Source organism: Carassius gibelio, chromosome B3 (genome assembly GCF_023724105.1).
Source record: "Carassius gibelio isolate Cgi1373 ecotype wild population from Czech Republic chromosome B3, carGib1.2-hapl.c, whole genome shotgun sequence".
Classification (NCBI taxonomy): Eukaryota; Metazoa; Chordata; class Actinopteri; order Cypriniformes; family Cyprinidae; genus Carassius; species Carassius gibelio.
In genome coordinates, this window is record NC_068398.1 from 28441599 (window position 1) to 28695065 (window position 253467).

At 37.4% G+C, this 253467-nt stretch overlaps 10 protein-coding genes, 1 non-coding gene and 1 pseudogene across 16 annotated transcripts in view; 3 read left to right on the forward strand and 9 right to left on the reverse strand.

Annotated features, from left to right (window-relative positions):
• The window catches only part of foxd7 (forkhead box D7), a 2009-nt gene extending 1036 nt beyond the window's left edge, over window positions 1-973 (reverse strand). The window contains exon 1 of the mRNA XM_052550140.1: window positions 1-973. This exon is cut by the window's left edge and continues 1036 nt beyond it. Within this exon, the coding sequence (XP_052406100.1) occupies window positions 1-641 (641 nt within the window). The 5' untranslated portion in view covers window positions 642-973.
• A 37474-nt stretch (window positions 974-38447) lies between these two features.
• On the forward strand, window positions 38448-42258 carry LOC127951981 (sphingosine 1-phosphate receptor 1). The gene is made up of 2 exons (XM_052550158.1): window positions 38448-38594; window positions 39838-42258. Exon 2 carries the CDS (start codon window positions 40064-40066, stop codon window positions 41261-41263), a length of 1200 nt encoding a protein of 399 aa, XP_052406118.1. The 5' UTR covers window positions 38448-38594; window positions 39838-40063; the 3' UTR covers window positions 41264-42258.
• Window positions 42259-43849: 1591 nt separating this feature from the next.
• Window positions 43850-50471, reverse strand: LOC127952349 (kinetochore protein Spc24). Its single transcript, XM_052550730.1, has 5 exons — window positions 50315-50471; window positions 50086-50215; window positions 49784-49888; window positions 44039-44115; window positions 43850-43956 (listed from the first exon to the last, which is right to left on the reverse strand). Exons 1-5 carry the CDS (start codon window positions 50469-50471, stop codon window positions 43850-43852), a joined length of 576 nt encoding a protein of 191 aa, XP_052406690.1.
• Window positions 50472-50480: 9 nt separating this feature from the next.
• Window positions 50481-59132, reverse strand: LOC127952351 (protein KRI1 homolog; annotated as a pseudogene).
• Window positions 53671-53766, reverse strand: LOC127953966 (Z30 small nucleolar RNA). The gene has a single exon (XR_008153392.1). It is a non-coding gene; the product is annotated as a Z30 small nucleolar RNA (small nucleolar RNA).
• A 441-nt stretch (window positions 59133-59573) lies between the features above and the next one.
• On the reverse strand, window positions 59574-70921 carry LOC127951980 (low-density lipoprotein receptor-like). Its single transcript, XM_052550157.1, has 18 exons — window positions 70691-70921; window positions 66857-66979; window positions 66069-66191; window positions 65608-65985; window positions 64652-64774; window positions 64434-64556; window positions 64224-64343; window positions 63827-63952; window positions 63568-63739; window positions 63248-63475; window positions 63040-63158; window positions 62819-62958; window positions 62575-62716; window positions 62301-62444; window positions 62047-62220; window positions 61159-61239; window positions 60835-60998; window positions 59574-60660 (listed from the first exon to the last, which is right to left on the reverse strand). The coding sequence occupies exons 1-18, from the start codon at window positions 70746-70748 to the stop codon at window positions 60628-60630; spliced, it is 2571 nt and encodes an 856-aa protein (XP_052406117.1). The 5' UTR covers window positions 70749-70921; the 3' UTR covers window positions 59574-60627.
• Window positions 70922-74028: 3107 nt separating this feature from the next.
• LOC127951982 (low-density lipoprotein receptor) lies at window positions 74029-79546 on the reverse strand. Of its 2 annotated transcripts, none has more exons than XM_052550161.1 (5): window positions 79381-79546; window positions 78636-78755; window positions 75774-75893; window positions 75464-75513; window positions 74029-74406 (listed from the first exon to the last, which is right to left on the reverse strand). In XM_052550161.1, exons 1-5 carry the CDS (start codon window positions 79466-79468, stop codon window positions 74398-74400), a joined length of 387 nt encoding a protein of 128 aa, XP_052406121.1. In that variant the 5' UTR covers window positions 79469-79546; the 3' UTR covers window positions 74029-74397. The 2 variants fall into 2 exon arrangements, with proteins under 2 accessions (XP_052406121.1, XP_052406119.1); XM_052550159.1 differs by lacking the exon at window positions 74029-74406 and adding an exon at window positions 74438-75307.
• Window positions 79547-83666: 4120 nt separating this feature from the next.
• LOC127952416 (transcription activator BRG1) lies at window positions 83667-104704 on the reverse strand. 2 transcript variants are annotated; one of them, XM_052550835.1, is made up of 34 exons: window positions 104517-104704; window positions 101364-101650; window positions 101116-101248; window positions 99267-99719; window positions 98853-98951; window positions 98468-98720; window positions 98219-98345; window positions 97748-97921; window positions 97488-97661; window positions 97220-97387; window positions 97072-97122; window positions 95989-96119; window positions 95734-95788; window positions 95226-95341; window positions 94958-95105; window positions 94696-94859; window positions 93795-93861; window positions 93579-93689; window positions 92773-93015; window positions 92535-92648; window positions 91148-91255; window positions 90981-91067; window positions 90833-90879; window positions 90591-90757; window positions 90281-90444; window positions 89160-89387; window positions 88981-89058; window positions 88681-88899; window positions 88335-88597; window positions 87770-87875; window positions 87395-87496; window positions 87091-87223; window positions 85848-85984; window positions 83667-84331 (listed from the first exon to the last, which is right to left on the reverse strand). In XM_052550835.1, the coding sequence occupies exons 2-34, from the start codon at window positions 101583-101585 to the stop codon at window positions 84299-84301; spliced, it is 4875 nt and encodes a 1624-aa protein (XP_052406795.1). In that variant the 5' UTR covers window positions 101586-101650; window positions 104517-104704; the 3' UTR covers window positions 83667-84298. The 2 variants fall into 2 exon arrangements, with proteins under 2 accessions (XP_052406795.1, XP_052406796.1); XM_052550836.1 differs by lacking the exons at window positions 93579-93689; window positions 93795-93861; window positions 94696-94859; ... (13 more) ...; window positions 101364-101650; window positions 104517-104704 and adding an exon at window positions 93092-93220.
• A 1211-nt stretch (window positions 104705-105915) lies between these two features.
• On the reverse strand, window positions 105916-118162 carry LOC127953226 (interleukin-12 receptor subunit beta-2). The gene is made up of 15 exons (XM_052552213.1): window positions 117722-118162; window positions 116990-117289; window positions 115317-115452; window positions 115073-115224; window positions 114223-114368; window positions 113700-113844; window positions 113161-113237; window positions 112182-112428; window positions 111884-112075; window positions 111687-111788; window positions 108361-108492; window positions 108038-108181; window positions 107832-107901; window positions 107005-107080; window positions 105916-106908 (listed from the first exon to the last, which is right to left on the reverse strand). The coding sequence occupies exons 1-15, from the start codon at window positions 117795-117797 to the stop codon at window positions 106528-106530; spliced, it is 2376 nt and encodes a 791-aa protein (XP_052408173.1). The 5' UTR covers window positions 117798-118162; the 3' UTR covers window positions 105916-106527.
• A 2638-nt stretch (window positions 118163-120800) lies between these two features.
• Window positions 120801-122959, reverse strand: LOC127953771 (relaxin-3-like). The gene is made up of 2 exons (XM_052553056.1): window positions 122450-122959; window positions 120801-121332 (listed from the first exon to the last, which is right to left on the reverse strand). Exons 1-2 carry the CDS (start codon window positions 122610-122612, stop codon window positions 121070-121072), a joined length of 426 nt encoding a protein of 141 aa, XP_052409016.1. The 5' UTR covers window positions 122613-122959; the 3' UTR covers window positions 120801-121069.
• Window positions 122960-124836: 1877 nt separating this feature from the next.
• Window positions 124837-152349, forward strand: LOC127953559 (MHC class II regulatory factor RFX1). Of its 4 annotated transcripts, none has more exons than XM_052552744.1 (18): window positions 124837-125005; window positions 129689-130029; window positions 131308-131417; window positions 133425-133520; window positions 135568-135665; window positions 137542-137980; window positions 139556-139755; window positions 139906-140025; window positions 140109-140242; window positions 140468-140586; window positions 140691-140800; window positions 144117-144268; window positions 144499-144596; window positions 146097-146246; window positions 147413-147621; window positions 147957-148110; window positions 148294-148339; window positions 150550-152349. In XM_052552744.1, the coding sequence occupies exons 2-18, from the start codon at window positions 129693-129695 to the stop codon at window positions 150708-150710; spliced, it is 2733 nt and encodes a 910-aa protein (XP_052408704.1). In that variant the 5' UTR covers window positions 124837-125005; window positions 129689-129692; the 3' UTR covers window positions 150711-152349. The 4 variants fall into 4 exon arrangements, with proteins under 4 accessions (XP_052408704.1, XP_052408705.1, XP_052408706.1 ...); XM_052552745.1 differs by having other exon boundaries at window positions 139574-139755; XM_052552746.1 differs by having other exon boundaries at window positions 137542-137929.
• A 5088-nt stretch (window positions 152350-157437) lies between these two features.
• LOC127951765 (glutamate receptor ionotropic, NMDA 2C-like) lies at window positions 157438-215471 on the forward strand. The gene is made up of 13 exons (XM_052549768.1): window positions 157438-158398; window positions 174978-175419; window positions 184544-185142; window positions 193014-193128; window positions 198172-198383; window positions 205800-205968; window positions 206792-206945; window positions 208077-208202; window positions 208688-208917; window positions 211157-211317; window positions 211416-211603; window positions 211680-211912; window positions 213275-215471. Exons 2-13 carry the CDS (start codon window positions 174994-174996, stop codon window positions 214859-214861), a joined length of 4200 nt encoding a protein of 1399 aa, XP_052405728.1. The 5' UTR covers window positions 157438-158398; window positions 174978-174993; the 3' UTR covers window positions 214862-215471.
• The last annotated feature ends 37996 nt before the right edge of the window (window positions 215472-253467 follow it).

Sequence of the window (253467 nt, forward strand, 5' to 3'; positions counted from 1 at the left end):
GGCACGCCGATGGCTTGATGGAAGCCAAACGGGTAGATATCCAGCCCCGGTAAATGAGCGCAGGACGCGCTGAGCCCGTACGCGCCGTAGCCGAGGCTCGGAAAGCCACTGGGCTGCAGCGCCTGCTCTTTGAACACGCCGAATTTGAAGTACTGCCGCTTAAATCGCTTCCTTCTCCTCAGGAAACTTCCGTTCTCAAACATATCCGATGAATTGGGATCCAGAGTCCAGTAATTCCCTTTCCCGGGGTTACCGGGCTCGCGCGGCATCTTCACGAAGCAGTCGTTGAGGGAGAGGTTGTGTCGGATGGAGTTCTGCCAGGCTGGGAACTTCTCTCGGTAGTACACAAAGCGGTGGCTGATGAAGTCGCATATCTCGCTGAGGGTGAGACGCTTCTTCGGGCTCTGGAGGATGGCCATGGTGATCAAAGCGATGTAGGAATAGGGCGGCTTCACCGAAGCGCTCTTGCTCGAGTTTGAGGGACACATGGAAGATGGGACGCGGTCCTTATCCTCCTTCTTATGTAACTGGTCGGATGCAGAAAGAGCGGAGGTCGAAAGATGCTCGTCTCCAGACTCCTTGCCACCCTCTCCAACCACGTCCACAACGAGGTCATCCATTAAATCAGTGTCCAGGGTCATAATCCACAAGTTGGAGACGCGAAACGGGTTTTAAACGAGCAGATGGCAGCGCGCAGGAGTCTTAACCTCTCCTTCGCTTGTAAAGGGCTGTCTCTGGGTCCTCAGAACTCCCTGGAGGATGGAGGATGAAGAGACGAGCGCGCTAACAACACGAGATTCACTCTGGCCACACAGGAGTGCTCACCATTCGAGCGCAGGAGGTCTGGAGAGCTGCGCTTGCAGCAATGTCCATCGTCCACTCCAACGCAACTGGATTCCTGCAGCTGTTCGGGAATCGGATGACGATGATGTCATGACGGAGTTCTCAGGAAGAAGCTCCACTCCAATGAAAACAGGGCAACTGTACCAGGCTCTGTCCGCAGACAGTCCTCTGAAGGAGCCGTGATTGATGTCGCGTCACTCGAGTCACAAGGGTATTGCGTCGCTTAGCTTTGAGTGTGAATTAGACAAATTACATTTGCTCCATTGACTGCTGGACATATGGCGTATTATGTTTGAATTAACATAGAATATTAAAAGCATGTGCTGAGATGAAAAAAAAAGGACAGTGACATGTTGCAGAACCTGATTTTACCAAGTAACCTGCGACCCTGGAACAGCATTGTGATTAACCAATCAGATTTGAAGAACCATTTGACAGTTTTTGGAAAGTTTGGTGCTTGTACATCAGTGTAATTCACCACTTCCTCTGATTTTAGGGATAACTCATGGTTAACGTTAGGTTTAGGTGTCGGGATATGGTCAAGAATAAATTGATCCGTTGATTCAGTCACAATGCCTGATATGATGTGTCGAGCAGTCAAAGCAATTCGATTTTTTATTTTTATTTTTATTTTTGGAAATCGAAAGAAATTACCATAAATGCACTATTGGAAATAATCCACCAGCACCAAAAGATTAGTTTAGCCTCTGCTTATTTCATATTCACGCAATAGCTTTTACAGGCAAATCGACCAAGTTTATTCAAAACTGCTGAATTAGGGCTCAAGGTAAGAAACGTGACACGAATTGTGTATCGCTGAGATAAATTTTTTTTTTGAGAAATTTAGCAAAATCAGACGACAGTATGCATATTGTACAAAGTTGTAAATAATTTTCGCTATTGTCATAATATTTTATTAATTAATATTTAATATTCTTTATTATTTGTCTCTGCAGATTTTTACATCTTAAATAATGAATAGCAAATTATTATATAATATAATATAATAATAATAATAATGACTGATAAATAAATAACGTATTGAACAGTAATACGATCAAAAATAATTTTTTTATAGCAATTTAAATGTTTTTTTTATGATTATTTTAGTTATTGTTAAATCCAGATATTAAATATATAATACAACAGAAACAAAAATTACAATAGGCCTATAGAAAATACTGGAGACCATTAAAACCAATGAAAGATAAGTACAATGACAGCACAAATCGAATCTGCCTGAATGTTGTTCAGCTGTGAAGCAACGAGGCTAAAATAAGAAACAGATTTATAAAAGGCTGTTGATCATAAGGGTGCCGTATGTATTTGATCTTCGCACATATTTTTCTAAATATCTTGCATTTCCCATTGCGCGTCTAGGTTTTTTTTTTTTCTAGTGAAAATTGGCTATCATATAAAATTGTCGGGTCATTCAGATGAAAGTGAACCATTTCCCCTCGCACTTGGCTGCTGAAGGCCGTGGGGTGTTTGTATTAATGATGCAGCTCTTTGTTGAGGATTTCTACATTTCCTGCGCATATAATCGTATTGATACCGGAGCCCACCGAGCGTCGAGAGGACGTGGGTGGGCATGATTTCCCAAATCTATCACGCATGTCCTCAGATTGGAAACAGACCCAGCGAGAGAAATGAATGAAGGATGGGTTTGGAAGCGAGAAGGGGATGATAATACAAACCCGACGCAGCAGTGCCACAGATAATGTGCTTTAATGTGGCGTTCATGGCTGATGTATTCCTGCAGACAACATACTCTACAAATGGAAAAGGTTACAAACGCTACGACGGGCTGTGTAAAAGATGTTATACATTAGAATATTTTTTCTACTATGAAGTTATAGACCGTGGCTTGTTATTGTCCAGGACTTTATTTATCTAAAGCCAAAGCCAAAAGTCCCATTACACAAACCTTTGTTTTCTCTATAGAAGTAGCCTAATATGGTCTCAAAAACGTAACTCACCATCTTAAATGAAAATAATATTATCAAATAATATAAAATACAGTCTATCGTAAGTTATTATTATTATTATTATTATTATTATTATTATTGCAACATCCATTGGGTAAACGCAATAAAGTCAAAAGTTCTATACATTTTTGTCTATTTTTGTATTACAACCAATGTAGCTATAGCTATATAGCCTAGCCTTTCATAAAATGCGATTTCATTACAGTATCTGAAAGAAACTGTTTTACAAACAGGCCTATTATTAGAAATGATCATTATAAGAAAAACTTTGACACCAATTAAAATATACATACCGTATGTCTTTATCGCCGCGGTGCACCATATTTAATTCATCGTGAATGAAAACGAGGCTGTGAGGGATATAAATCAATCTCGACAGGGACGTTAAAGGCTATATCGTTTATTAAATGGGCCGTAATGGGTGTTGAGAAAGACTTTGATGTCAATCAGCTGACGTTAACACTAGTAGCCTACCTCTGTACAAAAAAAAAAAAACAAGCCTAGACCCCAATGACAACGTTTGTTTTATTCGCGAAAAAAAAAAGTTGAATCTTCCTTAAATCTCTAATTTACGTGTGTTTGGCAGATTCATTTAACGTATAAGCTATTTCTGATTACAAAACGAATAGATTTCCGTTTACAAAGTTTTTGTTCTTGTGTTCAGAACGTCTTGCTGCTCATTCTTGCCCTCAAGGAGGTGGTTGTTTGTATGCAGATGGGGTGAATAAATGAGTCGACCAGCAGAGACAAACTGAACAGGCAGCAAGTGCTGTCTTGCAAACTGAAGGAAAACTCCCAAAGATAAAAGAAACAGCGTCACCTCGTGACAAACCTGTGGAAGATGACTTTTAAATTTACTGAACATTTTATATAGGCCTATTCTTCTTCTTAAATCAGTGTAAATAAACAGCTGGTTCCCAATAATATTACAGCCTATCTCAAACAGGGTGTAGCCCGTTTGAAAATGGCTAATAGAAAACCACTGGGTTTGCATTGCATCAAGGCAAACATTTCTTGATAGTTATTTAATAAAGAAGAGGAAGACGAGCAAAAAGAAAAAAAAGGTCACATTACAGATGTAGTCCTGTAGCCACAGCTTGCTCTTTGTCCTTTTGTCCTTCATGTCCTGTCATGTCTCGTTCTGCTCAACTGAAGACGGCAGACAAACCTGTTCAGCTTTTTATACACTCTGCTTGTGTACAGCTTTTTAAAGAAAAAGAAATGGGTGTGACATCATGTTGTTTTATATATATATATATATATACTATGAATGTCAATTAATATGCTGAAATCAAGTCTACATAGCATGCTATTTATTTTCAGATGTCTGATGATCTGAGGTCATCGGATTAGTTTCATGTTCCAGATCATCTTTAATAAATAAGAAATGTTCACTTAGTCTACTTTAATAATTTTCTAATAATTTAATTATTTTTTACTTTAATAATAATTCTAATAAAAATAATAAAGACCTTCTAGATGCAAATGTATCGACTTTCTTGTTTTTCAATTAAATGACCAGTAGGTGTCAGCAAAGGCTCACTGTTAAAACTTCTGACTAGCGACTGATGGCGCTTCCAGCGCATGCGCAGCTCTGAGCCCCCCAGGTCACTGTTATGAGCCTCGAAAAGGAAGGCAACTACGTTACTTGGTTACTTGGTTACTTGGATGCATTCTAAATGTATAAAGAGCAGGCCTGTTTAAGATGCACCCCACCTTATGTTTTTCTATTTACCATAGACCGCACAAAATCCCAACACTTTTAGTAAATGGCCACGCAATTTTTAATTTTGTCATTTCATCTGAATGCCATCATGTGTAAAATTTTGTCAATGGAAAAAGTTTTGAGATTAAAAGTGATCTGCAACATTTAATTATGTTGAATATCAAAGGTTATTTGTGTCTGTTTGTTAATGATAGATTCATGTTTTTAGATCTGTGGGGTAAAAACAATATAGTTGTTACTTTGAAGTAAAAAGATCAAATGAGAGTTTTGGGGTAAGATGCCCCATTAGAATTGGCATAGAGGGCCTCAAAAAGGCATGTTTATTGTAATTAATGAGCTTGTTATTTAGTATTTCCATGAATTCAATGAACATGTCAGTCATCTTCTCTTTTCATTTAAACCTGGAGGTTATTGCACCTCACATTTGCATATTTTGTTCATCTGACCCACCCAATTCATGTCACACAGACTTTATAATGAGATGATGAATTGAATCAGGTGTGTTAGATGAGGAAGAAATCAAAAATGTGCATTGCTGGGGGGCAAGAGTAGCAGTATTGAGAAACACTCTTATAAACATGCGCTCTTTCATATCTGAAGGGATGACACAACTCCCACAGCTGGGCCTTTTATGCTCACACGCGAAGCGTGACAGGTGACAGTTTCCTGTTCTTAAACTGTAAACATTTCCTGATTTACTGCTTCAGGCTTTCCTTATTAACCTGACAACTGTTAACAGCCCACACACGCTCACACTCGTCTTCAGTCCTGTCCTCTGTTCATCCTCTGTCCGCTGCTCTCTGAACTCTCCTATTGTTGCTCGCTAAGTGCTCATGGACAGAGGAGAGGTCACTGTGACGTATGTCCTTATCGTACATTCATTCCCATACACACACACACTGGGAGCTGCAGTGACACTCAGTGAGGCTTGTATTTAATACAAATGCTAAGCACTTAATTGTACTAAATAGGGTACAAAATAAGGCCTATAAAATAACCAAAACACCAACAGTGAAAAGTGGTGCTTAACATTCTACTTAAATGTATTCTTAGAGTTTTTTTCAACTGCTTACAAATATTTTCCAAATCTTTTTTTTAAAACCGTTACACACAAATCCAAGAATTGCACACAGAAAAAAAAATGCCTCACATCTCTTGCAAAATGAAGCAACTCAAAATATCACAAACACATCTCAAAAGCAAACATTCGCCATAAAATTCATTAACGTAAGATTTTTTCATGTTACATAGATAATTGTGTGTTGTTTTTTGCAAAAAGTGTTTTTTGAAACTGAAAACTGAGTCAAAGGTCGAGAATGAGTGTCTGGTTTTGCAGATTTGGTGTGTGGTTCTGGTGTTTGTGTCAGGTTTCAGAAATCATGTTATAAGTAAAGATTTCATGCGTAAGCAGTTAAAAAAAACTATGCTTGAACATAAAAGTATATAATATTTTAGATATGTTTTATAAAAAATATTTGAGCTTCATGAATGCATCTAACACTACAATTTGTGTGAAATTTAAGTAAATGCAATGAGCCTGTGTATTTTTATCATTTGTTATTTTTTTCACAGATTTCTGTAACGGCGTGAAATGCGGTGTGGTGTCCTTGTGAAGAAACTAGAGGACTGTTCAGAGTAGAGAGCAATGAGATGGAGGATTTGGGTGACAAAGTCTAATTGTGGTCTCGGATGAGAAAGAAAAGTCCAGGTCAATGATGATTAGAGGGTAGTGTCACCTCCGCCGATGGACAGATTAACGGATGGGTGGGTGGTTAGAGGAGCCTTCTGTTAAACTAGGATTGACCTTTCAAATAATCAAAGAAATAACTACCTAAATATTTAAATATTGAATAAATTATACTATAAACCCATATCCTCAGAAAATCTACACTCTAAAAATAGTCTGTTAACTGCGTTAATATAATTTTGAATTATGCATCGTATTGCCATAAACTTTTTGGCAGAAAACTACCAATACCTGGAATTATGTGCATATCTTTAATCTAAATCCAGTGGAATAATATTCATCATTCCAGTAAACAAACGCTGGCAGATGGGCTTCAGCCGTTGTTTCTTTCATGTGGAGTCTGGGATCATGGAAATAAAATCGTGATCTGTTCAAACCTTCAGAACATCGTTGGTGGAGCAGAAGTAAAACATCAGGGCTGTGAGGGAAAATGAGATTTTATTGTCATAAAAGCAGTCATCTGCTTTTTTTATAGGGAAAGTTTACTGTACACGCTCTCAGATGTGTCTTAAATGTTGATGAACAACAAAGATACCGCAATGAACCACAGTTTATTGCAAAATAAACCCAGATGGGCTTATCAGGACCCAGATGGATTTATTTTTATGACAACATCTGGCTTTTAACGGGATATTCAGTGCAATGAATATAATATAATATGATATAATGATTAATTTGGCACAATGTTATTTATAATTAATATGATTATTTTTGCACAATATTATTTGAGAGGAAAAAGACCATAAAGGAATACAAGAGACATAAAACTAGCATAAAGTAATCATTGCCAGGTCAATTAGGCAGGTTTATAAAAATATTTGCCTGCTGGATGCAATGAATGACCAATCAGAATCGAGTATTCCAGAGAGCCGCATAATAAAGAATTGATGTCACTTAATATGTAAAAACAACTTAAAGTGCCCAATATGCACATTCACATTCAGCTTGCTCTCATTTTTAAATGTAACAATCATTGTCTTGTCATTGTGGAGCACTCAGATGTGAACAAGTGTCAGCTGCCGTCAGTGTGTGCCAAAGGTCACGACCCCCAGGGCAGGGCGGATGTGCAGAGGTCAGTATCTAATCCTGGAGTCAGGTTCTTTCTCTCCTTAGCTCAGCATAGTTTCCATACGGCCAAAACAACTGCTGCTGACCCCCGTTCACCTGTGCTTCTGTAACGTTCCCACAACTGTTCCCCTGCGAGTAGATCCACTCAACAACTCTGAATCACTGATTTTGCGTCTGTTTGATTGCATCACTGCATCTGTGCAGTCTGGTGAATCACGTATTATTAAACTAATCACTCTGATTTCGGGAAGGCAGAAGGCAGAAAGCAGACAAAGTCTCGAAATGATCTTTGCTTATTTGATAATGGCACCATTAAACCGTCTTGAGGCCTTCGGGCACTTCTGCACTGTGAGAAAGTGAATTTGTTTGACTTCTGTGTGATTAATCGAAGTTTACCTTTCAGCTTTTCTTTATGAGTCAGCACAGTTGTTCACAAGTGCTGCCTGGGAACAAAGAAGAAGAATTGAAAAAAAAAAACTAAATTGACCTTTACATTTACTTTTGGCTAGGGTAAGCATTACTCTTGCTCATTCTTAGGGTTGATGTTTGAACAAACTTCTAACTGTAAGTATTGAACTTTGGCATGTAACTTGCCACAATGTGTCAGCTGTATGGACTCTCATTCTGACGGCACCCATTCACTGCAGAGCATCCACTGGTGAGTTAGTGATATAATGCTACATTTATCAAAATCTGATCTAAATCTCATCTACATCTTTGATGGCCTTAGGGTATATAAATGTCGATGAACTGTTTCTATTAGGTTGAAATCTAATAGATAACCTTTTAGATTGTTTCTATATTATGTTTTCACTTCTGCAGTAAAAAACAAATAAATAAATAATCATTTATAATTAGATAGTTATTAAGAGTGAATGGATTCAATTTTCCAGTCATTTTAAAAAGCTCACTTGCCTCTTAGAAATGGACGAACACCTATTAGGGCCTGCTGTGCACATTGAAAAGACAAGACACTTATTATTTAAACCACAAAATGTAGTGCATGATGAATTTAACTTATCTAATCTTTAGCCAGAACCCTGAGACAAGTCAGAACAAGCAAAGCTCCCTCTCAACCCAAAGGCTTTGTTAATCAACTTGCCAGGTGACTCTCTAGCTATTCACGGGAATTCACACAAACCACAGCGTATATGTGCCGCCTCTTGGCAGCAGCTCATGGTTATGCTGATTAAAAACAGGCTAGAAATGACACAGCTGATATCTGCATGTGGGAAAGCGGCAACACGCGCATCGCCCACGTAAGCTGAATCAATTGTGTAGCACTAACCAAGTGTCACTGTTCCCACTACGATTCATTTTTAGCATGTGGTGCTTCTCAAAAACATCGCATTGGCAAAAACAGCCGCAATAGACCAGCATGTCTCATCGTAGTATTTCTCTTGATCCATGCCTCCCAGCAAGGAAGAAATTGTGCAGAGATGTGGAGTTTTATTGTTGCATGTTCACCAGCCTGTAATTTTATGTCAGCTTTGACGAGATAAGAACATGGTGAATTCCAGATAGCAAACAAATCATGTTATATAATCTCAACTTTATTGCACACCGTGTTTTTTAGACAACCTAAAATATTACTTCATGTCTTTTAAAAAAAATCAAGTTACATCATATCTTCTACACAAAAAAATCTGAAATTCACATGATTTAATACTCTTTTGCTACACCGATTTCAACCGTATTGCAAAATACAAGTGTCGGTTAGCCTATAGGAAAAGAAAGCTAGTGTTTTATGTTTTTGCTTTGTTATATAATAAAAAAGAAGATAAATAGATAAAGTAGAATTGCAATAGAATAGAAAGTGTTAGAGTTAAAGCATCAAATAAAGATGGAATAGATTTATTTAAGAAAGTTTAATGCTGTGAATATCATAAGTTACGTTAATACACATCAGCCTACGCCATGTAGAGTTTCATGACTGAAATATACAGACATACATACATCATAAATGCGATGGAATATATATATATATACTGTACGCACACACACACACACACACACACACACACACACATATGTGTATATATATATATATATATATATATATATATATATATATATATATATATATATATATATATATATATATATATATATATATTCCATCGCATTTATAATCATGCAAAACTGACATAAAAGATTTGTGCAATATAAAATCCACTTGACTAACATGCTGCTAACTAGTTAACTAGTTTTACTTGGGTTGAAGATACAGTATTTCTTAATTGACTGAATAAAGCATCAGAAGATAATTTTTTTAAAGGTAAAATCAGGTAAAATGGGCTTCTTGAGGAGTAAATTCACACAATCACTGGAAGAGCCTGAGGAATGTGGGAGGAGTGGAAAGATATGAATGAGTGGACAGTTTCTCTAGAATGAAGAATGGGCATATACCAACAGTCTCACTCCCAAGTTTTGCCGCTTATGTCTAAAAGATTGCTGCACAGTGGCTTCTGATACTAATCTGTGTGGCTTAATTTAGGATGGAGCTTGAAAAAAACGTTTGTTTTGAAGTTTTTAGTTGGGCTTGAATAGTCCACAGCAGCTTTTCACTGTTCTAAAAGGCAGATTTATGAAGGCAGAACCCTTAAGAAAATTAACCATGGTTTTACTACAAATAAAACCAAAAAACCATGGTTACTCTAGTTAAACCATGGTAACCACAAATTAACTATGGTTTTGCTATATTAACCATAGTTTAACCATGGTATTTGTAGTAAATCTGTGGTTTTACAAATGGCAGTCAATACGCCAAAAAACCATGGGTTACTACAGTTTTACTATTATAAAACCATGGTTATTTTTCGTAAGGGAAGATGCGCACTGTGTCTTCATTGTGTTTTGAACATGTGCTCAGGCATTCTGGGTATAGCTGAGGTTAGAAGGTAATTTCATCATCTTCAACTTTCATACATTTGTTGAAAAATATGCAACTGTAAACACGACTCTTGAAAGTGAAAGTGGCTAAGTATGGTGACCCATACTCAGAATTCGTGCTCTGCATTTAACCCATCCAAAGTGCACACACACACAGCAGTGAACACACACACACTCTGTGAACACACACCCGAGCAGTGGGCAGCCATTTATGCTGCGCCGCCCGGGGGCCTCTTCTCAAGGCTATTGCTCCTATAGGGTTCATGATTGGTACGATCCCCTAACCTTATTAAAATTCAGCAAGTTACTCATCCTGCACTATTTGTAGACTGTTTAAGTCAAACCTACACTATCATCAAAAGATCATCTCATCACCTAAAGGGTGCAAGCATTAAGCTCACACTATTATTATTCCACACTTGTTACAAACAGTGTAGAGACCAGAATATAGGACTTGGTCCTTGGACTCCTAGCAACCATACAGAACACCCTAGTAACCACCAAGTGTGTTTGTTTTTTGTGTTATACACGATTTTGAATCTTTTTTTTTTTTTTTTGCACAAATATTCACAAAAAACATATTTTGATCATCTTCTGCTTTAACAGCTGTAAAAAAATAAATAAAGTATTTTCACAAATTTCACAAATTTAACTTTTCACATTTTACCCACGTGGTGCTCAAATTCCTATTTTTGAACAAAACTGCTCAAACAGTGCACATAAAAAATCACTCCAATTCCTTACACTGCCATTTAAAAAACAACAAAACATTTCAGACTATTGAGATTTTATTTAGCAGTAAAATTGGCAGATGTCAAGTGTGAATCACTTGATTTCTAGTAAATACCCGAAATGAGAATAATCTCTGAATTTTTAATTAATTTTTCACTTGAATGGTTTTACTATTGTTGCTAAGCAACTGTATCTTGCACCATTAGTGCCATGGACATGAAAGATACTTTAAATCATGCATCTTATTGAGCAGAGTTGCACGATTACTTTTTCTAATCTAAGTGATCAAATGTACAAAATTTATGTGGTAGGTAGATGATTAAAAAGGAGAAAAGTTGTCATAAACCTATATTGAAGGAGTAATGTGAGCCATACTCCAGAGACAATTCACTGCAGTTTCCAGCTGAAATCAACATTAGTAGCAGTAAAACACCATCAACTTTTATTCCTTTTCACACAAATTATGATTTTTACAAAGGACACTTAATTGATTAATGGAAAATAACTTGTAAACTAACACATTTTGCAGTCTAGGCCACATAACCTGATCCATATGTATGGCGTTTCTGAAGTAAACTTGCTCAGTAGCGCACCCGGTATTGCACTAGTGATGCAGAACAATCAAGTGCAGACCCACTGAAACACCAGTCCTGATAAAAGAAACTTTCACAAGTTTCATGGTTGCTTCAGGAAATGTCTTTTTATCTAATTTGTTATTAGCATTTGTTAACACTATCTGATAGGGTTTGGTGTACTGTAGGTTGTACATTACTTCCAAACATGATAGGGCATTAACATTTCAATGGCACTCACCAGTACAGCTGCAGCAATCAATGAAAATACAGTTTCAATTCCAATTTTGGCCTCCAACGATTATGAAAATACAATAATCAAGATAAAATGGTTGCGTCCCATTCTGTCCCCTTTTCAGCGGTGCATTTTCACTCCTCCAGAAAAACCCAGTTTTACTGGCAAACCAGTAAAATCATGTAACGTGACTTTTGCAAAATGGGGTCATAGCAAACTGTACAGAATATTGCTGCCTTTAAAGTTTTTTGGTTATGTGGCCTACTCATAATCATCTTAAATAAACGTAATTACAATATTGCCAATTCTTGATTATGATTTTGCCATAACTGAGCAGCCATACTCCCCAGACATTTCATTTCCAAACTGCCACAATACATATAACAACCCAAGTAATAAAACATCACCAGATTCACGTTCATCTGTTTTGAATAAAACATATCACTTCTTAGCTTCCCTCATTAGACATATCACTTTGAAAGTATCGCAAAAATACATCAGTAAGAAAACCCCTTGCAATCACTCAAAACACCATAGCTGAATCTTAGCAAACACAAAATGTGAAATATATATATATATATATATATATATATATTAAGTTATGAAACAGATCAAAGATCTACTTCTGTAACTGATGTGTTTAACTTGTAGACGGCAGCCAGTAGCTCTCTTGCTATTGCTGCTGCTGCTTATCAGTCTGTCTCTGAAACAATCCTTGGGTTTGAAATGACAAATGATTTGAGAATATTTTACTCAGCCAAGCCTGATTCATGTGGATACGGGCGCCCGTCCTAAAGCCTGAAAACAGGGAGGAATTACATCAAAGTCTTGAGAATAATGACTGATGTTGACCAGTGAGTTTGGAAGCTTTCCTTGGCAGCTCCGCTCTCCCCTTTTCTCATTCCCTTTCTCTTTTTCTCTATTAGTCTTTCTTTCATCTCTCTCCAACGGGCTTCCCAAGAAGCAACCGCTGCAAAACTAGCAGCCTGGGCCTGTTTGCCTGCTAGTAGGGCAGGAATCGTGTTTCCAGAAAAATGACAGATGAAAAACTGCCTCGGATACACAAACACTTACTTCTATTGTGTTAAAAGTCTGAGGTTCAGGGCCAATTCGTTCAAGGAGCTGCAAAAATATTTTAAATACGGGTGAGCCTTTGCTCCAGGGTTGGCCGGTGGTAAAGTGTGCTGCAGTGCACAGTGATGGTGGTCTAGTTACTGAAATTATAGTAGATCCACATTATATGATCTCTGCGAATTTGAGTTATGTTTGGCCGTGTTGGTTTCAGAAATCTGAGAAAATTCCTGAGCCTGCAAAACAAGTAATAGTTCAAACAAAATGAAAATGTTGTCATTTACTCACCCACGTTTCATTCCTTTATGACCTTTTCCCATGCATGAAACACAAATCGCTAAACACTCTTTGTCTTTAATGGGGACACAAAAAACCCCAGTAATCAAATACATATTTTGCTCTGTTTTAGCTAAATCACATTCAGGAAGGGATGCCAGATCTTTGAAAAAAAAAAAAAAAGATTTTTTTTTTATAAAAAATAGCCAAATTACCCATTTACAAATATCAATTAAAAATAATAATGTATTATACACAATTTCAACTTGAAAATAACTATATAGCTAGTATTAATCACATATGAACTCCCTAATTGTGCATTTCCCCAGATTTATCATTGATAGAATGAAAAGAGGGTTAGTCTAAATATTTTGATACAAGCATTTTAGCCAAATACATTTTATGCAATAATCAAATATTTAACTTGAAAGAAAAATTAATAAATAAATAGACCCTTAGCAACAGTTTAAAAGTAGCCATGTTCGGTAGACTTAGCCACCCTGCATTCAGGTTTGCCACCCTTCTGGAAAAAAAGATACGTTTTCACTGATCCAATCAATCATGGCGAATACAGTTAAGCCATTTAATTCACATTTAATTTTCTAATATAGAGTGTCACTAACACATTTTACATGGAATTGGTAGTGAAAAGCTTCACATTTTTGCTGCATATTTGTTTGTTCAACAATACAGTAAACAAGAACAGTTTTTCAGTGTCACAAGATCTTTCAGAAATTATTCTAACATCAAAGTTGAAAATGGTTGCTCTGCTTAATATTAATATTTTTAGTAGTTTGTTTTTCAGGATTCTTTGATGAATATAAAGTTTTTCTTTGAAATGGAAATCTTTTGCAACACTATAAATGTCTTCACTGTCCCTTTAAACATTAAAAGGTGTTAGAATCAGACTTTAAACACAGTTCTTTTTCCCACAGTTATTCTATAAGTGTCCTTCTTAGTGGTCAGCATTCCTGAGCGCTGCACTACATTCCTCCTGACCACACTCGGTCAGATCCTGCTGCTTCCCCTCAGCTCTGCTCAGAGCAATCCCAGAAGCCAACGGTGTCTTTATAATGTGGCCGGTTATGACCAAACTGGTGCTTGGTGGGGTCAAAGGGCCAATCCAAGGCATTAAAAATGACACTGCAGAGGTGGGCGAAAACTTTCACATTCCCACTAAAGAGAAAGCAAAAGACAAAAGGTAATGTCACAGTTCTTCACATTAGTTTAGGCTAATGCAAAATTCTTAGTAACGCAGATTGAGATCCTATCTAGAATTCGTCGTCTTTTACATTTTTTGAGCTGAGCATTGGTTAAGCACTTATCGATCACTCAGAATGCCTTATAACCACATAGCAACAAGTTAAAATCACTGAGAACGTACGTCATTGCCACCAACCACAAGTCTGATAATAAGTAACAGAACCAACAGTCTGAGGTCCTTTATCAACCATAATAATCTGCCATCTGAATCCACTATCAGTGTCGTTTTCAGTTTTACTGACCAGGGAATTTTACTCTTACTTAAAGCATTTACTGTAACTTCACATCACGCAAATCTTTTTCAGATCTGGATATATATTAGTCATACTTTTTCTAATAAAAGTGTTTAACTGGTCTGTAAGTTATACTTTTGAACTTTCTATTCATCAAAGAGCGCAAAACAATGTGTCATAATTGCCACAACTATAATAAGATGCAGGACATTCTTCAACATTGATAAGAAATGTTTTGTGCACACGAGTTCACACTGTGCTGACACCTGACGTGAGCTTTACTAGTGTAGTGTCACATCCCACTGCTACAACTAGAGACTGTCAACACTGGACGAGACAAAACAACTGTTGCACAATGTCCTTTGTGTCAGTAGTCACAAACAGGACGATGCATCAGTTTACTTTGGAAGATATGTTGCTTGCATCTTGCTGCATCCAGAGATCACTGTTTATAGTAAGTTTTATTGTCTTTAGTTGTTTCACAGTGTTAAAATGATTTCTGAAGGATCATGTGAGACTGAAGACAGGAGTCATAAAAAGTCAGCTTTACCATCACAGGGATTAATTACAGTACAACATTTTTGTGAAATATGCTAATATTTCACAAAATAAGTGCTTGTACTGTATTTTTTATCCAATAATTAATTGTAGCTTTGGTAAGCATAACAGTGGTGTATTGACACAGAATACATAAAGAAAAAAGACAGAGAGAATAGAAATATTGGTATAAGTGTAAACCATTTAATCAATCTTCACTAACCCTAACATTTTAATATCTGATGATATAGTGCTCTATAAAACAATTTACTATGATAACAAATTAGATGATTTCTGAAATCAGGCTTCGAACAGTGATCTGACGGTGGCAGCACTTTCTTTAATTCTTAAAGACTGTCACAATCTCACGAGAGTTAATTAAAGGACCACTGATAATACTTTTGATGTACTCTGCTTGACTGAAACCTGGCTAAAACCAAATGATTATATTGGTCTAAATGAGTCTTCTCCACCAAACTACTGTTATAAGCATGAGCCCTATCAGACTGGTCGTGGCGGAGGTGTTGCAACAATATATATTCTCAATGTTACCCAGAAAACAGGATATGGGTTTAACTCATTTGAAATACTTCTGCTTAATGTTACACTCTCAGATATGCAAAAGAAATCAATCGTATCTCTTGCTCTGGCTACATTCACATTGATAATACAAATGATGCATTAGGACTTGTGTTTACTGACCTAATAAACTCTTTTGGAGTCAAGCAAAATGTCACAGGGCCCACTCATCGTTTTAATCATACACTAGATTTAATTATATCTCATGGAATCGATCTTACTAATATCCTCCTGAGACCCAGCCCCTTGACTTATGTCCACTGTAGTGGACATTTGAGTTTCATCCCTCTCCTTGGAATCTTTTGTGCAAGTCTCTTAATTCCTGCTGTACTGTACAGAGGACATCCTGGGCTTTTCAGGGATATGTTATTTGATTGGCTGGGAGGCCGGGAACTCCCTCAATCTTTCAATCCAAAATGGCCGGCATAGGAATAAGCACATTTTATGGAAAGATAAAAGGTGAGTAAAATATTGTTTGTCTATGGTTTTGTTTCTATGATAATCATATATTTTCTTGTTCATTAAGGTGTTAGGAATCATATATTTAGTTCTGATAGCAAATACATTATGTATCTTTTGAAAAATTAGCAATTTTATGAATGTCAATTATAGAGGACATCAGGACTATCTTCATGTAAATAATGACTCCACATTGTTATAGGAAATAGAACTGAAGCAGAAAGAATTCTTTACAAAATAGTCGAGGGAGATTCAGATTTAGAGTTGTCAGATGACGAGAGAGATGAGGATGAGTTTCAACCAGTGAGAGAAGACAGTGATGAAGAAGAGGAAGATGATGCAGAAGGCTCAGGTGAAGGGACAGATGCAGACACAGACAGGGATGAGCAGGAAACTCAACGCCCTCTGTGGGCTAGGAGTAATATGTATGTTTTATGCAGTTCCACAATTTTAAATGCAGCTGCATTGAGTATTTAAACTGTTATTATTTATTATTTATCATTTATTATTCTTTTTTTCCTTCATATCAGATTTGCACGTGTAACCTGGGCTTCCAGGGTGTCAAGATGACCCTACAACACATGCAGACTGGAGTCCAATTGAATATTTTTGGATACCAAGCATGCAGAAAGATGCAGAAATAAGGGCTCCAAGAGCAAGACGTACATGAGATGTACCAAATGCAAGATGTTCCTCTGCATTACCAAAAAGAGAAATTGCTTCCTGGATTATCACAACTAACAAAAACATACTAAGAATAAAATGAAAAGTGAAGGAAAAACTAGATTGGATTCAGTTTGACAGAAGGAAAAAAAATCCCCCTCCAAAAGTTTCACATTAGTTCTATGTTCATTGTTCGAATAACACTAAAAGGATTCAAGGGGACCAATAAAAGGATACGGACATAACAAAGTGTTAAGCTCTAATAGTAAAGATATACTTGCAAAATGTAAGGAAAAGGATTCAAGAATGATAAATGTTTATATAATCAAAATGTCTGTATTGGATAATAATCAATTTACAGCCCAAAATGTATTCTTAGTTAAAAAAAAAATTATAATCTGGTAAAATTGTTATCTACCAAATGTGTTTGTTTTCGTACTAAAATGATCCTGTTGTCCACTACAGTGGACATGCTGTAAAACAAAAATAAAAAATAAAAATAAAAATGTCTAAATTGTAGGATGTTTTTTAAACCCTAAACAGGTATGGAATCACAAAAAAATAGGCATAAGGAAAAAAAATATTTTCCTTGGTTCTCAGGAGGTTAAAGATATCGTACCTCAAAGTGATGATGTTACCAACCATTTCCTTGTATTGTGCATGCTGCGTATAACTATATGTCTCAGCGTTACCGTCTGGGCAGAACTATTGTTCCAGCCACCAAAGACCTCAAATAAATATTCTCAAATAACCTGCCTGATTTATCTAAACTTCTGTGTATCCAAAAATTAACATGAATTAGACTAAATGACTGGCAACATGGGCACTATTTTCTCTAATACATTAGAAGCTGTTGTTAGAGAAAAACATACTGTGCCATGGTATAACAGTAATACTCAATCTCTCAAAAGAAAGAAACTTGTAGACTTGAGCGCAAAAGGAGAAAAACTAACTTGGAAGTTTTCAGTATGTCCAGCTATTGACCGGCTCTAAAAACTGCCAGGGCCGAGCAGATCCACAAACTCAGAAATACAATAACAAATGTAGATTGTTAATGTGCCCCCCTTCCTCAAATATTACATAGAAAAAAAAACACCTACTATGTCACAAACCAAGATGGAGGCAGAGGGTTTAGTGCAAGTGAACAGTTTATTTACAAGTGGTAATGTGACAAGGTGTTATCGAGTTGTAGACTGGATCACTTCCAGAGCTCAGCTTAGGAATATCACTGGAGATCGTCTTGGGGATATCTGAGGACATAGAAGATACAGGTTAGTAGAGAGAGGTTGGGCACCAGTTTAATTGGGCACCGGAGTACTGAGGTGAAGGTGTCTTTATCCTGGTGAGTGATTGTTGGGTGCAGGTGATCAGTACTCCGGTGATTGGGATGGTGCTTGATGAGAGTCAGGTGTGGGTGATGATTGGGGTGGCTCTGACGGAGAGTTCCTGACATACTACACAGATCAGATAGAATTTTAATAAAATTAAATATTAATAAAATATTTACAAATTACAATTGTAGCTCTCGACAGTTACCTATTACTATGATTTTATTGATACAGTTGTCTAATTTATTGAAGTCATTCAGAAATCATGCAAAAGAAAAATTAAGCAATTTTACTGTGAAAAAAACATGGTTTATTTTTGTAAGGGTTGTGATGTCCACGTTTTTTGTTGAAGAAATTATAGGGTCATCATATAGCAAAAAAGTGGATGAAAATGAAAAATTAAGTGAATATTGGAATGAAGGGTTTGGCCAATAGCCTAAACAAAGATTTGATCATCCTTTAAGTGCAGCAGCAGCAATTTGGCTCCCTTCGCAGGCTTTCGTTATAACATGTTATGTACATAAATTGTTTATTTTTTTATTAGCCTACATTATGTATTTTAACAGTGTTGAAATGAACTAGTCATTATTGCCTCATTGTTTTTATTTAATGCATTTTAAGTAATTTTAAAGGCTATTGATGGCTTAGGTCTGTTTTTATAACCATAAGAAATTATTATTTTAATATTTCTTTAAATTATTATTTGGAGTGACAAAACCATGGCTAATTTGCAGTTACCATGGCTACAAGAACGTAGATTTTTGGTGTTGTATTCTTGTTACAACCATGGCTAATTTTTTAGATGCATTAGTGTTGGTGAAATTATTTAAAGCACGTTATTAACGTCAACAGCCAAAAACGTTGTTTGGGATGTGTTTGAAGTGATGCACAGGCTTCGTTTTTACCTTTAACTAATTATTTACAATTTATTTTAATAAATATAAAAAATGTATAAGGTGTGCATTCCTCCTCAAATGCTATTGAGCTTTAACATTCCAAAACATTCAAAAAAGTAGCAGAATTTCATATGAATTACAGTTTACTTTAACAGCTGCCACCTAGATGAACAGTTTACAGTTGTTTTTATGACTAAGTCATTCTCCACAAATTAGAGATGATCCCTAAATTTGCGAATATCGAACGTCCAACGTCGAGCCAACTTTATGCCAGTTTATTTTTTTTATTTTTTTTATGTATTTAGTTTTCTTTTCTCTGCGCCGGATTGTTGATGTCTTTCCATGGGCATAGATGACCATCCATCAATTGTGAGCATTCAATGCAAACATGAGGAACAAGCGGTCTGGAATGCGGATTGATGGTGCATTTTTTTTGGTTTTTGAGCAACTGGGATGGTACCCCCCTGGGAGTAAATAAATTACTGAAAGAATTGTTACCTTTAGCCGAACAACCGTTTCTCAATATTATTAACTTGTTGTTATCTTTAGATCACGTCCCAAAACCATTTAATCTGCAAGTTATTAAGCCTCTTATTAAGAAACCACAACTAGATCCTAGTGAACTGCCAAATTATAGGCCCATTTCAAATCTTCCATTTATGTCAAAATTTTAGAAAATGTTGTGTCTGCTCAATTGTGCTCTTTCCTGCAAAAAAAAAAAAAAAAAAGAATAATATGAAGAGTTTCACACCTGACCATAGCACAGTATCTGCACTTGTTAAAATGACAAATTACTTGCTTCTTGCGTCAGATAAAGGCTGCATCTCATTGCTAGCTTTACTTGATCTTAGTGCTGCGTTCGACACCATAGATCTGGATATTTTTATGGACCAATTACAAAACTTTACAAGAATTCAAGGGCAGGCTTTAAGATGGTTTAGATCCTACCTTTCTGATTGCTACAACTTTATTTATTTAAATTGGGAGTCATTTATCAACAGTAAAATATGGAGTGCCACAAGGATCTGTCCTAGGTCCTCTGCTATTTACGGGATTAGTTTCCGCTATTATGCTGATGATACTCAACTATATATCTCAATGAGACCTGTTAAGCTTCTAAATTATCTAAGCTAACAGAGTGTGTTAAAAAATTTCAAAGATTGGATGAGCAATAATTTTCTCATATTAAATTCGGATAAGACAGACATATTAATTATTGGACCAAAAAACAGTACACAGAATCTTGTGGATTACAATTTGCAACTAGACGGATGTATCGTTACTTCCTCTACAGTCAAAAATCTGGGTGTTATATTAGACAGCAACTTGTCTTTTGAAAACCATATTTCTCATGTTACAAAAACTGCATTCTTCCATCTTAGAAATATTGCCAAACTAGGAGACATGTTATCTGTTTCTGATGCAGAAAAGCTAGTACATGCATTCATGACGTCTAGACTGGACTGTTGTAATGCACTGCTGGGTGGTTGTCCTGCTTCTTTAATAAACAAGCTACAGGTAGTCCAAAATGCAGCAGCTTACAAGGTCAAGAAAACATGATCATATTACCCCAATTTTTCAATCTCTGCACTGGTCACCTATAAAGTTCTGTATCTGTTACACAATATTATTACTTACATATAAGGCCCTAAATGGTTTAGCTCCTGCATACCTAACTAGCCTTCTACCACACTACAATCCATCCTGCTCCAAAACGCTTATCTTTGGCCAAGCATTCAAATAATGCGTCTCATAATTTTGGACTGCAGTAATATCTGATCAAATGCACATAATTTTTTTGCTTGGGTTAAACTATTTTACTTGGTAAAGCAGCTACACTAATTATGTCTCTATTTGTTTCTTTGCCACGGGATTTACACAAGCTACAGTCTTGATCCAGAACACCTGAGAAGAGATGATGCTGTCCCTCAGAGGACCTCAGATGATGCTTACCCTGAATCAACAAACAGAACTAACAAATATTGCTACAAGTGTGATTGAATCATAAAATAATTGCAGTTTATATTGTTTATCATCTGTTTGATTATGTCTTTAATTATTTTTTCCATATACTTATGCCATATGCACATAAACTGACAGTCACCACCGATAAGTTACTAATAATTATTGTAGAAATGTAATTTTCTGTATAGTTGCTTTGCAATGATTTATATTGTAAAAAGCACTACACAAATAAACTTGAATTGAATGAGAGTCATTCTTATGTGTGATTCCTTACCAAAACTTCCTTACTGACTTGTGCTTATTTCTATTGTGTTTAATTTTAACGTCTATTGGTTGCATGTGCTGGTTCTTCACTACTAATTAACCAGCACAAACTACAGTGTAGCTTGTGATAATGGCCCAGTTACAGTCAATACGTTGAATGTGAAATGCAGTGCTCAGATTTCCCTGGATTGCCTTTTATATGAGAGTTCTATTCTAAATAGTAAGTCAAACAGTTTTTAAATCATAAACAGTTAAATTTGCACAAAGTTTGTGATGCCAATCATGCAGGCGAAGCACGTGACGGGGAAACTCAGAGTGTGCTGCTCATTTCCAGGAAAGCAGCTGTGTCAGATCTTGACGCTCCACACGCACTTGAGCATCCCCCACTTAAAACTGTATGTGCCCCTGCACTGCGCCCTCCCAAAACACCCCTCAACCCCACAACCTCTGACCTCATGACCTCAGCAACACTCGCCTACAATCACAGCTGCTTCCTACAGATTGGATGGGACTGTATATTTGGGCAAAATGCAGAACAGTACCTTTCTTTTTTTACCCACAGACCTTCACAGTATGAATTACTCTAGCACAGAGATCACAAAACTAGAGCAAACAATGTAAAATAACATCTTTATACCCTGAAGCATCATACAAATTATGTTTCCATACAGATTAAAATTTAATTTATATACATAAATAATCATCCAATTCAATAATCATCCGAGTCAATTCAGGTCATGTTTTATCTTGGTGTGAGGGTGGAGCCAGGACTGATATACAAAAACAATTATACCATCTATACATTTAGCTCATCTGTAATTGTGGCATCATAAATAAGAGCTATGGTTGGTTTGTTTTCCACTTTCCCTCAGACACAATGTGAGGATTTGTGTATTTGATTACAAGACAAGATAAGATCCGGTGGAAGTCTTCTGGGTTTGGCTGAGAGTGTTCAGATATAGAAAACCTAACTGAGGAAATCGCTTTATATGTTGTGACATGCCTGAGATTATTAAGGATAGCCATGTCATGACTGCTGACAGGAGAGCTGTCCAGACAAGATTTAAGAGCATAATGCAACATAATAATGTGGCCTACATTAATATGTCAACAGATAATATTCCTGGATCCCTCAGTACATGATCCTAACTGCAGGATTTTTCGCTACTTATCCAATGTTTGACATTATTAAACTATATATTTTTTAAATACCTAGTAAAGACAAAGAAAGCCAAAATGAATTCAAACACCTGTAATACCTGATCAAAGGTAAGGCAACAGCCTTCCGCTTCAGATCAAGGAAGTAAGAAAAATCCATGTGACCCCTGTTATCCTGCAGCACTACGGTTGCACAGCTCGTATCCAAAACAAGAACTTTATCAGTCTGCAAACTCACCTTTTCTACAGCACAACGCAGTCTAGATTCCTGCTTTGTCAATTGAGGATAAGGCGTAATTTAGATAAGAGTATCTCAGGATCTGTTGAAACAGGCAAAGGCTTTTGAAAGGGCTTTCTAAAGTAGTTCAGGAGTATTCAATATTTACAATGTTGTTTTTGAGTAACAAAAGGACGAGGAAGTTCACAGTGAAATTCTCAGTGCTTTGAAGGGAGTCGTTTAAGGTTTTCCATACAATGAAAGTGGATGGGGATGGATGCTCTAAAGGTAAAAAAAAAAACAATAAAACCATACACCATAAAACATAACACCACAAAATAGTATTCTGTGCTATATATAGTAAGTCTTTTGAAGCCATGTAATAGTTAATAAGCAGACCAAATTTATTATAATTTATGAAGTTTATCATAGACATTCCTCTTTACCACAACATATATTCAAGCCAGATTTTACAATTAAACAAATGAAACAATTAAATGTGAATTAGAATGGATAGTTTGTGTAATTTTCAAAGTGTGTTAAAATATGAAAAAAAAATGTACTGTATGTATCTAACCTTCAGAGACCATTGTGAATAACCCTTATCAGCTGTGATAAAAAAAAAAACAAGTTACAGGCCGGAAACCCAAAGCAACCATTTTCAGACGATGAGAATATTTGGGAAACAGACATTACTTTTGCACTTCCATTAGGTGCTACTGATTCATAAAATACACCAGTAAACTTAAAAATTAATTCTTGTTTCACAAAAAATACTGTCATGTGACTTATAGACGAATACAATAATTTTCATTTATAATAAATTGCTTGCTCTTCAGAGATAACAGACGAAGCACTATAAATGTGGTCATTGCTCTTTTGGAGGTGGATGCCCGCTGTTTGGGAACGCAGTTGTGGAAGACAATTATACAGAAATGCTTTGATGACAGACTTTGCTCAGCCATTCAATAATGACAATAACAACGTCTCCCGTTATTCGATAAACCCTTTTTCGCACATCAAAAACCACCTCAAGTGAGTGTAAAAATGTTTTTTTTTTTTTTTATGCAAATTAATTTAGCGTAAAGTGGCTACAGATGCATGAACAATTTCTATAGCATCATTTCTTTTTCACAAGTAACTGGTAAAGTGCTCCATAATAGAACAAACAGAGCAGTGCTAAAGAGAAGTTTTCTAAAAACATGTTAAAGTTCTAAAACAGAATAAAGCTGTTGTAAAACATAATGAAATACAGCATTTCAAAAGCTAAGGAGAAACCGCACAGTAGAAACAGTCTCTCTTGTAGAGCCTGTCAAGATCTCCTTCAGATTGTGGTTTTGGAAATAAATAAAGCAAGTACAGGAAGGAATGTGATGTGGAGCATCTGTTTTTCAAGTAATGGAATAAGTCTTATTGCTAAGGGAAAGTTTCCTGCGATAAAAAGACGTCAAAGCAACATTTCTTTACATATTTTCAAAAGCGCTTCCTGTCCCCTATGCAGGCCTCCGTATGTTTCAGAGTCGTCTCAAATATAAAGGACGCAGCAGGGACTGGTTTCCTCGAGACCATTAGAGATCATGTAATGACAGGCCTCACTCTCCAACCCCCAAAACCAACAGAACAGACGCAAGGCCAAGAAATAGGAAGAGAGAGCAAGAGGCCGAGAAAAGGGAGGAGAACAAAAGAGGGGTGAGGAGGATGGAAAGGGTGGAGAGGGTTGGGAAATTGCCCCATTAAAGACAGAGATGAATCTCTGGTGGATCCCAGGGTCTAGTAAATTACTGGCTGCGCAGAGGTTAACGCTGAGAGGAAACGAACCGATGTTCTCACTGTAATTTCAACATTTAGCATTTAGTACATGGAGTGAAAGCATCGACACCTCTCTCTAACACATCTGCAGTTTACAATGCGTTCTATATTTATAAATAACAACACATGTAGGCGCATTAATGAGCACACACATTTACAAGCACTTAAAACAGAGAAAAGTTTCTTGCAAAAGTGTGAAACTGAGCCACAGACAGAAGTGTGGAAATATATTCATATGACCTCAATGACCAAAAAGGAAAGAATGTGGTTGTAAAAGATTATACACAGAATGCAAATCTATTCCATTAAATGAGATACTCTGATTCATACGGCATAATCTGTTTCTGTGATACGCAGTCAGTTTTATTTGAGATTTTTACATTAAGACGTTTACATAAGGATTTATTTTATTAAGAAAAACGAAAAGGAAAAAAAGAATTGCACAGAGAACATTTGTGTGGTGTTTATTTGTGCAATAGCCCCCATCATGATGCTAAAGTGTTCAAATTCAGCCTCGCGAAACACCACTGACATTTATACAAAATCCAAGTAAAAATCCCTTCTTCCTGTAGAAATTCTCTGGAAGCAAAGGAGTCTTGAGGAAATAGCCTTGCATACGCAGGAGCCCAAACAAGAGGTCAACACATAATCAGCAACAGATAAAAAAAAGAAATACGACAAATCTGAGAAATACCAGGATGTTCTTGATAACAGATTCGGTAAGGTCAGCGTATGGAGATCCCTCACTGTTAGCACTATCAGCTCAGATATGACCATAAAAACCATAAAACCATGTCTGCATTTGTGAAGACAAAACATAGTAGCTTTGCTTTCACAACGAAACAGCATCTCCACAACACGGTGCTGGGGTCAACAGCGAGAATAAAAGTTACGCCTTCTTTCTTTGCGTGAACATTGGGCTGCATTATGCAAATCTTCCCACATAGTGATGTAGACATGTGGGGGCGTGTGAGAACAAGCCATTTCAGGGGGGCGTGGACAAGTATTAACTTTGATAAAGAATATCTCTTTGGATTTGAGACATTAGTTTTTGCAACTTTACAGATCTTCTTCATGCACCAAGAGCTTGTAACACTCCAAAGAAAAAGAAAAAATGTAAATTGTATCATATTACCCCTTTAATGCTGTCAGGAGTGTTTGCAAGCATATGTGGTGTGGCGTTTGCAAACGCCTTAGAGTAAAGTTTTAATGTAAAAAACTAAACATTAGGCCTATTTATACATCTGTAACTGCAGTTTAAATGCATCCATGTCCCCTCTGAGGTACATGGATCTGTGTAAATAAAAATCTAAATCCTATTTCAGATGCAGATTCCAGAAATTATTTCTTATGTTGGAATCAAAGACACTAAGTACTAGAAGAGGTGCTTCTAATTCTCACTCCAAACATACAAACTGGAAGGAAGAGTTAAAACTAAACACAATCTTGCTACTCACGCTGTGTATGAACATTTTTTATACATATATATTTGTTTGCTGCTTTTCCATTTTGCATTTACTTGTACTTTTACTTTCAATACTTAAGTAGGTTGAAGATAAAAAAATAAAAAAAAACTTTTTTTTACTCACAATCACATTCCAAACCTGAAAGACCTTCGTTCACCTTCAGACAGGCATGTGCACAGGTAGGGCTCAACCTGTGCAGAACACATGCCCTTTTTGCCCTTACACTCCGAAGTGCCCTTTTTTTGGTGGTGTTTTTTTTTTTCTTTTTTTTTTTTTATCAATGCTATTGGTCACCCTTTACATATGTCTGTCTGTTTTACAAATATTTAGCAAATGAAAGTAATTAAAACGAGCTTGTGTAAATCTCATTGGATCCTCAAGCTGTCAGTAAGCTGATAACTCCGCCCCCTCTCATTGAATCAACTGAAGTTCCACAGCAGCCGCACAGTAGACAACAGCTGAGCTGAACAAAGTTTTGCGAAGGGTAAATAAATATCTTGTTGTTTGAATAAGTACTACTAAACACTGTCTATAAAGGCTCATATTTTATTTATTTGATGTCCGACTGACTCACTGACTGAGACATGTGGGACGTCACCTGAGAGAGAGGGCTAGCATTTGCCATCCAATATATAGCCAACACTTAAATAGCCTGTGGATACAGTAGCATTTCATCTTTTATAAAATGCGATTTTGGCCAAATGCATTTTACCACAGGAAAAACTGAGCGCTCCGTCTGTATAGCTACAAAAACTAGTTTGTAACCTGTAAGGTTAGATGAAAATGTAATGCGATGCCGGCAGTGGCAGGCGACGTCGCCGTTTTAATGAAAGACAAAAAAGAAATTCACATTTCCAAACATTCGCTGGGCAAAAACAATATATTGATAACTAATACAACAACATATAATTTGTTTTTACCATCGGAAAATCATAACAAGTATATTGGATGGCTGTTTCGTACTGGAACTTACACAAAGCGACGAGTGATCCTCGTCTCCTAGATAACATATATTTCTAAGAAATTTCTTCTTTGATTTATGATTGCTGATACACTTAATTTATTAACATTTCGGCTAATCATGTTATAGTATACTCTCTGCTTGTCCTCACATGTATAAAATGTAGTAAACATGGTTTTACTACAGTAATGTAGTAGTAACAAAATTTTTTTTTTTTCAGAAGATCACTGTGAAATCTTTATATTTCATCATGCAGAATGTAATTCATGATTCATTCCAAGGCTTCATTTATTTGATCCAAAATACAGTAAAAACACTAATATTGTGTAATATTTTTACAATTTTAAATAACTGTTTTCTATTTGAATATATTTTTTGTGATCACAGCTGAATTTTCAGCATCATTACTCCAGTTCAGTACTCTTCAGTGTCACGTGATCCTTCAGAAATGCTTTTCACTGCAACTGTACTGTTTACACCATTTTTATTTATTTTTTCATTGCTGGCTTATTTTAGGGGAAAGTGTAGTGAATAAGAGACCTTCAAGAGACCAATATCCCTGGTCCACCACAGTATCAAATTTTTGCCAGGTAGGCGGATACATGTTGGATATGTTATAGTAACGGTATGGCTATAGTTTCTTATAATCTGGAATTGAGTAAAATTACTTAAATTATATTTCAAAAAAGTTTGTCAAAAAGTTGACTCATTGCTCACCTTCCCCTCTGCTCAATGTCATTCATAATCATGTTAACCAAACAATACAAATTAGCTTATAAAACCAAACAGAATAGCTAAAAAAGAGAATATATATAATTTTTTTCTTTGCAAAGTTCATAAAAAAAGTGCATCAAGTTCAATAAAAAAAAGATTTTGGTTTCTGTTTGGTTTCATAAGCTAATTTGTATTATTTGGTTAACATGTTTATGTATGAGTCAAGTATTTTTTTTTCTCTATAAATGCAATTTAAAAAAAGAGGGAGTACACAAGAGCTGTTGTAATTAGGTTTAAAGAAGCCCTTAAATCCCCTGTTTATTTATATTATCTAATTATCTAATATTAGTATTATGGTTGTTATTAATCATGAATAAATCTAAAGCTTTTGAGACTATTATTTTGTGTTAATTGAATTTGTCATGAAGATTTGACCATTTCTTCCTTTTATGCAGGCTTACTAAATAATCTTAATATAAAAAAGGGAAGGGGGTGCCCTTTTTCAGTTTCAGCACATGCCCCTCAAAAGGTCTGTGCATGGCCCTGCCTTCAGAACACAAATTAAGATATTTTTTTATGCATTCTGAGAGCTCTCTGACCCTCCCATATGCCAGTGAGGGTATTACCACGATCAACGTCCAGAAACCTAGTAAGTCAGTAAAATAACTCATATGACATCAGGGGTTCAAATGGAAAATTACGAAGCTATGAGAATACATTTTGTGCACAAAAGAAAAAAAAAACAGAAAAAAACATTATTCATCAATTTGTCTCCTCTGTTTCACCCTAGTACCATTAGTAAACAACGTATATTGTTCTGTCACAGCCACACCACATGGATATACCGCAGGAGACACAGAATAGCATACTCTGTTTGCGTACAGTGGACACTTTCCAAAATGGTGCTAGGGTGACGCAGAAGAGACAAATAGTTGAATAAAGTAGTTTTTTTGCTTCGTTTTTTTTGCACTCCAAAAAGTATTCTTGTAGCTTCGTAATATTACGGTTGAACCCCTGATGTCACATGGATTATTTTACTGATCTCCTTGCTACGTTTCTGGACGTTGATCGTGATAGTACCCTCGCTGTCTAAAGGAGGGTCAGAGAGTCCATCAAAAATATCTTCATTTGTGTTCTGAAGGTGAACGGAGGTCTTATGGGTTTGGAACAACATGAAGGTGAGTCATTAATGACAGAATTTTTGGATGAACTATCCCTTAAGTACAATAAATATCACATACTTTGCAATGTAATATTAAGTAATATTCTAAACGGTGACTTCTACTTCTACCAACGTTATTTTTTGGTAAGATATCTGTACTTTTACTTGAGTATGGCTTTCAGGTACTTTACTGGGTTTTTTTTTTTGTGCTATAGATAACATTGTCAAAGTTCATGAGAATCGTAACTTTTCTAGCATCTAGAATAGTTTGCCACAGAATGGGTGCTGAAAGTCACAGCTACTCCACCCTGAAAAACCACAGTTTCAAGATGCAAAGGTCTGCGCCTGCTCGTAACAGTGTCACAAACACAAATGTGAGAACTGTGCTCAGTAGCAGGTTGCATTTAGTGGAACAAGAGCGCATTTAGCATCTAACTATGGGTCTGTGACACCTTTCAACACTGTTCGTTGGGCTTTTGCAGAAGTTGTTAACAGTGAATTTGATTTTGTCATTATTTCTCAGACTATGTAGGGTAAAAATGATTTAGTCACAGAATAAACTGATTATTTTGCTGTGGCACTCTCAGTTATTTTGAATACTTTAATCTGGCTAGTCACTGGTTGATATTTGTAGGTTTTATATTTTCAAAAATAGCTGTGCTAGTTTCATTTCTCAAGTAAATGTCAAATGTCCATTTAGAATAATTAGAACAATTAGTTGGTCAATCTATAGATATTTAAGTTCTTGATTTAGCACCATATAAGCATAAAGTTTTCCAATATGAGCACAAGCAATGTGTAAATCAAATCAACTGTTATGGGCAAAAATCTGTTGCGTTTGCAAAATGTAGGTTTGTATTTGTAACTGAAATGAAGATAATCTGGATGTTTAGATCACACCATATGTATCATATAGATCATGAACAGTATTACTTATCAGTTTTGCAGTGTGAACTGGAAGTGAGAAGGAAATACATGCTCACTGAAGCATGCAACTTTCACATATGTGAAAGATTTCACATCTTCTCTTCTAGGTTCCCCTGTGCATTGTGTTTCAACCTGGAGCTCACTGATAACTGCCAACAAAGACTTTGGTCTTTGGCGACTAACCGCTGGTAGATGCCCGCACATCTCGCTTCATAACACCCGAGATGTGAGAACAAATATCTCATTGTTTCTGATTCATTTATAATGAGGCACCATCGGAAAAACTATTTTTCCATGGGTGAGTGGATATTTGGATGGAGAGTCTCTCAGTTGGCAAACAATCAGATTGTATGGTTTGTCAGCGCAGCCAAATTTCCATCTGAGAAAAATGAAAGGTTAGTGTGTAAGCCCTACACTGTAGGGTAAGAGTTCAGTTTCAGGTAAAGTGTTTTTTTTTTTTTTTTCGGTAACTGACAGATTTGGTCAACAGATGCAAATGGAAAACAACAAACTCAGTGACCCTGTTTCATTTGGTTTCCTCAGGAAATCCTACAGAGCCTTTTTTTTTTTTTTTTTTTTACTTAACTAAACATGTCTGACAGCCATTTAAATCTCCAAGGAAAAAGCAGACATGCTTGGAAATGACTTATGGGTAATATAGAAAAGCAAACTGAGGTTGAGTGACTCTCCAATGGTTTTGCTTCAGTACTGTCCGTGTTACAATGTGGCGACCCAATACAGTACAACATTTTGTTCAAACATTGAAATGTATTATATGTATTACAATTTTTTTTTGTCTGCGTTCGACAGACACAATTGCATCAACATAGTGTTGAGTTTGACTGGATGCATGACCTTTGACATCAACAACAAAAACTAAAAAGATATGGAATATTATTACACATTCTTCTCTGATTTAAAAGCCTATTTATTTTAATGTACTAGCTGTGTGTGATTAAATAGCTAAATGCATTTCTTGTTTTACATTTAGCTTTGTTTTCTGCAATCACATGAGAGCCGACCTATGACCCACCAGTTGAGAACCACTGATATAGAGAGCTTGAGTTATGTGGTTCATATGAAAAATAGGTCATCTATTTAGAGCCTCTGAAGAAGTCTGGAGGAAGATGAGAAGGAAAGACCAAAGTCTTAAGCTTATATTTGGTATAAGGACCCCTGTCATCACCATCCACATGTGCATCTAAGCAGAGGCCAGTTGGTCAATTAACTTAACACAGTCCAGATCAGCTTGAAAACCACTAGAAAGTACACACAAAAATGTTGAAATGATAAACATGGCATGTGGCCAGAGGAAGTTTAATGCCAAGACAGCATTTGGAGACTTTCCGATGAATTAAACTGTATGTTTCAACAAAATTTACGTAAAGCACAAAATGATTAATGAAATTGCAAATATTGTAAATGCTAACACACATAAACCATCAACATTGTAATTTAAGAACTTGTGCCCCTTGACATTTACAAGCAAATACATCAAACTACTACCAACACACCCACACTTTTGACTCAAAACTGTAAAGTTACTGAGATACAGTTCAACTTTCCCATGTGACAACTAGCCCCGGTGTGTTCTGGCTACAGTGTGCTCAACTGGTTCTATTGCTTTCTTTTGTCACAGTGTCAGTGATAAACAGTCTATTGTGGTATGGGTTTTATTGAAAGGAAATGGAACTCTCAGCGAATGGAATTTGTTTCTATTCCATCTTAAAGCATCTTTGACACACAGTAAAGACATTGTGTGAATGACATCAGCATTCCAGCCCTGTCTTCCAGCTGAGTGTATTTCCTAATTTGCCACTGCACGAATGTAAACACTTTGACAGCAGTCACAGAAAATGAACCATGAAATAATATCTTTATACATATTCCTTGTCTTTTTCAGTGACAATATCATTTCAAGTAAAGTATATGTTATACATAAGGCATGTTCAATTTGTGTTTTTGTGGTTCAGACAGCCAAGCTGGATCTCAGAACATGTTTCACTATGGTGGGGTTATATTCCAGTTTTATAGCCAAATAAGTCCTGAAAGGGAGTTTAGAATGAGTGCAACTTTTGTGTGTTTTACTAAAATTCCCCACATTATCCCCGCCTCAGAATTTTGCCAAATAGTAAACTAACCAAGTTCTTTTTTTTCTTTGTTAATGAACAGTTCACTCAGACTACATGAGCTTTAATGATTTCCAGAGGCACACTCGAGTCAGCCAATAACAACAAAGCCACCAAAGGAAGAGTAATTCACTTCCTGTTGCTGTAGTGCCATTGTAACCATATTGAGCCCTAGTCCACAGTCCGTATGGGCGAACACGTGGATTCTTACAGAGTTCATGTGCTCATCTAAAGGGTAAAGACTTGTTGTGTATAACAGCGAGACACATAAATCCACTACCTCACCTAATATTAAAGGTGGAGCTGGGTAATGGAGGGATTCTGGAAAAATGTGAAGTAAGGAGCTTTTCAAGGTGGGAATACATGAACACGGACCTCCCGAACTTTCGTTTGGAACGACAGATATTATTCAAGAAAAGTCTGTACTTACTTCTGCATTATTGAGAGATTGACTGCCTAGTTTGGGAAATATTTTGAAGGCTTAACTCGTCTCATAAAATCCCTCTTTCTAGACACCTCAAAACTAAAGTGAGGATCTGATTTTGTCCTTTCTTAATCAACTATTTAGCATTCCCAGCCTGTGGACATTGTTCATGTACATCATAAGCTAATAGATGTGGTGTTAATAGTTGTTTTTTCCGACTAATTAACGCAGTCATCCCATAATTACCAGCACTGAGCGTTCTACACCAACCACAACTTACCAACCACCCTATTTCTGCTCCACTCAAGAATCTTTATGACCACTTTGAAGACGTGTTCATCTTCGAGCTGCCATCTGTTTAAAACAAAACAGGATATTTGGAGGAGAACAGTCCAAACATTGAATTTCTCCTCCATTTACCACCCCTTATGTAATGTGAATTTATAATCACAAGGGCTTAAAGCTGTTAACGCTTTCTACATCACTTTGGATCTTTATTTTGATTCATTTCTTGTTTCTCTGAGCAAATAAACTCTAGATCACAATGTGTATATATACCGTTCCTCTCAAGAATGTGTTTATATTTGATCTCTCTACTTATGCCAGACCCCCGTAGTTGTCTTCCCGAATTAAGCACAACTATTTTTCAGAGATATTTTTGGTCATTGGAGCTCAAACAGCCTCAAGTGCCAAATCATTGGCGTCTGGATCTGATTACGGGGAAATAACTCAAAAAATGTGTGTGTGAACAGGTGAACTTTCAGGCACTTTCTGTGGGGGTGGATGTCTTTAGCATCTTAGAAAAACATTGTACGCTGCAGTTTTTCCCATTGTTCGTGACTTTTCTGAGTCCAAAAAGCAACATCACAGTCCATTAAGAGAAATTAAAAGTGCTCTACCAAGGTTAAAATGGTTGAAACGTGAAAAAGGTCAAATAACCGTTAAAAGTCTAGTTAATAAACCACATGCATTTTCGCCAGATGTCATCTTGCTAACGCATGTCGAACACAGAGCGAGGCGTTATATACGATTCATGAAAAAATTACTCTTGGAAGAGGATTTTTTTAACGAGTAAGGTAAAAACAAAAATACAAACTCGCACATGAGTTTAAACTCAGGCTCATTCAGGAGTGCGTTTCCCAAAAGCAATGGTTGCAAGTTCCGTCGTAATCCCAGAGCAGCAAACTGACTGCTTGACTGAACCGTGAGTCGTTTTGCATGTAAGCTTGATTTGAAATGAGCCCAGAACTGAACTGTGACGTAGGTTTGTGACTGATTTTTCTTATGACAACATAAAATTAAAGATACATATGTATACACAGCAGTTTTGTATTAATATTTTACCATTTGATGTCCAAACGTGAAGAATAAACAACTGTGAAACTATAAGAAGTTTGTTTGGGTAAAACTGGAAACATAACCATGACAAAATGTAACTTTTTTCTTCAAACAGACCAAAATATTCTAAGAAACATTATGTTATTCGTGACAGCATCGAATTGAAGCAAATGTACACTAAATACAAGTTAAGAAAAACACCATTTCATAAACCTCAAGAGGCGTGATTTTTAAGAAGGGTTTATAAACTTCTTAAAGAGGGCTTTCTCACGAGTCACAGCCATCCCACTCCTTTAATCCCCCATTTTGAATGTGGGAAAGCGAAATTTCCCTCCATATTTCGTTCACAAGACTAATGACTAAATACAAAAACCAGCCCCCAGACGTTTGGAGCTGCGGGTTGCTGGACTGTACAGTGTCATAGACCACTGCATCAGCTGCGTAGATGAGCTCAGCAAGTATGTGGATCTGAAGTGAAGAAATGGTGGAGAAAAAATGGAGAATGTGAAAGCGTTTTGTCAATGGAAAGGTTTTGTAGTATGTAGGAGAAAGGAATGACGCATTATCTTTGGTGACTTCCAGGGCTTATCAGAGAATGTGTTTGCTGGAGAACAAAGCAGAAAGAGGGAGAAAGAGAAAGAATGGGGGGAAGGTGTTGTAGAAATAGTCCAAAAATCCTATCATCATTTACTCACACTCGTTTCCATATTAAAGAGAATTGAGGCTAGCCAGTTCTTAACTGACACCAAAAACGCCATATCCATGTGACTTTCCTCACTGTTTTTCAGCTATTAACAACACACACTGTTCTCACATTTCTCACAACCACATGTACTCAGATTATGTTCGATTGGAGATAAAATGAGAAACAAACTCTAAATTCCCTTTTCACTGATAATTTGTATCCCAAATCAAACATGATTTGAGCACATTTGGTCATGAGATATGTGAGAATGGCAATTGCTGTTAAAAAGTATGCCATTTTTGTAGTCCATATGACTTTTGTAGTCAATTTCAGAGTTTATCAGTGAATAATGACACTATGCGGGCGATCTAATCACAGCAGGATTTTCATTTTCTTTCACTGTTGGGTTTGAGACTGTGTCTGATCTGAAAGAAGCAATGTTCTCAAAAGTTCAGAATCAAAGTCAGTATTGTGAAATGAGTAAGAATGCACAGCAAAATCTAACATACGACTGGAGGTTGTTGTTTTTTTTTGTTGCTGTTTCTCTTCAAATCTCGAGTGGGAAGAATTGGTCAAGAAGTTCATGCAGGAAATGAGGAGGTTAGTAGCACTATAGAAAGTCTTTAGTATACATGTAAGCTTACAGTATAATCAAAACGGTCCCAAATGGCGGTTTCTTCCTGTGTTTATTTGTACCAGAAATCCCTGCAGACCACAACAACATCCATTGCCACGAAACACTCTTTTCCGTCTCTCTTTATTTTGCATAAACGGAAATTCTGATTTGGCAACGAAATTGCGCATTCAGATGCATCCAAGAGTAATCTCAATTTTACAGCTTGAGACATGTCAATGCAAGCTGTTAAGGAGAAATTTCACTTATTAGAGCGAAGCGATTCAGGCTGTACTCTAGAAAGCTGCAAACACTAAGACACGACAGACTAAATCAATATATTTCCATGTACAGGCTTCGTTTTTTGTGCATTACTGTCAGTCGAAGAATCCCACCATCAGGCGACGGTTGAGTGTCACGATAGGGGGCCAATTCGAATAACAAAGGCCCCATCATTCAAAGTTTGTTGTGGCTGTGATAGGCTCGCTGTGTTTAAACAGCATTCAGACCAAAGGCTACTGAACACAACATGGTTGAGTCACATCGGAGACAGACAACAGGGCCTCAAATGAGCCCCCGAAGAGCGCAAAACAACAAGCAATGGAAGAAAAATGAATCCAAGGGTTTCTTTCAAATAACAACATGCCAATGTTGATCGCTGTTCTTCTAAGACACCACTAAAACTCATTTTTAAACAAATAAATATAACACAAACTTACAATTTCAACCATTTCCATTCCCTTTGGACCTTTTCAAATGCATTCTAAACATTCAAATCTTTCAACCAGATATTTGTTGGTTTAGAAAGCATTACGTTTCAGTTATGTTTACCAAAAGAAAAGAAAAGAAAAGAAAGCAGGTCTGTCATTATTTCTGGTAGCTAAGGCTTTTAGACAGTTGGGCAGGGTCAAACCCACCCCCTCAGAGGACACAGGAAGTCTCATGAACTCATAGCTCCAGCCTTTCCACCAAGCCAAGGAAAACAAAGTGCGAATATAACTACTATTCTGAACTGTCAATGCTGAACTCCCCTCGAACCTAAAAAAAAAAACTATTTTAGAAAACACTTGAAACTTTGATAAGCCTTGACTACATGCAGATTAAATCACAGCGTTGTTCTTCTGAACTGGCAGGGAGTGTCAAATATGTAAAACTCTTCCAAGATGTTAATGTTGAAGTTGGAAAAAGATCGGGGATGAGTCAGGGTCTCCGCAGCTGGAATAATGGATTTATTTAATGGTCAAAATGTTTGTTGGTTTGACGCAAGTTTAATGATTCCAGCAGCCTTGAGACTCTTTGTGTGACAACAAACTGAATTTCATTACTGAAATGTAATGGCATTTTCCCACACCACCATGGCAGCTTTCAACTAAGGGAGTGTCTTTCCATCATTGTGTATTCAGCTAATGCGATTTCGCCTGACAGAATAAAGTTCAAATTGATTGATTTGGCGAAAGCTTTGTGATCTCTGACAGTTCATTTGGATCATTTGAGTTAAAACTGTGATTTCAAGCCTTTTAACACTTCACTGATGACTTAAACGCTTAATTGATGAAATTTCAGTCAACTGAATTAGAGAGTCGTCACAGCGGTAAAGAACTGAATGGCCCATTGATGTCCATGACAATGCTTGAGTGATGAATAAAGACAACAGAAAACACAACAAACAAGATTAGATATGTAATTTAACTATAATGTAGCAGTTTTACCATACACTAAAAACATTTGGTGTAGGGACAATTTTCACTCAGATATTGCTAGCCAACAAGCAGTCAATGAGAACATGAAATGGCAAATACATTGCATCAAACATGACATTTTGAAGTGCAAAGACTGAAATAGTATTTTTTTTTTACAGTGTAGTTGAATCAAACAGCATTTATGAGGGATTCAATTTAATTAAATTTTAATGTGTTATTATTATTATTATGGGTGGTTGATATAGTTTTTTTTTTTTTTGAAACAAGTGGTTTTGGAGTAATGTATAATGCATTAGTAGCCTCAACAGGGAAATGCCATTGGTGAAATGCCCACTGTATGGAAAATAAATATCACATATAAACTTCCATCTGGAATTGCACCTACTTCTTCTCGGCAACTATCACATCTGTATCACAGGAGATCCAGACACACAAGTGTCTGAAACAGGAGCCAAGAATCAGGGTGAGCCAGCAGTCTCTGTGGGGAGTATCGGAGTAGAGTGCTCGATTATCAGGCCTTTGTGTGTAAATGAAGGTAACATGCTGAGCCCAAGATATCCAGACACAGCAGGAGCCACGAGTCTGTCTGCTGGCTGGAGCTTCTCGTGAGGAGGTGGAGCCCCTCTGGTATTGCCATTAAGGCAGCCTGAGGGCAAGAAGCAGAAAAGACTGCTAAAGCAACTGCGTTCACTTCTGGCACACTGGAAAGCAGCAGAATGTGCAGAGCGCTTAAAAATGTGGGCTCTGTGAACAGGTGAACAAGCCAGACCTCTCACAAGCTTAACGTCTGCCAGTAAAAATGAAAGCATGCAAATCTCTGTACTTTTTCCTATCTCATGTCACAGAACGAAGAATCCACCCTCCATATGTTCTCAAGATCTCATAGTTTCAGAACACCTACTTTGGTTAGCGGCGTCTATTCTGTTCCACGTTCAGACAGGGGACACAGTGTTCCTCTGGAGTGCTTTGTTCGGCACGGCCCAGTATGACCTCATAGGTGTTTCTCAAGGAAATCCCTCTCCCTTCGAGGTACAATGACAGAGTTTCCTGTTTAAGAAAGCAGGATCCGGCTTCTGACTTACTCACACTCTCCGCTGCTTTATGTAATTCAAATGCAATTCAAAGACTGCTCATGTTTTACGTATTTGTGCATCACATACTCAAAATAGGCATGGTTATTTATTTATTTCTTGAGTCACACTTGTTTATGCGCCTGTTTGCATGTCAGAATAAAGGAAGATGACAATAAAGCTCAAAACATCCTGCATTACGATTATGAGTAGTGTTTGAGTAAAGGATGAGAAATGGTAAAAATAATAAAAAAAATTCTGTGAACTATTGGCAGCAAATAAGTGAGGATGCAAGTTTGACAAAAATAAATATTTTAAAAACAAATATTTGAATTGCAATCTAAAAAAAGGTGGTCAAGAAAGTACTACAATACTTGAAATATTACCTTCAATAAATTTTTCAAATCAGTTTTTTCCACATATTTCACGTTTTTTGTTTGTTTTCTTAACTTCAGTTTTGTTTTATTATAAGCCCCACAAAGATACAGTATATCAAAATGCTTCTAACTCACAAAAAGAACAACAAAGCTCTTCACGTAAGAAGTATAATGAGTTTATGAGGTGTGTATTTTTATGCAACTTTATAGATCTGAGCAAAAAAAGAAAAAGAAGAAGAAAAAAAAAATCACGTCACTGACCTATATAATGTCAAACTACCTTCAAGTTAGCAAAGCAATTCATTACCCATAAGTGCTGCATCAGCAACCACACACAGAAGACGAGAAGGCGAATGCCAAGACCAGCCCACTTCAGGACGAGTCTTGATCCAAGGTTCAGCTCTCAGCTCTGCAGCCGGACAGTTGCACACAGGACACGGGGGAGAGATAGTGGGGCAGAGGAGGATTCGTCATTTCCAGCACAGTTCACTGTTTCCAACTTAAACGGTAAGATGCGCATATTTACTCGAATGTGAGTGTAGGCTAGATTAAAGTCAGTTTAGGAGCACTGAGGGTGCAGTATGTAAACTAGCGTGGTTTTGCATGGAAGCGGACTTTTCGTTGAGACAGACTGGTTAATGTCTGGTTCGACCATTTCGTAGTTTATAAAATGATTCAGCCAGTGTGCACGAGTGCGTAACGATCCTCTCTCTGCTCGCGATGCGCGCGACACTATTGTGACTATTCCCCGAAATAATTGTGCAGAAAATGTAATGTAAAACTGGTTATAATGTTTAAGAAACAGTAATAAACCGTTTATAACTGAAAAAAAAAAACCCGCGTAAGAAAATGGGCAATTATAAGAAATTATATAATATAGAATTAAATAGGCAATTGTAAATATTTTATATTGCAATAAACGGTACATGGAAATTAACGGCAATTAATTAACTTTTATTTTATTTTTTTGTTTAAAGTATGACAATCTACGAAGGAAATGTGTATTTAACAAGGTATAAGGCTTATTACTGTAGCTACACTACTAAAGTAATGTTTTATCTGTACATGCTCTCTAGATTATCAGTCGGCCAACATTTTACACTAAGAAACAATTCGAATAGTTCAAATAGGCTGCTATATTAACATACTGTAATTTGATGTCACATGCATACCTTTCATGTCTGTAAAATATACATAATAGGTTACTCCATCACTAGTTTTGACAGCAACAGTTGTTAGTTTCTTGTTGTTGTTTGTTTTTAACAGCACTGTATATTTTTAGTGTAGACTACTAATTCTAATACTGATACTCGAACATGGTTTAGCTGCTTTATTACAAAGTTGTTGTTGTTTTTAATTTCCTTAAATTGTAGAGTCATGCTTAAATACATCTAGAATAAAATGCCCATTCCTTTAGATACATTTGACAGGTACAGATAAAAAAAAAAAAAAATTCACAATGTACTAATTCTAATACTAAAAACATTTTCTACAATTATTCATTTGTTTTCTCCTAGTTCCTAATTAAATGCGGTCTGTTAAAATGTCCATTTGTTTAGATAATTGTTTTCTGTCTACTGTCTAGATTGAGATAAAATATTAACCATGAAAGAACAATTGAAACAGAACATGATAAATGCTAAATATTCTATAAAATAAGCTTAAAAAAGAAACAATTTATTTTTATGTATTTTTTTTGTTATTAAAATACCTTAATAATTTAACATTGTTTTCTAATACTTTATTTCAGGTCCCTCTGGTGGCCTTTGATGATATAGCAAAGCTGTGATTTGAGCATCAAGAAGGAAAGAAGTGAAAATTTCACAACACAAATGAGCCTACAAAACAAGGATTTATCGCTACTATGTTAAATTCTCCTGAGATTTGTTTTATGTGCTTTTCTGGAACATGGCAATAAGAGGGACTACAGAGATCCTTAAGAAACGTCTTTAAGGACAGCAGAAGAATCAGGAAGAATGGAAGCCTCATACACTGCTAGCGCTGCCGTTCCTCAGACTCTGCCATCCATCACCTCGTCTCCAGGTTACCTGCTCAGGATGTTTGGGGAGTATCAAAGCAACGCCGTCATCGTGGCTCATTACAACTTCACCGGAAAGCTGAAAGAGAACAAATACCGGGACGGACTGAAACCCGAGGCCATTGTGTTTCTCATCATCTGTCTTCTCATTGTGGTGGAAAATGCCATTGTTTTGGTGGCAATATGGAAGAACAAAAAATTCCACATACCCATGTACTACCTGCTGGGCAGCTTGACGCTCTCCGACTTGCTGGCGGGCTTCACCTACATGGTGAACATCCTGACTTCGGGCGCAAACACTCTCAAAATGACTCCAGTGCTGTGGTTTCTTCGAGAAGGCGGCGTGTTTATCACACTTTCTGCATCAGTCATCAGTCTCCTTGCTATAGCTATCGAGCGGCACGTCACCATGGTCCGGATGAAGCCTTATCAAGGGGCCAAGCGTGGCCGAATGTTCGGTTTGATTGTTGCAAGTTGGGTTCTCTCGGTGCTCCTCGGCATTCTCCCCATCATGGGCTGGAATTGCATTGGACATCTGGACGAATGCTCCACCGTCTTGCCTCTCTATGCCAAGAGCTTCATCCTCTTCTGCATTACCGTGTTCAGCCTGGTGCTAATGTCCATCGTGGTGCTCTACGTGCGCATCTTCCGCATTGTCAAGTCCAACACCCAGCGGTTAGGCTACGGTTCTCAGCGCAAAGGTCAGGCCAGGAAGTCCCAGAAGTATCTGGCTCTGCTGAAGACGGTCACCATCGTTCTCGGGGTCTTCATCGCCTGCTGGTCGCCTCTCTTTGTGCTCCTTCTGCTGGACTTCTGCTGCCCTGCTCAAAGCTGCGAGGTGCTGCTCAAGGCGGACTACTTCCTGGGTATCGCCATGATCAACTCGCTCCTGAACCCCATCATTTACACCCTAACTAGTAAAGACATACGGAGAGCCATTCTGAGACTGGTCTGCAGCTACTGTCTGATATCTAAAGATGGAGAGGTGAAGAAGTTTGGCATGCCTTTCCTGGACTGTAGCACCAGTAAGGCTGAGGTGGCAACACACAGGCCGGAGGGCTTGGAAACGACCGTCTCCTCGGGGAACTTCACACCAACCCCCATTAAAGCTATTTACCCGAGGATATTGAAGAGCTGAGGAAGAACTATGCATTAAGTTCAAATTGACAATGCAAGCAGTAATGGACAGTTTAACTTCTCCTGGTTCAGGTTGAATATTTATAAAACTGCCAATGTTTGAGGTGCTTTTTGAATTCAGGAGAAGTTGTGTTTTGGACTTCAGAATGGAAGACTTGGTTTCCTCTACATGCATTAAAGCAAACCACGAGGCTGCCAGAGAGCGTGGTAGACCAGACAAGTGGAATTTTAGTTTTTACTGTGACGAATACCAGTGTTTAAAATGGATTGTCTGTGGGTCAGGCTTGCATTACGAAGCTGCAGTGCCTTTTTAAAATGTGGATTGTAAACAGCCAACAAAAAGCAGTTGTACAGCTGAATTGAGCGAATGTGATGCATTGTGCAAATATGCATTGAAAAGAACTCTTCTGATGTTATATGAGACTCGTGTGAGAACTTTCCAAAAAAGAATGAGCTTGTGTAACGAGTCATTTTCACCTCAGAGCAGTTGAAATGTTCAGAGACTTTGTGGTGAAAAGACGTAAAGAAAATGACGGGTTGATGCCTCCACATACAAGCACATCAGTCCTCGGGCAATTTGAGAATTACTATGCACACAAATAAAAAGTGACTATTCTTAATTTGTAAGATGTTTTCCTCTTATAAGGGTATTTTTGGGAAATACTGTTTTCATGTTAAAGCTCCTCTTAAAACTGTAAGTATGCTATACTTTTCTATGTTTGCTTATACAGGAAATATAGTTTTTTTTCTGTCTTAAGGTGGCACAAGCTAAATAAATATTGTATATTTTATATATATATTAACAAAAGTTTTATCTTGTTGTATGGAATGGCATCATTTATGTGTAGCAGTGATAAAACAGCACTGACATTCAAGAAATATCTGTGTACTGAAAACGATGCATTCATGTGTTTAAATGTATTTTGTTGATCCTAAATTATGAGCCTCCAAAAACAAATATTTTATAAGTGCATTAATTAAAAGGGTTTTCTTGAATGCTTGCCATTTGGTTTTGTTTATTCCAAAATCATCATTATTATTTTTTTTAGCAAAAGTGATTCATTTTGCACTACATAGATTAGTTTGCTTCTACTGTATAGATAACATTTAAACTCTGCCCATTGTTTCCCATGAAAAATAAAACAGAGGGCGAAACAAATGTAGGTGTATGTAAATACGTCAGTTTTGCTCAGATGCACTGGAAAACCCTTCCACTGTTATGATCAGAGCAAATCTTTCTGGAGATTAGCGTTGAGTTATAAAACAGCGAATGCACAAATGCATGTAAGAATTAGAAAAGAATGCTTTCTCAGTGTGTTTAGCTGATTTCCAGTTGCCTCAATCACACTCGCACCACATGTTAACCAAGCATAAACTAAATGATATTGTGGTTTTGTCTTTTCACACGAGCCCAACACTGAATTTTCACACTCTTCTGTCTTTGCAAAAAACCCCTACTTAAAAAAAAAGGATCATAAGCTCGTGCCAGTCCGGATGTTTATCGAAGCTGAAAAGGCATGTCTGCACCTCAAGAGCATGATGTGACTCATTTTTATAGTTAGACCAGCAAAGGTTAAATTGGTCATGCAAACAGAGTAGGATGACTAGGAAAGAATACCCATCTGTATGCACTGGCAGACTTTAAACATCCCAAAGTACTGAGAAATAAAAGTAGAGAGTACTGAGAAATAGTGAAAGTAGTGAAGTGAAAGTACTGCAAGAAAAGATGAGGAAAAAATAGGCAAGTGACTAAGTGACACAAAACTCTGGGAAATTATATAAAATCATTCGGAATGAAAAGGAAACCATATCTGAATATACGTTATATCGTACATCCTCACACTTTATATTTCAAAACATCTATTCAAAATATTTGAATTAACCTTAGGCAGGAGCTACATGAGATGAGTGATTTATTAATTAGCTAACTAAATAAACACACAACTTATAAAAATAAACATACATCACATCACCAACATATCCCCATAGCTTCAGTTCAAGAGTTTTTCATTTTTAGCGGCATGTCAATAAATCCCAAAAAACTTGATTTTGTCCAACAGCAAAAAAAAAAAAAAAAAAAAAAAAAAAATACTATAAAGTAAATGCAACTATTAAGAAGCACAAAAAACAAGCAGGATGAAAAAATAAAACGCCTGATCACATCGAAAGAGAAACTCACTTTCATGTCAATGAAGGTTACAAGGCATCAATCCCCATCTTTTTTTTTTAAATATGCTGCATGTCCTTTTCATTAACTTTTCTTTGTAATAGAAATCTCACTATAAATTATTACTCAGTAACTATTAAAAGAACAGTTCATTACGTTTCATCACAATGTTTCCTAAGATTTTTATAGGAAATTCCCAGCTCCACGGAAACAGAAGGTGAGCCTCTTATCAGAAAACAAGTGATAACAAAACTCAGAAAATGCTATTCTAGTAATGCAAAAAGTGCATTTCCAGGCTGTAGGGGGAATTTGGTGAACGCACAGTGACATCTTGTGGTGTGTGAGTCAAGAGGACAACTGAGGCAAATGTATTAACAGAACAATTCTAAAGACACATACAGATAAAAACAAACACCTGGTCTACCATTGAGTATTAACCAGGCTCCACAGGTCATCACTGATCTCGCAGGGCGAGCGGGTGGATGTGTCTATGTTAATGGAGGTGGCCACATCCGTGCTGTATTGAGCTGCCAAGAGACACAGGAGATTTCATACAGTCTAGAACATCATCATCATCATCATCATATACAGTAAATGTGTCAGGGTTACCTCCTCTCAGGATGTGCGGCTCTGTGTCCACCTCCAACTTTATCTTGGTTACTTTAAAGTAGAGCTGAGCGATGTATCTAAATCAAGGGAGCAGCAAAACAATACAAAACAGCCTTTTTTTAGTGGACATGATCAGTTCAAAGCAGTCTGGCAAAACTTTTTACTGTTAACGTTTTTTCCAAAAAATATATAAATTTTGCCCTAAATAAGCAATTTATAGCTCTTTGAAATATTTCTGAATTCTGAAAAAGTGTGTCATGGGTTCCACAAATATATTAAGTAGTTTTGTCAGTGCCGATAGCTTTGTTGGCACTTTCTTATAATAACAATAAAGTAAAAAATAAATGACAACACTGAACATTTTTGCAATAATAATAAGATGTGTGTTGAGCAGCAAATTAGAATGATTTCTGAAGGATCATGTGACACTGAAGACTGGAGTAATGATGCTGAAAATACAGCTTCTGCATCACAGAAACAAACATTTTAAAAAAGAAAACAGTTATTTTTAAATGGTAATGATATTTCACAGCATTACTGTTTTTACTGTGCTGTGATCAAATAAGATCAGCCTGTGTGAGCATGTTAAAAACATTTAGAACGGTACTGTACATGATCAGGATTGGGAAGGGTACTTTTAAAATGTATTTTATGACAGACTTCAAAATACATGCTTTAAATAGTCATTTCTGACCTATTTTGTTGGATTACACAAATTTTGTAACCTAATCTAAATACTTTATAATACTAAAGTATGTACCATAAAGGGTCTTTGAGGGAAAACTGACATCCACCAAACAACTCAAGGGCATGATGTGACTCATTTTTGTAGTTAGACGAGCAAAGTTTAAATAGGTCACGCAAACAGAGTAAAACGACTCGGCTTTTGAAAGAATATCCATCCGTATGCACTGACAGACGTTAAACATGCCACAGTATTGAGATTAGAAATAGTGAAAGTAGTGAAAGTACTGCAAGAAAGATGAGGGAAAAATAGACAAGTGAGTAAAAAGTGACATAAAGCCCTGGGAAATTATATAAAATCATTTGGAATGAAACTGAAACCATATCTGAATATACATTATATAGTACATCCTCAGACTGTATATTTCAAAACATCTATTCAAAATATTTTAATTAACCTTATGCAGGAGCTACATGAGATGAGTGATTTATTAATTAATATACACACAATTTAAAAAAAAATAAACATACATCACTAACATTTCTCCATAGCTTCAGTTCAATAGTGTTTTATTTTTGTCATATCAATATATCCTAGAAATCAGGATTTGGTTCACCAGCAAAACAACCAATATAATAAAATGCAATAAAAGTAATGTTTAAGGATTAAGCACACCAAAACTGAAACAAAAAAGCAGGATGAACAAACAAAACGCCTGATCACACCGAAAGAGAAACTCACTTCATGTTAGCACAATTTACAAACCACCGATCCTTATCTTTTTTAAATATGCTGCATGTTCATTTTATAGAAATTATTTTTTCTTTATAACACTTTTCTTGAGAAACCTCTCTCTAAATTTGATTGTATATGAAATTCCCTGCTCTATTGAAAAATAAAATCTACAGTACCAAACATAGAAAATGATTTTCCATGGCATATTATTTTTAATAACATCAGATTTCCACAATATGTTGTGAAGAAAAAAAAAATGCAGATTACTTAAAATTACTGATGCTCAAGATGGCAACAGAATGCATTAAGACTAAGAGCTGGGGTGTGTAAACTTTTTGAATGAGATGAACAGGGTATATTATCGTTATGAAGTCTTCTGGGAAACATACAAACTGAAGGTCATGTACTAAATGAAAAAAAAAAAATCTTTAAACAAAATTAGCAAAATGTACACATCATGCTGTTCAAAAGTTTACACCCCGTGCTTTTAATGCATTTAGTTTCGTAAGCTTCAATAAATGTTCACCTTTCATAATTTTTGTGTATGAGCCCCTCGACTGTTCTTCGTGTAAAAAGATGGATCTTAAAATCATAGTCATTTTTGGAAAGGGTTCAAATCTGAGAACGTTCAGGCGCTAGAGGATTTTTCTGAAGAAGGATTAGTTCACTTGTCATCCAAGATGCACATGTCTTTCTTTCTGAAGTTGCAAAGAAATTATGTTTTCTGAGGAAAACAGATTTTTCTCCGTATAGTGGATTTCTATGGTTCCCAGTGGGTTGAAGGTCCAAACTGCAGTTTCAATGCAGCTTCAAAGGGCTCTATAAAATTCCAGCCGAGGAATAAGGGTCTTATCGAGCGAAACTATTAGGCCTAAAAACAGTAAAATTATACTGTACTGTATACTGTATATACTTTGTAACCACAAATGCTCATCTTGCACTAGCTTGACCTCATTCATTATGTAATCTCCCACATGTGACGTAAGTGAAAGTACTAACCCAGTGTCTACAAAGCGGACGTGCAAAGAAATTCAAGCGCCCTTTACAAGAAAAGGGTAAAACAATGATGAAAGATGATTTTGAAGTTGAAGAGAAAATGAGAGTTTTTCTCCCTACCCTACCCTTTTGAACCGGAGTACACAGACTAAGAACTAACCATGTGTGACTTTTCCTACGTCACATAGCATCACATAGCTAGAGCAAGACAAGCATTCGTGGTTAAAAAGTATATCAGTTTAAGTTTCGCTAGGTAAGACTCTTATTCCTCGACTGGACCTTCAGCCCATTGGGAACCATTACAATATATGGTGAAAAATACTGGAATGTATTTTCTTAAAAAACCTTAATGTTTATTTTATTCTGGTGAAGTGAACTAATCCTTTTCCAAAAATACATATTAAAATCAAAATAGCCAACTTCCTGTTGGTCGTAGCTGATGACTGTGAATTAGAAAGTTGTCCGTCTGAATAAGCACAATTTATGTACAGAGTTTGGTGTCTGTAGCTAAAACGCCCCCCCCCCCCCCTCACTTTTGACAAAATGTGCCACTACAGATTGCCTCTTCCATGCCCTTTTAGGAGTTTTTGCCATGGTCTATTTATTATCAATATTATCAATATAAGTTATGTATAAGTACGTATAAGTAATGACAGATAGTTAAGATTCAAATGCTTGTACATTTCTGAATGGGGCATTTTTTTTTTTTTTGTCATTTTGTCATGTGGAGTATATATGTAAACGTCTGTTATGTGAAATAGCTTATTAAAATAACATGCTCTTATTTTATATATATTAAAAAATATATTTAAATTGTGCACATTCTGCAAGACAAATGAAACTTATGAACAGAAAATCACCAATTTCTGTTTACATGATTTGCTCTTTAGTTCCCTAAGCCACACCCCACACCCAAGCTCCACCCACCCAATCTCAAGCCAATAAGAACGCTCTCATGAGCTCACAGACTTTATTAGCTGCATGCAAGAGTTCAACGCTTGCACTTTGTTGTTGCAGGTGACTGTACTGTGCAGAGGACTGTGTTTTACTTATTTAATTGTTTGTTTGTCCTGTGTGTGTGTGTAACTGATTATGTAAGCGCTTTTGTTTGATGCTATATATTATTTCGTATGATTTAAGTTTGGCCTAAATGCTACTTTTTTCATGCTTGCTCTTAGTTCCTGTTTATGCATATGCTTTAGTTATTTGATGTGCAGTTGATGAAACATTGTGGTTGCCTTGTACCTTATTTAGCACTGTTTATTTGTAAATTGAAACTCTCTGTTCCCTTTACAGAAACCACACGCACATCTACATGCACAAGACCTCCTTGGATGTACACTAAACTTTCTTATACCAGGTTTGACTAGACTGTACCTGTACTGAAAGGGCCTAACTGGTAATTTGTAGGGATGTAACAATTAACGGCGAGCCGATTTAAATGTGTGATGATTCTAATCTTTTGAGATGCGAAAGGGAATCGCGATTCATTTAGAAGAAGAATTTCTTAGAGGAATTTACTGTCTTTAGAAGAGTTTAGATGACATTTTCTATTTTCATCTAGCCTCTAATGCATATATATATTATAATGCATATTAAATACATATGTAAACAGTCCCTCCAGAAAAACGCGGATTATTTTTGTGATTGTTGCGGGCAAAAATCCTTGATTTTGCGGCAGGTTTTCTTAAAAAATGCGATGGAATATGTGGGATATTTTTGCAATCTTATGCGATGAAATTGCGGGAACTTGCAAAAACTGCGGTTTGATGGAAAGGGGACCCCCCCCCCCCCCCCCAACACCCTGTTCTCACTATGCTACTACCTTACTAATGAGTCATTTCTTATGACTTCCTATGATAAGCAAGCATACTAAATCACAGAATATTTAAGTTCTCATTCTGTTTTATTTCAGACCTTAATTAAGACATGGCTCAAACTACAAAACATTGAGTTAAACAAGTTCTCTAGCTTTACAAAAGGAATATTCAACAACTTCTGTAAAAATGAATACAAATAAAATATACACACAAATATACAAATGCTGTTTTACAGGAATTGCAAAGTGCAATCTCTTACTGCAACGTAAATTATTGTACATACTACTAATATACTTACAACTGTAAGGTTTTGGTACTATTCTGTAACAAAAAAGTACAATCTTACAACTGTAGAGGTGCATCAACTTCTGAATGAAACTAACGTTACAACAGTCCACTGTGAAAATGAAAACTAACTGCGCAGCCTCTAACACTGGCCTATCATTCGCCATCCTCATCATCATCCCTCTCTCAAAATAATTTGCCCCCACTGTCATGTAACACACCGGGTAACTGCTTTGCGCGGTCTTTTGCGCTTATTTTTGTTGGCAGATGAGAATGATTTGCGTCCTTCACCCTGGTTTCACCGCGGGCTTCACAGATGATGTTCACGTCGCGCAATTACGTCACTTCATAAGGTTCCCACTGGAAAATAATGGCGATTTACTTGTGTGAAGTAAACGCAACATTTTTCAACTTTCTGCTAAGATATATGTGACTTTTTTGCAACGAAAATTATTATTATTATGAAATCATGCTACCTCCGCATATTTTGCTTCCTGAAATCGGCGATTCATGCGGCGAAAGTGCGGCGTATTTGAAAAAATGCGACCCCCGCATAAAAATGCGGCCTTTGGCTGACTATGCATTAAATCACGCGATCGCATAATCGCGTTTTTCTGGAGGGACTGTGTAAAGCGCTGTTAAAAAAAGAACCAAAAAAAGTGCAACATTGTTTTGTTTACAACAGAAACCAAGGAAAGGCTTCAAGCGCTACCTGCTGGCAGAGAGTGAATCTGCGTCTCCTTCAGCTCATCCACTGTTTCATGCAGATATTTTTATGTAATTTTATGTAGCAAACCATTGTTTCTGCCCCAAAATTTCTACATTATACAATCTAATCAATTTAAAAACTGCTCATGTTGCATGTATGCAGCATTTGTGTTTGCAGCAGGATTAAAATGCAGCTTTTTAAATGGAAAGAACAAACAACAAACACAGACAAATCCTTGTTTTGTTTAAATGAAGTGCTATATTAGTACATTATTACAGTTATATTTCAAATAATTCAAAATCGTGAATCGAATCGTGAGTTGAGTGAAGTGTTATATCCCTAGTAATTTGAATACTACCTATTAAAAGTGTAACTATAATGACAAAGTTACACATATTTTGTATTTTAAATGCATAAGTTGCATGTATTCTGTAACTCTACCAGCCTGTGCATGATGGGGCATTGAATAATATCAGAAACACAAGGTGAAGTTAAGCCAGCTCAGTCTTGCTTACATGGCTGAAGGAATGACCTCGGTTGTGTCCTCATCCACTTCCTGTTGCAGAGTCTGAATTTCTTGCTCAGTATCTCGGAGTCTTTCCAGCTCTTTCAGCAAGAATCTGACCCATGCGTTAGGGATTTTTTATTTTTTATGTTTTTTTATACTCTTGTGTTATATGTATGCATGCTCCTGAAAATCACAACCAATTCATTGTGAGCTAGTGCACACACTTGTCAAATAAAGTTCATTCTGATTCTGATACGGCCAGTTATTATAACAAGAGCTGGTTCTGGTTCTGGTCTCCAGTAAGGATACTCCTGCTCCGAGTCCAGGATTTGGCTTTTGGAGCGGCTCCGCTGTACTTCCAGCTCCGTCCTCTCGATCTCCTGCACCATATGGCTCTTACGCTGCTCTAAATCCAGAAGCTTCTGACCGACCACTTCCTCTGCATGTACAAGATCTTTAAAAGGAAGACAACACAGAAAATATTTTTTTTGTAAAGTAAATATTAATAAGTAAGTTAAAAGCTGTACTGAAGTAATACCATCTAAGAGTTCGCCTGTGGTCTTCTTGGTCTTGGCGTGGTGGTCAAAGAACTGCTGCAGCTTCTCTCTCGCTCCTCGGAGAATGCTCTCTGCCTTACTGCTCTCGATGAACTCGATCAATGCTTCCCCGGATTTCTCAAGGTCTTCCTTATGCATCGCATCGTTCTGTGACATGTCTGCATTAATAATGCTTCTGCAGAAAAATGCAGCACAGCTACATTTCTATGGCATATAGAGGTCAAGCTATATGCCATAAATGGTAAATGGACTGCAGTTATATAGCGCTTTCAACCGACCACATGGCCATCCAAAGCGCTTTACAATTTGCCTCACATTCACCCATTCACTCACTCATTCACACACCGACTGCGGTGTCAGCCATTCAAGGCGCCATCCAGCTCGTCGGGAGCAGTTGGGGTTAGGTGTCTTGCTCAAGGACACCTCGACACTTGGTCAGGTGCAGCCGGTGCAGCAAACCTTCCGGTTTGTAGACAACCTACATGAACCACTGAGCCACTGCCGCCCAAGCTATATGCCATGACAGAGCATTTTTTTCAAATAGCATTCACCAAAAACAACTCAAAAAAATGAGACAAGCAATATGTTATAGTTGACATGCTTCACCGTATACAATAAATGACAGATGTATACAACAAAAAACAGATCTCTAAACAAGCTAAAGCAGTGGCGGAATGCAGAAAAAAAATATAAATATGAATAACAAAACTTAAATATTTTATATTTAGTTACAGTCAATGCATTTTAACTGGACATCAAAACAGAAACATGAAGGCTACATTTTAATTAACAGTTTTGCTTTATATGTTAGGTATTATTCAGTGCTCAACAATATTTTTTTTAATCCAAGCAATAATGCCCTAGTCTCCAAATTACCAATATTTTATTTTCAGCAGTGCTTTTTAGTTTTGTTCCCAGAAATATTTTTATTTTTATTAAATATCTCATTCATCTACAGCTATAATATACCTCCATACACGGCATACAATGCAGAACATTATGCTTAACGTTATAACGCATTTTTATTGATGCTTTATTTTTACACATTCTACAAAACCTGTTAAAACAAAAAGAACTGCGAATCATAATTTAGTCGCTCTATTAGCTGTTAATGTATATAGTCTAGTACAAAATATTATAGATAATATTACAGACTGCTGTTGAGCAAACCTGAAAAACATTATCTCAAAACAAACATACATGCACGATTTACTGATTTATTCAACTAAATAACTTTTAAAACACTGATCTAAATAACACTTACGAATAAAACACACAACATGGTGTTTTATTGCAGTATATTTCAGAGTAAACAGTCTCACCCAATACATGCGCCGCTTATACGGATTTCAAACTGGCGGCTGTTTGTGAGGCTTTCCAGAAACGCGCCTGAATCAAAATCAGCTTCAGTACTTCAAGCTCTCGTTTTCACCCTCCTTAAAAAGGCAAGATGTTTTAATAAATTACATGATACATAAAATCCACTTGTTCTTCTAATATATTGAAGGTAATTTTAAATAGACGATAAATCTACTGTCAGGCAACTATTCGAGATACCTAAACCGAGCTAGTCAACACGTCAAAACCAAAACCATATCGTGCAGTGTTGGCAAGTGCTACTTTCCTCTAAATTTGTTATATTTTAAAAGTGAGTCAACCATATGACAACCATATAGTGTTTTTCATTTCCCGGAGCAGAGTGGTCAACACATAATATGAAAAGGAATTTGAAAGAAGTGTCTTTATTTCTACTACAACTCTTCTTTATATTTTTTTAAGAACACAGATAAAGTTCATATTCATGAAACAATGGTGAACCAGAAATCTTCAAGATTCAAGCCATGTAATAGAAAATGAGAAAGCTATTATTTCATGGTTACTGAAAAAAAACATGCCAAACACAAACTCTAAATGGCTTACTTGAAGCATCACTGCTTGCTCTTTTTCTCCTGCTTTTCCCTTTTCTCCCACTCTTTCCTCTTCTGTCTGTACAGCTCTCTCTATTGTGTGTCTTTGGATTAAGCCCGTAGGCTTGGAGTCTCTGTCTGCTGAACTCTCTTCCAGCCATCTTCACTGTCATGGATCGGGAAAGTAGGTGTCCACCTCGGCGCCTCGCTTTCTTTTGAAGCCAACAAGGTTTGTCAGTCCTTTCCTTGCGCAGCAAGATTCTTAGGAACCAGGATCTCCCCATCATTCTCCCGTTCTTCCTGTACAGCGATGTCTTTGAGCTCCTGGGGGTCTGTTTGGTCTAAGCCGTCAACTGCAGCGCTTTCAGATGCATCTTCTGTCCGATCTCTCTTCTCCACAATGATCTCAGACCTCTTTAGACGATCCCTTCTCTTCTTACCCACTTTCCCCTTGAGCTCCTTCTGCTCCTCACTTTCGTTCTGGTGTAAAGTAGCACAAACACAGTAAAACACTCGCACTCATGATGGGGAGGTGAGCGTGGTTCTTGAAAAAGCTCGGTCTCGTTTGTGTGAGGTTTATATGTTTATAACTCGTGTCATGAACACGATGTTGAAATGAATACTCACTTGTGATAGAAAAACACAAACTCTTTTTATTCCGTGCTTTGATCTGGCAGTTCTTCACATCACATAGCTCCTCCCTCTCGGACCTAAACAAGGAAAAATGAAGCAAGCCTCATAAAAAAATCATTCCAGACCCGTGGGGGAAAAATTAGTTTATTTAGCTAAAAAACAGATAATATCATTAAACATTATAACTATATATTCCAACACTTCTCTATAGTTCCCGGCTAACACATATCCTTCACAAGAACCGCTGTGTGGTACCTGTACATGAAGGTCTTCCTCAACAAGCACCAGTGGTTTAACTCACTTTCATCTGCTTTCAGGATCTATGGAAAGACGTTTAGGTGAGAATAACATGGAAACAATAAATTAATTTATTAATAATAAAAAAAATACAATAAAATACTAATAAATATATCACAGAAAATAATACATGATAGATTATTTACGTTAAATCATTCAAAATTCTAGGGATGCACCAATCGTGGCTTATACAACTAATAATTATTTTTATGTTTATGACCTATACGAATAATGGACAGAATAAAAAAATAAAAAGATATACTAATAATAACTACTGATTAAATATTTGGGGTCAGTTTTTTATGTTTTTGAAAGTCGTCACTTATGCTTAGATGATTTCTTTGATCAAATATCAGAATATTGATCTCATATACTTGGCATCCCTATAAAATCCACATAAACCTCCAGCATCACCACTGAAAGATTTACACAGCTTTCAAATGCTCTCTGATCTAAATGTGACAAAATGCTAATGTACAGCGGTAATTTCCAGTGCAGATCTGCTCAGAGAGAAGATTACTGTCCTCAGATCCTCGTCAGAGTTACTCCCAAAGGAACAGCAATACCAGGTCAGACACAATCACTCATCAGCACAGAACTCAGAGTCAGTCATCATCCAGACACATGACGGTCACTCGTAGCTCCTCACCTCATCAGTGGTCAGACCAAAGTCATTTGGTACAACTTCTCTACAGCAAAATCTGCAAGTCAAGTAATCCACATAATCCAGTTCATAGTACTCGTCCAGATACTGCTCAGAGGTTTTCTCCTCTGGAAACATGACCAGAATGGACAGAAGATTATAGATAAATACAGCAGTGTAAATGTGGGCGGAGTTTCCTTCTTGACTGACCAATGACAGATAGAGGGAGTGTCTAAAAACTTTAATAAACCTCCAGTACTCACTTGGATCAAAGACTGGCTTGTTTTTGGTGATGATCTCTGCAAAGTGGGATTTCTTCCTCTTCCTTCTCATTAGAGGGGCGTCCTCTTTGGTCTTCTTTTTCTTCTCCTGTCTCTCTTTCTTTCTCTTCTTTTTAGAAACGTGCTGTTGACTTGGGTCATAGTCAGCATCCATCTACCCAAGAGACTTCAGGTGTGAACACAGTAGTCCTGTGCTGCTTCTGTAGTGCAGCACTATCTGGACAATTCTGTCATTAATTACTCACCTTCTTTTCTGTAGTAATAGTACTTTGTTTCTGGACGTCGATCGTGGTAATATCCTTGCTGTTTATGCAGGGACAGAAAGCTCTTGGAATTCATCAAAAAGACCTTACTTTGTGTTCGGAAAATGAACGAAGGTCTTATAGGTTTCGACAACATGAGCGTGAGGAATTAATGAGAGAAATATAATTTTTGGGTGAACCAGCCCTTTATGAATGAGAAGCGGTCTTACTATAAATTCAGGATCCTCAAAGTCGGCCTCATAGTCTTCCTCTGCAGCATAATCTTCCTCATCTCCATACTCTTCCTCATTTTCCTCATTACTGCCCCATGTGTCCCAGTTCCAGTTTTCTAACACAACATATTTATATCACAAAACTTTGGGTTTTTGGTAGGAGTTGCAAATGTTTTCCTTAGATGTCCTTAGTCTTCAAATATTTTCAATAGTCTTCAGTGTTTTACAGTGAAATCGTTAAATCCTATTCTAATTTAAAAGAACTGTCTTCTTTTTTATATATATTTGTAAAATGTAATGTATTCCTGTGATGCCAAAGCTGAATAAAAGTATTTAAATATTTAAAAAAAGTGTAGATGGAGATCCATCCAAGAGACACAATGCTAACTGCTAAAACATCGTCATCATCAAACTGTGGTTTCTCGTTCTCTCCATAGTATTCATCCCCAAAGAACTTGTGTAAATGAGAATGAAGAAAGGTGCATATCAAACAGGTAAGCATCAAACAGGTAAAAAGCAATTATTTAATCAGAAGCTGTGACTGAGGTTTAGTTCCTACAGTCACTGGTGGGATATCTCTTATTTCACACCCACCTGCATGAGTTGCTGGTGTTGCTGGGGGTCAAAGTCTCCCTCCAGGTCGACATCATTGAAGGCCAGCTTCTCATTTCCTGTCAGCTCCTGCAGTTTCTTCAGTTTGTCCATGATATCTGACCGCTTCAGGTTTTTCAGTTCCTTCAGCCTCTGTTTCTTCTACTCCTTCTCCTGGGAGACACGTTAGGGATATGAATTAAACAAATCTGAATCTCAATCCTCTTGAAGGTTCCTTAGTTCACCCAAAATTGAATCTTTACTGATGCTGTTTGGTCACGTTAAGTGTGAAAACAAATACGTTTTACATTTATTCATTTAGCTGACGCTTTTATCCAAAGCAACTTACAATTGCTATATATGTCAGAGGTCGCACGCCTCTGGTTAAGTGTCTTGCTCAGAGACACTCTCCCAGTGGATTCAAACCAGGGTCTCCCACACAGACGTGTGTCTTATCCACTGCGCTAACACCACCCCATTCTTTTTTTTTTTAAAGAATGAATACCTTTATTCAGCAAGGACACATTAAATTGATCAAAAGTGACAATTAAAGAATTTTATATTGTTACAAAAGATGTCTATTTCATATCAATGCTGCTCTTTTCAACTTTCTATTCATCAAAGAATCCTGAAAAGCAGTGAGATTAGTTTACCTTTTTCTTCCTCTCTTTCACTTTCTCCCTCTTCCTCTTTCTTCTGTCATCTTTGCTCCGGACAGATGTGGCGATGTTGCGAGGATATGTTTTGATCTGTGGAGGAACAGCAGTTTGATGGGTAATAATGATTAAAAAAAGAGCTTTGCTCTTCACTGAAGAAACTCAGGCTGCTGTATAACAAAGTTGTTAATGACAAATCACCTTTTACTTTTCCAGCATCAGGCTCCTCAAAGCGGAAGTTGTTATGCCTCTCAAAGTCTTCCTGTTTACACAGGAATGATTCTCCTTCTTCCTCCGAGTCATCCACCTCATCCTGCATCAGCTCCTTACAGGTGGGGATCCTAAAAGCATCGACAGACACAGAGATACAAAAGTTTGGGGACGGTAAGATTTCAGATAGCAGCACACCAGCGTATTATAATGATTTCTGAAGGATCATGTGACACTGAAGACTGGAGTAATGATACACATTCAAATATCTATTTATATTCATGTGTGTTCATCACTTGCTGTAATACTACAGACAAACCCCACCTATCTTCTTCATCCTCCTCCAGGCAGTCCTTGTTGAGCACGTAATCTCGCAGGAAAGACTCTCTCTCGTCTAGCTCGGGGATGTTCCAGTAGTCACGCAGGTATTTCTAGATCAGAAAAGAGCAAGAGTCAGGAAGGCCTTTAGTTATCCATTAAATATCTTAAAACCGAAGTAAAACCCTGACCATTTCCTTAACTTCCTCCTCGCCCTCCAGCTCCGCCTGACCCTTCAGCCACTCCACATAGTCGGCTTCCTCGTTGTCCTTCAGAGAGCAGGAATAGACAAGCACAAAGAAAAGGTTTGATGTGTGGAGAAACATTTTAAATGAAAACCGAGTCCAATTTTTTTGTATCATTTGTATGATTTGATCAAATAATTAGTGCTGTCAAACCATTCATCACATCCAAAGTAAAGTAATTTGTTTACATAGTATATATACATGTGTGTGTACTGTGTGTGTGTGTGTGTGTGTGTGTGTGTGTGTGTGTGTGTGTGTGTGTGTGTGTGTGTGTATATATATATATATATATATATATATATATATATATATATATATATATATATATATATATATATATATATATATATATATATATATATGAAGAGTTCAGATGCAAAAAAGTGCCATCTGAAATTTTCATCTAAAATTAGGATTTTTATCAGGCTCCTATATTTATGTTCAGTTATTTAACTTTAAAAGTCTGGAAAAGGACCTGCACATTGCAATTTAAAACCTAAGCATAGGAGCTTGATAAAACTCCTAGTTTTAAATGAAAAGTTCAGATGGCACGTCGTGGAGAGGCGGGGTTCAGTCAGACGGTCAGACCACTAGAGGGCAGAATATCGTGTAAAATAATGAAAAAAAAATAATTCGTCTGAAATTGGTTTTGATCTCGTTAAAATTATTATTATTGATAATAATAAAAACAAATAAATAAATAATAAGAACAATAAAAACAAATGAATTATAATGTAATAGTGATAATATAATAGTTAAAATAATATAATAACTATATTGAAATAATTAATTATTGTGTAAAACTAGATTATAATATGAATTTATAAGCAATCAATTATATATAATGTTAATTAATCCTATACACATCCTATAATATTATTAATAACAATACCCAAATATCTGTCCTCCTCTCGGTGGCCCCTGCTCTGGCCCCTCTGTCTGACTCAAGGTGCACTAACGGCAGACTACAGAGAAAGGTAAACAATCCCCTTTCCTACATATAGGCATGGCAGGAGGCCAAGTTACATGACAAAACAGAAGTAGCTCAGAGTTCAGCTTTCACCTCTTATTCACTGCTCTGATGTTTTCCGTCACAGTTCAGTGTTGATTAGGCTCTGACCTCCTTTCTTGAACTTGACAGTTAAGACTAAGAGGAAGAAAAAGTTGTAAACACAGAAGTAGAATACAGAATAAAGTGGAGCAGAGGAAACAAAGAGTAGAATCCTCCTTTTCACATACTGTAATTACAGGTCAATAATGATGTTTATTTTTATTAGTGTGTGTGTGTGTGTATAGATATTATTGTGTTTCTTTGTCTTCTACACTTAATGATGAGCTGTGTAAATGATAGAATGATGGTAGAAGTGTATTTTACCACCAAACCCAACAGTCATCACTGTGGCAAGCACAGTCACAAAGCAAACACGCCACACAAACATTGTGCAGAGACAGAGTGTCCAGGTATCTGAGGCTAATCATTAGAGATGTCAGAAAATAGGATTTCTGGGAGATTACGAGAGATAAAACGATTACGGGCTGTTCTGGACACATTGTGATGTACAACAGTTTTTTAGCAAAAAAAAAAAAAAAAACTAAGCCAAATAAGACACAGATCCAGAACAGTTGAATTTGATGGCCATAAAATATAAAGGGCAAAAGCAGTACAACACAACGGTTTTGCTGAGACATACACTAAAGTAAAAACAAAGTAAAAAAGGTTTGGGGTCAGTAAGAATTTAGAAATGAATGCTCTTCTTTTCAGCAAAGACACATCAAATAGATAAAATAATAATAACTTCACAAAATATAAATTTTGTTTGTTTACTTTCCATTGATCACAAATTCAGAAAAAAGAATTCATGAATTCCTCAAAAATATTAAGCAGCACGACTGCTTTTGATTTGTGATAATATTAATCAGAAATGTTTCTTGAGCTGCAAATCAGCACATTAGAATAATTTCTGAAGGAAAATGTGACACTAAATGGGCCGATATTTTCAAATGCATTCAAATAGAAAACTATTATTGTTAATTGTAATAATATTTCACAATATTACAGTTTTTAACATACTTTTCATCAAATAAATTCAGCAATGGTGATATATTAATATATAATTTTAGATGTAAATACAGTAGACAGATGAGATAATTTGAAAGATTAACACAATGGACGTTTTATCTAACACATAACCCCCAAACAATGCTCACTTTGAACTTTTAAAAGCCTGTAAAAGAAAGCTGCCATACACTCAGATGAAATCCCGCCCACGTCATTCCACGCCTGGTTTTCTGCTCGCCCCTTCAGTGCCTGAAACATCAGTGGTAACAAAACATGTCAGAGGTGGAGCTGTTTGCCCAGTTGCCTTAGACAAAAACATGTACAGGTCGAAGAGGTCCACCCACCCACCGGCCCCAACTAATCCGTTTTCCCAGGATGTGGGTATATCATGGTGTCCCGAGGGGCAAGTGTGCCTGAAAACTGAGCTTTTCCTAGAATTCCCTTTCCTGGAAATCACCTCTTTTCCTGGAATTCCAGAAGTCATGGCTTTACTATCATTCCTTTGTGGTTTTATGGGTCATTATACACCTACCTGAATAATGTACATCCACTAGGAAAGTGGTCTTATTTGTAAGCAGAGACACGTGTAAAATAAGGCCTTTAGGTTCACATTTACAGCTGTCTTTGTGATGTGGGTGTTTTGCAGAAGTGATTGTCAGCCTGGGCCTCATGTGCTCCAGATGAAGGCATACATTCAGCAGATCTCTGGGAAAACGAATTGACCCTTGATCTTCTCATCTGCTGAAATTGATCCTCATAGGGCCGGCGTTTTTTTTTTTTTATAACTTCACTTTACTGAAGCTACGAACAGTTTCATCCTATGCAGCTCTGAAATATTGGATTTTATTGGATTGATTTTGAAGCATAGCCCTGAAAAAGCTGTTTGTCATGACACATTTACATGAAAAACACAACTACAGTAAAGTGAAATCTTCAAATTGTTTATTTCAAGTGAGGTTTACACACAGGCCAAGAGCAATTGTGATTGGCTTCTCAAAAAATGCATCACTAGATTAATTAATGAATCAGAATGTACAGAAACAAATTCTTTACAAATGAACAGTTGACAGAGTACACAGCAAAGGAAGCCAAGTATCACCCAATGATCTAGATTCATAAAATAAATAAAGCATTTCTTTATATACAATACTGCATACTTAAAAATAAAAATGCAACGTATATGCAATATTAAACATATTTACATACATTATTTACACATTCACATCGAGAATGTAAAACAGTTGACACATCACCTTGATTACAACGTTTGTGATAAAACACAGGTTTGTGATAAAATTAAAAATCATAGAAAAATCACTGGAATCATTGGCTCATATAATAAGGAGCTTTAAAATAGCAGTCTTTTTATCGTGAACTTCCAGTTTTAGAAGTAACATTGACCATTTTGCAACAACAATAAGAACTTGATAACCGCAAATGTTGTAAAAAATGGCATAAAATATTAGAAAAACCAACTTTGCACAGCTCATGACGGTAAATGGCTCAGTTTTGCCTAAGTGCCTATGTACCGCATCTTTAATTAAGTTATGAATTAAATTACACAAATGTTCTGGAAAAATAGCATGCAGTGGTTTAAAAATATACATACAATATTTACAATAACTTATCGTAGAAATCTCATGAGAATAAAATCTTGAAAAACTTTCATTTTAAGTGCTATTAAAATATACCTTTATTCATTTTTTTTTTTTTTTTTTTTTGCATAATTGATATAATGTGAAATACTAAGCAGCCTTGATAGCTGAGGTCGTTGTTGTCTGAGGTTTCTTTGTTTTTTTTTTTTTTTTTGTGGATTGGCTCTGGATTTTTTTCGTGCATCAGATGGCTTGTGTGAAAAGGCAGTTTGTATCTCCACTGTCCCTCAACTGTTGTTTTACTGCAGAACTGACCTCCAAGAAGGAAAGACATCAAATATGGCTCTTATTTTGAAACATCAGTTTTGGCATGGACTTTTGGCATTACATTTCATCATCGATACTCACAACCTGTCTCTGTGAAAGCAAAATAAGACCATCATTATTAGACAGTAATATAGCCGACAGTAGTCTGAGTAGGCTTATTAGTAAACCGATAAAGTTAACAATGTTGTAGGACAATAGCAAGTACGGCTAACATAAATATTGTGTTGTGTAGACAGTAATTATTTTTTATAAAGTATATCATACCTGCGGGTACAAAAAGCCATCAGAACTACTGTTTCTGCATAGATGCACCTGGTCCTCTGTGGTCTTTTGATAAACTGGGTTGTCAAAGTGGATGCTGTTGGTATTTTTCTGACGCCACTTTCTCCAGAACAGCACAGCACCACCCACAACCAAACACAGGATTGCTTTAAAAAGAAAAAGAAAAGATCTTTCACTATATCTGTTACATTGAGACTTTGAGTTGTAGTACATAATGCATTAAAATGCTCCCTTTGTTAGTTAATCACAGGCTTTCAGAACACTACACAGTTTTTATATTGCTTGCATCTGCATTGAAGCACTCACCAAGAGGAAGCAAAATGTACAAGGCCAACGGTGTGGAAGATGATGATTGAGACACATCTTTGACATTACTCTGGTGGTCATCTAAAGAGAAATCACAATAACTTGTAAAACAGATCATAAATTTCAATAAAACTGTAATATGAATGGTTCAATGCCTGCCTGGAAATTTTTTGTATGCTTTGAAAAATCCTTAAAGGGTTAGTTGACCAAAAAATTACATTTCTGTCATTAATTACTCGCCCTCATGTCGTTCCAAACCTGTAAGACCTTCATCCATCTTCAAAACACAAATGAAGAAATGTTTTGATGAAATCCGAGAGCTTTCTGACCTTCCATAGACAGCAACATAACTGACACGTTCAAGACCCAGAAAGGTAGTAAAGACAACGCAAAGAAAAAATAATTATTGAATAATTGAATAATTAAATAAATAATTGAAATTGTTGAATAAAATCATTATAAAATCATATGTTTTCTTTGCACACAAAAAGTATTCTTGTCGCTTATGGTTAAGAAAATATTACCACTGTTTAAGCATTGATGTCAAATGGACTATTTTAATGATGTCCTTACTACTTTTCTGGATCTTGAATGTGTCAGTTGCATTGCTGTCTATGAAGCATCAGAAAGCTCTCGGATTTCAACAAAAATATCATAATTTTTGTTCTGAAGATGAACAAAGGCCTTACAGGTTTGGAACAACATTAATCATTTTTAGGTGAACTAACCCTATACTTGGCTGGTTCAGATGAGTTTAACTGGGGTTGGAGCTAAACCCCTGCTCTAAGGTCTTGAGATTTGAGTTTGGGCTTGGGTTTGTCTAATTTACCAAGAAAAGGAGAAAAAAGGGACTGATGGTAATGTCTGGGTGGATAAAGCAAGACATACCTGTCTGGGTGGATAAAGGAAGTTTAGTTGTGCTTTGGGATGGCTTGATTGGAACAGGTTGAGTGGGTTGTTTAGGGATCGAAGGAGCAGGATTTGGTGTTGTCTTTGAAGGTACTTTAGGATGACTAGTTGTAACTATTTCGGGCTTGACAGGAGGTTCTGGTGTGACTACAGCTGCTCGAAATAAAAACACAAATGTTAGATGTAGAAATCAGCAGAAATAACATTAAGTTTAAGCACCAAAACGGACTTGCCTTGAACACATTTCCGCATGTCTCTGGCCAACATCATGTTGTCTGGGCAGGCACAAGTGTATTTGGGTGAGAGTCTATTGATTTGAGGGGCAGCCAGGCACAAGAATTCACAGCCACCGTTGTTGACCCTGCACCAGTTGAATCCTGGAAAGACATTCAGAATAAGTTCAGAACTACACTGAAGACGTTATCCCATTTCGGATGGAAAATCAATTTGCTGAATTGCGACTGGGAAGGTACCATCAAATGTATGACTATATAATGGCCGACATACCAGTCGGTTGCTTGAGGTTGTGGTACAAGACAATGTCCTCTGGGGACGAGAGGTGTTCGGCCACATTCGTGATGTCTCTTCCAGTCACACGATTTGCACTTAGAATTGCATTATTGCTCACATCCGTCCAAAACACTTTCTCCTAAAAATGACGATGGAAAATTCTTGAGAGAGCGTTCCGGTAACCTCTTACAAGGAACAAGGTCTGCCAACAACAAGTTTGAAAGGAGCATGAAAGTGTTACCTCAAAAACAGTGAGACCCAGAGGATGGGCAAGTTTGCCCTGGTCAATGATCAGAGTACGCCGACCATCTCCCTGCACACTGATGCTGGAGAGAGTGTGTAGTTTGGAGTCAACCCAGTACAGGCGCTGGTTCAAAAGGTCTATGCATGGGACAAGACAAGAAAGTGGGTCAGACCAAAGTTACGCTTTGTGGACAGTTATGTAAGCGGACATGTTCATACCAAGGGTTATTCCATTGGGCCAGACAATGTTATCTGTGACTAGGGCATAGCGGTCCCCTCCATTAAGACCACCTCTCTCGATCTTAGCTGGTGTGCCCCAATCAGTCCAGAACATGAAGCTATAATATATCAGAGAAGATTTAACAAAGTTAACCACTTGCCCATGTAGTCTGTCCCTACATTTTAGATCCTCTGGGACTTGACGTACTTCTTAATAGGGTCGACCACAATAGCACGTGGCTTGGCCAGGTTTTCTTTGAAGAGAGTCTTGCGTCTGCTTCCGTCCGCTGTTGCCACAGAGATGGCACCTTTAATGCTGTCTGTCCAGTAGATGTTCCCGTGGATCCAGTCGACAGCAATACCTTCAGGTGCATCTAAATCACTGCCAATCACAACACTGTGTTGGGAGGAGTTATCTGCTGTATCCATTGGTGCTCTGGGAAAGAAAGACGAAATGTGATATCAGGCAGCTCAGTTTGTGTAAGAAACAACTGAGACTCAAGATTGACCACGAGTCCAAAGATTTACCTATATATCTTTTTGAGGGATAAATCCGACCAGTAGATCTCCCTGGAAGCAACATTCATATCCAGCGCCACAACGTTCTTCAGGCGGGGAATAACACGTGTATACTCGCTGCGATCCAGAGTCATCTTCCTGACCTCATGGCGATTGGTGAAAAATAGGTAGGCGATGGTTCCTACAGAACCATTTTGTGAGTAGGAGTTTTATCACTATGCAAGTATGGGAACTGGGAAATGACTACTTGGAAGTTTAAAAGCTTTACCAATAGCTTTGCAAGCCTTGCTGGCTGGGTCCATCTGGTAGCCATCCTCGCACTCACACTTGTAACTACCCATCAGGTTGACGCAGATTTGGCTGCAGGTGTCTGGGTTGGCACACTCATCAATGTCTGAAGAAATCAAACAAATATGTGGGCTTGAAGGAAAATAGTAATTCCGTTGCTTCAGAACGGTGTCTTGTAACACCACTGAATCAGGACAGGCAACAACAGCATGGACTTACTGAACAAACTCTATCCTATTTTCCAGTTCAGAAAAAGCAAATAAGATTAAAGTACAAATTAAATCATTCTTTGAACTGGATCTGCACCAAGGTCTGTGAAATGTACTATGACCAGATTTCCAGATGATTCAGTATGGGAACTAATTTAAATTTCTTACCCTCACAACGTCTCTTGTCCACCAACCAGAAGCCAGTGGGACAGAGGCACTCGTAACCAATCTTTAGGTCATTACAGATATGAGAGCAGCCCCCGTTGTTGTAAAGACACTCGTTAGAATCTGTGAATTAGAAAATCACATATTGTAGCACAGGTTGGTTTTTGACGTTATTTTAAGCAATGCAACTTCTTGAAAGCCATTTTTACTTACCACATTCTCGCAATGGCTCGTCGGACCAATCTCTACAGTCCCGTTTCTTGTTGCAAACGTTTTCCATGCTGATGCATTCACCACTGCGGCATTTAAACCTGTGTGGTGGCTCACAATGAGTTGCTGAAAATCAAAATGGAGAAATTTAAGTTAAACACATCAGAATAACACCCGAAGCATATTGGTTTTGTGTAAAGAGCTCATTTTGTTTGGTTCACCATTCACACAGCCCAGCTCATCACTCAAATCCTTGCAGTCATATACAAGGTTGCACTGCCGGCTGCCATGGATGCAAGATCCGTCACCACATTGGAACTCATCCGGTCGGCATGTGGACACGGCTGGAAAGCAAAAATAGTTTATTATGTCTTTAGGATAAACTAGCTACTGATGCTTTTAAGGTTACATTGTTACAAAGTTAAAAGCGATAACAGAAATCTGCCATGACCGTGACAAGAGTCCAATTTATCAATACATTAGGTTCCATTTCTGTTGTGTAGTGCCACCCATGTGAAATCTCATTGGTCCACAATCCTGCTCCCACTAACTCTACATTAAACTTTTTATATATATATATATATATGTATATATATATATATATTACTTGGAACAAAAAAGGCATTTACAGTAATGCATTTATAATGTAACTCTAAAGGAGTAAGGCATTTCTTTTTTAATGGCTTAAAAGAAGAAATGTGGATTTAGTTTTATTACTATTATTATTATTAATTGTGTACATTTTATCCTTCTATAAAAAATGTGCACTGTGAATTATTATCATTTTAGTCATGGTACTGCCATTCTAGGATGAACAAGTCTTCCTGGTATCCTTGTTTGTACTGTGAAAAGATTATCTGTATTTCTGTCATGACAACTCTCAGAGGGATTGGCATGGTAATGTACACGGCAATGTTAATGTGTTTGGTCTTAACGGAAACACTCCATAGCTGATCTAGACAGGTGGAGCTGGGGAAGGTGGAGGGTTTCTGAAGCACGCTGCATTTGAATGCTGAGTAGCAGCTCATTGGCTGCCGATACAAAAAGAACCAATCAGCTGCGCCATGTGTTAATGATGTCATTATCTCAGATTGAGTCTGACCTATTGAACTGCCCCATCTAGAGTTTCATGACAGAACTTTGTATGTCAGTAGTATCCACAAGTCTTATTTCTTACAGCAGTTTTTCTCATCAGAGCGATCCAAACAATCTTCTCCCCCGTCGCATTTCCAGCTACTGTGTATGCATTCCCCACTGCCGCAATGGAATTCCATAGAGGAGCAGGGGTTTTTGGTAGGTCTAGGCGTCCCTGTACTGCATTTCTGAGGCAATTCGTCTGAGCCATCGGCACAGTCTGCATCTCCATCACAGACCCACAGTCGAGGCACACACTGTGCATTGTTGCACCTGAAGGAGTTGGAGCTACACGTGGTGGGCGGACAGGAGACTTCATCACTGCCATCATCGCAGTCTCTCTCTTCATCACACACAAATGCGGCAGTCACACACTGGCCGCTGCCGCAGCGAAACTCGCCATTCAGACACCGGCGAGGATCTAGAAGTGGTGATGGAGATTTTAGACACACGTACACGCCGGCAGCACCATAAAGATACACATAACTTCAATATATCACTCACCACAGCCTTCCTCATCCGCACTGTTCTCACAGTCCGCTTTGCCATCACACTTCCAACTCTTTGGCACGCACTGGTTTAGTCGCCCGCCACAGCTGAATTCACTGGGTCTGCAGGTCTTGGCCACTGAAAAGACAGGGGAAATTTTTTTTTTTTTAAATTCTGTAGAAAATATGAGTAGCTAGAATAGCTAGGGATGTAGGATATAACAATGAGATACCAGCAAATATCAGTTATGTTTTTTTTATGACAGTTGATATTGGATATTTAATTGTGCAAGATCTTGCTCTGCTTATTTTTTACATTCATATGATCTTTTTACACTGAATTAACCTAGTGATTAACTGATTTTTTTTTAAAAAAAGTAAAAATTTAAACACAAATAAACTAAACACAAACTCGACAGTGTGAATCTCAAAACGAATATCCACTTTTTAAAACGTTCAAAATTATGTTGTGATGCCAAAATTCACTTGTTCCGTTTATGTATTTTTATAAATTAGGTTCAAATTTTATTTATTTTAAACAAAACAGTACAGAATTTTACTCACTGCCTCGTCATTTAGAGAAATTATATTTTGTACATGTGACCACAAAAAATTAAAAATGTAGTTTAAAAGACTTTTGAGAACATTTGTCTCTGCTTCCAGTAGGAGTGTAGAATTGTAATCTATGGATAAACACAGTTAACTACATTTAAATCATTGCACCTAGCATCATTAATGTCACACCAACATTTCTCTCCCCTCTGTTCGGGACAACTGACTTATCTTAGATGGAGGAACACTTACAGCAGGCAGCAGGAAGTTCATCAGTGCCGTCACCACAGTCATCAGTTTCATCACACACCCATCTCGCTGTGATACACTTTCCATTGCCACACTGATACTGCCGTGGTTCACAAGTCAAAGCACCTGTCAGATGGAGACATAAGTGATGCTTGATTAAGTGATGTAGATTGTGTATCACTACACAATCTAGTGCTTACACTGGTAACTGCATTATGATTTACTGACTGCAACATGTATGGACAAAGATGGTCTCAAGTTTTTCCTGCTTTGTAATCTAAAATGGCAGTAAGGGGAGGTCTTCTAGAGCTTAATTAAGGAGGAGGCTAGCTCAACAAATTTAAATATAGCACCACCACCATTTTTTTAATGATGACACAAAGTCATACGCAAACAGAAAGAAACATGACACTGGCTGGATGCAAAAATGGTCGACTTTTAGTTAAAGCAGTAAACTTTTACATTGATAAGATATGTAAAAACATTCTCTGAAACCACACAGCGTCACTCAAATAGAAGTGGAAGAGTCACGTGACGTTCATTAGTTAGTATTCATAGTTGTCAGGGAAATAATGATGTGTTGATAATGGCCTTTTGATGGCATGAGCAGCTCAATGGATCTGGGTCACCTTTTTCTGAAAACAAATGTGGAGGTCGCAAAAGATGCCAATGTAGTGAAATCACTTCGCATAACTTTACGTGGCTTATTACTAAAGTAAAAAAAAAAACATGTATTAAACAAACCATTCATAAATGAATATAACTTACATTATTAGCTAAATATTTTTAATGTTTAAAATGAATCATCTCAAAGTTCATTAGCCTTACCAGGCTGTTGCCATGCAATGTGGCAACTTCACAAATGAATATAGAAAAATATTTACTTTATAGAAACTATTTTACAACATCTTCCAACTTGGCTCATCCAGTCAGGATTCAGAATTGGATCATTCTATCTTATAATGGAAATGTGGACATAAAAGGATTAATGATTACACAAATGTAACATTTAGACAGGTCTTATCAGTATTTAAAGTCAAACCATGCATTGATATAAAAACCGTTTATGACCTTAGGTTGACATCATACATCTCTTGGCTGGCCTTTTTTTTTTTTTCTGGTTTCATCTATTGATTTGAATTTAATGTTTTGCCATGTCTTTTTTAAAGAATCAATTAATAAAAGTTTAAAATAAAAATATTAGCAAACATGGCAAAAAATAAAAAAAATGACAGATGACAGCACACCTGATCTATGTTTGATATTTAATTTTTGGATGATAGTGACAGGCTGAAAGGTGATGTTACTGTTATTTTGAAACTGTAAAATATTTTTAATATTTTATCATTTTTTACATTTTTGAAGTTTGTAAAATTGGTGTAGAAATACAAAAGCAGTGTTTTAATATAAATTAAAGAAAGGGCAAATAAAAAACAAGATAATTAATTAATACTTGGAATAATACATGATAAAATGCATTCCTTTCAAAGATTCAACAAAGAATCACTCAGGCATGATTGTAATAACTTAGGAAATAAATACGGGTCATTTTAGACCCGCTTGTGTAAAACTGGTGGAGAAATACAAAAACTGTGTTTCTATGTAAAGTAATGATAGAATAATAAACAAAATGATTGTGGTAGTAAAAAAACAACACATTTAAAAACTATGTGGAATAATAAACAATATAAATTGTATTATTTCAGAGATTCAGCAAAGCAACACTCATGCATCACTGAAATAACAGGAAATAAATATGGGTCATTTTAGACCCATGTTGTGCATTAGAAGTAGTTGTAGTGACACAAAAACTATTTTTATTCAAAAAGTAAGAGGAAACAAATAAAAATAAGGATTTGTGATGATCAAAAACAAGTTAACTGAAGAATTCTGAATTAAGAAAAAAAATGCATGGGTCACCCATGTTGGGCATCAAGTTAATCAAATAGTTTTGCAAGTTTTTAGTAAAGAGAACTTGAATCATGATGTAGTTAATCAAATCGAAATTGTTACCCTGAATTAGTCAAACGATTTGAACCCACCCAACCCCACCCCCCCACCCAAAAAGAAAATCCTGTATGATCCTGATCTACTTCAAAGTGTCATGTATTGTTCATTGTTTACAGATGCAGCCGAAGATGATGGCCACAGAATGCAACGTGGCTGTTTTTTTTTCCTCCTGGATGTCTCGTGTGTCTTATTATCTAAACAGCCTACTATCAAGACAGCTCAGGGTAGAGAAAGACATGTGGCAGCCAAGCCAAGGATGTTTTGGAAAGTTTATCTGGCTTAGATTATAACATAGATTGCCTAAGAAAATAAAAGGCATTGTAACTGATAAGAAACCTTCAAGAAACCTTCTGGGCTATACAAGAAGGTTATCTTCTCTCATTTAATGAAATATTTGTGGTGTATTGCTCTTGCTTCACAAGAGTCTGCATGACATCATTTACACATGTAGATACCAACAAGAAAACAGAAGCGTATCTTTCTACAGTATACTTTGCACCTTTCTCTTATGTCTTAAAGGTTATCCTATATATAAACCTATTAACCTTGAAATAAAAATGATCTGTCTGATCATAAGAGTCAATCCAGCATATGGGTCTACCCATCAAATCATGTTAAATTAAACAAACCAACAAAGAAATTCAGTTGATGCAAAGTCTGATTTGAAGACTTTTACTTTTGCATTTTTAATTGGTGTTATCACTAACAGCAGTTACTGTAATTAAAACATTGTGGGGTAAACCTGACCTGGTACATATTTTTAAGAGATCACCATATATATATATATAAAATAATTTCACTTCACTGAAGCTAAAGTCAAACTGTGGTTAGTTTTAAACTGAACTATCAGCTTTATTTTAATCAGCACAGTCCGAACAGCTCCATAAACTAATTATTTCCGAGCAGATAGAGATAAGAAGCCTAATTATGTCTACAATTACACCCAAACAATTATGCTAATGAAGACTCAGTTCTCTGTACGTTTTTACTGTGCTTTACTGATTTTTTTCTAGCTATAACTTTTCATCTATACTAATGTCTACCAATCCAGCAAGAAGAAAATAAGTTTGCATGTGAAGCCAGTTCTTCATGCCTTGGGTCTACGGTCCCTGTGACATCATACACTGCAAATGATTTAGAACTTCTGGGAAAGGCATGTGTGCCAAAATACTGTGGAATGAGGCCCCTATAGCAGACACATGGACAGTATAAACACATGTGGTTACTGTAAGGCAATACTATGATTTCTCCAGCTTAGTGAGGTTGGAGAATTCATTCATGTCGAGCAAAACAGAAGCGAACGATGCAAACTGAGTTCTGTAGAAAGCAATCACAGCTTTGAAATACAACATTTAGCATCGTCATAAATGCATATGCAGAATAAAATAATCACTATATATTTTGTAGGAGCCAAAAAGCAGGGAGGAATTAAGTTAACTACATTAATGCATAAAGGGAAATACCTATTGTGTTGTGCAATCATGTATTAATGCAGAATATACATAAACATACACCGCCTATATATATATATATATATATATATATATATATATATATATATATATATATATATATATATATTTTTTTTTTTTTTTTTTTTGATAGATTCATCTTTGCAGATTAACCACCTTATAAATTACAATATCACTCACAACTCGGAAATAAATGAGTGAATGTCATCTGAACGTCACTTAACACGTGTAGGACACTGAAAACAATCTCTACGAGTTAACATGCATTCACGTGCTAAACGAATTATGTTTAAAAATATTCAATTAATCCCTATTTTTAAAGATCCCTAAATATAAAGTCAGCTTGTTTACTCACCTGTATGAACAGGACTGAAGAAAGTGACCGCCAGTAAAAGTATTAATGAGCTCTCCATTGTCTCTCAATGAGCTGGTTAAAGCCCCTCGCTTTTCTATTTAATGTGTTGGCTAAGTTTTTATTGTGGGTGTTTGTATTAAATAAATAGCTCTGACGGAGCAGATGGACTCGTGTACAGGTGAAGCTGTGGGGAAATGTATGTTTGTGAAGCGGTGGACCTAGATATGATGGTTGAACTTGAACCATTCGAATTTGAATGGGTGAGTAGAAGTGGCGTGCACTGGGCGGGGGGAGAGGAGGGGGGTTGGGTTAAAGTTCATCTCGTAACGTTGCTTATCCCCTTCCCCCTCTCCCCGGAGGTCTGTGCACGCCACTGGAGCGTAGAGTGGGCGGGGCTTCGTGAAGAGAGGCGGGACTCGGTGGTGTGATTTAAGAGTTGCCCAATCGAGGGCGTGGTCAAACGCAGCCCACGCCCACCACAAACAATTCTGCTCTACAAGATTCCAGGTAGAAGAGGGATTAGAACTTTAGCTATTACCCACTTACCACTGATGGCGGGGAAAGAATAATAATGCGAAAAATAGGATGACTTATCTGATAAGCATACTGAACGAGATTGCTGCTGTATAAACCAGTGTGAACATGTAGGCTACAGTACATCTGCTCTGCTCTGTCACCTTTCTGACAGAAGTCATAAAAATAAAAGTAAATATCATATCATAAATCTTAATCACATTCATATTTTTGTGGCCTTGACACGTCTGAAATACTATATGGTAACGGTCAAATGTGTAGAAAGAGAGTAAAGGAAAGCCGCAGTCATAAACACATTATAGCTTGACTTTTCCTTGTCAGTAGATTCTTCCTCCGTTATCTGTTATGATTATTATACAGATGCACAACTTATCTAGGGAATAAATCTGTAACTAAAAAACAACAAACAACATTTAGGCAGCTTTTGGATTCCATTGTATATAGCTAATATTGAAAAAGTGAAAATTCGTTTTTAAAGTGAACTATTGTTTTTTAAAATGTACATTTAAAATTGATCTTATGAATTCTGCGGACACATTATCTAATGTTCAACTGCACAAATTAGCCGTGATGTAAAAACACTGTCTGTGTAGCCTTGAACTAGTAGCCCAAACGTCATCAGAACATAGTCTTCTTAAACCAGCTTTGGGACGTCTACCAAAATAATTCACTGTTGTCATTGGTCCTATCCTGTTTCCAGTCAATTTTGGAGAATTTCATGATGTTATAGTTTAATGTTTAGATAGTCATCGAGGTCAAGATTTCCATTACAGCAGGCATGTTTGGCCTGGAATGCCAGAATCATTAAGTTCCTGAAAGCAGATCATATAATATAAACAGACTTTCCCTGACTTTACTACACGGGGGAACATGTTTGTAAGTTGGAGCTGGAGGCCCCTTGAACCATTTCTGCTAATTTCCGTGTTTGTCTTGGGATTCACACATGCACGATGCTTCAGATCAAAGGAGCACAAACAGTGTAGTAGCTTCACAGAGGCAGCAGAGCTAATAATCAAATCTTGTAAAAAAAAAAAAAAAAAAAAAAGAAACCTGTTGTCGTAAAGCCAGAGAGTGTATATCAGTAGAGACTTTTTAAAGAATTCTCTAATGCTCCCACAGGATGCATCTGATCGAAAGTAGAGTAAAAACACTGATATTGTCAAATATTATTAAAATTTCTATGTTGACGTAGTTTAAAATGTAATTTGTTTCTGTGATGACAGCTGATTTTTCAGTATCGTTACTCCACTCTCTGATGTAAAGAAACATTTATTATTTTTATCAGTGCGGAAAACAGTTGTGTTGTTTAAAATTTCGAGGAAATCATGATACAATTTTTTCCTGGATTTTTAAAAGAATATACATTCCAAAAGTACAGGAATGATTTGAAATAGAAATCTTTACAGTCAATTTCCAAGTGAATGCATTCATGCTGAATAAAAGTACATTTCTTTAAATCTCCGTAAAAATGACTTTCAGGCAGAACTTTTGTGGTGCAGAAGGGAAACAACAAGCATGTATGCAAATAAAAAAGTCTGCTGTTTGTGTGGAGGGTGGGTGAGATGAATGCTCTTATCTGTTGCACCTGAAAAAAAAAAGAAAAACCTGAAAAAAACAACTTGCATCTTAATTGTAAACCGGATCTGTCACTCTGCCACCACTCACCTCAACAGCATCTACCACGAAGCTTCCCATCTTATCAAAACAAAGAAACGATTTTTTTTAAACAAAACAAGTCATTTGTTCTAAGTTGGGTGTATAAGTGGGATACTCAGATGTTTTGGGTTGCCAGTAAGTTCCAAATGCTAAACAAAAAGTGTCAAAGCAAGAAAAATGAGCAGAAAACAACTCGGCTTCAGAAGCAATATCTTGTATCAGCAAATTAAACCCTGAAAATAGAAAGTAGGAGAACCGAAGTTGTGTTTTCACGCTTGTTTGAGAGTTAATGCGTCCTTTACGCTTCTGTGACTGAACACATCCTGAATATTTACCTGAGTTTGGTTATAGCAACAGCATTTACCTTTCTTAACAAATCTGAGAGCGTTATTCTCTTGTTTGCCTATTTACATTAAACAAATTACAATAACTGAATACATAACTATAAAAATCATTAAAAACAAAATCTCTTTCAAAAATGTATTTGGCTGCTATACAGTAAGGTTGATTCAGTCATATGTATTAAAATGTTTGACTTGAGCTAAAATAGTTAACACTACGTACATAACACACCTCAGCTGCCTGACAAACCGTTTTTCTAGAAGTCACATAGACTCTCTTGAAACAGACTCAAAATGAGCAGGTCTGATCACAAGTCTTGATAACAGAACAAACATATTTTATAAGCAGTACTCTTGTCAAAATCTCTTGCCCTGACTGCTGATTATGACATCCCGTCAAAGGGGGTGGGAGGTTGACAATAAGGTCTCTATGTTCTCAGGGTCCCAGTGTCCTAGAAAGAGTGTGTCATACAGAACACCAGTCATACTGAATAAAGAAGACCACCAAACACGGTCTAGAACATTTTCAGCACAGTGGGCCAAAGCAACAAAAAAAAAAACAAAAAAAAAACAACTGATAAGCTCATTCGCCACACCTGGAATTATCACCAGACCTTGCCTTACGAGTAACAGATGGCCTTTGAGCAAGTCAGGCTATTTAGTTAACATGTGCAAACATCGACTTAGACCTCGTTCAGTCGCATATACAGTACAAATAAAATGCATTCTCCTTTCTGACCTCCTTTGGTTTCAGCACATACTATTGTGTTACAACACAAAATCATGTATTTGACCAAGAACCATTCACATTTTTTAACACAAAGAACTTTATAATGTCAAAGAATAAAATTACAGATATTGCAAATCAATTACAGGTAAACATGAGTGCAGTTTGTTTTTAAGCTTCTGTAACTTCTCAACTCCTTCCGTTATGGATCTTCCTGTCTGGCTACTTATTTTTGGAGTTCAGCCAGTTTTGTGTAGCGTTAGGGTTTTTTTTAAATCTTTTCCTTCATATTTTCTCATTTTGTGAAGGTTGGTCTTCGCTCCGCTCCAAGGCATATTTCACCTCCTAGGATATTTTCTTTTGTTCTTGTCTTGACTGTAATTTTTGTATTACAGATTTGAATGCAAAGTCTTCATGGTAAACCGAGAGTAGCGTTTTATAAATGTTTCTCAGTGTATCTGACATCATAATAAAACAGGAACCGGCCAATCATGTAATTATATCAGAGTTTATTATGGGAGATTGTGCTGTGTCAAAATAAAAAGATAATATCATTAAGAGCTGTTCATTGTGTTTATAGGCAAAGAAGATGGAGCTTGCAGTACATTTATTAAAAAATTAGGAGAAATATCAATTACTGATACAATACTGATGTGATAAAAGAGCATTTCTATGTTAGCAACATAAGGAAACACAACCCATACAATCAATGAGGGAAGGATTAGCTGAAGCTATGATAAAATATGTGCATGTCACTAGACACTGAAACATTGTCAGAGTAGTTTGGTGTAGGTATAGTTTAGACTAACGCTAACAGCACCACCTTGTGTTCAACAAGAAACCCTGCACACTCCCTTCTATTTAACATCCACCCTCAACAGCCATGCATTGGGACTTTAACATTTTGATGTGAGTGAGACTCTACCCTTGTGTGACCTTGTTAGATAAGAATGGGTGTCTAGTGTATCTCAAGTATAGTCAGTGTGCAGGGCTCTGCTCTGTGTATACTGTGACCATCTTTGGAACAAATGTTTTATTGACACTCAGATAATAAGCTAATTTATAATGATCAATTTGGAACAAGATTTTAATTCAGATTAGCATTACTCTATGCAGAAATGCCTTACAGTAACACACTATATATGTTAACTGATGAATTAATTCTTGCATTCAGTGGTTAGTGAGATCTACACTACATCTCCGAGATTGTGTGGCTCCACCTTCAGTTTAGGTGTCTCTAATTGAAGTTTTTGTGTTTCTATCCAGTAAGCTTCATATAATGTTGCTTAGAGGGTCTTTCCACGTCTCAGTCTCTTAAGCACTTGCAGCGGGTGTCATCTGCATGCTGCCCTTATTCATCTTCAAAAAAAAAAAAAAAAAAAAGCAAGAAAAATTTGTATATCCATATTGTTTGTTGGAAAAAGATCTCTCCCAGAATGCTGTTGCTATACATGTTAGTTAACTAACTTGGTGCATTAAGACTTGTGGATTTGAGATTGTAATGATGAGCTTTACCTTCACTTTGTGCCGTTTGGTTCTGGCTTGTGATTGCCGCTGCTTTTCCTCTGATGAGATCAAGAGAGAGAAGAATATTACCTGGCAACCTTCTCTGCCAAGCCTTGTGTTTTTAACTATCTGAATTGTATTTAATTTAAAAAAATCATAGAGTACTTAATGTATTAATTAAAATGGATTTGGCAGCACTTGAGAAGCATCACTCTTGCTCTCAAATCTCTTTCCATCATTTTCATTGATGCTGTCACTACAGTCGTCCTTAACACATCTGCTGAAAGAGATTTACATTAGGTAAAGAAATGCCACTCACCACAGCCTTCCTCATCCGCACCATTCAGACAGTCACTGTCACCATCACACCTCCATATCATAGGCACACATGTTCTTCGTTCATCTCCACAGCTGAACTCTGTGGATCTGCAGATCTTGTCTGAAATTAAGACAAAAACAAACTCAACAATCTATCTATCTATCTATCTATCTATCTATCTATCTATCTATCTATCTATCTATCTATCTATCTATCTATCTATCTATCTATCTATCTATCTGTGGCAAGAGTCAAATGTTTTATTTGGTGTGCACCTAAAGGGACAAATACACACAAAAATATGTCAAAATATCTGTCTTGGTGAGTTATTTTATATATATACACACACTCACTTTATTAGATACACCTGTACAATTGCTTGGTAACACGAATTTCTAATCACCCAATCAGATGGCAGCAACTCAATGCATTTAGTCATCTAGATGTGAAGACAACTTGCTGAAGTTCAAACCGAGCATCAGAATGGGGAAGAAAGGAGGTTAAAGTGACTTTGAACGTGAAATGGTTGTTGGTGGCAGACGGGCTGGTCTGAATAAAACTGCTGATCTACTGGGATTTTCACGTGAAACCATCTCTAGGGTTTACAGAGAATGGACAGAAAAAGAGAAAATATCCAGTGAGCAGCAGTTGTGTGGACAAAAATGCCTTTTTGATGTCAGAGGTCAGAGGAGAATGTGCAGACTGGTTAGAGATGATAGAAAGACAACAGTAACTCAAATAACCACTCGTTACAACGAAGGTAGAAGAGCATCTCAGAACACAACAACACGTCGAACCCTGAAGCAGATGGGCTACAGCAGCAGAAGACCACACCGGGTGCTGCTCCTGTCAGCTAAGAACAGGAAACGAAGGCTACAATTCACACAGGCTCACTGAAGCTGGACAATAGAAGATTGGAAAAACGTTGCCTGGTCTGATGAGTCTGGATTTCTGCTGCGACATTCAGATCGTAGAGTCAGAATTTGGTGTAAAGAAAATGAAAGCATGAAACCATCCTGTATCAGTGGTTCAGGCTGGTGGTGGTGGTGTAATGGTGTGGGGGTATTTTCTTGGCACACCTTGGCCCCCTTAGTACCAACTGAGTGTTGTTTAAATACCATGGCCTACCTTATTGTTGTGAGCATTGTTGCTGACCATGTCCATTTAGGACTACAGTGTACCCATCTTCTGATGGCTACTTCCAGAAAGATAATGCACCATGTCATGGCCTAATGGTTAGAGGGTTGGACTCCCAATCGAAGGGTTGTGAGTTCTAGTCTCGGGCCAGATGGAATTGTGGGTGGGGGGAATGCATGTACAGTTCTCTCTCCACCTTCAATACCACGACTTAGGTGCCCTTGAGCAAGGCATCGAACCCCCAACTGCTCCCCGGGCGCCGCAGCATAAATGGCTGCCCACTGCTCCGGGTGTGTGCTCACAGTGTGTGTGTGTGTGTGTTCACTGATCTGTGTGTATGCATTTTGGATGGGTTAAATGCAGAGCACGAATTCTGAGTATGGGTCACCATACTTGGCTGAATGTCACTTTCACTTTTATTTTCAGATCTCAACCCAATAGAGCAGCTTTGGCATGTGGTGGATTCGCATCATGGATGTGCAACAAACAAATCTGCAGCAACTGTGTGATGCTATCATGCCAATATGGACCAAGATCTCTGAGGAATGTTTCCAACACTTTATTGAACCTATGCCACGAAGAATTAAGGTAGTTCTGAAGGCAAAAGCTGGTCAAACCAAGTACTTGCAAGGTGTACCTAAAAAGTGGACAGTGAGTCTATATATAGGCTATACATACTGTACATAAAGCTACATGTATAAGTATAAAGTTCATTGTCCTTGAATGTGCATCTGTGTTTGTGTATTTACCCGTGGTGACAGAAAAAATGAGATTTAAAGAAATATGAAATGTCACTCACTACAACCTTCCTCATCTGCACCCTTCAGGCAGTCATTATCATTATCATCACACCTCCATAGCCTAGGCACACATGTTGTGTCGCCACAGCTGAACTGATTGTACTGCAGGTTTTGACAGCTGATCAAAGCAAAAAAACTATTCAGTGGCTAGCAGCATCATTCAATTTGGGGATTCCTCTACCCCTCAGAGTATTCAGAGAATGCAGGGTCTGATGGCTGCTGCCTCCTCTCTGATTCTGCTGGGCCTGCTTTAGATGCGGTTCTTCCAGTTCCAGCTCAAAGCCGATGTCCCATCCCAAGCTTAGTGCCTGGGACGTCTTCACCTCAAGGTGACTCACCGCTGCATCAGAGCTGTGGTCCCTTGGAAGGACTCTCACCTGTATCAGACAGGCATCCAATAGGGACTGACCTTCAGAACTAAAGTGGTCATGACAGATGCCTCCAACACAGGACAGGGAGCACTGTGCGAGGACAGACCGGCATTTGTCTCTTGGACCAGACTGGGGCAACGCCTACATATCAATTGTCTACATATCAAGTCATTATAATCAGTAACTATGTGATACAACAAATGCCTCGTTTATAAAGGGTTTTTAATGTTTTTGTCTGGTCGTGCCGTGGGACTGCATCACAGTACAGTAAGGGGCATAACGTTTCTGTTAAATGCTTGAGGTATTCAGCCAATCACAACGCACTGGATAGCTGTCCAATCAGAGCACACCTCACTTTTCCGAACGATGAGCTTTGTAAAAATCGATTTGTTTCAGAAAGGCGGGGCATAGAAGAGAAACAATAATATATAGTATTTGGAAAATAATGTTTTTTAACCTTAAACCACATTAACACAAAAATATTTGTGTTTGTGTATTTACCCGTGGCGACAGAAAAAAAAGAGATTTACATTAGGTAAAGAAATGCCACTCACCACAGCCTTCCTCATCCGCACCATTCAGACAGTCACTGTCACCATCACACCTCCATATCATAGGCACACATGTTCTTCGTTCATCTCCACAGCTGAACTCTGTGGATCTGCAAATCTTGTCTGAAATAAAGACAAAAACAAACTCAACAATCTATCTATCTATCTATCTATCTATGTCATGTACGGGGCTCCGTAGTTTTGCTAAAATGGTCGAGCAACTAAACAACCGTTTTCATAAAATCATTTACACTGGGTCCGTCTCCATTTATTATAGCCTGATTTATATTATGAATAAAGAAAAGGAAGAACTAGCCTATAGCCGAACTCAGCACCTAAACACCAGTCAATCAATTCAGAAAAAAACTGGCAATTCTATTGACACAATTATTTTTAATTCATTGATTCATTTTATCTCAATTGTCACATAATCTATCCGTCTAATCTGACAAAAAAAAATAAAATAATAAAAATAATAATAACTCTTGCAATTCTAAGTAGCCTACATAGGTATGCTATCTACTTTTTCTTAGAAGAAGAAAGGTCACAATAGCAAGGTATAAAACTGTAAGAAAAGATTTTTGAAATAAACATTTTAAGATAAAAAGGCAAAACATTTTATTCGACGGCGGAGTTTCGGTTCAGTGCCATCCACACATGCAAATCAAAAGCCAGAATGTCCTGCAGACCAGATAGAGCCTATTTACAAAAGATAACTGATGATCATTAAAATCTGTTGTTTACTCACATGTTTGAACAGGACAGGATAAAGTAACTACCAGTAAGAACATAAATGAGCTCTCCATATCTGTTAAAACAGGTGGACTTCTACTCATCTGACTGCTGGTAGTGGAAGCTATTTGTCTGGACTAAGGCTCCACCCACACACCTAAAGTAATCCACAGGCTTCTGCAATATTTGGGGACATGAGAGAGGAGGGGGAAACAACATTAATTATAATTTGCTTATCTGATAAATATAAACCACAGCCATTGCAAATGAGTTGAACTTTGCAAACTTCATATTTACGTAAGGATGAAACCCTAATCCAGAGGTGGGGAACTTTTGGCTCGCTTGCCACACCTTGCTCTTTGACAGAAATCACGTGGATCACCAGGTCTCTCTCACCTTTAACTAAGAAATGGCAAATTGCAACTTCTTTGCTGTACAGTTAATGAAAGGTTTAGAGTAATAATATGAAGGTAATTTAATGACAAAAAGATTTGCATACGCAGAGTAAGAGTTTTGGAAGTGTACATAAGACTGTAAGCGTAAATTAAATTTGCAACAGGTTTTTTTTTTTTTTTTACATATAAAGATTGGTTCTACGCAGTCAATCCATTATGCAGTTCTATAAACTGTTGTGTTCACTTGCCAATCACTTGCAGTGCTTTTGACCATCTTTTAGCGAAAACAATGTTCCAAAAGTGTAAGCGCGGAAAACTGGAAGTCAGAAGAATGTAGATGATATTTATTTTGCTTTAGTATGAAAATGCAGTTCCACAAAACTTGAATTACACTTATGAGTAACAGTAAAATGCAGCAAATCATTTTTTCTTACACTTGAAATGTGATGTTGAAATGTGACAAGCTTGTGCATGCAAATTAAATTTACGATTACAGTTCTATGTACACTTCCACAACTTTTACCCTGTGTATGCAGATCCTTTTGTCATTAACTTACCTTCATATAATTATATATTAAACCGAACAAAGTCTGCCTTCTGTGCTGTGTGTCACTACAACAATCAATGGTGCTTGAGCAATAATGTAGCTTGTTTGTCGTAATGACCAAAAATTTTTTTTTTAGATTTTTAGAACAGCAGCGAAAATTTTCAATTATACAAAAATTAGGGCTGTCAATTTAACGTGTTAACTTAATTAACCAGTTATGAAAAGTAACATGATTAAAATATTAATTTAACATAATGCAGTTAACGCACTAATGCCCCCAGACCTCTACATCGATACAGTTGACTGCTGATAAATATGATGTGGAAAAACACCTCTATAAATGCTGTTATACTGTAACATTCAAGATATTGGTGCAAAAATAAATAAATAAACAAACGAATAAATAAAAATGGCTCTGCATGTCGCATCACACAATATCACACTAGCAGCAAGAGCAGTTTCACAGGAGTGCTGATTTTGTAACGATCTATCACAAGTTTAAATGTGATGTTATACAAGATTTTAAAAACAATATTATGTGCTTTTGCTCAATTTTGCATAGAAAAAAATCCAATTAATTGTTAAAGAACAATTAATCTGAGCAAACTAATCTGCTAAATAAATTTGTCAAAAATTCAAATTTGAAATCTGAACATTTGCTTTCGCTCTAGAATAGCATTCCTTTATTTTACAGTCCTGTTCCTCATGTACATACTATGTACTTATTATAGTAATTACAATAACTAGGTAATAACTAGGTACTAACCCTGAACCTACCCCTAAACCTAACCCTACCCCATGTAGTTACCTTGTATTACCAGAACTTTCTTAGATAAATACACTGTAAGTACACTATAACGTACTGTAAAATAAAGTGCAACCATCAAATATTTATATATACAGGTGCTGGTCATATAAATAGAATATCATCAAAAAGTTGATTTATTTCACTGATTCCATTCAAAAAGTGAAACTTATAACTTAATATTATATTCATTCATTACACACAGACTGATATATTCCAAATGTTTATTTCTTTACATTTTGATTATTATAACTGACAACTAAGGAAAATCCCAAATTCAGTATCTCAGAAAATTATAATATAACTTAAGACCGATACGAAGAAAGGATTTTTAGAAATCTTGGCCATCTAAAAATTATGAATATGAAAAGTATGAACACGTACAGCACTCGGTACTTAGTTGGGGCTCCTTTTGCCTGAATTACTGCAGCAATGCGGTGTGGCATGTAGTCGATCAGTCTGTGGCACTGCTCAGGTGTTATGAGAGCCCAGGTTGCTCTTATAGTGGCCTTCAGCTCTTCTGCATTGTTGGGTCTGGCATATCGCATCTTCCTCTTCACAATACCCCGTAGATTTTCTATGGTTTGCTGGCCAATTAAAAACAGGGATACTATTTGGAAATGGCTGTCCAATAGTAAAACAATGGAACATAGATAAAATCCAATTAAAATGTCTGGGAGCAAAGATATGTTTTCCACTTTATTTCAAAAGTTGCAATAGAAGGTGCAAGGCGGATGTCCAGGGGCAATTGATTCCAAAGGCGGGGGGTGGGGGGGGTAGTTTTTAAGCATGAACAAGGGGTTGTTAAGGGAGCCTGTGAGAAGATCTTAGAGATCTGGGGGATGAAAAAGGAGTAAGATGATCTGTGAGGGAGGATGGCGCTTGACCATTAAGAGCTTTAAAAACAAACAACAACATTTTAATTTGAATTCTAAAATAGACAGGAAGCCAATGAAGAGAGGCTAAAATTGGTGTAATGGATCTGTTTTCTTTGCCCTGGTCAACAGCCTTGTAGCAGCATTGTGTAGCATCTGTAAGCGTGCAAAGGATGTCTGAGGAAGACCCAAATATAATGTATTACAGTAGTCAAGGTGGGAGGCGACAAAAGCATGAATGACTTTCTCCAGAATGACACCAAGGTTCCTGACATGGGAGGAGACTGAGGAGAAATGCTTGACAAGCTCATTTATGAGACCACTTCTTAACCTTAGGGGGCCAAAGACGATTACTTCCGTTATATCTTCATTTAGTTGAAGAAAGCTATTGGACAGCCATTTCTTGATGTCCCCAAGGCAGGCCAATAAGGTTTCAATGCTATCGCCAGCTTTCATTGGCATGTACAACTGGGAATCATTAGCATATAAATGAAACATTATGTCTCCTAATAATGTCTCCCAAAGGTTTCATATATACATTAAAAAGAAGTGGCCCTAAAATAGATCCTTGAGGCACTCCACAGATAATAGGAGCAACAGATGAAGAGAACTTTCCTAACTATAGGATGTGTCCTATTTTGTTCATCCACTCAATTATTGTATTACTTTTACTGTAGCTTTTATATTTAAAAATCCATCCATTCAAAATGGACTCTTTGGTCCTAATAAATAAAAAATCTATATTTTGTGAGCTTAATATAATTGGCATGTTATTCTCATATATATATATATATATATATATGCTGAAAAATAATCTTTTTATGACTGGAGCTACAATCATAAAAAGATTATTTTTCAGTTATTTATGTTAGAGTTTAGGTATTTATTCTTAGAACAATGCAGAAACATGTATGAGAATAATATAAAAAATATTAAATATTTATATTTAATAAAGGACAATATTAAATATATTTTGTAGTGAACCGAGGTCAACATTTCCACTAATGTTCTACTGGGTGGGAAAAAGAAAAGCCACTTTCGGAAACGGATCAAAAAAACTTGTTAGGAATTCCTAGACTTGCAAAGTTAGGAAATTTTTGAATATTTGCAAACTTTTGTTGGTTCACTGAACCAACAATTCAGTGTTTGCTTTTCTGGATGCACTTCGATCCTTTGCAATATGTGGTCAACAAACAGAGCAGTTTCCAACTTTGACAAAACACCTTTTTTTTTTTTACTGGAGGAAGCTTTCTTGTTTATGGACTGGTATTTTAGCCAAAAGTGATGCTTTAAAATGAAAACACACAGCATTCCATTTTATTAGACATGAATTAATGTACTTGAGTCGTGTGAATAACGTGTTCGGACACTCATTCTGGGCACCCATTGGGGAGTAAGTGATGTAATACTAACATTTCTCCAAATCTGTTCCAATGAAGAAACAAACTCATCTTAAAATCATCTTGGGTGGGGTCAATTTTTAACAAATGTAAATTTTTGAGTTAACTATTCAAATCCAGAACACATACAGAACACTAAATCTGCTGTATGTAGGTTTGTGTATTTTTGCAACATCAAAGTCCCCTAAAGTTAAGTTAGTCAAATTCATTGTCATTATAAACATTATCAATCTGTACTCAACCTGAAGTTTCTACTTGTGTACATAAATAATAGAAACAGTGTCTTTCAGAGATGCCTTTATTGTGCATTTTGGAAATCCAGTGACACTGACACAGTACAGAATCCTACACCCTAGTCTCCCCCATTTCTCCCAAGTCTATAAGAAGGAAGTACCTTAATCCTCTTTGCAATCTTAATTTAAACTGAGAGAAAAACGGAAAGAGAAATAACTGGCTGCGTTTTCCACAAACAACATGCATTCTGTGGTGTTGGGGGGCGGGGGGTTGAAGGGGGGACGTTCACACGGCTAAAAACAATAAGAGGACATTGAAGCATGATCCGCTCTTACTGGTCCACTGTGAGTCAGTCTGTCAGATATCTGTTCATCTTATGTCACGTCCTTGAAAATAAATCATAAAAAAAAAAAAACATGGAAAGAAACAAAATGCTCAATCCTTAAACTGTCTTGCTATACATAAAAGAAGATCATCTGCTTAAATATGCAAATGGAAGGGCTTTCTTCTGCATTTTATAGTGTGATTTTCTCATTTAATCGTTTTCGTAAACATGTCCTCTCGGTCTAAAAATGTTCTGTTCTAGGGTAAAACTAGGCCCTTCATGAACAGGGCATCTGTCGGATCTCTTGGTCAAATGACGTATCTTCAGCAGAAGTGATTGGTCCTGAAGAATGTTTAATCTTCCTCGCTGCCACTAGCCGAACGCTCCTATACAAAAACATTAGAGAAAGAATTCGCATAAAGGAGCAACAACATGAGTGTAAATAGCACCACCCTGCATCCAAAAACAGTTTTTCAAAAAATGTGTGCAATTTAAAATAGCATCTTGTTTCCTACTGTAAGGTGATGTAGTCTTGTATTACCCCTTAAGGATCAGAAAAAACTGCCACAAAGACATGATTCATATCTTATTCTGAGCCAGGTTACAACTACTTGTTCAATTCTCCAAGTCACTATTTTATGCCTGATATCCACTTTTCCACGTCATTGCAGATTGTAAATTCAATGATACACTTCAACATTACACCTAAAATGTGACTTAGACATTTAAAAAAAAAATTAGACTTGATACACTATGACACACAGGTTACATGTACTTACTATTATAATAACAATTAATTATGCACAAGTAGCTCTAAGCCGAGCTCTAATCCAAATCATATGTACATGTAGTTAATTAATATTACTCAGTACTTAAACGTATAATTATAGACTAGAGCTGCAACTAACGATTATTTTTTCTGTCGACTAATCTAACGATTATTTTTATTACAATAAATAATCTAATCTAATGTTCTTTTTTTAATTAGCTAATGAATCCTTTGGATAACTTTACAAAAAAATATAAGCACAACTTCTATAAGTACAATATAATATTTCAACCTTTATTCATTTTCAACCAATGTGGTTGAAGTTTTTACAGTATAAAATAATAGAGGCAAAGAAAATGATTTTACTATGGTAAATATGAGTTTATGATAGCGTTTATAATTAAACCACAGTAGCCATAAATTTACAGTAGTCTGAGACGTCATGAAATGTTCTTTAGCATCACAAACCATAAAATGTAGTCCGGGTTCTGCTATGGTTTAGCGTGGTTTCCAGAGATCTGGAGCTGATTCGGGGTAGCTCGGTGGTTTGTGACTGTTGTCTCGCGGCGCGCTGTCTTTTAATGGACCGTTCAAATATCACGTCTTTTGCTCGCTCAAGTTCGTTATTTCCAATTCTAGGCGCGCGATAAGCGCGCTCATAATGGAAGCTACGCGGTCGCGACGCGCTCATTTTTTCCAGGTGTGTCCGCACCGCATCGAATTAAAAACATCTCAACTCTTCATAATGCCGCTAGCGCAAGAATATCCAGGAAGTTGGTCACCAGATCACACGGTAACCAGTTAAACCGAAACACAGGGAACAAAGGGCCATTTTATTTGTCCTCTGTTTAAAGTGTTCCCATACTTTTGATAACAGTGGTCTCTGTTTTTGTGTTAAAATGCGACTGTCTCCATTCCCAGTATGCCATTACGTGAGATGTAAACAAACAGTGTGACGCGACGTAATCGATGACGTCGACATGTCGTTGCAGCACTATTATAGACTGTAACAAGGACACCTTTTTTTTTTTTTTTTCAAATTAGCACACATGATTGAAGGCTGTGTTTTAACCAGTTTCTTTTTTGGTGTACTTCTCCTTTAAGTTCCATTTTAATCAATCATTCATTAGTACCTCTTCCTGGTCCTCCTCACTTTCTTCATCACTAATGACAGGTTTAGGGCGCCAACTGCGTCCGGTTCGCCGTCTTCCCTTGCCTCTCTCCACCTTTTCCTTTCGGCTCAGCTTGATCTTCACCTTCACTGAACGAGCTAAAAACACACAGACACATGTTAATCATGGATTTAAACTATGTGTTGCACATGCAAAAGACTCTGCTTGGATAATAGTTGCACTGTACAAGATATTTTCATTACATTCATCTTTTAAATGTCCTATGACATGAAAATTTCACTTTCTGTGGTTTTTTAACATTAATATGAGTTCCCCTAGCCTGTATATGGTCCCCAAGTTTCTAGAAATTGGAATCAGTGTAAATTGAGATTTTTCTATCTTTCTCTGCCTTTGAGAAAATGGAAGCTCAAACGGGCTGATCTTGAATCTCCTCGTTGTGACGTTGTAACGAGAATTGTTACCTCCCCTTTCTCTGCTTTGCCCGCCCAAAAATTTACATATAATTCAGTCGTAATGTCAGCACAGGCGACAGGCGTTACAAACAGACTTTTATGATATGGATTCGACAGCACCGCCACAAACAGTGAGTAACAGTGTTCATTAATGCCTGATCTGTGATCAGTGATTTCTGATGGGTAGCTAATCATTCAAGTTCACACAGACTTTCTTTCTAAATCGTTTAATACTGTTTATGCATCAGTGAATCAAGCCAGTGACTAAACGATCAACTTCACGTTGTTTCTCTTAGTAGCATGAAACAAATCTGTTATTTAAATTGTGATTTAACTACAGAGAGCGATCAAAGAACGCTCGCTTTTTTCCGGAGCTGTTACACATCGCGAGTATATCTGCACACTTGCCCAAACTGCCGTTACAATGAATGACGCTGTTATGCTGCACAACGGAGCTCTTACTGTATTCATGTGTTTGCTGTTAGCTGTGGTGAAAGCATTTTGTGAGAAAACGTGTTGCAATAATGACGAGATCACTGCATCCACGCGATAAACAGACTCTGTCTACTCAATGCTCATCACTGCAGCCTTTCATGTGATGGGGAAAGATCGAAAAAAAAATTATATAATCCACACTTCCACGATTCGTTAATATCAGGATATAAAAATGCTTTTTATTTCTAAATTTTAAATGTAAAAATCATACTAACAATGTAAATACACCTAAGGACACATTAAAAAGCATTTAAAGAAAAGGAAATAATTCATGTCATGGGACCTTTAATACTCACATTCAGACTCCGATCCTTCATCTGCCTCGTCCTCTTCCTCCTCGCTCTCTTCTCCCTCACTCTCTTCCTCTTTCTCGATCTTCTGCCGCACGCTGGTGAACACGGACTGCAGCACGATCGAGTCCTCGTAGATCTGAAAGATCACATTACAAATGAAGTACTCCAACTCTGTAACGCACTAATGTTATTACCACTAAAAGCTATTAAAATATTCAAATGCACTTTCTACTTAAGCATTTTATATATAACAACAATCTAGATTATAAAAACTAATAAGATTAAATATTAATAGAGCAAATATTACCAGTGATCCCTCCAGGTTGAAGGTCTGAGCGTTCTGACAGAGCAGCATGACGTCTTTCTCCAGGTCATTCAGAGTGCGGTACTTATGACTCTTAATGCGTTCCTGCACAAAACAGAGGGCAAGATTATTTACTAATATATTATGAATTACCAGGTACTCATAATATAGATAACTTAAATTGCTAAATGATAAAAACCAGCATTGCAATCGGAGTAAAATTGTTCATAAAAAGGGCTACTAACAGCTCCGAGTTACACCTTAAATATTATTATTATTACGATTAGTGTGCATATTTACTGTATTTCAATTGGAGTTGGTAAATCAGTCAAAGCATTTGCAAATGAATCGCTTAAAAATACAAGGAAATGGGCAAACCTTGATCTTCCTGAAGTCCACAGGCTTGCGAATGAGTTCGTAATATTCTGGCAGCTCTTTACGTGACGGCAGTTGAACAAACACCTCACTCAGCTGTCTTCCATTGCTGTAAAAAATACAACAACAACAAAAAGCACAACTCTTGAAAAAAGCATGTTTATCTATATTAAATAAAGCATAAAATATCAATATACTAGACTGTCAATCAATAAATAAATAACAATGTTCACCATTTTGAACAGAATAAGACACTTTTCGGCATATGAAACAGTACAGAATTCATGGGTTTGCCTCCCAGCAAAGTTAACATTCACAAACTAATAAAAGTGTAAATCTTTAATGCAGCGTATATTTCTACACTAACTGTAATAGCCTTTATAAGTAATAGAAACTTTTCACATTAGTGTGTCAAAAAGTTACATGCATGTTCATGCAGAAAAATGTACCAAAAAAAAAAATAAATTCATAGGTTACCCAGCATTTCCTACAGCTCAAAAATCAGTGTAGGTCAAATTGGCCCATAATATAAGATAAGGGGCTAGAGAAGTTGACTGAAGTGACTCACCCATCCTTGTATTTGATGACTGCGTCCACAATCTTCTTCATCTTCTTGGTGAGTGAGGGAGGATTGGGAGAGAGCTTCTCAGCAGGAGGACGACCTCGTTTCTTCTGTTTCTTACTGTCGTCATCTTTATCTCTGCTCCGCCCACTGGAGCTGGGCGTGGCCGGGCCTGGAAGGTCGAGGTCACGGTCGCGCCTCCTCTTCCGGGTCGTTTTCTTGTAGCGCACCTCTTCTTCAATCTCATCAAGGGTGCCTTCCTCGATGGCCTGAGAAGCAGTAAAGTACGTCAATACACCTTCCTTTATATAAGCAAAGGTTCGATACAGTGCAGATGTGATTCCTCATTCACCTTCAGCCACTGTTTCTCTGTGAGAGAGTCGCTGTAGTCCACTTCTTTTCTTTGACGGGAGCCACGGCCGAACATCTTCTCCTCTTCTTCTTCGCAGGTGAGCCTTTCCACCTCGGCGTCGTCCTTCATGATCCAGGTGGGCAGCTCATCCTCCTCCATCAGCCGGGGTTTGCGTTTCGGGTTGCGTGCCTCTTCGCGACGGCGGTCGAGATCCATGCGCTGGACGAAAGGAAAAGGAAAATCAGGAGTCAGAACAAAGAGTGTCAATGTAATTCAATTGAAACAAGCAGGGCTGCTGACCATGAAGTGATCGAACTCTTCCTCGCTTCTAGCGATCATCTGGTTAACAGTCTCGTCATCTGGCACTTCATCTTCCTCCTGAAACAAAAAAGAAAACAAAAGCGAGTGAATTTTAATTACAGAGAACGGAGGTTGTTGACAGGACACTGAAATTGTCGATCATAAACGGGTGTCTGTACCTCATCCTGCTCTTCGTGCTCCAGGATGGCCTGCAGGAAAGCCCTGCGCTCGTGGCTGGACGACTTCTGGTCGAACATACCGGCCTGGATGACTTTCTGGTCCACGTTCAGCTTGTATTTGGCAGCGGCAAGGATCTTCTCCTCCACGCTGTTCACGGTGCACAGACGCAGCACACGCACCTCGTTCTGCTGCCCGATACGATGGGCGCGATCCTGGGCCTGCAGATCCTATGACAGACAAGAAAGAAGAAAATATTGTCAAGAAATAAAACCAGCAAGAGATATTGTATAAAATCCAAAAGAATCATGACGATCACAGAGATAATATTACTGAAATTGTTACACATTCTATTCTACAGAAACTCTAAAGATTCTCTAGACAAATGTATTACATTTGGTTTTACTCAGACTCTATTGTACTAAAGCTTACATCGTAACATTTTACAATAAGGTGTAACCTTTAAAGAATTGTTATTTGCCAATTCTCAGCATTTAAAATATTTTCAGAATTTAGAGTAGCTCATTTCTACAAACACTAATCCAGTTAAAACATTTCAAGTTGCTAAATGAACAATGCATTATCAATAAACAACAATTAACAAATGAGCCACACTGTTCATAAAAAGGTATTCAATTATACATTATTCAACAGTGATATAAAGACTCTATTCTTTAATGACGCTATTCAAATGATTCTAACACTAAAGATTCAGTTACATAATTAATGCATTACAAAATGACTTCCAAATTATATATATATCTATTCTATAATGATTCTAAAGATTCTATTGTACAGTGACATCATTTAAAACGATTCTAAAGATTCGATTCCACAATGATTCTATACTAAAGACTCAATTCGCCAATTAATGAATTCTAAAGATTCTATTGCAGAGTGATACAAATCAAACGCTTCTAAAAATTCTATTCCACAATGATTCTGACCTATGAATAAACCTATTCCAAAATGTCTTCATTAATGATTCTATTATATACTTTTATGTAAACTGTAACCAATCGGTCTACAATAGAGTGAGCGGGATTTGTGAACAAATAATGACCACATCAAGAGTTACCCCTATTAGTTAAATGCCACTGTATTTAAAGGGACAGTATTGTACCTGGTGAGGGTTCCAGTCGCTGTCAAAGATGATGACAGTGTCAGCGGACTGCAGGTTCAACCCCAGACCTCCTGCTCTGGTACTCAGCAAGAAGATAAAGTACTGAAAGGACGGATCATTAAAGTTCTTCAGCAGCATGCCACGATCCTCAGCCTTAGTGGTTCCTGCAAAGACAAAAGGACGCTGCTAGCACGATTAAACAGTCAGCGATTCATACATTTGAAATTTTCAAATAACAAACAGCAGAGAAAGTCATACAGTAGTTTCCCAGGACTTCCTCAAACGGTTCATTCTGGTTGAAGTGACTCACCGTCCAAGCGCAGGTATTTGAAGTTACGGTAGGCGAAGTAGTCCTCCATGATGGTCATGAGCGTGGTCATCTGACAGAAGAGAAGCACTTTGTGGTTGGTGGCACGGAGCTTCGGCAGGATACGGTCCAGCAGTTCAAACTTACCAGAGGCACGGTACAAATCAGGTCTGAAGAGAGCCAAACAGTACACGATCAGAGAGAAAATCAACGAGAATACATCGACATTTTAGTGCTCTACGTACCCCTGAACAATGCCTCCGGTGAAGCCCAAGTGCTCAGAGAAAGATTCCTGCAAATGGAAAAACATCAAATGAGGTGCCATAAACCTAGCAGATAAATGCACAGAATATAAATGATCTTCTATGAGGACTGTGTGAAACAAATGATCACCTCAATTTGCTGGAACATGTAAGGGTGATTGCAAATCTTCCTCAGCTGCATAATAGTGTTCATCAGAGTCTTGGTGCCGCCTTTACCCTGTATCAAACATGAAGATGTTATTATATTAGAGAATCAGAAACACTCACACATTCTTGATGGGAGTCATGTCTTCTCACCTTCTTGTCTTTCTCCGAGCCATCGGTGAGCAGCACTCCTTTAGCCTGCATGTGTCTGTACAGCACTCTCTGTAGAGCCGACATGTCGCACTTGATCACATATTCCACCTGAACACAAGAAAACAGTCACTTTTCAATGTAAAAAGAGCAGATGATAAAGTGTGATGTCATTTACGCAGCAAATCAATTCGTAAACGACTTTGTTGTTTTAAGTCTCCATGTGGCAATTTACATGTATCAAAAGGTTTCACTAAAATGACACAGTCCTGTTTACATGTTTGGGGTCAATACATTTTTATCAGTGTAATTAGTAACAGCACAGACTTCTACATTGTTACACAAACCTTTTAAAGAACGCAGAAGAAATAAAAATCCTGCAGCACAATGTTTCTTGAGCAGCAAATCAACATATTACAATGGTTTCTTCAGGATCAGATAGTAAAATGTGTAATAAATAATGTGTTTTAAATGTGATCGAATAAATGCAGCCTAAGCTAGTGAACAGTAGAGCATGTAGATAAAAGTTGCTGTTTATTTCTATGTATTTCTTAATTGATGCATATAAACAAAACAATGTTTACATGCTCTTTAATGTTAATTAAAACTGCGGAAAGTATGCATTGAATATTGCACATATCCAAGAATATTTTTTCTTGTATTTATTAAATAGTACTACTTGATACTTCCTTTGATTGAAATGGTAGGAAAAGTAAAAAATATATTTTTTTTAAAACACCCTTAAACTCTTTCCCCACCACCAGCATTTCTGAAAAAAGATTGCCAGCGATTTTTATGATTTTAACAAAAATTTGATGGCCTCCAGTATATTACTGTTGTATGAATATTTGTTTTATTCTAGCTTAAAGCTTTCTTTTTATTATAATCAGATCTTGAATATAGGTAGGTTATAATAAAAATGCATAGTTTTGAGCAAAAAGGTGATAAAATCACATTTTTATCAAAAACTATGATTATCAAATAAATGAATCCAGTAAATAGCTTCCAACAACACTTCCAAAGCTTACACAGTTACACCACTTCCTGCATCAACACTTCCTCCATAATATTATGCAGTTTTCATTTACATAGCTGATGATCGCATTATTTTTAGTAAGCATTTGTTTACATAAGAGATCGCTCGTTTTCTCCGTCCTGTTCACGTGTTTTTGTTTGGGAGGATTTGTGCTCGTTCAGAAGAGGTGTAATAGCGCCCCTGAGTGTATAACAGTGAAAACACGAAAAGCCGTAAAAACTGGTCTTTGGCGGGGAAGCGCTATCTTCTAAAAGACAAGATAACCCGTCAATGACAGGGAAAGAGTTAAGCTATGTCAGAACAAACACACAAATTGAATCTATCTTTTTTTGGGCTGAACCGTTTCAAGCAAACCTTCTCGGGCAGTTGGGCCTCCACTTCTTTCTTGAGTCTCCTGAGCAGGAAGGGCCGGAGCACTTTGTGCAGACGACGGATGATCAGAATGGTCTCTTCTTCGTTCAGGTCCACCTTTAGAGCACGACAGGAAGTAGTTTTAACATTGTACGTTTATAGAGCTAGACAACACAAACAGAAATTCAACTCACTGTATCCTGTCTAAATGTACTAGTACAGCTACTAAAAGTTTTCATACCTTCTCTCCGGTCATGGCGAACGGAGCATTGAACCACTGCTCGAAGGTGCTGCAGCTCTTGAAGATGGTGGGCAGCAGGAAGTTGAGCAGCGCCCACAGTTCGGGGAGCTTGTTCTGCAGCGGCGTGCCAGTGAGCAGCAGACGCCGGGGCGCCAGGTAGTGTGTGTTCAACACCTGAGTCAGTTTGCAGTGGTGATTCTTCATACGGTGGCCTTCGTCCACTATCATGTACTTCCAGCGGATCTGAAAGAGAGAGGAGCGTCAGAAACGGAGCAAGCGGTTCCCAGACAAAAAAGCTTGTTAAAAAAAAATTAATAACTTGTCATGATGATTGATGATAGTTCAACAACTGGCAAGTTCAGGCCCAGCCAGAGGGTGGCCAATCAGAAGCATACCGTCCTTGATTTAATGCTCAAAACGCAGGTTTGTGTCTAGCACGCTTCCATATCATCTCAAGTGTAGACACTATGTAAATAAGAGATTCATTGTGCAAATGTAAAGAGTTTTGTGAGATCACAATGAACTAAGATTGACAGATTAGTGACTATAAAGAAAACGCTTGATGGATACTTTCTAGGCTATATATAATCCCATCAGAATTTGCATGAAATTTTTGTTTTTCATGCTGTTAAGAGGACCAGCAGCCACATACACTGCAAGGTTTGGGGGAAATGGCATCCACACACAAATGCAGAACTCACTCTTGAAAATCGCAATAACTGACACCGTGATAACTACAGCAATAATCTGTGTAAAAACAGATGTGCATTGAAGCTAGAGAAGCCTCACTAATTTTAGGTTTGTACCTTGGCCAGCACTTGCTTGTCTTTGATGATGTACTCATAAGTGGTGACCAGCACGTTGAACTTGCCGCTGCGCAAGATGGGAAGAAAAGCGCGGCGAGCAGCGGGAGAGCCCTGAGATGAAAACAACCAAAGAAAATGAGATAGAAAATTGCTCAAAACTGTTTTCTGACATCATTTCAACACACTGTTCACTGCATCGTTTAATCGAGTAATCACCTTATACGAAACTTTCACCACAGATGGAGCCCACTTATCAAACTCGTACACCCAGTTCGACAGAGTCCTGTTAGGAAAACAAATCCTCATAAATACATATCACTGTAATTATATGTTTGAAATATAACCAAATGCAATAGATCAATAATACAAAATGATGGCGGTTTAGGCATAGATAAAGATATACAAACAACATTTCTACACTGTAGAGTAGGGCTGCATAATAAGTATCCAAAAAAAAAAAAAAAATGGAAATATGGCTCATTAAACCATGAAGGCTCCGACTTAAAAAAAAAGCACTGTGGGTTTCAGAGTGAAGTATGGCACAATGTTCATCTGCACGCTTGAAGATCAAGATAGTGTTTCTGTGTACAGTAAATTAACAAAGACAATCTGAAACACCCCATCATTAACTGCACATGTAAATAAACAATCTGCTGGAATAAAAGTTTGGAAATGACAAGTTTAAAATGTAAAAACTTTGTAATTTTATAGATGTACCATAATTTCTTATAAACTCACTTTTGTCCCTTTTTTATAGTATAACAGTAATATTAAAATACATTTCCTAACACTTTTTTTAAAAAATATAAATCAGAACAAATTTATTTTGTATTTTTTGTATACTTTTGGTTACCAAAATAGGGTTGAGTTGGTTCTTGTACAGAGTATACCTTATGTGTAAACACCCCAAAATTTTCTATATATATATATAATAAATATAATTTTATCTGCAGTAGAATGTAGAATGCATTGTAGAATGATTCTTTCCATTTATAGCTTTTTAAAATCATCTAATAAAATGTAAAGAAATATATAAATCGTGGAAAGATGAAATACCACAATGTCAGTTTTTCAGTGTGGTGCAGCTCTATTGTAGAGAGAGTGAAGAGTGACTCACGAGAGGGGGACGATGATGAGGAAGGGTCCGTTGAGGCGTTTGTACTCCATGAGGTAGGTGATGAGTGCAATGGTCTGGATGGTTTTTCCTAAACCCATTTCATCAGCCAGAATGCCATTTAAGTTATTATTATACAGAGACACCAGCCACTCCAGACCTTTGATCTGCAGACGAGACAGATGCAATAACAGCATGCCATTTATCAAATCTGATCAGCTCACTAAAGACTTTGAGGTGTATTTGCAGTTTGTCTGGTCTGTACCTGGTACTGTTTGAGCTGTCCATTTATTAGCAGGCTTGACTGTCTGTCCACTTTCTCTGTGACTTGGTGAGCCACAGCGTAGTACGACTGCAGGCCTCTCACGAACGCTGCATTACCGTATTCATCGTCCACATCCTGCTTGGCATGCCTGTTTAAGACATCATGGGTATTACCATGACAGAACAGAAATCCAAAAGGAGCATGGGACAGGACAATATAATCCCATCTGGATGTCGGAAAAAAGCACAGCTCTAAACCAGTAACGTACTCAATGATGTGACGGGCGTCCACCTCGGACACATCCTCACTGTCTGGATCTGTAATGATCTTCTTCTCCTCTGTTGGGGCCTGAGACGACTGAGGCTGTTCCTCCTCCTCCTCCTCCTTTACAAACAATAAATACAATAGTACATTAATGAAATGAAATATAAAGATCTTGAGTTACACTATACGGTTCAATTAATACACATTTTACATCTTTATGTGGGCGTAACATCAAATCATGAATGGTTAAAGTAGCTTTTTAATATCAGTCTACTGTACTGTACACTATTAGTGCATTAAGACATGTGTATCATGTCATGAAAGTAGCATCACATGATAAACTAGACATTAATCTTATTCCGATGATGCCCTAGCCTAGATTCGGACATCAAGGCCGTGAACACACAAACAAGAGATCTTTCTCTTCAAGTGCATGTAAAACCCTTGCAGAAAGCACAGTGCTCAAGAGACTGAACAGAAATACAGATGTGAGAGCTGAAGAACAACCACACCTCTTCCTCCTCCGAGCCGCTGTCTTCACTATCAGACCGCGGGGCCACCGCGTATCTACAGACATTGAACAAAATTACATTTATACATTTTCATATTCATTTTTAAACATGCTGCTTTAGATATATGTAAATAATAAATGCATGCTAAGCGTTTATGATATGCTTCTCCTATCCTTTTCAATAAAGACACACCAGTACTGAGGAACAGCACTCATATATTCTGAAAGAACGAGATCCCTGAAGTGTCTCACTCACCCAGGATTCATCTCCAGCCAGGTATCCAGTTGGCCAGCTCTAGGAGCATCCATCCCAGTGAGGATCTTCCCACTGTCCACGTGAATCACCTTCACCGGGAGGTCACTCATTTGACTGGTCTCATCCAGCGGCTACAATAGGAGACAAAAACATAGCTGTCTTAGATTAATTACCTCCGTTTGCGGCTAATAAGGGTCCATGATTTTCAATTACATAATCTTACAAATTACGCATCACTGTTACTTGCAGGCAAGTATCTAGCAAATAGAAAAAGTATAAAGCTTAACAAAACTATATAAAAAAATAAATAAAATCACTATAATTTCATGCACTAAAATTTACAATTCTGATATTTCAAGTTGAAGCCTTGAGATAATAATATGCAACACTTAACAGTGATGTTTAAATAAAATTCCACCATGTCCAAGACAATATCTGCAATTGGTTATGAGATATTTCAAAAATTGTTGCAATTAAATCAGAATTATACTCAGAACTCCATTACAAAAAACAAAAGCTACATTAGCGCAAATGATATAATAAATATATATATATATATATACACATACATACACACACACACACACACACATATATATGAGAACCAATTTCCCCCTCTAGCCATTTCCCTGGTTTTCTCATCTACATTCACGCCATTTACAAACCTCAAAAACTGGTGAATGGAGGATGCCACAATATCAGCCATTTTTGTTGTGTCATTGGTTTTGTGATAACAGAGATGGAACTGAAACAGGCATGAACATCTGACTAAACCTCCTATGACCACTTGCTGTGTTACATATCATCAAGGCTGAGAAAAGAACAGAATGCTGCAGACAACAGGTAAATACTGTCATCGCTGGTTTCCATGTTCGTGGAGTAAATATGTTTGCATGGCTTTTTCAAAACGTCGGGTAGCCAGTGTTTTGTATGTGTTTGTCCAATCAGTGTACACTTACATCACTGGTAGTGCCTATAGAGCCGTTTTAGCTCCTGGAGCTAAATTCATTCCTAGTTCCTGTGGAGCGAATGTGCATAGATCTAGGAACTATGAAGAAGTTCAAATATACTTTAAGATCTCACCTCTCCATCTGGACCCAAAGCAGGAGCTCCACCCTCAACGTTCTCCGGCTTCTGTGAGGAGGAAAGCAGAGAGGAAGATAAACACCCGAGGACAACTCGACTTAGACTCCATTATGGAGAATCTTTCCAATCCAGTGAATCTCATCACCTTCTTTTTCTTCTTCTTCTTCTTGTCTTTGAGGGCCTGGACAGCTTTGTGAGCTCTGACCAGCTCTGTGAGGTTGGCCACATACTCGTCCGTCTGCTGTAGCAAGTAAGCCAGACGTTTGTCCTTCTTCTGATCGATCAGCTTCCTGTAGCCCTCTTCATCTTCAGCCTTGAAGAAACGCACGCAAAAGATGCTTTTAAGTCATCTGCTCAGAAACTCTACCAGTTTAAACTGGTCTTTATTTAAAGAACAAGTCTGTGCATCTCACCATCAGCCTTCTCATTCTCTCCTTCTCGATACGCTCATTCTCCTTCTTCTGCTCTCTCTCAGTGTTGGCGTGGTACGTGGCTACGGCTTTGGTCACCTTCTGGATCTTCGCCGTGATGGAGCGGTGATATTCCTTGAAGTCCTTTGCATGCTGAAGGATGCTGTTGAGATACTCCTACGAACAAGATAAGAAAACAATCTTCAGTTATTTGTGAATCAGCTTAAAAAGTGTGAAAAAAAGCAGCTAGAACGGTGCGTTACCTGATGTTTCTGACGGCGCTTGCGCTCCTGCTCGATCTTCTGCTGTTTCTCCAGTTTCTCTGTGATGCGAGCCTCACGCAGGGACTGTCTCTTGCTGCGCTTGTAGGCCTTGCCGTTCAGCGCTGTCTCCAGGGCTGTGTCACGCCTCATACACACTACGACCTCCTGGCGGAGCTGCGTTGAGAAGAACAACACTGGTCAAACACCACTATAATGTAGCGGAACAGGGCTGAAGTCAATCACAACCACTACCCAGAGCATTTTGCATTCGAATTCCCAGCAAGATATATGTTATCTGACAAAAATTCAAGAATTTCAAGACAAAAGGGGGTGAAAAAAAACATCAGTACTTGTGCTGCGTGAATAAAATGGACTTTGAACTGGGTGATAATGATAACACAATTGCAGTTTGTAAGCTCTGCAAAAAAGGAAAGTCAACTTTTCTTTGTAATGAGCAGATACAAGTCATACCTGTCTCTGAAAGTTCAGGAGCCTAAGTGCCTTGAGCTCGATGTTGGCTTTGGTCCTCAAGTCTCCAGCCAGAGAACCTGGAAGGTTCTCCAGCTCCTGAATACGATGAGCAATACGAGCCTGTAACCTGACAGATGGGAACAGCCACATCAAATGTTGGTAAAACCAGTTAAAAGGCTTGCAGTTAAAAGGTTTCCAGAATGTGTTTACTCAAACATGAATAGTTGCCCTTTCTTTTCTTCATCTCACCTGTACTCTCTCTCCTGAAGGACCTCCACTGGGTCCAGACCCCGGGGTTTCTGGATGGGTGTGATGCGGTTCTGTTTCTGATGAAGCACCATGGGCGGCTGGGTTGGCTGTCCTGGAGACTGGGTCTGAGGGGGCATGACAGGTGAAGCGGCGGGAGGAACCGAAGGTGGTGCTGGAGACGGGCGGCCCGTGGGCTGAGGAGGTATCAGCTTCTGTGGGGCACTTGCAGGGGCAGCAGCATTCACCATTGGCCCTGGGATTACCAAGACGTGGTTAACACGTGACTCTGAGATATGAGTGTCTCTTTGCAGAATGCAATAAGGCATTATTGAATATTGAATTGATAATTGTAAGTGATTGTGGATCGTTTTTACAATTTACTGACCTTCAGGCCAGGATTTAGGTGGTCCATTAGTCGGTTGTCCCTGCATGCCTGGAGGAACACCAGAAGGTCCTGGAAGAGGCATGTTTGGTCCGGCCATTCCTGTAACACACACAGTTATTTTTATTAATATAAATTATTTTAAAAGACCATTTAGGAGATTTTTTAAAGTTTGAAAGGTTGAAATTTAAAATACTATACTACAATATTTGATGAAGCTTTTTTTTTTTTATTGTAACTGAATATTTAGTACTGAGAAATATTGATTTAATATATATGTCATTAATGTGCAGGAAATTCTTTCAGAAAATAATGCAATAAAAAAGGATCGTAAAACACACTTCATGTCATCTAATTTCATATGGTGCTTATTTCAGCATTTTAGAGAGCTGAATTTAACACGAGATATCGCCTCACCTTGTGGTCTGTTGTAGTTGGGTCCCCCCGGTCCAGGGCCTCCTGGTCCAGGTGGTCCGGCTCCAGGTGGTCCTGAGGCAGGGGGCATGTTGGGCATCCCCGGCTGCATGCCTGGCATGGGCCGTTTTCCCTGCACGGCCACCTGGAGGTGGTCAGGTAGAGCTTGCCCGCGTGCCAGCATCTTATAGGCCATGATCTGTGCGCGCAGTTGGTGAAGCTGGTTTTGGTTAAAAGGAGTGGGTCCGCCAGTGACACCAGGCCCACCTGCATTTGGAGGTCCTCCGCTGGGTCCCGAACCAGCAACACCTCCGCTCCGGTTCTGCTGACCCATGACCTGCGGGTCACCGGCCTCCATGGCACCAGGACCAGAGGGCATCATGGGACCAGACGGAGGGCCGTTAGCAGGTACCGGACTGGGGGCATGTTCAGAACCACCCAGAGGAGAGGGGTAACCTAGAAAAAAACATAGACCATTTGATTTTGACATTTTCAGAAGAAAATTTAGAAAAATGCCAAAGATTAATAGTATTCCAAATTTAACAAACAAGGTCTAATTTTATGAATAAAAATTAAAATTCACAAGTTGTACCAGTAAAATGTGCACAACAATTACAAGACAAACAACAACAAACTTGCTTTCAACTCGTTAAACACATACTACTTTTATATTAGTTTCTCTTTCTGTCATGACTTTGTGGTTTCCAACAGCTGTGGGTTTTTCGGTTTCAAAAGGGTAACCCTTGTTAACCCATCATTTCTGTACTCAAAAAATGAAAATGTCACGTAACCAGGTTTCTTTAAGAACCTGGTTCTTGACGCATACAGCTCAATTTTTTTTTTAAATAATTTTATGACTTGTAGAAAAACTTTTGTAAATAAATATAAAGAATGGCATTGGTTTTATTTTTAGAGATAAAACTTTTTTTTTTTTTTTGTGCACATTTTTGTGTTTTGCTTTGGTACCGAAATTGGTACAGAGACCTGTGGATTTTCACTGGTATCGTTACCGAATATTGAAATTTTGGTGCCATGACAACACTAACTCATTCTAAGCCTAAACAGTTTAGTAGTGAGCGCAACCATTCAGTTCTCTATATAACAGACACGGAGCTCACAAAACATCTGTATATCTTAGATTTCACACGTGCAAATATCATAGCAAGAAGGACAGCGAACCCATATACTTTCTGAAACTTGACATCATCAAACGTCTCGCCCCTCAGACACTGCTACGTCATGTAACAGCAACCAAAACATGAACGATTGTCTTTTTATTAACTAACATTAACACAGATTAATAATGTATTGCTCCATGTTTGTTTGTATACCGTGCACGGGGTTTATGCGCATAGTCCAAGTCTTCGGAGACAGAATTACAGCACCACATACTGGGCTGGCATGTATACTACATCGTTTTGTGGTTTCATGTTATCGCAGATATTTCTTGAGACGAGGGGAAAAAATAATTGGATAGGGAAGGCTCTGGCTTCATGTGGACGCAGCCAAAGAGTGCAAGCAACAGACGGATACAAAAAGAGCACTAGAAAATGAGTGCAAAACAGAACAAAAAGAGTTATAGAGCAACCGACAGATTCAAAGAAACAGGCAGAAAAATCCACACAGAATGAGATCGATCGAACCAAAAACAGCAACAGACTAATGCAAAGAAACAGACCGGCAAACAACAGAAAGACAGATTGACAAAGCAATAGAGACACAGCCACAGACAGAGCAACAGAAACAAAGATAGAGAGACAGAAAAAGTGACAGAGCATCAGAAAGAGTTATAGATCGGCAGTCAGAGAGAGAGAGAAAAAAAAAAAGGCTCGGGCACCAGACAGACAGATACCTTGAGAGTGTTGGTCCATAGGACTGGGTGGAGGTCCCATGCCACTGTGGCCACCCTGTCTCATGCCCATACTCTTCATTTGAGCGTAGCGCTGATCTTCAGGAATGCCTTTCTCATGCATGCCTTCCATGGGCTTCAAAACAATACCAAATAAAGAATGACTCAAAGAAACCATCCAAACAGCAGAAACAAAACATGGCACAGAACCACAAATAAATCAGACACATGCTGATCAATTCTGGCAGTACCTTGTGCATCTGGTGCATGTTGTCCTGGGGGTAACCTGAGGGACCCTGTGGAGGTAGCGGGTGTCCTGAGGAGGGGGGCCCAGGGCTGGGGCCCATCATGCCATGAGCAGAGCCAGGTGAGGGTCCAGGACTAGGCCCTAACATGGCCCCTGGAGACGGCCCAGGGCCTGGGGAAGGGCCCGGCCGAGGGGTCCCGCCCATAGGTGGGTCAGGGGTGGACATCTCTCAGCAGAGCCGGAAGAAGAGAGAGGCAGAAAGAGAGCGATCTGTATGTGTTTTCAGAAAGCCTGTAATAGAAAATAAAACTAATTTGAATCTGGCAGCCTTGATGAACAAGATACATAGGGCCCTATGATTTAGGCGATATGGGAAAACACTGACAGAATCCAGTCATAAAAATCAAATTCACAGTTTAATGCAGAATGTCACGGAGTTTGTCAAATTCTGAATTAATTAAAAGTAGGTTGTGATTACACAAATCAAATCATGATATGAACTAGTATCTGTACATATTAAGCCACAAAAGGATATTTAAATATGAATCCTGCATGTTCTTTTCGTCTGTTAATGAATGGTGCATGGTTTTTCATTTTCTACACATATACTGAAGTGTGCGCAAAGCTCGTGGTGATTTCAGCATCTGCCATCTCACTAAATGAGGACAAACACATCAACAACATCTCCACAACAACATCAACTGCTCTGAGAGTCACTTCATGAGCATTTGACCCTTTGATTTGAGTAAAACTTGCCTTATATCACATACACAGAACTGTAATGGTATTCATGGCAACCCAGCATCAAAATAGCAGTCCAGTTTGATTTGAAGACATTGCGCCTATTACTTTTACTAAAAGAAACTAAATTTTTAAGGAACAATCACAAAACATTTCTTCCATGTTTTAATTTTAATAGTAAATCTCATTTGTTTGCCAGAGAATAAAGTCTGCTTCATTTTCAATAATTAAAAGACAAATGAAATTAATGTTTTATGCCTTCATTTGATAACCAGAAAAATGTAAATACACAACACAGAATTTCTGAGGAAAAAAAATGAATGAGGCTACTTTAAGAAAAATCAAATAAATAAAAGTTGTTTTATGCATTCAAATAATTATACATGCTAAAACACAGAATTTGGTAAGAAAAAAAATACAATTTCATAGGTCCCTAAACACGTAGGACTAATTTTTATTAATCTTTTAATAAATTGATGTGAAAATTTATGTTTCATGATCTTATGTATGCATTTATTATTGAACTATTAAAAAGGAGTTGAGAAAAAAAAAGAAAAAAAAAAAAAAAAACTGATTTCATAGGGCTCTAAAATATACCCAGTAATTTTTTGTTTATATATGTAATATTTATTTAAATACTCAAATATATTTAACAATTTCAGCTGATAATAATAATGATGAGAATACAAGGAACAAAAAATATTCTCAGGCTCACACTCATTTATATATTTACCACACTAAAAACACAACACTAATATGTCTGCTCTCACCCTAATTCTTTAAAAGCTCAGTTTCTGTACAGATGTAAAAACATATCTGAACTGCATTTCATAAATCTCAGAATGAATCCAATTAGAACTATAAAAGCACAGCCCTTAAATTGAGGCATAAAAGTGGGTTAATTAATCTGTGCCTTAATGCATGTCACTGACTACATTAAAATATTCCAGTGAAGACCCCATGGGGTGTTTTTTTAAATCAGATTGTATTTTAGTTTGCCTTTAAGATACCAGTCAAATGTTAATATATCTAAATGTGTTGCCTATCTTGGCCAGGACCCTCCTGTATATGAGATTTTAAATCAAGATATATATAGTTTTCAATTTTGCTGATAGTCTTTAATAAAGAATGTCATGGCTTACTTGTGACAACATGCTAGACCGCTGGGGCAAGTTGTCACATGGGTGAATGAACGTTATATTTTTCCCGGCCAATAACAATGGAAATGTTCAGTTTTGTTTAATAAAGAAAAAAAGAAAAATAAACACAGTCACAAACAAATTCACCCTGAGAAATATTCACTGGAGCAAACATTGTGACAACTAGCCCCGGTGACCTTACACAATGCAACTTCCATCTTATACTGGCTCTTAGCAACTTTCTAACCATATGTCACAAACATATGTGGTTTTTCATTCATGAAACAGCTTAAAGTAAATTCTAATTAATAAAAAATAAAAAATTGTATAGTTGTAATTACTACCTGAAAATGCACATGCCGGTTAACAAGCTGTTTGCGAAATGATTTACAAACATAACCACATATTTACAAACACCTATAACTAGTTATGGTATAAAACAATATTATATTAAATAAGTGTTTTAATGAGCAGTGATAAAATAAACGCCAATGTCTGTTTTTTTCAATGCTAACGTGAATTAGCAGCCGGCTAACATTGTACAGCTAAACATTAGCCAACAATATCCCACAATCATTAAAGCCCATTTCTAACACGATAATAAATCACGGTATAATGCTGCAGGTAATCTGTGAAATGTATATAAAATTACGATAAAGCTAGCCATTATGGTTATGGTTTTTAAGGACGTGATCCAACTAACGTTAGGGAACAAGAGAAACATTAAATTACAGCTCAATTAAAGCCAAAGACATAACACAAAATGACTGTAAAAACGGCTAAAACATTCCCGATATGTCTTTATACCCCACAGCTTGTGTTGGCGGAGAGTTTAAACGTTATTTAAACTATTTAAATCAGTTTAAAAAACACAAATACCCTAAAGGAAAGACAAAGAACGGCAAAGAAGCCTGTTGTGTGTACGTTATGTGATTACAGTCGGCCATGCTGTGCTTCTCCGTGTCCGTGTGTGTTTTAAAACCCAATAACTCGAATTATAAAGCTCGGAGTCAGAGGTAAACACCGCGAGCGTCTCTTTTAAGATGATTGATCCTAGCCGCCTCCCGTACGCTTGACCCCGGTCCCCCGCTCGAGTTACATTCCCCAAACTTCTTCATTCATTCTGCCGCTTCTGCGGCGGTGTAATGTCGGACTGATCCGAGCACAGCAAGCCCGCCAAACAAACATCACACGCGCGTTCTATAACGGCACAAAATGTATCAGTTTAAAAGTCATGTGTTCTACAAACACTGTGACGCGTTTAGAGCGTGACTTACAGTCGAGATTCTCGCCGGCCTCTTCGCCGTACTCTTGGGCAAATCTAGAAACAAAGGGCAGCGCAGCTAGTTCCTTTTCCCTCTCACGTCCCCCTCCCATCAGGAGTGAGGCTATCTCTAGTCGAGAGCGGCCTGAAAGCTTCAGGCAGCGGCTCGCGAGCGCCCCTAACAACAACGAGCGGAAGCTCCTGCTTTGAGCCTCGTGCAGAGCGGAATGTAGGCTGCATGGCTCAATGGGGGATGGGTGCTGCTGGTTTCCTTCCTTATGGAAACCCACTTATAGGATATTATAGCCTATGCATTTTTTTTTTTTAATAAATATGTATGTGTCTGTCTCTGTCGGTAGATGAGTGCTATTTTGTAGCACAGTAAATCAGGTTCTGAACATACAACCAGTCACCTTAAATTACAGATTACAGAAAATTCCTGAGATGCTTATGTTCTATATGAAAGCCAGCTGAAACAGCTATGTCTACTACAACATTAAAGGCATTAATAATGTTACTTGGGATTTCGGTTTCAAATAAATGCTGTTCTTTTCAACATTCTATTCATCAAAGAATCTAGGAAAAAAGTAATGACTGATTTCCATAAAACTATTAAACAGCACAACCGGTTTTCATCATTGATAATAAGTGTTTATTGAGCAGCAAATTATTATTTCAGAAGGATAATGTGACAGTCAAGACAGGAGTAATGATTCTGAAAATGCAGCTTTACATTGAACTGCAGTATATTTGTTTTGTTAAATGTATAGGAGTTACTTCAAGCTGTAATGATATTTCAAAGTGTTTTTGAACAAATATGCAGCCTTGATGAGCAGAGACTTTTTTTCAAAAACAACCCCAAACATTTGAATGGTAGTATATTTTTAAACCTAATCAGTTTAATCTAATCTAAATAAAACTAATTTGTAAATCACAATTTTGAACACTTCTCCATCTGAAGGTAAAATATGGACAAAGTATGTTGGTTTACTTTTACTGGTACTATTATAAAAGGACTATTTTATTCAAGGCTTTGGAGGCAACCATATTGAGTTGATATCAATGTCTTTGAAATTTTATACATATATGGGTCGACTGTGCTGACATTCCAGAACTCTGACTGGGGCAGCTTAAAAATATCTTTATGGAATGGAAGCCTGTGTGTATATATATATATATATAGATGTATAAACATTCAAATTAAAAAATCACAGTTAGTTACAATAAATTATTTGTCTTGTTTTTTTTTGCATAACAAGGCTTTCATAAAATCGGTAAACTACACCAAAGATTACTACTTGTGACTAGTCCTATGTTCACCTACCAATTCTACATAATTTGCCATACAAATCACTGCAATACTTGAAATACACTTATATCTATGACAGCCACAAATAAGAAGCATATTCATATATATTAAAAAATATTTATTATGTACAAAAACAAGATTTTTTACATTCAGTTGTGTGCTGTGTCTCCACTAGTAAGAACATCTTATTTGTGTCACGTGCAATGTTTTCCAAGTTAAAATACAAGGTTTAATGTGCAGAGATAACTATAAGACATTCGTAGGTTGAATTCCCTGAAAAGTGTTAACCACATCTATCAAGACTTGGTTGTTTATCTGAGCACTTGGATCCGCTTAACATTAGCTTAACTTATAGCGTGAGTTTAGCTTGAGGCAGGAACATCTGACCAATGGCCAAAGGGGAGATTATTCCAGAAACCTGTATAGTCCTTATTCCACTTGACGATGCTATTGGTGCAAAAAAAAACTGTCAACTTTAAATGTTGTGGCTAGTGTAGAAGACATGAAATTTACATGTAAATGTAAAAATCGGTGCATAGTTGTGCAAGACCTCTCTCACGGATACATTTCATGAATAACACTTTCTTAATACTCTTTTCAGTGTCTGTTTAAAAAGCACACCTTTGTTCTTCAGTAAAACACTTGGGACAAACACTTTCTGATTGTTCCACTTAAGGCACTACAGTACAGATGAAAAATCCTGAGGTATGAAAAGTTAATTCACCTCAACAGAAGGCAAAAAATGTCTTTCATAGTCGGAGACAAATTGCTGGTCCCACCACTCTTCCTCATCACCGCCATCCTTCTCTTCATCAGTGTCGACCATCTCGCTGTACTCCTTTGCCCAGCTGCCCTGCTTTAAAATGCTTTCTCTTTTTGATTCCTCAGGCTCTTCCTCAGGCTCATCTCCACCTTTATTTGTCCTGCCCAGTCCATTTGGCAGCTGAAAATGTTGGAGTTCCACATCGATTAAAACCTTCTCCAGATCAGTCTCTGATGGAGGAGTAGGTGTGTCGCGATCCAGCTTCTCCACGATCTCCAGCTCAGAGATCTTGATATTCAGTTCAGAAGGAGAATAGAGCCGTGGCCATGCATGCTAGAAGAAAAGCCAAGACATGAATGGATATGGTTCTGTTTTTGTAAGTGTGACGTCTCTTTTGTATGGAACACTCAAAAGACTTTAGATTCTCACCTGAAAGTTCATATGCTTAAATGCTTTACTGTTAATTGGATCTGGGATCTTCACAAAACACCAGGTTGGTTGGTACCTAGAAAGAAGATATTAATTTATCACAAAATGTCAAATTTACTGTTCAAACTGCCAGTGATGCCACTGCTGAAGTTTAAAAATGTGCTGAATGTAATGGAAAATAATACACAACAGGGCCAAAAGCATATGGATACCACAACTATTGCAGATCCCAACACTTTGTCCCAAAAAACCCCCTCACATCGGTGTAACAGAGCACAATTAATCTTTCAAAAAAATATTTGATAAAAAATTTAATACATTTATAATTCAAATGCAAATATAATTCATTGAATTATAATTCATCTTACTTTATTGTTATATTATTATATTCCATAATATTTAAATTCATTTATAACTATAATTAATTATATTTCTTGCTTTTTAATTATAGAGGATATTGGTCAATATATATTAAATTTTTCTGGTTCAGTTTTGCTACTTGGCATGAATTTATTTTAATTTTTTAAATATGATCTCCTACTCATAATAACTGGGGATCTGCATATATAAAACTAGGTGGCTTTTTTTGTCAAATCTGACACCTTCGAAAAACACGAGACACTGAAAGAGGAATAGTGAAAGAAATGCTTGAGACAAGTTGAACTTGAAGCGTTGAACTTATTTTAAGATGAGCACTGCATTTTTAGAGGTGCTGCAAACGATGTCTAGCGCGTATATATTTATTTCTGTGTGAATCAGCCCTTACAAGGGGAAGTCCATGTACTTTTGGCCATATAGATGGAATTATGAAGAAAGGCTATACTTACACCAACACAATAACACAAAATAAAACCAGGAACACCAATGCCATGAATACAACCAACAGGGTAACATTACCTAGGAGATGAGATGAATAGAAACCATTGGTTTACTACCTAAAGCTGAATATATGATCTACATCCTATATGCAAAACAAAGATGTCTTTGGGTTTTGCATTGCATATATAATCCAAAATACTAAGGAAGTACTTACTGGATTTTTCATTGGTGGAGAAAGTGGTGAAGCTCCTGGCGCCTTCACCAGCAGTGGTCACAGCACTCACCCAGACCTGGTACTGCTGGGCCGGCTCCAGTTCTGACAACTGCATACTGGTTCTGATACTGCTTATATTAGACCCTGTTACATAGGCCAAAGGACACAGATATACATCAAAGTATGGGGTCAGTACAATCTGCTCAAAAAAAAACAAACAAAAAAAAAAAACAGTAAAAGCAGCAATATATTATTAAAATTTTAAATAATGGTTTTCCATTTGAAAATATTTTAAAACATCATTTATTCCTGTGATGGCATACCTGTTTCTTTGATGCCTACTAAGTAATGCAGGATGGCACCGTTGCTCTCATGTACAGGGATGGGGCTCCATATCAAAGTGGCAGAGGACTGAGAGATGTTCTTCACATGGATTTGAGAGACTTTAGGAGGAACTAGAAGGGAAGATGAAGAGATGATCCAAACATGAAGGCTATATGACTAGAACATCTGAAAACAGCATATCACATTTATTAGCCAAGTACTTTGTGCCCTAAAACAAGCTCAAAATGAGAAAATGGAATGCACTGCAATGTTTTAATTAATTAAATGTGTTGCAATATATAAGACAATTATCGACAATGCAATATACTTTTACAATGGATGCATTTTTAATAAATAAGATACATGATGTAACCTGTAAATCGGTGCAAGTATAAATTCATGGTAATAACGTGTTATATTTTTCTGTATTTTGGCTCTCAGGAGAAGCTCAATTTTAAATGTTGTCATGTGGACTTGGGTCTATTGTCTTTGAAATAAAAGTGTATTCAGTGATTTAAAGGGATAGTTCACCCAAAAATGAAACTTCTGTCATTAATTACTCACGCTCACGTCATTCCAAACCGGTAAGGGATAACAGAAGAATTTGTTGAATACAGTTGTTATTTTGGTTTTCTTTGCACACAAAAAGTATTCATGTAGTTATATAAAATTAAAGGAAAAGTTCACCCAAAAAACAAAACTGTCATTAATTATTCACCCCTATGTTTTTCAAAACCCATAAAACCTCTCTCTGTTCATCTTCAGAACACAAATTAATATATTTATGATGAATTCTGAGAGCTCTCTGACCCTCCCATAGACAGCAAGGTAACTACCACGATCAAGGTCCAGAAATGTAGTAAGGACATCGTTAAAGTGCCAGCCCAGCACTGAGGTGATGGAAGGGGGCAATGACATAGCACAAAGTAAAAAAGACAAACAAACAAAAAAAACAAAAAACCTTTTGTGGCCCATTCACGTCGCAAAACTACAGTGCCCAGGAGCTGACATGGTCAGTTCATTTAGTCTGTGTCGTGGCCACAACATAATAACTCATGGGAACTTGATATTATGTCATGGCCACAAGATCATTTTGTCGAGGTAACGACATCCTTATGTTGTGGCCTTGAGATGCTATGATGAGGGAATGACATATTTTTCTCGTGGCCAAGAGTGTAATGCGTAAACAAACCTGCGTGATCACAGCAACCCGGTGTTATCAGAGATTGATTCATTAAAATTTAATTTTGAATTAAAAATTATTATATTAGAAATGATAGAAATAGAAATTATAACAATTAAATTATTATATTATCCATATGCCTTGGTCACCGGACTTTATTATGTGCGATAATTAACATTCATTTGAAGTTTATCATGAATAAATGTTGCATAGAGTGCATAATATAAAATAGGCCTACAAGAAAACATATTTATCCATCCACCAGTCTTGTAAGTCCATTAACTGAACGTTTTTCCTCCATTAATATTTGTGTATTATTATTATGATTAACCTATTATTATATTAATTTTCCCCTTCATTTTGATCTCTTTACTTAACATTCTGTAAATGCTCAAGATGCCAATCAAGCTTTGATTATGCTGACTGGAATTTTTGCTGGAATGCAGTTTATATTTTATTTTGGCTAATTCATAGACCTTAATTATAAATACTATAGTGTTTTGTTGAGGAATTAATCATTCAAGTGGTTTCATTTGTAAATGAAAACACAACACATTCATTTATCATCTCACATGGGCATAAATACAATCATAAAGTCAAAACTTTATTGGTAGAATTGTCAGGCGTTTATGTGCAAAATATTGTAGAAAAATGCGTCGTTCCCTCAACATAGCATCTGGAGGCCACAATATAAAGATGTTGTACCCTCGACAAAATGATCTCGTGGCCACAAAATAATATCATATTCCCACAAATGAATATGACATTCCCACAAATAAAGAGGGCAGAGCATTAAATAAAACAAAAGTGAAAAGTGAAGTTAAAGTCATGACATTTTGCCAAGTATGATAACCCATACTCAGAATTGGTGCTCTGCATTTAACCCATCCAAAGTGCACCCACACACACACCGTGAACACACACCCGGAGCAGTGAGCAGCTATATCCAGCGCCCGGGAAGCAACTGGGGGTTCAGTGCCTTGCTCAAGGGCACTTCAGCTATGGGTATTTAGGGTGGAGGAGAGTGCTGTTCATTAACTCCCTCCCATCTACAACTCCTGCCAGCACAGAGACTCAAACCGGCGACCTTCTGGTAACTAGTCCAAGTCTCTAACCATTAGGCCACAGCTGCCCAGACAAAATCGCATAGCCATCAAATTTGGAAATCTGACATCCAGGAAATAAGGCAGCAGGTTTACCACAAATATGGACAATGTGATATCACCACAACCATCAGAAATACTTAATTGTGTCTGCTTTACAATGAAACACAAGCTCATTGTTGCGACTGATTCCCTGACAATAACACATTAATAGCGACCAATTTAACAGATGCATCATTTTAAGTTAGTACAACTTGAACATGACTATAATCTATCCCTCTATCAAACATAAAAAATTATTTCATCATACCTTATGCTTATTTAGTAGTGCTGCATTCTCCGTTGAACCGCTTGCACGGGAAGTTTGTGTGTCAGAGTAACAATTAAAATATGACTTTGTGAAATGGACTGTCCTAAATTGTTGCTATAGTAGCATCAGATTACTGCTAGAAAGCCTATGCATTTGGCATCTATATATTTTAAATAAACTACTATATTTCATAATTAAAATCTATTTTCACATTCATTTTGAGTGAGGGGGTTGGATAGTCCAAGTCCCCCTTGCGCTGGCCCTGCTTCAGTGGTTCAACCAAAGAAAAAAAAGAAACTATTTAACAATTTGTCTCTTCTGCTTCACCCTGGTATTTTCTTAGGCTGAATGAAGATGAATGGAGGTCTTTTATATATTTTTGTAACAATAGCCCAAGTACTCATTGTATGGGTCAAGAGTACAGATTTTCTACTTAATGTCCAAAAATGAATTGGATACTAAGGAAAGATCATGTTCCATGAAGACATTTTGTAAATTTCCTACCGTAAATATATCAAAACATGATTTTGATTAGTAATATGAATTGCTAAGGATTTCGTTTGGACAATTTTATATTCCAGATTTTCAAATAGTTTCAATTCAATGAAACGCTTATTCAGCTTTCAGGTGATGTATAAATCCCATTTTAAAAAAAGGGACCGTCATGACTGTTTTATGTGGTCCAAGGTCACATTTTTGGGTGAACTGTCCCTTTAAGAGATGTCATACCTCCTTCAAGTGTGTATGCAATCGCTGACTTGAGGAAAGTGCTGTGGTTGTGGTAGACTGCAAACAGCGACACATTATAAGCCGTGTAGTTCCAGAAGTCAGCTGTGGATGAAGGCAAACACAAAATCACTATCAGCATCAGAACGGACGACAGCTTTCACTCTCTCTCTCTCTCATGCACACACACACACACACACCTGTGAGTGTGACAGATCTCTGGGTTCGGTTTACTCTGACCCAGTTCAGGCACGGTGAGTGAGGTACTACAGACACGTGCTGGATCACATACTCCAGGACACTCTCAGAGAACTGTGGGTGTATGGACCACGAGACCCGCAGCTGCTGGCTCTCACCTATTACACTTAGATTCACCTCAGGCGTTGTCTGTCCTACAGGGCATGTAGATGATATAAATATAATCAAATCCTCGCATTATATGCTGTTATAAAATGCTAGTTACTATGAATATTTCGTCAGAATATTGCATAGACTTACCAGTCTCTGCAAACAGCATGTACGTGGGGTACGATGTGCCAGCTGAAGTGTTGGCTGACACAAAAACTTCAATAACACCAGGATTGAGCGGGAAGTGTCTGAGCTGCCGGCAGCTCTGGTCAGCGAGCTGCTGACTTTCAGTGTTTCTTCGTTGCCTGGAGACCTGCTTGAACTCAGTGCCATTTTTAAGCTTCAGAGTTACAATATAGCTGATAACTTCCCCTCTAGCCTGAGACAGGGGCATTTCCTGAGACACAGTGAAAGACAATCAAATGTTGATGATCTGCTGAATCATGACTGACCCACAAAAGAAGAACCAATTAGACTGATGCATTATCTCGATATTGTCAAAAATTGCATGATATTCAATTTATATCTCAATATGTTTGAATTTGCATTTAAATAATAAAAAGAAACATGATTTTCTTTTGCCAATTGAAAAAAAAAAATAGACTGAACAGCTAATTTAAGCAGTTAAAAAAAAAAAAAAACTAGACCAAGTGATAACTTACTGCTTTTTATTAAATTAACACATATGTAACTGAAGTAGTGCAAAACAAGTACAGAAAGTACGTTCTGTCAACTTCTTTAGTGCATGCAATTCAAAATTTACACAATGCAACTACGCTTTCATTAGATGCTAAACTCCAGCTTGTTAGTGTTTTCAGATCATCATTTGTGGTGCTTCCGGAATGAGGAGTCAGCACGTGCGCAGAAAATGTATCCTTGTAACACTGAAGCTCTGATTCAAGGATTTAAACTCTTGTTATCTGGCAACCGCTCTCGTGCAAGCTCTCGTAGTAGAGGCATGTAGAGCAGTCTGTAGTTACATGTTCCTTTTTAGAGCGTTCGGCGCGTTCTTTTGGGAAAGTGTGCTTGAATTTAAAATATTTGATATTCCCGATATTTTCAAATTTTACATCGTCATCAAAATGATTTCGATATTATCGCTAATATTCGATACATCGCCCAGCCCTACCTTCCAATAGACGTTACAGACAGACTCGTCAGAATTGGGGGCACAGTCACTCCAAACATCCAGATGTCCAACCGGTGCTGAAGAGAGAGAATATTACAGACACAGAGTCACCATCACTGATCTCGTTCTGTGGCACGATATTTAGAAAAAAAAGGAGTGAAATAAAAAAAAAAAAAAAAAATGAAGGGTGCTAAATAGAAGTACTGAATAAATGTCATTTTAAATTAGAAAAGGCACATTTTAAATTTTAATAACATTTCGTTGTTGTTCCTGTATTTTTGATCTAATAATTGCAGCCTCTGTGAGTAGGAGAGACTCAAAACATTACAGGAAGTCATTCTGGATACAGGACATGGTGGTGGCTCTTGTTCAAAACCGAATTGCTTTTCTACTTAGGACTCTAAAACACGACTGACATTCACATCCATATTCTACTGTTGAGTGAATGTGCATCATGAACATCTTCAATAAAACAATAACAAAGCAATAAATGAGTACATCAATGTCTTCAATTAATGCAACGAGGGTCTTTCTCTGACCTGCAGGGGGCGTTCTGACTGAAAACACTGAACTCCAGTTACTCATGACTTTCTCTTCATATCCACAGTGGCAGCGAACACGAAAACTGTACTGTGTGAACGGCTGGGGATCCTCCAACACAAAACTGAACTGGCAATCATCCACCTGCACAATACGAATTCAACAGAGACACAGTGTGCTTCATTTCTGCCAATATAAAATTATATTTGATTGCATTTCTTATGGTAATGGCAAAATAAAAGCTGACCCGGTTTACAATCTGCAATTTCCTTTTTATTTGAACAATCCAATAATGAGTATCAAATCCCAAATATCTATATTTGAATCAACATACTTTTTTAATGGATGTGATTATATTTTCATTATACTTTACTTTTAGAACAACTCCCATCATGCAGATGGATTTCCTTTATTACAGAAACTCAGTTGTGCAAGTAAAGCAAGTAAAGCCAAAGCTTAAAGGAAAATGTCTTTCAAATCAGAATGGAGTCAAATCAGTCTGGTTTCTCTTTCTCCGCTCACCTCAGTCCAGTCCAGCATGTGACTGTGTGTACGGTACTGCACTTGACAGCTCATGTCCAACTGGCCCACTCTGTCACACTCCATGTCCCAGGTGAGCTCCATTGATTCAGAGGCGAGGGTTAGATCTTTTGGGGGATTTGGCCGTTCTAGGAAAAAAAGAGGGAAAAGATTAAAAGCTAGCACAAGGTTAACAAAGTTTTTGTTTTACAGAACACTTCCTAGAGGATTTTTTAAATATGTCTTTTGTGTAATACAGTAAAAAGAGAGAAGTACTGTTATTTGTGGAAAATAAATCACAATTATAAAAATATATTTTAAAATTTTAAAAAGTAATGTATTCATGTGATGACTAAGCTGAATGTTTAAAGCATTTTTAATCATTACTCCAGTCCTTCATAAAGCAGTCTAATTTCCTATTTTGATGCTAAAAACACATTTATTATTATTATTATTATTATTATTATGATTATTATCAATGCTGAAAACAGATGTCCTGCTTAATATTTTGAGAAAACAATACTAACGTTTTTAAAAGATTCTTTTGACAAGAAAGCACAGTGTTTATTTAAAATATGACAAATTTACTGGATCTTTGCTGAATAAAAGTAATAATTTTTTTTAACAAAATAAAACAAAAATCACAGCGCTTGTATATATCTAGGGAGATGAATATGAGAGACTCTGGAGGTGATGCACTCTTCTTTTACACTTATTCATAGTAATAATCATCAGAATTGTATCTATACTGAGTACTGTACAGTACTTTTATTAGAGCCAATAAATTGTGACAAAACTGTGCATGGTTTTAAGAAACCAAGCAATGGTTTACAACAGAGTAAATATGACTAACCGATATTTCCCGTGTTGAAGTGAGACTTTTCAGACTGTTCAGAACCTAGGATGTTTTTGGCAGTGACCCATGCTGTAGTGTCAGCTTCTTTCATATAGTCAAGCCGGTTTATGACTGCACTCTCACTACTGCTCTCCACAGACTTAACAATCCTGTATATAAATACACACACACACAAAAACATTGTCAAACGCTCTCATATGTCCATATTGAATGCAATGGTGGTGCTTGTAAGAAAACACACCCTTCATAATCTTCCCAGTGAAGGGTGTAAACAGTTGGAATCAATGGCTCATTGGATTTAGTCCAAGAGCAGTAAATGTCTCCTTCTTCCACGTCTTCAATAGCACAATCAGGGCGAGACGGGGGAGATGGTGGATCTGTAAAAGATGGAAAGATGTCAAACATTCTGGAGGGAAACCAACCAAAAGAAGTTGAAGGGAGAAGAAACAACCATTCAAAACAACAAAGTGTGCTGCAAGAGCACCACTGCCTTTCATACTGAGAAAACAGGAAGTCAAGTGGGGAAATCCGCAAAAAAAAGCCAGCAGAGTGCCGCACACTTCCCCTCCTTGTCTAATTTTGGACAATATCTCAACACACCAGCATTTCTTAAAGAATGTTCAGGATCATACTAATTCAGGTCTCTTCCCAAATGAAATCATGAACAGCTACATATTCAGCAGATGCTTCTATTCAAAATGACTCGCACGGCATTCATTTTATCAATGCATGCATTCACTGGGAATCAGTCCATGCTGTTTGAGCTACAGCAACACAGCTTTCAGTAATGCATTGGTGGGTCACTTACAAATGGACCTTAGTCAGGCTAGCATCATGTTTAAATTTTGACAGGAATGGAAAAAAAGGCTGTGAGTGACAGAAGTATAGTGTGTTCGGCAAAACACTGATGAAATGCCTTTCTGACTGAAGCTTTTATTAGTCAAAAACTTCATTCAAATAGTTTTGGAAATTGTGAGTTGTGAAACATCGCATGATCTAGTGACTGCAACTCTATCCTTCACAGCCTCGTTTTCATCCGTGCTCAATCTTATAGGGTGTCTAACACGACTAAAGCCTACTGTAGCCCATTTCTGAACACAGATTACGTCATAAAAATTTCAGTTGGTGACGTAATCTATTACAATACACATTTTAGAAGATATAGTCAGACTACTTTTTGATTACTTCTGAGCTAACATTGATCTGAATGGGATGATTTTGTACTATATTAAAGGTGTAGTTCACCCAATAATGTTAATTAATTATTCACCCTAATGTCGTTCCAAACCCGTAGGACCTTGGTTCATCTTCAGAACACAAATTAAGATATTTCTGATGAATTCTAAGAACTTTAAGACAATAAACCACGCTAAAAATCTTAATCTGTTTTGAAGATGAATGAAGGTTTTACGGGTTTGGAACGACATGAGGGTGAGGAATTGATGACAGAATTTACATTTTTCGGTGAACTAGCTCTTCACTGTAGAAATACTAATGTTTTAGGAATAATTTACTGCTTTGTGAATATTCTAATTTTCAAACTTTTGTTATTGGAAGTATTTAATTTTTGGAATCTGATTAAATAATCCAGATTATATTATATAATCAGTTACTACCCAGACCTGTGCGCTTATAATAGAATCAAACAGAGCAAGCGATCCCAGAAGGCTTAGAAACTAAATATGCCTAGTGTATTTTCAATAAACCCCTTGTAGTAATTCTTCCATTTATAACGTGTGTGTGTGGTGTTGTGTGTGATCCCGGTGGAAAACGTCTGTTTATGAATACCCAAATGCTGTATTTAATGTGTTTTTCTTGTAAACAACTCCCTTCTGGGACCGGTGTGCGCAGAAAACATTCCCAGAGCTAGTAATGAGGCCATCAGAGATAAACGGTCAATTCTGTCATACTCACAGCCTCCTCTTACTGTAACGCTGCACGTCTCTGATGTATTCCCTGTACACATGCAGCGAAGATGCTCTCTGTGTTCTGCTGCGATGGAAAAGTTGAAGGTTTCTTCGGTACTGGCACATGTGCTCGGAAACTGATGTCTTTGGTCACGTTTGATAACATAGAGCTGGCAGAGACCACAACTGTTGGCTCTTCCCCGTGTACTGGTGTGACACAGAACAGACACATTGTGGCCCACAGGAGCAGCTTTATCCCACCAGCAGTTTACAGCCACTTCACAAGAGACTAAACAAATTAAAAAGACTACAAAAAAGAAGAGAAGAACAAGTTGAGGCAACAGAACTTGACAAAGACAAAGTTGAACATGAATTCAATGTGAACATCTGCTGAATTGTTTAATGCAGAACAAAAACACTACTTTGTCTCAATATAAAGTGACCCCAAAAGTATTTGAACTCTTAATGAATAATAATGTTGCAATAGATTGCAAACTTAGTGGCATCTGCCAACAAATGCTTTTCTTCTCTGATTCATTTTGCTTTATATATGGATTTTTTTTCATAATTTAAAACTATATATAATTGAAAACAATACATAGGTTTCCAAAACTTAAATTTTTAGGTTTTTAATTGAGAAAAAAAGCACTTTATTTCACAAAAAAACAATATATTTATATATTGTTACTTATATCTAGATGGCAGAATGAAAAGTTGAGAACGAAACACTGTTGCCCACCTTGAGAACATGTCCACAAGTAAAGTATAGTGACAAAATGCACTTTTACATTCTGCCATGCCATCGCTCGCGGCATTCGCGCACGCAAAAAGTCCAGTGTGACGCAATGTCCCGTTAACCGAGTAATCACACAATCACGGGAAGTCCACGATCAGGCATTTGTTTGTTTCGCTCCACCGTGACATCGCTGTCCCGCGAGACGCACAATAAGGCTCTCCGGCGTTTTCCCCACTCGTCGTCAAGTCTTATTTCCACGAGGCAATTAAAAATAGTTACATCGCTCTCTGCATCCTGGAACGAGCATTTTCTGTTTCTTCTGATCTTGTTCCTTTTGGTTTCCTGTATAATTATAATTTTAATTTCCGTCGATTAGGTTGCAGACACCTCTTCAGAAGACAAGCATGAAGTCGCCTCACGCGTAAACAGGGAGAAGTTCACACGTCTGAGTACGCGCATTGAAAGACTCCGCCCATACGTCGCCTACGCAAAGACACTTGACCAATCAGGTCAAAGCTACTCAGCAAGTTCCTTAGCGCAATGAACTTTAGGGGAAGCTGAAACTGACACCCAGTACTCGTCCTACACGTGAGGGTTTGGCCCCTTGAAAAGCGAGTGCACGCAACAGAAATGAAGTGCTTTAAGATGCCCCATAATTACTAAACTGTGTCATCTGTTATAGAGACTACTAAACAGACATTTAGACCGTAGACTATAGACTATAGACTATAGGCCTGTGTGTGTGTGTGTGTGTGTGTGTGTATGTGTGTGTGTGTGTGTGTGTGTGTGTGTGCGTGTGTGTGTGTCTATATATATATATATATATATATATATATATATATATATATATATATATATATATATATATATATATATATATATATTGGTCTTCACACTCACATGAACAAATACAGGAAATATGTCCTGCAAGTAGACAAGTGATCGAGCCCTTAGTTTCTGTGGGTTCAGGCCACCTGAATAATCAAGGAGGATCAGACTGTGGTCAAGCAAGCCTCAGTTCAGAAAAATAAGGAGCCGGGACTGAAATGAGTGTGCTCGTGTACGAGTAAGATTATGATTCAGGAGCAACACAGAAAGAACACGCCTTCAGGTCGCCTTCATGTAGACGCTCAGAATAGAGAGATAATATAACAAGATGTCATGTTTCCATTTTTACTTCTGCCTAGTAAAATAGAAAAATGTAAAAAATGTCAGCGGGAGTGGGCTGGTCCGGGAACCGTAATAACACTTTGACCCCCAACTTTATACACAAATGTAGCATACCTTTTAAATAAATAAACTATAAACTTTAGGCTTATATTTTAATTTTGAACTCAATTCTACTTGCCCTGTCTCTTTGCTTTGGTGTGGCTGGTTAAGTGAATGACCTCTGCGTGACGGACAGATCATTAACGGTTTGTCTATGTGGTAATACATCGGGCAGGACATCCAAAAGTCCACCTATCTTTCATAGTCCTCAAATATAGCTTTTCATCTGAAATATGTATGTAACAACTTTACATGGCCGCTCAATCTAATGTTAACCTACAGAAATATGCGCTATTGAAGTGTGTGTGGAAACTGCACAGCAGCGCTCACAGCAGGACAGGTGCTCTCACTTGCTCTTAAAATACTCCTTCATTTTAGGTCATACAGATAAAAGTAGTAAATTTTCGAATCTGTATAGATTTATTTGTGTGCACTCAGAATAACAATGAAACGGAATAACAATGGAAAATGTGTGTGTTAGCATGGATGATTTACATTAAATTTAATGTGTGCACAATGTGCATTGTTTAAGATTGCTTTCAGTTCAATAAAACAACAACAACAACAAAAATATTGCTATTTAACTTAAGTGGGCATGCTATGATCTGTACTGTATTATTTTTCTTTTTAACTGTAACTAACAGATTCTGGCCAAAAATAATACAGCACAGGAGTGTGAGGGAATGGAAGTCATTCTTCTGGGATTGAAACGGGACAGGAACTTCCCCCAGTTTTTCCGTGGGATTGGGATTTTTTTTTTTTTTGCAGAAGTGGGACGGGAGAGATTTGAAAATTCACTCCCATGTCACCCTCTAATAAAGACCCCATTTTCATAAATAGAATAAAACAATGGTTAAAGTTGTTATAGGGGATGTCCCATACTATATACAAAGCCTACCTCACGTGAAAACTTTTTACTGCAACTTTTTCCAGATATGGGACATTATTACACTTTAGAAGGCTGTAAAGACCTCATAGAAACCCAATGTTCAGTTCTTACAGGTTATGTCCCCTTCTATCGACACACCTCATGTAAAATCATTTTACTGCAGCGTTTAAAGATTTTTGTCATTTTACACTGTAGAAGGGTATATAAATCTCTAATTTCTGATAAAGTTGAAGACACTAATAGCCACTTCTTGTAGGGGATATTTCAGATCATATTATGGAAACCTACATATGAAGCTATTTTGGGCATCTATGTGAAGGCGATCTGAAAGTGCACTCTTTCTGTGTTGCTTCTGAATCATAATCATACTAATTCACGAGCACACTCATTTCATTCGCGGCTGGCTAGACCGTGTTTCTTTTAACTGCAGCTGGCTTTACCACAGTAAAAATATGTGCTTCATACTGTAACTTCTAAATGAATTGACCTGAACTGAACTGAACTTTTTTTTTTTTTTTTTTTTCGGATGCATAAATCAGAAAGGACTTATTTATTTTGATTTTACTTCTTTTGATAGGCAAATTTATGATCAGTCATAATTCCTGCATCAAGCAAGTGGTCTTTAGGAAACACATTTTTTTCTCCTTTTGAATGGAGCTGACATTAAAAGGATCCGGACGTCTGCCGACACTAATGAGATACTAATAATAACTTGTATTTTGGATTTTTTCTAATTTAAAACAACAACAGCTGAACAAATTGAGTGAAAAAAAAACATAATTTCACACACACACACACACACACACACACACACACACACACACACACACACACACACATATATATATATATTATTAAACGTTTTCATAAATTGTTATGGCTAATATGGTTAAATATGCAAATGAGCACAAACTGATTCATTAGTGATTAATGCAAATAATCATTTTTATTCATTTACTCTAGATAAAGATTAAAAAGTGAACACATTGCATTGAATGCAAAAAAATGACATGACTTTATAACAACAAACATTCTAAAATCTTTAGTTAAATTAACTGCAAGATGCACAGGAGTTCAATGCAGACCATTTACAAGTCTCAAGCACAATATATGAATGGAGATTGAAAAAGTCAGCACAGGAGAAGTACACACACACACTTTTTATTCACTCATGCTATAGAGCAGTTAGTCTCTCAGCAAAGGGAGCTGATTTCTCCTTTGCTGCAGCCCCACTTGCAGCAGGCGTTGGACAGTCCCACCACTACATCACGTCCTTTTCTGTCCACGGTACGCAACGCTTCAAGCACCTCCTGTGAAATGAGAGAGCGTGCTGGCCTGCTGAACTTTTCCCCTTGTGCCAGTGATGGAAGATTTGAGTCAGGGGCATGCTGGGAGGATGGTGCAGCACTGTCTGGAGCATTGCTTTCATACGAGCTGAATAAGTCCAGTATTTCATCTGTGAAATAAGAAATGCTGTTGCATGTAATAGTTGTAAAACTATGAATCACTATGATTTCTGGTGAAGAAACTCTATTCAACTCTTCTTTTTCTAAGTTTTAACAATTCATTAAAAAGAAATAGCAAGTTACACATTGAATTAAACATTGAATTTTGAAAAAGAAAGACTAGTGTTTTGCTTGTGGAATGTACTCCAGTAATGATTTATGCACAACTCCTAAAGAATATATTAAGTCTGTACGCTTTGATGAATTTGAAAGATATCAGGGTTTTGACTAGTTTTGAACTTTTTTCCGATCATACACCACTGGAGTTGATAAGATTTGTTTTTTTTTTATGCTCACCAAGGCTGCATTTATTAATTCAAAATACAGTAAACACAATAATATTGTGATAAATGATTACAGTTTAAAATAACTGTTCTATTGTAATGTCTTTTAAAATGCTTGTTATGCAAGCAGAATTTTCAGGATCATTACTCCAGTCACATGACCTTTCTGAAATAATTCTTCTATGCTGATTTGCTGCTGAGAAACATTTCTTAATATTGTCAATGTTGAAAATGTCTGTGCTGCTAAATATTTTCAGGATTCCTTGATGAATAGAATGGTCAAAATGTGTATTTTTTTTATAACATTATGAAAATGTGTTTAATGTCACCTTTGAGAAATTCATTGTGTCTTTATCGAGAAAAAAAGTATTAATTTTTCTTTAAAAAAAAAGAATGAAAGAAAGAAATTTAACTTTTGTCCAAACTTTTGAATTTTGTTATTCCATAAGTGAGTCCATAGTTTAAAACATAGTAAAAATAGAGATTAAATAGGTATATCTACATGTTTGTAATATTGTCACAACCTAGAATTCTGCATTTTAATGTTTTGTGTTGCAAAAAATTTCAAATCCAGCATTTTTTTTTCTGTATTAAAATGAATTTTGTATTTTTAAAATGAAATCTACTATTGCTCAACATAGTTAGAGATTAAATATGTATATCCAAAATATTTAACTTGCAGTGTATTTGTAATATTGTTCCAAAATTATTATTTATTATTATTATTTTTATTGATATTGTTTTTAAATTTGACAAGTTTTACCAAACCTGCTCTACAACTAACCTGTGTTTGTCAAGGAGCGTTTCCACCGAGAGCCTCCGCAGGTGAAGATGACAGCGCGGATGAACTCCCGGCCGCATAGTTTGACTCCATACGAGGGGCCGTCCAGTGCCTGTACTCCAGCCAGCAGCAGACACACTGCGAGCGCTGTGGTTTTCCACATCATGCTGAGAGCAGATCTCCAATGACAGCAGCTGTTGATGTTCAGAAGCTGTTTCCTGCTGAGCTCCCTTTGCTTTGGAACCAGGTGCCTGTTTGATGGCGAAGTTCTGTGATTTTACACAGACCCCTGTATCTGCTTATAAAGAGGTGAGGGGCACACTTGCACAACCCCCCCCCAAGCAGGAGTCACAGATAACCCTCTGAGATAGTGGCAGAGACCTTTCCAGTAACAAAAGCATGAGCAGGAAAGGTGGATGTGTAATTATAAGGGCATTCTGTTACACGAAACACTCTTTCTTCATTGAAATCGATGAATCATATTTGCCATACGACTCATGTCAGGACATTGCATTACGAACATCAGTGATTTCTCTTTACATGCAGTGATTTAATTAAGATGTCTGACTGTTTTTTCTACTGTATTAAATTCATTGCATTTAATCTTTTTATTTACATTTTAATGCATTTGGATGATGCTTTTGTCAAAGTAGCAAACTTATTTGGCATTCAAAATACACATTTTAATAGTGTTTCACATTACATGGGACTCGAACCTATGACCATCAGTTCTACTGTTTGAGATAGTGAAATGCTTTATTATTTTTATCAATTAAAAATAATGAAATTAATAATGAAAGTTTTATTTACATGTTGTATATAATGCTTTAATAGGGACTTACATTGCATTCAAGATACACACTTTATCAGGAATCGAACCCATGACCTTGATGTGCCTGTTTGAGCTACAGATTTATTATTTTTATTTAAAATGTTTCAATTTAAAAAGTGATTAAATTCATAATCAAAGTTAAAATGTTTAGGTGATGTATTTTTATTAGACATATTTTAAGCCATGTTTGTTTTCAGGTTTTGACCTGTGAGTAAAGTGTGTTTATTTTTAGAAATGTATTTTGCCAAATATGACAGCTTTATTTATATATTTATAATCTATAAAGATTTTATCCAAATCAACTTACATTGCTTTCATGATACACATTTTATCTGCATTATTCATTACCTGGGATCTGAACCCATGACCTTGGTGTTGCTATAATTCTCTATTCTTTGAATTACAATGCTTTATTATTCTTAATTAAGAATAGTTACATTAATAATTAATGTTAAAATATATAGTTACATAGTTATAGTTGTATTTTCATGGTCAAAATTTTAAGGCATGTTTTGTTCAGGTTAAATGTAAAGTGTGTTTTATATATGTATGTAAAAAAGTGTTATATGTTCATATCCACCAGGTGAAAAGGCATATCACTTATGAAAGCAAGAGCACAGCCCCCCAAAATCTGTGTCCTGAGTTCACCCGAATGCTTGTTTTACATTCTTTGCACTTCACTGCATAATTTATTTTTACAATTTTTTTCAACAGACCAAGTGATGACTGTGAGTTGTAGAGGTTAAGAGACAAAGAGATGTAGTGAGCATGGCATTTTCAAAGTGTGATAACACAGTCCATTGCACACGAGCAATCCTTGCATCCACATGGACAAAGGTCACCAATTTCCAAAATGACAACAGAATAATGAATTTTTAATGAATGGGAAGATAACAATGACAACATCGTGACATTTAGAGAGACATTATCCACAATATTTGACGCATGGAAGATGCATGGTGGCCATGCAAATATATGTATAATTTAATAGCATATATATATATATATGTGTGTGTGTAGCATATATTATTTGAAATCTTATCAAGAAGAAGTCATTTTCTCTGGATTTATTAAGTTATTTTAAATATATGCAGTTCATTCAAAAAACAATATGAGAACAAAATTTTATGATGACCGAACCATGAACCTGAATTTCGTAATTAAAATGAATTCAAGTGTAGGTGATTTAAGTGTATTATTATTTTTTGAAGGTCAAATGGAGTAGAAGTGTGGCTGGTTTTCAAAATACTTTTGTAATACATCACATTTTATTTCATATATTTCGCTTTATGTGGATGAAGAGTGTGTTGGATCTTGTGCTAAAAGCTCTTATTCAACGAGGATTCAGATCAGATTTCATTCTGACGTAAACCCCACGGACACGACTGATTTGAGATCAGCACACAAAAGCGTGAGGCACGGTTATGGTTATGATTGACACGCTTCAGACGAACCCGGTGACGTGTGTCACATTTGCTGCCCGCTTCCACCAATAAGAAGACGCGGCGTTATACTTATTGTACCCAGGCCAATCAGAGCGAAGGAAGGGGGCGGGAACGCAGCGAGTGGGTAGCAACAGTTGCCCGGGTGAAGACGAAGCGCCATAGCCACGGTAGTCGTGGTGACAAGAACCCAGCAACGAGAATCAACAACAACAACAAACCGATTCACTGAAAAAAAGCGTATTAAATCCAGAGTACCGCTGGAAGAGTCACTGGAAATAAGAGGTGATTCCGTTTTTTATATTTCATGTGAGGTCTCACTGTGTGGAAAACGGAAACAGGTGCGAGGATGATGATGTTTTCAGCGTCTATCGACGTCCAATAATCATGATCGGTGAGCGGTCAGACGCGTCTCTCTGAGGACAGACATTGTTATTATTACCAGCCTCCTCCAGAGCTGCTCGTTGTTATGATCATATACTAGTCAGGTTGTACAAAATGGCGGGTGTTGTTTGCAGTAATACGTGAGTCTCCATACACACACATCGCTGGATGTAGCGCTCGGCTAGCGTTGCTATGGAGCTAGGTGTGATAAACGCTGTTGGCATAGTTACACCGTCGACCACGGTGACGAAGCTGCCGTTATTGGCGGATAAAGCAGACGAGCCCCTGCTCTTCGCCTTTACTGACCACTCGATGTCTACTGGATATGAAAGCATCTGTAATATAATGCGCCCGGGTCGCATTCGAGTCAGTCAGTGCATTGTAAATAAGATGCAAAGCAGGAGCTTTAACTGCGCAGGTCGAGATGTTCGCACGAGCACGAGCAGATTGTTTCGTGAGGTGTACACTCTGTCACTTCATCCGTTTAGGTTATAGATATACTAACCAGTTCATGTTGTTTATTTATTGACATTTCTATTGGTTGTAAATATGCCTTATGGGTGCATATGCGTATGTTATAGAAGCCAATACCTGTTCATTTATGTAAATAATACATTTCTAAGATATATATTAGGTTTTATTATCTATCTATACACACACACACACACACACACACACACACACACGTAACGTTATAAGGAAACAAAAGCAGCAAGGTGTATACAGGCTTGATATGATTTGATTATAACATAATTTAATCATAAATTTTGCAGATTAGAGTAACAGCAATGAAGAAAATTAGTACTGACACATGGAATTTGACATTGATTTAGATTTTTTATTGACATTGATATTTGTGACCCTGGACCACAAAACCAGTCATAAGTAAAAACACATCTGTTCCATCTTTATTTGACCCTCTAACTCTAGCACTTTCTATTCTATTTTAATTCTGCTTTATATATTTATACATAATATGTATAATGATATATATATATATATATATATATATATATATATATATATATATATATATATATATATATATATATTAAGCAGACGCTTTCATCCAAAGCGACTTACAAATGAGGACAACCGAAGCAATCAAAATCAACAAAAGAGCAACAAAATGTAAGTGCAAATGACAAGTCTCACTTAGCCTAATGCAGTAAACATAGCAAAGTATATATATATATATATATATATATATATATATATATATATATATATATATATATATAATTACGAAATTGAAGTCAGGATCATGATTCGATCATCACAGAATTTTGTTCTCATATAGTTTTTTTGTATGAATTGCATATATTTAATAAATCCAGAGAAAAATTAATTCTTCTTAATAAGATTTAAAATAATATATGCTATATATATATATATATATATATTTTGCTATGTTTACTGCATTAGGCTAACTTAGACTTGTCATTTGCACTTACATTTTGTTGCTCTTTTGTTGATTTTGATTGCTTCGGTTGTCCTCATTTGTAAGTCGCTTTGGATGAAAGCTTCTGCTAAATGAATAAGTAGCTCAAGTGTATTTGTAGCAATAGCCAATAATACATTTATTACAAAAATTATCTATTTTTCTTGTATGGCAAAACTCATTAGGATATTAAGTAAAGACCATGTTGACCTATGTAGAATGTACATTTCCTACTGTAAATATATCAAAACTAAATTTTTGATTAAATTAATATAGCCTACATAGTTAAGAGCTTCATTTGGACAAGTTTAAAGGCGATTTTCTTGATATTTAGATTTTGCACCCTCAGATTCCAGATTTCAGGTTGTATCTTAGCCAAATATTGTCCTATCCTAACAAAAAAATTTCAGATTTCTCCAACAGATTCCTGATGATGTATAAATCTCAATTTAAATAAAAAAAAAACCTTTATTACTGGTTTTGTGTTCCTGGGTCATATTTAAGGTTTTACAGACAATGATATTGGATTTTCAAATATCGAAGACACTATTTTTATAGAAATGCACCTACTATTTTTTGTGTGTGTGTGTCCATGTCCCACTTTGTGTTCTTGGCAATAGTGTGTGCCCTCATTCATTTGCATTCGTTAAAGTGATCAGATTACTGGTAATAGGACACCAAACTCTCAGCCTTCCCTCCTCTTCTTTTTGCTGGCCCAACAATGGTTGTAGTCTTTAGGGCTTTCCTGGAACCATATGGTGGTGCCAAGGTGGTGATTAGTGATAATAATGAAAACTCAACTAACTTTCTTAGTGTTATTAGCTATGGAAAGCATCTTCATTATTATTGTTCATACTTAGACCTCTTACATCAGGGCATAACTCATCCTACACTATTGACAATGGTGATTTGCTACACCTAGCAAAAGATGAAATAAAGAATTGAGTGCACGGCTCTCTGAAAAGCTTGATTCTGATTGCTCATTTGCATCATTAGAGGTATAATATCCCACAGTAACGAATGCTGTTAAAAGCATTGCTGAATAACGGACTGCTCATCCAGTAAGCTGAGGCCAGAGCTTCTTCCATGTCTCTCATATCACACCTCTAACTTGCTCTCTTCATTCATAGAAATGCAGCTGCTACCATCTTGAGTCTCACTTATCCACTGTATTGAAACTGAATTCGGAAAACTGTATTATTAAAACTATTGTTATTGTTTCTTGTTGCCAGGACAACTGTTTTACATATTTCTAATGGTTTACGGCAATAAACAGATAAGATTTTAACTGTTTCAGCTCAAACCAGTGTTTTATTCAACATATTTGGTGTAAAGCTGTGTAATAATTGGTTTGACTGTACGTATGGTTTGATTTGTTTGCTTGTCTTGATAATATACATTCAGTCAGGTGTTATCACAGAATAAACCCCTAAAAAAAGGTGATCCGGGCCCTGATGTGAAAAATTATGTCTTGCTTTATTTATTTACATTAAGACACCTATTGCCCTAGCAATACATAAGAATACAGCATTTCCAATCATACAACTGTATCTACTGTGCTGGGAAAAAGTGTTGATTACTGATTTCTTATTTTTTTGCATGTTTGTCACACTTTAATGCTTCAGATCATCAAACAAATGTAAATATTAGTCAAGATAACACAAGTAAACACAACATGCAGTTTTTAAATAAAGTTTTTTATTATTAAGGGAAATAGAATCCAAAACTACATGGCCCTGTGTGAAGAAGTGTTTGCCTTCCTGTCAAAACTGTGGTTTATCACACCTGAGTTCAATTTGTCTAGCCACGCCAGGCCTGATAACTGCCTCACCTGTCCGCAAACAAGACATCTCTTAGATAGGACCTGCCTGACAAAGTGAAGGAGACCAAAAGATCCTCGAAAGTTAGACATCATGCCGTGATCCAAAGAAATGAGAAAGAACCACAGTGAGAGCCATTATTCACAAATGACAAAAACATGGAACAGTGGAGAACCTACCCAGGAGTGGCCGGCCGACCAAAATTACCCCAGAGCACAGCAGCGACTTATCCAAGAGGTCACACAAGACCCCATAACAACATCCAAAGAATTGCAAGCCGCCTCGCTTGCCTCAGTTAAAGTCAATGTTTATGACTTCACCCTAAGAAACAGATTGGGCAAAAATGGTCTGCATGGCAGAGTTCCAATACGAAGACCGCTGCTGAGAAAAAGAACATAAAGGCTCTTCTCAGTTTTACCAGAAAACATCTTGATCCCCAAGACTCTTGGGGAAAATACTCTGGCGAGACCAAAGTTGAACTTTTTGGAAGGTGTGTGTCCCATTACTTCTGGTGTAAAAGTAACACCGCATTTCAGAAAGAGAACATCATACCAGCAGTAAAATATGGTGGTGGTAGTGTGATGGTCTGGGGTCAGGACCTGGAAGACTTGCTGTGATAAATGGCACCATGAATTCTGCTGTTTACTAAACAATCCTGAAGAAAATTGTCTGCCCATCTGTTCGAGACCTCAAGCTGAAGCAAACTTGGGTTCTGCAGCAGGACAATGATCCAAAACACACCAGCAAGTCCACCTCTGAATGGCTGAAGAAAAACGAAATTAAAACTTTGTAGAGGCCTAGTCAAAGTCCTGACCTGAATCCTATTGAGATGCTGTGACATGACCTTAAAAAGGGGGTTCATGCTTGAAAACCCTCCAACGAACAATTACAATTACAACAGTTCTACTTAGATGAGTGGACCAAAATTCCTCCACAGTGCTGTAACAGATTTATTGTAAGTTATCGCAAATGCTTGATTGCGGTTGTTGCTGAGAAGGGTTGCCCATCCAATTATTAGGTTTAGGAGGCAAACACTTTTTCACACAGGGCCATGTAGTTTTGGATTCTGTTTTCCCTTAATAATAAAAACCTTCATTTAAAAACTGCATGTTTTTCACTTGTGTTATCTTTTAGTAATATTTAAATGTGTTTGATCTGAAACATTCAAGTGTGACAAACATGCCAAAAAAATATGAAATCAGAAAGGGGCCAACACTTTTTCACACCACTGTAAATGTGGCTTTCTATTTTCTTTTGTTTTGTTATATTGTGTATATATTATCATGTGAATCTGTGATTTAATTTTTCTTTCATTGCCTTCAGTCCAATGGCAACTCCAGCGTATGTGAGGGAGCTACAGCAGACCTCCCAGCCTCAGGGAGGCGGTGTGACTCCCACATCAGGCCAAGCTGCCACCGTGACGGCAGCTCCCCAACAATACCTGGCTGAACTTCAGACTACAGGGGCCACGGCATCAACGGACCCGCCCACCGGCCAGACCACACCCCCTCCCTCTCAAGCACAGAAGAGCCAGGCAATCGCCCTGGCACCGCCCGCACAAGCCCCGCCCACTCAGACTCAATATGTCACGGCTGAGATTCAGAGCTCAACTACGCAGTCCAGCAGTCAAACTACACCACAGTACATCGTTGTCACAGTTACAGGTAAAAGTAAATGAACATCTTACCCCAACCTAAGAATAAGTGACACGCTATAGTCTCTGCTCAGAAACAACTCCAGCTACCAACTCCAAGGTCATGAGTTCGATTCCCAGAAAGATGAGGATAAAACATCTGTCTGATATTAATACTAGGGGTGCTCCGATCAAGATTCGAGGCCCATCGCAGATAACAAAAAGCAGTATCTGCCTATCCGATCACCGATACTGATATTTTTAAAGCCTTCTTTTGTCATGTAGAATTAATTATTTATAGTGATGATCCAAATCATGATTTTTAAACATTCGTTCAGGGCCTGAATTTCATTTTTGAAAATTGATTCCTCTCTAAGGTGACTTTTGTGAGAGGATTTAAATGTTTTTTTTTTTTTTTTTTGAGGGGTGGAGGGGGCCATTTTTTAAAAAAAATATGTATTTTTCTCACCTAAATGTTGGATCATGCTCTGTATTTTTGTTTTTAACTGTGTAATTGTTGCACAATAGCTTACACAGCACAAGCCCGATTTTGTGAGCTGTATTTGAGGTGCGGTTCACACATGCTCTGTTTGCAGTGTGTTTGTAGTCCATCTGTGGTACAGAAGCAGCACAGACTGCCCTTTCACACACGCGTCTGCTCCTGATCCAGGGCTGTTTACCACAGACACAACATTTATCCATTATTTAGATTTTAAATCCAAACATTGTTACCTAAAAAGCTTTTTCAACATTGTGATTCTTTTTTACACAGTGCAGTAATACAATCTTTCATCAATTATTCAGTGCTTTTTACTTTTGCATTTACTTTTCAAGTTTTAAAGAACTTTAATTAAGAACTTCAAGAACTTTAAAATTATTGCCTTGTTTATCTAAAATTACTCTTTTCCTTTAAACCTAGCCAAGAAACCTTAGTCTATGTACTGGCTGTGAAGTAGACTTTAATTATATGCATTTATGGTGTAATTACTAAATTTTTGTGTCAGTGCATGTTCATATTTACCACAAACAATAAGCTGTTACTTTAATTAACTGCGTGCAGCACAGCAAAAAATAGACTCTGTGTGGAAACTATCCCCGAACTGTTGCAGACACTCCACTCCTTAAAACACTGCCAGACCGCAACCGTGCGTGCAGTGAACGCTTCAATCCGTTAACATGAGCACTGCAAAAGGAGTGTGCCTGAGCATTGAAAAACTGTTTATTTAGCGATTATCGGCCGATTGTGATCGGTAGCCGATAAATCGGAGCACCCTTAATTAATACACTCCTCCATTTTTCCTTCCAATAGAGGGTTCTCTTCACTCCAGTGACTCTGTGTCCGATTCTAGTCCCCCTGCTGCTGTAATCCAGACTGGAGTTCCTACACAGGTGGTGCAGCAGGTGCAGACCTCCCAACAGGTAACCCTAACCCTGTGTGTCCAAATACACAGTAAAGCCACCTGCACCACCACTCCCCGAAACAAGCACTACTTGGATTGCACTGAAATAGCATCAAGGGTTAAATCAAGAAATAACTGAACATATACACTTCTGTTATATTCAGCACGGATGCACTGAACAGCATTGCTATCACATGAATAATTACTGTTTGAAATATATTCAAACAGAAAACCGTTCTTTCGAATTGTAATAATGTTTCAGGATATAACCTTGGTGAACCAAAGACAGGTCTTTCAAAAACATTTAAAAAACCTTCCAAATCGAAACTTTTGAACAGTAGTGTAGATACTGTAGATGAACAGACCGAAACACAAATCTTTGGAATTATATGGCTTCAAATTCAAGGTTATTATAACAAAATATGTCAGTGAAGCATATACTGTATCTGTATTGAAATGAAATAATTGAAATGTGTTGAAATGAATGGATTATAATTTGTTTTTTTTTTCGACATGTAATATCTAAAATTCTAGAAAATACAGAACTTTTCTTTCATACTTAGTGCTTTTTAAAATAAAACTTCAATATGGTTTAATTAAATGAGATTTGATCCAATCAGAAGACGTGTTGTTGAAGCTTAGAAAACAGTTTTTAAACACCTGGGCCTCAGTCAGTCCACAGATGGAGGAAATTCAGCTCTGCTTGTTGTTTGAGTCTGAGTTTTGTAGAATGGCAGTTCTTAGAAAAAGGCTTGCCCTGCAGTCTTCAAACACGAGTCATGACGATTGAGAGATTTTGCTGTTGTCTACCATCACGAATACCCTGAAGGGAGGTAACCACAGAGTAAACCGCTGCTCTCAAAAAACAAAAATGTGTTAAAGACAAATTGGTGGTTTAACAGTTCTGCTGGAATGTCCAAACGATTCTGGTAAATACACACCGAGCTAAATAACCTTTTCTACAGGATAACAACTGTATATCATCCACAGTTGAGCAACTGTATGTCCAGGTGTACTGATGCAGACCATCACGCAATATAATATAATGTGCATTTTTGTCTTAGATTTAACAATAAGATTAATTTTAAGGTTTAAATGAATGTTCCCGTTTAATCATCACTAAAGCTTCCATTTATAAATGCATTACTGTAATAATTGCTTTTATAAACTGTAAGTCATACACTACTGTTGAAAAGTTTGGGGTTTTTGTATGGTTTATTTTTAGGAAAAGGAAATTAATTTTTGTATGGATGCATTAAATTTGTTAAAGGTAACCATAAAGGGCATTTATAATATTATAAAAAAAAATTTTTTAAATAAATGCTGTTCTTTTGAACTTTTTATTCATCAAAGAATCTTGAGGAAATCGTATCACATTTTCCATTATATATATTAAATGGATTTTTTTGTTTTTTACATTACAATTTTTACTGTATTTTTGGTCAAAGAAATATGGTCTTGGTGAACGTAAGAGACTTAAAAACATAAAGTCTTCTCGACTTAATGGTAGTATACCTGAAACATACTTAAAGGATCATTTAGTCTTATTGTGTTTTGGCTAGGAAGTTTAGATTCCCCAATATCATTATAGAAATACTCTATTCACAGTAAGCTGCAGTTTATTTCTCCATAAGGGGAAGGTTCTGAAAACAGGAGGGTTACTGAGGTAAACCAAGGCTATTCAGGTTAACATGTGATCATCTCTGCCCCAAATACATTTTATTAGGCCACTGATATGATATGATTGATCTTATTTTAAACACAAGTGCATTTCTTCAGGGGTAAAGCTTTTTAATGAGAAAAATAAAAATAAAAATAGTAAGTTACGTGTCTGAGAAGATTCTTTTCTGTAACTTCTTTCATTCTGTGAAAGTACACACACACATACAAAGCGTCAGAGCTGTACACCATGGCCCAGTTTATGGAGAAATAAGATTGCCGTTTGCAATTCTCACTGTAGTTTTCTTTCTTTTTTTTTTATAATGCAAGCTAATGTTTTTCATTCTTCCCTGTAATCTATTACCAGAGGTCAGTAGTTCAAGCCACATCTCAGACAATGAAAACCGAGCCGGGCACGCAGCTGAATGTCACCAGCCTACAATCAGTGCACCTGACACAGGAGGTGAGCGCTCACACTCATATAAATGTGTGTTGTTCTGTCAGTAAAGACTGGCTTTGCAGTCAAATTGATGCCAATGATGCTGTCCAAGTTCTCTCTCTTTAAAATGCATTTTATGTGACTCACATTAAATAGTTTGAACGTTCACAATCAAATCATCTTCAAATGTATTGCATTAAAGGAATTTCTCATCTAGAAAAAGTGGCTTAACTATTCCTTTAATGCAAAGTCCACTAAGCTTGCCGTCGTCTAACCCTCTGACGGTTGCTTTCAGAACCCTTTTCTCAGACAGAGAGGAAGTGATGCACAGAGAGAGAGTGAAGTGAAGAGACAGATAGAAAACTGGTTGGAGTGTAGGCCAGCAGTAGTACTACTAGAGAAAAGCAGTAACCTGTTTGGAGACAGTTTATCCTATGCATCTGTCAGTGGAGGTTTGCTGGATTACTCATCCTGTTTCCCCTCGTCTCTACCTGTGGCCTATTCACCCATCACCTTCTCTCTACCTGTCATGTCAGTGAGCTGGGAGACAGACAGGGTCTCCTACACCTCTGCTCCGGTGCCAGATGTGCACCTCTTTGAGATGTCCTCAGCCCATAGCGTAGGTGACTCTAGTTAAAACAGTGTTGTAGGTATGTCTGTGGTCAGCCAGTGAGAGTAATTTGATTTTGTTAGATCATTTAGTACGGTGATTTGCAACCCAGGGTCTAAGTCTAAATTTAAAAAAAATATGATGCACACAATATTGTTCAAAAGTTTGGGGTTGGTAAGATTTTTTTTATGTTTTTGAAAGAAGTCTCTTTACGCTAATCAAGGCTGCATTTATTTGGTTAAAAATACAGTAAAAACAGTAATGTGAAATATAATAAAAACTGTATTTTATTTTAATACATTTAAAAAATTTCAGCTGCCATTATTATTACTCCAGGCTTTATTGTCACATGATCCTTTAAAAATAATTCTTATATGGTAATTTGCATTGTCGTCAATGTTGAAACAGTTGTTGTTTATGTGGAAACAGTGATTTTACTTAGATTTCATTTAGTTTCTTATTTTTTTTCTTTTCATTGAAAGCTCAAATGAACAGCACTTAAACAATATAAATGTATTTGCTGCCACTTTGATCAATTTAATAAAAAATAATCATAAAAATGGTACTGACTCCAAACTTTAGTATACAGTAGTAAATATATTAAAATATATTAAAATAATTTTTAACCCACTTTATATTAAGTGGCCTTAACTACTATGTACTTACATTTAATTAATAATTTAGTACAATGTACTTGTTGTGTACATACATGTTTTTACATTGTACTTATATTTTAAAAAAACGACATGTAATTACATCTGTATTTAATTTCTGTAATTACATTTATAATTACACTGTTGACCCATTCTTTACACCTTAACCCACCCCTAAACTTACCCATACCTCCAACCCTCTCCCTAACCTTACCCCATCCCACCTCAATAGCAGCAAAAGTGTTTTACAATACAATATGAACACAATAAGTACATTGTACTTATTTCTTTATGTAAGTACATAGTAGTTAAGGCCACCTAATATAAAGTGGGACCATAATTTAGTTTTTATAAAACAAAAAAATGAGTTCAAAATAACATTTGTTTATATATTTTCTTAATTAATTTTATATTATCAGTAATATTAAAAAGCTACATAACTTTTAAATCTTAATAAAAGCTAAGTAAAATAATCCTAATAAACTCTATTTATAGACTTTGTTAGTCTATTTTTTCACCCACAGTATTGATTGTTTTTATTTAAAAAGTGAATTTTTTATAGTTTCCATTATGTTAATGATAAAAAATGCTATCCAGTGTAATATGAGTTTAATGTTGAGGACAGGCACTTGAACTTTACTGCTGAGGTTGTTTTTTGGAGTGTACATAAGACTTAGGTTGGGAAACACTAAATTAGTGCATTGAATGTGGCTGCAGGCACGTTTTGATTGTAGATGTAAATTTATTGCAGAACTGTGATCGCCAATTTTGCCTTCTTAATTTGTGTTTTGGTGTTTGTGCGCCGCAGGTACAGCAGCAGCTCCAACAGGTGCCAGTACAGCATGTGTATACTAACCAGGTGCAGTATGTGGAAGGAGGAGATGCTAACTACACCACCAGCACCATGTGAGTGTTTACAGGAACCCACATTCAGCCCCAGTCCTGTGCACATGTGCAGGATCAGCTACAGGACTTCCTGAATTAACAGCTAGCTCATGGTTAGCCACTGTTAACCATGGGTTAGACAAACCTTCACACTTGTATTTGAAAAAAAGATTAGCACTGCTTGTAAAATATGAATATCAATTGTGGTGTCAAAAGATGTTCAGCATGAAAAAAAGTTGTGCTTGTTTAAAAACAGACAGCCAACTAGTGCTGTGAAACGTTAAATCATGATTAATCGCTTCCAAAATAAAAGTTTTGTAATTAATAAAAATACACAGTAAACATGCATATATTATGCAAACAAATCTTTTATTTTGGATGCAATTAATCACAATTATATGTTTGACAGCACTACAGCCAACCATAAACTGTCATTGAATTCAAGAAATAAGCCCCAAGAACACTGCACATTGTGCCTAACAACGCCCTTTAGTTGTTATAAATTCACTGTAAACCATGGCTTCACAGGGCATATTGCTTTTATAAAACCGTTATTCCATATGCTCAAATATTCACTGAGCAGCAAATCAGCATATTAAAATTATTTCTGAAGGATAATGTGACATGGAAAACTGGAGTAATGGTGATGAAAATGTAGCTTTGCATCACGGGGATACATTGCAATTTAGGGCCAGTTTTACTAAACAGGGCAAATTAGCACGAGAGCGCAATTCCAAAATCGCACAGATGGGAGGGGAAATTTCTGTGGGTGATTTACAGACAACACGTAAATTAAACAACACTGACGCAACATCTCATTTACATATCGACTAATGCAATATACCAAGTGCAGTGCAAATTAGCGAACAAAGAAATAAAGAAGCCATATTACATTTAAAAGAACCGGAGGCCAAAAAAATGAAGGTTTGCAAGAAATTTTGATAGACCTGGTATTGCGTGACTAGTTGGGGGTTCCAAGTCGTCTTTTATTTCCTGAAGCAAATTAAAAATAACATGGCTTGGGAAACGATATGTTTGGACAATGTGTTCTTCTTGCTTTCTAAATCAATTAATACATGTGGAAAAATCCTCTCCCTTCCACCACACGCTCTCTGTTCTCCGCGGTGCCTCCTAGCAATGATAATTGTAGCTTTTTCAAGCGCAAAATAGTTTAAGACATGCTTTATTTGGGCGTTAAATAATGGCGCAAATACCATTAATTTGATCTGACAAGTGTAAACGTTAGTAAAACGCATTGCATGATTCATTTAAATACTCTCCACCCATACACTTTTCGTCTGAAAGAGAAACTCCTAGAAATGAATATTCAATAAGTTCAGGCACAAAAATAACTGTCCATTCTTCACTGACATCCTGACAGTACTTCCAAATCCTGACAGTACTATTTTAACTCCAAAAGATGGTTTGCGCTGTCAAAAGCTGTTAGTATAACCGCCACTCTTATATATTTTGAACAGTAATTATAAATTATAATAATGTTTTATATAGTAACTGTATTATTTTCTATCAAAAAATCTTACCAAACCATACCTTTGAACATGTTTTTTTGTCTCTGTAATTTTCTTCAGAAATCCAGACAATATAAAATATTACGTTTTTTATTATTAATTTAAAAAATATTTAGATATGAAGTATTGAAATAGTACTTATTAAAAAAGGTCCTTGTGCTTAAATATGTAGATAAATAACCATTTTAACACAGGTTTTGAAAAGTTTTAAATCTCAGAACTACTAATTACTAACCCAAGGTTACATTTCAAAAGATTTAAATATGCAACAAGACTGTTTGGAATTTTATGTCTGAGCAGCCCAAGGTAGTAAAAGTTGTTCAAACGGAATACTATTCTGAATCCTAAGCCTCTTCATTTTCTCCCAGTCGTTCCAGCAGTTTCCCGTACACAGAGACCCCTCTGTACACCCAGACCACTGCTGGACAGTACTATGAGACCACCCCTGCCTCTGGTTCTGAGGCCACGTCCCCCGGCACCCCTCTCACTGTCTCCGTGACCACGGGATCCCCCGGGGTGTCCATGTTTGTGGCGGGGACGGGGCAGATCGTGGCCAATCCCACGACAGCGGCAGTCACAGCTGTAGTGGCAGCCACTGGGACAGCGTCGAACGGTTCTGGAGATTCTGGAGGCGAGGCTAACGGTAGCAGCGGGAGCTATGTGATTCAGGGCGGCTACATGCTGGCTGGCAGCGGGACCGGCAGCAGTGGAAACGGTCACAGTTATCCGCACCCCACTCGTGCCTCTCCAGCCACCGTGAGTATAAACGAAGGCGAGGACAATAGCGTGCCGTCGGCAGACAAAAAGGTATGACGACAGCAGGGGCGGGGCTTAGTCGTCGCTCATCGCCACTCACAGATCCCCACCTCTTCCCGCCACCCAAATGATTTTATATGCATGGTGATCTCATTGCTCTGTTCCACATGTCAGAGAGCACAGTGTTACTTCCAAGTCCAAATTTATTACATTTTCAGTTTTATTCTATGAAGAAAAAGTCATCAGATAGACTTGTCGGAACAGCATGCCGTTTCAGTGATGACGCATGTCCAGTTGACATGTAGCTTGTCAGTGGCGCTTGCTAAGGCTTTCACTGTGCTGTCATATTCATTGTTAAAAACATTCAAATTCAGTCATAACCATATTCATAACGTCCATGAGCAGCTTTCCAGTTTTGCTGCGCATTCGGTTTACAAAATTCCTTTAGTTTAGCATTTTATTGATTTATCGTTTCATTGCATACTCGTCTTGTATGCCACGGCACGCAGAAACAATTGTCGAGAGGCATACAGAGCTGTGCAAAAGTGTTTGACCCCATCTGGTTTTCTGTATTTTTGCATGTTTAGACACCGAATGTCATCAGATTTATGGGGATGCATACCATTCTGTAAAATGTGTGCATGTCATGTTATGTTTCTTTAAATACTAGAAATGAATTAGTTATTAAGTTAATAGAAACTAATACTTGTATTCAGCAAGGATGCTGTAAATGAATCAAAAGTAACAGTAAAAACATATATATTGTTACGAAAGATCCTAGATAGACATTTCAAATTGTAATATTACAATTTTTACTGTATTTACAATCAAATAAATGTAGCCTTACTGACTTCTTTCAAAAACATGAAAAAATCTGGCCCCAAAACAGTTGACTGATGGTATGTGATTTTTTTCACCAAAAAAAAAACAAAACACTTTGTTGTTATGTCTACCGAACAGTTCTGCTTTTGATTCATCTGTTGGCGCACTACTTCAAACTTGATTTATTGCACAACTGAAACCTTGAACTCCAAAGAAATGAAAGACCAGAAACTTTGTTCCTCTTTTACCACCAGACTGTATGTTAACACAATCATATATGCAATAAACATAATATAAAATGTGCACAGACTCAGTGAAAAAAAATCAGACAAAAGACCTGTTCACAGCACTGTATGCTTTCATGAAGCTGTCAGAACAACAATACTCATATGTAAAGACATTGCTAAATAATGCCATTTGTTGTACATTCAAGGAAATTGTATTCATTTAAAGTCACCATGAATTTAAAAAACTCACTGCAAACTCACATTTCGGGTTTAAAACATCTGCTTCTCATCATCCAATCAACTCGTGACAATAAAATCAAGCCCCGTTCAACATTGTTATCCACTTTGAGTATTTTGTTTCACTTTAAAATGAACTAAAATGTGGTTTGTGAATGTAGTTTACTGTTGACTTTAAATGAATTACACTATGCATGAGTGTCTGATTACAGTCCGCATGCAAAAGGATATGCACGGGTTTGCAGTTGGTTGATTGTGTGTTGTCTGTTCTAGGACATCTTTTAGCCTGGGCTCTCTGTCTGAGTGTGTGTGTGGCTGTTTGTGTGTCTTATCCCGGCAGCTGTCCTCTGGCCCTCAGGTGCAGTGGTTGTTGGATAATTATGAGACAGCGGAAGGGGTGAGTTTGCCCCGTTCTACTCTCTACTGCCACTACCTGCTGCACTGTCAGGAGCAAAAGCTGGAACCCGTCAACGCGGCATCCTTCGGAAAACTCATCCGCTCGGTGTTCATGGGGTTGAGGACCAGACGCCTGGGCACACGGTGAGAGAAAGAGAGACATAAAAAAAATCTACAGACTCCAAACTCTTGAATGGAGAGTCATGCATATAGATGTATGTGTGGATAGAAGCCTCCATGATCCTCTGGTTCAGGTCATGCAGGTGCACTGAAGCTTTGGTGTGTTTGTTCCAGAGGAAATTCCAAATATCACTACTATGGACTGCGGATCAAAGCGAGCTCATCTCTGCTCCGTCTGATGGAGGACCAACAACACCTGGCCATGAGGCAGCAGCCATTCTCCCAGAAACAAAGGTGGACACATGTGCTCTCTTTCATTATTTGCTTTCAGTCTCGCTGGTTCCTGTGTTTCTCAGTCTGGTTCTGTCTCCCTGAAGGCTGAAGCCGGTACAGAAGGTGGAGGGAATCACTAACGGAATGTCGTCAGGATCTGGACAGCAACAGCAGCAACAGCAGAGCTCGGGTCTGTCGGACATCAGCACCCAGGTCCAGCAGTACCAGCAGTTTCTAGGTAAGTGATATCAGTGTGAACTTTTAATGTCAGAAACGTAAACTGATATGCATGCAAAAGCGGTGCTGATCCCACTTCTAAGTTACAAATGTGAAACGTACCTTTACCCCGGGGTTTGGAGCGGAGTTTCGAAATACCCATAACCCAGGGTTAAACGTGTGAAAAGCCCTCACATGGATTTTTACAACAAATCATTATATTGTTTCTGTTATCACTGATGTTTAGATGCGTCCCGAGCTCTCCCGGAATTCCCTGATGTGGACCTGCAGGGTAGGGCTTTACCCGAGGGCATTGAGCTGGAACATGTTAAAAGCTTTCAATTGCTCTACAGAGAACACTGCGAAGTGAGTCTTCTCTGTTCTTCTCCGTTTGCAAACAGAGATTGACTGTCGACATCACAATGAATATCTGTGATATTGATTTTTACTGATGTTATGTTTTTCTTCAGGCCATTTTGGATGTGATGGTCAACCTTCAGTTCCCTTTGGTGGAGACTCTTTGGAAAACGTTTTGGAGGTTCAGCGAAAGTCAGACAGGAGACTCAGCAACCCTAGCTGTGTAAGTTTGCTTCTCAGTTCAGCAACATGTCAAGGTTTTCACAGTTTCCTGCTTTCAGGAGGATTTTATCAAGATGGTTCTTGGGTGGTTCTACTGAGCAAGGGTGACAATTAGAAGTGCCTGTAATACCAAGTTTTAGACATTGTTCAAATAAGTACAAGATAGAAAAAGAAGGAATAAATAAAGAGAACGTTTTTACAATAAGCCAAATAGTTTTGAAAGAGATGAGTTTTCAGCTGTCGCTTGAAAATTGTCAGGGATTTAGCATTTCGAAGAGGTGGGAAGATCATTCCACCAGCCAGGAAAGTGATTTTGAGCCTCTCTGTGATGGTACCACAAGGACTCACTCACTAGCGGATCACACTTCTGGGGGGATGTAGATTCATAATAGTGAGTGGAAGTAGGTAGGTGCTGAGCCTCTGCTGTTTTATATGCAAGCATCAATGTCTTGAACTTGATGCGAGCCACAAACGTTAGCCAGTGCAAAGAGAGCTGTAACATTGGCTCTTTTGGGTTCGTTGAAGACCAGTCATGCCATTAAATTCTGAATAATTTGTAGATGTTTGATTGTGCTTGATGGAAGTCCAGCCAGAAGAGCATTGCAGTAGTCCTAGAAATGACAAGTGCCTGGACAAGAAGTTGTGCAGCATGCTCCGTTAGAAAGGGCCTGATCTTTCTGATGTTGTGCAATGCAAACCTGCAAGATCTAGCAGTCTTTGAAATATGGTCTTTGAAGGTCAGCTGGTTATCAAAGGTTACAGCAAGATTTCTGACCGAAGTTGATGTGGAGTTGTAGAAGAGCCTAACTGGATGGAGAAATGATACTATATAGTTGGAGTGGCAGGGAAGAAGCTCAGTCTTTGCCAGTTTGAGCTGTAGGTGATATTCTTTCATCCATGCCGAGATGTCCGCCAGGTAGCCTGAGATCCGTGCAGCTATCATTGGATCATCTGGTTGAAATGAGAGATAGAGCTGTGTTTCATCAGCATAACAATGTTAGAGAATCCATGTGCCTGAATGATGGGACCCAGTGATGTCGTGTATATGGAGAAGAGGAGGGGTCCAAGATCCCTGAGGAACCCCAGAGACAAGTTGATACCCCCCCCCTCCTCAAGCCACCTGAAAGACCTATCAGTAAAATAGGATTTAAACCAGTAAAGTGGGATCACATCTCTGTGAGGGCAGACAGGAGGATCTGATGATTGACAGTGTCAAAAGCAGCAGATAGATCCAGCAGAATACAAACTGATGATTTGTAATCAGCTTTTCCAATCCGCAAGGCTTCTGTGACTGACAGTAGTGCAGTCTCCGTTGAATGGCCTCTTCTGAATCCTGACTGGTTAGCATCAAGTTTGTTGTTCTGTGAAAGAAACAATTATATCTGGTTGAAAACAACTCTTTCATGGGTTTTCACTATAAACGGAAGGAGAGAGACCGGTCTGTAGCTATCTGTAAGAGATGTGTTTAATGTAGGTTTTTTGAGCAGTGGGGTTACCCGAGCCTGCTTGAATGCAGTGAGGAAGGTGCCTGTGAGAAGAGATGTGTTGATAATGTGTGACTGCTGGTAAGAGTGTAGGAGAGATTGCTTTGAGGAGGTGTGAGGGGATTGGGTCTAAAGGGCATGTTGTAGGATGGCTGGAGGGGAGAAGTTTAGATGTTTCTGCCTCAGTGAGGGGACAGAAAGAGAAGATGGGAGTTTTAGCAGTGGGTGTGGTTGGTTTGAAGTCCTGTATGTGTGGGGCTGAGAACTGACTACTTATCATTCTGGTTTTGTCTGTGAAGAATGTGTTTTGAAGAGATTACGTGTGTCTGGAGGGCTGTTGATCTGGTTGTGGAAGTATGAAGATTTTGCAGTATGAACTTGACAGAGAAAGATGAAAGCAAAGACTGATACATCCTCAGGTCTGACGGATCCTTTGATTTGCACCATTTTCTTTCTGCTGCCCTGAGTTTGGTCCGGTGCTCTTGAAGAACATTGGATAACCAGGGGTTAGAAGGGCCAGCCCGTGCTGGCCCGGGGGAGAGAGGACAAATATCGTCTAGAAAAGAGGTTAAAGTAGAGCATAAAGTGTCCGTTGCTGCATTCACATCCAGAGATGAGAAATGGGTAGGTGAGGGAAGAGAGGAGGATACTACGGAGGAAAGATGAGAAGGGGAAAGATAGCGAATGTTTCGTCTAAAAATCAACGGTATGAGGGGTGGGGGCACACAGGTAGCAAAATGTAGTTTAAATGTAATGAAGAAATGGTCAGAAATATGTAGGGGTTTTACCAGAATTATGTCTGCCATACAATTGCGTGTGTAAAGTTAAGTTGGTTGCCTCTTGCCTGATTTGTGCGTGCTTGTATTGGTAAGTCATTTGAGATCAACAAAATGGAAGGTCTGTAGCATAAGGCTTATCCAGATAAATGCTGAAGTCACTGAAGTGAAAAAAATCCCAAGAAAGTGCAATCAAAAATGCAAACGGCAACGAATATACAAAGTAGAAATTTGCAGAAATGAAGTATTCCTTCCTCGCAGCAAATGATAATTCGAACAGCAGATCTATAAACAAGTATTACGCAAAACACATAATTTATATATATATTTTTTTTTTTTGCAGAAATACTGTATTTAAAAAATTGTTATGCTAAATTTAGGCAAAAAAATTTCTGGTAAATATTCCTTTAAAAATAATGTTTTAATAATAATTTATTAGTAGGGTAGTAGTAGTACTATGATTACATATTCCGTATGTTTTTTTTTTTTTCATGTTAAACTGAACTTCAATTTTGACAGGTTGCTGTGAAGACCTTTAGGTTTCTGTATGTACATGATATGATGATAGTTTTTCATAAAATAAATGGTTAAAATGCTCATGAATTGAGATTGTAGAAATGATGTTCATGTGTTTATGTACTCTCATATTTTTAGTTTAACATGCAATGCAATGCAGCATTCCTCAAAAGCCTGATGGATTATATTTGGTACTCACATTGTAACACCATTTTGCTAGAAAGTCGCTTCAGTCCAGTAAGTGTTTGTCTTGCAATTTAACTAACAATTATAAGTTATTCTTATGTTTACTTAAAAAAAACTGATTTCACAGCAAAAGGACATGTGTACCATGCCCTGAAGGTGGATGTTTTTAGAATGAGACTAATAAGAGTATCAGTCAGACAACAGATTGTGTCTGGTTTTTAATCAGTTGTATACAATCATGTTCAAAATTTAGAGACCTTATAAATTTGCATATCAGATATGATACAGTAGATTTAGGGTTTAGGGTTAATGAATAATAAGACAAACTTTATCTGTTTTTTTATTTAATTTTTAGGCATGACGAGTCTGAGAAGAGGCTGCCCAAGTCATGTTTGGTGGTGCTCTGTAAATATGATCCAGTGCTTCGCTGGAGTCGTGACTGTGATAACACACTGTACCAGGGCCTGGTGGAGATGCTCATCCCAGACGTTCTGAGACCTATTCCCAGTGAGTTCCGGCATGTTCTCTCAATACAGATTTACTTATTACTATGCAGCAGTATGTGCCAGAGCTGGTGGTGATCCATCAGGTGAGTCACATTCTGCCAGGAGTGGCCTATTTTTACTCGCATTGACATTCGCTAGTTTAGATGTGGGTCGACATTCAGGCTGCTGGGGCACCAATTACTGCCACACAACATCATTTATTTTTCTGAAGTATCTTAATTCTTTCTCCAGGTGCCTTAACGCAAGCCATCCGAAACTTTGCGAAAAGTCTTGAGAGCTGGCTGACTAATGCCATGATGAACATTCCTGAAGAGATGGTCCGCGTGAAGGTCAGTGATCGCAACAAAGTACTAATATTTAGTAAGGAATAGCTCACCCAAAAATGAAAGTTTGCTGACAATGTACTCACCCGCTGAACATTCAAGATGTAGACGAGTTTGTTTCTTCATCAGAAAAGATTTGGAGAAATGTAGCATTTCAACACTTGCTCATCAATCCTCTGCAGTGAATGGGTGCTGTCAGAATAAGAGTCTAAACAGCTGATAAAAACATCACAACACAGCGGTTTTCGCAGAAATATTAAGCTGCACAGCTGTTTATTGAACAATAAATCAGTGTATTAGAAGAAGGATCATGTGACAATAAAGACTGGAGTAGTGACTGCTGAAAATTCAGCTTTGCCATCGCAAATAAATAACATTTTAAAAATAACAAAAATATTCATAAAAAAATTAATCTTACATCCCCTAACTTTGAACTGAAGTGTACGCCTTATTTGCTTTCATTACATTTTATCAGCGACCTTTCACTCTGGTATTTCCGACATTAGTCAGCCACTACAGTCAATACCACAAAACTCCTGTTTTATGAATGACTAATGAAAGTTAGTGCTGACAGGAAGATAACATGGTGTGCTTGTGACGCATAGTCAGAAATGCAGTACTTTTTAAAAATAATTTTTACATGTTCCTTAAGGTTTACTTAAAATAATAATAATAATATAATAATAATATTAATATAGTTTTTTGCACAAAAATCTAATTAATAATATTTTTATAACTCTCATTTTGAACCTAATCAGACACTGTTATAATTGGCTAGCGCCACTGCAAAGGAAACAGTATCAACGCCCCCTTGATATTGCATGTGTGTTTTCAAAATAAAACTATCATTTCCAGACATAGCATTATGAAATAACTGAAATAACTGTTTGTGATGCAGCTGCAGTCAGATCTAGTACTTCACGCTTTCAACAAGTATTTCTTTGTGAACTCTTCGTGACACTGTGCCTTATTTACAAAACAAAATGATCTGGTGTGCCACTAAAAATAACTATCCACTTCTTTATGTTGGATGATATCTGTAAAAATATGCGAATGAGCTTTTTAAACCAAACGGGTCAAAGCGAAAGTTCTTTCAATCGATTTGTCCTACTGACGACAAAGCAAACTCACATCTGTATACTTTAGTACTGTAGTACAATTACAGTGATTGTAATTTATATTTGCTTTTGACGTGACGCGACACTTTCGCATTCCCATTCAGCGTAGTCAAGTGTCAGCCGTTAAGCGACTGAACGGCAGTGGGCGGGGCCTATGGTGTCTTGCTCTAGAGGCAGTGTTTATACAAACGACTGTGCGCAGGTGACATCATCTTGCCCCTCAGATCTTGATTAAATACATGCTTTGTTTATAATGAGGAGGATGTTTGAAGCTGTAAAAATTGCTGGATGTATTAATGGTACAAAGACGGAAAGAAGGGAAATATATGGCAAAAATAGATTTTTCTTTCTTATTGCCTCCTTTCTCTGTGAATTGGTCTTTGTTTAGGTGACGTCCGCAAGTGCGTTTGCTCAGACCCTGCGCAGGTACACCTCTCTAAACCACCTGGCCCAAGCAGCTCGTGCCGTTCTGCAAAACACGGCACAGATCAACCAGATGCTCAGCGACCTCAACAGAGTGGATTTTGCCAATGTGCAGGTGTGTGTGACTGGACAACTCCCTCATGTTTCCAGGCAGAGTTGAGGCTGTATTTATGATAGACCGTATTTATGAGGGCTGACCTAGTGCTATAATCAGTCACCATCTGACATGAACTCACTTTTTGACATACAGTTGTGTGTTTGTGGTCTGTCTAGCTGTCAGGGAAACGGAAACACAAGTGAGTGTTTAGCATAACATGCAGTTTCCTTAAGTCATTTAAAAAGGGGTTACGTTGTCATTAGTCATTTAGGCGATGATTTTATCCAAAGTGACTTATGGTACACGTATTAAAGGGACAGTCGCCCCAAAAATGAAAATTCTTTCACCGTTTACTCACCCTCATGTTGTTCAGACATGTATGATTTTTTTTTTTTCCTGAACAACATAAAAGAAGATATTTTGAAGAATATCGGTAACCAAACCATTTCTCTTCCCATTGAGTTCCATTGTTTGGTCAAAAAACACAATGAAAGTCAATGGGAACTGAAATTGTTTGGGTGCCGGTGGTCTTCAAAATATATTTTTTCAGGTTCCATAGATAAAAGTAAGTCATACAGGTTTGGAACAACATAGGGGTGTTTTTTTCTGTTTTAAGTTACCAATCCTGGGTGAGGTGTCTTTGTGGGATGCAAAACATTTTGGGTTACAATTTGGTCATAGCTTTAACCGCTACACCATACCAAAAAGGGAAATACTAGCCTTTCGAGAAATTTTGAGAGGAATACCTGTTATTGTTAACCTGCATGTTATCTTCCGGCCATTTTGACTAAGATTTTCCAAAAAATGCTACTTAATGTTATTGCACTGGTCTAAAACTTACTGACTTTGCTCACACAGGGAACATCTTCCTTCAAAAATTGTGTAGTTTTTGTATTTGTCATAATTTTTTCCCCCAACACTTGTGCCTGGCCTACAAAATGTATTTAAAAATTTCTCATTGTGCTATATTAATATCTGAGAAATTCTCCTCAGTTTTTTTTTGAGCGACCATTGCCACAATTATCTACAAATAATCTTTCTTTCACTCCTTAACTGAGGCCTCTGACCAATCACGCAGCACAAGTAATTTTGTAAAAGGTAAACTGAATTAGGTAAAGGCTTCTCAGCTCAGCACACGGGTTCATGGCTGTTTGGTTTAGTCTGTGTTTGTGAATCTCTTGTAGGAGCAGGCGTCCTGGGTGTGCCGGTGTGAGGACCGGGTGGTGCAGCGGCTGGAGCAGGACTTCAAACTGACCCTCCAGCAGCAGAACTCTCTGGAGCAGTGGGCAGCCTGGCTGGACGGTGTGGTCTCGCAGGTCTTAAAGCCCTACCAGTCTAGCTCGGCCTTTCCAAAAGCAGCTAAACTCTTCCTGCTGAAGTGGAGTTTTTACAGGTGAGCCTCCAAAGGTTGTACCAACATTAGGTTTGTGGACATCACAGGGAATTTGGCACGAAGGACAAGAAGATCATGTGACGAATCAGTTCAGTTCTTAATCCTAGATCTACTGTCCACAGTTGATACATAACACAATATTGAGTTTTTAGTTAATTACATTAGAGTCAAAAATGTATAACAGTCTTCAGATTGCGTGCTTGGTTTTAGAAGAGAGTTGTAATGACTGTTGGACCCAGTAACTGTAATGTCAAATATGTTTCTCACTTTTACTCATCAAACTGCTCTCTTCTGGTTTCCACACTTCCTGTATCTTTTCTTTGTTCTCTCTTTAGCTCTATGGTGATCCGAGACCTGACTCTCCGCAGTGCCGCAAGCTTCGGCTCATTTCACCTAATCCGCCTGCTTTATGATGAGTACATGTACTATCTGATAGAGCACAGAGTTGCCCAGGCCAAGGGTGAGACTCCCATTGCTGTCATGGGAGAGGTACAAACACACTCAGAAACAGAAATCTTTACCTGATCTTAGATGCACTTCTCATTTCAGTGTGTAAGACAAAACAAAAGTGCGTCACTTCTCTCATAACAGGATATTAAACTGAGGAACTGTGACAGACAGATTGTGACTGTGGTGTTTTATATTTCATAATTCTCTCTTTTGCTTCTTAAGTTTGCAAGTCTTGGTCGAAGTTTGAACCCACTTGATCCCGATAAAGGTTAGTAGTTTTACACCCAAACGCCAAATACACAATAATCAAGTCACAGATTTGTATTCTTCTTCATTTACTAAATTGAGGTTTTAGTGGGAAAAAACAACAACAAATAATTCATTTCCCAAAGCATGCAAACAACCACATAGGACTGCACTAAAAACTCAGAACAACACATAGCGACCAACAGGCAAACAGCCAATTAAAAAAAAAAAAAAATTTACTTCATTTTACTTATATGTGATTATAATTTGAATGCAATTTTAAAATTAAAACTATCAGATGGATTATATATATATATATATATATATATATATATATAAATATATATATATATATATATATATATATATATATATATATATATATATATATATATATATAATCCATCTGATAATTTTAATTTTAAAATTGCATTAAAATGATAATCATATATTATAAAGTGTATATATATATATATATATATATATATATATATATATATATATATAAATTATTATTTACAGTAACGTTTAATAAATGTACGTTGAATAGAGTCAGTTAATGTATTTCAATGCAATAATAAAAAATATTTTGAACAAATATTACAAATAAAAATACAAAAATATATATTGATTTGGTAAAATGTATATATATATGTAAAATAAAGTAATTATTATTTTCACTAAATTTCTATTTTGTAATTTTAAAATATTTAAAAAGTCTCAGATGGATTAGACATATTTTGAATGAAGTAATAATTCTTATTAATATTAATGATCAATCATTTTTATTTGTCATTTTAAAATACCAGATTATTCAAAAATATTAATTTAAAATATTAAAAATAGCAATATAAAAATACATCTAATTTATAATAACATTTAAAAATTGTATATGTACCAAAATTAAGTGGTTATTAATTACAGTAATTTATCATTTAAATTATGTTTGAATGTAATACAAAATATTAAATATATTATTAATATTTTGAAAACAAAAATATTACCAACATTGATTTGGCAATAATAAAAATGTATATGTATTTAAAATAAAGTAATTATTATTTTCACGAATGTACAATGTAATTTTAAAGTTTATTGTCATTTTAAAAGAATTTAAAGGGGGGGTGAAATGCTATTTCATGCATACTGAGTTTTTTACACTGTTAAAGAGTTGGATTCCCATGCTAAACATGGACAAAGTTTCAAAAATTAAGTTGTACATTTGAAGGAGTATTTTTGTTCCTAAAATACTCCTTCCGGTTTGTCACAAGTTTCGGAAAGTTTTTTTCGAGTATGGCTCTGTGTGACGTTAGAGGGAGCGGAATTTCCTTATATGGGTCCTGAGGCACTTCTGCCGGAAGAGCGCGCGCTCCCGTATAACAGAGCACTGAGAGCACAACAGACTTCACTGTTCAGAGCGAGAGCGTCGCGAAAAGTCACAAAAGAAGTGTGTTTTTGGTTGCCAGGGCAAGACAACCCTGCACAGAATACCAAAGAAACAGCATTAAGGGACCAGTGGATGGAGTTTATTTTTACAGAGCATCAACGGAGTTGTGCAAGTGTTTTTGTTTGTTCCCTGCATTTCGAAGATGTTTGTTCACAAGGCCCAGTTTGACGACGGATTTGCGTATCGTTTATTTCTTAAGGATGATGCAATCCCAAGGAAAAAGGGTCACGATTGTGTGTTGGAACCGCAGGGGGTGAGTAAATCTGCTTCAAATATCTCTGCCTCATTGTTAGTGCATCCCCTCCCATGCCGAGACCCGGGTTCGAGCCCCGCTCGGAGCGAGTCGTTGCTGCTGCTGCTCTCGTTCAGTTTCAGCCTCTGGATCTGATTCTGGATCATAAATAAATGGCTGAATCTGACCGTTAGCCATGGTTTGTTTTGGATGATGGGTTTTCCCTCACGGTAATGTCACAGCTTCCACATGCGCTCAACTCAAAAGCCTACTGGTGCTCGTGATTCTTTAGCTCCGCCCACACGTCACGCCTCCAGTCGGTCGTGTTTTTCCGGCAAAAATCGGTACAGACTATCTTTCTCTTATGAATATAATAAAACTAAAGACTTTTTGGATTTATGAAGGATGCAGTACTACTCTATAGGTACTCAAGATTAACAGGATATTGAGTGAAAACGAGCATTTCACCCCCCCTTTAAAAAATATCAGATGGATATCCAATGTTTTTCAGTACTGAATAAAATAGATATATCTCTATGTCTTTGTGTCTCAGAAGAGGAAGAGGAGGAGGAAGAAGACAGTGACGATGAGTGTCAGGAGTTGTCTCTGCAGTCTGATGGGGGCGCTATCGGGGACGAATCTCTGGAACCGCCCGCTAAGCTGGCTCGAACCGACCAGAGGGTGCTGTTCAGCACAGGAAGCATGGAGAACTAAGAACTTGAATACACACGTGCACCTACAAGCACACACACCACATAACATTCACCCAAAAACAGAAATGCTGCCGCTGCATACTTACACAACATTTCAGATGCTCATATGTACATTTCCATGCCTGTCGACGTCTCTAATGCACATATACACAAGCGTTCACTGAAACACAGAGACACATATAGCGCCAATCCACGCCCTCACACACACATTACATGAACACCATCACCGATCACATATCAAGCTCTTAGACAGGGTGAAGAGGTCACTAAAAATAGCTCTCGAGTCTCGAATCTAATCCTGATTCTGTCTCTTTTAGCTGTTAAGACGCAAGAACACACACAAAACCTGCTGCAACTGGATCCTAAGAGTCGTTCGCGATGGACTGCACTCTGATTGGCTACTGAAATCTGAATGAAACTGTCAGGCAAGCTTTTTTAACCTGAAATGGTTGTTAGGGAGAAAAGATGGACTGTAAGTGTGAGTGTTGTGTGTTGATGTATACTTTCTGCCTATCCGCGTGTTGTTCGTGTGATTGTGAGTGACCCGGGACCTTACCGTTTTTAATCGGCTAGCGCCAACGCGTGTGTTTTTGTGCATGTGTGAATGACCGTCCGTGGTTCTCAAGAAGTGTTGATAGTTGTTTTCGTCAGTGGTACCTTTTTAAGTTCTTGATGCCTTCAGTGACTGCCATGTCATTAAATGTTTTAAGCATATTACAGCCCGGCTCTTTATAAACTCAATTTCCCATGAGTCTACTGGGTGTACGTGAATCAGCTGGGTTGTGTAATGTTGCTTTTTTTTTTTTTTTTTTTTTTTTTTAGGGCTAGTCTATACATACCTCTGCAAATGAAAGCAGTTTGCCAGAAATAGAAGGAGAGGGGTTTTTTTTACTGTCTGGGTTTCCTTTCACTTCTTACTTTTTATGTGTTTTTTTTTTTTTTTTTGTTCTATTTTGTTGCACTTTTCCTCTTGCCAAACGTCAGCCTGAGCTTGGCACAAGACATTAAATGTTTCTGTCCTTGCATACTTTTTTCCTATGGTCAAAAAGTGTCAATCTCAATGTGTACAGCGTTGTCTAACACTGTGTAGTGCATATTTGCTGTGTGTTGGAGATCTGGATATTTTACTAGAACCCTTCAAACAAACTTGACACCACTGCCCATAGTAGCTAGGAAAAGAGTGAAATGATCTTTGGGCCATTTCCTTCTCAAGACTCATCCGTTCAATTCCGTTCTCGTGTCGTGGCATATTTAATGATAAATTTGAGAGAGCTACAGGACATTCAAACTCTAAATCCCATATCATTCAACATATGTAAATGATTTCTGCTGTAGATGCTGACTGATCTCAAACCAGCATGATGCTTTTCTTGCCCTTTGATTCTCTTGACAGAGCCACAGGAAACATATCAGAAGATCTGGAGATCCTCTCTGTATGACAGCCGCTTTCATAAAAAAATGAATTTCCCTTTTCACTTTTTTGAAGTTGTTTCCATTTCTCGCTCAAAAAAAAAAGGGGGGGGGCAGTGTTTTGAGTAATCTGAACCATGAGAATGGTTGTGCCTTTGCAGTTATCAAATGAAGTCCAGATGTTTTTAATTTAAAAATACGAATAAATTAATAATTTCTAAAATTGTGAATTGTGTCAACTGTCTAGTTGTATGTACTGGCATAATTTATTTTTTTGTCAACTACGGTTGAAACCATCACACCTACGCTGTGATAATGATTCGTCAGTGCCTTACTAACTGCAGGCTTCACATCAGTGTGCCACATCCTGTCCAAAGCCAGCGAACGTGACAAGGAAACATCGCTTGTGGTAAAGAGAGGGGGTTTATGAGTTCACTTGCCAAGGTACTTTCCTGTCAGATTGTCACGTTATGTATCTCCTAGACATTTCTGAGAAAAGCGGCCCATTGATATCGAGAAAAAAGAGAGGGCAAAGCCAGCCACACTTGATGGTACAAAGAACCAACAGAAAGAAAACTGACTTCCTTTCAGAAATGAATTACATGTGTTTATATTACATACTTCGATCAGAAGTTAGCAGTCAGTTTAGAAACCTCTTGTACTCACCACACACAGTACAGACCAAGAGTTTGGACACACCTTCTCATTCAAAGAGTTTTCTTTATTTTCATGACTATGACAATTGTAGATTCACACTAAAGGCATCAAAACTATGAATGAACACATGTGGAATTATATACATGACAAAAAAGTGTGAAACAACTGAAAATATGTCATATTCTAGGTTCTTCAAAGTAGCCACCTTTTGCTTTGATTACTGCTTTGCACACTCTTGGCATTCTCTTGATGAGCTTCAAGAGGTAGTCACCTGAAATGGTCTTCCAACAGTCTTGAAGGAGTTCCCCGAGAGACGTTAGCACTTGTTGGTCCTTTTGCCTTCTGTCTGTGGTCCAGCTCACCCCTAAACCATCTGGATTGGGTTCAGGTCCGGTGACTGTGGAGGTCAGGTCATCTGGCGCAGCACCCCATCACTCTCCTTCTTCAAATAGCCCTCGATGCCTTCAGTGTGACTCTACAATTTTCATAGTCATGAAAATAAAGAAAACTCTTTGAATGAGGTGTTTCCAAATTTTTGGTCTGTACTGTGTCTATATATATATATATATATATATATATATATATTTATTTATAGGAACTCGGTTGTTAACTAAAGCATTGCAAAGGCAGGGACTTGTTGCCTATAGATGCCTCTGTGGTTCACATTGCAGGAATGTTTACAGTAGAGAGAAGTTCAGAGGGTCGGGTGGAAATTTTCAGTCAGACCACAAAGAGCTGGTTTCTTTTGCTGTTTGCTCACTTGTAGATTTCCCGGTTTCTTATCAGTTGTTCATAGGAAAGCATTCTGTAATTTCTTAAAGATCTTAAAACTGAAAACTTTGTGGTAGATTTTTATCCATCCATCCATAACACGTGTTTAGCACAGGTACTCCGGGGAGCTTCTATGTGCCATCAATAGGGGGCAGAATAATACTGCTTGTTTTTTTGGCAGTGTTGTTGGCACATGGCATAGGACAGCTATAGTGGGACATTAAAATTAGACATCAGACACCACAGTAAGCTGTGTGTTTATCAAACCTGGCGTATTTTATTTGAATTGCACACTCATAAAAAAATAAAGGTTCTTTATTGGGATAGATGGTTCAATGAAGAACCTTGAAAACTGTTCAACTTTTTCACTGCACAAAACATTCTTTATAGTTGGGAACATAAAAAAAGATTCTTCATGCTAAAGTTGTGTCCCAAATGACTCCGCACTATACACTATGCACAAATTCAATACACTTTGGTGTTTATTTATTTATTTTTTTAATCAGTGCCATCATCTGGTGATTTGAAGTGCACTTTTTCTTTTTGGAGTTTTCAGTGTGAACACACTTACAACACTTTATATATATATAAAAAATTTAATCGAATGAAAAATAAACAAAGTATTTTGACTTCACTTGGTCCAAATTCACAGGTTAGAGTTCACCAAACTTGAGCTTTGGCTTCTTTGCATGTGCTTGCGTTTCAGGTCTCCTGCATTAGCATTCGCATGCATATGCATATTGATTCATATATGAACACAAGTCTGTGGAACGAAGAGTGCACACCAATTTTAAAGAAGTGCACAACTTTAATGTAGTTTAAGTTTCATCTAATCTGGCACCATACAACAGCTCCAGTACTTGGCTGCAGCTGTTTGCCCAGATGCTTAAGCTTCTCAATTATATATTTATATGGTAAGTTATATGTCTTTAATTACAGCTGTACTTCAGAGTTATTATATCATTTAAATAGTTTAAGCCCAAGTACTAAAATCACAAGACATGTCACTCGGCGGCCATCTTTGAAGCGCCTCTCAGGCAAGCAAGCTTACAATTAAAATTCATATTTGAAATCGACAATGCAATCTGATATCAACTGTATCATAAAAGTTGTTTATTTGAGTCATATGGCATTAAAAAGTTTATTTTTCAGGCTAATCCAGCCAGTGTGCATGTGCAGTCCTAAGCGCACGTCTCAGAGCATTGACTTTCTATAACAACCGGGACTTAGGTAGATGCAATGATGTGCTGACTTTACTGGTTTAGGTTCATTCAGAAGGCGGGGCTTCATTTGATAGAGAGGCCATATTGACCGTTGCATTTTTCCCCATTCAGAACCATATGAGTGACGTGTCTTTGATGATACTACTGTACTTCTGATGTGCTTCCTAAATTTAGCACTGGACACTTTTATTCATTACTTTTTATCTGTAAACATTTTTATATGCACTTGATAACCTGGACAAAAAAGTGGTACAGTTGATGCAGCTCAACATATTTCAAATGGTGAGGCAAAACACACTTTACTCTGCTCCTGCGACGACGGAAAACAAAGATAAGTCACAGAATAGATAGCAAGAGGGCATTTGAAAGAGGTACTTGCAGGTTTGAGGACGTAAGCTGAGCTGCTGTTGTTCAATACTCCGAGACGTCTGGCTATATTTGGACGTCTCCCCTGAGATCTGGTCCATGCCAAGTTGGGCCTTTCCCCCCTCCTTTTCCCGTTTTCCGTCAATCCCCTGACAAATAATACCAATTTTTCCACATGACGAGGAAGAAAGCTTTCTTTACATGTCAAGATTTCAAACGCACGTGCCTGCGCTGCCTCTTTTATATCTCTCTCCTGTTGTTCCTGTTCGGCGTTCTAGTGTGTGAAACGCCTCGGCCAAGTCGTGGAGAGAGAGCATATGCCCATCTCTGCCTCTCTCTTTCTCTCATCCTGACATGTGTGTCCTCCTCCGCCCAGCAGCCACCTGTGAGTCTTCCTGTGTCCCTTCTGCCATTGCTCCGCAAACGTTCAAGCTAATCTCCAACTCCTCGCCAGCGGGAACTGCTGACGTGCTAACGGCCGCAATCAGCGCTGACGTCCGACCACAGCTACTGCTAAAGGATGTCCTTCTCCAGGCCATTACATTCTTATAATAAGAAAACCACTTTATTAAAATACATTTGGACTCTTCCGAAGAAAATATAAAAGTTTTTTTTTTGTCCATTACAATGATGGGTGGTTTCATAGTGTAACCATCATAGACTTTAAGGGGTTTAATGTCCACAGAAGCAGAGTGCTTAAAGTGTCAGCGAAGTTTAACTAGGTAAGATGCGAGTCGCGAAACATTTAATATATGACAACTCAAATGTTATACGACCAGGGGTAATATCTAGTGATGCAAAAACTTTCTTTCTTCCCAAATATGTTTAGCTACATTGTGTTTCATGTAAATTAATTCCTAATGGAATGTGACGAGACAAGAAACATTTTTCATCATCCAAATATCCTAGTATTCTCTATGACCAGATTTCTTTTTGTGGGCTTTTAGCTTGTATTTTTAGGGCAGCAGAGAGAGTCAGGAACAGTAGTGAGGGAGAGATGAGATAAGGAAATGAGCCAGGCCTCAAACCTGGATCCCATGAACCAACAGATTGTACTGTCCACACCAACAGATGTTATTTTTTTAAAGGTCTTTTTAGACCTATAAATATAGTCTGGATATAGTCAAAGCAAAAGGGTCTTGTTATGACAAACAATGTGCATTGGCCATATAGCCATTAGTATATCCACTTATTTTTGACTCCCACATCCCACTAAATGATGTGGATTAATTATGTGTGAGTTTTGTGATTGGTTCAAACGCTTTGACAGAAGATGTAGCATAGGTCATAGCATCCTACATAGCATCATAGAAGATTATAGCATCCTAAATTTGTACATGCTCATACCTTAAAGGGGTCATTGGATGCAAAATTCACTTTTGTGAACTGAAGTGTATGTGTGTGTGTGTGTGTTTTAATCCTCATAAATCATTACCCCTTTCTCAGATCAAGCTGTTCACAGATTCTTGGATCTGTGACGTCACACAGATTGAGGTGTTTTCTTGTTGGATGTAATAATAAACATAGCAATCATCATTTACTCCTGACATCTGACCCGCTGAAGATACAGTGGATTAACATTACTATTGTTTCTGAAGGGAATGCACCCCCGATCTACTGAAATGTGTCTATGTTCACGCAAATCATTTGTGAATCATTTGTTTCACCTACGGAAGAAGTGTGTACATTTTTTTTTTATTAATCTTTGCAAATCGCCTTTCCTATTAATGTACTAGTAAGTAAATTTCACAATGAATGCAGCAAAAGTTTACCGCCTTTCAAACAACGGCTAGTCAACCCACGGCTAGTAAACCACCGGATGATCCTACATGTTCACGGATGAACATGTAGGATCTCTTCTGCCTCTCAACGGTTTATAACACCTTTTTCACCATTAAAAAAGTGAGTCAGCGAGATAAATCCACCTCCTGAGCTTTAGCACAGAGAGAAACTTCAATTAGGCTACAGCATTTGAGCTGTTGGTAGCAAAACCCAAACTAGATGCTGTACACACAAGTATATGGTTACAAACAAGATTAGAAAGTAAAATTTGTGGCGATGCCGAGAATATTGCATTCCCCGAGTATGAAATTGCCACCAATATTATGTCTGGACTTCAAAGACTGAGAGTAGAAATGCCTCCCAATCACAGAAGCCATCTGTTTAAGAAGAGTTATTTAAAAAGAGAGAGAGAGAGAGAAGATGGTCTAGAGGAAGGGAGGAGGGAGGGAGGAGGGTTAGAGAGAGAGAGAGAGTTAGAATAAATCCTTACCACATAATGATTACGGCTCACAAGTCCTGCCTCTGATATGGAGTGCAGAAGGAGCCGGGATTACAACTACAGTAATCTGAGAACCGCAAGTGCACTCCACAGCCACAGACCAACACATCAACTCCAACAAAACATCAAGGGTCAGGCGAAACCGAAATGAGACATGTGCGAACGGGACATCACTTTACAGCTACAGAAGTCTAGAAAATAATTACAAACTCCAGAGAATCAGAGGCTAAAATATCTGCTGGCTAGCATTCAACAGCCGGCTAAATCAGAAAGCTCCGCTTGTCGGCCTGTGCCACCTGTGTGCCCTTTTAACTGTCAGTTTTTGGACTAATCCGTAGTGTCCTCTACTGGAATGAGGACTACACTTGAAGAACATGTTGGAAACAAGTTAACAAGGTAAACAAAATTTGTTCGTTGGACCGAAAGGACTTTGAATACACCGAAAATTCAATTTTGGAACAACAGCCAATTCAAAATTCTTTTTCACCCTAATGTTCTTTTTAACACAAAACTGCAAATTTATGGAAAGCACTGATTGCTCTTATCTGATTTGGACCCGTCCAATGAGAGTTGAGACACATGCGTCCACCTAACCAGTGACCATCCTGGACAAGGAGCTCTATGCGCGTCTGCACCAGGACACTTGTGGACAGCCGTCTCCTGCCTCTCATTTCTCCTCTGGCATCCGCTCTCCCTCCATCTCTCCACACCACCTCCTCTTTTCCTCCCCCCACCTCCCTCCATCCGTCCCACCCTCCCCTCACGGAAGATGATGTGACCTTCTGCCAAACTGCTAGAGACCATGCCACTGTCACAGTGGGCTGTTCTGTCTACACTGAAATAGAATCAAACAAGAGCCACGAGAGAGAGAGAGAAGGAGGGGGGGACGGGGGAAAAAAGACGAAGAAAAAAATCAGGACGAGTCACGGAGGAGAAAATGTGCTGTCGGGCGTCCGGGCTGGATGTGGTTTGCCAAAGCAGGTAACTGATCACCTTCACTTCTGGCAGGGATGTTGCTGGCACACACATACACTAAGATGCACTTTAAACAGGATTTTTTTTTTTTTTTTTGAAGTTGCGTACCTGTTAATTTGGGCTTTTAGTGACAGAACTGGTAATTTGTGCAGTGTGAAATGAATGCTAAGTGTGTGGGTTATGAATCATCCTGAAAGTGCCTTACTGTGTTCGGACAGTGCTGCGAAACTGTGTCATCTCAAGCCGGTGCACCCACAGGTTGGATGCTTGTTGAAATAGTAAAGTTTTCATTCATTTGCCAGAAAACGAACCTGTAGATGAATGCGTGTTGTTGCTGTAGTATGTCACTCTGTGGTTCCTGACTTGCAGGTACAACAAAGATCAATCACTTCTCACAGCAGATGGAGCGCGTTTCCCATTAAAGTCGTGTGCTGGAATGTTAAAGCGACAGAAATTGAATTCCGTTGAGAGGTGAACTGAGAGATCTTGGATAGGAAGCAATGAAAGCTTTCAGTAATTACTGTTGGGAGCAGTTATTATGGAGCACACACTGACGCATTTGGGATTCGTCCTGCTGGAGCTGTGATAATGTGCCACTTTCGTAGTGAGAAGAGGGTGCTTCATAAGAACAAGGTGGATGATGGAACGAGAGGTAGCCTATTTGGGATGGCTAGAAAAAGACAAAAGCTGGTCTATCAGATACAATCCCAAGTAATCTTGTACAAAATGTTCATGGAAAGTTATTAGGAAATCACAGTGGTGGGTGACAGTTTCAAAATTAGAAAGAGCCCGGCTAAAAATATGCTCCAGGGCAAATGGAAAAACATCATCTCGATTATAATTATAACTCTCCAGGCATCACTCATATCAAGATGATTTTCAGGAATAAAATAATAAATAGTAAAACAGGAGATGATTAGTAAAAACAACTGTTGTTTTCAGTGGAATATGAGTAGAATTGTAATTTATTAGCATTTATGTGAAAAATTGAAAATTTTGTAGAATGACCTGATTGCCCTTGTATCCTTGTTCTCCTTCAGAGCTGTTTTTTTTTTCATAGAATAATGTTTTCTGAGCTGAGATATGACCTGATATGATTTTACTTTTAATAATAAGAATGAACTTTGCCCTCACAGGAATAATGTCTATCATTAAGCTCATTCGCTGATGAGTTATGTTGTATAGTTATAAGCAAGTAGACTGGATTGAATTGTCTCTGAAAGCATATTTGCTGCAAAATGTACAGAAGATCTGGCACTGCATGTGTAGTGTGTGTACTATGAAGGACACAGTGTACATTGTAGAAGTGTAGGACAGTTACGTCAAGTGGCCGGCTGTTACGTCAAGACTATGAGGTGTTCTCTCCTCATTCGTGATTTAATTGCAGATTCTTTACCATCTTGTGTAAATCAGTTGAGAAATCATGTCTAGTTTTTCAAAACTGTTATGAAGCACTTCACCAGATTTCTCAAGGTTAACCTCTTGTAAGTCTGCAAAAACTATAGCTTTATCTTGTCATTGGGCTAATACACTCAAATGTTCGCCTTTGTTCCTAATTAACCCTTACAAGGAATATATTAGTGCCTTGGGGGTGCATATTATTACCTTGATTATTAGTTGATAATGTGCAGATCATGCACAAAGCTGTACCTTTGAGGAAACCGTCCCAGAAACAAGCTAAAGCTACAATTGTTCACATTTTTCACACAGACAAGACACTACAGAGTTTGCAATTTGCACTTGCCGCAACAATTGCTAGTTGGTTGTTTATTGGCCAAAGGTAAAAAAATGTAAATAAATAAAAAAATATGAAAAAAAAAAAAAAAAATTCCAGTCTATGATATTTTAGGTCCTAGATGTGGCTCAGTTTCCTACTTTGATGTTTGTTTCCTAGTTTGATGTTTGTTCAGTTGTAGAGCTAATTTAAAGCCTTTTAAAGCCTGACATTTAAAATAATAGAATATTTCTGAACCTTTAGATCAAATATATATTTTTTAAATCTAAAAATTCATATGTAATTTTTTGTTGAGTATCATATTTGATGCATCTGGCTTTTATGGCTCATATGATATCAGTGAGATCTTTGTAACAGTATAGCAGACTAAATCATTTGTCACTCTTTATCTCCAATATTTTGTCTAAGTAAGATCATATTTAAATGCCTAGCTTTATGATCAAAGCTCTGAGGTTTTTGATTGTGGGGCACATCATATAATAATACATGCCATAATAATACAATGATAATCGAGAGACATGCAAATAAACATTGCTCAAAAGCCTGATGTATCATATTTTCACTTTTTAACATGATTTTTTTCTAAAATATTATGAATGGATCATTTCAATTTTGCTCCAGTCAAGTAAGTTATTCTTACAGTACATTTACTTTATAAAAATCAGTAATAATTTGACAGCAGGAAGTACCACGTGTACCACAACCTGAAGGGGGATGTTTTACTAAAAGCACTTTGATTTGGTAAAAAAATAATAACTATCGGAACGCATCTATTACAGTAAATAGTGTTTTTCATCAAAGGTTTGATTATATTGATTATTTAGAGACTTTAGAAATGTTGTGTATCAAATATGATACAGTAAGCTTTATAGTAAGTATCAGCAATAGTAATAGAAACATACAATCTTAAAAAGATCCAAAATTGTCCGTCCCAAATAAAAAGAGTGAGGATGATCAGAGGAAGAGCTTGGGAAAGTTGAGCCAAGACATGGAGAGGGTGAGTGTGTGCTGGTTCTCAAATGCCCTGTGCTCTTCTGTGTGTGTGTGTGTGTGTGTCCGTCCACCCTGTTGTGTGGTGGACAAGTCAGTGCAGTGTGGAGCCAGCGAACCCTGGGATCAATGCATCTGTTCTCTCCTTACACAGAACAAAAACAGCATAGAGCCGACCTAAAATTAAAATGAAATCCGAAAAAAAAAAAATTATATATATATATATATATATATGAATCAAATCTAAAATAGTAATAATACTAAAATAATCCTGTTTGCAATACACTAGCATCAAAGTGGCAATGTTTGCATGAACAAGCAGCACTTTATTTCTTCATGAACTTTGTATTTCGAATGTTAGAGTTGTTTTCTGTGTAACAGGGTGTCGACTAGTGCAAATGGGTCAAATCAGCAGTCAAACAGACATTTCTAAACAGATGCTGTCTTAATCCCTACTACGGCCGAACATGCACCACATATCCACTAAACACACACACCCATATTCCTCATATTAGATGTGCACAAAAACCTGTTTGTGTAACACAGAGTCAGTAGCGCTATGCACCACAGGTGAACAAACACACTTCTGGAACAGTGGGACTGTTCACCAGTTGATGTGAGGAATTACATTATATTCATTACGTTGTCTGAGATCAGCCAATGCGACAGAACGACATTTAATCTTTGCACAGAGACGCATGGAGTAGATGAATTACTCTGGGGCAGCAGTGCTGCTCTTGCTGGCAGTTTAATGAATAGATGTGGTTTTATGGAGACGCCGCTGAAAGCCGTAATGACAGTGCAGTAAATGCAATGACCGTTTGAACTATGACTGGTCACCAGAAATTACAATTCTGTCCTCATTTACTCACTCTCGTGTAGTTTTAAACTCTTATGACCTTCTTTCCTGGGTGCAGCTCAGTGGGAGATGTTTTACAGAATGTTCACGCAGCTCTTGAGTCTAAGTGACACATAAGTATTACACATATTATGAATTCACACAGTAGCTTAGTGTGAGGATCTGACCCAAACTTTTCACATTAGGTAGTGTTCTCAAAGTGTGGACAAAAAGTCTTACAAGTTTTGAACGACAAGAGGGATTCAAGAGTGAATGGTGATGTTTTATTTTTGGTTGAGCTGTTTCTTTAAGAGGGTTTTGTTGTCCAGTATTTGAGATGAGTGACTGGCACTGCTCACACCGCTTGATGAGATCCGTCTCTCAGAAACACGACCAGAGCTGCATCACACCGCACAGGACAATGCCTCGTCAGCAGGTTGTTACATTATGTGTTGCCCAGAGCTGATCAGCTTAATGAAATGTTTCAATGACACTTAACTGACTCCATCGGTGAGGAGAACCTGAAAACAACCACACACACTTAACGGTCCTTCTAAAAATATGGAGAAATGTTTTGTTTTAACAACCAGCTGTGTTTGGAGTACCATACTAACATTCAGAAATGCAAAATAAATGTTTTCAACTACAAGAATTAAATGTACAATGTGAAGTAATGATAATAATGCAGCATAGTTTTTTTGAAACATTTATGCAATAATACCTGCTGTCTCTGTTTTTAAATGTACGCACCATACAGTTCATATTGATAAATGTGCAAATATATACTAAACAGTATTCAGTGAGCTAGCATTCCATTCTGGACACATTTGTCTGTTTTACCTCTGAATTTGACTCTGAATTTTTTTAAATATATTTTTTAATATTCAGTTGTTTTTAGATTTATTTTTAATTTACATTAAAGGTTTTTTTTTTGCACTAAAGCTTCTCCTGAGTGATCTAAATAAAAAGAAAGATGGGTGGATGGATAGAATGACTGAATGATAGATAGAACTACAGAAAGGTAGATAGATGGATGGATGATGGGAGGGACAGATGTTTGTTACCATATTATGAGAATGGAAATACACCTGATTGTAACCACTCTTTATTATGAATTTATGTTAAAGGGTAGAGAGGTTAGTGATGCAAATGAGCCCAACCCAAAAATATTACATGACAAGCGTGACACAGCCACTGTGGGACAGATGAAAGAGCAGAGCTTGCAGGACTGCTCCAAGGTCATGTAGGGGAAACTGTACATTTTTTAAGCAACAAGCTCCCATGGCCACATAATCTGTCAATCAGTGTAATTCCTTTGAGAAACGGGCAGGAAATGAACATTTCTCCTTTAGTACAGGTGGAGATGTGATTATGCACGTGTCTCTCTCTCTCACACACACGAAGCTCCGTTGGCGGAGGAACCTCCGTTGGCGCTCAGGTGTAACTGTCAACAAAACACGTGTTTGTATTTGTATTCAGAATGCAATCCAAGTGCACCTTGTCCACTATAATGTCCTCTGGCAAAGAAGAAAACAGAACACTGTAGGATGCAAAGAAAAACAACAGCAAACACCAAGCATGGCTCTGCTCCCCTGCACTGCACCATAACACTCTTAATGGGAATATTCTGTCATTAATTCCTCACCCTCATGTCGTTCCAAACTCGTAAGACCTTCGTTCATCTTCAGAACACAAATTAGGATATTTTGATGAAATCCGAGAGCTTTCTGACCCTCCATAGACAGCAATGCAACTGAAACGTCCAAGACTAGTTTTTGTGACATCAGTTATTCAACCATCATTTTTTGACAATACAAGAAAACTGCTGCGCAGGTGAGTTAACCCCATAATTTTAGCAACAATGTCAACACTAATCAGTGTGTTACAAAATAACCACTGACTTTCACTGTATCGGCACAAAAAGCACAGATAGAAACAGGAATTTGTCAAAACATCTTTTGATATGCTTTGTTTAGTATCTGGTCCTAAATATAGTGAAATAGTGAATAGTGAATTCACATATAGTAATAAAAAAGACTTTTTTGTAAAAACAAGTATTTTTCACACTACAGATGTGACTAACACAGCTGCGTCCCTTCCCCGTGCAGAACGTCACGGAAAGTTACTACATTTCCAACACATGGGAGACCGAGGGGCAAATGGGTGTCAATCCACAAGGCAGATTACAAAACAAAGTGGTATGTTTATACACGGATTACTCTGTGTGAGTGGGTTGGTGGCAGTGCGAGCTGGAGAAAGCGAGTGTTGTGTGTGAGCCGAGGAAAGCAGATACACTGCCGTTAAAGCAGTCCAGTGACATCTGGATGAGGGGAGATGCCTTCTGTGGTGGATGCCTCGGCTTCAGCTTAAGGCCGTCTTATCATGATCCCACACTCCAAACTGGGGCAGTTTGGTTAGAGAGTCGGACTTGTCACCAGAAGGTCATGGGTTTGAGTCTCAGGTCCGACAGGTATTTCTCTCCACTGGTGAGGTGAGACTCTTGAGCAAGGCAATGGGACAACATGCTTGGCCACACGTTACTTCACTTAACTTCAAATAGCACACACATCACACACACGTATCTATATATACATGAAAACCCAGTAGATGCTTTTGCTGCGCACCATAACCCAACCTGCACTGGAGTTTAGTGTTAACAGCAGTGCCATATAAGATATATGGAGTCTACGGCTTCAAGTGTCAAGTAAAATGGATCGTTGCCCCTGCAACACATTTTCAATTCCAACGTAATCTGCTGCCTTTAAGATGTTATTACAGTTAAACAGCCTGGAAAAAATCCTCACTCTGGCGCTAAAACAGACCAAAGAAGAAAAAGAAAATCTGTTTGTTGTGCTAAGAAGGTTGACAGTGAGTGAGAAATGTGTTTGGCGGAACAGATCTTGATGGATGGACTCTTTGCATCTTTCTAGGACTCTGGGTTAATAGAGATCTTTACAGAATGTCCCAGGCGCTGGTCCAGGACCAGATCCGTGTCCTTTCTGATGGTCAGGATTAATGCTGATGAGAGAGAAGCCATGTGAAGAAGGTTATAAGCTTTTTTTCTTATATTGAGAGTTTAGGATGAGACTTATGCATAAGGGGCAAGTGTTAATGCTGAAACCAGTTGCCGTGTTTTTTTTTTTGTTTTTTTTTTACGTTTCTTTCTTCCTCGTTCTTGCATTTAATGTGCAATCTAACCACTGTGTGGAATTTCTTTATTCTACAACTCCGTGAGCATGATTTCCCTGTGATGTGATACAGAAACCAAAAATTTTAGTAGGATTTAATTTGAAACAAGTTTTGCTCAGATTGCTAGTAAATTTCACAAATAATTACAAATTAACGGCAAGTACACATTGAGTTAGAAATAAAATTTTGTAGGAAAAAACTAAAACCGTATTAACTCGAACAGTATTTTCTTGTAAAATCTACTTCAATAATCATTTTATATTTGTGACTCTGGACCACAACAATACACTGTATGGGTTAAAATTATATATTTTTCTTTTATGCCAAAAATCTTTAGGATATTAAACAAAGATCATGTTCCATGAAGATATTTAGCGAATTTCCTACCCTACATATATCAAAACTTAATTTTTGATTAGTAATATGCAATTAGCAATCATTTTTTATGCTTTGCTAATAACTTAATCTGGCAATTTTCTCATTATTTTTGCACCTTTAGATTTTCAAATAGTTGTATCTTGACCAAATATTGTCCGATCCTAATAAACCATACATCAGTGGAAAGCTTTATTTAGCTTTCAGGTGATCTACATATCTCAATTTTGAAAAATGTACACTTAATGGTTTTGTGGTCCAGGGTCACATATAACATTGGTAACACCAATACAATTAAGTAAAGGGATAAATATATATATATTTTTTACATGTTGTTTTTAAATTGTTTATAACATAATGCTTTTTTTTTACACTGTGAAATGAGTTGTAAAATGCAAATCACTGGAGTCATGCATGTGGCTCTTGGACAAAGAGAACCAAGCCAGACCATTTTTAATATGTTAATATGTTTTATGTTAATATGTTAAATGTATTGATTTATATGAACTATACAATGTGTAACTTTAAAAACTTTTAAAAAAGGCATGATAACTAGATTCCTTAAACAATTTTAGGATTAAATGTATGCTCATGATAATAATAGTTTTTTAATTAACTTTTGGCATTGTGCAGTTCACTAAATGTTCCTGCGGTGTGACTAATGAATGTTTACGAGTTCAAATATTCCATGCAGTCTCTCAATTAACATAAGGTCATAAAATGCATGCATAATAATTAGATAATGTTGTTCGGATAGAGAGTAGCGTGTTACACCGCAGGACACTTCTGTGATTATCACGTCACAGTACCTATGTATGCATGAACTGATGATTTATTATTTATTCGAGGATGTCATGAGTCTAATGGAGGAAATGGATAGCCTTTGTATTTGTTAGACATAAATGCCAAACTAAATGCTTAAATCACTCTTAAGTCAGCGAGTCAGACTGTAGCGATCCGAGTTAGTAACTTCTTAAACTGAAGTACGTCCGGTTTATGATCAATCAAAACGTGGGGCTTATTGAGTGCTACTGCTATAGATAAAAAAAAATAGTTGCGTCACATTTAGCATCTGCCCATACAAATCAAGGTCAGCCCTCTATTTAAAATATCTCATTAGAAATACTGAGAAAGACTTTGATTCTTACACAGTGAAAGGCAGTAAGATTTGGCCAGCTCTAGAAGGCTGTGTTAAGTTGGAGCAGTCACCTTGTGAGGCGTTTGTCTACCTGCAGCAGCTCTCAGAATCAGTCAGTGTCATGTTAAGCCAGCACGACTGCTGCATGACTGTGCTTTAATGAGTCGTAATGGCTCTTTAATGGCTCGTTAAGCCACAGTCATGCAGCAGTCTTAATGAGCGCATGTGCACATGCTAAAGTACGCTGTCAAACACAATACCACAGAGAGAGTCCGCACAACTCTCCAGGCCAGACAGGTTACCTTGCTTCCTGTTTCATGTCTCGTAATTTACCTTGGTTTAGAAATTCACACCGCAGTTTAGGTTTAGCACCTCAAAAGCTTAATATCCAAAAGTTTTCAGTAGCCTTGACCTAGTGTTGAGCATAGTGTGCTAAGCTTATAAGAAGATGTAGGGCAACCAGAGAAACCCTTGATATTGAGAGCATGGCTTGTGTGATGTGTTTTGTTTTTGTGGTTAAAGGTTTGTTGAGTCAGTTGAGTAGGTCATGATGTGGCAGGTTAGCTAAGGTTTGTGGGTTGAATTTAAGGGGTCTTGATTTTGTAGATTAGTGTGGGCAGAGAGCCACTGCCAGCAGATGGTGTATCTACACTCTTCTGCATGCAGAAAGCTATCTATTGACACCCAGAAGTATGGACATTAATAAATATTTATGTCAGAAGTATTTCAATATGTTTTTGTAGATGTGTATATAAGATGTTTTGGCAGCGACCATCTTGCAGTGTTTGACAAATAATAATACAAAAGAGAATGTAAACCGACTACATTAAAATCCTATTAATTACTAAAATGTAATATTTTTTATTTATTTATACTGTACCTGGAAAAATTGCATTTAATGTAAAAAAAATAAAAAAATAAAAAAAATAATGTAATGACAATTACTTTTTTTTTTTTTTTTACATTGCTGTATTGGTTATTTGCCATTAAAATAATATTTAATTTTAATATATTACTTACGTACAGTATAATAAGTTGCTTTGTCTGTGTCTCTGTCTGTGTGTGTGTGTGTGTGTGTGTGTGTGGGAAGCAAGGTCCTCTATTTTGATAAGCATTGGTCATGACAGATCACAGTTTTTATTGTTAAAGCATAATATTTAACAATATTTGCAATAAATTCTTCTTCTTATTATTGTTATTATTATTTTCATCATCATCATCACTTAATTCCCGCTCAACACCTTATATTTTAAATGAGTATGCTTCTTATTTTTGTTATCACTTACTGTGCTTTGCGGAAGTAATAATTGTTTTTTCTTCACATTTTGTTATGCTGCTGCCTTATCTTAAACTGCTTTAAATTACTTTTTTCCCCCACATCAGCCTACACTCCATACACCATAATGACAGAAACAAAAACAGAATTGAAACAAGTTAAATAAGTCCATTGCATAAGTATTCAATCCCTTAACTCAGTACTTAGCTGAAGCACCTTTACAGCATCAAGTCTTTGTATGATGCGACAAGCTTTGCACATGTGTATTTGGCTGACAGACATTTGTAGGTTCGTCCAGAAATATTGCATCTTACTGTGTGCCTAGGATCCTGTTTGTCCTGTTGGAAGGTGAACCTTCTTCCCCGTGTCTGAGCTTCTGAATGCTCTGGACCGGGTTTTCATTAAGGCTCAATATTTAATGAATATATGAATATATAACTCTGATGAGTCCCTCAGTCCCTGCCGCTGGAAAACAGTCCCACAGCATGAGGCTGCTACCAGAACGCTTCACTTTTGGGATGCTACTCTGCAGGTGATGAGCAGAGCTGGTTCCTTTCAAACATGATGCTTGGAATTGAGGTTCATCAGACCACATAATACCCTTTCTCACAGTCTGAGGGTCCTTTAGGTGCTTTTTGTCCAATTGTGTTTTCCTGTGTCTCCTCTGAGGAGATGTTTGAGTTTGGCCACACCTCCATAAAGCCCAGATCAGTGGAGTGTTGCAGTGATGATTGTCCTTCTGTAGATTCTCCACATATGATCATGGAGCTATGAGTGACCATCAGGATTTTGGTCACCTGTCTAGACAAGCCCCTTCTCCATCAGTAGCTCAGTTTGGCCAGGAAGCCAGCTCTAGGAAAAGTCCTGGTCGGTCCAAACTTCTTCCATTAAGGGAAACAGAGACTACATGCTTCTGTGACCCTTCAGTGAAGCAGAAGTTTTTTCTGATCTCTTCTCCAGATGTGTGGCTTGACTCAAACCTGTTTCTGAGTTCTGCAGGCAGTTTTTGACCTCAGGGCTTGCTTTTTGCTCTGATATGCATTCATCAGCTGTTAGACCTTTTCTGAGAGGTGTGTGCCTTTCCAAATCATACCCATTCAATTATATTGGCCACAGTTTAACTCCTCATGAAGCGTGACATCTAGAAGTGATACGAATGCTCCTGAGCTAAATTTCAACTGTGCCAGATAAGGGTATGAATACTTATGCAACGGAATCATTTAAATTCTTTATTTTTCATGCATTTGCAAAGAAGTTAAAAACATTTTTTTTTCTTCTTTTTCTTTTTTTATCAGTATGGTTTATGGAGTGTAGACTGATGTGGAATAAAGTCATTTAAAGCAGTTCAACATAAAGCAGCAACATAAAAAAAGAGAATGGGTATGAATACTTTTGCAAGGCACTGTTTGCACATTAGGGTGTTTTTATGTCACAGCTGATGTTATTAAGTTCATATTTATTGCGTTATTTTCAAGTCATGCTGATATTTGTGGTGGTGATAGAATACAGTACAGTCAGCTGTCTGTAACCATGAGCTCAGCGTGGAGCGTGAGAATCATGATGAACGGCTGCTGGAGGAACAGAGAGAACGTACATCTGCGCATTAATGTGACAGCTTGTTACAGATGTTTATCACCAGGCCATAATGACAGGCATCATTTCATCAAGACAACAGGAGTAAATATGAACCTGGAGCTTGTCAGGGCCGATGACAGACAGCCGGATGTTGAGTTACGATAGCTACGAGGTGAAATCTGATGGCAGGCTGAATGAATGCTGCTCTTCAAACATTCGTCAGCGCCACAGTCACCAAGATTCAGATTAAAATGGAGCGCCGACCTTGATCTGATGTGACAATAATGGCGCCTGTTTATTGACTCCACTGTTTGTCCCAAAATGAGATCAGTGAAGGTGCGTCTAATTTAAAATGATCCTTTCACGTCTCCTACACGTCCATGGGCATTTAATGGGATCAGTTTGCTAAGCAAGCACAGTATGTTAAAGAGTCTTTTGGCTCTTGCATGCAGTTTTGCCGGTGTGTTGTAATTCTTGTGCAATAATCAGTTTTATTTCATCTGATAGTTCAAGCACAAGAGGAGAAGGTTTTTTTCCGAGCTTATTAAGTTGGCCTAGTAGTTCCCTTTTATCTCTTGATATTACAATCAAACTCCTGGATATGTGCCATTTTAAGTAGGGGGTTATGGGAAGGATTGCATCTTTAAATGTCACTGTACCATTATGAGGAATTTGCCGGAGTCGGAGTGTGATGGAACTGGAGTTGGAATGTAATTCCCTTTGCCATATCAAAGGCTCGGAATGCTGTGAATGAATGGGAAAAATGAAATCGGGGATGGATGGAAATACTTTCCAAAGAACTATACTTTTTAAAAAGGTTTAGTCCTAATATGTGAGGACTTTAATGGGAATTTTTAATGGGATTAAAAAAAAAAAAAAGCTTCAAAAAGCAGACTTCAGCTCAGAAACGGGTTGAGCTTACAGAGATATTTTGGTACTTTTGTTAAAACTGATGTATGGTGTCAATAGCAATCAATAAGACCTTTGTGACTAGCTTTTCTTCTCTCTTGCCTCCACTAGAGGGTGTTGAACACTTCTTTGAGGTTTGAAGCACTGTATTTAGAGATTGATCAGACCTGCAGAATGCACACTTAATCTCCATATTTTGTTATTTTTTGCTCAAGACATTGCACAAACAAAAGACGTGTCCAAAAAAAGAGTGCTGGCGGATAAGGAGCGGAACACGGGAGGGAGACGGTGGTGCGCTTCATGCCAGGATGGATCTGCAAGCGTTACTTTGATCTAATCTGGTCTATGTTCTCAGAGGCAGCACTGATTTACATGAGCCAAATCACAGAGGTCACTAATCTGAGCAGACACACAAACTTTCTACTGATACAGCTCGGGACAGCCAAGGACAGCGACACATATTAAACCCACGCAGGGAGCCAGAGAATAAAATAGTGTGTGAGAGAGACGAGGGGAATGAAGTAGAAATGATAGACTTGTAGATCGGTGGAATGGATCACAACTCTTAAAGGTGGAGGGTTTTATTCCTCTACATCTGGGAATTGGAAAACATACAAAGCATCAGTGTTTGCATTTCCCAGGAAAAACATCCTAAAGATTGCTAGTTTATAGCTGTCTCTGGAAATTAAGATTAGATAGAGAGAGAATGTTATTATGTTGTGGCAGGCATTGCATTTTAGCACCGAACAGTTATAGGGATACAGATGGCTCTCAAACATGGTGAGGTATGCCCTTTTAACAAACATTTTACCTCAAAATTAAAGGAAAAATAAAAAAAGATATTTGTAGTCAATAAGAAGAATATTTATAGTATATCTAAGATTTAATTAGTCTTTTTTTCTCAAAAAAATTAAACAAATTAATTTGTTTTAATTATATTAGATATATATTTGCATCACAAGAATGATAGTGAGGCTTGTAACAATATAAAGCACCATATTGTTATAAAAACTAAGCACCATGTTATTATTATTTTTATTTATTTATTTATAAGCACTGAGTAAACAATAATTTTAGCAGTAAGTCGAGCAGTAATTTGTCATGAAAATAATATCACTTATATTTACACTATACAAATCATTTTAAATAAAGTTAAACATTCTAAAGTAACATTTTTATATTGTATTTTTATATAAACTTTTTTTTTGCAATATCCAAAGAATTATAAATAAACTTAGACAAGGTAAAACACCATATTTTTATGATTATAATTATATGCTTATTTTTTATATATTCATTCATTTTTATATACTGCATGAATAATATATGTATTTTTTTTATTTACATTTCAAGAATGGCATTGAGGAGGTATAGTAATTATTTGACATTAAAATAACATCACGTTACATATTATATTATATTATATTGTATTATATTATATTATATATTTAAATAAACTGTTTTTATTGGTTGTTGTGAAATGTGACATTCTTAAAAGGTTTCGTGAGACTCAACCCAGGTGCGAGAAGGAGGCTCATTCATTTCTCATAATTACTGGTAAAAAGGTAAAAAAAACGTTTGATTCTACAACCCTATTAACTCATGTACATCACCATTCACTGTACGTATAGAGTTATGAATAATGCACCTCACTGTCTGCATTCACATCAGTTACAGTAGCAATTTATATCAATGAATTGCTGAACATTTCTCACAGCTGTGATAGCGAACAAGTAAATGCAATCAATCAAGCGAACAGACGAGCTCGTGCATTGAAATGAGTGTATAGCCAGTTTATGTCAGAGCTATTGGGAAAAATGAGATGGTGCCTGTTTACCTTTGTTCCACTTGATGGATATTTGTGCAAGTGCTTCAAGGCCGTGCAGGCCGAGTGTCGTGCGTCTCTTTCCTCCGAGCAAGCATGCATGTGCAATCTGCCAACTGCTGTGTTCAAATCTGTCAGTGTCACTGTAGAAAATATCCCACGTTGCCTTAGCTCGTGTTTACCAGTAATGTGCTTTAATCAAATTCACCACGTTTGAATTTGGTTCATTTGTCCGTCTGACATATACCTGAATTAAATGGCCATATCGACAAAAGTAATGTGGTTGATTAGGTCACTGATTACATTTTGCACTTTGCTGTGTCTCGATAATTCCTCCTGTAGCACAACTTGATTTATATCCCTCACGTTTGGTGCAGAAAATGGCTTTTAAGGGATAGCTTACCCAAAAACAGAAAGTTCTGTCAACATTCACAGAAGAAAGGACGTCATACAGGTTTGGAACGACTTGAGGCTGTGTAAATGACAACTGAATATTAACTATTAACTTTGAGGTTTACACATAGCAAGAGTGTAGTTTCAAGGTCATAACATCTGAAATTTGATTGACAGCTGAAGTTTTCCAGGTGTTCAGTTTTAGAATGACCTCTGTTACGTCTGATGAATAATTCCTAAACATCGGTTCGAAATATGGTTCAAAAGTTTACGGTCAGTAAGATTTTTTTTAGGAATTAAACATTTTCTGTTCTATTAATTTATGCATTAACTTAATCAAAAGTGTAAAAGACGTTTTAAATGTGGCAGATATTAATAACAGATTTCTGTTTCAAACAAATGCTGTCACTTCTATCAAAGAATAATAAAAAAAAATCAGTATGTTACCATTTTTATCAAATAAATACGGTGTGTACAGTATATATGATGTGATACAGGGCCGGTGCAGGAATAAAGTGATCTCTGCCACACGAGACCGTCAGATGAGGTGATACCATCAGGCCATGAAGCATGACATACTAGGGGGGATTACAGAGGATTACATGGTGTCTGGCTCATGAGACACGCTAAATTTGGTCAGCATGTTAAATGTGGCATCTCCGTGGCACTCGCCCCCGGGCGGCCGGACAGCTAAAGCCATTCAAAGACCTGAATCCCTTTAAAAACAGTGCTGAGTCTGGCGGATAACCCCACGCGTCCATACGGATGTTGTTTAAGGATCGCTGCTTTGATATCACTGGACTCAGAGCGTGAAGGAAGATTGGGCGAGTTCGAAATGGAAGATGATAAAAGAAAGCTGAAATTAACCTCAGTTTTATGTCTGAGGTTTTTCTGTCCACAATGGCGACTTAAAACAAGCTTTAAAATGCAATAACGTTACTTTAAGGCCCGCGTTTATAGCATCTATTGCCTATTGACTTTTAATATCAGGGATTATGTTAGACGCTCTGCAGAAAATAAAGGCCAAAAGGAAACACAAGTTAGGGGTCATAAATCCCCACGTTCTCCATTTGTTGAGAAAATGATATTTTTATATATATATATATATATATAGTGGCCACCATCTGTTGGATGTGATTTGAGAGTGGTGGCTCTTAGGACAGCAGCTGGACAACCCATTGACTCCCTGACTCAGAACGTGCATGCAACTCTAATGGACTTTAACATTTAATACAAGAATAGTCCTAAATGGTTTGCTTCGTTAATGCTGACTGACAATGGTACGACATCTGGATTATGAAGTATTATTGCAATGTTTTTACATGGATGAAACTGATCCTTTTACAACACCACACCTTTTTTTTCTCTGTGTGCAAAACAGTTTAATTCCGTGTGTGCGAATTACACAGTGTAAAAATATAAAAATAATAACATCCTTTGGAAATGTTTTTCAGTACATCATGAAATGTGTTTAAAGGTAGAATAAAGAGGGGAGAATGGAGTCAGTCTGCGGTTTTTACATTTTAATAAATGATTTACAAAGACAAGCATTTTGTGTTCCAATGAATCATTAACATATTTTTAAATTAAATTTTAATTTTTATATCTAATTAAATGTTAATGTAACATCCTTAGGCAATTGCACCATAGCTGATTTTTTATTAATTGAAAACAGTAATAATTTTATCTATAGTTTACAGAGGTAAATTTATTTACTGATTAGCTTTTTTTTTCCTGCCATCAACAACAACATTTCCTGTCAATCAATTCTGTGTTATGAACGTTGCCAGGAAAAAAAAAAAAATCATATTAAAGCTAAATCTCTCAGATGTAGTTTTAACGAGACTTAGAGCATCTGTGGAAAGCGAAATAGTGGTTAAACATGTTTTTGAAACATGTATGTTTTTGAAAAAGTATGTTTACCTGCACAAATAATGTTTGTAAGGCCAATTCATAATGCATAAATAAACATGAATGTTTGTAGTCGTAGAAGAAAAACATACTATACATAAACAGATATAGTGTACCTATGCACCACTGCACATGTGCACAAAATATTTACATCCAAAATATAGTCGTATTCAAGTGTTTACATGCTTAGATATTTCCTGTTGATCAGATCAAGCTCAAACAGATCAATAAAGGTGTTTACATGAAATCTGATTGAGCCACAATCCGATTACTAAAGGATTATTTGGGTGCATGTATGCGTAGTTAATGTTTACTACTTTATTGTTTTGACTTCTTTCTGAGGTGCTTTAAGCCTTGATTATATAGTTCAGCGGTGCTTTAAGTCCCCCATCCCCTGTGATTGACACCCGATTGTGTTTTCTTTCATCCAGGCAGTAGGCGACTGAGATGGGCGTTCATCTAGGCTGTCTCAGCGACACACTGTGGCTGCCTTTGCTGCTGCTGCTGTCTGTCCTCTGTGCCCCCCGCTGCCAGTGCCGCCCGTTCGGGATGGTCGAGCCCACCGTGAATGTGGCGGTGGTGTTCAGTGGCTCCGCCTACCAGATGGAGATCAAGGGGCGACTGAGCCGGGAGAACTTCTTGGACCTGCCGCTGGAGGTGAACCCCATCACTGTGCTGGTGAACAACACCAACCCGCGCACCCTACTGACGCGCATCTGCGACACGCTGGCTGCTAACAGGGTGCACGGGGTGGTCTTTGAAGATAACATTGGGTCCGAGGCCGTGGCGCAGATCCTAGACTTCATCTCAACGCAGACGGCCGTGCCCATAGTGGGCATCAGCGGGGGATCTGCCGTTGTCCTGCCTCACAAGGTCAGAGTCCAGCACCGTGCCAGTTTCTGAGGTTGCTTGACCTGGATAGTTAAACTCTGATTTCTGGGTGTTCATGCTGGGATAAGATTCCCTCAGAGTTCTTTCACGGTTCACATCAAAGATTCGTAAGGGATAATGTTTGCTGAGCAGCACAAATAATCCATGACAAGGTCATCCAGACCCTGATGTGAAATGCAGAGTTCCTGAATAACCCTGAAGGGGGTTCTTTTTGGCTGACTGTACATTATCTGGCTAATTACGCGGTTACCTACCAAGTAAATAAATAAATAGCCACAAAATATTGATTTGAGATGAAATAATATTATTTGAGAAGAAATAGAGTACAGAGTACTACAAGAAAAATGAACTAGCAAAGCTTTGTAGTGAACTAGGGAAAACGGTCTAATATACAGTTTAATGGTAATCATACAACAACATTTGACCTTAGAATGTAGAGAATGAACAGTCAGAATCAGGTATTCAAAATAGTATTCATTATGTCTTACAAAAGGACTTCTGAGTTATTTGAAATTTCATTCTTTCTTGTTTTGTTACTTTTTGCATTCCTACAACTCAAAACTCAAAAAGAGCATAGTGCTAGCAATGTCATGGGTTCGATTCCCATGGAATGCATCAACTTCTAAAATGCATGAACACAATGCAAGTCACTAAAATGTTTGTGAAATGCAAACTTTCATCTAGTTCTGTTTCCCAAACTGTGCTCCACTTGTCCCATCAACATAAGTAGCATTCCTACAGTTTGAACAGAACAGCATGGAGCTGAAAACGGCAAGGTTATGTGTTCAAATCCCAATAAATGCTTGCATGATTAATGTAAGTTGCTTAAAAACAGTAAATGTACTTTTCTGAAACTGTGGTATTTTTGTGTCTTCAAAATGAGTAGCCTTCCTGTATCTCAAACAGAAGAGCATGGTTCTAACAACAGCAAGGTCATGGGTTTAATTCCCATGGAAAGCATGCACTTTAAAAATGAACACCTTAGTGTAAGTAACTAAAAACCATTTGTAAAATGCACAAATACACTTTTGGGTCTGAAACTACTGTCTGTTTGTTTCCTCAATGGGTAGTATTCCTGTTGGTCAAACAGAAGTGTGTGATGCTCATAATGCCAAGGTCATGGGTTTGATTGTGTAAAGGTTATGTAATGAGTACTGCTGTGATAAAAGTGTTTTTTACCATATTATTGAAACACTGTTGCACACCCGATAAAAACACTTCCATGCCAACTAAACAGACTAACCTCTTGATGTTAAACAGATTTGTGTCCAAACCAAAAGCTCTAGTGTGAAAGCAGTATTATTTGGAGTAGCTGGTTGATTTAATTGGCCATTATGAATTTTCCTATTCTATAAAAAGCTATTTAAGTGGGGCTCTGTTAATACAATACTTGTATGACTGAGCAGTATGAGTCCCTGCTGAAAAGTAATGAAAAAGTCAAATTAGGCACAAGCAGCAGGCTCTCAATGCTGAAATATCTTAGGATACAGCATTGTTCATGTTCATTTCCAGAAACCCTTGTATTTTAGCACAGCACTGGGGGAATTGTCTCTAATTAGAGAATCATCATTCATCATGTTATCATTATTTACAAGCTCTATTGATTTTCCCAGCCTGAATATAGTTGGCCATTGGGTTGATTTCCCAAAGTTTTGTTGTGCAGTAAAAAACATTAATGTTAATTTACTTCATATATTATACATGATGCTTTGGAGTGGATGAATATGAAAATGATAATTCCACAATGATAGACCATTTTTTTGCAGTTTTTTTTTCTTTCTGTCATGGACCTTCTTAATTTTAGACAAGACAAATTGGAAATTTAGATTTTTACTCAACCTTTGCAATTTTTACATTTTCAATATTCAATATCATAATAAAAAAATTGCTGTGCACATGTACTAAGTAAACTTTTGTACACATAACTTTTACAAACTTTACAAACAAATTTTCTAGCAGAAAGTCTAATCTAGGTGGTATTACCTGAGTTATTTGTGAAAGAGCCTGGGAATGGATGGGTCATTAGAGAACTATTGAACATGGACAGTGTAAACGAAGACCACTCTTTCTCTAGATGTGCGTCACTGTGTTGGTCAGCCACTGAAGTGAAACAGAGATCAGCTGACCTTTACTTCAGTTCAGAATAGAGCTGCGAGGGACAATAGATGATCCCTGTCTGTTTTATTGCTTCTATGCAAATCACCATGAACAATGACACACAGCCCATTCCAAGAATAAATACAGAAATATAGTGTTTATTCAGGGCACAGTAAAATGGACTGCTGACGTCTAGAGCTGAGACGGCTGCTTTGTGAGTCTGTAGCAGTATTTCAGCATCTGACTGTATTTATATTCCAAACACTCGCTGCAATAGAGCAGTATACTCCTTTTTCTAATGCTAAATCCATATATCTGCATGGCGATGAAAATCTTTATTGCTAAGAGGCTGCAGCACGGCTAGTGGAAGAATATTGCAGGTTCAACTTTCAATAAATCTGTCACTGCATTTTTAACCAGACTAAAAATGTTTTACGTATTACATAACGTTCTTTACGATAGATTTGGAAATGCAATGCAAATAGAATATATATATATATATATATATATATATATATATATATATATATATATATATATATATGTTTCATACACTGAACATAGCTGTAATTTTTGACGGTTCATTACCAGTTTCCAAAAGTTTTGTGTGTGTGTCTGTACCTTTAAGACATCTGTACACAAAAGTTGATTCCTATCATTATTGGCTTGCATCTTCTTAAGAGTCACTGCTTCAAATGAATCCGATTCAGAAATGTAGTTTGCGTTCATTTGTTACAGAAGTTTGGGTCATATTTAGTAGTCTGTAATGAGTAAGTGGCAGGCTCTCCACTAATACGAGGTTCCAAAACAAAATAATCACATTTAAAAACATAAAACTCAGGATACAATCAAACAAAATCAATGGCTAGACTGAAAGCACTCAAAACTGCAGGACAAATTCACAATTACTTTAAGACACATGTTCTTTAATCAGTGGTTGATTAACAGAAATGAGAACATATGTAACCATAATAATCTAAAATACTGCTGTGATAGTATGGCCAGCTTAGGCAGAGATAAATACAAATGTACTACTTTCCCTAGGGCTTTTTGATGCTGGTATCGATTAACTGATAGGAATCGAGTTCTTTCACCTTCATCCATTTCCTGTTTATTAGACATCTACTCCAGGAATAAGACACGGAAGGATATTAGTCCGGAAACCAACTTTGTTCTGAGAGTTTTGTGCAACACTCAAAAGATTACAAATGGGACTTTTCACAGCAATGCCATTGAAGAACTATTTTTGGTTCCCCAAAGAACCTTTCTCTCTTTTTAAGTGTGAAGAAAAATTTGAAAATCCACATAAACTTTTTTCACTATAAAGGATCTTTTGTACAGTGGAGATTCAAAGGCTCAATCAATGCTGATAAAAACCTTTATTTTTATGTATTTAAGTATGCATTATTCTGCACCCCTCTTACTGAGCCAAACATGATCATGTGGCCATTTCGGTCATCTGTTACCTTGAAAAACAAAGGCAAACATCTTTAGATATTCATGGCCATGCCTTTGAGGCTACACAACAACCAAAATCCAATGTAGTCAAAAAAAATTTTTTTTTTATTGTTGTTCTTGCGAGCCGTGTACAGAATCTAATCTTGTAGGAAGCGAGCGTTCATACTTCAAGCGTACGATGAGAATGAAATCATTGTGTGTTTCCTCTCAGCAGTCAATCATGGATCAATGTGGCGCTCGTGCTGCCTTCAGACACCGGGAGATCCGGCAGAAGCCGTTAACTGTTTTCAGGCATAAGGAAATTGAATGGCAAATGAACTCCTCCTTTGCCAATGTACCTTTATGATTTGTTCATAAGTTGTATTGGTTCACTGAGTTTCAGTGATATTTGCTTTGCCTAGAAGCTCCTCGGAGACACCGAGCGAGAGATTTGCTTTATCTGGCCGTGTGCAGAGCCACAGTGGACACAGTGGACTCTCTATCTATCACACACATGGAGAGACACACACAGAGAAGTTTCCTTTGGAGATAAAACGCACATAAGCGGCTAAGCTTTTATATTTCTCGTTCGACTGGACCAGAACACCTATAGTGGAGTAATGAGCAGAGATATCAAGAGAAAAACAAAGAAAAAGGAATATTTGTAAGAGTAGCCAATAATACATTGTATGGGTCAAAATTATAGTTTTCTTTTATGCCAAAAATCATTAGGATATTAAGTAGAGATCATGTTCCATGAAGACATTTAGTACATTTTGTATTGTAAATATATAAAACCCTTTATGTAAAATTACAAAATAAATAATAATTTTGATTAAACTTCATTTGGACAACTTCTCAATATTTTGATATGTTTGGACCCGAATATTCCAGATTTTCAAATAGTTGTATCTCAGCCAAATATTGTCCTAAAAATCCATACATCACGCCTATTTATTCAGCGTTCAGATGATCTATAAATCTCAATTTCATGCTGGTTTTGTGGTTCCTGGGTCACATATGTTCTCATTTGTTAACATTAGTTTATGCTTTAGTTAACATAAACCATGAGCAATACAACTTTACAGCATTTACTAACCTTACAATCGTTCATTGTTTGTTCACAGTAAACGTTTATTCAAAAAAGTATTAGTAGATGTAGAAATGACCATTGAATAAGATTAATAAAGGCTGTAAGTACTGTAGTTCATCTTATCAAAATTAATAAACAAATAAATCATTAGTCTTACTGGGGCTAATATATTGAATGTATCCTAAATATGCACAAAGAAATCATTTTTGACAAATGAATAATATTAGTAATAATAATTAAATAGTAGTAATAATATTAAGATTATATTTTTTAACTTTTTTTATGGATTTTCATTGTTTTACATTAAATGTCTGGTTCTATAACAAGAATTAAATAATAAAAAGAAGAAAAAAAAAATCGAAACTGTTTTTTCCTGTTCTTTTTCCGATTATATAGCCATGTTTAAAACATTAGGAATTTCTGTTTGTAAATCTTCCAGAATGACATCAGTAGAATGACAGAAGGAATGAGTTTCTGAAGGGATTTGAGTGCTGTTGAATACAAGAGATGCTCTGCGTGGCTCTAGGATGTTGTGGGTGCTTGCCAGGACACTGCTGTGTAGTTGCTAACATGGTTGTAGCTCATTATTATGTGTTTTATGTGTCTGTTCAATGTCTCGTCAGTATTCCAGTCTGCAGATACGGCTTAGGTACCTCCTTCAGTGCAAGTCTATTTTTTGCTGCTTTCATAATCCAGCAGATGGAAATTGTAAGTTTGAAGTCTGAGAAACACAACAGCACACCTCGTCTCAACAATCCACGTGATGTCTGTGCTGAATTACCTCCATAGCATGCAGAATTATTGTTCTCTCTGTAGAGACAGGCACTGGCATGTTAACAGATAATGTGGATAAAATAACATTTAATGTTTGTTGGGTAGTGATATATACAAACTGTGTTAACACATGAATATGGTGCAGGATCTGTTGGTGAACTGAACACTGTCTGTAATCTTTGAGGGTGGTCATCCTTCCAAAGCTTTGCGTTTAGATGCAGCTCGTGATGTCAGCAAAAAGGGGAGGAGACAGTATTTAAAAATAAAATGCATGCTCAGACTCTTAGCCAATTACGCTGCATATGGATGAGAGAGAGACAGAAAGATTACTTTTATGATGACATAAACTTGACATAATCTCCACTGGGAATGCATTATTATCATTATGTAATAGACTACAGTCTGTTCTCCATTCAGAGGCGTTCCACATTAGAGTGATTTGGCACATTACGTTTTTTTCTCAGTTGGTAAATAGTCTTTTGGTGAAGAGATAAATTAGTGTATATATTTATGAACATACAATGATCTGAGTACACCTATTACAGCATCCAGCACCAAAGTCCATGAGTGTTCAAGACTCACTTCTTGTGTGGATCAGCTGCCAATATATATAAAAACAGCAGTATTATGAAATATTATTACAAGTAAAAATAACTGTTTTCTATTTGAATGCATTTAAATGTGATTTATTCCTGCGATGTGCAGCTGTATTTTCAGCATCATTACTCCAGTCTTCAGTGTCACATGATCCTTCAGAAATCATTCTGATATACTGATTTGCATTTATTGTGATTTTGAAATCAGTTGTGCTGTGTTCTGCACACTGTCAACTTTCCATAAAGTACATGTTTGGCAAATTACAAAAGCAATATACACTGTAAAATATTATTAATAATCATAATAATAAACTTAAATTTTTTTATAGCGCTGGTTGGCCTTTAAAACTAGAATCTCAAAGCGCTACACAGGAATAAGACCCAATAGAAGATGTAGAAACAATGCATTAATAAAACCGAAATACAGACAAAATACCAAATAAAAACAAACCATGAAAATTTCCACAGGTAGAAAAAATAAAAAGATTATAAAATAATCAGGTTATTAAGATTTTCTTATTGTAGTCTTCAATTGTAACATTTAATAGCAATTTTTGCGTTTTTTCTAAACCATTTTTTTTTTTTCAGATTAAAAGGCAGATTTTTTATTTAAATTTGTAAATGTTTTCTATCCAATTTTTTTTCTCTCACACAACTAGTTCTTGATACATGACCAAATGTCGTCATACCTTCAATAATCAGGCAAGTTGATTCAAACAAGATGCAAATAATTAGTTTTGGAAGCTGCATATATTAAAAACAATTATATAAATACAAATCTATCAGAATCAATAGCATTAAACACTCTACTGACAGATTGTTTCTTTCTTCTTATCTCTGAAATGAGATGCTGCTGATAAGAGTCTTAATTAAGGTGACTCATTAAGCTTAATTAAAGTCTTCATTAAACACTAAAAAAACTGAAGGACGCAGTGGTTTCAAACAAATTCTTATATGATAAATATTGAGGTTGGGAACTCAATAGTTTGTAATGGGACCAGATTATAAATACCCAACCCATTATATTGCTCTAACCAATTTTTGGTGTCACACCTTGTACTTTTTTAAATGCAATGGTCGTTCAATGACACAAGCGTTCAAGCACTGTGATTTTTAGAGCAGTTAAAGGGGTCAGCGAACAGGTGGAATAAACGGCAACGTCTCCCGTTCCCAGCCTAATGAACAGGCTTAGCCTACTTTCCCAATGCTTTTGTCTGAAGGACATCACTGTGTTATGCTGAAAGTCTCTCTCAGGAAGCGGTTCAATATGAAATCCCCTTCTGCTAGCAGTTGGCCTTCATCTACTAGATAAAAACTGGGTCCAGTTTAGATTCAGTCCCTGTATACTCTTTCTAAAATGATAAATGTTGTTTAAAATACACCTAAGATCTGCTGTTTATCTGAGATGTTTGCAATCTTTCTCTTGGGAATAAACCTTTTAGAACCAAATATCATGTCCATGCAGTCAGATCTTTGACTATAGACTTTTCTTAGATGATAGAAGTAAACGTGATCTTTGGACTGCAATATAGTTTCCTTTATGTTCTTCAAATGCTTGTAATTTGACCTTATAATTCTCCCCGGGTCCATGGGAACTGTACATTTGGATGAAACCAATCTTTGGGGAACTGATATTACAGTATGTTTTAAAATTATAAACTTGTTATGCATGGATGATTAAATATGCAACTGCCAAGTAAAAACACATTTCACCTGAATAATAGTGAAGAATGTGATTATGGGCTATAAGCAATTACTTTTTAATTGCTATATAAATATTTTATTGTAACCTCATTCGCAGAGTGTGCTTTATTTGTGCCACATTAAGCACAATTAAAGAGCATTTATAAAACAATTAGTTATGGTTCTATAATTAAATTGGATGATCTGTATTCAGAGATATTTTGAACAGGCAATATAAAGAAAACACATGAGACAGAATATCATTTGATTTCTTTATTAATTCACCAAGTTATGGTGTTATTTACTTATGATGACGACCATGATTATTCTTATATTAATATACAATTATAGTTAATAAAATATTCATATTTAGTAGTTAACATGCTTTAGTTTTATGTAATAATTATTTTATTTAAATATTTAAAGTTAATAATAACAACAATGACAACAGGTAAAATACTATTATTTATAATATAAGTAGTAGTAGTATTATCTATAATTATATATATTATACAGTTTGTTTTATATTTTGCATACTAAAATAAAGTTACATTTATATGTAGCTGTAATTTATAATAATTATAAGTAATGTTGTTATTTATTTAGATGATAATGACAGTGATACTACAAATAAATGCTACAAAATATATTAATATTTAATTTGTATGCTATAGTAATAAATAATAGTTATCATATTTAAATATTTAACATACATTTATAATATTAACATGAATGACAATAATAATAGCAACAACAATAATTGTCATTATTCATATTAGTAGTAGGAGGAGGAGTATTACTTATAATTATAAAATCTTTGATATTTTATAAATTAAAATAATTTGTTATATAATAACATAATATATTATAACATACAATATTAATATATAATAATATGACTATATAATAATTCATAATTTTTATATTTAAAATGTTTATTTTGAACAGTCTATGTGTAATACACCTATTACTGAATATTTTTTAGATTCTATATTAATGCATCAAGTTGTTTATTCAGTTGATGATGAATATATTATTTGTATTTATATAAAATTATAGTCAATATAATATTACTATTAAGTAGTTAATATGCTGTACTTTTATAAGTTACTATACTTAAAATAAATGTATAACATTAATAATAAAAATTCTTATTGGATATTGTAGTGGTATTAAATATTTTCATATTTCATAAATTATAATAATTTAATATATAAAGTAATAATTATAATAATAAAAATAATAGTTAACATTCAAATTTGTACACACATACAGTATATAGCTTTTGCAAGCATATACACACAAAAAGCTATATATTTGAATGCAATCATATTTCAGTTACACACAATGAATGTTTTTGGTTTTAACAGCTAGAAGCAATATGGAGAAATGAGGTCAAGCTCTCACTTTGCTGTCTTTCTCGCAGGGTGTTGGTTCTTCCTTCCTTCAGCTGGGCTCTTCCGTCCAGCAGCAGATCGCCGGGATGTTCAAGATGATGGAGGAGTACAACTGGGACAGTTTTGTGGTGGTGACCAGCCTGTACCCTGGCTATGACACCTATGTGGACTACATCCGCTCCTATATCGATACGTCTTACTTCCTCTGGGAGATGCAGGACATCTTGACATTTGACATGTTGGCCGATGGTTTGAACGACCTCCGTGCCCGCCGGTTACTTCAGCAGATCGACGCGCAGGTGCTGCTGGTGTACTGCTCGCACGACGAGGCCCAGTACCTCTTCACCATGGCCAGGGAAGTGGGTTTGGTGGGTCCGGGGTATATCTGGTTTATCCCCAGCCTTGCAGTGGGAAACCCCAATATGCCTCCTCCAGACAGCTTCCCCATTGGATTGATCAGCATTATCACCGATCGCTGGAAGATGAGCTTGAGAAACAGGGTCAGGGATGGTGTAGCCATCGTGGTGAAAGGAGTGGAGAGCTTCCGCAAACAGAGAGGGTTTATTCCTGACGGACACATGGACTGTCTGAGTCCAGAGCGGCCATCCACCAATGACACTCTCTTCAGGTGGGTTCTCACAGTTATTATTTTAGTGCCACTAGTGGTGGAGATATTACCCTTATAGTGAGTTCAACTAAAAAATACAATTCAGTCATCATGATCTCAATCTCGTGCTGTTCCAAACCTGCATGACTTTCTTTGTCCGTTGAAATGTGGAAGAAGATATTCGGAAGAATCTTGGTAACCAGGTTTCAGTTGCAGTGTATTTATTACTTTTTTGCCCGTACATTGTTTTGGTTACCAACATTATTCGAAATATCTTCTTTTATGTGCTTGCGTAAGAAATAAATGCATAAAGGTTTGGAACAACATGAGGAAGAGTAAATTATGACTATATATATATATATATATATATATATATATATATATATATATATATATATATATATATATGAATCAATATAATATACAGAATGGATATTTTTATACTTGCTGGAGTTTACATTTAACAGTGTTATTACATTGTAAGTGTTTTTAAAGATTAGCTTTAATGTGAGATTTGCAAGATGGCTGAGATTACCTACATGTAAAAAAAGAGGATACGTTAACAAATAATGGATACCAACAAACTAAAAACATTTAATATTGTCAGATAATTAATATGGTAAAGATATATTGTGCATCCCTTTTAAAAACAACTGCTGAAGCTTTGTCTTTATTATAACAGAGTCATTTTCTTTAGTGCAAGGGGTTGTGGCCAATATACTAAAAGTCTGTCGGAAATAGGTAACACAAATTAAGTAATAATACTTAAAGTCCATCAGAAATTAAATGAAATTCAAATGGACTTTGATTTGGGATGCACTAATCCTAATACCGCTTACTGTTTAGTTTGGACACAATTTGGATACAGCCATGGTATGAGGGATTTTGGACAACAGATGGAAGATATTAGGGAAATCCACATGTACAAATGTGCTCTGTTATGAAATCTATGATAAGGTTACAAGAAAAACTCCCAAGAACCTTTGGATTTACCTGACCCAACAGGATCACCTAAGCAAAATAAAGGTGAACGGATATAAAGTGACAGGAAAGTTTGAACTTCTGCCAGCATTTTTCTGTAGCAGGGCCAAAATCCAGGGTGCTCACTTTGCAGCACATTGGCCAGTCTGTGCCATCCGGATTTAGATATAGGGATCAGAGCGAAGATATAACTTGTGATGTGCCCTTTCTTGCCAGGGCTGCCCAAAAGAGCAATCTGGTGCCATCTGTGCCAGGGAACACAACAAATCCTATTTCGTCAGACAATGTTTTAATCATCCAAAGGGGGCCAAGGCAGAGAGAGGTGCTCTGTGCTTGGTGCAGTCCAAGGTCACTGGGTTATAAAGCATGTGGGAGATCTGTAAATGTGTGTGCAAGGCTGTAAAATACCAAAAATATAGTGGATATTATATCATTATTAAAGTAAGAGTTTACATATTCTCATGTAATTCTCCACTTTTTGACTGTCATTTTTGTTTGTGCAACACATAAAAATAATTTTCGTAGAATCTTTACATAACTCTTTGCAAGAACATTCATACAGTATACTGCAAAAAAATCATATTTGTTCTAAATTTTTTGGTTTATTTTCCAGTTAAACTGTTTAATTGAAACAATTCACATTTTCATTACTTGAAAACTAATTAGGAAGTCATGTTTTGTAGGGGGAAAAAATGGCATAAATGTCATATATTATGTTCCAAAATGAAGTCATTTATGTTGTAAAATTGTAAAGTAGCTTCACATTTACCGTTTGTGGAGAAAGCTATCCTATAATGCCATTACAAAATGGTCAGTGGGAAAATAAGTGAAAAATTGTGGATTGATTATAAACAAACAGGTATTTAAAAACTCAGAATTATAAGTAGTCCAGTCCCTGCTGAACAAAAAAAAAAAAACATCATCCTAAGCTGGTTTGCTGGTGTTAGCTGGTCTCCCAGACTGGTCAGGTTGATCTGTTGGCAGGTTTTAGAGAGGGTTTGGAAACTTTCCAACATGTCAGGCTGGGAGATGAACTGTCCTCTCAAGTAAACCACAGCTAACTAGCTTGGACATGTTGAAAGGCTGATTTAAACCAGCTAATGTTTAATTAAAACTCTTTTACCTAATAATTATTAGCACTTAGAGTAATGCTCTGTTAGCTTAGCTACATGCTAATGCCAAACTTAAAATCAGTTGTGACTCTTTGTAAAAGCACTATTTGAAAAAAAATCATGACAATTAGCATAATGTCTCAGAAAGCAGCTGTCTGTGGCAGTGGAGGCAGTGAGGCAACTTGTTATGTTCTGCACATTATCATAGCAACATGCTAATTCCAAATTCTATTAAATCAATTAAACGTTTGCAAAAACTTACCCTCCTTAGTTACTGTTGCCATCTCCGACAAGCCAAGCCACTCTCACACTACACGTTTTCACTTAGTGAAAAAAATATTGCAGAACAAAGATAAAACTGACAGCACACAACAGGCAATACAGAACAGGCTACTTCTGGTATGAAACAAGGTCTTATATTTAATTTTTTTCCCCATTTTTTAAGAAATACAAATACAAAAAATAAATAACACCTCCAATACAATTTTTTGAAAGATGGTTTTGGTAATTTAATGTAGTTGTTATCACGCTGATATATGTTCAATTGTTAGTTTTTGTGATATGTTTTTATTTTAGCTAGTAATTTGATGCTATAAAAATGGGGCGTGTCGTTATGGTTGATTGGGTCTGTGGGATTTGGGCAGGAGTTTGATAACACGGCTCCACCTCATGACACGAGACTCTGGCTCTAAACGAATCTCTACTCCACAGACTGGCTCCAAACGAAACTCTATTGTGCAGACTCTAAACAAATCTCTACTCCGCAGACTCTGGCTCTAAACGAATCTCTACTCTGCAGACTCTGGCTCTAAACAAATCTCTACTCCGCAGACTCTGGCTCTAAACAAATCTCTACTCCGCAGACTCTGGCTCTAAACGAATCTCTACTCTGCAGACTCTGGCTCTAAGCGAATCTCTATTGTGCAGACTCTGGCTCTAAACGAATCTCTACTCTGCAGACTCTGGCTCTAAACGAATCTCTACTCCGCAGACTCTGGCTCTAAACAAATCTCTACTCCGCAGACTCTGGCTCTAAGCGAATCTCTATTGCGCAGACTCTGGCTCTAAACGAATCTCTACTCTGCAGACTCTGACTCTAAGCGAATCTCTATTGCGCAGACTCTGGCTCTAAACGAATCTCTACTCTGCAGACTCTGGCTCTAAACGAATCTCTACTCTGCAGACTCTGACTCTAAGCGAATCTCTATTGCGCAGACTCTGGCTCTAAACGAATCTCTACTCCGCAGACTCTGGCTCTAAATTAATCTTTTCCCCCGCAGACTCTGGCTCTAACGAATCTCTACTCCGCAGACTCTGGCTCTAAGCAAATCTCTATTGCGCAGACTCTGGCTCTAAACGAATCTCTACTCCGCAGACTCTGGCTCTAAATTAATCTCTACTCCGCAGACTCTGGCTCTAAGCGAATCTCTACTCTGCAGACTCTGGCTCTAAGCGAATCTCTACTCCGCAGACTCTGGCTCTAAATTAATCTTTACTCCGCAGACTCTGGCTCTAAATTAATCTTTACTCCGCAGACTCTGGCTCTAACGAATCTCTACTCCGCAGACTCTGGCTCTAAACAAATCTTTGCTCTGCAGACTCTGGCTCTAAGCGAATCTATTGTGCAGACTCTGGCTCTAAACGAATCTCTACTCCGCAGAATCTGGGTCTAAGAGAATCTCCACAGACTCTGGCTCTAATCGAATCTCTATTGTGCAGACTCTGGTTCTAAACGAATATCTACTCCACAAACTCTGGCTCCAAACGAATCTCTACTCCACAGACTGGCTCCAAACGAATCTCTGTTGTGCAGACTCTGGCTCCAACTGAATCTGTATTGTGCAGACTCTAGCTCCAAACGAATCTGTATTGTGCAGACTCTGGCTCCATACAAATCTGTATTGTGCAGACTCTGGCTCCAAACGAATCTGTATTGTGCAGACTCTGGCTCCAAACGAATCTGTATTGTGCAGACTCTAGCTCCAAACGAATCTGTATTGTGCAGACTCTGGCTCCATACAAATCTGTATTGTGCAGACTCTGGCTCCATACAAATCTGTATTGTGCAGACTCTGGCTCCAAACGAATCTCTGTTGTGCAGACTCTGGCTCCAACTGAATCTGTATTGTGCAGACTCTAGCTCCAAACGAATCTGTATTGTGCAGACTCTGGCTCCATACAAATCTGTATTGTGCAGACTCTGGCTCCAAACGAATCTGTATTGTGCAGACTCTGGCTCCAAACGAATCTGTATTGTGCAGACTCTAGCTCCAAACGAATCTGTATTGTGCAGACTCTGGCTCCATACAAATCTGTATTGTGCAGACTCTGGCTCCAAACGAATCTCTACTCCGCAGACTCTGGCTCTAAATTAATCTTTACTCCGCAGACTCTGGCTCCAATCGAATCTCTATTGCGCAGACTCTGGCTCCAATCGAATCTCTATTGCGCAGACTCTGGTTCTAAACGAATCTCTACTCCACAGACTCTGGCTCCAAACGAATCTCTACTCCGCAGACTCTGGCTCTAAACGAATCTCTATTGCGCAGACTCTGGCTCTAAACGAATCTCTACTCCGCAGACTCTGGCTCTAAATTAATCTTTACTCCGCAGACTCTGGCTCTAACGAAACTCTACTCCGCAGACTCTGACTCTAAATTAATCTTTACTCCACAGACTCTGGCTCTAATGAATCTCTACTCCGCAGACTCTGGCTCTAAACGAATCTCTACTGGCTGGTTTATCTGGTCTTCCAGCCTGGTCATTAGTGGATTAGCAGACTGGATTTAGAGGGGGTTTGGCGTCTTCAGCTGGTCAGACTTAAACCAGCACTGTCCATCTTAAACCAGCTAAAACCAGCCAACCAGGTTGATTTTAGCTGTTTGTTTGTTTTTTTCAGCAGAGTATAAAATATACAGGTGCTGGTCATATAATTATAATATCATCAAAAAGTTGATTTATTTCACTAATTCCATTCAAAAAGTGAAACTTGTATATTATATTCATTCATTACACAGACTGATATATTTCAAATGTTTATTTCTTTTAATTTTGATGATTATTACTGACAACCAAGGAAAATCCATGTTTTTATGTTCATACTTTTCAGTTGGCCAAGATTTCTAAAAATCTTATCTTTGTATTGGTTTTAAGTAATATTAAAATTTTTTAAGATACTGAATTTGGAATTTTCCTTAGTTGTCACTTATAATAATCTAAATTAAAAGAAATAAACATTTGAAATATATTTCACAAAAGTTTCACTTTTTAAATGGAATTAGTGAAATAAATCAACTTTTTGATGATATTCTAATTATATGACAAGCACCTGTATTATCAATTGTTTATTCTCCCTCAAAACAGTACAGTATTTGAGACACGTGAGGCTACATGACGGTTAGCATACTTTCTTGGAAAGCTGCTGCCTTTGTAGACATCGAGGCAGCTCACTAGGTTTTGGCACAGAGATGAACACATTAATATTCCCCTAGTAGCATGACCTCTTGACAATATAATCTTGCTTTTGAGGGAATTTATTTCTCGTTACTCATTCAGTTTTGAGGCATAAAGATAAACTGCCACTGAAATAATCGCAATCCAGAAGAGTCACCCTCGTTATTGATGGGCCGTTTTTAATTAAGTCTCTTACGATTAAATCATTTTACCTGTTAATGAGATTACAGCAGATTATCAGATTATGCTGGCTTTTCACACAGATGACTCTCAGACGTGCCTATAACACTCACAGCAAGACCAAATTATGCTGCACGATGAATCATGTGGCTGCAATTATCTGATTTATTAATGCTTTGAGCATAAGAGCAAATGTTTTCAATATCATGAGGTATGATGCAATCTTCAGTATCAAAACTGTATCAGACTTTCAAAGCGCTAATTGAGCTTGTTCTGATGATATATTCCACTTGATCTGAGATGCTGGTAAACTTGATCTGATCAATCACAGTAATAAAGCCAGTGCCTATGTTTAAAAACGATATGAGGTTTTTGGTCTGCTTTATGAAGAGAAATTGCACTTTTGATGTCTCTAATGGGGAGAATTCAGAAGATGTTCCATTCACAGTTTATGGCCAAATTTAAAAGGCAAAAGGTTCAAAGCTAAAATCTTCAATCCAAATTCCACTGAGACAGAGAAAATATAATGCAAACCATAAAATCTATCTGGAGAACAAACAGAGGACCAAGAAATGAGCTGGGGAATTATACAGTTCACAATCTTTAGAAATGGATTTTAGCCATTTTCCTAAAGCATCAAAAGCATCCACCCCTAGATTTAAAATATCAACAAGTAATATCAGGAATTTTCAAACCCCCAATCTAAACATTACAGTTCGGCACATAACTTGTTCTGCAGTGATTGTAGTGCTAGTGCTAGTGAGAGGTGAACTTTAATTTTGACAGTGGATTATTGTGATGGTTTCAGCTGACATTGGTTATGCCCCACGCTGAGGTGTGTCTCTGGTTCCAGTGGAGGTTCCTCTGGGAGGCTGAAGTGGAAGTGTTGGCATGGTTTTGGCATTTTCCGTAGCTGTGGGAATTTGTTTCAGCAGAACAGGTTTGCAGAGGTTTTTTTTAAAGCCCAACAATAATAACTAGCATGTTGTGAAACCCAGAGAGTCCAAAAAATAGCTAAAATTAAAAACTCTATATGAGAGCAGGAACACTGTGAGACAGATACATCACAAAACAGAGTCTGAATTGACTGAGCTATGTTGCTGGGGTGTTCTGGAGCCAGTTGCATAAACATATGTAGCCAATATGTTAAAATTCGACCAGCTAGTAATTTGCAAAGAGGTAATCAGACTTACTTTTTGGATTCAAAGTGCACCATTCTCCCTTTAATAAGTTATAACCAGCCTTAAAGAAAAAAATATAGAACTTTTTATAACTAGTTCAAGTATTTAATGCAGCCAGCCCCTGATTGGTTTAAATGCATTACTATGTGGTTGCTAGGTTTTTTTTTGTTTTTGCCTTTGTGTTGCTATGTTGGGTCTCGGACATGTTGTATGCTTTTTAGAATGTTATTTTGTCTGAGATGCACAGACGCCTTTTCGAGCTTTGTTTGAAATTGTTTTCATTGGTGAAACAGAAAAAAAAACAGACAACATTGTGTCTAAAATGTAACTCACTCAATATTCACTTATTATTCAAATGTTTTTTTTACTGTTGTATATAGTTAATATCACATTCGCAATCACGAACACATGCTAAAAGGAAAATCCCACTCTTGCTTGCTACAACTTTAACTATATCGTATCTTACAAATCTAAGAAACGAAACCCATAAAGAGATATTTTTTGCTTTCATAACTCGAATCATAGGGGCATTTTAACTGCATCCAAAATAGGCTTAAACACGCAGTGAATGCTTTTGGAGTCTCAAGACGTGCTTTATTTTATTTTATTTTTTGCAAAGTGAGTGGCATAACTGTCATCGTCAGCTTACATTTTGTTAAAACAACAGTTACAATATTATATTGTCTGTGGAGAAATATATAATTTCTAGGGAGTTCTGTGTGGTTTGAACTATTTTCTTGGATGTTTGTTCTGTATTGTTTCTAGTATGTTGTTATGCGGTTGTTAGGGTGTTTTTTAGGTGGTTACTATGTGCTGCTTAATGACCACCAACAATAAGTACAGTATTAAAGTAAAACCTGAAATATCATGCTTTCATTCTTTTTATATTCATATCCTTTAGTGCTAATTGATATGACGTGATGTTAATTAAATATGGAGATTGCTGAACAGTGATGAGAAAACATCTGTCTGACTGTTTTCACAGACATATGCTGAATGTTTCTTGGGAGAACACAGACTTTTCCTTCAACAGTGATGGATATCTGGTCAACCCTTCCATGATCATAATCACTCTGGACCGCGGGAGACAGTGGGATAAGGTACGAATGTTTTAACTTGTAAAACTATAAAACATATTCCATCATACTCGATTCAAAAGGTTGCATCTGCAATGTCGGCATCAATTTTAATGCACCTCTGCAGGTTTCTTTTCCTTCAGGCTAGTTGTGAGTCAAAATGCCATAGATAAATAGCACATACACCTTAGCGTTATTAGTTTGAAATGCACCAGCTTTCACTTTTTATGTTCAGAGAATGGAAATTGAAAATGTCCTATTAAACATTTATGTTTTTACCAGAGTTAGATTACATCGTCCGTGCACTGTCTGCTTTTATGAGCAAACCATTCTCAGATGCTCTGTTTTATAGTGGTCACCATGAATGATTGCACATCCACGCGGTTGGGTTCGTCTTCACACATCAGTGATAGCAGGCGATAAAAATTGAATTGAATTCATTTATGGAAATGTGAACAAAAAATTCTTTCAGTGAGTACTTTCATGCAACCCCAACACTGTTTACACGGCCAGTGGGAAAGGTGCCCAAAAAAGACTGTTTGTTTTGGTTCAGGGCCTCAAAAAACTGCACCCAGCAGTCTTTAAGCAATTACTCACTATTGATATTCTCTTCAGGTTGGACTCAGTTCATATTGGGTGTGGAATCTTGCCCAAAGCTTCCTGGCAGAGGCCAGGCTTTTTTCCCCTCCAGGTGGAGTGAAGTTAAATCAGGAACTGAAAGTGATGCAATGCTGGTCTGGATCACCACTGAGAGAGAAAGCCATAAAAAATGGAACAAAGCTCCAAATGAGATGCTATTTCAAAACTCTGGAGACTTAGTGGACTTAGATTAAATATCAACTTTATATCAAGTCTCAGAAGTACGGAAGCCCATTTCTGCCACTTACTAAAAAAGTTAATTGGAACTTTCAATCTCACAGTTCAGAATTTGTCTCTGCATTATATAATATAAACTCACACTTTCGAGTTATAAAGTAAATATCTTTTTATGACTTTTTCCCCCTCACATTTGCTGGTTCATATCTGACCATTCTGAATCAGTTCTCAGTATTGTGAGATAGTATAAACTTGCAATTGCGAGAAAAAAAGGCATAGTTACGAGTTCATATTTTGCAATTCTGAAAAAAAAGATGTAAACTTGCAATTCAGAATTGTGAGATAAAAATTAATTACCTTTTTTATTTTTTATTTAGTGGCAGACACAAACTTCCATACTGAAGTTTCTCACTAGAGCTAATAATGTAGATATTATAGCTGAGATATCACAAGAAACTGATGAAGAATATTGTTCTCCATTTAATCTTACTGCTGCCTAGGACAGTTGACCCCAAAATATTGTTTCATTATTTACTCAACTTCATGTCATTTCAAAGCTATTTGTCTTTATGGTAACACTTTTACTTATTAATCACTTATAAAGCACATATTAATGTATAGGACCATGTTTTATATCCCTTAATCCACCCCATTCCTAAACCTAAAAACAAATTACAGTATGAGGTTATTGAGGCAAACTTTAGAGAATTGGTCTCCAAACTAAAGTGGAACACAAAAGGAAAAATGTTGAAGTGTGCCATTTGCTAATTTCAACTGGAAACTGATGCTTTTTAAGCTTCAATCAAGATAATAATCCATTGTGAAGTATCTAATAAGTAGTCCTTATGAACTTTGCACTATTTTTGTATGTAGTGGCTTTCTGTAAGAAATAGACAAAATAGAAATAGTATATGATGGCTTTCTTTACGCAAAGCTATCCTTTGGCTTTAGGAGACATTAGAAGTAGTATGGACTACTTTAATGATAATTTAATTAAGTGTTTGAATCCTTTTGGAAGCTTTAAATCTCTGGTTCCTATTGCAAGCGTATGGCCATGAGTCTTTCTCCTTTTGTGTCCCACGGAAGAAAGTCAGTCATACAGGTTCACAACGACATGAAGGTGAGATTTCCTTTTTCTGTGAACTCTTCCTTTAACAGATATTTCTCCCTTTGTGCTGCAGTCACTCTAGCTTTGTTATCTACTGTCTTTGAGCCTGATAAACAAAGAGGGAGACTTTTTTTTTTTACTTTCTTCAAAGAATGAGGCCTCTTTCATCCTGCACATGTATTCACAAGGAGTCTTGCTGCATGATGACAGCAGGCATGACGAACTTCTTTTAATGAAACGGACCGTCTCTCTGTGTCGTACACATGGCTCTCTCAGCTCTTGTTGACGATCAGTCTCTCATGGTAAAGTTCATTGTCCCTTGCCTCAGGTGGGAGATATACAGCTCTTATCTATGGCTGTTTTGCACATCTATTTCAGCACTGGGCTGAAAGAGTGCTTTTCCATTCCAGGCCTCTGATGTAATTTAGTGTGCAGGTAATTTATTTGGCAGCAGATTGTACTTTTCAAACACAGTGAGGCTGAAGGCCGGTGATAACTCTTTCCTTATGACTTGGCTAGTGTCATCTTCCAATGACAGGTTTTGTCAGAAGCTGCTAAGGTGCCCTCGGGTGTCAGAGGAGGAGACACCAGAGGCTGGTGTGCTGTGATCCAGAGTAAAGCTGCAAAGACCTTCTCCACTGTGTCTGCAACAGAATTACTGCGGGATAGAATGCAATTGGTTGTTGAATTGAGAATATGCAAATTACATATTATAATGCAAAAGATAAACGGATTGCTCACACCTTTATGGAAAATAAGGTGCATGTCCACTGACTGATGCACATCCAGTTCTGGGTATTAATTCAATGTGGAATTCTGAAAAGCACGATGCGCATCATAATTACTATGATCATCAATAATATGATAACTAGCAGTATAAATGACTTTATGATTACATGATAACTATCTAACTATCTAAATAAGTGCTATGATAACTAGCAGTAAAAATGACTTTACTACTCTATGGTAACTTGTAACTATCATAATCAGTACTATAATAACTAGCTAGCAGTATAAACAACCTTACAGTTACTAGAAGTATGATAATCAGACCTCATAACTACTGTAGGATAATCAGTACTTTGATAATTAACATAATAGACAACTTCGTCAATAATATGATAACTGACATTATCCTAGCGACGTGGTAATCAGTATGATAACTAACAGTATACACAACTAAGTAAAATGATCACCAATATTATAAATGACATTATCATAACTATAGTAGCCCTGATAACCAACACTATGAAAACAAATTTATGATTAAAAGCACATTGCTAACCAGGATTATTATAGCTCTGTATGAATTAATATATAATACCTAGCAGTTTAAACAACTTTATAATGACTTGCACTATGATAACTGACACTATCATAACTATCATAATCAGAACTGTGATAGCAGCCTAAATAACTTTATGATTACTAGCACTGTGATAACCGACATTATCATAACTAGTTCTGTGGTAATCGATAAATACTGATAACAAGCAGTATAAATGACATTGTGATACTAGCACTGTGACAACCAGCATAAGAGAACTGTTACACTGTCTAAACTAGTACTGTGCACTGTACTATAAAGAGTATAAATGCCTTTAAGATTTCTATGATAACTAACACTATAATAATTAGTACTATTATAATCAGTACTATAATAGCTAGCAATATAAACAACCATATAATTACTAGAACTATGATTATCAGCATAACTGAAATCATAATTACTGTAGGACAGTTGATACGATGATAACTAGCAGTATAAACAACTTTAAGATTACTAGCACTATGATAACTGTTGTACTGTCTTAACTAGTACTGTGATATTCAAGACTATCATAACTAGCTGTACAGTATACACTGCATAATTGTTAGCACTATGATAACTGACACTATCATAACTAGTACTATTATAATCAGTACTATGATAGCTGACACTATCATAACTAGTACTATTATAATCAGTACTATGATAGCTGACACTATCATAACTAGTACTATTATAATCAGTACTATGATAACTTGCAGTATAAACAACTTTATGGTTACTAGCACTATGATAACCAGCACTATGACAATAGACGCGATTATAATTAGCCTTGTGATAATATATACTATGATAACTAGCATTATAAACAACATTATGATTATTTACTAGCACTTTGACAATTCACACTGTCATAACCAGAACTCTGATATTACTGTGTGAAAACCAATGGTATGATAAGCAACACAATTATTATTAGCAATGCTGGCATTGTTGCGCTTCATATATTTAGATGGTTTTGAAGTGGCTCACTGAAGCAGGCAGCATTTATTTTTGTAATGAAGTATTGCATAACTTTTGACCAAATCTATGTTTGGATTTAAGGACTATCAATTTCCAAATAAACCCAAACATTCTTAACTGCGTATACAGTATGAGTTATTTCCTGAGTTAACACAATAAAACTGTTTGTCAGAAAAGAAACCACACGTGGGTTTCCAGTCAGATGACTAAGTGTGGACAGTCTCTTGCTTAATAAAAACAGTAATTCGTTTCACTCAGTGGTTTTGAGTTTCCCCTGAGCTGTGGTCTATATGTTGATGAAAGGAGCTAGCCGATATATTACAATTTGTCTATATTGCTAAGCACCATAAAATCTAATGAATATAGTTACTGCACAAAGATTACTTGCATCCGAACTAATAAAAGCATAACCGGCAGAAAGTGCTGACTCTGAGATTTGCATCGGCTTGGAGTCATTTAAATACAGCCTTGCTTTCATTTCCTTGATCAGGTTGAAATATAAAGTTCTCATATTGTATATGGCACTTTTCTCTTGGGTCTTGTCTTTGCTCTAACAGGACTAACAATGATGTGTGATAAACCCATTGAAGAGGAAATTAACAAAAGCCTCTAATTCTGCACAATGAATACATAACAACCCAAGTGTAAACACAGCAAACACAGAACAATGAAGATAAATAACAGTCCTTCAAGTCCTTTATTTTGCACATTTGGATACTTAGAATGCATGAAATAGAGGTTTTCTATTGGTTTTCTGTCTTTGTTTTATGAGTGTAAGCTATTTCTTTTATTAAACCCCATGAATAATTCCAAAGCTTTAAGCACATTAAATTCTCTCTCTCTTTAACAGGTGGGGAATTATGAGTCTGGTATCCTGCAGATGAGGTATCCTGTCTGGCCACGTTATGGGACCTTCCTGGAGACTGTGTCTGATAACCGTCACTTGACAGTGGCCACACTGGAGGAAAGGCCTTTTGTGATTGTCGAAGCTGTGGATCCTGTCACTGGCACCTGCCTCAGTAACACTGTCCCCTGCAGACGGCAGTCAAACAAGACCGAAACGTAAGTAACCACGTTTTTTTGGTCTTCATAATGACTAAAGTTTAGCTAAAAAGAACATTTTAACATCATTGAATTACCCTCATGCTGCTCCAAACCGAACAGAACTGAATTCTGCAGGCTCATGAATCCTCTCATCATAAAGAAATGCAGAAAATACATAATAAAGAGAATAATTTCACAGCTTCCGTGATTATAATGGGATTTTTTGCATAACTTGCGCTAGACTACTCACAACTCAAATAAATACAGAAACACACTGCATGTGTTGCCAAGCTGATGAAGATGTTTTCTTAATTTGCTGGTGTTTTCTTAATTATTATTTGCATGTGTTGCAGTGTGTTAAGCTCTCTCAGCCACCGTACTTCCATTATTTAATGCATTCTTGTGGAAAAAAACTAACATATAATTTATTGCCTGTGATAAGGTAAATACCCAGGAGCCTCTTTGGTAACCTTTTCCAGTCCGAAGCTGCAGTGGTCATTATCAGCCAACCACAGAGCACAGTCAACTCCTGACATGCATGCTTGAGCACTTTATCAAAGGATAATTAACAGAGACCTGGGCTCATCTTAAGAGATAGAGACTTTATCATATTACTGAACAGAATGAGAAAATGTTGCTGTCTAACGGTTTCATTGCTCTTCTGTTGGATATAATTCTGGCTGCAGATGGTCAGGTGTTGCTGTTATTTTGAGATGCCAGATTTTTCAATAGTGAATTAGATAAAGCAATGTGAGACAGATGTCAACATGGATAATAGAAACTAAAGAGGGTTAAAGGGAATTACTGTAATATTATATTATAATTATATATGTCTTCTATGGCCTCTCGGACATGTGACCACACTCTACATGCAGTGCAGAAAAATACTACTAACTTAACTATGTTTTTCAGTATGTAGCATTGCAAAGTCGGATTAATTTGAGTGAGTATTTATAAATTGTTAATTTGGTGACACTTTAGTATAAGAATCATCTGTCTGTCTGGAATAACATGAAGAAACAGAACAAACTGAGACAGACTCAATCCAGAAGAACTGTGGTGACGTCTTCAAGATGCTTCAAGAAACCTGCCTGAAAAACTATGCATGAGTGCACCTAAAACAAAAGCTGCTTTAAATGCAAAAGGTTGATATGACTTATGATATGATATGATATGATAAAAAAAGAAAAATCTATTTATGACATTTTTGAAAGCACCCTCATTTTACCGCAAGTGCTAAAGCTTTTTCACAGTTCTGTAGATTACAGGTAGGTTCTTCAAATGTCTTGCAGACGTTGCCACAGTCTGGAAATAGTCTGTCTTGGTGTTTTACCGAATTGTTTTGTATTAATTGGCAGCTCTTGTTGTAACGCTTTAGGATCAGTTGTCTGTTTTTGGTCTTTCACAACCTGAGAACTGCCAGCGTTCAGCTCTGGTGAAGAGAACTGGATACTCACCTCATGAGAACTGAGTGATAATTAGCAGAGCTGATTAAAGCTGCGCTGGACTCAGCAGAGGGTCTCAAACCCCTCGCGCTCTGCCTCCCCTCTCTAAACACACACGCTGTTGTGCTCGACCCATTGACATGTTATTTAAGAGTCATTCCCTCAGGATGTTCCACTCATTACATTCAGGCCAAATCTGGAGGGCTCCCGGAAACAGCAGAAGTAAAAAAACAAAAACAAAAACAAAGCAAGTTAGTATGGATGAGAAATAGACATACAAGATCATTTAAAAGTATCCGCAAAAGAATTTGGACACTTAGAGCATACAGAATGTCATTGCATTGCTGTCCAAATGTGTCCAGATGTGTTTGGAATAGCAGGGCTGTCTTTGTTTTACTGCATGTCTGTTGATGCTGTGACTGATGTCCAACAAATAGTTGTGTGGTTTATGGTGATGATAGCATGTGCTGTTGTGTGGGTGGGTGTTTAGTGTGACTCATTGCCTCTAATCACCTTTATGCCACACACCATTAGTCAAGAGGTTACAGGGAAGGTTAGAGAGCGCTCTTTTCCTCCTCTCTCCTTTTCTTTCTCTTGTTTTTGTCCATCTTTATTAGTACTGCTTTCTAAGGCATGCATTTGAACATACATTTTGCCTTAAGTTTTAAGTAACTTTGGTAACTTTCCCTGCACCATTTGCACTACAGAAATTAATGTTACTTTAGGAGAGGTGTTCTATAAGCCCACAACAGGTGCTTTCGCACTGCATAGTCCTAAATATTTAGTTCCAGAAACTACTGTATCCAGCATTGCTATAGAACCAATTTCCCTTTCAGGCCGTTTTTCTGGTTGCATTCACACTGGTAGCAGGAACTCTGAAGCAGCCGACAGTGACATTTACAAACATCAACAACTAAAAAATGGAGGATGTTGTGTTCCGAGCAGTTTTTGTTGTGTTGTGGGTTTCATGTTAATGGAGACGGAAATGGAAAACACAATATATGCAATTAAAAGAGCATGAAAATCTGACTAAATCTTCTATGACAAATTGCAGTGTTACATATCATCAAGACTGAGAAAAAAAACACACTATGCTGAAGACAACAGGCAATAATGCTCTTTTCCATGTTCATGGAGAAAATATTTTTTCATGGCTTTTTAAAAATGCTGGGTAGCCGGTGTTTCGTATGTGTTTGGCCAATCAGCGTACACTTACATCACGGTATAGTTCTGCTTTAGACCCTACTCTGAAGCTGGAATGCATTTACAATGAGAACAGAGCTTATATACTCCAGGTGTCGACTGATGATTAGCTAGATCTATGAGTAATTAATGATTCCCAGCAGAGCTTGCATTAGAGCTCTCATTTCCTGCAGTGCGAACGTGCCAAAAAGCAGCAACTTCCACCAATATTTCTAGGAACTATGAAAAGGTTTCTTCAGTGCAAATGCCTCTTTGATGTTGGACTCTTTTGACTTGGGCAAGTGTGTTACATCCCACTAGCCGCCTAACATCCCCTCAGAACACCCAAGGAACCATCCAGAACCAACTAGAAAACCCTAACAATGACCTAGCAACCATCCAGAACATACCACCTCTATACTGCTTACACTCACAAACACACACACACACACACACACACACACACACACACAGAGAGAGAGAGAGAGAGAGAGAGAGAGAGATTCATGCTCCCTTTATTGCCTGCAGTCCATGTTAAACCAATATGGAGGCTTGCTGTTGTTTTCCAGGGTTGCAATTCTGGTTATGAATCCAGACTGAAGATCTGGCTGAAGGCTGTGCTGTTTATCTTTCCTCAACCATTGTGAAATGAACCGGAGCTCTGAAAACAAATAATGCTCAAATGCAGAAAGCTGAGCCAAAAATAATGCTCCTGAAGGCACACATTTTAGCTCAAATCACAAGTGCTTGAGAAACATTTTAAGCATATCGATTGCATTTCTCTGAGTAAGTCAACCTGTTGATGTTGCTGTCAAAGTGTTTCGGATGGCTGTTCTGCCACACATCTCACTAATGTGAACTGGATGGACATTTCGACCACTTCAGTAATGCATTAACCCACTCCCTGAAACTGGTGCTCTTCCTCGCTACAACAGCAAGAATCTGCACTTAATATTGATTTCTGCAATTACTTTCTGCTTTTTAGAGAGAGGACAGCAAGGGGGCGGGATCGGGAGATGTAGTCAGGCTCAAACTATGCATTGCTTGCCTGAACACTATAGATTAGAGCGTCTGCACATGGTGATCACGAGTTTTCTTCTAATATCAACACCAGGTTGATCCTGTTATGACTGTCAATAAATAACATTTTAAAGAAAAAACAGGTAGGGTTAGGTTTAGGCTCGAACTATTTCGCTTTGCTCCAGTGAAAAATGTTCTCAAGTGTTTTACAGAAGCCTGTAACCAGATGTATTATTTCCACATTGGCTATTGTAGTAATGAAATAAACTTATGTTCATGTTTCTGCAACAGATGTTTACCATTTATTATGCCTTTCATGAGAGCTGGATTCAAAACTGAAAACATTTGTCATAGGCAACAGCTTAAAATGAATGTCTCATTAACTAAACGAAGCTGAAATAAAATGTAAATGTTTGATTAAAAATGTAAGTAACTTAAAATTTGAAATTTTACCCCGACAATTAACTGAAATAAAATAAGTCCATGTTGAAGTACTAAAACTAAAATTAAAAAAAAAATAATAATATGTAAGAAAAACTAATAAAAATGATAAACTTATAAATTAAAATGAAACCTAAAAATAATATAATATTATAATAATATAATAGTGTATACAAAACTGATTTTTCTATTTTGATTCGTTAAATTAATTAATTTTATACTTATTTAATTATTCGCACCTGATATAACAACCCATTTTACCTGCAATTTAGGCAACAAATGACATAAAAGCAATGTGAAATCTGATTTAATAATTTGAATTTAGAGAAAAATGTACCTTAATCTAAATTGTATTTTAAATCAACCATGTAATAATAATGTAGTTTGGCTCATGCATTCATGTGTCGGATTTCATTTATGTGTTTTAGTTCCTGTTTAGATTTTCTGTGCCAATCAAAACAAGGTCTAAGACATGGAAATCAGACTCATATAACATGACTATTAAAGTTACATGTATATAACTGAATAAATACAACAAGATGTCACTTTCTATAAGAACAAAGCATCTGAGCAACAACAGTGTTACACTAACGGCAGCATGTACAATCTCTGTACAGTAACAGCTCTTATCCGATTCTGCACGCCGTTTCTCTTCCATCTTTATTTGTTTGTGATTAATTTGAGTTGGATTTGTTTTGGCCCGGCCCGGCTGTCCTTCCATCTGTCACAGCTGCGATGAAACACAAGGACCCATCGTGACGGCCCCTATACCCATCCACCCACTCAATGCTGACGTCACGTCTCACCATCAGTGCTCCCGTAATCCCCCCCTTTTTAGTTATTTGCCATTTTTAGGTTCTCCCAGAGGATTTTCTTGTGTTTTCATATGTGCCTTGATGCTATTTAGACAGTATATCCACAAAAGCTCCTTGTTATACATCAGAATGCATTGTTATTCCCTGTCTGGCCGTAGAAAAGCGCAACCAGCCTCCGTCACTGCCGTTAGACAGCGTAAATGGATTTATTGTTGCTGTCGTTAATCACTCGTGATTGGATGTAAGTTTTGCCTCAACATTCATAATCCGGGAAACAGGAAACAGGCCAAGACTGAGGAAATAATGTAATGTTAATGAGGCAAAGCCACCGCTGAAAGATATTTAATTTCAGATATCTGCACAGAAATGGCCCTTTTTGTATTTACTTGTTGACGGTGGCAAATGGATTGCCACTGAACATAATTACAAAACTAGTCTGAGTAACTAATGACAGAAGCAAATAGATTATATCCAAGACCTTGTTCTTGTATGACGTCTGACCTATTTCAAACGTCTTGTGTACAAGCTGCACATCGCACGTGAGATTTAGATTCAGATTTGCAGTTCAGATTCAGCTGCTGCTGTGGCAGAGCTAGTACCTATATACATCCACGAGATGCTACTGTGAACATGTAGGAAATACTGCTGATGCACATACAGGACAGTGCCCTCCATAAGTATTGGAATAGTAAAGACAAAATTGCTCTATTTGCTGTGGAGTCATGAAATCTGTTAATATGTTTAAAAGATGAATAAGATACAAAACTACAAATTGTCACATTTTATTATTCTGTGTTTCAACACAGATTGTTTTGACAGCTTAGAAGTTCAGTATGCTACTTTTAGAGTTTCCTCTCCCTATCTGATGTGAGCATAAGTATTGGAACAGTTGGCTCACAGGTTTTTCTAAGTGTTCAGCTGTGTCCTGTTGCATTAATTCTTCAGATATTTAAAGCAGGGAATGTGTTGCATCAGTTATTTCCATTGCTTCTGCATTCTGAGTCTTGCATACGATGATGAGACACACAAACCAGGATGAAGACAAGGGAGCTGACTTCGAGAGAAAAGCAAGCAATTTGGATGCTAAAAGAAAAGATTTAGTCAATAAGAGCTATAGAAGAAAGATATAGCATGGAGAAATCAAGAGTTTGGAATCTACCGGTGACATCAACAACAAACGACGACCTGATCGGCTAAGAAAAACCACAGTGGTTGATGACAAACAGAATCATAGATGCTGTGAAAATGAACCATAAAATCTGTGTCTGTAAAATCACCAACAACCTCCAGAATGATGGTGTTGCAAATGATCCTAAGGCATACAGCCTCATGTGTAAAGCTTGGTAGAGGTGGTGTCATGGCATGGGCATGCATGGCTGTCTCTGGAACAGGCCCTCTCAATTTTAATGATGACTTGATGTATGATGGGAGCAGCAGAACGAATGCAGAAGTCTACAGAAACATCTTGGCTACCAATGTTCAAGAAAATGCCACCAGATTCATTGGGAAGCATTTCATATTGCATTAGGACAATGACCCGAAACACCCTGCCAGGTCAGTCAAGGTGTTTATCAGGGTAAAGAAATGGAAAGTCTAAGATTGCCCAAATCAATCTCCAGATTTAAATCCGATTGAACATGAATTTCACCAGCTGAAGAGGAGACTAAAGATAGAAACTCCCCAAAACAAGCAACAGATGGAATTGGCTGCATTAAAGGCTGTAGAAAAGCATTTCAAAGCATAAGACCAAGAGACTGGTGATGTCTATGGGTTGCAGACTCACTGCTCTGATTGCATGCAAGAGATCTGCAACTAAATATTAGCTTTTAATCTTTTACAGTTGCCTTAAATTCAACTGTTCCAATACTTATGCTCACATCAAATAATGGGATGAACTCTAAAAGTGCTGTCCTTTTTATTTGGTAAAACATGTATGTGTTGAAACAGCTTATTTGACAAAATGTGACATTCTGTAGTTTTTACTTTTACTAATATTTGCAAATTTCTTGACTCTACCGCAAGCAGAGCAATTTTGTCTTTATTGTTCCAATATTTATGGAGGGCGCTGTATAACATATATCCAAAACCCAGATATGTTACATGCATGAATCATCCTGTAGCAGATCTAGACAGGTGGAGCTGGGGAAGGTGGAGGGTTTCTGAAGCATTTCATAGCAAGCACTAGCCAAATATCTGAATGTTGAGCAACATCTTATTGGCTGCAGATATGAAAAGAACCAATCAGCTGCGCCACGTTGAGTAATGATGTGATTATATCAGATTGAGTCAGAACCTGCGCCATCAAGAGATTCATGACAGAACTTTGTATTTACATATTTGTACTTTAATACTATACATCACTGGTCCATGTAGTCTTGTTTTTTTAATTTCTTGTGAATACTACCATTGAAAATGACATTTCTGGGTTTATGACATCTAAATGAAAAAGAGAACACATTTTCTTTTTGTGCAATTTTGGTATTGTTATCGAACTTAAATAATATGGTAATGATCCTGTTGTGTTCCCACAGGATAGTCGGGCACACTGAGCCTTACACCAAACTATGCTGCAAAGGTTTTTGCATAGACATCTTGAAAAAGCTCTCTCGCAACATCAAGTTCTCCTACGACCTCTACCTGGTCACCAACGGCAAACATGGCAAGCTGGTACGAGGGATCTGGAACGGTATGATTGGAGAGGTGAGAAAACCAAACATTTTAGTGTTTATTTCAAGTCGACAAAATCCACCTAATTTACTTACTTAATACACATCGCTGGTCTTGTTTTGTCATCATCAGGCCCTAATACTTTTCAATCCTCATCCATGTTTTCACTATCCAATCAATTCCTGATGGATAAAATCAAGTGCCATTCTGCATTTTGTTAATGTTAATTAATACTTCATTGGCCGTACAGTAAGCAAAATGGGTTGCAAATGCTTTTCATATAAATGATTTGATATGGCAGACTAGTTGTGTAAGTTGTTTAGTAAACCTAAATCTAAATGAAAGAAAGACTGTTGACTGCTGAATGCATCTAACAGCTTGTTCATCCAAGCAGACGTGACTGGCATTGAAATGACACAAACAACCTTGTAAATAAACATCTCCAACAAGTAAGTCGACGTCTGATGCACAGCGACGTCTAAAGAGTTTTAAATGTGACTTATGCTCCTGCCTTGTCCATTGTTTTTTTTTTTGTTAGAAAGACTATTGTGCTCATTCAGGCATTATGCATAGTGTGGGTTAACCAGAGAGAGAGAGAGTCTGGGCTCTCTCTCACACACACACACATACACACACACACACACACAAACTCACTCACATAGTGATTACTGGACTAGCACTGCCACAACAAACATGTTTCTGGATATTAAAGCAACAATTCACCCGTATATGAAAATTCTGTCATCATTTCCAAACCCATTTGACTTTCTCTCTGCTGTTAATTTCTACAGTTCTTAATTAACCTCATATATATATATATATATATATATATATATATATACATCTTTCTTCTCAGGTGTTTTATAAGCGAGCGGACATGGCCATTGGCTCTCTGACCATAAATGAGGAGCGCTCTGAGATCATTGACTTCTCTGTGCCGTTTGTGGAGACCGGCATCAGTGTGATGGTGGCCAGAAGCAATGGAACTGTATCTCCATCAGCCTTCCTGGGTAAGAAATCCTAAATGAAATAAAGTTACAACTATTAATGAACTGAATCACACCGTATGACATTACAATGATTTTTCAGTATTCAGAAACATAGGACTTTCTGAAAAATGACACAGCTGGTCATGTTTTTACAGCTAAGTGGAGCAAATAGTACTCTGTGTATGTGCAGTATCTTTGATCCCTTACGTTACTGTTGCTAACTAGGCCTTTCAATACATCCCATAAGATTTGACTAAGGTTTGCCATGCTTAATGGTGTTTTTATATATATATATATATATATATATATAATATTGCACATAAAGTGCTAAAATTGATTTACTAATATTCTTAAGTGGGCTGAAATGAATTGTGACATTGAAAGGGATTTTAATCTGCCAAAGAAACAGAAATTATTCAGAAATCCCACAGTAATGTGATTAAAAAAGAGAAGAGCTGAAAGTTTGAATCTAAAACAGTGTTGTTTTAATATTGTTTATGTGTTTATTAATATTTATAATTAGATATTTTTATATTTACACTTCATTTTAATTGTAGTGTAAATTCTATTCATCTTGTCTTTACATTTTTTTTTTTTTTTAGTATTTCAACTCTTACTTGCCAAGGCAACGTTAACACTAATAATTATTCATATAATATTTATATTTGATCAGTATTAGTTAATAACAGTGACATATTTTTGGTTTGCAGTGGTTCTTATCCGACTGTAACAGTGTTGGTTTGTGAATCTTAAATCCTGTGTTGAAACTATTTCATTTTCACTAATGTGGTCAATTAGCCAGCCCATAAATCCTTTTGTAAATTTTTCCCATAACACTGCAAACAATAAACTTTTCCAGCAAAATACACTAGCATAACTTTCATTTCATGAAACAAGATGTAGTTATAAATACACACTACTGTGTGTGTGTGTGTGTGTGTGTGTGTGTGTGTGTGTGTGTGTGTGTGTGTGGGTGTGTGTGTGAGAGAGAGAAACCAGTGTTTCTCGTTTAATGGCGTATGAATTGTGTTGACTTTAATTTGCACCTCACACATACAGATTTAAAAAGCTTTTACAGTTCTACAAGAATAAAAAGCATGTCCTCCGGGAATAACGTCATTTGCTTCCTCTGTGTTTGTCTCTCTCTTCCAGAGCCCTACAGCCCAGCGGTGTGGGTCATGATGTTTGTCATGTGTCTTACAGTCGTGGCGGTGACTGTGTTCGTGTTTGAATACTTCAGTCCTGTGGGCTACAACCGTAGCCTGGTCAGTGCCAAAGGTCAGTGTTCACCGCCTCTGCTAGCTCTTCAGGAACTGTGACAGATGTCAGGAACACTGGCAACCTGAAACTTCATCATACATGACAGGTTTGACAGAGCATAAGCTAGGAGAAAAGATCATTCAGAGGTAAAATAATTAATTAACTAATAATAAAGCACATATTGTGCATGACTATAGTCTACATCCCTAATTCTAAGAACTACCAACTATTAATAATTAGGAGTTTATTGAGGCAAAAGTCATAGTTAATGGTTTGTTTAAGGCGACAATTGGACTTGAAGATAAAGTGTGACCAGAAATTTGTACAAAGCAACAAGTAAACCACTGTTTACTAGAAAGAAAAAAATAAGCAGTTTCCATGTTGTTTTTCCCATTGCAGTACCAAAAATGTACCAAACCATGACTTCAAAACCGATTATAAAAAAATAAATAAAAAAAGTACAACCAAAAAAAAAAAAAATACTTGAATATTCTCTATTTCAGATCCAGGTGGTCCGACGTTCACCATTGGGAAGTCGGTCTGGCTGCTGTGGGGGATCGTCTTCAATAACTCAGTGCCCATTGAAAACCCCAAAGGCACCACCAGTAAGATCATGGTGCTGGTGTGGGCTTTCTTTGCCGTGATCTTCCTGGCCAGCTACACAGCCAACCTGGCAGCCTTCATGATCCAGGAGCAGTATATTGACACTGTTTCTGGACTGAGTGACAAGAAGGTAAGAGCCGCCAGGATCTCTCTTAGCCAAATGGCCAATCTAGGGCACGAGTTTTAATTAAAACCGTCACTCTGTGGAACTAGGAGATGAATCTATGCTGATCATATATATGGATATGTACACTTTCATGATGAAATACTGTGATTCGAGTACTAATCACTAATTTGTGTCATTTTAATAAGACGTTTATGGACAATTTCAAGCATTAAAACTGTTTTAAATACTGGAAACATGAAAGAGTACTTAGAGGTGCAAGTATGATGCCAAAGATTTTGTTATATATATCTTTTCATATGCTGGTGTTGTTAATCGTGTAGTGTAGACTGGGTATCGTTTCAGACAAACTCATGACTCATGGTAAAAATAATCAAGGATTGTTTTTAGTTGTAATGATTTTGTTGCTTCAGCATTTTAAAATGTTTCTACTAATGAATAGCGTGTAGCCTGAGCTGCCTAGTTAAATATTTATCCTATTTAGATAACTCTGTGACACTATTTTAATCAGCTGTGAAGTGATTTACAATGATACTGAAGGCTGTTATAGCTGACGAGCTTCAGATGGAAACTGTTGAAAGAGCAATTTTGAAGACAAAGTTAGACTTCAAGCCACAAGACTGTCATTAAAGAGCCACGTTGGGTTGACTACCAGGGAATTAGACACTGACAGCAAGATGTGTTTCTGTTCATTTGGATTCAGGAGTGTGCTTGGGAGGCATTACACAAACAACGAAACGCCTGAAGGGCAAGAATATCACGCAGTGATCTGACTGTTGCTTTAAACTGTGTCACTGCTTGCTTAGCTGCAGTTTAGTGCGCATGTATTTGTAGCAAAATAGTTTTTATTTATATACAACATTGTTGCTGTATTTTTATCGCAACAAACATAAAGATGATAAAACATTTAATAAAATTAGTACAACAGAGTACTATTTTTGAAAGTTATTTGCTCCAAGTAGCAAAACAGATTCTGTAAAATAATGTAATGTAATGAAAAATAATAATTATATAAACAATTTTATTGATTAATGATGTAGCATCATTGTATTAAAATAATATTCAAATAGAGTGGACATTATATTAATCATGATCAGTGTTGGGGGTAATGCATTACAAGTAACTCGAGTTACGTAATCAGATTACTTTTTCAAGTAACTCATAAAGTAGCATTTTGTATGACCCCTCTTATTTTGGTAAAATTATTAACATTATGCAGATACTGAAAAGTGTATGTGAATTTATACATGTAATATTATATATTAGGTAAATTACATGGACGCATCACTTTCAACAGGTGTGTGAAAACAGGAATTTTCTGCTCTACGTTACTTTTTCTAAGTTAGCAGTAAACTTTTGGTGTGGTCAGGGCCACGGGACAGATGAAGACAACGCTTATGCTGTCAGACGACAGCAAACACACTTCGAATGAGGCATTCACTGTTACTGGAGTCAGCCAGAAGACAATCATGTCCACTCGTTCCTTAGAGACTGTTCTCCTTCATTCACACCAGCAAGGTTACCTACATTACAGCACAATTATTCATGGCTTGAGTTCTGAAGTGCTGTCTTAGTGGCAGTATTACATTTATTTGATATTACATTAAGGACCCTTAATGAATACGACCAGAATAATGTAAAAACTAAATGAGGAGAAATTTAGCAAAGGGGAAAAATAATGGTGAAAATCCTTGGATGTTTGGTCCGGCGGCTGAGATAATTTCTCGTCTTTGTGAGGACAATCTGAGGTTCATATATTAGAATATAAACAGAGCTGAGAACTAATTGACTGAGAAGCACTTGGGTGCTTGAGACAGAAAAGAGCATTGATGGCCCAGTGGCTTTAGTCTGAGTTTTATCACTGCAGCCATTTTTTTTCCCTCTTCCTGAGGATCAATTTCAGTCATATTCTCACATGGAATTAGATCGTATTTAATGTGGCATTTGCAGATACAGAATCGTGAGAATCCTTGGATGAGGGCGAAGACGAAGGCTGAACCTAAAAATTACCATACAGAAATCCAGCTTAAAAGCAAAATCAATCACACTTTCCAGCAGCGTAGCATTCCCAGGCAAAAGCCATTACTGGCATATCTAGCAGTCCTGGAATCTATTAACATGCATTAATCCTTAACCAAGAAACTCATCCAGGGATCTATTTTTACCACTTCTTTCACACTTGGACTGCACGTTGTTCACAAAGTTAAATTTAAACATGCTAACTTGTTGAAATCTTACCTTTCAGTTCCAGAAACCACAAGACCAATATCCTCCATTCCGGTTTGGGACCGTGCCCAATGGCAGCACAGAACGAAACATAAGGAGCAATTATCCTGAAATGCATTCCCACATGGTTAAGTACAACCAGAAAGGTGTGGAGGATGCGCTCAACAGCCTCAAAACTGGGTGAGTTTACTGTAATTGTCTCTTGAAGCTTAGAAACAAATCTGTCTGCAGTATATTATCTTTTCCGCTAACATGTATCGTTTCTGTACTGCTAACAGGAAGCTGGATGCCTTCATATACGATGCAGCTGTGCTTAACTACATGGCTGGTAAAGATGAAGGGTGTAAATTGGTGACAATCGGTAGTGGGAAGGTATTTGCAACAACAGGCTACGGTATCGCCCTTCAGAAAGAATCTCGCTGGAAGCGCCCCATAGACCTCGCTCTTCTCCAGTTCCTTGCTGATGGTAACTTCAAAAAAATTTACTTTTGCTGGAGGAGCTCTGATTCAGAAGTCTGACGGAAATGTATTATGTATTACAGGTGACACTCAGAAGCTCCAGACAGTGTGGCTCACTGGTATCTGTCGTAACGAGAAGAAGGAGGTGATGAGCTCTAAGCTCGACATTGACAACATGGCCGGAGTGTTTTACATGCTTCTAGTGGCCATGGGTCTCAGTCTGCTGGTCTTTGCCTGGGAACATCTACTATACTGGAAGCTACGGCATTCTGTCCACAACTCTGAGCGCTTGGACTTCCTGTTGGCTATTAGCAGGGTAAATTTTATGCCGTCAATTTTCTGAAATTAATTTCACTTTTAATCTTTGGTGTTAACAAATTGTTATGCTTAGAACAAGGTTACAAATGCAGAATGTAAATTAACCAATTCAAAATGATGCATTTGCAATCTTTTTTATTTTATTAAATTTTTTCACAAAAGAAATTTGTAAGAACAGTGCAACAAGAACATAAGTGCAAATGAAAATTGTACAAAAAAGGTACCTTAGCAGAGACTTTAGCAGCACACACATGTGGTGAAATTGTTGTTCAGGGGAACTCTGGGCAGTTAACGAGCACAAAAAGTCAAGGGAAAAGCTGTTCAAATTAAATTAGGGTTTTAGGGTCCCTTTTAAGTACATTCTTAAGCTTAACATTTGAACCACTTCATAACTTGAAGACCACATTTAAAGGTAGAATATTACAAATGCATAGGCAGCTGCGTTTCTATTGGCTAATTACAGGCACTTTCAGAGATAACTATAATGCTGATAAACAGAGAATCTTATCAGTCACTGACAGCTCTCCGGGTAATTTAACCACCCGTAAAATCAGCGAATATAATTTTTATGTGGTAAAAAGTGAGCTTGACTTTAATTCATCTACGTCATTGCAGCAAAATGACAGAAAATCAATTTTGTGAGACTTTTGCCATTCATTACCGTACTTTGTTTTCCAGTATTTTAAAACATTTTCCAATCAAAATATTAGGTACTGTATAGGGATGCACATTTCCATAATAACGATGAATGCCCACCTCGAAGCACAGCCAATTATGTGATACTTTAAAGATACATATGAAGCACCTACCGATGAAATGCAATACAATTCACCCCTATTATGATGCATTGTGATGCATCATTACAGTACGATGCGATGGAAAAAATGCTTTCCAATTCAAAAAAGATAGTTCACTTTTATTTTTGGTTATTTTTGGTTATTTGTAATTATTTGGCGGAAGATGCAGCTCTACCTCTGCCATGTAAATCTACATTTTATGTGACTCGCAGGACACGCATTACATATAAAGTATTAGTTACAAATTATTGGTCAGTTTCTAAATAATAAAAGTATAGCGCGTCTACTAATAATTATACATTATTACTGGTGTAAGTAAGTTAGAAATAATGCATCGTGATACAAATGCCAACTTGTACCCAGTGCACACTTTTTTAAATCGATACAGCGCATCAACTTTTATGCCAATGCACCAATGTGAATTGGTGAATCTTACCATCCCTAATACAGTGGCTTTTAAGTAGATTGATTTTACTATATAGTGAGGTGAGAATTCTGTTTTCCATGGCACATAGAACTTTTAGGTGGATGCCAGCCTTATTTTTCTTATTTCTTCTCTGAAGGGAATCTACAGTTGCTTCAACGGTGTGGAGGACATTGACCGTAACGGGAACATGCAGAGCCCAGATGTCACCACCAGTTACACTCAGGCCAATATGCTGAAAATGCTCCAAACCGCTAAGGACATTGTCTCATCTGCAAGAGTTGAAAACTCCCTGGACAATGCCACAAAGACCATCGAAAACTGGAGTCGACGTGATCCAGAGGCAGCCAGACCTAGCCTTCCTACCTGCCTCATAGGGACGGACTTCAGCCATAGCCGCCTGCCCTGCATCGCCAGTGTAATGGACAACCACTCGTACCCTCAAAACATGGATAGCACCACACAGCACTTGCTAGAGAAGCCTCACATGGGAACACATCCTACCTCACTCCGCTACACTCTTCCCGCACGCACCACCCACCACCACATCTACGAACGAACACTACCCATATCTAGCCTCAGCAGTCCCCATATTGCCATGAGAGACCCACCACCTCCCACAGCCCCGAAACCCCATGTGTACGTGGACCAGTCCTGTCACCACCCTACCTCTCGCTACGTCTCTTACCGTGACTTTCAGGTACCAGACATCTTTGTGGAACACCAGGAACCTTCGGGAAGCCAAAAACAATACATGGCAGGTCTGGGTCGCAAAAAGAGGTCCCACAGCTACGTAGCAGCATCTCCGGAAACTGGCCGAAGGGGCGACTATGATGTTCCCCAGTCTTGTCTGGCTGATCTCAAAAGCAACCACCTAGTGGAAAACCATTCCCATACCACACCCTGCATGAGAAGCCAATTCCAGAGACCTGGCTCTAGCTGCAACTCCTGCACGAAGCTGTATCTAGAACCGGAGATGGATGATGTTCCTCTTCTGGGGAAAGATAAAATGAACCGCCGCGCCTCTTTTCTCAGGGCTACATGGAGTGGTGACAGGATCCGGCAGCTGGATGAGAAGCCCTCCACCTCTGCATCCTCTACCAGTTGCATCAACATGCCTGATCTGTTCCCTCGAGTGGTGGTGAACAATCCCAAGCCTTCGAAGATGTACAGCAGCAGTGGTAACAACCTACGCTACAACATGGCTGTGGAGCCAGCCTATCTGGACCCAGCCCACATGGGCACCTACCCTTACAAGCCACAGAAGTTTAAGTACTCGAAGTCCATCCGCCTTCCTTCATACCGGGAAGCCATTCTAAAGAATACGGCAGCCCTTCGACGCTCCTCTTCCACACTAGTGCACGGACACTATTCAACGTACCTGAACTCTTACACAGACATGCCGGTGTATTTGGGTCCTCTTCCGCAAGGACCTGCTCACTTCCATGAGCATTCCAAAGACACGTGCCACCTGTTTCCATGTGTCAACCATTGCCCGGAAAATGCCGCTTTGGTTCCCCGGTTAGGCAGCAGACCTGTGTTTTACCAGAGCACTGCTGTTGGAGGCTACGAGGGGGCCAGGCGCTCAAACGAAGAGTCGTTGCACACTGTACCAGTCTCTTCCGTGCGCAGGGACCACAGGCAGGTTCTAGTGGCACGGAACGTACACAGTCCCTATGCCCCACGGCCCTGGGGTAGGGTATCTAGTCTGGAGTCAGAGGTTTGAAGGCTTTTGAAGAGACAGTTTCCCTCAAACAGTGAGGGAGAAACGCTGGGAACTGCTCAACGAAGTCAAGCAAAAAAATTAAAAGATAAAGGTGGACTAGAGGTGGTAATCTCAGTGCAATAATACCCTCAGACAGCAGGGATGGGACGAGGGAATGTACAAGTGATTACTGTGGAGACTTGTTTCAGTATTAAAAAATATGAGTTGAAAAAATTAACTGTTCTTAATCTATAATCTATTGATTGTTATTTAAACTGTTTTTAAATGCAATTACACTCATTCTCTGCAAACAATTGGATGTAGCATGTTTTAAGGCAGCTTTACAACCAAAAGGGTTTGAATTTAAAATCTGGTTTTTATTTACGCCAGGGGATTCAACCATTTTAAATCTGGAGAACCACTGGAGAATTTTATATCATAGCCACACAAAAATGTCTTCCAAGAATTTTTCTAAATCCAGAAGTTTGAGAAAGCCATTAAGTGTCCAAATTAGTCACTCCACTGATGTAATTCAGATCCGATTTCAATAATGGTGAAGAATTGATTTGCCATCTGTAGTTCCACTCTGTTTAATAAATGATGGGATGGCCTTGGGGCCAAATTAAAAGAACTACTGTCTTTGTCTCTTCTACAAAAGAAAAACCAAGTGAAACCAAGTGAAAACGATTCATCAAACAGCTGCATGGTTAAGTAATTTCTTATCTTGATGCATTGAACCAAACAAGTTAAATTTAAGCTCTTACATCTTGCACAGACAATCTCCCAAAAGGTCTTGTGTTACCAATACAAGGTGCTTATCGGCTGTGAAGTAATGGGGATTTATTTTTGAAATTCTAAAATTATTTCTAGTAAAACCAGTGATGAATAAATGAGTGGCTTGGTTTTACAAATCCACCGTAAGAATGAAACTTTTATAAAACAAGAACTAGCCATCGAAATATACAACCTTCTGAAATATGCATTTTGTACTGGTAAGCCTAGACAACCAATGTCTACAAAACACTGCATGGATATATACAGTAGCCATGTAAATGTACGCCAAGATTATTTATGACTAGAACGAAGAATGTTTCATGAATACAATTTCACTCTTCATTCGCTCTACATAGTGACAAATGCATTACCATTAATACTTGCCAAATGGAAAAACCATTACATCTGCAGATTCTGCTGCAGGACTCTGATGTATCATTGCAGGGAATGCATGGACTGTATTAAAAAGGCATACACGGACACATTAAACAGCTGTCTTTTATTTGCTGACCTCCTGTTTTGAAGCAGACCATGGTGAAGTCGACGCATGGTGAGTAGGTCAAATGCTGACGCAGTGTGCAGGTTGCATGCTCTAGAGAGTGGTTTAATCCCTCTCACCTTCCTATGTCTTTAAGATGTGATGTGGGTTGCTAACATTCATCTTTCTTTTTGAGCACCGCTGTGGTTTTACCCATTCCTGAGAGCGCCAAGAGGACTAGAAGGGCTCCAGCGCTGGGCCTGTAAATTGCAACGGTCAGTATAATAATGGTTGGACGAATGGGCTGATTGACCCTGGGGAATAGTATGTTTAATCACGCCAACTTCGGATGATGCACATCTGGGCAGTGAGCCAATCATCAGGGACATGATATTGACCTAAAGTCACCACAAGAACCAGGCTTTTGAATGAAGAATGAAACCTTGAACTCTCCTTACGGCAGTACTAGGGGTAGTTGTGTTGGTGGATAGAGTTAGCACATGTAACAGTGTCATTCAAAGCTGCTGACAAAAGTGAGATTTGGTGTGGATGTGTGCAATTCATTTTTCCGGTCATTGTTATCAGAGCAAGTTTATCTGCCAACTTCCCAATCACAAGATTTACTGTCTCATCTCATAAAGAGAATGCAGTTGGCATGAGAGGCTTATCCTCTCATCTCCACACTCCGATCTATGATGGTGTTTGTCTGAGCCACAACATGAATAATTGGACATTGCCAGACACTAGTCAGATGACTTTGGGGCTCATGAATGTACATGAGTGGGAGAGAAAGGCACAATGATAACTGGGACATGATGGATGGATCCTGCTCAGCCCCTCTGATGGGCGGAGTTTCAGGGAAGAGTGGGCATGGCTGAAGAGCAGAAGTTTAAGGTTTTAAAGATGACCGCTGAAGGAAACAAACTACATCAATATTGAAAGCCCTTCAATGCTGAGATTTATCAAAGCTTGATGACAGATCTGTTCTTTGGGCGATCAATTTTAAGCCTATATGAGCTATCATTTTTCATAACCGCAGATGAATAATGGTTTCGAGGGGCCTTATTTAATTGTATCTAATAAGAAAGGTGGGTTTGTTGACATGGCAGATTATACAATGTCATTAAGGCTGTGATCAATGAATGCTGAATTCTGTTAAACGAAGAGAAGCAAAGGAAGATTTTGAGACTGTAGATGCGCACCAGGAACCACTTGGGGGTATAAACTGATTTATAGCTGCATATCGTCGTCAATGTAAACATACTTTGTTGTACAATACATGTTTCTGAACCAAACCAAACAAAACTTGTTTCTCTTTATACATTTTTTTCGGTTTGGTATATTACTTCTATATATAAGCTTTTTAAGCATCAATACTGAATCTAGGCTATAACACACAAGCAGACCGTATGAGCCAGACACTATCACATTAATGCAGGTGGTAAAGACCTCATCAACAATCTGCTTGGCATCCACCCAGGTTCCAACAGTCCCCGGCTGCAAACTATAAGAACTGCCATTTCCATGTGCATTGGCATGAGGCTTGATTTTGTGGGCAGATGCCATGACATCTTGGGGAGTTCATCAGTGTGCACCACGAGTGAGATGGCACATGGGCAGTAAAGCTGGTGTCAATGCAGCGAGCAGGGCAGCGGCAGATTGTGGACCATGATGGCCTCTGATCTTCATCATCCATTACTTTATGGGTGTGCAGATGGGTCTGGCTCCCATTGGGAGGTCCCTCTCTGCTGGTCACTCAAATGGACTCTCACATCTCTCATGGGTGGTTAGAGATGAGCTGTTTGGATAATGGATAAAATGGCTCGACAGATTACAGAATGAAAACTATTCATGCATTTTGTGAGGAAAATCTGAATGGTGTATGCATGTGAAAAATCCAGCACAATGGAATGAGTGTTGCTACAGTATGCATTCGATAAGTTCTGAGAAATGATAAAACAATTTTTTTTTCAAGTTTTTGTTTTCATGACATCAATTTTAGTAATAGTGTCATATTATATTCAGTCATTTTAGTCATTGGAATTTTTAAATGAGCGTAAAAATAAACCAAATGTAAAGATTGTATATACTATTTTAAACATGCGTCAATATTTAACAAAATCGACGTAAAAACTTGCCTTGGTATGAAGTCTTCAGACTTTAACTGTCCATATTTAAGTGCTACAGTAGCAAAACTATGAATCTTTATCATCGTTTAGCTTCAGTGACTGACTATAATCATATTTTTTATCATTGGACAAAAAATCTTTGTTGAATATTTATGTCAGTAATGTCAAGTTCTGGGTCATTTCGTGTGCACCATATACATTATGTTATTCCATTCTATTTTCTGCGAGTCATTCCCAAAATGAACCATTTCTCCGATTCCGTGGTGTTGGTATTCAAAAGTGGATTCTGTGTTCAGTACCCTGATTTCCAAACTAAACATCCCAGTAGAGCCCTATACTATGGCTCCCCTAAGGAGTCAACTTTGTGTTCTCTCGCAAAAGCACAAAATATCATTTTTGCTCATACCTCACATTATTTCCATCACAGTTGTACACCACAACCCTACACCACAGTTTTACAAGCAAATACAAAGTTTCTCTTGGGAACATAAAAGTACAAAAGCACTGAATCACAATGTGATTAAAAAAATCACGTGAATGTGGAAAGATAACAAATAGTGTCTTAGACTTCTTGATTCTCTGGAAATGACTCTTGAAATCGAAAAAATGATGAATCAGAATCAGAACAACACTAGATATGGTCCGTCATCAAAGTTCGAGATTCTTTTTCAGTCAAGGCCATTATCACAGTGTGTTATACCAGATTGAGTTAAAACATCCATTTACTAGCATTATTTTTCTTTGGGGATTATTCTTTGCTTCTATGACTGGGCAAACTGGCAAACTGCCATCCAATGAAGCGACACATTGTCACTTAACCAGCAGTTCTACCAATTAAGCACTTGAAGAGCTTGTTCTGATGTATTGAATCTGAGAGGTGCCCTAGTGATCTTCTGTCATCTCATCATGTGTTAATTTTATGATACTCCTATATGCCAAGAGCTAAACACACACACAGTAATTGATTCTTCATACAGAGAGCAGCTATGAAACAGCATTCCCTTCACATCCTCGCCCTGAATAAATTACCTCACACTCCATAAATTTTCCCAGATGTTAAGAGTCACCTTGAGAATAGCTCTTCGGATCCTATCAGTAGAGGAGGATTGTGTGAGGATAGAGAGAGAAATGGCTTGAGGCTTGAGAGAGGCAGTGCAAGTCCAGCAGACAACACAAAATGAAGACAAAGATTAGAACTGCATGCTAATGCAAAGCATGTGTACACATATATTCACAAGCAAGCTGCCAATCTGATGCTTACATTTGATACAAGCATTTATTTTATTTTAAATGCACTAAATGAAGTGCATGAAAGTAAAACTTAAAACTGTGAAAAATGATCTAAAATGTACAATATTCCTCAGTCAGGGTGGAAACTATCAAATTACTTCATCTGGCATTATAATGAAATCTCTTTGAATTACATTTAATTTGGGGGGTTTTTCTCAGCAAATACTGATATGTGATTAATTGAAATTAATTTGATTAATTATTATGCACATGGTGTAATTAAATTGATTACATTATTTAATCAGTTGACCGCCCTACTTCACAATAAATCAGTGAAGACAGTGAGGTCAGAGCAAAGGAGCTTTTCTAATATATCCAAAAATGTCCTCTTCATTTCTCATGCAAATAGAGCATGAACATTTCTTGGCAACACACTGGTACTAATTTATATCATGTCTTCCAGGGTTTGAACTGTCGGCTTATCAGCCCAGACCTTTAGCCAGTGAATCATCACTACACCTCTATGCAGGCTAAAGTGAAATGGACTATGGAGGAAATTTGTAAATAAATAGTCAGAGCATACATACTATTTTAAAGAACAGTTCACCCAAAAAAGAAAAAGAGAATTCTATCATCATTGACTCATCCTCAAGTCATTCCAAACCAGTTTGTCTTCTGCGGAATGCAAATTTGGATATTTAGATGAATGTTCACACTACCCGTTATATACAATGAAAGTATATAGTGACCAGGGCTGTTTAAAAATCAAAATAATAAAATCACCATAAAAGTAGCCTAGCATATAGTATGCATTGTATGTCAAAGTCATATGATAACAAACTGAGATCGAAGTCAATTGTGCATGTGGACATAGAAACTTGGAGCTACAAACAGATTGAAGCTCTATCCCTCACAGCCTTGGTTTTATCCATGACAAATGAAACATGGCGTCTACTCTGATTAAAGTCTATGTGGAGCTTCTTCGGAAGATTCCCGCTGATGTCAGCATCGATTGATTTCCATTTGCATAGCATAAGCATGAAATCTAATTACTGCCCGCTGTTATCATCTCTGATTCCACGCTCTCGTTATTGAAAGCATTGTAGGGTAGGGTACGTTCCTGGAAACCATTAGCAGAGTGTTACAGGAAACCCTAATGTCCTTACGTGGTACTGATGCCTAACGCCAAGGCCACCAACTGTTCCAGGTCATGTGACGGAGACTAACGCCAGGAAGACGTCCAGCTGCTTTGGGCCACTGGGTTTAATCCCTTTGAGCGTGGCAGACCGTGGACACATGCATACATATATACATGTGGGTGGACATGTGTATCTACTGATGGACTGGGTTGGGCTGGAGAACTAATGAAAGAAATCCACCTACCTTCAGCTTTGTGTTCCCTTTCTTCCAAGTGACACACAGCTCCTCCCTGTTGTGATCATTACCAAGATCTCTCATTAATTCTTTCCAAGGAGGACACAGAGGAGAATATCACGTTTCTAATACTTCTGTTTCCTTATTAGTTGTTCATTCCATGTGAACAACATTTGTTTTGTCGTATTGTGTTTTTTATTGGGGTTATTCCTGTAATGCAGTTCTTTTTGAACTCTGTAACTTAAAAAAATGGAAAATGATGTCACTACTTGGAGGATGATGTCATTATGGACTATTAGGAATAGGAACATTGTCTGAAGACCAAACAATAAAGAGCAACTATAAAAGCATTTATAGTGTATTGACTTCACTGATGGAAAAAATTGAATTTGGTTCGTACATGCACAGCAAATTAACCAAACATGATGCGGAATTTTTATTCTGGATACAAATGAGCTTTGGTGAATGGGAAGACAAATAATGAGCAAATTTGTGATGCATTATTTCTTTAAAGGTTTAGATCACCCAAAGATGAAAATTAGCCCATGTTTTATTCACTCTACAAGGTGACACTTCTGGTAACACTTTCAATGAAGCCTGTATTTATAATACATTATAAGGCTATTCTTAAGGCATTATAATGAACATATAATGCGTTAAAAAAAGCCTTATAATATGCTGTGGAATCTCATGAATATTCATAAGAACAGTTTTAATATATTATAGTATTGACTTATTTGTGGTTATAGAGTATGATGATTTATAACACAGTGTTGCTTATGGTTGATTGATTAAAGGGACCATCAAAATAAAATCTTACCATATAAAAAAAAATTTTCAGTGGGAGTATTAAGCTCACATCAGTTACATTAGATCCACAGGAAACACTCAAAAAACACCCAACGTCTAACCACTCACAAGCTGTAGTAAGATACTGTGCAGATCTTAAATAAAAAATGTCAAGATATCATTCAGTCAAATATAATATGGTGTTCATTGTGTGTTATAAATAATCATACTCTTAAACTTATAACCACAAATACATAAGTATCATTAAGTCTAATAACTGTTGTTATGATTATTCATGAGTTGATATAACATATTATTATTCATTATAATGCCTTAAGAATACCCTTATAATTTATTATAAATACAGGCTTCATAGAAAGTGTTACCGAATTTCTTTTTTCAGATGAATCCATTTGGAGTTATATAAAAAAATTGTCCTGGCTAATCCAAGCATTAAAATGGGAGTAGGCAGGTGTTTTTGTTCAACTGTCCAAAAGATGTCAAATAAAGTGCGTGCATCCATAATAAAACGTGCCTAAAACATTAAATAAACGTGAATAAAATGTGAATCGATGCATTTTTGCAAGAAAAATATCCATATTAAAAATGTTATAAATACTTTTTTTTTTATCACTTTTGCTGACTGTTATACGTCTGAGCCATTCCGGCGGATGACGTGGGATGTATGTGTCGTGCGCACACCGGTGAGATATGCTAGTCTTGCAAGTTTGTTTACAGGAGCCAAGGAAGCAAAGTTTCCTTACTTTAGTAAAATTTATCAGCATATTTCTTTACAAATCCTTATTTTGTTTTCTTCTCTCTCCGCGTTTCCACGTCAATAATCAACGCCGCATTTGTGAAGCGAATGCCCATCATCCGCTGGAATGGCTTACGTGTATGACAGTCAGCAGAAGTGAGAAAAAAAGTGTTTAAATATAGATATTATTCTTACAAAAATGCATTGATCCGCTACAGGAGGCTTTTATTTACCCCCTGGATCCGTGTGAGGCACATTTTATTACGGATGGATGGGCTTCAATTGACTACATTTGGACACCCACCTAATCCCATTCTAACGCTTGTAAGAGCAAGGACATTTTTTTTATATATAACTCTGATTGGATTTGTCTGAATAAAGAAAGTCATATACAATAGGGAGTGCTTTGAGGGTGAGTAAAACATGGGCAATTTTCATTTTTTAAACTAACCCTTGAATTAACCCTTTAAAGTGATACAACAAAGGATAATAATATGGAAAAAAAAAACAATAAAATGGAATTAACACTTTAATCAATATTCCTGGAGAAACAGCGAAATACAATAATTAAAATTTGACCCCATATCCCCTTCATATTGAAAAGTTATATGATTTCTATCAACAGCTGTATGTTTAATATTTTGTATAATACATTTTTAGACAAATGGTTATGATAATGTACTATATACAGCAGAATTACCTGTTCAAATTCTGATCTTCAGTGTAGCGTATCAGACCCGAACCAGATAAATGAAAGTTTCCATCAGGAGCATGGTTGAAACATGAGGAGCCGAATTCCACAGAAAGGCAACAGGATGTTGTAAATCAAATCCGTGCACCAGCCAGTCTCAAGCAAGCTAACCAACCAACTCTTTCACAGAACAGCTTTCAACGTTAACACCATTAGAACAATTATTGACAATTTCAATTCGGAAAAGAGATTGTCAAATATGGGACAAGTATTCCAGATTGATGGTGAAAGAGATGCACAGCATGACCATCACCATCATGACAGTAATCATGATCACAAGATCTTTGGATTGATTTTCCCAACCTAGTAGACAAGAACCAGACTGAAATTCCTTTAAGGGGACCTTTTACCCTCTGGTATCCACAGAACGTCCTTATGTCAGAGAATGGCACAGAAACGGTCTTTTATAGATGTAGATGCCCAAAAATGAACTCAAAAAGACTTATAAATGAATATCAGTCCATTGCTCAACTCCATATTCATTTATATGTAACCCACACATTTGACTATCATGTTTCTAATCACTTATTGTGCATGTCTTTTTATAACTATTGAATAGCTTAAGGATTCATATTCATGTTTAGTGTGTGTTTGAATCTGCTTGCTTGAAACATTTCTGACCATCAGTTATTTGTCAAATGTATCATTCTTGTTATAGGAATCATGTCCAAACTGATACCCTACAACAGCAGGAAAATTCGGACCACGTGATTGATAAGATATAATTTATCTATGGGGATGGAGAAAAAAAAAGCAACCCCCCGAACAAAGAAAAAATCTAGTTGGTCAAGACAGCATTTGAGGTGTGACCGAAAGGCCAGTTTAAAAACTCAGGACACCATCAAATTGAGCTTTTTAGTGTTTGCTTTTAGTCATGCTGGCTTTTAGCTTTTGTTTTAGTCATCACTGTTAGCTGTTCTTTGAGTGCGGTTCCAGTGTGCTTCAGCCTGCACGCCTGCTGCTACTTAGCCACAATGAGAAGAAACACCACCTAGTCTCGTCAAACTTTACTTCATTTCTTTTCCGTTTGAGAGTTTCATGTGCTGAGTTAAGTTTTGTAACATCGAGTCTCCGACGTCTGACCTCGAGAGCCCGTTTAACTTCAACCAGCCACACAACTCCGTCTTCAGCCAATGCCCAGCCACGGGCTTCCCAAGACGTCACTTCAGTGACTACTAAACTTCCCGCCAATCAGCCACATCGGGATACCCCTTTTAATGACAACCAAGGGAACCCTGTAACACAGGCGACGCAAGTAAATTTACCTACAAACATTTGTATGGTGTATCTAATATAATTTTAACCCCATCGAGGAACTCAATGCGAGGGTTAATTACGTGATTGATGGTTGTTCATGTTTATGCAATTTAACGTATTGCTGTAAACTTGGGATTCCACATTTTCATTCTCTTAAACTCATCTTTTCCTAACTTTCGATCTTCCTGCAACTTGTGTGAATGTGTGAGTGCGTGCGTTCATGTGTTAGATTAGTTTATATGTCTTAGATTTATCTAATAAAGCCTTATTCTTATCAAAAAGAGAAGTATCTTGTGTTTTGTGCTTACAAGTTAATGTCTTAAACTGCCGATCTTGTTACTGTGCTAATTAATACTGTTTTTTCACTATACTTTGGATATTAATATCCATACGGCTCGTTCAGTGAATCGCAGGGCGTCTCAGTGATCAGCCGTGAAACAGTGATTCTGTTCAAATTCCCTTTAAAATCTCAAATGATTCCCATTGAGCTAAATTGACCTGTTTCCCTTACATCAGTAAGTTTCTGGTTGGACACAATTATTTAAGGATTCACCTCATTTCAAACAAACCCCTTGTGACCACCGACCGTGTACAAAACATTTAAGCAGTCAGTGATAAAGTGAGTAACAAAACGCCATTCATAAATGTTTCATGCATTATGGCTCCCAATTATTACAGCTGAGAGAAAATGAGGCCAGATTGTTTAAATGCTCAATCATTATTAATTACCCAGAGCTGTTGATTCAGTTTTCCTTAATTTAAGACCTTTGAATTATTCAAGTGTAACAAATGTAATAAACGGTACTTGAAAGACAAATACCTACTGCGGCACCTGCCTCTCTGTGCACACTAAAACTGACCTGGGAAACATTTGTTTTTGTGAATATATCAGTACGCATGTGTATTTCGTTTTTTAGAGAAGCCAAGAAATCATTCTTTTGAGTTGGTGCCTTTTAGAGAATTGGTCAAATGGCTTTGCAAAATGGTCGAAATCAATTCTCAACTCAATTCATTTGGACAACTGTCTCACTGAATCATTTGAAGCAGTTTCTCAGTCAAGTCATTATGACTGTACAAAGATAGGCCAGAACACAGAACAAATAGAGCACGATCAGTTAAAGCAAGATGATACTTTTTGAAAAAGTTACTTTGGGAAACTTAGTGTTGTGTTTTAATATGAGCCTGTTAGCACTGAAAGTTTTCCTATGTAAACATGAACAGGAGGCATTTGTCTCTTGCCACTGCATTTTCACTATTTCTCTCTCACACACACACAGGAAATATACATTTTGTAGACTCGGTACATGTCAAGTTAAAAAGTTTTGTTCTGCAACACCTACACATTAACCTTGAAGAAACTACAAAATAATTCTTTCAAAGTTGAACTGAATGTTTCGATAGATAAAAAACTTGCAGTGTGGTCCATCACACCCTTATTAACTCTCATCAGTTAGTACTCCCACACTTCACTTAACGAATGCACTTGCTTGTGTTTTTTTTTATTTCACTCACTCACCTGAATCAAAATTGAACACATGCATAGCTGATCTTTTTAGTCACTGATTTCTCTGGCAAAGCCAAACACAGCTGATGATACTCGCAGGAGAAATCTACTGTAATACACAGACTCATAGTTCCACTTCACAAAGTTTACAAGCAGCAGCGGCTGGCCAAGGGATCGTAAAGTGTTTTTGTAATTTAAGGGGATGAAACTAAATTCAGAGGCAAAGGGGTTTAGCAAATCCATGCTTAAAACATCATTACTTTTCGGTAACACCTAGACGTTCAGAAATAACATTAATGGGAATGTCAGCAAAACATTCTTATGACATATTTTTCGTTAGATGGGATGACAACCACAAATCATTGTGTAAATGATCATTAATTGTAAAATAGGCCAGATTCAAAGTTGACAACACGTCGGCCACATCTCTGCCCTGACATTATAACTATTAACTATAACTATTTATTCTATTTAAGATTTAGTTTCAGCCTCCTGTGGACACAGTGGCATTGTGATAAAGAGGCGCTCACCTGAAGGAAGTGACCCGCGCTACAAAGGACAAGCATTCATTTTCTTGCCTTCTGGCATGATGTGAGATGAGAGGAGAGAAATCCCGTTGTTTGTACTCTGGGATCAACGTGACTCCCCCTTATAAGTGTTCCACCTTTCTGCCAGGATCTGAAATGGACTAATAAAAGGCCTCAATGCACAGAGAGACAGGGAGAGAGAGAGAGAGAGAGAGAAAAAGGTAAGGATGGTAGAAATGTGACTGGAATGAAAGGAGGGAAGGAGCTAAAACAGCGCAAAAAGTGATTACTGAACATTTAACAGGTCTGGGGCTTTTTATGTGAGTGGAAACTGCTGTTCTCCCTCAGAGAAATCATTCTGAGGGAAAGCTCCATTACGGCGTTCATCCCTCCCTATCACTGCTAAATGATCAGACACAAATCTCCCATCATTCCCTCATACTAGTCATTGCCACGTTTGACCTTCATCAGTGGAAGAACATTTTTCCTCCTTTCACACTACAGTTCATTTCAGGCACTTTCAGCAGTTTTATTTTTTAAAGCATTAGATGCATAAATCAATCAGCTTTTTTGGTGTTGGAGGTTCTATCGGATATAGTTTATAAATTAACTTAATATAAACTCAATATTAAATTTTGGTTAAAGGGGTAGGTTCAGGGTTACTACCTAGTTATTGTAATTACTACAATAAGTACATAATATGCACATGAGGAACAGGACTGTAAAATAAATGCTACTAACAAGCTGTATTTCACTAAAATGTAAATAAAATAATTATAATAATGCTTCAAATGAATAGATAATAAAATAGCTGATACATACCTGTCAAGTTTTGGATTTGAAAATAAGGGAAATTTTCCAGCGCCCATTGCGAGCAGTCCCACCACCCCAACAAAGCTCCAGTATCCCTTACATTTTAAGACAGGTGTTATAGCCCAAATTAAAACACAAAAGGGTATATATGAAGAGCATTTATTTAAAGGCTTATTTGCATATTTTCTGTTAATTTAACATTGCTTGTCTTTACATTTACATTTTATTTTAATTCCACACATTCTTTTCATTTCATATTGCTTTTCTTTAACAGTTTTTCTTTTCATTTCACATAACTTTTCTTTTACTCTTTTAGTGAGCTGTTGTACCAATTTGTTGCAGACTTTGCATTCTTTAAAAAAGTAAATTCGCTGTCCCATTTATCACGGTATTTACACATGGGTTTTGGTTTTTTGGCAGGTGTGCCTTCACTCTCTATTGTAGCATCCATCATCCGTCTCTGTTTTTTCTTTTGTTGTTGTTGTTTTTCCCACGTTATAACTCATGTCATCTGACCTCACACACCCCTCGCGACAGGCTACTACAGGTGGGAGTTATCGCGAGACTAGTGACAGAGCTCAGATTGGGAATGTTTTTATTATTATTATTTTATTAATAACGCAGGTAAAAAAAAATAAATAAATACGGGAGACTTACGGGAAAATACTAATACGGGAGGACGGCGGGAAAGAAGGGTAAAATACGTGACTTTCCCGGCCAAAACGGGATACCTGACAGGTATGAGCTGATATTGTATTCAGTTTGACATCTTTTGGTCAACCTTAAGAGGCTGCTTTTACTAACTTGAGGTTACAGGCCAGTTTTGAGCTTTATTTGCAGAAGAAGATAGACTGATTAACTTCAAATGTGACAAAGTTTTGACTGACAGCACAAACTTATGTCTAATGATACGAGACATCATGTATTCTCAGACTGTTTGACATAAACAACATATTTGTTTAAAAATGGATTGCATGTCTGTCCTCCAGGCATGTCATTTTTAATCCATTGTCAGACTCAATAACAGATTTGTCATGATGATTTTTTTTTTCCTAGAAAGGGACTGTTACTATTATTACCAGCTCTGTGAGCTCTGAGAGGCTAAGGTTTTGGGCGATGTTTGGCTGCATTCATTACGTTAAGTTTACAAAAAGTTTATAAATCATGTATCGTGGTTTCAAGCAAAATATTACGCAACATGACCATTTTCAACTTTGATAATGATATGTTTAATAAGCAGTTGATCAGAATATTAGAATTATTCCTGAAGACTTGTGTGAGTGCTGAAAATTCAGCTTTGCATCACAGGAATAAATTACAGTTTAAAATATATTTAAATAGAAAGACGTTATTTTAAATTGTAATAATATTTCATAATATTACTGTTTGTAGTGTATTTTTGATTCAATAAATGCATCCCTGGTGAGCATAAGAGACTTCTTTACCTGGGGTGGATATTAAAAAATCTTAATGATTCCAAACTATGGACCAGTACTATAGTTTCTGACTATATTATGCAATCAAATCGGTGTCCTAAATGTGTTACCAACAAAAACTAATTAATAAAAAAATGACCAGACATCCCAACTCCATGCGGAGCTTCAGCAATAATAGGGTGGCAAATCTGAGTGCAATCTGTCCCACAGTCCTGCCTGGAAACAGTGTTCCTGGGCAGTGGTTTTTTGCCACTTCAGTTTCGGAGTCCAACAGAAGAGGGCTTCTCACGAGCCCAATGCCCTAATTAAAATGGATGAACATTGCTGCAAACGGCCTGCTATCATTTGTCAAACTCTTGCCGTGCTTTGACAAGCAAAGTAGAAATAATTGCTTTTTAGTGTAATGCTACAAATTCCAGTTAGCCAAGGTGAGCTGCGCTGGCGGCTCCAATTGCCAGATTGCGTGCAACTAAATGTTGGCCGGTGTTTTTTTCCGATCGACAGATGCTCAAAAGGCAAAGCTGTGCCCACACCTCCTTTTTGTCCATCATAATCACGTTTAACTGTTCTAGCATTGATAAGATTTAATTCCTGATCATTGTTTTATCTTAATTTATCCATCAATCTGTCTCTGTTTTTATTGCCATCTCCATTCAGTGCACAATTTTTAGTCCGGGAAAAGTTTTACTGTTCAGGTGCCAAAACAGCACCATCTGTCTCCTCTCGACCACTGTTGGTGGCACAGAAAGCGATATCCATCCATGCCACGTCAGGAGTGAGTCAGGGCCATACGGGTCGTTTTTACAGCTACAAATTTAACACCCACGGCTCCGGACAATATACTGAATTCTTATGAAGTAAAACAATTCGTCTATGCAGGAAACATAAAAAAAAAACTGTAATACAAAAATATTGAGAAAACAGCAATAGAAAGAATTGGTCAGTAACTGTAAGCTGGGAGTTCACTAAAGAATGGCTGCATTCGAAATCACATACTTCCCTTCTGTCTAATAGGTGAAAAACAGAGTAATATGTTCAAATTCAGTACTCATAAAACTTAAGGCAAAAAGCCCCTGGATTACCTACTATTTACGATGAGATTCTTAATGTAAGTGTGTATCCAGAGGACAATTTGCTGTCCCATAAGGCCATAGGAGATGACAACAAGATGAATGTAGTATGTCTGGATTGTGTCTGAAATCTCATACTGAGTAGTTACTGCATTTGAATAAGAACTTACTTCAGTCAGTCTATATGGAATAAATGTGCCAAGTTAAAAGTGCCCATCAGATGCTCATCTGAGGACTTCTTGCCTACTGTCTTATGATTACTAATACGTACACTCTTACAAATAAAGGTTATAAAAGAGTGGCTTCACCGAGATATCATTTTTGGTGCCCCAAAAAATCTTTCAGTGAGCAATTCTTAATTTTAAATTCTCAGTTTTTTCTTAGTATGAAGAACATTTTAATGATATACATCCATTTTTTGTCCACTATCAAAAACTTTTGATAGTGGAATGTTCATGGATGGAACCATCGATACCTACTAGAACCTTTATTTTTAAGAATCCACTACACTTCACACACAGAATTGTTTTTATTTTTTTGCTAACTATACAGAAGTAAGGATATTTGGACACAGGGTTTGTCTACAGGTCTTCGCCAAATGGATGCTTTTGTTTGAATCTTGCTGTTCAGCTTTTAAAAACATGCCTCGATGGACTTCTGCACCATTAAACATGCCTGTTCCATTATACACCATCTGTTTTTTTTCTGTGTGAATACCTTATAAGAAACAAACCTAATCAGACCAGACTTTAAACAAGACTCACCATGAGTTAAACGGTAGAAGAACGTAAAAATGCTACATTTAAAAAACCTGTTAAATGGTTAATTATAAGTTCCTCTATTATGGTGAAAAACTGTATTGGACATTAGATGTAATTTTATGGTAGTATACCATTTTTAAAAGTGGAGGGGAAAGAATGTAGAATTTACAGTATATAACCGTAAATTGACATTCCCAGAATTCCCTGCATTATATATCAAATTTGATGTTTTTCTGTTGAAATATGTTTCTTTGTTTGTTTGTTTTTCTTAGAATTTTCAAGAATTCTGGCAACCACAGCCGTTGTTTTTACTGTAAATTTTACAGATTTGTTTTTTTTTACAGTACGTGGCAACTAGTTGATTAATCAAATCACTCAGACATTCCATGTATTTCTGTTCAACTACAAAGAAGAACAGGCTATTGACCCCAGCTGAAAGCAAGACTGAGGGGTGAAAACAGGGATCCTTGATACTTACTGGCGAACAGATGTTGGGCACCAGGCGAGTTTCTTCCCCTGTGAGCATCTGCCATTGCAAATTGATTACCCAGGGGTAGAGCAGCCTGTGCCACCCGCTCCAGACTAATCGCATCTGTTGCTTTGATTAAGAGGAGAACAAGCTCTCAGCCTGGTCCTGGGCCACCAAGGGACTCAAGACTCATATGGTTAATAAAGAGTGGACCGAGGGAGGGAAAGAGGGGGAAACATGTCTGTGAATGCCAGCTGGAAAAGGAGAAAGGTGTAAAAATGGAAGCGATGAGGAACACATTGCAAAGTGTCCTATCAAACTGTAAGTTAATATAGTTACAAGCGATTCGGTCTTGAGCTGAGTTTAACTGCCATCAAACCTTTGCAAAAGATACAGATCTCCCTCTGTCTCACTGTAATGGTCACTCTTTCCTGCTCACATCCAGTTCAGGACAACCATTGAATAACACTGTAAAATGTGTAGAAAATGATGATCAATACTCAGCCTCTGAGCTCTTTTAATTATGGCGAGATTGAACGTCCCCTGGGAGGGATCCACAAACTAGATTCAGCTGTTCCCCCAAGAGCACTTAGCAATTCACCCACTTAAACCACTGAAAATAAATAGCCGTTAACACAATGAGTCTCTAATATAAAACTAAAATTCCTCCCCAGCTTCCCTATAGACCTCTTCAAATCTCATATGTGATCTGACATGAGAGGATATCATCCTCACCCCAGATGAAGGTTTGTTCAGTTAATCACTACATTAACTTGGCAATAACGTGGTCCAGGACTGTGTTTCTAGATCATCTTTAGCTCAATATCACTTCATGTACAGTTACTTATTTCTTCATGTTCTCGTTTAGTCGCACCAAACCTGTTGTTAATGAAGGCTGTTTCCTGATGCACACCAACGCTTCACATATCATCACTGTATGCTCATGTGTAAATATTGATTTTTAATTGAGTTTCTGCAAACACAATGCTTCGCATGTGAAGAGCAAACAAACACCTGATGATTAATTAGCCCATTACTGTTGTGTTTGTTTCATTAGCTAAAACAGCTCATTTCTGAGGGGAAAAGGGGAAACATGCACACACATTTTTACAAAACTATTTTTCTAGTTTAGATATTTTATGCCGTGCAATGCACAAGAATATTTGTTAATTCTTAATTTTTTTATATGTTTTCCTTTTTTTGATTATTTTCATTCATTTTCAAATTTGAAATCGTGTACCATCAAGGCCAATATCACAGATGTCAACTAATCAACTAATATTTAAATGGTTAACTTTAGCTATTTAACATAAAAATGTTATTGCTTTAGTTAAAATGAGTGGAGGAAGTTCATTTTCTTCCATTTCAAAGCCAATTTTGTGCATTAAAAGTCATGCTTAAAAATCACTTAAAAGTGCATGATTAAGTTATAGCAACGTTTTTACCTCGACACTGAATTTATCCAACTTCATTTCTTAATAAGCTTAACTTGATTTTTTAACAGTGAGTTTAATAAGTTAAAGCAAAATGACTTTTACAGCCAGTTAACTTAGTCTACTTACATATTTTAGGGCATCTGAGTTTAAGTTTTCAAGTTGAAGTAGGTGGAATAAATTTTATGTCACAATTGATCCTCACTATCAAATATATCCTACGCTATCTCACGGCCAATTCGTACGTATTTTACGAGGTGGATTAATCGTACGAATTTGTACGACCTGACTCGTACGATTTTATACGATTTGTCTAAACCCCAGTGAGGGTTAGGTTTAGGGGCGGGGTTAGGTGTAGGTCATTCGTACAAATTCATACGAATTGTGCAACTCGTAAAATACGTACGATTTGGCAACAATTGTATGAATTTGTACGAGTGTGGTCGTACAAATTCGTACGAATAAGCCACCTTGTGAAAAATGTACGAATTGCCGTGAGATCGGGTTGAATATATCAGTTGTGTAGGCCACTTCTAAATAGATTCAACCATCCCTAAAAGATCAGAGAAACCGATCATAATCAATCTGATGTGATTTCATGAATGACGAAGAGTTAGTGAAACAGAAAAAGAGAGAGGTAGAAATATTACTGGAGAAATTACCACATCAGGAAAATTACATAGACTATAAATGTGACTTTCACTCTAGTGGCTAAAAGACCTTTTCTCAGGCATTTATCTGACACCATAAATCCCACTTTTATGTCAGTAAAGTAGAAATGGATACTTCATTTCTTGAGAAAAAGTAGCCGCTCACAAAGTTTCCTGGGTGAGTTTCTGAAAACTTGATTTAGGTGTATAACACACTTCTCAGCACAAGAGCCATAATTTGATTTTCATGTGAAAAGTGTTGCACAGCTTCACAAGAAGGTGATTTTATGAGATTGCTATGTAGGAACAAAGCAGAAATGTGTTCAAGTCGGTTAAAATCCAGGACAAGAGAGAACATGAACATGATTGCATATGTGCTCTGCATATTTCATCTGTCCTTGACACACAACAAAATCCTCTGGTCTCCAATCTAATTTAATCTTATTATCAAGGGTGCCGTTTTTCAATCTGCAGACCCCCCTATTCAAAAACTAAAGCAAAACTAGCTCAGATGCTGAATTATTTCGGATAACATAGATATTTCTTGAACAATTAAACATACATTTTTATATTTTCACATCACAAGTATAATGAGAATGGCGACAGGGGCTTCTTTTCAGGTTTGTTTCATTCATCCTTTCCATTCGGTCAAGCCATAATCTATTACCGGAGTGCTAATGAACTCCTCTGCTCTTCCTGTTACAGGAGGGACACGTCCCATTTATTGATCTGTGTGTGTGTGTGTGAGTGACAGCAGCACTGAAGAGACTTGATATGCACTGACATTTCCTTGAGGGGAGACGGAAGAAAAAAAAGAGAGGCCTCAGAAAGTGTTTAGACACTTAAGTCACTGCTGCTGACCAATCAGAATCAAGGACTGGAACTAACAGTTTTATAAACACTAGTGTACATTAAAGAAAGACAAAAAATAGATTTAAAAAAAAAAAGTGTTTGATGCAACTCGATTTGCTTTTTAGTAATTTCTGCAGAGAATTGTATACATTTTAAGTCCAAAAATACTAAAGGCTACATAGAGGCAGGAGGACAAGCTTTAATTTCTCACTAAGTTTGATAAAAAAAAAAAACTTAAAGAAAGCTTTGATGTGACCAAGGAAACACACTTCTGTTCTCCCGCTCTCTGTCGGCTCTTTGATGACTCAATGTTACACTTTTTCCTCTTAATTTACTTTAAGCTTTGGGCTGTGGCTTGTTAGTTGTAATAACTTTCAGGATTGCTGTAATTCATGTGCTGACCAATCAGAATCAACCTTGGGCTAAATTCATTTTTCATGAGAAAATGAATTGGAGAGATTAACGTTTCAGACAGGATTGACAACTGAAAAATTTTCTGTGTCCAGCGATATTGGGATATTGTGTAGGCTATGCCTTTTTCATTTTGATTAGTGGATTCAAGGAAAAATGTGTGCAAGTACTTTTCTAACTGATCAGACTTTAACTTTATGCCTGCCAGACTGTAAAACAGAGAGAAAAACATTAATTTAAAATGAAAAAGAGACATGAAACATATCTCTAGACCCTGTCTCGGGCTTAAGTAAAAACCAGCTGGAACACACTAGAACACACCACATACTAACAAGCATAATATCACTTAAAGAGCCACACAGATGGGAAATCAAACATTACCTGTATTACAGTGTATGATGTAGCTGTCCATCAGTGTAAACAATGTGCAAATAATTAAACCAAAAAGTACACGATTTATAAAGTTATTGACTTCTAAAGTGAGGAGTCGACTCTGAATCGCTGAAACGAGTCGTTATAGATTTCAAATCTTTTGCCCATCTCTATGTACGTCACTAGGAACACTTTGCATAATAATCTCCGCCTACCGTCTTTGGAGAAACGAAGCTCTGACCTGCCCAACCCCCCACACACAGACGCTCTGGTTGGTGTGATAGCATCATGTCGAGGAGACAGTGTGTTTTATTTTCACTGCCAAAGAATGAAGATCAGAAGAACCAATGGCTAAAATTCATTTTCACCACAATACCAGAGCAGTACAACAAATCCCTTTTGTTGTGTTCACAACATTTCACTGATGACTGCTTTTCTAATCTAGGTGAGCACAGCGGGATTTTCAAAGCATTTGGTCATAAAAGATGGTTTATTTAGAACAATGAGCATCACCGAATCACAACGCGAAGTATGATTATGAAGTTGTGTGTTTGTTTTCTCCCGAGTATCTTATCAGTATGTGTGCCGTCTGCAGCCTTTGTTTGTGCTGATCGTCATGTATAAACACATCATTAAAATTAAGTGTAACTCCGTGAATACTCAACGAAGAGACGTGAGAGAGATATCTATAGAAAGCTTGACATGTCTACTTTAAAACTAAACAAGCTGCCGAAAACAGATATTCTGTGATAAAGTAATCCATATGAAAACAACGCGATATCTGTTTTTCATGTCTCCCTTCGTTATATGTGACCACGCCCCCGCGCTGAACGCGCTATTCAGATTCAAACTGAAGCGCGCGGCTTGAATACACCCACACAGAAGAAAAAGCAGCGAGACTGTTCAAGTTTTTTATTTTACTGTTTGCTTCGCGATGAGAGGAATAAGACATAATTCACCGCAAACAGATGCTAACGCATAGTTTACCGTGGAGGTGTGTGCGGAACAACCAATCAAACCTGACTATGTTAGGTGACCAATCAGAACACAGTATGCTACCGAAAGGTGGGGTTTAAGGAAACTGAATCTTTTGAATAGCTTCGCGCGAACCGTTTGGGGATCTCTGAGAATTGAGGTAATTTTAAAATGATATTTTGACAAAATGACAATGTTTTTTAACCTTGGATGGATTTAAACCTAATGTACAGGACTTATAAACAGTGATAGGAAGCTTAGAATTTTCATCTTACTAGCTCTTTAAAATAACTTAGAAACAGACCTGGTAACACACTGGCATCATAGTAATGAGTTTGCATCACCTCTTAGACTTCCTTCAGAAAATATAAAAATCTGCATCAAAGAAATGAAAGCTGACACCCAATGTTCAGTGTGCACTCACAGGGACATTTTAAGATGTAGCTCTTGTGAACAAATTGAATTAGTCAGCTTGGCTCGTGCACGAGCTCGGGTTGAGTACCTCTGCCCTACAACCTTTTTGATCAGCTTTCCTCTCCGACTTGGCAACCAAACAAAGGTGACAAGAAGGTCGACGCAAAAGCCCTGCATCAGAACTTTTCAAGAGTTTTTTTCTGGAGCAGTCGGCTCTGCTAAAACAAAGTTGTTCCCCGTTCCACAGCGACCCTATGAAACGAAAGGGTAATCTAAGGGATGCCAGGCTGTATTAGAAATGATTTAACCTGCATGTCCTCCGTTGGCCCTGGGCACCAATACAGAGTATCGGTTTGACCGACGGCCGCGGGGCGGAGGAGAGGAGAGGGGCCGCATAAATCCGCACTCTCCATTATGGATGACATAGCAGACAAAGAAATAGAAGTAACTGATTTTCAGACAGGCAAACATTTAGCATTACAGCTATAAATAATGACCATAAAACAAGGCCTTGGCTCAGGCTTCCAGAAGGATCTCAACAAATCAACTTTGCAGATTATTGGTGTTGCAAGGGCACAGTTTGTCCACAAACATAAAACTGTGTGACAAAAGTGTATTTCTGAGAAGAGGCCGCAAGCAAGTCAGTTACATGGGAAAAACAGAATCTTGACATTGCATTTATATACATTTCCAAAAGGAATCAGACATGGAACTATCCATTTCATTAAGTCCAATCTAGTATATAACACTCATCCAGGAGGAGAATTATACATACATACAGTATTGTTCAAAATAATAGCAGTACAATGTGACTAACCAGAATAATCAAGGTTTTTCGTATATTTTTTTATTGCTACGTGGCAAACAAGTTACCAGTAGGTTCAGTAGATTCTCAGAAAACAAATGAGACCCAGCATTCATGATATGCACGCTCTTAAGGCTGTGCAATTGGGCAATTAGTTGAATTAGTTGAATTAGTTGAAAGGGATGTGTTCAAAAAAATAGCAGTGTGGCATTCAATCACTGAGGTCATCAATTTTGTGAAGAAACAGGTGTAAATCAGGTGGCCCCTATTTAAGGATGAAGCCAACACTTGTTGAACATGCATTTGAAAGCTGAGGAAAATGGGTCGTTCAAGACATTGTTCAGAAGAACAGCGTACTTTGATTAAAAAGTTGATTAGAGAGGGGAAAACCTATAAAGAGGTGCAAAAAATGATAGGCTGTTCAGCTAAAATGATCTCCAATGCCTTAAAATGGAGAGCAAAACCAGAGAGACGTGGAAGAAAATGGAAGACAACCATCAAAATGGATAGAAGAATAACCAGAATGGCAAAGGCTCAGCCAATGATCACCTCCAGGATGATCAAAGACAGTCTGGAGTTACCTGTAAGTACTGTGACAGTTAGAAGACGTCTGTGTGAAGCTAATCTATTTTCAAGAATCCCCCGCAAAGTCCCTCTGTTAAAAAAAAGGCATGTGCAGAAGAGGTTACAATTTGCCAAAGAACACATCAACTGGCCTAAAGAGAAATGGAGGAACATTTTGTGGACTGATGAGAGTAAAATTGTTCTTTTTGGGTCCAAGGGCCACAGGCAGTTTGTGAGACGACCCCCAAACTCTGAATTCAAGCCACAGTACACAGTGAAGACAGTGAAGCATGGAGGTGCAAGCATCATGATATGGGCATGTTTCTCCTACTATGGTGTTGGGCCTATTTATCGCATACCAGGGATCATGGATCAGTTTGCATATGTTAAAATACTTGAAGAGGTCATGTTGCCCTATGCTGAAGAGGACATGCCCTTGAAATGGTTGTTTCAACAAGACAATGACCCAAAACACACTAGTAAACGGGCACAGTCTTGGTTCCAAACCAACAAAATTAATGTTATGGAGTGGCCAGCCCAATCTCCAGACCTTAATCCAATTGAGAACTTGTGGGGTGATATCAAAAATGCTGTTTCTGAAGCAAAACCAAGAAATGTGAATGAATTGTGGAATGTTGTTAAAGAATCATGGAGTGGAATAACAGCTGAGAGGTGCCACAAGTTGGTTGACTCCATGCCACACAGATGTCAAGCAGTTTTAAAAAACTGTGGTCATACAACTAAATATTAGTTTAGTGATTCACAGGATTGCTAAATCCCAGAAAAAAAAAATGTTTGTACAAAATAGTTTTGAGTTTGTACAGTCAAAGGTAGACACTGCTATTTTTTTGAACACACCCCTTTCAACTAATTGCCCAATTGCACAGCCTTAAGAGCGTGCATATCATGAATGCTGGGTCTTGTTTGTTTTCTGACAATCTACTGAACCTACTGGTAACTTGTTTGCCACGTAGCAATAAAAAATATACTAAAAACCTTGATTATTCTGGTTAGTCACATTGTACTGCTATTATTTTGAACAATACTGTACATATATATATATATATATATATATATATATATATATATATATACACACACATATACATATATACATATATACATATACATATATATATATATATATATATATATATATATATAGATCGTACCATATATATATTCCTTGCTTTATATACCCCTCGTGCGTCTTTATTTAAGTGCGGATATTGAGAAGACGAGAGACCGACAGAATGCAGGATGAATTCTCTTCTCTTTGTTTATTGATCATTTAATTTAAGCGTCTTTTAAAAGTTGAACAGCTGGAGGTCACATGACGTACCTGCACTGAACCTCCTCCATGTGAGAGACAGAAAGAAAGGACCTTTTATTTCCGCCACAACGAATCACTGTAACGACTTCCAGCACTCTGCACTTCACACTTCCTGTTAATTATTTTGGTCAATCAACACCTTTCTGGGCCACTTCCTCCTCAAGAAAATGGACTGCTGGAAGACGCAGATACTGAGATGAATAACAAACCAGTCAGTTTTGCTCATCTCCATTACTACTTTTTTTATTGTTTTACTTTAGCTTCAGAAAAGCTTTTATATATATATATATATATATATATATATATATAAATATATATATATATATATATATATATATATATATATATATATATATATATTAGTGCTGTCAATCGATTAAAAAAAATTAACTAATTAATCGCACAATTTTTTTAAATTAATCGCGATTAATCGCAATTAAAAGACTGAAACTTTTTGGATATGTAAATGTAAAATGTAAATAATTAATGTAAACTCAAGACAAAGAAACTATTTAAATTCAAAATATGATTGTTTATTGGAATTTTTGTTTAACTTGTAACACAGATTTTCTCATGTAAACAACATACCTGCAATAAACCATCAATATCCTCCAAATTAACTGTTGGCTTGAAAGCCATATTTATTACAGAAATAAAAACACAGGCATGTAAGTACCATTTGAATTTCAAAACAATCAATGCCAATAAAAAACAAAAATGATTTCCATGTTGAATTCTAAGTGGACTGCAAAAAAATTCCAAAGTATAGTCATTGCCAGTGCTTTAAGTGGGCCGGTATGCACCAGTACTCAGTACCGCCACTTCCAAATATAGCTCTTGAGCGTACCGCCACCTCTCCGTGCGCCCAGAACGTGCTTTTAGTGTACCGGTACGCTCATTTGGACATCTGTTTTAATAGAGGTTTTAATCGTTTACCTGCACTGCCGATTTTCAGAGCGCCCTTCACAATGCAAGCTTCCTAATTCATCCCACCCAGAGCAGTAACTACATTACCCATTCACCCTTAAGTTATACAAGTGAATAGCGCATGTGTCGCTTTTACCACTGTTAAGTGTCAACAACTCAACGTGGCCGGAGAAGGTGTGTGAAACTCGTTATGAGTGTACACCACACTCGGTTCGGTTAAAAATCAAATACAGTTAACAACAACATTTAATATGTTTTCTTGGCTTCAGACTCTGAATACTGCAAGAACAAGACCAGAATCAGATGATTCGCTGACTGACACCTCACCTAGTCTGAATGATATCATTGCAGGTCAGACTCAAGCTAATGAAGTAATGCAGCTTTCAGGAAGGGTGACCAGACGGGACAGAAAAATTCGGGACAATCCTGAAATCTAAACTGTTGTCCCGACTCCCGAATCTGGCCCTAATTGTCCCGGAAGTTATACTAAAGCAAAATCTTGAGTATTTATTGTCTGATAAACATTAAAAACTGTCTGCGGAGGTTGAGTCGTCCTGCAGCCAGCCCCCGCTGGCTGCTCATTGGATGCAGCATCTTTTTTCTAAGTTCTAAAAAAATACCGTAGACGGCAAGGCACAAATTTAGATATTCATTTATCTAATTAATCTATAGCCTATGCACAAAGACAATATGATCTTTTTGTCCCCTTTTTGTTTTAAAGCTTGATGAAGAGAGAGAGCGCAAGTTGCTGCAGCTGCGAGGAGGACAGTGATGCACGCGTACAGGAGTGATTGACAGTTCGCGGCACTGTGTACAAAAAATACTCCGCTACACAATTATTTCGTTATTTTCGTTTAAGCTTATTAACGTTAGCGTTACAGAAAGGTCTGATTTACGCACTGGTACAACAGTCATTGTTTTTTTTTTTTTTTTTTTTTAAACAATGACATTTGAGTTCATGATTTTAATGTTGCTGTTTCTTGTGGCAGACTGAAGAGTAATCCGGCAGAGTTTTATACTGAAACTTTCCGTCTAAAAGTCCTTCCTTGGTCTTATCCATATTTCTTTGCACGTTGAACACACATAGGCCACAACCGGAAATAAAAAACACTGCAACCGCGTTAATTGCGTTATTTTTTTTAACGCGTTAAATATTTCAAATTAATCGAATGCGTTAACGCGCTAATTTTGACAGCACTAATATATATATATATATATATATATATATATATATATACTGCTAAAATCAAGTGAGTTAAGGTTGATGTTTGCTCATTAACTACAGTTAAACATTAGTGGTAAGTAATTCTGATGTTAGAATGTTCCCAAACAGTGTTGTGTGGGATTCTGAATGCCTTTTTCAAAAATCTGAAAAGATCTTTCATAGGCTTTACGAAAAACTGACATACAGATCTGTTGAAAAGTGTCACCTGGCTATAGAGAAATGTGCATGCCATTTATATCAACTAAGACATTTATGCTCCAAGGCTGCATCTATTTTATAAAAAAAAACCAGTAAAAATGTATATAAAATGTATGAACGCAAACTATCACAATTTAAAACAACCTTCTATTTGAACCTATATTAAAATGTTATTTATTCCTCTGAGATCAGCATCATTACTCCAGTTACTCCAGTGATCTTCAGAAATCATACTAAAATGCTGATTTGATGATCAAGAAACATTTGACAATTCTTAAAATATATATATATATATATATATATATATATATATATATATATATATTAGGGGTGTAAAGATACGCGTATTCGTATTGAACCGTTATGCATTATGTACCGAACGGTTCGTTTGACTAATTAATTATATTTGAAAAAAAAGAAAGAAAGTGAAATATAATGATATGCGCTAAACAAGGGAGCCCAATAACCCAAACGACGTAACAGGCAACGCCCATGACACCCCCGAAGAAGAAAAAAACACCAACTTATATGTTTATGTTAGGGCTATTCAGTCAGGCGCTCGCTCACTCAGTACACGCTGGGTGAGCGAGCAGTTCATGCACGGTACGCGGTGGCCAATGCGTTTAACAGACCATAAATAGAAGATCCTCCAATAATTAACAGGTCTGGTGTTTGGGTGCACTTTGGATTCCCTGTAAGCTATTACATTTACATTTATTCATTTAGCAGACGCTTTTATCCAAAGCGACTTACAGATGAAGACAGTGGAAGCAATCAAAAACAACAAAAAGAGCAATGATATATAAGTGCTATAACAAGTCTCAGTTAGGTTAACACAGTACACGTAGCATGGGATTTTAACTAATATAATAAATAAAAAGAAAACGGATAGAATAAAAAAATAAAAGAATAGAGCAAGCTAGTTAGAGGTCTTTACACACACACACACACACATACATATACAACTGCATAATAAATGAAAAGAAAATAGAATACAAAAAGATTAGAAAGGTAGTTAGATTTTTTAAAGAATAGAATAAGAATAGTGAGTGTTAAAGTTAGAGGGTCAAATAAAGATGGAAGAGATGTGTTTTAAGCCGATTCTTGAAGATGGTTAAGGACTCAGCTGCTCGGATTGAGTTGGGGAGTTCATTCCACCAGAAGGGAACATTTAATTTAAAAGTCCGTAAAAGTGACTTTGTGCTTCTTTGGGATGGCACAATCAAGCGACGTTCACTTGCAGAACGCAAGCTTCCAGAGGGCACATAAGTCTGAAGTTACGAATTTAGGTAAATGGGTGCAGAGCCAGTGGTAGTTTTGTAGGCAAACATCAATGCCTTGAATTTTATGCGAGCAGCTATTGGAAGCCAGTGCAAATTGATAAACAGATGTGTGACGTGTATTCTTTTTGGCTCATTAAAAATTAATCTTGCTGCCGCGTTCTGAGTTAATTGTAAAGGTTTGATAGAATTGGCTGGAAGACCTGCCAAGAGGGCATTGCAATAGTCCAGCCTGGACAGAACAAGAGCTTGAACAAGGAGTTGTGCAGCATGTTCCGAAAGAAAGGGCTTGATCTTCTTGATGTTGAATAAAGCAAATCTGCAGGATCTGACAGTTTTATCAATGTGGTCTGAGAAAGTCAGCTGATCATCAATCATAACTCCAAGGCTTCTAGCTGTTTTTGAAGGAGTTATGGTTGATGTGCCTAACTTGATGGTGAAATTGTGATGGAACGATGGGTTTTCTGGAATCACAAGCAGTTCTGTCTTGGCAAGGTTGAGTTGAAGGTGATGGTCCATCATCCAGGAAGAAATGTCAGTTAGACAAGCTGAGATGCGAATAGCTACCGTCGGATCATCAGGATGGAATGAGAGGTAGAGTTGAGTGTCATCAGCATAGCAGTGGTATGAAAAGCCATGTTTTTGAATGACAGAACCTAATGATGCCATGTAGACAGAGAAGAGAAGTGGTCCAAGCCAGATTGGTTGCTGTCAAGGAGATTGTTGTGTGTGAGAAATGTAGAGACTTGTTTGAACACAGCTCGTTCAAGTGTTTTTGCAATAAAAGGAAGAAGGGAAACTGGTTTGTAGTTCTCTAAAAGAGATGGGTTGAGGTTGGGTTTCTTAAGTAGTGGAGTTATACGTGCCTGTCTAAATGATGAGGGAAAAACACCAGTGTGGAGGGAAGTGTTGATGATGTGAGTGAGTGCAGGTACAACTTCAGGAGAAATGGCTTGAAGGAGATGAGATGGAATTGGATCAAGCGGCCAAGTTGTAGGGTGATTAGAAAGGATGAGTTTTGACACTTCTGCCTCAGAGAGTGAAGAGAAGGATGTAAATGAGTGTAAGTTTGCTGGTGATATGAGCTTGACTGATTGTGGTGTGGAAAATTGTGCACTAATGGGTTTAATTTTATTAGTTGCAAAGTCATCAACTATTAGAGATGAAGCAGGAGGAGGAGGAGGAGGAGGACAAAGAAGTGAGGAAAATGTTTTAAAAAGCATGCGAGAGTTAGTTGAATTGTTAATTTTGTTATGGTAGTATGTCCTTTTAGCAGAGGAGACATTAGCAGAGAAAGAAGATAGGAGTGACTGATACACAATAAGATCAGTAGTATTTTTGGACTTGCGCCACACCTTTACAGAAGCTCTAAGCTTAGAACGTTGTTCACGTAGAACATCAGATAACCAAGGGGCAGAAGGGGTGTTACGGGCTGGCCTGGAAGATAAGGGGCAAACAGTGTCTAAACAAGATGTAAGAGTGGAGCAGAATATATATCAGTATCAGTATCAGTTGCACTGTTAGCATCCAAAGATGCAAACAGTTTAGGGGAAGGAAGTGAAGATGAAACCATTGCAGATAGCCGGGAGGGTGAAAGTGTGCGCAGGTTACGTCGAAAGATGACATGTGGAGGGGTAAGTGATGTGTCAGGGATCATGTTGAGGTTAAGAGTGAGGAGGAAGTGATCCGACGTGTGCAGTGCAGTAACCAGAACATGATCAGTAGAGCAGTTTCGTGTATAAATAAGGTCCAGTTGGTTGCCTGATTTGTGAGTAGCAGTAGTTGACACTCGGTTGAGATCAAAAGAGGCAAGCAGAGTGTGGAAATCAGCAAACAGAAGTTTATCTAGATGGATGTTGAAATCTCCAAGCATAACTAGGGGAGTACCATGCTCAGAAAAGGTTGAGAGCAACACATCTAATTCATCCAAAAAGTTACCCAGTGGTCCTGGGGGTCGATAGACAACTAAAAAATGTATTTTAAAAGGGTAGGTAACAGTAACTGAATGAGATTCAAAGGAGCTGTTGATACCCAAAGATGGTAAAGGATTAAATTTCCAATCATTAGAGATAAGCAGACCAGTACCTCCACCTCTTCCAGTCAAACGGGGAGAGTGGGAAAATGAGAAACTATTGGAGAGTGCTGCAGGTGTAGCAGTGTCCTCTGGTTTGATCCAGGTCTCTGTTAGGGACATGAGATTAAGCTTTGAATGACTAATAATAGAAGTAATGAAATCGGTTTTGTTTACAGCAGACTGGCAATTCCAGAGACCAATAGGAAAAGAAAGTAGTGTATTAGCAGACATAGGCAAAGTGTGCAGGTTGTTAAGATTGCGCTGTCTACTGTTACGTCCTTGGGCGTAATTTAAGGTGTTATTTGTGCAGTGTTTGTCTCCCTATTCTCTCTACGCCATTTCAAAAGCTTAATGAAGATCAGCTGGTTCTGGTTGTCATCAATCACCGGGTTCCTCTGATTGGCTACTGGAGGGGAAGCTTGTGGATAAAAGCTGAAGACTCCATCTGAAGTGTGCCCTTTACTGCCTCTGGAGACTTTTCATCCTGCCTCAGACCATAGCATGTGTGCTAGTTGTTTGTTTACCTAGTTGTTGGTGTATACAGTTTGAAACGTTGGAGAGTTGTGGTTTATTTGTTTTTGTACAAATAAGCTCCCAAGGGTTAGACCTAAAGTTGAAAGTTTAATTAATTTTGGAGCCGTAGGGAGGAGGACGCCATTTCTTTTATTGTCCATGTTTTCACCTGTTTTTGGCTAGAAAGGGAGTAAGGTAAGACTTTTGTTGTTTATTTTGGATTTTGTTTTGAGAGATTAGAAAGTACTCCTTTTTGTAAGTTAGATCTGTTATGTTTGTTATTTTGGCCTGGTCCCCTCCTGAAGTTTATTTTTGCTCCATGCTAAGCATCTTTCTTTGAGTTTGTCAAATAAACCAAAATTCTAGACTGTGACAAGTCTGTGTGGTTTTTCTGTGGCATGCTGGGACAGGAGAGAAGGTCTCCAGGTGGTCTGTAGAGAACTTGTTGTTTTCTACCTTGTTTAAAAATTTCCTTGTTTCTGCCATCCCTGACCCTAGACCAGGGAGGTACGTAACACTACATTGTGTGTTTCACGGTTTACGAGTGGTAATGATAGTAGGGATCTGGAAACACATAGTAAGATTTGGTTATAAACAAAAAAACAACTGAAACAGAAATGAAACAAGGAAAAGGAAAAAGATTAAATCAAAACAATACTTATATCCCCTGCCGGTGTCCCTGCCCGGTGGAGTCGCACGGTAGAGTCGATGGTCTTTACACTCTTCGGTCTTCACACGAGGAGGGCTTAACTGGACCGCTGCCGCGACTGCTGCCGCGGTATACTAATCTTTTTTAAACCCGACAAAACGGAAATTGAATTCAGCTGAACACACTTTACTGTTTATCACAACAAAGGTCTAAGCAAGCGCACAACTCTGACAATGTATGCAATAGAGTACGAGACCAAACGCAGCACGTCTCAACACAGTAAACAAACAAGTGTTTCCTAGCAACGACAACTGCGCTAAACACTAATGAGACAAGAAATAAATACACTATAATGTATTTAGCTATAATGGTGATGGCAAGACAGTGGTGGATAAAAAAACAACGGTATGTCGCATCTGCTACATGACAATAGGGTACACCAGCGAAAAAAAAAAAAAAAACACCAGCGGGAATACTTAAAACATGTCAACTCATTTATGCCGACATCACCTTAGTGTGTCAGTATCTGGGAAAAGACAAAAAAAAAGGAGAAACATACACGCAACAAACTATCCCCGCAGCATTTAGGCAGACATTTCCAACGGATTCAAACAGGGCAAAAGACTACATTTACGTTACATTTACGTTATAGCCACGAATATGAACTATTTACCATTCATTCTATCATCACCATTATAGCTTACAGGGAATCCAAAGTGCACCCAATCACCAGACCTGTTGGTTATTGGAGGATCTTCTATTTCTGGTCTGTTAAATGCATTAGACATTTTGTAACGAGCCTTCAGCGCGTGCTGAGTGAGCAAGCGCCTTTGGGGCCGTTCACATATAGCGCCTAAAAACTTTCTCCTCCTTTCCAAAGCGCTCGGGCAGAAGTGCCCCTGAGGCATCTGCCTTTGCTAAGCAACAATGACGTGCTCTCTCCATGAAGATGCGGAAATTTCAGCAAAGGATAAATGGATTTGCAGCTCTAAAAATCGCTTGCAGTAGGCTAGCTCTGCTACTAAATTTATTTCAAAATTGCAATCCATATACAACTATGATCAGCTGTTCCTTCATCTTGGCTGAGCTTTCAACGTTGTTAGGGAAAGGATAAAGCTGATTGGTTAGTTCTTGTCACATGACCCGTGGTGCGCTTGCGGCATTATGAAAAGTTGAGATGTTTTTAATTTTAGCTGTATCTAAAACGTACCGAACCGAACCGTGACATCAGTGTATCGTATCGAACCGAACCGTGAATTTTGTGAACCGTTACACCCCTAATATATATATATAAATTTCATTTCTTTTCATTAAAAAATTAAAATTCTTTGATACAGCATTACAGCAAAGTTCTCATCTGCGCTAGAGAACTTTAATCATCCCAACACATGCATCTCACTGGGCAGAAACATATTTTACACAGGAGCTGTTAGGAGAGGTTGATATTAAGGTTTAATTGAGACCAAAAATAGTTTTCTGACTGGAAATTTGGGAGCTTCTAACCAATCTCACATGCAAGCTGGTAAAATGATACCAAAAAAAACTTCCTGTGTTCCCAGGACCAATTTACGATGTTTCTCTGTCAAAATACTGATACATTTTGACAACCAAAATACCACGACAAATTTAACACTTCAAAACGTTTTTTTTTTTTTTTTTTTTTTTTTTTTTTAAGTACAAGTTGTAATAAGCTACAGAAAGAGACCACATGTCAGGCCATTCAGGTATTCTGGTCACTAAATACACTTTTTGCATAATCTTTCCTCAGAGGCAGCAAGAGGCCACAAAACACAACCTCAGCAAAAGATATAATCAACCCAATTAATAAGATCAGCACAAACAGAGGTTAAACAGAAAGGTTAAACGCTCCTTCAGAGGTGTGAACTTTACAATCAATAAGACGACCTGTCAGCATGTGGAAGACACCGTTAGTACGTGACATTTTTCCTGTCCCTGATATTTCAGTGGAAACTCTCAGAGTGGAATTCAGCATGAACTTGACCATGCTGTAAGGGAGAACCGAGAAATTGTGCAAACAGAGTGTGAACTATTCACCATCAATACAGAGGAAACCTATCTTGTTTGCTTATTTGGGTCAAACTATTAATATCCGACATGAGCTTGAGGCTGTCGGTTTGACCCTTGTCGGACAAAATCAATCCAGAGGTTTCCTCTGAAGCTGCACCATCCCAGATGGAGGCCCTCGAGAGGGATGGGGAATCCAGCGATGAGGCGCACACAGACACCCGCTAAACTGCCCACAGGTGTCATCTTGATTTTATATCTTTCTGTTGCAATTAACGGTGATGACTTGACCCTGGAGAAATACACAGACTTTATAACTTTCTACCCATACCTACTGTGCTGTCTATAGCTTCCCTGCATAGTCTGATGCAAAAGGTTGGCAGAAACATTGCACTGCTATCTAAGATTACTTCTTTTTGCAAAGAAATAATGCATATTTAATCAAAAGTTAACGAATATTAGTGTGAACTGTAGTCTTATGTTTAAGTCAGAAAACAGTCTGCGCGTGTCTTTAGTTTATCGGCTACTATATCACTATAATTACTTTGTAACATGCTAATGTTGCACTTCAGGCAGCTGGCAAAGTCTTATATGTTTAGGGTGGCAGAGGTGGCTTAATTAACAGTACAGTACCAATTTACAGAGGTGTATGTCCAAAAACTTTCTAACGGAGGATTTGATGGCTGTCAGAATTTAACAGAGATGGGACCAAGTCTCACATGTGCAAGTCTCAAGTAAGTCTCAAGTCTTAACCTTCAAGTCTCAAGTAAGTCCCAAGTACTTTTTTCTTGGGCAAGTCAAGTCAAGTCAAGTCACAAGCTATGTCAAGTCAAGTCAAGTCAAGTCAAGTCCTGTAGTAGGTCAAGTCAAGTCCAAGTCAAGTTACTTATTGTTTTAATTTCACTTGCAGAATCTGATCTTAATTAAGTTAAAAGACAAGATATAAGTAACTGTCGGTAAATTAAAATCATCATGGAATCAAACAAAATTGTAACTTCATAAAATTATTTATTTTCACTTCTGCCAACAGTGTTTGAAATGTTTTAAATTTTCAACATTGAGTCCATAAAACAAATAACTGCTTAACATCCAACAGACTCCTCTCTGAAAACCTCCCTTTACATACAACTTTAAACTTTGTTACATTTCTCTCGCTCTGTCTCACACACACACACACACACACACTCACACACTCACACACTCTTTCTCATACACACACACTTTCTCTCACACACACACTCTCTCTCTCTCTCACACACACACACACACACACACACAAACACTCACTGACTCTCGCTCTCTCTCTCACACACACTCTCTCTAACACACACACACACACTTTCTCTCACACACTCACTCACTCACACTCTCTCTCTCTCTCTCTCTCTCACACACACACACACACTCCCTCTCTCTCTCTCTCTCTCTCTCACACACACACTCTCACACTCTCTCCCTCACACACACACACACTCTTTCTCTCAAACACTCACTCACACACTCTCTCTCTCACACTCACACACACACTCTCTCTCTCTCTCAGACACACACACAAACACTCACTCAAAATTTTCTTATATTTTCAACATTGAGTCCATAAAACAAATAACTGCTTAACATCCAACAGACTCCTCTCTGAACACCTCCCTTTACATACAACATTAAACTTTGTTACATTTCTCTCACTCTCTCTCTCTCTCACACACACACACACACACACACACACACACTCACTCTCACACACACACGCACACACACACACACACACACACTCTCGCTCTCTCTCTCTCTCACACACACACACACACACACACACTCTCTCACACACTCTCTCTCTCACAATCGCACTCTCTCTCTCACACACACACACACACTCTCTCTCTCACTCTCTCTCTCTCACACACACACAAAACACTCACTCACTCTTGCTCACTTACACTCTCTGTCTCTCACACACTCTCTCACACTCACACACACACACATCCATAAGTCATTACCTCTTTTACAAGGTATTGCACTTGCAAAATATAAGATTTGAGAGGGTCTTGTCTGCAAGCCGAGCACGATGTGGCCTCATGATGATCCCACCATGACTGAAGACCCTTTCAACTGGGGCACTTGAAGCCGGCACTGAAAAAGCTCTCATTGCAACCGGAAAAAGTGCAGGGAGGATACCCCTGTTTGCATCCCAGAAGGACAGACAAGCTTGCCCACAACAAAGAACAAAACAGTTATTTAGTTGTGTCTCTGGGTTGGTGGTTGTGTCCTGCTTGCAGCGTTTTCTATACTCTGAGAATAAGCCAGTGCTCTCTTCCTCCTGGTTTTCATTTTCAGCCTCTTGGAATCCAGGACTCTGGGATGTTGTGTCAGGTCGCACCTCACGTAGAATCAGATCTTATAAAAACAAAGACAAAAAAGTTAATTTAATTTAAAGGACAAGTGTGAAACCATGATTGTTAGAAAGTGAACTTCCTCATTCATTATTTCACAACTCAGTTTGATATGCTTGCAAAATCAGCTCTAAAGATGTATTATATTATTTATACAACTCTTGTGAATTAAATTTCCATAATTTGATAATGGTGACATGCCTAACTGTATATCATGTAAAAAAAAAAATCACTGACCTTTCACCATGTCAACAATGTCATTCTTTATGTCATCGGTGACAAGCACATCATGCTGAAGCCACATCATGGAGAAAGCTGGGTCCAGGACAGCTGATCTGATGTAGAGTGGGTCAGCAAATGGCAGCTCTTCTCCTGATGCTGCTGATAACATTTTCAGATTAACAAAGATCCCCCGGAATCTTTTCTTGAGAGAGCATTGCAGGTTATGGATTATGCTTCTCAGAAAGCGCACTTGCTGTTTGAGTTTTTCCAAATGGTGGTTTAGTGACAATACACAAGGGAGGACAGAGCTGACCGTCACAATCTTCTCTCCCTGAGTAAGATCGGTGGCCTCGGCAAATGGCTGTAGCACATCACAAAGCTCCTTCATCAGATTCCACTCCCTAATTGAGAAGACCAGCTCACTGTGGCCTGTGTCCTGAACAACACTGCACAGTTCCTGATGACTGAATGAGAGCACTGCCTTGACTTGGCGGAGAGTTGAATTCCACCGTGTATTCACAGCAGCAGGTATCCCTCGCTGCCCAAACTTATCTTCAAAAGCATCTTTAAAGGTGCTGGATGTATGCAGGAGAGAGCTCAGTTTGGAGCATTTTGCAAAGGTACTGTTCATGATCCGTGCATCTTTGAGACCATCACCAACAGTTAACTGCAACGTATGGGCAAAGCATTGCTGACGTTTAGGACTTCCTCTGTTGATCATGCGGTCCACAGTCTCCCATTCACCTCTGGAGAGGTCTTCCCACAACTCTGCATCATCCAGATTGTCGTCATCAGTTACTTCACCATCTTGCTCTTTTGGAAAACACACTGTAAATGCTCGCTTCATATTAGCAGCATTGTCACAAATAACAAAGGCAAGTTTTTGTCTGATGTCATATTCATCACATATGGAATCAAAGGCTTCTGATATCCGTTCTCCTGTGTGAGTTCCTTTGAATCTGTTGCAGGCAAGCAAGTATGATTTCAGCTGAACTCCCTCAGATGTTGCCAAAACATGGCCAGTGACTCCCAAAAAGCCACGCATTCTCCTGTCTGACCAAATATCCACTGTAACTGATACATGGTCTGCACTAGCAAGAAGCACTTTTATTTTCTCTTTAGTCTCTGCAACAAGAGATTCTATCTTTGAAGTTATTATCCTACGACAGGCAGGCTGGTACTTGGAGTCAACCACAGACATGAAGTGTCTGAAATGTCCATTCTCAGTGATTGAAAGAGGCATGCTACATCCTACCACCAGGTCTCTTAGAATGGCATTTGTTATGGCCTTCTGTCTTGGATGATTATTTGAATAGGCTTCCTGAGGACGAGACTGGAGGAACTGGGAAATCGCAGGCTGTGTAGCATCAGTGCAGGCGTTTCTTGCCCTTTCATACTCTGCATATCTGTGAAACAGATGCAAAAACAAGAATGGGATGTACTGTATGATCGGGCAGACATGAAAATAATATGATATATGGTTAAAAAAAATAGTTGTTTGAGGCTTTTTGTAGTTTTTATTTACTATAATGCTTAGCATCAAAATCTTCCAGACATGGCCCTTCTACACTGATTCTTATTAGTGGACAATGCTACTTCAGTGTATGTTCCTGGTTAAGACTCAAGACATTCTCAACAGAGCGATGAATCGACGAGTCACTATAGAAACGGGCGCTAAGAAAAAGCATGCCAACTGTTTCTTTCTTCTTTTGTTCATTAGTTGTTTACATGCTTAGTGCATATCACCACCTAATTGAATGCTGTGCAATCATTTTTATTTTTTTCCATTTAATCTTTAATCCTTGAAAATGTGAATTAAATAATTAGCATAAAACAAACAATATAAGTCATATCAGATATGTATTTTGATTTAGATTTTAGACATTATAGAAAATGTGATCCATGTGTGAGATAATATAAAATGTAATAAGAAAGAAAAAAAATATATAAGTTAAACATTACCTTGCCATAGTGTTTTATAAATTATACAGATAACTCCTATATATTCCAATATAAGAAATAATCATATTAGAATAATATTACTTTATTTGTTAGCCTGCTTATACTATAGTCCTAATGGAGTGCATCAGAGCAGCATAAAAAATATCAAATATTTTGCAGTGAATCTCTTATTTGCATCTAAAGTTTATTGCCAATAATAATGACAGGTTTGTGAAAGTGTAGAACTCGTTGAGCTCGCGTTGATCTTCAGCACAGCGATTCATTTGCACGTCTCTGATTGGCCAATGCGTTTAACAGACATGTCTGTGATTGGCTACAATGCTCAACGCTGCAAAAGCACGTCGTGAGTACCTTTAATGCAAAGGGAAAATATATATATACAAAACTGTAATATGCACTTTTTTCATGTTTAGGTAATCGCGGCGGCTGTAGTCTTATTCACATTTGTTTTTCTGATTAATTTTTTTGCTCTATGAGAAAGACAAGGTAACAAAATATTTGTGGCTAGCCCCAGCGCCATACCTGCAAGAAACACGTTTTTTGACGGCCTGCTAGCGGATCGTTAGGAAAGATTTGATGAATGTGATAATTTATGTTTGGGCCTTTTTTGGGCCTGAAATCGCTGAAACAAACTTTAATGGCTACTTTAGCTATTATTACATTAGCTAACTACCAACTAACAGATAACATTAACAAATTGACAAGCACTTACTGGGCAGAATGGCTCTTCAGATGACGGATGAAATTGGAGGTTGTCGTCTGGCTGTCAGAGATTTTTATGTTGCATGTCTTGCAAAACGCTGTTCTTCTTTTGCCATCTTGTACAAAATTATTGAAGCCAAAAGCGATGACCCTCGGTACCCCTCCGGCTGACATGTTGATGTGATGTGTTATTTGATCTAAGTGGGCGTGGTGTGCGTAAGGTACGAGAGGGCACGACTAATAGTGTGGTGATCCAGTGACGACAACGCTATTCTCAGCCTGCGCTGAGAATTAAAAAAATAATAATTTATATATTTTATATTCAAACTGAAAACATGATGTAATTAACACTCAAGTCATTCAAGTCATCGTGTCTCAAGTCAAGTCAAGTCCCGAGTCTTTAACTTCCAAGTCCGAGTCAAGTCTCAAGTATTTTATTTTTTGTCAAGTCAAGTCACAAGTCATAAAAATAGCGACTCGAGTCCAAGTCACCAAGTCACAAGTCCCCATGTCTGGAATTTAACATCCATTA

What these genes read in the sequence shown, in the direction of transcription:
- LOC127951981 (XM_052550158.1), top strand. Translation starts at nt 40,064, where the DNA reads ATGGAAGCCTCATACACTGCTAGCGCTGCCGTTCCTCAGACTCTGCCA.
- LOC127952349 (XM_052550730.1), bottom strand. Translation starts at nt 50,471, where the DNA reads ATGCATAAGGAAGACCTTGAGAAATCCGGGGAAGCATTGATCGAGTTC. An exon ending in ATCCTGGACTCGGAGCAGGA is followed by an intron (nt 49,889 to 50,085) that starts GTATCCTTACTG and finishes CGCATGGGTCAG; the next exon opens with ATTCTTGCTGAAAGAGCTGG. An exon ending in GCCGCACATCCTGAGAGGAG is followed by an intron (nt 43,957 to 44,038) that starts GTAACCCTGACA and finishes GTCTCTTGGCAG; the next exon opens with CTCAATACAGCACGGATGTG.
- LOC127951980 (XM_052550157.1), bottom strand. Translation starts at nt 70,748, where the DNA reads ATGGAGAGCTCATTAATACTTTTACTGGCGGTCACTTTCTTCAGTCCT. An exon ending in CTCTGATGAGAAAAACTGCT is followed by an intron (nt 64,775 to 65,607) that starts GTAAGAAATAAG and finishes TTTGCTTTCCAG; the next exon opens with CCGTGTCCACATGCCGACCG. An exon ending in ATGGCTTTTTGTACCCGCAG is followed by an intron (nt 60,661 to 60,834) that starts GTATGATATACT and finishes TTGCTTTCACAG; the next exon opens with AGACAGGTTGTGAGTATCGA.
- LOC127951982 (XM_052550159.1), bottom strand. Translation starts at nt 79,468, where the DNA reads ATGAGTAGAAGTCCACCTGTTTTAACAGATATGGAGAGCTCATTTATG. An exon ending in TGCGGATGAGGAAGGCTGTG is followed by an intron (nt 75,894 to 78,635) that starts GTGAGTGGCATT and finishes TCTTAATTTCAG; the next exon opens with ACAAGATCTGCAGATCCACA. An exon ending in CCAAACGGCACAAAGTGAAG is followed by an intron (nt 75,308 to 75,463) that starts GTAAAGCTCATC and finishes TTTTTTTTGAAG; the next exon opens with ATGAATAAGGGCAGCATGCA.
- LOC127952416 (XM_052550835.1), bottom strand. Translation starts at nt 101,585, where the DNA reads ATGTCCACCCCTGACCCACCTATGGGCGGGACCCCTCGGCCGGGCCCT. An exon ending in TGGCTGGAGATGAATCCTGG is followed by an intron (nt 95,789 to 95,988) that starts GTGAGTGAGACA and finishes CAATGTCTGTAG; the next exon opens with ATACGCGGTGGCCCCGCGGT. An exon ending in GACAGCTCAAACAGTACCAG is followed by an intron (nt 94,860 to 94,957) that starts GTACAGACCAGA and finishes TCTCGTCTGCAG; the next exon opens with ATCAAAGGTCTGGAGTGGCT.
- LOC127953226 (XM_052552213.1), bottom strand. Translation starts at nt 117,797, where the DNA reads ATGCCGCGAGCGATGGCATGGCAGAATGTAAAAGTGCATTTTGTCACT. An exon ending in CATGCTGTTTGCAGAGACTG is followed by an intron (nt 112,076 to 112,181) that starts GTAAGTCTATGC and finishes CATGCCCTGTAG; the next exon opens with GACAGACAACGCCTGAGGTG. An exon ending in AGTAGGCATCAAAGAAACAG is followed by an intron (nt 108,182 to 108,360) that starts GTATGCCATCAC and finishes CCTATGTAACAG; the next exon opens with GGTCTAATATAAGCAGTATC.
- LOC127953771 (XM_052553056.1), bottom strand. Translation starts at nt 122,612, where the DNA reads ATGATGTGGAAAACCACAGCGCTCGCAGTGTGTCTGCTGCTGGCTGGA. An exon ending in ACGCTCCTTGACAAACACAG is followed by an intron (nt 121,333 to 122,449) that starts GTTAGTTGTAGA and finishes CTTATTTCACAG; the next exon opens with ATGAAATACTGGACTTATTC.
- LOC127953559 (XM_052552744.1), top strand. Translation starts at nt 129,693, where the DNA reads ATGGCAACTCCAGCGTATGTGAGGGAGCTACAGCAGACCTCCCAGCCT. An exon ending in TGCCGTCGGCAGACAAAAAG is followed by an intron (nt 137,981 to 139,555) that starts GTATGACGACAG and finishes TTATCCCGGCAG; the next exon opens with CTGTCCTCTGGCCCTCAGGT. An exon ending in TGGATTTTGCCAATGTGCAG is followed by an intron (nt 146,247 to 147,412) that starts GTGTGTGTGACT and finishes AATCTCTTGTAG; the next exon opens with GAGCAGGCGTCCTGGGTGTG.
- LOC127951765 (XM_052549768.1), top strand. Translation starts at nt 174,994, where the DNA reads ATGGGCGTTCATCTAGGCTGTCTCAGCGACACACTGTGGCTGCCTTTG. An exon ending in ACCAATGACACTCTCTTCAG is followed by an intron (nt 185,143 to 193,013) that starts GTGGGTTCTCAC and finishes CTGTTTTCACAG; the next exon opens with ACATATGCTGAATGTTTCTT. An exon ending in TCCTGTTGGCTATTAGCAGG is followed by an intron (nt 211,913 to 213,274) that starts GTAAATTTTATG and finishes TCTTCTCTGAAG; the next exon opens with GGAATCTACAGTTGCTTCAA.